Raw genomic sequence first — 287,132 nt, forward strand, 5'->3', positions numbered from 1 at the left:
TGAAATTTTATTAAAGCGGTCACAGAAAAGAAAAATCTTAAAGTTGTGAACAGTGGGCTCTGGGTGTGATTGGGAACCCTGCGTGCTGAGGGCTGGACATTCTTTGCCCTGTTTCCACAGCTGCGGTGGCTGTTTTCCCGGGTAGGAGCGCGGAGGGGAAAAACCTCCACTCCCCGGCCTCGTATGGCTCTGCCGGCTGCAGATGCTAAGGACCCGTCTCTAGGCATCTTCCCTCACAGCTAGGGTTTAGCAAGACTGGGGAGCTTGATGGAGTTCTTGCTTGTAAGCAGAGACTTTTTTTTTTTTCATCTCTGCTTCAGGCCCCCTCTGGTTTACTCTTGTTCACTAATACTTCTCCATATCCCTCCATCATGACCTCTGACCTCAGGGGGTGCCAGGCTCCAGGCAGGCGCCACAAAGGCTGTAAAGCTGGGTGCTGATTCCCTGACCTGGACCCCCACAAGTTGCTGGAAATGCAATGAAAGTGGCCAGGTTGGTGCTGAAGTTTCTACCCTTCCACCCCCCGCCCCGAGGGCAAAGAATGTAGGCCAGAAGCAGTGCATCCGGGAGGCCCAGAGTTGCACAGGGGTGAGGAGCTCCCCTCCAGGTTCATCGCGCTGCCTCCAGAAACCACATGCTTCTAGATTTAGTGCTGGGGTGAGACCTTCAAAGGCTTCACTGTCCCCAAAATGTCTTTTCAGCTTACCTGCCCCCACCCAATATCATACCATTATAGCTCTGCTCTCCAGGGGAGAATCATTTCCAGGCAATGGCATCTCCAAAAGTACAGACCTTACTGTTGTACGGGTCATGGTTCACAGACTTGGATGTGTGAATAACAGATCATCTTTATTTTCCATAAATGAGTTAGATGCAGCTCTGAGCCCCCATTAGTATATTCAACCCTGACATTCTCCTCTCAGTGATGGGAAAAGGTCTAGAGGTCTGGTGGCTCTTCCAGTTATCAAAGCCCTGCTGGTTTGCCCACCACCACAGCTCCCTTCAGTTTAGATACATGGCTCAGATCCAGGACTCAAATCTGTCTCTGCCTCCGGGAAATCTGCTTGCCTTCACGTTCTTCTACCTGTCAAACCTCTCACTGACACTTTACAGATGGGGACACTGAAGCCTAGAGAAAAAGTCAAACAAGAGATTGAAAAGGGGACAAAATCATCCTTTAGGAAAGTGTTATTGAGTGCCTATCCGGGGCCTTGAAGCCATCCAATGCCCACGCCTCCACTGTGAGCCAAGAAGTTCAAATAGAAGGATTTCAGGACACATGCATGACAGGCAAGCAAGGAGTCATTTGGGGTGAGGGTCTTCCAGACACAGAAGACCCTCCTGAGAGAGCCAGGAACACTAGACTAGGAGGTCTAAATCCTAGCTTTCCCTCAGCTCATTTCAGTGCTCTGTTCCCTCTTTGGCCTCCACTGTTCTGTGTATATAGTCAGGTAGGCTCAGATACTCTGGGATTCCCTAGGTGGCTTGTTGACCTCAGCCATAGCTTCCTGGTTGAAGGAGTTTTACTCCCACAGGTAGCAATAGCAAGGTCTCGCTCCCCAGTTCCCTAGGGGCCTTAGTAACTGGAGGAGGCAGGGTAGAGTGTCCTCAAGAGACGCTCATGCCCAGAGCAACCAAGGACTGGTTGCTCAGAGCAAGGGCTAAGAAAGAAGAGAAATAAGAGATCCCCAAGTTCTTCTTTGTGAAAACTTGAGGAACCCCTGGGAGTGGACCTCACATGACCCTGGGGCCCATTTTCCCTAGGTCTTTCTCACTATGCTCACCTCAAAAAGGGATTTTACTTGCTTGCCTTCCCATGGCTGTGAAGACAAAAACATTTGGTGCCAGGCATGGTGGTGCATGCCTTTAATCCCAGCACTTGGGAGGCAGAGGTAGGCAAATCATTGAGAGTTCAAGGCCACCCTGAGACTTCAAAGTGAATTCCAGGTCATCCTGGGCTAGAGTGAGATCTTACCTCAAAAAACAAACAAAAAAACTTGAAGTGAAGCTAGGGAGGTTTAGATTCTGGATACCCAAGCTGAAAACTGCTGGGCCCAGGCATAAGTCCATCCCAAAGAATTGAGAAGGGGCAGTGAGGGAGCCAGTGATGGTTCCCAGTCAGAATTTGTACTGATGTTCCATGAAATCCAGTGGATATGGGCCAAGTGATGCCCAGTGTATCCTGGGCCTCAGCAAGGGTGCTGTTCCTTCAACCCAGCAGCTGTGATCCCCATGGCCCCTAGTCAAAAGGTAAAACCTCTACTTGGCATTGGAAGTCCCCAAGGCATAGAAGCTCCTGGGTCCCCAGCCCCACATGCCTCTTTAAAAAAAAATTCTATATAAGCCGGATGTGGTGGTGCACACCTTTAATCCCAGCACTGGGGGGCAGAGGTAGGAGGATCACCATGAGTTTGAGGCCACCCTGAGATTCCACAGTGAATTCCAGGTCAGCCTGAGCTAAAGTGAAACCCTACCTCAAAAAACCAGAAAAAAAAAAAAAAAAAATATATATATATATATATATATATATATATATATATATATATATATACACACACACACACACACACACTTATGCAAGTGTGCATGCAGAAACATGGGTGTACCAGGCCCCCTTGCCACTACAAACTCTGGGTGCAGGTGTCACTTTTTGTGCTTGGCTTTACACAGGTACTGGGTCAACAGGCTTTACAAGCAAGTGCCTTTAATTTATGAGCCACTTCCCCAGCTCTCCACATTCCCTCTCAGGGAACATCCTGGGCAAGAGCCGGCCAGGCCCTCCTGCTCTGCTACATAGACTCCCTGTAGCTGAGGCTTCAGTTCCTCTCCTAGAATGCCAACTACTTTGCTTCACAACCCTCCTCCAGGAAGCCTTTCCAGACTAATGAAATTCCCTCAGATCAAGCAGGCCCTTTCTCAGGAACCCTGCCACCCCACTAATCCCTGATAGTTTTCCATGGTCAGTTCCTTGCCGATACTTGGCCTTTCTACACGGGAGCAAGCAAAGGTTCTGCCAAGGTGGCTAAGGCGGGGCCAGCTGGGATGGAGTAAAGTGGGGGATGGAGGCATTTCTTGGATAAAGAAGGTCTGACAAAGGATCCAACTTGGCATTAAATAACTGAGACTGCTCTTGTAGAAGGGACAGATTTGACTTCTTCCTGCCACACTTTACCTGGTCATAGACCCAACCAGAGGGGCATCTCAGACACTGTGATACTGTGTCAGCAGATGACCCTGCAAAGAGTGACATCCATGTAGGGCCATACCATTCAATATAGTCCCCACTGGCCAAACCTTCTTGGGCACTCAAAATATAGCTAGTGCAAATGGATACATACTGTTAAGAGTAAAACATAGCCGGGCGTGGTGGCGCACACCTTTAATCCCAGCACTTGGGAGGCAGAAGTGGGAGGATCACCATGATGTTTGAGGCCATCCTGAGACTATATAGTGAATTCCAGGTCAGCCTGTGCTAGAGTGAGGCCCTACCTTGAAAGACAACAACAACAACAAAAAGAGTAAAGCACATGCTGGATTTCAAAAACTAGTACAAAAAAGATTATAAAACATCTCAATAGTATATTATATTGATGACATTTCAATGAGTATTTTTTGGATATAATTGAGCTAAATATTATTATTATTTCAGTGGTAGGGATTAAACCCATGGCCTTGGACATGCTGGGCAAGTACTCTGCCACCAAAATGCATCCCCAGTTCGAAAATGCACTTATTGTTACTGTGGTTTATTTTATTTATTTATTTTAGAGAGGAAGAGAGACAGAGTATGGATGCACCAGGTCCTCTTGTCACTGCAAACAAACTCCAGATGCATCTGGATTTACATGGGTTCTGGGGAATCAAACCTGGGCCAGCAGGCTTTGCAAGGAAGCACCTGTAACTGCTGAGTCATCTCTCCAGTCCTGGTATGTTTTGTTTGGTTGGTTTGTTTGTTTTGATACAGGATATCATGTATTCCAGGCTGGCCTTGGACTTGCTATGTAGCTGAGGATGGTCTTGAACTTCTTGACCCTCCTGCCTCCACTTCCCCTGTGCTGGGATTACAGGTGTGCCACCATACCCAATTTATGTAGTGCCAGGGAGCAAACCCAGGGCTTTGTGCCTGCCAGGCAACCACTCTTATCAACTAGGCTATGTCTCCAGACTGAACTATATTGTTAAAGTCATTTATTTATTGTATGCTTAGCATGCATGAGGCTGTGTCCAGTCCCTTGTATCAAAACAAATCAAAGCAGAACAAAAGTCTTATTTCCTTTTACATTTTTATGTGTGGGAAAATTCTAAGCTACAGCTATGGGTCATATTATGTCATTTCCATTTACAGAGGAGCAAAGAAGCTTCAGAAAGCTTGACTGACATGTGCCGCAATGTCTGCCCTACAGTTTGTGACAGATAAGACTCCAAAAGGGATGGATGCCTTCCTCAGATCCTGCTTGTGGTCAGGGGACAAATGTCACAATGTTCCATGCTCCAAGAGACACACTGCTCTCCCTCTCCTGGAATCACAGCCAACCAACAGCACATTCTGCCTTTGAAGGTGGCCTCAGAGTTGAGGCTGAGACCCCTGGATGTGAGAGGTTCCTCCAGAGATACCCAGGCTGAGCAGATACTATTGTCTGACCATGCTAGTCAACCCTAGCCAGCGACAGATGCAGCCAACTCTGTCACATTGTCTTGAAACCTTTCCCCACATGCACACTCTACAGCGTCCACATTCAGCCCAACCCACAGAGAATTTGCCCATGCAGCAGCATCAATTGAGGCAGAAGCTCCATGGGTAACTAAGTCTTCATGGCTACTCCCCATTTGCAGTTCTCCCTCTCCCTGAGAAGGGACCTGCTCTGGGGTCCTAGTTCTAGTCTCTCTGGGAGGTGCTTGGGAGGGGAGCCTATGTCTCTAGCCTGGGCACAGACTCAGTATGCCTGGGCCCTACTTGGGTCTCTGTCTGAGAATCACCCCTTGGCTGCCCAGGAAAGGCATCTCTGGCTCTTGGGAGTGAGCAGAGCCCATCTTGTCTTGGATTTCTCAAATGTGCCCAGTCTCATCTCCCAAAAGATTTTGCCCTAGATGAAGACTCAGGACCCAGTCTTAGGCTCCTGGAGGCCAGATTTGCTAGAGGCCATTGGAATCCAGTGGAGACATTCCATCTGGATGTAATAGGGTCAAATTTTGGACTGTGTTTTTAAAATAAGGAGGCCACTTTGGGTTTTAAAAGAGTTTTAAATTTAAAAAACAAATTAAGAGAAAGGACTTAAGAAGTGAGAATTCTTGACAGCCTTAGGATAATTATAAAACAAGCTCTGATTTTCCAAGTCCTCCGCAGTACTAGGTGCAAAGTGTCACCATCCCCGGAGGGGCTGGACAAAGTTCTTGGCCCATCCGGCAACACTGGGGCAATATATTACACCACCTCCATCATGCCATCCTTTTTCCTTGGGCTCAGATGCTCTGGTATACAGCAGGAGAGTGACCAGACAGATCCAGTTCAACCTCTACCATGCCCCCTGCTTCCCAAACCTCTCTGGGCATCATTACCCTCGTCTATAAAATGTAGCTAATGGCAGCTCTTGGATTGCAGGAAAGGAGCTAGGTGTCTGCCCCAGGCCCTTTGACTGTTCTCACAGTTCCTATTACTAGATTAGTTCATCTTTGTCAAAGCCACCTGCTCCCAACCAAGCAAAAGCTGTCTCCAAACACCTCCCCAGTCCTTTGCCCTGACACCTAGTGGGTGAAGTCAACCCCCAGATCAGAGGCACAGCTGTGCCAGACCTTTGTCAGGGCAGCCACTGCTGTGAGGCCTCACCTCTTCTATCCCCTTGTACTTACCCACTCTGGGGACAAGTGTGTCATCCTCAGTGAGGAAGGGAGAGGGAGGCTCAACAGAGTAAACTTTACCCTTCTCCCCTTCTTCCTTTCTTTTTTTTTTCTCTCTCTCTCTTTCCTTTGGTTTGTTTATTATTTATTTTTGGTGCTGGAGATTTAACCTAGGGCTTCGTGCATACTAGGCAAGTACTATATCTAAGCTCTAACCCTAGCTCTCCTTTTATTCAAAAAAATTATTTATTGATTTGCAAGGAGAGAGATTGAGAGGCAGAGACCAACAGAGAGAATGGGCACACCAAGACCTCCAGCCACTGCAAACAAACTCCAGATGCATGTGTCACTGTGCATCTGGCTTTACATAGGTACTGGGGGATTGAACTCAGGTCATTAGGCTTTGCAATCAAGTGCCTTAACTGCTGAGCATCTCTCTAGCCCTTTTTATTTTTATTTTATTTTTTTTAAAAAATATATTTTTATTATTTATTTATTTATTTATTTATTTGACAGAGAGAGAGAGAGAGAATGGGTACACCAGGGCCTTCAGCCACTGTAAATGAATACCAGATGCATGTGCCACCTTGTACATCTGGCTTATGTGGGTACTGGGGAATTGAGCCTTGAACCAGGGTCCTTAGGCTTCACAGGCAAGCACTTAACCACTAAGCCATCTCTCCAGACCCCCCCACTTTATTTTTTGAAACAAGATCTCACTGAGTTGCTAAACTGGCCTTAAACGTATTCTGTAGCCCAGGCATGTCTTGAACTTGCCATAATCCCACCTCAACATCATGAGTACGTAGCTAGCATTACAGGCCTGTGCCATGAGCTCAGCAAACCTCTCCCCTCTCTCTCATGTTCAAAGCTAGCGGTCCAAGGGCCTGAGGATGCCCTTTCCCATAGCTAGGACCAAAGTAGTCTGGTGACATACCTAATCAGCCCCTGCCAGCCCTATAGCCCTGCCCCCTCCCAAGAGCATTCACCCACTCTCCTGCCTATCTCCTCAAGCCCCCAACCGCTCCCCCTGCCTAATAATATTGGCTGAGATTACATTTGTTTCACCCAGTGAGGTAGTGCACCCCTCCTCTAACCCCATAGCTTCTGTCCCACCCTTTGCTTCACCCTCCTCTGCCGGTCCCTCTCAAGTTGTGCTTGACCACTGTCAAGCTCCCCACAGCCTAGAACAGTATTTGATGGAGCACAAATAGGCACTCAGGTAGAAGGTATCACGTGGATAAATGAATTTATTCCTTAATACACTCAGGTAGAAGGTATCACATGGATCAATGAATTTCTTCATTAATACATAGATGGGTTGCCATGGAGGTGGCTTTGGTGGCTGGGTGGGGACAAAAGGAGATAGTGTATAAGCTGTAGCCAGGGCCTGCCTGTGGTAACTGCAGGGAGAAGGCCACATCACCTCCAACAGCTGGGTGCTAGTTAATGGCCTGGCAGTGAAGAGGTAATGTTGAGTGGGCAGCTCTGCCCACCTCTAATTATTGCTTGAGTCTTTCTGGCAGAGCCAGCTGCCTGTCCCGGGGAGCTCGTCCTTGTCCATCACAGTGTGAGCTCAGGGCGGGGCTGCTGCCGCTGCCGCAGGGAAGACAAGAGGAGGTTCCCAGGGGCCTTTGGGTCTTGGAGAGCAAAGGCAGCTCCAGGTGCGGGCCCTGCCTGACTCCTGTTCTAGCCCCTCAGGTGGCTGGCCCACACTCCCAATGTGGCCACGGGGCAAGTCAGCTAAAGAAAGACCCACAGGACCCCCAGGGAGAAAGCCTCAGATGGTTTGGTGTCCGCTGACATGGAAGCCCTTGGGAAGATGGTGTCCTGGTGGCTGGCTGGGCAGCTGGGCAGCTCAGGCCTGGAAGGAGGCTTTGACCACTCGGCCTTTTAGTGGTTGTGGTGGCCGGAAGTTGTTCACCATGTGAATCCTCTCATCGTCCTCTGAGGTGAAAAGCAGGCTTCGAAACTTCTCCATCTTGAGGAGGCAGAAGGGACAGAAAGTCAGGGCAGAAAAGGGTGTTGAAGTCCTCTCTGACACCAGATGCTGCCCAACGAGCTCTCCCTTTCTTTTCTCCTGTCCCTTGGACTTGACCTCATCCCTCCTACTCTCTCTTTTCCTCCTTGAGAGTTCAACCTCAGGTATTTACTCCCTAAAGTGCCTCTGAACCTGCTGCACTTTGCTCTGTTTCCAATCCCGTCTAGCTAAGGAGGACAGGCCACTGTAACACAGCAGGGCGATCCAAGAAAACCAAGTCTCGTTCCTTCCTGCTATGCCTGGTTCCCTAAGAGTAATAACCAAAGTGACACCAACCCAAAGATGGGAGCCTCCTGGGGGAATCCCAGGCTGCAGGTGGCTGGTGGAGGGTCTTTGCTGTCTCCTCCACCTGGGGATGCTGGGAGAGAACTCACCTGCCTCTCAGAGATTCGGATGGGTTCCCGGAGCACAATCCAGGTGACGCTCTCACTCAGTGGCGGTGTGGTCAGAGAGCCAGGGTAGGTCCAGTAGTGCCGGCTGGTGGGCAGGAGGCACTTGGGGTTGAAGCAGCTGAACTGGGCCTTGGTGCCCTGGGCAGTGTGGGGACCCAGCAGTCAGAGCAGAGCTCCCACCAGCATTGGCCCAAGTGCTTTCCCTTCCATTGCCATCAGCAGGATTGAGGGAGCTTCTTGGCCCACTGATGCAAATTATGGGCAAATATATCTATAACTAGATTTCACCTCCCAGCCTGAGCCAGGTCCTTTGTGTTCATTTGCTTGTATGTGAAAGCTGTGACTCCTGGGGCTCTCTGGTCACTGTGTTCGTGCCCTTGGCTTTGGCTGCCCTCAGTAGTGCTTCATGGCAGATCAACAGTCTCATGACTAGGATCTTGCGAATCTTATACCCCACCAGGTTGCATGCTGGACACCCATGGGACTTGATCAGGACCAGGTGCACAGCCCGAGAGGTAGACTCTCAAGCAGAGGTGCTGTTGGAACGCAGGAACGCAATGGCCCACTCTATGAGCCAGCCTTGCCCATCCTCCCTCCCCAGACAACACAGCAATGCCTGGTCTCACCTTGAACCGAACCATGTAAAGTGCATCTGTCAGACGGTTCATGCTGGGGTGTTCATCCCCTGTCTGTCAGGAGGGAAATAATGTGAGCCTTCAACCCCCGTGTTCTAGAACTAGGGGTTTGCCAGGCCTCCCAGGTCCTTCCAACCCTGGGGACCAACCACGCACCTCCAGGAAGACACCAACTACAGCCAGGCCATCCGGGGCTGCAGCTGCCTCCCCAAAGGTGCTGTACTTCTTGGCATTCCAATGAACCAGGTGCAGCTGGAGGAGCAAGAACAGTCCGGAGCATGAAGTCAGGTGCCCCTTACTTCTGCCAGCAGCCATCCATCTACAGGAGGGGGAAGCTGCAACCCTGCCAAGCTCAGAATGCGGGAGAGCCCAGGGGCGCCCCAGAGAGCCACAGGTAGCATCTACCACATTCTGGGACCCATCTTTTTCCAAGTCCTAAGGGGCCTAAAAAGGAATGTGGCTCAGGCCCTGCTGTCCCCATCCCCCTCTCCTTCCAGCTGTGAAATAGAAGAGCATTCAGAGTGAAACCTCCCTGAGGAGGTGGCAAGTGGTCCCTGCAGCTGCCTTCAAAAACTAAGTAGCTGGTTAGCAGATGGAGGAGGCCTTAGGGAAAGGCATTCCCGGTAAAGCAAACAGCATAGGCCAAAGCTTGTAGAAATGGATGGGGCTAATCACATACAGCTCAGTGGAGGAGAGGGTGAGGGTGAGAGCAGGCGAGGGAGTTCAGGCAGGGTCTTGAACACCATGCTCTACTCCTTAAGGTTGTCCACAGGTGAAAGCAGGTTGGTGGGCCCTTTCTAGATGCACAGGAAAGCACAGGTAGAGTGTGAATGAAGGGTGGTCTCTCCCAAAAGCCGCTGGGTATCTCAGCATGCTCTTCAGAACCCCTGTTCCAGGCATCCCCAAGCCCCTGACTGTCTCATCTCCCATCCTTCCTCAGGCAGCACAAGGATGGCAAGGAAAGGTTCTTACCTCGCTGGGGAATGACTTGCCATCCACCGTGTGCTCTGAGCCAGCATCATGCTTCTTACCCCAGTGGAAGTGGAACTGCTTGAGGCGATAGGGTCCTTCCAAGGGTCCCCCAGTAACCACTGTGGATAGAAGCGAGGTGTGAGGTGTGGCAGTCCATTTGGGAGGGCACAGCCTGGCAGAGGGAATGCCAGGATCGAGGCAGCAGCCCAGGAAGGAATTATGTTTTTCTTTTAATGTGGTGCTAGGGTTCAAACTTAGGGCCTTGTGTATGCTAGGAAAGCATTTTACCACTGAGCTACACCCTCAGCCCTTGATTTACTCACTTTGGCCATACTGGAGATTGAACCTAAGGACCTGTGCATGGTAGGGCAAGCGCTCTCCCATCACTGAGCCTACCCTTTTTGTTTTCTTCTGTTTTCACTTTTTATTTGGATACAGGGTCTTGATAAGTTGCTTAGGCTGGCCTTAAACTCATCATCCTTCTGCTTCAGCCTCCATTGCAGCTGAGCTGGCAGGTTTGTTTTGTCAGGCCATTTTCATATGGAAATCCTGCTTGATGAGGCATGGGTGGGTCCCACCAGTCCACAGCCTCCAATCTGGGTCAAGGCAGAAAGTCTTCTAGCCTGTGGGTATCATAGGAGCCTAGTTCTGACAGGAAAACTCCTCCTCATACCTGCCTGATTTCCTGTGGAAGCTGTGATCCTGCATCCCAGACCCTTTGTTACTGCTAACAATAGGCTTCCCATGTCTGTAGCTAGGTAGCAAGAGTTATTTTGTTTAGTCCTCTTAGGAGCCCAGAAGGGGCCGAATCTATTTTTGTTCCTATTGTATCAAGGAGGAAACTGAGGCACTGAGTAGACAAAGATTTGATCAAGATCACAGCAAGGGACTGAGCTACAGTATGATGCTCTATCTTGTAGGTCCCAATCCTAAACCCTGGATCACAAGCTTCACCTCCTTTCTACAACTACCGCCTCCTGGGATCATGGAGGTGTCCCAGGGAAGGACGTCAGCTCATGAGAGTCTTTACCCTTCCAGAAAGTCCAAGGGCCCCCAGGGCCATCTCCTGTACAAACAGCCTCTTTGGAGGGCCCCACTTGTGCTGATTTTGTGACTTTCTCACCTTGATATCTGGTGAACTGGGGCCACACACAAGGCCACTTGGGACTGATAGAATTTCCAGCTGAAAAGGATCTGGCAGTGGAGGGGGCCCAAGCCAGGTTTGAATATGAGCTTCTGGATCAGATGACAGCCCGAGCTCAGAGTTCTACCAGGGCCCCTTCATGATGACGGGTGGCCAGAGCAGGGCCTTATCCCCTGTTGGGCTCCTCAAGCAAGCCAGGACACTCTGGAGGCCCCTTCTGGCTGCCATGCCTTATGTGAGAAGTGAGCAGGTCCTGCCTAGGGGCCACGGTAGGAGGCTGACAAAGGGAGTCTAGGGTGAAGCGGGTGACTGTGCATAGGGCCTCAGTGAGACAGACCTACGTTGGGCAGGCCAGTTTCCGGGTCATCTGTGGGGGTCAGTTTCTCTGAGCTTGCCTGTCCTGGTGGTGTTCAGAGAGGGAGTGCCCCTCCCTGCTCCTTGAGTTTGGTACTCCTCCCTCTATCTTCCCACAGATGCCGCCGATTCACTGTGAATTCACTACATGTTAGGTGCTCTGTGCAGGCATCAACCCACTTAAACTCCAGAGTGACCCACAGTGGGTGAGTGGTAGAGACCCATCTTCCTCTTTCCACTGGCTCCCTGATTACCCAGGCCTGGCCATTCTGTCAGGGGAGGGCGTCTCGGCGAGGCCTCCATGGGAGACTCCAGAAATCCAAAAGCAAATCTGAGTTGAGTTCTCTGAAGGCTCTCGGAAGGGACAAAGATGTGAAAACTTCATAAAATCCTTCATGAACTGTCAACGAGGGTGTTATGAGCCTCCATGTCCTATCCTCAAAGATCTGGATAAAAGACTTCCTAGAATTCAGAATAAGGCAGTGCTTTGGCTCTCAATGTCTTTCCTAATGATCCTCTAGACTTCCTTTGCAGCCAGACTAACAGCAGATTCTCTTTGCTTTTCTGCTAGCCTAACAGTGAACTTAGAGCTAACTAGCTAAGATCGCTCTGCTTCTGAAAAAATAAATCAAGTTTTCCTCTTTATTTTCTGTCCCGTGGTTGTCTTGAGTGTTTTTATTCCTTATATAAGAAGGTCTAGAAGGTTGCTCACTCTTCTCCACACCCTTACCAACCCTGTGATAAGGTCAAAATTCTTTCACCAAAGACACCAAAGAGCACTCCTAAGGCTGCTGCCTAGAAATTTATACTGAAAGAACCTGAACTCTAATCCTAGGGCAAAGAGGCCTTAGAAGAAACTGCCACAGTTCCCATGGGCCTCACGCTAGCCCAAGGCTAGCCTCGAGGCTGTGGGTGAGTTGGAGAAAGAGACCTTTGAGCTGGACCAGGCATGTTCTGGTTTGAAACCTACTCGTTCATAACTGTGATCATCTAGGGTCACTGAGACCCTCCATAACCCCTTCCCATGGTGAAAGGTTTTTCTTAGGATTCAGTATAAGGGATGATTTATCCTGAGAATTTGCTAGACTTTCTCCCTTCTACAGCAAGAACAGAGACTCATTCAATCCTCCATTTGCCCATCTAAGTGGTAGGTTTCTTGTTTATTTATTTGTTTGGGGTTATGCTGGTGATCAAACTTAAGGCCTGTGCATGCTAGGCAAGCACTGTTCTACACTGATCTACAGCATAAATAGAGAGGGTTTTTGGGAAGATTCAGTGAGCTGCCTGAGTTCTAGCAAGGAGTCTGGCACACAGAACTCCTCAGTCCCCTCCTCTCCCTCCATGGCCAGATCTCACAGGATGGAGGTCTTGGCCTGAGGCCACAAACAAGTCAGTGAGAGACAGGGAGTGTAAACCAACCTGATTAGAAGCCCTGAGTAGAAGGGAAGGAAAGGAGTTAGCATTTCTTTCTTCCTTTTTTTTTTTAAATGAATGTATGAATTTTCTTTTTCTTTTTTTTTAAAAATATTTATTTATGGGCTGGAGAGATGGCTTAGCAGTTAAGCGCTTGCCTGTGAAGCCTAAGGACCCCGGTTCGAGGCTAGGTTCCCCAGGTCCCACGTTAGCCAGATGCACAAGGGGGCGCACACATCTGGAGTTTGTTTGCAGAGGCTGGAAGCCCTGGCGCGCCCATTCTCTCTCTCTCCCTCTATCTGTCTTTCTCCCTATGTCTGTCGCTCTCAAATAAATAAATAAAAAATGAACAAAAAATATTAAAAAAAATAAATATTTATTTATTTGAGAGAGAGAAAGAGGCAGTGAGAGTGAAAGAGAGAATGGGTGTGCCAGGGCCTCCAGCCACTACAAACAAACCCCAGGTGCATGCGCCCCCTTGTGCATCTGGCTTATGTGGGTCCTGGAGAATTGAACTGGGATCCTTTGACTTTGCAGGCAAATGCCTTAACTGCTAAGCCATTTCTCCAGCCCAGAAGTTAGCATTTCTTAATCATTTGTTTTATGCCCGAATGACAAAAGTCACTTCAATTTTTTTTGTTGTTGTTTGTTTGTTTCCTCTATGATCCTAGGCAGTAGGCCGGATTGCTCCTATTTTATATACAAGAAGACTGAGGCTCTGCTTAAGGCTTCACAGCTAATGAGAATTAGAAGTTTCCTTTCCCACCACAGCAAGCTCTTACTCCTGAGCCTACCTGACCCATGTATGGACACCAGGGGGTTCAGGTACCAAGTTTTGGCAAGGGCTACTTACCAGTTCGGTCATCACTGTCATTGAAGTCCACCTGGACAGAATGGCCATTGTTGGTGATGCTGAGGGATGTGCAGGCCTCATAGGAAAGCTGCAGTGGTTGCAGGCTGGGCGAGTACACAGCCTGACTCGATATGATATTGATGGGTGACTGGCGATCTCCCTGGGCAATGGGATACAGCTTGTGCCAATTCGAGGGACCTGCAGGCAGGGAGGTAGGCCATGACTCAAGCCAGCCAGGTTGCAGGCTGAGGGAAGTCCTGGGGGTAGGCTTCCTGCCTTCCTTTCATCAAGCCCTTGCTTTGGAGATACGAAGCCCTATTCTGCCACTTCCCTGCTTAGCCTCCATTTCCTTATCTGGAAAATGGCCTCACTAAAACTCCTCTGACAGGGCTAACAGGAGGCCCAGAGAAGCACTGCTGGGCAGGAACTATAACACAGCGACAGGCATGGAAGCTGTTCTAGGCAGTGAATCCTCCCAGCTCCCTCAGGGAGGCCCACAGACATCTGAAGCCACTCTCTACCTGACTCCAGCAGGAATTTAGCCTCTTCCTGCACCTTGAACAACTTGGTTCAAACTTGGCGCTTACAATAATAACAAAAACACACGCATCAACCTGGCTTTGGCTAGGTGACAAGTATTTGCTCCTTACAAGCACAGACTTATGAAGCAGAAATCAGCCTGATGTTCTTGACATGGATGAGGAAACTGAAGGCCACTCACACATGTTCATACATGCACACATGCCCTGGTGTAAGCACACAGCCTACGCCTATACTGCCTTTAACTGCCCGTCCCAGACCTGTGCTTACAGATCCATGGAAATCTTCACTTGTGCACATACAAGTGCCCAGTGACTTGGGTTCATCAAGCCTTGAACATGCATGCGTACCAAGACACGCACACATAGCCCTACTGACTATATTTGATGCTCACATAGGCACCTTCATACACAGACACTTCCCATGGGAAACCCAAGTTTGTTCTAAAGGACCACAGCAGAACACATGCCCATGGCACATACACCCGCGCACACACCCACGCACGCACACACCTGCACGCTCACCCACGGGCGCCCACCACCTGCCTCCCTCTGGGGCTCCATCTGCAGCCGGGAGGCTCAGCATCTCCCTGGGGAACATCCTGAGATACATCCTATTTTTAGAGCTACTGCCGGCTGGTGCTTCTCCCCCTTTATGGCTTCTTAAGTTTTCTCGAGAAAACAGCAGCAGGTGCCGACAGAGCCGTGTCCCCAATGTATGACTCAGAATCGTGGCCCAGCCTCACTGGGTTATTTTTGAAGCCCTGTGAGCACTGTCGCACGCCGGGCACCTCTGTCCTCTGTCCTTCCACCTCTAAACTAGGCTTGCTCAGGTCTGGTTGGGTGAGGGGCAGCTGCCTGAGAGCAGCAAGGCGTTCCCAATGTCCAGGCGATGGCTCACCACTGACAGGACCAGCAGAAGGGCTGAAGTCAGGGGACTGGGATTCTGGGGGGGCGTACCCACAAGCTGGCTCCAGCTCGTGCTGGTGGAGGGGGGGGGTGGTCTTCCAAGGGCTTTGTCAACATGGCTCTTCTCAGCTTTTCTCTCCATCTTTGCCGTTTCTGTTGCCTTTTACTGACTGTCCCTGTCCAGTCTTGCATATCCATATCTGGTACCCCCTTTCCAAAGTATTTTTGCTCTTGGGGTCCCAGAGGGGACAGAAACTACAGCAAGTCCCAGACTGCCTCTAGTCCACAGCAACTTCCTACCCCAGACTGTAGCCCAGGACTCACACTCATTCTCACAAAGTGAGACGGCGAAAGAGACGGGGCCGCAGGGCTGGTCCTCCTCCAGCCTTCACTCATCAGCCTGGCCCCTCGCTAGCTTCCCTTCCTGACAGCCTGAATCTTGGGTGAACATCCCTTCTCTGGGGAAAATGGGGAAATCCTTACTCCACGCTCAAAACCCTCGCTTGGTAAGAAACTGCCCAAAGGGAGATGACCGGCTCCAAACCCACACTCTCCCCCACAGGTGAGCTGTGGCTAGCCGGCCTCTTCTTTGCTCTGCATGCTAAAGAAGCTGAAGCAGGATGGAGGCGCTCAGACTAAGAGGCTGATGCCAGCCACGGGTTCCAACGCCTCACTTGCGCGGGGCTCACATGGGACATGCTTGAGCACCGCGCTGAATGTAGCTACCCAGACGTTCGCGTGCGTCCCCAAGTGCCCCTTCCCTCTCGTTACCAGCCGGCACCGCAGCTCCGAGCACTCAGGCTTGGAAACTCTCTGGCAGGGACACCGCGCCCTTGCCTCCCCGCACACCCGCCGTGCGCGCTCCCCGCACCGCCACCCGCGCACCGCGCGGCGCCGCGGCCGCCCCCCGCCGGCCCCCGGCCACCTCCACGCGCTGCGCACGCCCGGGGAGAGCGAGTGCCAGGCCGGGTCCGAGCGAGCGCTGCAGTCCCGGGCTGCGCGGAGGCGGCGGCTGCGCGATGCGCTCCGACTCCCGCCGGGCGGCTCTCCTCGGCAGCGGGGCCTCCCGGGCGCAGCGCGGACTTTGCGCGGGGCTCAGAGAAAGACCGGCTGGGGGCCCCGGACAGGAGGTCCCTGGATACGGCTCTGGAACTAGACTGGACGGGAGAGGGGTTCCGGAGCGTAGGGCCTGAGGGTTCCGAAAACCCGGCTGGACACACGGGTCACGGAGAGTCCAGCTGAGTGAGGATCCAGGGGATCTGCGCCTACCGTCGTCCTGGCCGTAGCCCCAGCCGTGGTGGCCGGTCATGCCGCTGCCGTCCCTGTTACCGTGCACCTGCCGGCTCCGGTCCGGTCCGCTTGCTCGGGCTGCAGCTCCGGCCCCGCTTGCAGCGGCAGAGCAGCCTCTTAAAGCGGCGGCAGGCGGGAGGAGCGGTTCCCCGGGGACCCGCCCCCCACCCCCCAGCGGGGCTCCTGAGGCCGGTCCTGCCCTGCCCCCGCCTGTCCTCAGGCCCGCAGAACTCTGAGTGGAGATAGGAGGTCAGGAGGAGGTAAGCCTCTCCCTCATCCACCTCCCTTCCTGAGCCAGACCATTTTCCCTCCCTTCTCCTGTGCGGACTCTGGGACAGCAAAGAACCCCTGTTGAGGGTTGCATCCCGTCTTCAGGCTTCCCTGAGTGGTAAATGCCGCTGCTTAGGACCTGGGCTCTGGGCCCTGAATCCCCAGACAGTGGAAACGCCCCTTTAAAATAAACCGTAAGCTGAACTGACCAGCAAGTATGCAGAGCTGGAACTTCGTCTGCATGCTAGGTGCTGTGGTGGGCGTTAGGCATAACTTGGGTCTTTCTGTAGATATAGCCATCTCTACAAGGTGGAGTGCTTACATTGCCTCTGTAAGACAGAGTAGGGGACCAGAAAGGTGAAGCGAATTGTATTCCATGTCTCTAATTTCAGATGCTATGGTCTTTACCACTTCTGCTTGGTTTTGGGCACAAGGGGGTCCTGTGGGTGTGAGGGTATTGGAAGTCCCTAGGGTCCATGGGGATATGGAACCTGTAATCCTGACCCTAGTGCCCAAGTGGAACCAGATCCCCAAATTGGGAATGGGGAGGAGTGACATCAACCAATGGGCACAGGACAGACAGAAGTACAGATGATTCCCAGTGGATGCAAGTGTGAGGCCCTGTCTCCCAACCTCCCTCTTCTTTCTACAGCCACAGTCTTTCAGGGACTCGTTGTCAGTCTCTCTCCAGCCTGCTGTTTGTGTCTCTTCTCCTAGCCTCCCCATGACCACCCGTGCACCTGCTGGGAGATCAGGCCCTCCACCCTGTACTCAACCTCAGTGCTTGCCTTGGCCCAACATTTCCCACCTAGCAGCCTTGGTCCTTGCTGTGCCCTCTTCCTGGTATGTCCTCTGTCTTCCACCCACTGGCTCCAGCCGGCCCAATCTGATTCATTTTAGCATGTGGCCTTGCGCCAAATATAGGGCGCTGTCTGGGACTAGGCCTCAGCAGGCAGTTTTAGGAAGATAAATAATGGGTGGATGGAAGGATAGACAAATGGTCCCACCCAGGGACCAGTGCCCAGGAAAAGCTGAAAAGCATTTGTAGAATGCCTCTGTTGGTCAGACCTAGAGACCTTGACCCAGGGACACTATTTTAGTCTGCTCTTGGTTGACCTTGGGAAGGAACCTGCTATTCTACCTATCTGGCTTCCCTACATTTCTGAGTCTGTCTCAGTCTCTTCTTCCAGTTCCCCGATAGAGATGTCTCTTTATGGATAGTCAGCTGGGCCAACATCAGTGATGACCTAGTGCTGCAAAGATGCCCACTCTCAACATAGATCTGACCTCAGGGTAGGGACAGAAGATTTATAATGGAGATGCAGGGGGTGGTTCCTAAGACCAGTGTGATGGTTTTTACTAATTCAACCAGTAAGTGATAGAAAATCTGACATTGTCAAGGACCTCAGGTCTCCAAGCCAGAAACACTATCTTCAGATTGGCAAGACAACAGCTTGCTTCAGAAGTGGTCTGTAATCTGTCTCCCAGAGGGAACCAGCCACTCTTCTCCAGTGGGGAGCTACAACACCCTTCAGGATCTAGAGTGAGCATAGACTCCATTGACCCACTTCATCGCAGCGACCCAGGCCTTTTCCATATGTATTTATAGTACTTAAAAAATAAAATGGGAAGTCCTCATATAATTTTGCATCCAGCATCATCCACAGTAGAGAGATGTTTTTCCCCATTTTACAGATGAAAACAGCAAGGCTGAGAGCCAAGGTGACAGAGCAAGGATAAAATCCAGTTGTGTCCCTCATTCAACACTATTTGAAAACCAGCAGGGGGAGGAAGTGGATTTCACATTGTTTCTCATTTGTGTGTATATGCAAGGACTTAAGAGAAGCTAGGTAGGAGACCAGAGAGGGGAAGGGTTGAGGAGGGAACAAAATGGGATGGGATGGACACTACTGATGAGTCTTCTGCATCTTCTACAAAGCTAAAGTATGCCAAATATATTACCTCTTCAATATCAAATAAAAGAGCCTTTCTTTCCTACAAGCTTTTCAGCAATTTGTCCTTCCCTTCTTTCTCCAGGTGAGAATTCAGGCAGGTAAGAGGAGCTATTGACATCTGCCCTTTTCAGGGGAAGTCCCTGTAGCCCTAACAGCCCACTCTGGTCAATTTAGGGGAGCCTAAATTCAGATGCCTCCAGTTTCAATCACATGCTTTCTTTTCTTTAATTTAATTTAATTTAATTTAATTTAATTTAATTTTTTTAGAGGTAGGGTCTCATTCTAGTCCAGGCTGACCTGGAATTCACTATGTAGTCTCAGGGTGGCCTTGAATTCACAGCAATCCTCCTACCTTTGCCTCCCAAGTGCTGGGATTAAAGGCGTGTGCCACCATGCCCGGCTTTAAAAAAATATTTTATTTATTCATTTACTTGCGAGGAGACAGAAAGAGATAGAGAGAAAATACGAATGTGCATGTCAGGATTAATCGCCACTCTAAACACACTCCAGATGCATATGGCTTTATGTGGCTACTGGGGATTTGAGCCTGGGCTGAATCCAGGCCAGCAGGCTTTTGAGAGCAAGCACCTTTAACCACGGAGCCCCATCTCTCCAGGGACTCCATTGCACGCTTTCTTTAAGGCTAAATTGATTTGTCTGCTTGGGAGTTTACCCTTTGCTCTCACTGCCATCAGTGGCTCCCGGTTTTCAGTATGCATGGGGGGGGAGGTGGGGGTCAAGGGATATGGGGACTATGATGAAAAGCTGAGGAAAGAGGACATGAGCCGCTTGCAAAGCCATGCCTCACTTATCAGACAACCTTAAGCCGGGTTTCACTTTCCTTCTCCAGAGTACAGCATTTTTGTGCTACAAGACAATGGGAGGTGGGGGTTGTTCCTGCCTGCCACCTCACAGGGACCTCTGTGCGCATCTACTGAAACCAGAGATGCCCAGTGCTGTACCAACGGGCAGAATCCTGCCTCCTTCTCACCACTTTCTGTGTATAGGGCTCGTGAGACAGATTTGAATCCCTGTTCTTAGTATTAAAAAAAAAAATTCTCAGGGAGCTGTGGAAATGGCTCAGTGGTTAAAGGAGCCTACTTTCAAAGTCGGCTGGCCCATATAAAGACTGATGCACAAAGTGGCCCATGCATTTGACATGCATTTGCAGTGTCAAGAGGCCCTGGCACTCCAACCCCCCTCCTTATAAATAAATAAAACATTTTTTTTCATGAGCATTGGAGACTGTTTTATGTATATATTTTTTAATATTGAGTTCTTAGCGGCTTCAAGAAATCTGCTTCAGTGAGTTTTGTATATCTACCCATCATACTGATGTGGGTTTTCATTTTTAAATTTTTTTTTGCTTATTTTTATTTATTTATTTGACAGCGGCTGACAGAGAGAGAGAAAGAGGCAGGTATATATAGAGAGAATGGGCGTGCCAGGGCCTCCGGCCACTGCAAATGAACTCCAGATGCATGTGCCCCCTTGTGCATCTGGTTAACATGGGTCCTGGAGAATCAAGCCTCGAACCAGGGTCCTTAGGCTTCACAGGCAAGCGCTTAGCCACTAAACCATTTCTCCAGCCCCATTTTTTTTTAATTTTTAAATTTTTATTAACATTTTCCATGATTATAAAAAAAAGTCCCATGGTAATTCCCTCCCTCCTCACCCCTACACTTTCCCCTTTGAAATTACATTCTCCATCATATTACCTCCCCATTACAATCATTGTAATTACATATATACAATATCAACCTAATAAGTATCCTCCTCCCTTCCTTTCTCTTCCCTTCAGCCCCATTTTTTTTAAAAAGAAATATTTTACTTATTTATTTATGAGAGAGAAAGACAGAGAGAAAGAGAGAATGGCATACCAGGGCCTCTAGCCACTGCGTACAAACTCCAGTCACATGTGGCCCCTTGTGCATCTGACTTACATGGGTCCTGGGGAATTGAACCCAGGTCCTTAGACTTTGCAGGCAAATGCTGTAACCGCTAAGCCATTTCCTTAGTCCCCTAAATAAAACATTTTAAGGGTCAAAAAGACTTTATTAGTCGGGTGTGGTAGTGCATGTCTTTAATCCCAGCACTCGGGAGGCAGAAGTAGGAGGATTACTGTGAGTTTGAGGCCACCCTGAGACTACATAGTGAATTCCAGATCAGCCAGGATTAGAGTGAAACCCTACCTTGAAACAACAACAAAAACAAAACAAAACAAAACAAAACAAACAAACAAAGGCTTTATTAAAGTACAGAGAGCTCCTGCCTATGAGAAGGCTAGAGGAGGTAAAAACCCACTAAATATATAATATATAATATATAATATATATATATATATATATATATATTTTTTTTTTTTTTTTTTGAGATAGGGTCTCTCTCTAGCCCAAGCTGACCTGGAATTACCATATAGTCCCAGGCTGGCCTCAAATTCACAATAATTCTCCTTCTTCTGCCTCCTGAGTGCTAGTTTCAAAGGCATGCACCACTACACCTAGCTAAATAAAATATTTTTAAAAAATAATTTCTTGGAGGCTAGAGAGATGGCTCAGATTGCAAAGCCTGATGTTCTGTGTTCATTTCCCCATTACCCACATAAAGCCAGATGCATAAAGTGTTGCATGCATCTGGAATTTGTTTGCAGTAGCAAAAAGCCCTGGTATGCCCATTCTCTCTCCTGCTCCCTTAAGCCCACATTCTCTCTCTACTTGTAAATAAATACTAAACAAATATATATTTTAAAAATTCTTGGGTTTGGTACCTACCAAGACACACACACACATTCCACTCTAAGTATGGGTGTATGTGTGTGCATGTAGTGGGATGCAATGAGCCTGGGCTATGGACTCAGACCTGGATGCCCTCCCCACCCCCACAGCATCACTGGCTATGTGACCTGGGGCAAATTGCCTTTGGGTCTTTTTGAGTCTGAATTTACCTTTTCTTTCCTTTTAATCTATAAGATATGGATAGACAGTCTAGCAGGCTCAAAGAATGGTCAGATGGTACCAAGGATGCACTCCTCAGATCTTAGGATTTCTACTCTTTTCCCTTTCTCTTAGTTTGTTGGGCACCTTTAAAACAGCAGGGGTTGGGGAGATGACTCAGAGGTTAAAGGTACTTGCTTCACAAGCCTGATGATTGGAGTTCAAATCCCTAGCACCCACATAAAGCTGGTTGCCCAGTGGCACACATGTCTGTAATCCAGCACCCTAACAGCAATGGGAGGTAGAGTGAGTGAGTCAGGAGAATCCTGAAGCTCAAGGGCCAGCTAATGTGGTCTCTACAGTGGCAACACAAGACAATCAGTATCAAACAAGAAGAAAGGAAAAGATCAACACTTTGAGGTTGTCTTGGATCACACTATATAGCCTACATGGACTCTCTCACACATTTATTCATCACAGAAAATTTGTAAGGATCAAATCACATATGGGAGCTAGAGAGATGGCTTAGCTGTTAAAGCATTTGCCTACAAAGCCTAAGGACCCAGGTTTAATTCCCCAGTACCCTTGTAAGCCAGATGCACAAGGTGTCGCATGTGACTGGAGTTTGTTTGCAGTGTCTGGAGGCCCTGACATACCCATTCTCCCCAGTCTCAAATAAATAAATGATTAAAATATATTCATTTTTTATTTTCATTTTTTTTTAATTTTTTGGTTTTTTTGAGGTAGGGTCTCACTCTAGCCCAGGCTGACCTGAAATTCACTTGGTATTCTCAGAGTGGCCTCACACTCATGGCGATTCTCCTAACCACTGCCTCCTGAGTGCTGGGATTAAAGGCATACACCATCATACCCAGCTAAAATAAAAATATTTTTAAAAACACATATGAGGCTGGAGAGGTGGCTTAGCAGGTAAGGCATTTACCTGAGAATCCTAAGGACCAAGGTTCAATTCTCCAGGACCCACGTAAGCCAGATGCACAAGGTGGTGCATGCATCTGGAGTTTGTTTACAGTGGCTAAATGCCCTGGCATGCTCATTCTCTCTTTTTGCCTTTTCCTCTCTCAAATAAACAAACTAAAATGAATAAAATACAAAATTAAAAAATAAAATAAGATAACACATATGGAAGGAAATTTGAGTCACTGCCATGTTATTTCCCAAGGGTCACTATTATTGACATTTTATTGACCATTCCGCCAGGCTTTTCTGCTATGCATTAGTAAATAATTGGGATTATATGGACAGCTTTGTGAGTAGCTTTTTCATTTACTGTCCTACATAGGCATTTCTCTGCTTCATTAGCCTCGGAGAACTTGACACTTAATATTTACATATTGCTCTTACATAGGTATTATAAATTTTCAACATTGTAAATCACATTGCAGTGAACATCCTTATTCATCTTTGTGTGTATGATGATTTCCTTAGGGTGAATTGCTAGAAGTATAATTAACAAATTAGATGCTAGACACATTGCCAACTAACTTTCTTTTGGGGGGGAGGGGGTTTCAAGGTAGAGTCTCATTCTGGTCCAGGCTGACCTGGAATTAACTATGTAGTCTCAGGCTGGCCTTGAACTCACAGCGATCCTCCTACTCTGCCTCCCGAGTGCTGGGATTAAAGGCATGCGCTACCATGCCCGGTGCCAACTAACATTTTAAAGTGTAGAAAATATGGTGGAAGTAGCTTCATAAATTTATCATTTCAATCAGCATTTGTGGAAGATTTATTAGATATTAAGTGTTGGGCCACTAATAGGTGACACAACTGTGAATGTTATAGGCCCACTGCTGCCTCAGGCTGCTGTGGGGTTAGGGAGAGAGGCAAGAATCAGCCATTGAGCACCAGGAAAGGGGGAGGGAGATGGGGAGAAGGGCTAGGAGAATCATAAGCAGGCAGGAATGGCTAATGACCAAGACAAAACGAGTATGCTAGATTTTGGCTCATTTTTTCTGGCTGGTGTCCCACAATCTATAGGCTGTCCTCAACATCTCAGAAGCCCATCAATCCAATCTATCCTGGCAGATAGATGGAAGATAGACCAGGATGGATAAAATAACAGACTTAAATTAGGTCTGGGCAGATCTGTTGGAGTGTTTGTTTCTAGTTCTTTAGTGTTGGGGTATTTCCTTCCTCTTTCCAAGCCTCTGCTCTCCATGTGTAAAGTAGAGTGAGCAGCAGTGAATATTGTTCTGGCTAGTTGTGCACACTAGAGGTGATGCATGTCAATGGCTGCTTAGCCATAAAGTAAGTGCTCAGTAAACTGGGCAGTATTTTTTTTTTAAATAATTGTGGGCTGGAGAGATGGCTTAGCAGTTAAGGCACTTGCCTGCAAAGCCTAAGGACCCATGTTCAACTCCCAAGATCCCACTTAAGCAGATGCACAAGGTGGTACAGGCATCTGGAGTTTGATTACAGTGGCTGGGGGCCTTGATGTGCTCTCTTTCTCTGTTTCTTACTCAAAAAAAGGCCAGTCTGTTAGGCTTGCCTCAAAAGATATTTGTACTTAGTTATTTTCAAGCAGAGAGAGAAAGAGAGAGAGAGGGTGGGGGGGGGGAGAGGGGCAGACAGACAGACAATATAGACATGCCAGAGCCTTTTGCCACTGCAAATAAACTACATATGCATGTGTGACTTTGTGCATCTGGCTTTATGTGGGTACTAGGGAATCAAACCCAGGCTGCAGACTTTGTAAGAAAGTGCCTTTAATCACAACAACACCTCCCCAGCCCATTTTTTTTTTTCTCTCTCTCTCTAGGTAGGGTCTCACTCTAGCCCAGGCTGACCTTAAAGTCATGCTGTAGTCTCAGGGTGGCCTCAAACTCATGACAATCCTCCTACCTCTGCCTTTCTGAGTGCTGGGATTAAAGGCTTGTGCTGGCTTTTTTTTTTTGAGACAGGGTCTCATGTAGTGCAGGTTGGCTTTGAACTCAATATGTGGCTGAGAATGACCCTGAAGTCCTGATTTTCCTGTCTCTACTTCCCAAGTGCTGGGATTACAAGGGTTTACCACCATACCTTGCCAGCAGTATTGTACATAGGGGCCCCAATTTCCCACCTGTTCGGTGGAGAAGGGAGAAAGTGGGCTAGATCAATGGTTCTCAAATCTGATTATTCATCAGAATCATCTGGAAGCCTTGTTAAATGGTTTCTTGGACCTTGTCCCAGAGTTTGTGATTAAGCACATCTGGTATAGAACCCATACTATCACCTAACATGTTTCCTAGCACAGATCAGCAATCACAGCACTTTGGAGGTAGAGGCAGAAAGATCAGAAGTTCAAGGTCATCCTTAGCTACATATTGAGTTTGAGGCCAGCCTGGGATGCATGAGAGACCCTTTTGTCAAGAAAGAAAGAAAGAAAGAGAGAGAGAGAGAGAGAGAGAGAGAGAGGGAGAGAGAGGGAGGGAGGGAGGGAGGGAGGGAGGGAGGAAGGAAGGAAGGAAGGAAGGAAGGAAGGAAGGAAGGAAGGAAGGAAAGAAGGAAGGAAGGAAAGAAGGAAGGAAGGAAAGAAAGGGAGAGAGAAAGAAAGAGAAGAAGGGAGGAAGGGAATGAGGGGAGAAAGGAGGGAGGGAGGGAAGGAGAGAAGGAAAGAAGGAAGAAAGTGCCAATGTCCTAAATTAGCTAGGCCATGGCTTCCTGAACTGAAACCTCTGATCTGCTGCACTGCACAATAGGAAAACCATGCACTAGTGGGCCCTGATTTCCAGGTGGCAGGAGCTGTATCTGATTAGCCTCCACAGCTCCAGCACTTGTGCCTTTCCATCTTTCTTTGGGTTGTATTTTTAGCCCACAAAAGTTGTTGAAGTTCTAACCCCTTTGGTGTTGTAATCAAGACAGGGGAGAGGGCACAGTTGGACAGTGATGTTGCTGTGATGATGAATGCACTGTCCCTGGGCACAGTCTAAGAAGAGAGACCACTCAAAACACGAGGGCAAGCTCCATGCCAAGAGAGAGAGGGTCAGAGACTGAAGTCCCAAAGCTGCAAGGCAGGGATTCCTGGCAGACCAGAAGAACTAGCAAGAGAAGGGATTCTCCACTGCAGGTTTCAAAAGGAGCACAGTCCTGCTCACACTTTGGTTTCAGACTTCAAGCCTCTGGAATTGTGAAACATTTCTGATTTAAGCCACTAAGCTCATTGTACGTTGTTATGGCAGTCTTAGGAAATAAAAACACTGAGGTATCTTTTCACAGACACCAACAGCATCTCAAAATCATGCAGCTCACAGGCAGGATGACCCTCCCCCATGCAACCCACTCCCAAGCAAATGGGTGGGTGTTTCCCTTTGAGCAATCCCTGACAACAATGAACATGAGAGGATAAGTAGTGAACTTTCAACTGTCACTTTGACCTTCCTACATTCCCTGGGTGTATTTTATTATCCCTTATGTTTCACCTGTCGAACTGGACAAGGAAATGCGATGGTATGAGTACATGATGAGCTGGGAAAACCTCCTGCTTCTCTCTCCCACCAGCTGGGTTCCGGGGCTGGTTAGGGAAGCCATGGAAGTGTGTGCCCTCACCAGGTTCTGCAGACTTTGTCCAGGGGAAGTACATTCATCATCACTGCAACATTACTGTCAAATTGTCCCCACCCTAGAAGAATGTGATGTGAGTGTGGGGATCTATACTCATTTTCACCTTATTCCAGGCAATTATTAACCTGGAGATGCCTGAAGGGACTGGGGCAGAGAGAGGAAGGAATCCTTCCTTATTTCCCTCCAGGCTGGTCACTGGGCCTCTAGCCACTGCCCTCTTTCCCATGGAGTAAGCTTCTTCCTGGGCATTGGTTGCCACATGACAGTCATCCTGCACCACATGGAGTTGGTGGTGCCACTTGAAGTTCTAAATTCCTTTTTGTTTCTATGTTCATGGTCCTCACAGCTCAATCCCTGCTGTCTCTCAAATCTCCCTGGACTGCACTCCATTTGTCACCAAAGGGAAAAATGGCCTCCTTTAACTCCTAGAGATGATATCTATTGTTCCTTCTGCATAAAACACCTTTTCATCCCTACTCCACCTGGAACATTCTTGTAAGGAAGCATGAGGTGGGGCCTCTCTGTCCACCTCATCATGACAGCTTCTCCCTGTAGAAGGGCCACCTTGGTGAGTGAGTGCTGGTTTATTGCCCCTCTCAGCTTACTTGAGACTGTGAGCTGTCCAAGAACAGTGTCCAAGCTCATTAGGAGCAACTGGCTTTGTCGTTCAAAACAGGCCCTTAAAAGATAGTCTTGTTGCACAACAGGAGGGAAGAAGAGTGTGGACAGAACGATCAGTATAATAAAAATTGTTGTTCATACAGGACTTTTGTGAGTCTGGCCCTCAAAAGTCTCATTTTAGCCAGGCATGGTGGCACAGGCCTTTACTCCCAGCACTTGGGAGGCAGCTGCAGGAGGATCGCCATCAGTTCGAGGCCACCCAGAGACTACATAGTGAATACCAGGTCAGCCTGAGCTAGAGTGAGACCATACCTCGAAAAACAACAACAAAAAATCTCATTTAAGGCTCAAAGATCACTGTGATGAGTGGAGATCCAGAGCATCCTCATTGTACAACTGGGCAAGTTGAAGGCTTAAACAGCAAAGAGCAATTCTCGTAGTTAGGAAGGGATAAAAATCTAAGTCTGCCTGATTCTAAAGCGTGAGTTTCCCATGACAACCGCACAGACAGAGACATGGACTGTTCGCTACTGGCAGAGGCACCTGGCCGACCCAACTCCAGTTCAGCTGGCTTCCCCCAGCGTCCAGATGACGCCTGCGCAGTGCGGCCGCGGCGCCCCCTGCGGGCGCTGCGCGGGAGGCGACAGGGCTCTTAGTGCGCCTGCGCGCGCGTGGAGGGAGTACGCGGCTGTGCGGTTGGCTCCGCGGGCGCGGCCATGGCGCAGCCGGGGAAGCTGCTCAAGGAGCAGAAGTACGACCGGCAGCTGAGGTGAGCCGGGACTCCCCGAGCGGAGCCGAGTGGAGCGGGCAGGCGGGCTGGCGGGCTTCCCTGAAGGCCCGGCCCGGCCTGAGCGCCGGGCGGCGAGGGCGGGCCTCGCTCAGGCCTCTGGCCAGGCAGGGCGGCGCGGCGCGGCGCGGCGCGTGGGGAGCCGTCCCCGCTGCACTGCCCCCGCCAAGGCCGGGACTGCGCGTCGCCAGCCCCGGTTCGCGCCACGCCGGGCCGTCTCGAGGGGCGCGCTGTCCGCCGTCGCTGCCGGCCTCCCTCGTTCTCCAGGATCCGGAGTCTCCCTCCCCCCCCATCCCGGCCGCACACCGGGTACCGAGGGTCAGGTATTGTTCCAAGTCCGCGCTGTCCAATGGAAAGACACAATGCTAGTCTCCTGCGAGCCGCACATTTCTGTAGTAGCCACGTGAAAAAAAAAAGTAAAAAGCCGGATGTGGAGGCTCATGCCTGTAATCCTAGCACTTGAGAGGCTGAGGCAGGTGGATTTTGAAGTTGAGAAACCAGCCTGGGCTACACAATAAGACCCTATCTAGGGGGTGTGAGTGGGTGGGAGGGAAATAAAGACAGGTGAAGTCAATTTTTATAACGTAGTTATATATTTAGCCCAATGTAGTATGTCCGAAGTATTACCACTTCAACACAGAAAGTTAAACACAAAGTTAAAACTGAGACATTTTACTTTTGTTCACCATCTTGCAAATAATTTATTTATACCTTTAACAGCACGTCTTAATTTATTGTAGCCTTATTTCTAGTGCTTAGTACCCCCTTGTGGCCAGTGGCTACCTTCATGGACGAGGCAGATTTAAACCATCAGGCGGACCTCCACCCTTTGCCCTTTTTGTTCCAATTCCTTGAGCATCTGTGTTTTGAGTCAATGGTCTCAATTTTTAAAAAAATGTTTGTGTTGGGCTGGGGAGATGGCTTAGAGGTTAAGGTGAAGGTGCTTGTTTGTGAAGCCTAAGGACCCAGGTTCAATCCCCCAGTACCCAAGTAAGCTAGATGCATAAGGTGGTGCATTCTTCTGGTGTTCCTTTGCAGTGGCTGGAGGCCCTGACATGCCAATTTTCTCTCTCTCTCTCTGTCTCTGCCTCTTTCTAACTAAGTAAATAAAAATTTAAGAAATAGGCCTAGAGAGAGATGGCTTAGTGGTTAAGGCACTTGCCTGTGAAGCCTAAGGACTCATGTTCTACTCTCCAGATCCCAGGTAAGCCAGATGCACAAATGTGAGGCAGGCTCAAGGTCACACGTGCCCCCTAGGTGGCACAAGTGTCTGGAGTTTGTTTGCTTGGCTGAGGCCCTGGTGCCCTAATTATCTCTCTTTGAATGTCTCTCTCTCTAGCATTCTCTCTAAAAAAATAAAAATAAAAATAGCTTTAAAAAATGTTTGTCTCCACCCTTCTGCACCGTAGAGAAGTTGCAGTATGGTCCTAATGACAGGAACATCCATTTGCACCTACAGCATAGTGCTGAATCAGGGAATGTAGGCACTTGGTTGTGAGAGCATCCTCCAAGACAGATGCTCTGTGCTTTACAGATGGGAGCATTAAGTCTTGGAGAAGTTAGGTAACTTTACCAGAGTTGTTTGGCATGTCTTAAAACTAGAACCCTGGCAACTCCCATGAATTATTGGCCATTCTTGAACTTGTGTTTTGAGTATAGATATAACCATATATAGCCAAACTGAGAACATATGTAAGGCTAGCTACAAAGTACCAGAAAGGGTTTTTTTATTCAGTCTATTCCATAAAGCATCAAATTTACCTTTAAATTTTTTTTTAAATTTATTTATTTGCAAGGAGAGAGAGAGAGAGAGAGAGAGAGAAAGAAAGAGAGAGAGAGAGAATGGACACGCCAGGGCCTCTGGCCATTTGGGGGAAAAAAGAAACTAGCGGCATGTGCCCCTTTTTGTGCATCTGGCTTTATATGGGTACTGGGGAATCAAACTTGGGTTGTTAGGTTTTGCAGGCTACCACTGAACCATCTCTCCATCCCCCCCCCTTTTTTAAGGTTTTGTTTTAGAGAATAACATTTGAGTTCTTCTAAGATTTTTTTTGTTTTGTTTTTGTTTTTCAAGGTAGGATCTCACTCTAGCTCAGGCTGACCTAGAATTCACTATGTAGTCTCAGGGTGACCTCAAACTCATGGTGATCCTCCTACCTCTACCTTCCGAGTGCTGGGATTAAAGGTGTGCTCCACCACGCCTGGCTCCTAAGATTTTTTATTTTTAAAATATTTTATTTTTCTTTATTTATTTGAGAGAGACAGAGGGAGAGAGAGTCACTACAAACAAACTCCAGACGCATGTGCCATATTGTGCATCTGGCTTACATAGGTCCTGAGGAATTGAACCTATGTCCTTTGGCTTTGCAGGCAAGTGCTTTAACTGCTAAGCCATCTCTCCAGCCCCTAGGATTTCTTTTTTTATTTGCATGTGTGTATGTGTAGGAGGAGCAGGGTCTCTTGCTGAAATTGAACACCAGACACTTGCATCACTTTTTACATTCAGTTTATGTGGATAGCTTAGGAATTGAGCCCAGGCTGGTAGGCCTTGTGAGCAAGCATCTTTAACTGCTGAACCATCTTCCCAGCTCTGAAACTTTACTTTTAATAATGAGAAGTGGTTATTGGTTTAGAAGTGTTGGAGGAGCTAGGTTTAAAGATTTGCTTGCAAAGCTTGATGGTCCAGGTTCAGTTCTCTAGCACTCATGCAAAATCAGATGCAAAATGTGGCATAATGAAATGGCATTGGTTTGCAGAGGCAGGAGACCTGGCACGCCTACACACAAGTGCAAAAAACTGAAAAAAAATATGTTAGATATTTTATTTGAGAGAGAAAGAGGCAAAATGGGCATGCCAGGGTCTTCAGCTGCTGCAGACAAACTCCAGACACATGTATCACTTTGTGCATCTGGCTTATGTGGGTCCTGGGGAGTTAAACCTGCATCCTTTGGCTTTGCAGGCAAGTGCCTTAACTGCTGAGCCATCTCTCCAGCCCTGAAAAAAATATTTTTGAAAAGTGTCAGAAGGAAGCAGAAATAGTTGAATGGGCAGGTAGCAACCTGTGATCAGGGCCCTGGCTCTCAGGCCAATAAGCGAGCAGAGAATATTCTTTCTTGTTTGGATCCTTTCTCGAAACATATTACTTACAGATGCACCAATATTCATAGACTCAGCTCTAGCTACCTTCTCTTAGCCAAATACAGAACTAGAACCATGTGCCCTACTTCCATGGGAAAAAACCAAACATGTTTCTGGTCTATCTGGTCTTTCCAGGCTAGGCCTCCTTCATTTTACAACTGTTTAGTGATGATCTACCATAGGCAAAGCCTTAGGCCAGCAGCATGATCTGGTCCCCTTTAGAATGTGAGTTGGAGGCTGGGTGTGGTAGTGCATGCCTTTCATCCTAGCACTTGGAAGGCAAAGGTAGGATTGCCATGAGCTTAAGGCCACCCTGAGACTACATAGTGAATTCCAGCTAGCCTGAGCTAAAGTAAGACCCTACCTCAAAACAATAACAACAACAAAAAACCAGGCTTGGTGGTGCACACCTTTAATCCCAGCACTCGAGAGGCAGAGGTAGGAGGATCACTGTGAGTTTGAGGCTACCCTGAGACTAGTGAATTCCAGGTCAGCCTGAGTTAGGGGAGTGAGACCCCACCTGGAAAAACCAAAAAAAAAAAAGCCAATGTGGTAATAGGCTCCCAAGTGTGTGAAGCCTTAAGTCTTTTAACATTGTGACATGGCATTGTCACTTACAGAATTAATTAATGCTTGAGACCTGTGCAGTCAGTTAATAAAAAATTTCACAAAAAGTCTTGTTATTTTGTATGATGTGCATGCATTTACGTATGAGTGTTTGTATGTATTGGGGAGTACACATGCATCTTTGTGCATGTGGTGGCCAGAGGTTGAGGTCAGGTGTCTTCCTCAGTCACTCTCCAACTTATTTTCTTTGAGACAGGGTCACCCTGAGCCCAGATGCTCATCGGTTTGGCTAGATTAATTTCATAAGCCCTGGTATCTGTCTGTCTTCAGCACTGGGATTATAATCGTGAGGCATTTGTACTTGGTATTTGGGATTCAAACTCAGGTTCTTATTTTTGTACCCATTTACCCACTGAGTCATCTTCCCAGCCCATCATAATGTTTTAAGTAAGTTTATAATGTTATGTTGGGCTGCATTCATACAAATTGAGTGTACCTACAAGGGGAATCTGCTTTCGATGGGTGATGCGAAGGCCCCCCCTTTTTAAACTTAATATATTTTTTAAACTTTATTTTTATTTATTTATAAGAAGGAGAGAGAATGGGTGTGTTAGGGCCTCCAGCCACTGCAAACAAACTCCAGACGCATGTACCCCCTTGTGCATCTGGGTTACATGGGTCCTGGGGAATCAAACTGTGGTCCTTTGGCTTTGCAGGCAAATGCCTTAACTGCTAAGCCATCTCTCCAGCCCCTGTCGATATATATTAATTAATGTGGGCTGGAGAGATGGCTTAGCAGTTAAGTGCTTGCCTGTGAAGCCTTAGGATCCTGGTTCGAGGCGTGATTCCCCAGGATCCACGCTAGCCAGATGCATAAGGGGGCACACGCGTCTGGAGTTCTTTGCAGTGGCTGGAAGCCCTGGCGCACCCATTCTCTCCCTCTCTCCCTCCTCTTCTCTGTCTGTCACTCTCAAATAAAATAAACAAAACCAAAAAAATATATATTGACAGAAAGAAAGTGGGGGAAGAGGCAGGTAGAGAGAATGGGCATGTCAGGGCCTCTAGCCACTGCAAACAAACTCCAGACGCGTGCCGTCTTGTGCATCTGGCTAACCTTGGTACTGGGAAATTGAACATAAGTTAAGTTCCTTAGCCTAAGTTATCTCTCTAGCCCCATCACTTTTGCTTTTTTAAAAAAAGTATTTATTTACTTATTTGTGAGCTGAGAGAAAAAGAGTATGGGCATGCCAGGGTCTCTTGTCACTATAAATGAACTCCAGATGCATGTACCATTTTGAGCATCATCAGGCTTTATGTGTGTACTGGGGAATTGAACCCAGATTGGCAGGCTTTGCAAACAGGCACCTTTAATGGTTGAGTAATCTCCCCAGTCCCCATTCTTGTTTTGAGCTGGAGTCCCAGACCTTTCTGTTTTTCACATGCTCTCCCCAATTCCTGGGTCTCTGTTTCCTTGTCCCCCCTCCCTGGACTTGAGTTACTAGTACATATGGCCATACCCAGCTGTTTATGGGAGTTCTGGAGATTTGAACACAGGCAACTTGGGCCCTCTTGCTTGTGGAGGAAGCATACTTAACTTCTGAGCTCCCTTGTTAAAGATTTTTATTTTATTTATTATTTGAAACAGAAAGAGGCAGATAGGGATAGGTTAGATGATAAGCATGCCAGAGTCTCTAGCCACTGCAAATAAACTCCAGACACATGCACCACCTTATGAATCTGGCTTATGTGGTTACTGGGGAGTCAAACCTGGGTCCTTAGGCTTCACAGGCAAGTGCTTAAACCACTAAGCCATCTCTCCACACCTCCCCCTTTTTAAAGACATAGAATCTCACTATGTTGCCCATGCTGACTCTGAACTTGGCTTAAGAGATCCTTTTGCCTTAATCTCCTGAATTGCTGGAACAATAGGTGCATGCTACCTCACCTGAGTAAGACTTTTTTTTTTTTTTTTTTTGTTTTTTTGAGGTAGGGTCTCACTCTGTGACCTGGAATTCACTATGTGGTCTTAAGGTGGCCTCGAACTTGTGGTGATCCTCCCACCTCTGCCTCCCAAGTGCTAGGATTAAAGGCATGTGCCACCACGCCTGGCCAGGACATTTCTTTTTTTCTTTATTTAATTATTTTGTTCTTGTTGTTTGTTTTTTTGAGGTAGGATCTCACTCTAGCCCAAGCTGACCTGGAATTCACCATGTAGTCTCAGGGTGGCCTCAAACTCATAGCAATCCTCCTACCTCTGCCTCCCAAGTGCTGGGATTAAAGGCATGTGCCACCATGCCTGGCCAAGACATTTCTTTAATATTGGTGAATATATCTATAGACTTTGTGTTCTGTAAATTATCTGTTGGAAAGGACAAGGAGCTGAAGGTTTCTCATTCTGCTACATCAAAGTATAATACAGTTACTTTGCCATATAACCCCACAATAACATCTGTTTCTGTCTCACATATTTCTATACAAGAACACTTTAAAGATCAAAGATCACCATTCAAGTGTAAGAAAGATACGTTTTTGTGAAACTTTTAACAGTGTCTAATTTGTGTCTTACTTTATAGGTTGTGGGGTGATCATGGGCAAGAAGCTTTGGAATCTGCTCATGTTTGTCTAATAAATGCAACAGCTACAGGAACTGAAATTCTTAAAAACTTAGTGTTACCAGGTAATGTAGTTAGGGTGGTTATGTTCTAAGTTGACTTCTTTGTAGTTCTGATCTGGGCATACTGCTTTAAGGTTCTGATCTAGAAATAATATTCTTGACTGACTATTTTGTTTCTCCAGGTATTGGATCATTTACAATTATTGATGGAAATCAGGTTAGCGGAGAGGATGCTGGAAACAAGTATGTTCTTTTCAAATATGTGTATGTTAGGGAAGGCATTACACTGAGGAGCTCTGACCATATGCTTAGAATTGCCTCTTGACCATATGTTAGGATTATGGTGAGGAGGAAGTGAGTTGATGAAGTGTTAGCATAGTGTCTTGGCCGATGGACCATTAACAAATGGTTCCCATCAGTACTATTATTAGTACAAGGGAGTGATCATTCTTCCCTTACTTGTGAAATCTCTGTACTTTTAAGCCCTTGGATTAATTCCTATATGTTAGTATATGATAATTCTCTTTAAGGATTTTTAAGAATAATATAAACAATGCCTTTGATATGTGATATCTTTTAAGATTAGTCCAGGTGTATCTCACTGTACTATATTGTATAAAAAATGCTGTTTTAAGCAACCTTCTTTAGGTCCCTTCAAGGCTTTCAGCTCAGCAAATCCCCTTTGCTTTGCTCAAACAAACAAACAAACAAAAAAAGCTATTAGAGATGATTTATATTTCATTCTTTACAGAGTATGACATTTACTTTCAGAGCATTCCCAAATTGGACCTCAAACTTGTGAAGGATTTGGAGTCTAGGATCTCTCATGTTTGTCCATAAACAATAAGTAAATGCAGTAAAACCAGAATTCAGTTCATATGTTGCATTGATACCTTTTCTTTGGGTGGTAGTATAAGTTTCTCTTGCCTCCAGCACATCCCTCTTATTAGTATATATAAAGATAAAGTCCTGTATTGTTCTTTCTTGATTGATTATACTGAATGCTCTAAGAATAGTTTCTTTTTTTGTATGGAGGCATGTGCTTCTGCCACAAAATTAGACCCTGGCTCTGATCAACCTATCTGGGCCTCTGGGATATGATTGGGGTTTGTGTGGGAGGAAGTTTGAATAAACCTTTTGTGGTTTCCTGCAAAAACAAACGGTTCACTACATTATTTCCCAGGTGCCTGCAGAACATTGGTGCATTTAAATGGGATCCATGGTCAAATGAGTTTGGGAAATAGGTCAAATGAAGTTAGGTTCTTTACTACCTTATTATTTTTATGTATGGAGGTTGTCAATAAAATGTTCATAAAACTTTATTATTTTGTATATTATGTATTATTATACTGTGACTTTCCAAGGAGATATAATCATATGTTTCCCCAGTATTTTACAATTTTTTGGTGTGTGTATGTAGTTTATGCTCATATATATAAGTGTGCATGCCATGTGTACATGCATGTGGAGGCCAGAGAAGGTTGTCAGGTGTCTTCTTCTATCACTGTTTTTCACTGAATCTGGAGCTTTGTTGGTGGTGGTGTTAGACTGACAGGCAGAGCCTCAGTGAGCCTTCTTGTTTCTGCATTGCTCTACTTTGGGATTTCAGGCATGCATGGCCATACCTAGCTTTTTACATGGGTGCTAGAGATGGATCTCAAGTTCCTGTGCTTGCACAGCAAACACTGTTACTCACAGAACTGTTTCCCTGGCCCTTCCCTAGCCCTCCCTACATTTTATTTATTAGAGAGAGAGAGAGAGAGAGAGAGAGAGAGGGAGGGGGAGGGATGGGGAAAGGCAGATAGAGAATGGGCATACCAGGGCCTTTAGCCATCTGCAAATAAACTCCATATGCATATGCCACCTTGTACATCTGGCTTAGGTGGGTCCTGGGGAATTGGACCTGGGTCCTTTGGCTTTGCAGGCAAGTGCCTTAATCACTAAGCCTTATCTCCAGCCCCTTTCTCTCTTTTTATGTTAGCCTAGGAACTCTTCTCTGAGAGCTCCTTGTGAAATTTGTATTCTGTGTTGCTTACTTGGGAAACATTGATTTACCAGCCCATCCAGTTTTCTTCCTTCAAGAAGGCTATTATGAATATAAGAGTTTGTGGTCTGGGGAGCTCAGTGATAGCATGTGTGGCCTAGAATGTGTGAGACTATGTTTTCTATCCTCTGTACAAATTATTTATTTATTTGAGAGTGACAGAGAGAGAAGGAGGCAGATAGAGAGAATGGGCATGCCAGGGCTTCCAGCCACTGCAAATGAACTCCAGATGCGTGCACCCCCTTGTGCATCTGGCTAACGTGGACCCTGGGGAATAGAGCCTCGAATCGGGGTCCTTAGGCTTCATAGGCAAGTGCTTAAATGCTAAGCCATCTTTCCAGTCCACAAATAATTTTTTTAAAAAGGTTTATTTTATATTAAGAATGCAGTGCCCATGCTATATAAGCAACTTTGATAGCCATGTGACCTGTTTTTTTATTCCGTCCACTTTAGTTTTTTTCTTCAAAGAAGCAGTATTGGCAAGGTAAGCAATCAGTTATTGAATACGGCTGTGCATGAACATCTAATAATGCCACTATATCTTGACTGCCTGAAACATTTTGACTTTAAAAGAGTTTGTTCTCAGGCCCAGTGGTTAAGGACGCTTGCTTGTAAAGTCTGTCACCAAGAGTTTGGCCCCAGGTTCAGTTTCCCAGTGCCCATGTGAAGCTAGATACACAAGGTGGCTCATGCATCTGGAGTGTGTTTGCAGTTGGAAGAGGTACATTTTCCCCCAACCCTTACCAATAAACCATATATATATGTAAATAACTTAATTCTCAGAGGGAAAAAAACTTACTTTTCTAATCTGATAAATTTGGTAATTTAATAATTAGAAATTAGATAATTAGAAATACTACTTACGATTTTTTTTTTTTTTAAAGGTAGGATTTCACTCTAGCCTAGGCTGACCTGGAATTCACTATGTAGTCTCAGGGTGGCCTCGAACTCACAGTGTTCCTCCTACCTCTGCCTCCCAAGTGCTGGGATTAAAGGTGTACGCCACCACACCTGGCTGCTTTTTTTTTTTTTTTTTTTTTTAACGTATATCTTTATTTATTTGAGAGAAAAGGAGAGAGTGTGTGAGTATGGTCGCACCAGGACTTCTTACCACTGCAAATGAGCTCCAGACACATGCACCGTTTTGTGCATCTGGCTTTAGATGTGTACTGAGAAATCAAACCGGGGTCATCAGGCTTTGCAAGCAAGCTCCTTTAACCCCTGAGCCATCTCTCAAGCTCCTGCCTGTTATTTTTGTACTGTCCTGTATTCAAGTCTTAATGTTAGTATTCAGAGGATGGAGTTCCTAGCAAAATTTGTAAGTTTATTTAGCCAGTAGGTTACTTTAATATTCAAATTAAAGAGTTTAGGAAACCATGTTAGTGCACTTGGTATAGTATTCTGGATGACTGGCCACTCTTGTTCAGAATAGTAGATGTTGATGTGGTTAGAGTGGGTCAGAACTTGTTCCCAGCATACCCCTGCCTGAACCCAGGATTTTCAGTCATTTGCCTAATTAGAAAAGTTGGAGAAGCCGGGTGTGGTAGCACACACCTTTAATCCCAGCACTTGGGAGGGAGAGAAGGAGGAGGATTGCTATGAGTTCAAGGCCAGCCTGAGAATACAGAGTGAATTCCAGGTCAGCCTGGGTTAGAGTGAGACCCTACCTAGAGAAACCAAAGAAAAAAAAAAAAGAGAAGTGTTGTGCAGTATTGTCTTCCAGACATAGTGGCCATGGCATTCATGAGCCCACAGTGACTGATGCTTCCCACCCAGGAACTCCATAATAGAAGGAGAGAAAATGATAACATCAAAATAGAAGAGAGACTAGTTGGAAAGGGTTCCAAGTGGAGAAGGGGTTGGGGGAAGAGTGTTGAGAGGAGATTATGATCATGGTATATTGTCTATATGTATGTAGGTTGTCAGTAAAAAGTTATAAAAAAGAACTGTTTGTAGTTAGTGATGATTTAGTTCTATCCTGAGTTACATTTTGTTTGAGCCACAGCTAGACATATCATATCTGTACATGAAATTTGGATGGCTTCATAGTGAGTTTTTCTTGATATGTAAACTGTAGGTTACATTGTAGCTAAGTAATTCTAATTCAAGTCAAATGTTTTGTTTTTAAAAAGAACCGAGCTCAAGCTGCCATGGAGTTGTTACAAGAATTAAATAGCGATGCCTCTGGAAGTTTTGTGGAAGAGGTATAATATGTATACTCATTATATCTTTGCTGAAGAATAATTTTTAACAATTTGAAGATCTAAAAACTTAAAATTTTGAATCTTATGTTTAGTTGGAATTTGTTGCCTTATTTATTCTAAAATAGCTAAACTGTTCCTACCATCTTTAATATGATTGTGAAATTGTTGGGTTTTTTTCCCCTCCTGTCCTATTTAGAGTCCAGAAAATCTTCTAGACAATGATCCTTCATTTTTCTGTAGGTTTACTGTTGTGATTGCAACTCAGCTTCCTGAAAGGTAAATTTAGATGCTAATACATTTTAAAATGTTAATCTTACTTGACTTATGTAGTTTTATTTTCTTTGTGCAGTGTAAATATGGTTTCTAAAATTCTTAAATTCCATAGAAATCTTTAATTTGATGCACTTGTATGTATTCTAACTTTGAAAAGATGGGAAAGAGAAAAATGAGATTTGAAGCTCACTTTTTTTTGATACAGGGTTTCATATAATTCAAACTGGCTTCAAATTCATTATGTAGTGCCAAGAATGACCTTGAATTTCTGATCCTCCTGCTTCTATCTCCCAAGTGCTGAGATTGTAGGCATTTGTCACCACTTCTGGTGTATGTGGTGCTGGGGATGGAACCTAGGGCTTCATAAATACTAAGCAAGCTAGGTGCCAACTGAGCTGCATGCCATGCCCCTTCATTTGGATATACTTAGAGCAGTTACAGTGAATATTGGTTATTGATTAGAGATTACAAATAAATCCCAGCTCTCAGAAGGCAGAGATGGGAGGATCTGAGTTTAAGGCCAGCATGGCCTCAGTCTCTCCAAAAAAACCATAAAAACAAATGAGTTAGCATTAGTAGTGATTACAGGAAGATTTGAAGGTGTGTGCATGGATGTTATAAATACTTTCCTTTGTTATGGAAATGTTTAGAAAGTATTTTCAGCACCATTCTTTCTAGTAAAACAGACGAAGATTTCATATCCATCTAATTAAAAAAGATACTACTTTTGAAATTGCAGTGGAGATTGCTTCCCCCCCCCCACTGTATTCTTACCTGTTTATGTAAATGTAATGGATGTATCTTTGTATTTATTATTTCGTAAGAAAGTTACTTTATAAGGTATTTTCATGCTTGGTGTTTGGCATATATTATTTGCTTATGTTCTTATTTTACTTTCCTTTATAGTACATTGCTACGTTTAGCAGATGTCCTCTGGAATTCCCAAATCCCTCTTTTGATCTGTAGGACCTATGGACTAGTTGGTTATATGAGAATCATTATAAAAGAACATCCAGGTAAAATTGTTAAGCATAATATGAGGGTTGCTACTGGTTCTTGAGCTATAATTTTAGACATGTGGCAATTTATAAAGTCAATTTTAAGTTTCAAAATAAATTTGTGTCAGTACATCTCTGGCTGTAGGTTCAAAGAAATAATTAGATTCAACAGTCTGCTATTTCCCTTCATAGCAAAATAAAGAGTGTACAACAGGTACAGCTTTCTTCATCTGTTAGGAGGCCCAGTGGCCATGCAAGTACCTTGGTTCCTTCTGCTCTAACCCAGTGACTACATGAGATAGAATAAAGGTTTGTGGGTCATCCTCACACATAGAAGTCATACTACCATTTTTCTCACTAATCTTTTGTTCTATCCCATGCTGGCCTTAGATTCTTCAGTTTATGCTCAATTCCACATGACAAACAAGCCATTTACCTAATTATTGTTCCCGAGGACACCATGTTAATGGAGACCAATGTCTCTCTTAGACAGGCTTGGGTCAGTCAAGACTGAAAATGGTGCGTTGTCTGTAAAATCTTTATCTTAGAATTTCATAAAAGTTTTCATTTAGTACTCAGATTTTATTTATTCAAGAAAGTATTTTCATCCTGTGCAAGCTGTGAGCCAGGCACTTTGTTAATTCAGCAATAGGCATTGGCATTGACATTGACAGCATCATTGAGGAGTGGTTTGTTAGACAAGTTTTTTTTGTGTTTCGTTGTTTTGTTTTGTTTTTTACAAGGTAGGGTTTCACTTTAGCTCAGGCTGACCTGGAATTCTCTATGTAGTCTCAAGGTGGCCTCAAACTCACTGTGATCCTCCTACCTCTGCCTCCCTAATGCTGGGATCAAAGGCATGTCTCACCATACCCAGCTAGACAAGTTTTTGCTAGAAAGTAATGGACTATTATAAATGGGAGAGTGACAGAGCAAAAGTTTGTTTTTTTAATCACTCTGAAGTTGAATGGAGAATGAATGGATTTTAAAGGGAAAACACAGGCTGTAGAGATGGCTTAGTGGTTAAAGTGCTTGCCTGTTCGACTCTCCAGGACCCACATAAGCCAGGTGCACAAGGTGGCACATGCTTCTGGAGTTGGTTTGCAGTAGCTGGATTGTGCCCATTCTCTTTCTCTTTCTCAAATAAATAAATAAATTAAATTAAATATATTTTAAAAGGGAAAAGACTGTTGACAGATCTGCTATAGGTTTCCAGTGGTCTAGATAGGTGTGGGGATAGGGGAGAGTGAGAGCCACTAAGGGAAGAGGTAATGGATAGGGAAGAGGAGGTAGATAATAACAAGGTCAGCATTGCTAGCTGTTAGCCTGTCTTGATGTGGATTATTTCATTAATTTTTTGTCTTGATTAGTTCTTTGGTTGATGCTCTTGTATCTGTTTTTACAGATGATGCTGAGGCACAGGAAAATTAAATTGTTTGCCTAAGGTCACATAGATAGCAACTAGTAGAATTGTGCCTCATTCTAAATACTCACTGCAGTTGCACATTTGTTTTTTATTTCTCCATGTGGGGAGGCAGTGTACAAATCAGATCAGGAAGTGATGGGTAAGGCCAAGGAAACAAAAGTCCAAGATGACCCTCAGGTTTCTAGGATAAAAGTCTAGGTAGCTAGTGATGCTGACTACTAAAGACCATAGAGGAGGAAGGGTAGGTTGCCAGTTGTCTGTATAAACATTTTGTCAGTTTTGAGCTTTTTCAGTTATAACAACAAATACTATTCTAAAAAATCTTTTATTAAAATTTACAGTCAGCACATGTGATGGCACATGCCTTCAGTTCCAGCACTCTGGAGACTGAGGCAAGAGAATATCTAGAGTTCAAGGTCATCTTGGGCTTTTCTCAAAAAATAAACACAAGGGAGAAGGGACATAATAGTATAACCTTAAAAAAAAGTAGTATTCATTCATCAGTATTAAAAAACAAACAATAAGCTGGATGTAATGGCTCATGCCTGTAATCTCAACACAAAAAAAAAAAAAAAAAAGAAAGCTGAGGGAGGAGGATTACTATGAGCTTGAGAACAGCAGCCTGAGCTATAGTGTGAGACCTTGTCTTAAACAAACAAAATCAAATTTTGGTTTCTTAAGTTCCTATAATGTATATTGTTTAAAAATTTGTCTTTTTGGGTTATTTGTTTCACAGTAGTAGAATCTCATCCTGATAATGCATTGGAGGATTTACGATTGGATAAGCCATTTCCTGAACTGAGAGAGCATTTTCAGTCTTATGATTTGGATCATATGGAAAAAAAGGTTGGTAATGTTTGCAGCCTTAAATTTATAGGTGGTCTTTAAAACTATTATATTTTTGGCTTTTTTTTTTTTGCCTTTTCAAATTTTTGTTTTTATACATTTTTTGTATTAAAAAGAAAAGCATAATTACCACAAATTACAAAGGATGAAAGCAGGGCTAGAATAATGAATGAATCACTTCAGCCTGGAAAGCAGATACTCTCAATAATATTAATGTTATAATAGAAACTCATTCAAGTATTTTACTTTTTTTTTTTTTTGTGTGTGTGTGTGTTTTGTTTTTTGGTTGTTTTTTTTTTTTTGGCCTTTTGAATGTGATATCCTAGAACATGGTAAGATAATGTACTACGAGCGTAAGGTGGAACCTTCTTCACAAAGCTGATCACAAGTTTTCCTCTCCAGTGAGAAGTGGGCTGCAGGTTCTCTTCTGCCTCTGCCATCACCTTGGCTGAGGAGAGGGTGGGACTAGGAGAGCGCAAGGACCTTCCATATGAGGTTTCCTTGGGGCTTCCATCCAGAGGGTATATTTTTGGCTTTTTTGAAATAAGCTCTTGATATGTAGTCCTGGCTGGTCTGGAACTTACTATATAAATAAGACTAGCTTTGAACTTATGGCTGTCCTCCTGCTCCTGGTTCCTGGGGGCCACCCTACCTGGCTTCAAACATGTTAACCTAAGGTTTGAATTATACCAACGTGAAACTATAAATTTTCATATTCCTATTGTCTAAGACATACAATAACCTTTTTTTTCTCCTTTTCAATAAGTTGATTTTCCTTCACATTTAAAAAAACTTTAAAAAATCATGTATGTGCATGTCCATGTTTGTTTATGAGAGTGCAGGTGTGCATGCGTGTGTGTGCGTGTGTGTAGATCTGGGGGCAACTTTCAGGTCCATACTCTGCCTCTGTACCTCATCTGAAACAGGGTTTCTTTTTTTTTTTTTTTGCGAGGTAGGGTCTCACTCTGGTCCAGGCTGACCTAGAATTAACTCTGTAGTCTCAGGGTGGCCTTGAACTCACGGCGATCCTCCTACCTCTGCCTCCCAAGTGCTGGGATTAAAGGCGTGCGCCACCACGCCCAGCTGAAGCAGGGTTTCTTGTATTCTTTCTCTGCTGTTATTTGCTGCACTCACTATAGAAAGTCAGTTTCTGGGATTACAGAAGCCTGCCACAGCTTCCAATTTGTTATATGAGGTGTGAGGATCAAAACTCTGGTACTGTGGCTTGAGTAACAAGTACTTTATCCACTGAACTATCTCCTGGCCCCCCCAAAATTTTGTTTGTTTATTTATTTATTTGAGAGCGACAAACAGAAAGAAAGAGAGAGATGGGCATGCCAGGGCTTCCAGCCACTGCAAACAAACTCCAGATGCATGCGCCCCCTTGTGTATTTGACTAACATGGGTCCTGGGGAATTGAGCCTTGAATCGGGGTCCTTAGGCTTCACAGGCAAGTGCTTAACTGCTAAGCCATCTTTCCAACCTCCCAAAAACTTTTTTTAATTGAAGAAAAGTAGATAAACTGAATTTTTCTGTATAGTCACCATCCAAGTTAAATTGAGCATTATGTATATAGAGTTCCCTTCATGGCTGTGTATCTACACAGGTAAATGTACTTTTAAAAATAGTTTGACTGCCAGGTGTGGTGACACACGCCTTTAAATCCCCACTCGTGAGGTAGGAGGATTGCTGAGAGTTCGAGGCCACCCTGAGACTACATAGTGATTACCTTGTGAATTCCAGGTCAGCCTGAACTAGAATGAGATCCTACCTTGTAAAACAAATAAACAAAAATCCCCCAAAATAGTTTGACTGGGCATAGTAGCACACATCATTAATCCCAGCACTCTGGAGGCAGAGATAGGATGATCACTGAGTTCAAAGCCAATCTGGAACTACAGAGTTGAGTTCCAGGTGAACCTGGGTTAGAGTGAGACCTAAACTCAAAAAAAAAAAAAAAAAAAAAGAAGTTAATTTGGGCCAGGTGTGGTGGCACATGCCTTTAATCCCAGCACTTGGAATGCAGAGGTATGAGGATTGCCATGAGTTCAAGGCCAGCCTGAGACTACATAATGAATTTCAGGTCATCCTGGGCTAGAGTGAGACCCTAGCTCAACAAATTAAAAAATCTGAATTTGAGGTACATATTACAGGTTGACCTGTAATCCTAGCCCTTAGGTGTTAAGGAAGGAAGATCACAAGTTGGAGGCCAGCCTGGGCTATATAGTGATCTTTTCTCTCATAACCGGTCAAAACAAAACATACATTCCAATAATTAGTTTGAGGTGGATATTTGTTGAAATTCATTACCTCAAAACTTAATTTTGGGGGCTGGAGAGATGGCTTAATGGTTAAGTGCTTGCCTGTGAAGCCTAAGGACCCCGGTTCGAGGCTCAGTTCCCCAGGTCCCACATTAGCCAGATGCACAAGGGGACGCATGCATCTGGAGTTCGTTTGCAGAGGCTGGAAGCCCTGGCACACCCATTCTCTCTCTCTCCCTCTATCTGTCTTTCTCTCTGTGTCTGTCACTCTTAAATAAATAAATTAAAAAAAAAAACAACTTAATTTTTGGGGCTTGGAAAGTACCAAGCAAATATATATATATTTGCAGGCATAGAAAGGCACACACACACACACACACACACATATTCAGACAGAGACACAGAGAGACAGAGAGCAAGACAGACAGAGAGAATGGGTGCACCAGGGCCTCCATCCATTGCAAATGAACTCCAGATGCATATGCTACTTTGTGCATGTGGCTTTATGTAGGTACTGGGGAATCAAACTCGGGTTGTTAGGTTTTGCAGGCAAGCACCTTAACCACTGAGCAATCTCTCCAGCCCTAAACAACTTACCTACATATGATGCAGGTGTTCATTTGGTTAATCAGAAAACATGGAGAAAGTTCTCATTTCTTAGTCTTGGACTGGCACCTGAAACGGATTTGAGCTGTGCCTTTAGGTGGTCTATGAGACTGTTTTTTGGCTTAGTAAGTGGGGACAGAGTACATATTGTACATACCAGGGTTAAATTGAATACTGCCTCTAAAGAATTCCTAAAATAGTTACTACTAACCCAGTCCTGTTTATTACTTCATAGATGTTAGGAAATGACTTAATTTTGTTGAAAAGATTTACAAGTGAAAATTAATGTTAACTAATACTGATATTTTCTTTGGTTTGTGTTTTATTTTTAGGACCATAGCCATACACCATGGATTGTGATTGTAGCTAAATACCTAGCACAGTGGTATAGTGAAGTATGTCCCTTTTTCATCCTTTAAAAAAAAAAAAAAACAATTATATGAGACTGTATTTTCAGTGTATGATAAAGGATTTTTTTGGAGGGAATTGGGAGGTGATTGTTTTTCCTTGTGGGGATATAGACCAAGTGGGAGCTGTTAAAATTAAATCTAGCTACTCTTCTTATACTGATATTTTTATTAACAAATTAGAATTTGAACAGATGTCATTGTGAAACTAGCAGTGGGGGAATGATTATAAGAAAATGACCTACAGTTTCCCTTTTCTATCGAGTGAGCCTATGAATTCAGTATATATAGAGAAACCTTTAGATTCTTGATTTCCATATTTTAAGTTGTTATGACTGATTTTTAAATTTTTTTTGACCAATTTAGACAAATGGACGAATTCCTAAAACCTATAAAGAAAAAGAGGACTTCAGGGATTTGATTAGACAAGGTAATTTTATGGATTGTGATTAAGTAATATATAAAGTTTCAAAAGCAAATTTTTTGAAGCATATGTTCAATGTTCATTGAGTTTATTGAGATGATGCCATCAAAGGGCTCTTTTAATTTGAGACCTTTAATATGTGAACATATTGAGCTTTTTAAAAATTAATTCATTTATTTGCATGTGTATACACATGTGCCAGGATCTCTCGCCATTGCAAATTAACACCAAATATTTGTGCCACTTTTTTGAGTCTGACTTAACATGGGTGAATAGGGAATTGAACCTGGGCTGACAGGCTTTGCAGATAAATAGGTGCCTTTGACCACAGAGCTGTCTCCCCAATTCCCAATCATAAGCTTTAATTTATTTTTTCCTCTGGAGGGATGAAAGAATTATTTCTATATAGATTTTTTTTTGTGTGGTTGTTGTTGGGCTTTTCTGTTTTTTTTGTTTTTTTTTTTTTTTTTGTCCTCACAAGGATTTATTTCACAATTTAAAAGATAAACTTCAATGAGTACAAATATATACCCCAAAACTCTTGACAAGGTTGGGTCAGAGGGGATCAACTTTATAATGCTTTGTGATTCAGTATACAGTGAACCCATTTGGCCTAGCATTGCTCACTTGGTTAATCTGGGGATGGACAAATTATGCTTTTAGAATTATATGTATGTGTCTAGGTAGTCTTTAAATACAAAATGAATAAATATTTAAATTCTAAGATAAAGAAAAAGCATGGAATAAAAAACTTCTATCTTTATAAGCAACTATATATTTACAATGAATGTCCTTTGTCTGACTCCTAATCTCTGTCTATTAGAGTTATTCAGTGTGTAATTTATAGAAAGCAACAGTTCATATTACCTTATAGGAGCCCTGTTTAGCTATCAGCCTGTCCCAGATGCCCTGCTCCCTGAAAAGCCTTCACACTTATGTGCATACATAGCTGAAAGTACATGTAGGTGCACATGTGCTAAATGTATGTGTCTAAATGGGATCTAATTAACTTTAGAAATAAAGTCTAAAACCCAGAAAATGAATGACTGTTCCTCAACCTTAAAACATATATAATGAAAAAACTGAGCTTACTGTGGAAAGGCAATAGGTGCAAACTCAACTCTGACATCATATTATAAGCATCTATTCTGTTAACCAGCCATTGGAACAGCAGAGTCTGTGTCCACATTATTAAAACACATTTCTGATGCAGCTTTCCTTTCTATTCAGAGGCTGGACTACACAAAGTAATCAAGAGTTCCCTTTAGCTATGCAGCATCTTAACTACACCTTAAGAGAAGGTGTCCATATGATAGTGTGCAGTAGAGAGCTATGAACTGAGATTTCTGAGTCTTTTACTAAAAGAAACTCCAGCATCGGACCATTGGGAATTTCAGCCAAAGGAGTATTGCATGTTGATTTTTTGCTAATACTGCATATTCAGAATGAGGGGGCAAGATAAAAAACTAGTGTGCCAAATGAGGTGCTGTTAAGCATGACAGAAAGGGACCAAAGGGCTGATTTGTTAGATGTCCTCTGCTTTTTTTTGTTTTTTGTTTTTTTTTCACTGCAACAAGTATAGAATTGCCTCTGATCAAAATCTGAGTATTGGTTAATGTGTGTTTTCTTCTCCCACATCTATGAAGCCCCTTCCTAAACTCGGTCACTGCCTTTTCAAACTTGACAGAAAAAATAAAATGGGTATAGACAGTTTATTATGAAAAGAGCATACTCTAATAGTCATAAGACAATGTGTTTAAGAGCTGCACCTGAACAGATATTCCCAAAGCTGAAAAGAGTTAAACTGTAGTCAACTTGTAAGGTGTACCCATGTGCTCAAGTCACTGGTTGCCACTCAAATGGACCACAATGGCATACTTCATCATGCCTTAAGTAGGCATTTTACTAGGTGTAGTATGCACATATATTTGAAAGAAATAACATTAATAAAACAGCCTTACAAACATAAATTCCTCATATAAGTGACAACAGTGCTGTATGGTACCTTTTTAATAACCTCCAAAATTAGTCAACAGAGGGCTAGTGTCAAAACTCCTTGGTGAACTGTATGTATCTTTTAGATGAGCCTTCAGTTCACTGGCATTAAACTCCTGTCTCCTGATTTACTGAGGAGTAAAGGTGAGAATCATCCAACTGATGACGAAGTAAAATAGGAAAACAGGATACACAGCAAGAATTTTGTGGTTTGGAGGCTGGCTATCAGCCAGAAAAGCTGTAGAAGCAATTACAGACCAGGCAAACATCACAGCCACTACAAAAAGCCAAATCATGAAGTTCACAGGTCCTGGGCCTGCCAAAAGTACCAGGCGGCAAATCATCATAGCGACTGTTAAAGGAAGTATGCAGTAACCCAGCACACAGAGGCTCTGAAAGAAAGATATGTTCCCTCCTAGAAGTTTTGAATTGAGGGTGATAGTAACTGCACCAAACCAGACAATCACAAATACTTCAGCAAACTGGGGACCTCCATCTTTTTCTCCATCCACAGTGCCCCTTTGCAGCATTAGTGCCAGTGTCACACAGAGGATCAAAGGACCCCACAGATCCCAATCTCTCAAAAGAGTATTACTTTTCCTTGAATATAAAACATGCATGAATTTTGTCCCAACAGCCTTTAGATCATGCATAATTGTATTCCGAACAGATTCATTTAATGTAGAGCTATCAAATTCTTGAGTATGAGATCTCATAGGAATAGTGATCTCTCCTCCTATTGAGATATCTTGAGATATGGATATATCTGAAAGACCTACAAACAGGGGCCTGGGCAATGCTGTTGCCGGGTCTCCTTGCAGGCTCCTCCGCTTCCGCCATCTTGGCCCTCCTTCTCTCGGGTCGCTCCCACAGGCCTTTGCGGAACCTGAGACGTGGAGGACAGAGCTGTCAGCCTTGTTTTGTTTTCTTGATAGAGTTTCACTCTAGCCCAGGCTAAACTGGAATTCATTATGTAGTCTCAGTCTGGCTTCAAACTCTTGCTGATCCTCCTACCTCTTCTCAAGTGCTGGGATTAAAGGTGTGTGCTACCATGTCCATCCCTTGTGTAGTTTAAGAAGAACAAATGATAAGCCTGTATTCTTTAGATTCAGCATTCTGACCTTCTCTTCAGAATCTGGTAAGATTTTTCTGTTATGTAAAACATGAGTGAAAAGGAAAGGACCATTGTTTACTATTTTCTTTTTTTTTTTTAATTTTTTTGTTCATTTTTATTTACTTATTTGAGAGTGACAGAGAGATTGAGGCAGATAGAGAGAGTGAGATTGAGAATGGGCGCGCCAGGGCTTCACTATTTTCTTTTTTAATAGGAATTTTAAAGAACGAGAATGGAGCACCAGAAGATGAAGAGAATTTTGAAGAAGCTATTAAAAATGTGAACACAGCATTAAATACAACTCAGGTATTGAAAGAATTGCTAAAGGAGTTATAAGAAAGATGTTTTCTGAAGTCCTCAGAAGTGAAAGTTGGTTATAACAATTGAACTTAATATTCTAGAAATAAATGCCTTTAACTCATTTTGAATTTCCTAACCCACCCTCTCACTCTTTCCCTTTCTTTGATTGGAGGAGAACTAAGACTTTGTTTTGTTGTGGTTTTGTTTTTGAAGTCTGGCTACAGTGGTTTTAGGGAAATTTTGGAATAATTATACACACACATTTGTGCCAGGGCCTCTAGCCACTGCAGATGAACTCCAGATGCATGTGCCACCTTGTGCATCCGGCTTACGTGAGACTTGGAGAATCGAACCTGGGTCCTTAGGCTTCACAGGCATGCACTTTAACTACTAAGCCATCTCTGCAGCCCGACTTGAATTTTTTTAAATAAATTTTGTACATATGTATGTGTGTGGGTACACATGTGTGGGTGTTTATGCATATGTGTGGAGGCCAGAGGTCGTTGTATGCATAAGAATGGGAATTTGGATACTCATCACCCATGTAAATGCAGGGGAGTTGTGGCAGCCTACCTGTAATCCTCTACTCTTGAGTCAAAGAGAGGGGATCCCCAGGGCAGGGTGGCTAGGAAGATCAGCTGAACCAGTGAGCTCAGGGTTCAAGTGAGAGACCCTGCTTCAGTAGATAAAGTGAACAGCAACATAGAGCTGGAGAGATGGCTTAGCAGTTAAGGCATTTGCCTGCAAAGCCAGAGGATCCCAGTTTGACTTTCCAGGACTCCACTTAAGCCAGATGTACATGGGGGCACATGCATCTGGAGTTCGTTTACAGTGGCTAGAGTCCCTGCCGTGCCCATACATTCTCTCTCTCCCTCTGCTTCTTTCTCCCTCTCAAATAAAGTAAATAAATAAAAATATATTTAAAAAGAATAAAGTGGACAGCAATAGTGGAAGACTCTGTATGTCAACCTCCTCCATGCTGGGATACACACACACACACACATGATAGATGGTTAATTTTATAATTTATTTAATTTTTAAACTTTTAAGTTCATTTTTTATTTATTTGAGAGTGGCAGTCAGAGAGAGAGAGAGAGAGAGAGAGAGAGAGAGAGAATGGGCGTGCCAGGGCCTCTAGCCACTGCAAATGAACTCCAGACACGTGCAGCCCCTTGTGCATCTGGCTAACGTGGATCCTGGGGAATAGAGCCTCGAACCAGTATCCTTAGGCTTCACAGGCAAGTGCTTAACCACTAAGCCATTTCTCCAGCCCAGTTTTCTTATAATTTAAAACAGCAAAAATATAGTGCCTTTCACTATATGGGAAGCACTTAAGCTGTCACTACAGACATTTTAAATAAAGTGAAATACTATTACTGAGTGATTAAAGTGTACACATTGTAAATCAACACTTCCAGGTTGAGGAACATTGACTGTTTTATTAAGAGAGATGATTGGAAATATATATGTGTACTTACCAAAATGCATCCAATTGCACATGTAAGAACTAGACATTTCAGTGACTATAAAATGTACCACAATTTTTTTTTTTTTTTTTTTTTGGTTGTTTGAGGTAGTGTCTCACTCTAGCCCAGGCTGACCTGGAATTCACTATGGAGTCTCAGGGTAGATTAAAGGCGTGCACCACCACACCCAGCTTCACAATTTTTAAAAATATGGTTCTGGGGGCTGGAAAGATGGCTTAGTGGTTAAGGCACTTGCCTACAAAGCCAAAATACCCAGGTTCGACTCCCCAGTACCCATGTAAGCCAGCTGCACAACGGGTGGATACATCTGGAGTTTGCTTGCAGTGGCTGGAGGCCCTGATGCGCCCATTCTCTCTCTCTCTACCTGCCTGTTTCTGTATCTCTGTCTTTCTCTTAAATAAAATAAAAAAGTGTCATTCTAAAGCAGATGTGGTGACACATTCCGGTCCTAGTACTTGGGAGGTGGAGGTAGGAGGATCAGGAGCTCAAGACCAACTTTGGGAAAAAAAAAAAAGGTCTAAGAAAAAAAAACTTTGTATAGTAAGTTTAAGTCTGGCCTGGACTGTATGAGACCCTGTCTCAAAAACAAAACAGAAAATAAAATGTTCTAAAGTTTGGGGGATAGTAAACTGAATAATTAGATACTAATGCACTAGTTGCCATGAACAAAATTAGAGCAGAGGTAAGGAGTTTGAATATGAATGAGGCATAAGGGTCTGGATTTGGAGTTTGAATATGAATGAGGCATAAGGGTCTGGATTTGGAAGGCAATATTAGGGGGCCAGAGAGAAGCCTGAGTAAAGTAACATGCAGAGGTCTAATAGAAGAGCTTTTGAAGCAGAGACTCGTTACAAAGGCCATGAAATGAAATGAAGCTTAGCATTTGTTAAGGGATAAATAGTAAAGTCAGTGTGATTGGAGTGAAGGAGGGAGAAAGGGTCAGCTCATAACAGGGCCTTGAAGGCTATTACAGGATTTTGAGTAAAGCAGTGCAAAGCTCTGCTTGATTCTGAAAGGCTAACTTTGACTTAGAGGAGAATAGAATAGAGAGGATTAAGCATTTGAAGCAGAGAATCTAATCAGGAAGTTATTGCTAGAAATCTTTTTTTCTATACAGTAGTAGAATCAGAGCTTACAATTTATGAAGTTTTTATTAATGTATGGTGATCTTGCTAGCAATAAAATTGAATACTTAAGTTTTTGTAACAGGTGTTTCTCAACAGCTCTGTTAAGGGTGCAATGATTTCAGATTTCTGACAAGCTGGTAAATCATCAAGAACTATAAATTGGTTTTGTAGTAGTGTCCATAATTTCCATTGTCTTCAGATGGAACTGTTTTATGTTCTTTTGTTAGATCCCAAGCACTGTTGAAGATATATTTAACGATGATCGCTGCATAAATATCACCAAACAGGTAACAGCAAGAGAATAATGCTGCTTTAACTAAATTCTGGCTCAAAATAAAATACCATTTACTGTTACTTTGTTCTTTTTCTTATAGACACCACCATTTTGGATTTTAGCTCGTGCTTTAAAGGAATTTGTGGCCAAAGAGGGCCAAGGCAACTTACCTGTTCGAGGAACAATTCCTGATATGATTGCAGATTCAGGCAAATATATAAAACTGCAAACTATGTAAGTGACTTTTCTGTTTTGTTTTGTTTTTTTTTTCTAATTTGCAAGCAGAAAGTAAGGAAGGGAGAGAGAGAGAGAGAGGGAAAATGGGTGCTTCAGGGCCTCTATTTGGTGCAAATGAACTCCAGATGCATGGGCTACTTTGTGTATTTGGCTTTATGTGGGTACTGGGCAGTTGAACATGGATAATTAGGCCTATAAGCAAGTGCCTTAACCACTGAGCCATCTCCAGCCCGTAAGTGACTTTGCAAACTAGGCAAGGAACAGACTATTTCATCTGTTTGGTCAAAAATCAAAATGAAATCTATTATAACCTTATTACTTAAAAAAAAATAAGGTAGCCAGGTGTGGTGGTGCATGTCTTTAATCCTAGCATTCAGGAGGCAGAGGTAGGAGGATTGCTGTGAGTTCAAGGCCACCTTGAGACTACAGAGTGAATTCCAAGTCAGCCTAGGCTACAGCGAGACCCTATCTTAAAAAAAAAAAAAAAAAATTAATGTAAAGAACGTACAGCATAAGTGGTTTGTTTTTGTTTTTGTTTTCTGGGTAGATTTTAAGAGCACTGAATTAGGTTGAACTGGTTATGATGACATACACTTGTAATCCCAACACTTGAAAAGTAGGTGGAGGAGAATCAGGAATTTAAGGTCATCTTCACTTTGGGGATATTCTGGACTACATGAGCTCCTCAAAGAAAATACAGGATGGATAGATGGCTCATTGGTTAAAGGTACTTGCTTGCAAAGCCTGCCACCCTGAGTTTGATTCCCCAGTACTCATGTAAAGTCAGATGCAGAAAGTGGTGCATGTGCCTGAAATTCATTTGCAACAGCAGAAGGCCTTGGCAACTTATATTCACCATACTCTCTCTCAGAGAGTTTATTTTATTTATTTAATTTTAATAAATAATATTTAAAAAATAAAACACAACAAAAAAAAAAAAGGAGAAGGAATGGAAAGTGCAGAGTTCCTTTATATCCCTGGGAACAGACTTTTTTCTTTCATTTTAAGATAAAATCTAAGATTTGATCATTCACTCTAGTCTGTGAACTATTGTCTGCATTAATTAATATATCCCTGTGGCTGTTCTTGGCCCCATTTTATAAATAAAAATTTAAGGTTTCATAGGAAAGGAAACTTAAAAGAGGTGCCAGGCAGCTGGTAAATGAGAGAATAAGATTTGAACCCTGGGCTGGAGAGAGAGTTTATTGGTTAAGGCGTTTGCCTGCAAAGCCAAAGGATCCTGGTTCTATTCTCTAGGACACACGTGAGCCAGATGCATAAGGGGCAATATGTATCTGGAGTTCATTTGCAGTGGCTGGAGGCCCTGGTGTGCCCATTCTCTCTCTTTGCCTCTTTCTGTCTCTCAAATAAATAAATTAACTTAAAAGAAAGAAGATTTAAACCCTATGAAACTCACCTTCAGAACCTTGATTTCTTTAATTTTAGTGGGGTTTTTTTTTCATTAAACTTTCTTAGTTTAAGGAATGTGTGACTGTAGAGAAATACCTGCTATCCAGGTATCCCTATCCTGATCCACATGGACTTGTTAGAGATGAGTCTGTATGGATGTTGATGTTTGTGTTGTTGGGACATGGTACCAATGAATCCAGAGCTACCAGCTTGGATTCCTTGAGGGCTAAATAATACCATCCAGAGAAAAAAGTCACTCTCCAACTGTAATACATCTTAGTTTGTTATATCAGTATGAGAATTTAAATACTGGAAATCTGGGAAAGGTTGACTGAAGATGGAAGTATATGATTTTGGCAAGGGATATAGCTCAGTGATAGAACATTTACCTAGCATATGCAAAAATGTAGGTTCAGTCCCCATACTTCTTCACCCACAAAAAGTATGATCTTAAATGGAGATAGTCATCTTGAATACATATCATTTTTAGAGAGTGAAATGTAAATAGACCTAAATAAAACTTTTCATGAGGACTGGAGAGATGGCTTAGCAGTTAAAGCACTTGCCTGCAAAGCCTAAAGACCCAGGTTCAACTCCCCAGTACCCACATAAACTAGATGCACAAGGTGGCACATACTTAAGGAGTTAATTTGCTATGACTAGAGGCTCTGGTTCGCCCATTCTCTCTGTATGCCTCTCTCTGTCAAATATTTTTTTAAAAAGATTTGCATTTGGCCAGGCGTGGTAGGGCATGCCTTTAATCCCAGCTCTTGGGAGGCAGAGGTTAGGAGGATTGCCATAAGTTGGAGTCCACCCTGAGACGACATAGTAGATTCCAGGTCAGCCTGAGCTAGAGCGAGATCCTACCTCAACCCCCCCCCCCCCCACACACAAGCTTTGCATTAATTTACAGATGAACAGATTTTAAATATTTTATTTTTCCTGGATTTACCTTCAAGGAAATAAGCCATGTTCTTTTTTTTAATTTATTTTTTTCTTTTCTTTTTTATTAACATTTTCCATGATTATAAAAAAAATCCCATGGTAATACCCTCCCTCCCACACTTTCCCCTTTGAAATTCCATTCTCTATCATATTACCTCCCCATCTCAATCATTGTACTTACATATATACAATATCAACCTATTAAGTACCCTCCTCCCTTCCTTTCTCTTCCCTTTATGTCTCCTTTTTAACTTACTGTAAGCCATGTTCTTTAGTAACATATTGCATGTACTTTGTCAGGATCCTGGGCCATGTTCCTAGGAAGGTATTGTTGCTGTTGGTTATATAGGAGTCTTGGTTTTAGTAGGTCCCTTATCACCAATTCTGGAAAGATCCTAGGTAATGATGGCATTTTTACATTTCTTATGTTCCTGGACAAGAACTTATTAATGGAAAAGAAAGATATTTTTGTGTGTTACATAGTAATTTGCTTATATATTTTTATTTTTGGGGTTTTCACTGTAGGTTCTCTTTAATCCAGGTTGACCTGGAATTCACAATGTAGTGTCAGGATAGCCTTGAACACACAGTGATCCTCCTACCTTGGCCTCCTGAGTGCTGGGATTAAAGGTGTATGCCACCATGCCTGGCTAAAACTTGTTTTGTTTTGATTTGTTGAGTTAGGGTCTCACTCTAGCGCATAGCTCAGGCTGATCTCACACTTACTCTGTAGTCCCAGGTTGGCCACCATCTCAAAATGATCCTAAGCTGTTAATTACAGCTTTTTGTTGTTCTTTTCTAGTTACCGTGAAAAAGCAAAGAAAGATGCTGCTGCTGTGGGTAACCATGTTGCCAAGCTGCTGCAGACCATTGGCCAGGTAAGTGGCAGGGCACACTGTGCCTTTGATAGTATATCTCCTGCAAGGCTGGACCAGAGAAGGGTTAAAGAGAGAGAAGGAGTAGGGGTTGGAGAGATGGCTCAGAAGTTAAGGTGCTTGCCTACAAAACCTAAGGACCTGGGTTTGATTCTCCAGTACCCACATAAAGCCAGATGTACAAGGTGGCACATGCATTCGGAGTTGTTTCCATTTGCTAGGGGCCCTGGAGCACCCATTCTCATTCTTTCCTATCTCTCTCTCTGACTTTCTCTTTTCCAAATAAATAAATAAATAAAATATTTTAAATATTTTAAAAAGAGATAGAAGGAGTGGTCTGGCTTTTTGCTTCTCCTAGAGACTGCTTACTTGTCTGTCCAGTGAGAACCCCTGTTATAAGAGAACAGTTGTGAGCGAGGCATGGTGGCACATGCCTTTAATCCCAGCACTTGGGAGGCAAAGATAGGAGGATTGCCGTGAGTTTGAGGCCACCCTGAAAATACAGAGTGAATTCCAGGTCAGCCTGGGCTAAAGTGAGCCCCTATCTCAAAAAAAAAAAAAAAAAAAAAAAAAAGAAGCAGCAGCAGCAGCAGTTGTGTTTAAAGTGTTCTAGCTCTCGGAGAGCACTTTCCCAACTCATAGTCATTGGCTTTGTGCTGTGTCCTCTGTTAATTGTTTATTTTGGGGGGGGAGGAGATGGTGCGGTCAATAAAGTGTTTGCTTTGTAAGCATGAGGACCTAAATTCAGTCCTCAGCACCCATGTGCTTTGCAGGCATTTGTAATCCCAGCCACCCCTGTGGGTGAGAAGGGAATTGGTGGCAGGAGAATTCCTGAAAGCATGGAGGCCAACTACTCTGAGGAAAGCAGAGGTGTATAATGTGAAACTCTGACTTCCATGTGCATGCTGTGTCCCACACCTCTGCATTCACACATATGAACACATATATAGTATCCCCCCTCCCCCCAAAATTCTCTCTTTTATATTGGAGTAAACCCTGCATTCATCTCTTTACAGGCACCAGAGTCCATTTCAGAGAAAGACTTAAAATTGCTCTGTAAGTCTCCTGAATTAATTGTATTATTTTGCTTGATAAAAAATATATTACAGGGGCTACTTCTCAGGAATTTAAATAGGTGATTTTTTAAATTATCAGTGGTCTCAGTGGTAGAGATATATATCATTGTTGGTTAAGTTTTATTTTATTTCATTTGATTTTCTTGTAGGGTATTTTAAGACTGAACCATAGGTAGAGTATTTGTCTGTGGCAGGGTTAAAAAGGCATTCAGGGAAGTTCATTGAAAATTGTTACTAATACAGAATTATTTTTGGCATAGTAATTTTAAGAGAATTTTTGTGTAAAGACTTTCAGGTGCAAAGTCCTCAGTTACATGTACATTGACAGTGTTTGAATACTTAACTTTGATCTGCCAAGTGACTCCAGTGGAATTAAGAATTTGCCATCTAGTTTCAAAGTGGCTTGGCTTCTGGGATTTTCTACATGCTCTCTTAGTAGGTCAAGAGTTTTTGTTTTTTTTTTTTTAAAGAAATTCATCTATATCTGTTTTTAAAAATTTTTTATTTTATTTTATTTATTTATTTGAGAGCGACAGACACAGAGAGAAAGACAGAGGGGGAGAGAGAGAATGGGCGCGCCAGGGCTTCCAGCCTCTGCAAATGAACTCCAGACGCGTGCGCCCCCTTGTGCATCTGGCTAACGTGGGACCTGGGGAACCGAGCCTCGAACCGGGGTCCTTAGGCTTCACAAGCAAGCGCTTAACCGCTAAGCCATCTCTCCAGCCCAAGAGTATTTTATTTAAGAGTCAGTTGCAGAATAATAAAAATCTCTTTTATATGCTACTTGATGATTTCTGCCCATCCCCATAGCTATTATTCCTACTTCTTGCAGACGTTTATATTTTACTTACTTCCCAAACTTAAGATAGGTTATTCAGCTTCTCCATTTCATGACTTTTCTATACAATGTCTATAGACTATGTCAATGTTTTGTTACACTACTACTATTATACCTTGTGTCTGCATTACTGTTTGTTTCTTGAGATTGTATACCAGATTAAAAGCTGGTTTGTGAGTTTATTCTGATCTGTGTACATTAAAGCACATTTAAAAATTTCTGTAATATAAAAACGTGACTTCAAAAAAACTGTTTATTTGAGAGAGAGGAGAGAAAGATTTGGACATGATAGGGCCTCTAGCCACTGCAAATGAATTCCAGACACATATGCCACCTTGTGCATCTGGCTTTACAAAAGTACTGGGGAATCAAAACTGGGTCCTTTGGCTTTGTAGACAAGTGCCTTAACTGCTAAGCCATTTTTCCAGCCTTGTTTTATAAAAATATTTTTATTTAGGTGTGATGGCATACACCTTTAATCCTAGTACTTGGGAGGCTGAAGTAGAAGGATTGCTGTGAGTTCAATGCCACCCTCAGACTGTATAGTGAATTACAGGTCAGCCTGGCCTAGAGTAAGACCCTACTTAGGGGAAAAAAAAAAAAAAAAAAAAAAAGCTGGTTGTGGTGGCGCACTCCTTTAATGCCAGCAGTCAGGAGGCGGAGGTAGGAGGATCATCATGAGTTTAAGGCCACCCTGAGACTACATAGTGAATTCCAGGTCAGCCTGAGCTAGAGTGAAACCTTACCTCAAAAAAAAAAAAAAAAATCATTTATTTAATTTATTTGAGAAAGAGGCAGAGAGAGAAAGAAAGAGAGAGAGCGCGTGCACAAGCAAGTGTGACAGACAATGGGTGTGCCAGAGCCTGTAGCCACTGCCGACTAACTCCAGACACATGCACCACCTTGTGCATCTGGCTTACATGGGTACTGGGGAATCAAACCTGGGTCCTTAGGCTACAGAGTCAAATGCTTTAAGCATTAAACTCTCTTTACAGCCCTTGTTTTACTTTTTTAAAATATTTTATTTATTTTCAAGCTGAGAGAGAGAAAGAGACAGAGACAGAGAGAGAGAGAGAATGCCAGAGCCTCCAGCTGTTTCAAACAAAATCCAGATGCATGCACCACTTTGTGCGTCTGGCTTTAGTACTGGGGAACTTAACTCAGGTCATTAGGTTTTTTGTTTTGTTTTTAAATTTTTTTAACTTGATTTTTATTTATTTATTTGGGAAACAGGAGAGAAAGAATGGGCATGCCAGGGCCTACAGCCACTAAATGAACTCTAAATGTGTGCATCCCCTTGTGCATCTGGCTTACATGGGTTTGGGAAATTGAACCAAGGTCCTTTGGCTTTTCAGGCAAATGCCTTTAACCATGAAGCCATCTCTCCAGCCCATGTCATTGGGCTTTGCAGGCAAGCACCTTTACTGCTGAGCCATTTCTCCAGCCCTGTTGTTTGTTTTAAAGCCTGTGTGTACCAAAACCAGAATGAATAATACTCTTCCCTTTAGGTCTGCTTATCTTTAGTAATGGTGGAAGGTATTATTTATTGAAATAGTTGCTGACAAGGATATGAACTTGAGATAATTTGTGTTTGATTTCCTTCTCTGCTAACCATTAGAGATAGAGAGCTTTTCTTTATATTTTCATGTCTGTGAAGGTACATTAAACTTTCTATTAATTTTTTAATGTTCTTATTTATTTATTTATTTATTTATTTTGGTTTTTCGAGGTAGGGTCTCACTCTAGCCCAGGCTGACCTGGAATTCACTATGTAGTCTCAGGGTGGCCTTGAACTCACGGCAATCCTCCTACCTCTGCCTCCCAAGTGCTGGGATTAAAGGCGTGCGCCACCACACCCGGCTTCTTATTTATTTTTTATTAACAACTTCCATGACTGAAAACAATATCCCATTCTAATGCCCTCCCTCCCCCCACTTTCCCCTTTGAAACTCCATTCTCCATCATATCCTCTCTACCCCTTTCAATCAGTCTCTCTTTTATTTTGATGTCATCATCTTTTCCTCCACCTATGATGTTCTTGTATAGTTGGTGTCAGGCACTGTGAGGTAATGAATATCCAGGCCATTTTGTGTCTGGGGGGCATGTTGTAAGGAGTCCTACCCTTCCTTTGGCTCTCACATTCTTTCTGACACCTCTTCCACAATGGACCCTGAACCTTGGAAGGTGTGATAGAGATATTGCAGTGCTAAGCACTCCTGTCACTTCTTCCCAGCACCATGATGCCTTCTGAGTCATCCCAAGGTCACTGCCACCTGAAAAGAGAAGGTTCTCTACCAAAAGTGAGAGTAGCATTAATATAAGGGTATGAACATTAAGAGAAGTGCTTACTGGGCAGTTTGATAAGCATAATATATACATTTAGCCAGACAGCAACAGATGTTATACCTCTAGGGCTCATGACTACCCCGTTTTAGGTTTTCAGTATCAGGGATGTATTCCCTCTCATGGAGCAGGCCTCCTGTCCAGTTAGAGGGCAGCTGGTTTCCATCATAACCGACGTGCCACTATTGCACCCATTGGTTCATTTGACCTGGCTAGCCAAACATAAGGCTTGCAGTGTCCACTGTTGAGTATCTTCACTGGTGATTTCTCTCTCTCCCATTGAACTGCATGCAGAAAGGCTTCTTCCAGCTTTCTGTCAGCTGGTCTACATGGAGGAGGTTATCAGCTCATTTCCAACAGGATTTCTCAGTGGCCTTGCAGCCCAAGTCTGTGGAGTCTTCAGCAATAGGGTCTTACCATCTATTCCTGGTGGGAAACCAAGGGCCTTGGCAATGGGCTGTAATGTTTTGGGGGCATCGGGGACCTCCCTGGCCAACAACTCACTGGATGGTATCCCATCGGATTTTCTAGCAACAATCTACAGCTCCTGAGTGTTCCATTGTACAAAAAAGTAGGTTTCCATATGATTTATTTGTATCCTCTTAGATTTTGATAAGTCTTCCCTCCACCTTTCCTTTACTCAGTCTCTTCCCCTGACCTCACTTAGGCCTTTTCACCCCCATTAATCTATTCTTCTACATATATATAAAGTACCATCCTATTAAGTAGCCCCCTCCCTTTTTATTCCCTTTATATCTCTTTTGTAGCTTACTGGCCGTTGCTACCAAGTAGCCAATCTGACAGGAGTGAGATGGAATCTCAACATAGTTTTAATCTGCATTTTTCCCTGATAACTAGGAATGCAGAACATTTTTTTAAAATTTTTAAATTTTTATTAACATTTTCCATGATTATAAAAAAAGTCCCATGGTAATTCCCTCCCTCCCCACCCCCACACTTTCCCCTTTGAAATTACATTCTCCATCATATTACCTCCCTATCTCAATCATTGTACTTACATATATATAATATCAACCTATTAAGTATCCTCCTCCCTTCCTTTCTCTTCCCTTTATGTCTCCTTTTTAACTTACTGGCCTCTGCTACCAAGTATTTTCCTTTTCATGCAGAAGCCCAATCATCTGTAGCTAGTATCCACATATGAGAGAGAACATGTGGCGCTTGGCTTTCTGTGCCTGGGTTACCTCACTTAGTATAATACTTTCCAGATCCATCCATTTTCCTGCAAATTTCATAACTTCATTATTCTTTACCGCTGAGTCGAACTCCATTGTATAAATGTGCCACATCTTCATTATCCACTCATCAGTTGAAGGAAATCTAGGCTGATTCCATTTCCCAGCTATTATAGATTGAGCAGCAATAAACATGGTAGAGCACGTACTTCTAAGGAAATGAGATGAGTCCTTTGGATATATGCGTAGGAGTGCTATAGCTGGGTCATATGGTAGATCAATCTTTAGCTGTTTTAGGAACCTCCACACTGTTTTCCACAATGGCTGGACCAGATTGCATTCCCACCAGCAGTGTAGAAGGGTTCCTCTTTTTCCACATCCCTGCCAACATTTATGATCATTTGTTTTCATGATGGTGGTGGCCTAGAACATTTTTTTAGAAGCTTATATGCCATCCAAATTTCTTCTTTTGAGAACTATTTAGTTCCATAGCCCTTATTTTATTTTATTTTATTTTGGTTTTTCGAGGTAGGGTCTCACTTTACCTTAGGGTGACCTGAAATTTTCTATGTAGTCTCAGGGTGGCCTCAAACTCATGGTGATACTCCTACCTCTGACTCCCGAGTACTGGGATTAAAGGCGTGTGCTACCACGCCCTGCTCATAGCCCATTTTTTAATTGGCTTGTTTGATTTCTAATTATTTAATTTTTTTAGTTCTTTGTATTCCTAGATATTAATCTTCTATCAGATGCATAGCTGACAAAGATTTTTTTCCCATTCTGTAGATTGCCTGTTTGCTCTATTCACAGTGTCCTTTGCAATACAAAATCTTTGTAATTTCATGAGTTCTCAGCAGTGAATCTGTGGCTTTATTGCCTGAGCAATTGGGGTTATATTAGAAAGTCTTTGCGAAGACCAATATGTTGAATGGTTTCCCCTACTTTTTCCTCTACCAGTTTCGGGGTTTCAGGTGTGATGTTAAGGTCTTTAGTCCATTTGGACTTAATTCTTGTGCATGGAGAGACAGAAGAATCTATTTTCATCCTTCTACAGAATGTATCCAGTTTTCCCAACACTATGTTGAAGAGACTGTCTTTTCTCCAATGAGTATTTTTGGCATTTTTATCGACTATCAGGTGGCTATAGCTTCCCGGACTTACATCTGGGTCCTCTATTTTGTTCCATTGATCTACATGTGTGCTTTTTTGTTAGTACCATGCTGTATTTGTTACTATGGCTCTGTAGTATAGGTTAAAATCAGGTATAGTAATACCAGCAGCATTATTTTTGTTGCTCAGTATTGTTTTAGATATTCAAGATTTTTTGATTCCCAATGAATTTTTGGATTGTTTTTTCTATTTCCATGAAGAATGCCATTGGAATTTTGATGGGCATTGCATTAAATGTGTAGATTGCTTTTGGTGAGACTGACATTTGAACAATACTGATTCTTCAAATCCAAAAAGAACAGATGTCTTTACATTTCCTAGTGTCTTCTGCAATTTCTCACTTGAGTGTTTTAAAGTTTGTATTGTAGAGATCCTTCATTTCCTTGGTTACATTTATTCTAAGGTGTTTTTTTTTTTTTTTAATGCTGTTGTGAATGGGAATGATTCTCTGATTTCATCCTCTGTGTTTATTGTTAGCATATAGGAAGGCTGCTGATTTCTGTGTTTATTTTGTATCCTGCTACACGGCTATAGGTGTTTATCAGTTCTAATAGCTTGCTGCTAGAGTCTTTAGGGTCCTTTATGTATAGAATCATATCATCTGAAAATAATGATAACTTGATGTCTTCCTTTCCAGTTTGTATCCTTCTTATGTGTGTCTCTTGCCTTATTGCTATGGCTAAGACTTCTAGTACTATATTAAATAAAAATGGGGACAGTGGACACCCTTGTCTTGTTCCTGATATTATTAGAAAAGCTTCCAGTTTTTCCCCATTTAGTAATATGTTGGCTGTAGGCTTGTCATAAATAGCCTTTATTATGTTGAGATATGTTCCTTCTATTCCCAGTCTCTGTAGGACTTTTATCATGAAAGGATGTTGGATTTTGTTAAATGCTTTCTCTGCATCTAATGAAATGATAATGTGATTTTTGTCTTCCAGTCCAGTGGCCCCTTTATTCATTTTTTTAAAATATTTTAATTTATTTGAGAGAGAGAGAGAGAGAATGGGTGCACTAGGGCCTCTAGCCACTGCAAACAAACTCCAGATGCATGTGCCCCTTATGCATCTGGCTTACGTGGATCCTGTGGAATCGAGTCTGTTTTTTGGCTTTGCAGACAAGTGTCTTAACTGCTAAGCCATCTCTCCAGCCCTATTATATTTTTTTAAAGTTATTTGTGTGCATATGTGTCTGGAATTGCCTAAATGTTTTCCGTAATACATTCATTTATCACAGTCATAATTTGTGAATGTTTTACTGTTTTCAGGCAGCAATTCTGCATTTCTTCGAGTGGTAAGATGTCGATCTTTAGCTGAAGAATATGGTTTAGATACAATTAACAAAGATGAAATTAGTAAGTATAATAATGTTTTGCTGCTAGGTTAAAAAGAACGTGTGTATAATAGTGTATAAATGGTGCTAATAAGATGAAAGAAATATTTATGTTTAAATATTTTTATAAATTTACCTTAGTGATTTTAAAATTTATATATACTATATAAAAATAAGTATATAAAATTATATTAGGTTATGGAGTGTTATCATATATAAGAACTAGAGTCATCATGTTTCTATTTTAGTACAGCATTGTAGACTTAATTGTGTGACTCTAGCTTATAGTCCATAAGACTGTTGGGCTACATCTAATATATTTTCCCTTATCTCATTATTAATCATTTTTTATTTTATTGTCATAAAACATTTAAATTTTGTGCTAATATTGTGTTGTGCCTAAATCTCTAATATGAATTTAGGCTTGCTTGTATACAAATTACCCAGAAATTGTACTAATTTTTTTTCTTTCAGTTTCTAGCATGGACAATCCAGATAGTGAGATAGTATTGTATTTAATGCTGCGAGCTGTTGATAGATTTCACAAACAACATGGTAGATATCCAGGTAAGGATAACAATAGATTTGCCAAATGTGATAAAATCTTTAGTTATATTGGAACAGAATCTTATGTAGCCCAGGCTGTCCTTGAACTCATGATCCTTTTGTATCAGCCTCTTGAGTGTTGGTAGTGAGACACCACATCAGGCTCAATAAAATCTTAAGGCTGGAGAGATGGTTTAGCAGCTAAGGTGTTTGCCTGCAAAGCCAAAGGATCCCTGTTCGACTCTCCAAGACCCACATAAACCAGATGCACAAGGGGAGTGCAAGCATCTGGAGTCCATTTGCAGTGGCTGGAGGCCCAGGCGTGCCCATTCTCCCTCCAAATAAAATAAATAAATAAAATATTTTTTTAAGTTAAAAAAATCTGAAGTAGAAACTTGAAATGAATTTTTAATGTTCTCTGGGTATTTAGCAGAATATTTACTTGGGTTTCTAAATATAACTACTTAAAATTTTTTTTTAAATTTTCTTAAAATTTTTATGAGAGTGAGAGAGAAAGAATTGGTGTGCCAGGGCCTCCAGCCACTACAGTCAAATCCAGATGTGTGTGCCATCTTGTGTTCATGTGCAAACTTGTGTGATTGTATCACCTTGTGTGTCTGGCTTATGTGGGATCTGAAGAGTTGAACACAGGTCTTTAGGCTTCATAAGCAAGTACCTTAGTCACTAAGCCATCTCTCCAGCCCACTTGCAAACTTTTTATTTTTATTTTTTAAAAGATATTTATTTATTTATTAGAGACAGAGAGAGAGGTGGGAGGGGGAGAGAGAGAGAGAATGGGCACACCAGGGCCTCTAGCCACTGTAAATGAACTCCAGATGCATTTGCCACCATGTGCATCTGGCTAATGTGGGACCCGGAGAATCGGACCTAGGTCCTTAGGCTTCACAGGCATGTGCCTTAACCACTAAGCCATCTCTCCAGCCCACTTGCAAACTTTTTAATTCTACACTATTACAGAGGAAAGTTGGCTAAGTGTATAGAAGAAAACTTTTTTTTTTTTTTTTTTGTTTTGTTTTTTGAGGTAGGTTCTCACTCTGGTCCAGGCTGACCTGTTGTTAACTCTGTCATATCAGGGTCATACTTCTTTTTTTCATGATTTGTTTTGTTTTGTTTTTGTTTTTGAGGTAGGGTCTTGCTGTAGCCCAGGTTGACCTGGAATTCAGTATGTAGTTTCAAGCTGGCCTTGAACTCATGGTAATCTTCCTACCTCTGCCTCCCAAGTGCTGGGATTTCAAGGCATGCACCACCATACCTGGCTCTTTTCACCATTTAAAAAAAAAAAAAATTATTTGCAAGCAGAGAGAGAAAGAGAAAGAGGGTACACCAAGGCCTACTGCCACTTCAAATAACACATGTACCACTTTGTGCATTTGGCTTTACATGGGTACTGGGGGATTGAACCCAGGCCATCAGGCTTTGCAAGCAAGTGCCTTTAAACATTGAGCCATCTCTCCAGCTCCATTTTATAAAACATTTTTCTTTTCTTTTTGAGGCAGCCCAATAGACTGGCCTTTTTTTTTTTTTTTTTTTTTAAATGTTTGTGTGATGCGGGGCCAGGGGTGGGGGAATGAATTGGCATGCCATGGCCAACAGCTACTGCAATTGAACTTCAGGTGCGTATGCTACCTCGTGTGCTTGTACAGTCTTGCACGTTTGTGTCACCTTGTGTGTCTGGCTTATGTAGGACCTGCAGAATCAAACATGTGTCCTTAGCCTTCACAGGCAAATGCCTTAACCACTAAACCATCTCTCCAGCCCTTGTCAAGGTAAGGTCTCACTCTAGCCCAGGCTAACTTGGAATTCACTGTGTGGTCTCAGGCTGGCCTTGAACTCAGAGCAGTTCTCCTACCTCTCTGCCTTCAGAGTGCTGGGATTACAGGCATGTGCCATCTGATATGCCTGCTTTGTCCCCTTTTCATATTTTTAAATATTGTTTTTATCCTTTTATAAGCTTTTTCTATTTGAGATTGGGTCTCATTCTGTAATCTAGGCTGTTCTGAAACTCACTGTGTTGCCTAGATTGGTCTTAATTTTGAGTTTATGGCAATCCTCCTGCTTTAGCTGTCAAGTAGTAGGATTACAGGTATAAGCTACCACTCCTTGTTTTATGGGTTTTTTTTTTTTTAGATTTGGGAGTCTGGCCTGGAAATCCCTGTACAGCCCAGGCTGGCCTCAAACTCTTGATCTTCTTGCTTCAACCTCCAGAGTGCTTAGATAAAAGATGTGTACTAAGTACCATGCCTGGCTCATAGTTTATTCCTAAAACTCCCACTGAGTTTAATGGAGAGAAATAGGAAGTCACAGGCAAAATACCACTGACCCCTGAAGTCAGATATAGAAATTTCTTTGTTCTGTACTTTTTGTTGTCTGCAAAGGTAGTAATTGGGAAATTGGCTTAATCTTAAAGATCCACAGTGGCTCAGAATTTTTTTAAAAGATTTTATTTTTATTGATTTGTTTATCAGAGATGGGGTAAGTGCAAATGGGCACACCAGGGTCTGTAGCCACTGCAAACAAACTCCAGATGCATGTGCCACCATGTGCATCTGGCTTATGTGGGACCTGGAGAATCGAACCTGGGTTCTTAGGCTTCACAGGCATGTGCCTTCACTGCTAAGTCATCTCTCCAGCCCAGAACTTTTTACTTGATAATTGTAATTATACATGGTTATTGCATAGCAATATATTCTAGCCATATATATCGTAAAATCTATTGCCTTAACTAATGTAATAATACCCCCAGTTTTAGTCACAATGAATAAACTTACTAGAAAGGAAAAAAAAATCAAATGCTTTATTTGTATTATTTAATTAGAATGTCTTTTTTTTCTTGCATAATACACCAAAACAGTTGTTGATTGAATGGATAAAGGTTCTCATGTAGTTGTATGATTGCTAGGCTGGAGATTCTGAAATCTAGACTGAGTTAAACATTTAATACTCACCTCATTTAGTTGCTTGGCACCTTAGCCAAGATGATAGGAATAACTAGGGGCTTTTTAGTATCATTTTCTACTTGGCAGGTTGAGCTTCCTTTTACCATAGCTGCCGTATGTTAGACTTCTTCCATGATAACTGGCTTCCCCAAAGTTAAAACTCCAGAAGACTGAAGTGGAAGGTATAAGACCTCAAAAAAATATTATTTATTTATTTAAGAGAGGCAGATAAAAAGAGAGAATGGTCACACCAGGGCCTCTAGCTACTGTAAACAAACTCCAGATGCATGCACCCCTTTTGCATCTGACTAATGTGGGCCCTGGGGAATTGAACTGGAGACCTTAGGCTTTGCAGGCAAACACCTTAACTACTAAGCCATTTCCACAGCCCATAAGACTTTATGATTTATGTCTGGAGGCTACACAGCAGCACTTATGTTGTATTCTGTTGGTCTTAAAGGGCTATCTTTAAAGTGTGGGAGAGATTACAGGAAAGTCTGAAGGGGATGTTTATTGTGGAGTGTAGCATACCATGGGAGAGTAATTCTAACATATAGGACACAGGTTTTAGAGTTAAACTATATTCTAGTCTAAGCTCTGTCACTATCTTTGACTTTGAATAAGCTACTATTTCTTTCCAAGTCTCAATTCTCTTCTTTATAGAGTGACGGTTAAAGTATTGGTTTATAGTGATTAAATATGTGATATATGAAAATCACTTTACACAGTTATTAGCACCTTGATAATCAGTAAAGGGTAATGATATGATGAAAGGTAGTAATAATTTTTAAATCTTGGAGTTAAATATTTTTTGTAATACATAAACATTCTATTTCTCCATTAATAATAATTTCTTTTCTTTGGAAACATTGCAGTTTAATCATCCAGAACTTCTTAAGGATTAGGTATGGTAGCTCACCATACCTAAAGTAGAAAAATTGCTTTGAGTTCGAGGTCAGCTTGGGCTATGAAGTAAGACTCTGCCCCCCCCCCCCCACAAATATATAGTAAGGAATAAAGCAAGAAGGAACAAATGAGGCCAGGTGTGGTGGCGCATGCCTTTTATCCCAGCACCTTGGAAGTCGAGGTAGGGGGACCACTGTGAGTTTGAGGCCAACCTGGGACTACAGAGTGAGTTCCAGGTCAGTCTGGGCTAGAGTGAAACTCCACCTTAAAACAAACAGAAAAAGAACAAATGAGCTAATTTGGGGAGGCTAAAGGTGTGGCTAAATGGTAGAATGCTTACCCTAGCATTTGTGAGCAAAACAGGGGAAAAAAAAAATGCTTGGGTTTATATTGTACTTTTGCTATCCATGAACCAAATAATGAGATCTGTTTTTGCCTGAGATTTCTCATCTGTAAGTGGAAAGAAATAGTTTTACATAATCCATAATGTGAGAATTAAATCAATGCAAACATATGAGATACTTAGACTGGTATCTAGCATCTACTATTTGTCAATAAATATTAGCTATTATTAGAGATTTTTCCTCAGTCTCATTCAGTTTCTTAGAAATGGATAATAAAGGGCTGGGGATGTAGCTGTAGCTCAGTTGGTAAAGTGCTTACCTAGCATGCATGAAGCCCTGGGTTCAATCCCTATTACTTTATATATCAGTTGTAGTGGCACATGACTGTAACCCCAGCACTCAGGAAGTGGATACAGGAGGATCAAAAGCTCAAAGTTGCCAGGCGTGGTAGTGCATGCCTTTAATCCCAGCACTGGGGAGGCAGAGGTAGGAGTATTGCTATGAGTTCAGGGTCAGCCTGAGAGTACATAGTGAATTCACAGTGAAACCCTACCTCGAAAAACCAAAAGAAAAAAAAAGTAGTTAAAGGTCATCAGCTTTGGCTACAAAGCAAGTTTGAGTCTAGCCTAGAATACATAAGATCTTGTCTCCAAAATAAATAAGACACTTTCTCGTTTATTTCTTTTACCAAATAATTACTAAATATTAACTATATGTCACATACTCTTCTAGGTAATTAGTAGGGAACAATGGGCTTTTTTTTTTTACCAAGAGGAGAACTGGTGTGCTCCAGACACGTAGCGCCACCTAGTGGGCATGTGTGACCTTGCACTTGCCTTTGTGCATCTGGCTAAGGTGGGATCTGGAGAGTAGAACATGGGTCCTTAGGCTTTGCAGTCAAGTGCTTTAAGTGCTGAGCCTTCTCTCCAGCCCCTGGATTTTTTTTTTTTTTTTTTTTTTTTTTTTGAGATAGGGTCTCATGTCCTAGGCTAGACACAAATTTGCTTATGCAGCCAAGGATAACCTGGAACTTTGATCCTCCTGTCTCTATCTTCCAAGTGCTAGGATTATAGTCTTGTATCACCATGTCCACTTTACATGGTTCTAGGGATGGAACCTAGGGTTTCATGGCATGCTAGGCAAGCACTCTATTAATTGAACCACATTCCCAGCTCTGACAAAGACTTGTTACACTTGAATTTAAAAAAAAATACACACACACACACACATATATGTATATGTATATATAATCTATCTTGTGTGCCTGTGTGCATGTCTCTACTCCATGGGTCTCTTGCCACTGCAAATGAATGCCAGATGGATGTGCTGCTTTGCATTTGGCTTTATGTGGGTGCTAGGGAATTGAACCCAGGCTGACAGGTTTTGCAAACAAGTGCCTTCAACCTCTGAGTCATATCTCCAGCCCTGCACTTAAAGTGTGTGTATGTATGTATTTATTTGAAGCAAAGCGAGAAAAACAGAGTGAATATGAGTGTGCCAGGCCTTCTGCCACTGGAAGTAAACTCCAAACGCATGTCACTTTGTGCATCTGGCTTTACATGGGTACTGGAGGATTGAATCCCAGCCATCAGGCTTTGCAAGCAATCATCTTTAGCAGATGAGCTATCTTTCTAGCTGATATTTAAAATAGCTTTTAGTTGATCTCTTTGGATATAGATTTCTGGTATTTACATGTGTTAGTTTTATGCTTTATTGGTTTTCTTTAGTTTCATACTTTATTGTTCTGAGTAGACCACTTGAAGTTGGATTAAATAAAGGAGGTAACCATTAATTTTGACTCACATATTTATTTTAATGAAAAAAAAATATATATATAAATCCTCTCCCCAGGAGTGTCTAACTATCAAGTTGAAGAAGATATAGGGAAGTTGAAGTCCTGTCTTACTGGCTTCCTTCAGGAATATGGGTTATCTGTAATGGTGAAAGATGATTATGTCCATGAATTGTGAGTATTTTTTTCTCAAAAAATTGTTTATTCATTTATTTTAGAGGAAAAAAGAGATACTTAAGAGGATGAGAATAAATATGGTTGTGTCAGGGCCTGTGCCACTGAGCTGCATGTGCCACATGGCTTTACATGGGTATTGGGGAAACGAACATCAGCCAACAGGCTTTGCAAGCAAGTGCCTTTAACCACTGAGCAATCTCCCCAGCCTATGAGTATTCTTTAGGGCATATAAAAGATAATACCTGCCTGTCCACTGCAGCTAACCAAAGATCTTTTCTCCATCCTTCCCTGTAGTTGTCGATATGGAGCTGCTGAGCCACACACCATTGCTGCATTCTTGGGAGGTAAGTTTTAATACTTGAAAACTTCTCTGTAGTAACAGAATACAGTTATTATTTTAATAGTTTTGTTTCCCTAGCTATTTTAATGAAGGAAGTCAGTGAAGCAGCAAGTTAAGTTTATTCATTAGTTCACCATACTGGTCTTCCTACCTTCTGTCTATCCCATGGCCATCCATCTCAAACATGGAAGTCTTTAGTCCTTCTGAAGAATGATTTTGATCCTGAGTCTTACTCAATCATCTGCACATTACCAGTACACAACACATGCCTTCCTGTTTTCCCTCCTTCTCTTCTCTTTCCCTTCATTCCTTCCTCCCTTTGCCTCTACAGTACTCAGAAACAAGGACCTTAGCTTGCCATTAAATTCCCTGTGTATTTGCAGCACCCCATGTTTTTGCCTGTGGCAGGATGGTATGATGGCCAGAACACTGCTCTTCAATTGGTCTTGTTTTGAGGTCCCAGAGCCTGTCCTAAATCTTTGCACCTCCAGACCCCATTAGCCTTAAAAATTCATCTCCTGTTATGTCCAAAACCTACCTTTTCTTCATAGCCCAATTAAAAACTGCCATTTTTTTCATAAAACAAAAAAAAAAATTGTTTTCTCCCATCATTTCCTCCTTTTCTTAAGCCAGTTTAGGCTATGGCATCAGTCAGATATGTTATTAACAATCGAAATTTGCTTCTCACAGTTCTGGCAGTCTGAAATAAAGGTGCCAACATAGGGTTTGGAGAGAGTTCACTGCTTGAGTCATAATATAATACCTCTTCTTGCTATAACTGCACATAGTGGAAGAAAATGGTAAAAGACCCCCTCCAGGATCTCCTTTATAAGATCATTGATTAGGGTTTCACCCTCATCACTTAGTCATCCCCCCAGAAGCCCCACCACTAATAACATTGCATCAGGTGTTTCAACATACTAATAGAGGTGAGAGACATCAAGTTAATAATACCTTCAAAATATTTATTATCCTACCTATGATTTCAAATAGCCTGAGCTATTTGCTTGCAATGTCTTTCTTTCTAGATGATTGTTTGAAGGCATATACAGTCTGATTAACATTAAAAGTGTTTGAAATGCTAATGAATGATTCAGACCTAAAAGAACTATAAGTACATCCAAATTAAAGCCTGATTCTGGATAATTTGGTTAAATAAAGCCACTCTCTTATGCCGAAATACTAAAGTAACTTGCCATTTAACAGAAAAGAGCAAATTATTTATTTCAGAGTCAGTTAAGTTTTTAGGAGACACAACCAGAGAAGTATTAAAAACATAAATTGGGGGCTAGAGAGATGGCTCAGCTGTTAAAGGTATTTGCTTGTGAAGCCTGATGGCTTAAGCCCGATTCACTAGTACCCATGTAAAGTCAGATGCACAGAGTGGCACATACATCTGGAATTCACTTGCAGGAAGCCCTGTCACGCCATACTTCTTCTCAATTAAGATTTAAAAAAATTTTTTTTCAATTAGAGAAAAGAGACAAAGAGATAGAACAGGTGTGCTAGGGCCTTCAGCTGCTGCAGCAAATGAACTCCAGACACATGTGTCACTGTGCATCTGGCTTCATATGGGTACTGGAACTGAACTCTTGTTGTTAGACTTTGCAGGCAAACACTTTAGCTACTGAACAGGTGCATCTCTCCAGCTCCTCAGATAAATTTAGAAAACATAAATAGGGCTGGAGAGATGGCTCAGCAGTTAAGTGTCCACCACAAGCACGAGGGCCTGAGACCACCTGCGTTCCAGTCTCTAGAACCCACATAACAGCTGGGCATGGCCCCGTAAACCTGTAACCCTCGTTCCCTGAGGAACTGGGGGAAGGAGGGATTAGGACAGGCTCTGGACCTCAAAACAAGACCAACTGAAGAGCAGTGTTCTGGCCATCATACCACCCTGCCATAGGCAAAAACATGGGTTGCTGCAAGGGCACATACATGTACATATAACACACACACACGCGTGTGTAAAAATAAAAGAGGCAAAGTTATAAAATTCAAATGCACCAGGTGTGGTGGCACAGACCTTTAATCCCAACACTTGGGAGGCAGAGGTAGGAGGATCACTGAGTTTGAGACCACCCTGAAACTACATAGTGAATTTCAGGTCAGCCTGGGCTAAAGCAAGACTCCACCTCAAAACACACAAAGCAGAGCCGGGTGTGGTGGCACATACCTTCAATCCCAGCAGTTCGGAGGCAGAGATAGGAGGATCGCCATGAGTTCAAGGCCACCCTGAGACTACAGAGTGAATGAGTGAATTCCAGGTCAGCCTGAGCTAGAGTGAGACCCTACCTCGGGGGGGGGGGGGGTAGTGCAATGGGGCAGGAGGAAGACAGGGAGATTGGGAATGGGAGGCAGTAGGGAGGCAAAGAACATGGTATAATGATATATGAAAATGTCAGAATGAAACCAATTTCTTTTGTATGCTATTCCAAGAATTAATTTAAAAAGAACCTCCTCCAAAAGAAACAAAACACCTCCAAATGCAACAGAAGGGATTCTTTGAGGATCTTTATGCCTCTCTGTATCCTTTTTAAAAGTTCCACCAATCAAATTACTGCTTAAACTGACTTGTTCACTTACTAGATATTGCCAACTTTCAAAGCCACTATAATTAAAAAATAACTGAGCTGAGCTGGAAAGATGGCTTAGTGGTTACAGCACTTGCCTGCAAAGTCAGAGGACCCAGTTTCAATTCCCCAGGGCCCACATAAGCCAGTTACACAAGGTGGCACATGTGTCTGGAGTTCATTTGCAACGGCTAGAGGCCCTGGTGTGTCCATTCTCTTTCTATCTGCCTCTTTCTCAAATAAACAAACAAAATACCTCAGTCTTCTAATTTGTGGCTTAGTATCTCACTGAATGAATTTCCAAACCAAAAGTTTTATTTCCTTTAATATTGGAAAATTTTTATTTTTTTGCTTTTTTGAGGTAGGATTTCAGTCTAGCTCAGGCTGACCTAGAATTTACTATGTAGTCTCAAGGTGGCTTCAAACTCATGGACATCCTCCTACTTCTGCCTCCCAAGTGCTGGGATTAAAGGCATGCACCACCATGCCAGGTTTAGACCCTTGGAAATTTTTTTTTTTTTTTGGTTTTGCGTCATGTAGCCCAGGCTACCCTTCAACTGCTTATATGGCTTAAGCTGGCCTTGAACTCCTTATCTTCCTGACCTTCTCCCAAGGGCTGGGATTATAGATGTGCTATACCATGCCTGGTTATTTGAACTCTTATAATTTATTATTTTAAAAGATTTGTTCTTTTTCTTGCAGGAGCTGCTGCTCAAGAAGTTATCAAAATAATCACCAAACAATTTGTAATTTTTAATAATACTTACATTTATAGTGGAATGTCACAAACTTCAGCAACTTTTCAGTTATAGAATAAGCACCTTGTATAGTGTATTAATGATTAAACTGTAATTGTCTTCATATCATACTTCAGTGTGTAATATTTTTTTAAAGGAGAGCTGTTAAATTGTTTCCTCAATAAACATTTTACTCATATGTAATGTAGTATCAATTTTTTGTGAGGGTGGGAGCAGGGAGAAAGCAGTCATTTTCCCAAAGAATAAAAACTACTTTGAGGGCTGGAGAGAAGGCTTAGTGGTTAAGCACTTGCCTGTGAAACCTAAGGACCGCAGTTCAAGGCTCGATTCCCCAGGATCCATGTTAGCCAGATGCACAAGGGGGCACATGTGTCTGGAGTTTGTTTGCAGTGGCTGGAGGCCTTGGCACGCCTATTCTTTCTCTCTTTCTGCCCCTTTGTCACTTTCAAGTAAATAAATAATAATAAATTTTTAAAAATTAAAAAACTATTTTGAGGAGGGTACTTAATAGGTTGATATTGTATATATGTAAGTACAATGATTGAGAAGGGGAGGTAATATGATGGAGAATGGAATTTCAAATGGGAAAGTGTGAGGGTGGGGAGGGAGGGAATTACCATGGGATATATTTTATAATCATGGAAAATGTTAATAAAAAATTTTAAAAAAATGGAAAAATAAATAAATAAGCAGAGATTAAAAACAAACTATTTTGAGGAGGGTACTTAATAGGTTGATATTGTATATATGTAAGTACAATGATTGAGATGGGGAGGTAATATGATGGAGAATGGAATTTCAAGGGGAAAATGTGGGGTGGGGGGAGGGAGAAAATTAACATGGGATTTTTTTTATAATCATGGAAAATGCTAATAAAAATTTTAAAAAATAAAATAATAAAAAATTTGAAAATTAAAAAACTATTTCAAGGAGGGTGCTTAATAGGTTGATATTGTATATATGTAAGTACAATGATTGAGATGGGGAGGTAATATGTTGGAGAATGGAATTTCAAAGGGGAAAGTGTGGGACGGGGGTAGGGAGGGAATTACCATGGGATTTTTTTTTATAATCATGGAAAATGCTAATAAAAATTTTAAAAAACTATTTTGATTCTAATTTAGTTCATTATACTGTCTTGATACTTCAGTTATTTATCATAGATATCTATTTCATTAGAAATAGTTGATGATTTTTTTGTGTGTGTGTGGTGCACATTCACAAATGCAAATTTATGTGTCTGTAGGTAGCAGTGTGTGTGCATGTGCAGGTGTGCAGGCCAGAGGTCAAAATTCCTCAGTCACCTTTACCTTACTTAGTTTTAAAAATATATTTATTTTTACTTATTTATTTGAGAGAGAAAGAGGCAGATAGAGGGAGGATGGGCACACGAGGGCATCCAGCTGCTACAAACAAATTTCAGATGCATGTGCCACCTTGTGCATCTGGCTTACATGTGTTCTGGGGACAGAATACACATAAGCAAGTGCCTTAACTGCTAAGCCATCTCTCCACCCTGCACCTTTTTTTGTTGTTTTTGTTTTTCGAGGTAGGGTCTCACTCTAGCTCAGGCTGACCTGGAATTCACTATGTAATCTCAGGGTGGCCTTGAACTCCCAGTGATCCTCCTACCTCTGCCTCCCAAATGCTGGGATTAAAGGTGTGTACCACCACACCCAGCTGCATCTTATTTTTTAAGACAGGGTCTTTACTGAACCTAGAGCTCACAAATTCTGCTAAACTAGCTAGTCAGTGAGCCCCAGAGATTCTTGTTTTCTGTTTCCTGAGCACTGGGATTACAGGCAGGCAACATTATGTTGGGCAAATTATGTGGCTACTGGGGAACTGAACTCAGGTCCTCATGTTTGTACCACAAATACTTTACCCCCCAGCCCTAAAAAATATTTTTTCTTACAATCTTAATGAGCTTAAGCTATGTGCAGGTTATTTGAGAAAAAGCACGAGCACATGAACAGGCCAGGGCCTCTTGCCACTACACAGGAACTCCAGGTGTGTATGGAGTTACTTACTTCCATGGAAAGATCCTTTAGGACCATCGTTACTTTTTTAAAATATTATTTGAGAGCAAGAGAGAAAAAGAAAGAGGCAGAGAGGGGGAGAGAGAGAATGGGTGTGCCAGGACCTTCAGCTGCTGCAAATAACCTCCAGATACGTGTGTTCCCTTGTGCACGTGTGTGACATTGCACACTTGGAACACTATCTGGCTTACATGGGACTTGGAGATTTGAACATGAGTTCTTAGGTTTCGCAGGCAGGCACCTTAAATGCTAAGCCATCTCTCTGACCCCATCATTACTTTTTTTTTTTTTTTGAGGTAAGGTCTCACTCTGGTCCAGGCTGACCTGGAATTAACTCTGTAGTCTCAGGGTGGCCTTGAACTCATGGCGATCCTCCTACCTCTGCCTCCCAAGTGCTGGGATTAAAGGTGTGCGCCACCACGCCCGGCTCCCATCATTTTTTTTTTTAATATTTTTTGTTCATTTTTTATTTATTTATTTGAGAGTGACAGACACAGGGAGAAAGACAGATAGAGTGAGAGAGAGAGGATGGGCGCGCCAGGGCCTCCAGCCACTGCAAACGAACTCCAGACGCGTGCGCCCCCTTGTGCATCTGGCTAACGTGGGACCTGGGGAACCGAGCCTCGAACCGGGGTCCTTAGGCTTCCTAGGCAAGCGCTTAACCGCTAGGCCATCTCTCCAGCCCATCATTACTTTTTAACATAGAATTTTAGACATTGCAAGATGTAAAGTTTTTATCAGAAAACAAAAACTAACCCCATGTAGTGTCACAGTAAGTAAAGTTTTGCCACTAGATCTACTTCTTGAAATGTTATGAAGTCTCATCTACATTACAAAAACCTCAAATTTCATTTTAAAGTGTAATCATATTGGACTAATAGCATTCACCAGCATATTGGCAGGAGGAGGGGGAGAGTGGAGAATTCCTTAAGATGGGCGAAGTTGGGCTGGAGATTGCTCAGTAGTTAAGGCACTTGCCTGCAAAGCCTAGGGACCTGGGTTCAATTCCCCAGTACCCATGTAAGCCAGCTGCACAAGGGGGCACATGCATCTAGAGTTAGTTTGCAGTGGCTAGAGGTCCTGTTCCCTGCCTTTCTCATAAATAAATAAATTATTTAAAAATATGGCAGCTGGAGAGATGGTATAGCAGTTAAGGTGCCTGCCTGCAAAGCCTAAGGACTCATGTTTAATTCTCCAGGTCCCATGTAAGCCAGATGCACAGTGACACATGCACACAAGGAGGCACACATGTGTGGAGTTTGACTGCAGTGGCTGGTGGCCCTGTTGTGCCAACTCTTTCTCTTAAAAAAAAAAGATGGGTGAAGTTATAAACTGGAAATCCAGAAGGCAGGGCCTAGATTCTGACATATATAGCTGAGGAATGTTTTAACATGACCTTAGGGCCGTACGTTGGCTACCACTGAAAAGCAGTTTTCTAAGAACTTGATTTGCCAAGGGGGTAGTTCACAGGAACTTAGTTTTCTTGGATTCCAATAGATTGTCCTAGTTTGGCCATTGTATTAGCTCTCCTTTCCCACAGTAGGCACTGACTGCCCCCTTACAGTGTTTGACTTCCATCTCCCAACATTTCTGTGGGGTGGTTGTTACAGAAGAAGCACGGTAGAACTGATTAGACAAAGGTCGTCCTTGACACCATTTGCGACTCAGGAGCTCTGGTCTTTTGGTCTCTAGAGAGTGGGAAAGTGGAGTCTGACCTGAACTAAAAGATATGTATGTATTTTTTTGAGGTAGAGTCTCACTCTAGCTGGGCTGACCTAGAATTCACTGTGTAGTCTCAGGGTGGCTACGAACTCACGGTGATCCTCCTACCTCTGCCTCCCCGAGTGCTGGGATTAAAGGTGTGCACCACCGCACCCGGCTTTTTTTTTTTTTAATATTTTTTAGGCAGGTTAGTTACCTCAATGGGTAAAGATGGTGGCACATGCACCTGGAGTTCGTTTGCAGTGGCTAGAGGCCCTGGTGCACCCATTCTCTCTCTTTCCCTCTCTCTGTCTCAAATAGACACATGAAACTAAAATAGAATGAATTGTAAAAAATCCTCTGTACCACACACTGGTCACCCTCTTGCTCTTGTGAACGTCGGACATCCGAAGGCCGCCATGAGGAAGAGTCTAGGTGCGAGGAAGGCGTGCGAGCGGAAGTCCCGCCCAGCGGATGTGAGCCTGGGGGTCCCCGGATGGGAAACCTCTTCAGGCCTCGGTCGGTGAGGTGGAGGCAGGCGAGCGGGCGTTCGAGGGTCACGAGCACCGCCTCCGGGCCTTGTCTGCGGACCCTCGTCGCGTGGCCCTCCTGAGGTTGCGGGCTGGGCGCAGGGGACAGGGCTCGCCTTTCTGGGTGAGGAGCGCTGCAGCGCTCGTCAGGCGCCGGTGTGCGGGGGTGGGATTCACGGAGAACTTCGCGGGTGCGACGGGCGGCCGCGGCAGGGCCCGGCGTGGGGCGCCGGCCGAGCCCGGGCCTCGTGAGGCGACGAGCGCCTGCTGCCCCGCGCGACTTGAGAACTCTGGTGGGGTAGGAGCCCGCCCTCGTCCCACGGTCTTCATCCTCTCGGGTGAGCCAGACGTCGGTGTCATTGAGCAGAAGCCGGGACGCGGGGGAGTTAGCCTTACCTCCGTGGAAATTCGGAGGAGCTGGTACCTGTGGGACCTCAAGGGCGGTTCCCGTGTGCTGCCCATCTCGTCCAGCGCTTGACTCCTGGGCTAGCCCTAAGAGAGTTTTCTATGATCTAGATGACCTCCTTTGCAATCCTGTTCTACTGTAACAGAAAGTTATAGAACAGGCTGCATAGTTGCCTGTTCTCTCTGCCACCATTAAAGGACGCTTTTTACGGTAAATAATTCCAAGGTTGAAGGGGCCACCTTAAACAATTTAGCAGTGGCAATTAGTATTTGGATTTTCAGCCCTGTCAGCTTCACACAGAAAGATGCCATTTTATCTTTCTTATATTTGGGGGTAAGATGTAGATTTTTATTTTTAAAAAAGCTTTTGACATTAACATTTTCTAGATTAGGCAAAGAATAAAATTCAGAGGCTAAGCTTGTAGCTTATGGTGGACTCCACCTTGGGTTCTATCTAAAGCATTAAAAACAGGTGGGGGGGGGGCAATGCTCAGCTTGTTTTCTCTTTCTCTTTCTCTTCCTCTCTACCCCTTACCCTAGCACCTGTCTTTTCTCTTACCTATCTTCTTTTCTCTTTCTCTCTTAAAAATATTTTATTTTAGAGCTGGGAGTGGTGGAGCAAGCCTTTAATCCCAGCACTCGGGAGGCAGAGGTAGGAGGATTGCCATGAGTTCAAGGCCACCCTGAGATAACAGAGTTAATTCCAGGTCAGCCTGGACCAGAGTGAGACCCTACCTCGAAAACAAAAAAAAAATAAATAAATAAAATTATTTATTTGAGAGAGAGAATGAGGCAGACAGAGAGAATGGATGCACCAGGGCCTCTAGCCACTGCAGACGAACTCCAGACACATGAGCTTTGTGCATCTGGCTTACATGGGTATTGGGGAATAGAACCTAGGCTTTACAGGCAAGTGCTTTAACCATTAAGCAATCTCTCCAGCCCTCTGTCTCTCTTTTCCTCTCTTTCCCCACTCCCTCAATGATGCTGTCCCTGAAAGGCCCAAGAATTCAGAAGCCCAGAAATACTGTCACGCTCCAAAGGGAGCTTAAGCGGGCCCCTGCATACCTCAAACTCCAGGCTTTACTCTCTGTTGGAAGCAAGTAAAGAATCCCTCTTCTCATTATATCAGAGCCCGTTCCTAATATAAAACTAGGTAAAAAGGGCATGAGATAGCCCTCAAGGATGGGAAATGAATAATAAAGTAAACCACTTATTTGGTTTCTGTAAATAGCCTGCACCATAAGCCTTAGTAGCCTGCCTCAGACCACCAAGGTCATAGGAGACTGATACCACACTCTGCTGCTCCCACCCAAGGACCTGCGCAAACCTGACCACCAAGGTCATAGGAGACTGATTGGTCCATGAGGGGCTTGAACAAATTAAAATAACTGGCTTAGAAACTATGGAGTGGCACAAACTGACTGGCTCGCACCCCACAGGCTCTTGATGTTAAAAAAATGATTGGTCTAATGCACAGGCTTTGTTAGAAACCCCATAAAAACTGTCCCGTTCCTGCATTCGGGGCTCTGCAGTCCTCTTCCCCTGCATGGTGTATGACTGTGGGCCCTAGCGCGGTTGGAATAAAAATCCTCTTGCTGTTTGCATTAAGACCGTTTCTCGTGAGTGATTTGGGGTATCGCCATTTCCGGGCAGAGTGTGGGGTCCTCATTCTGGGGGTCTTACATCCCCATTAGTTTTCTTAAGCATTTGGGCTACTAGTACTGTTTTGAAGAGTAGATTAAGTGGAACCTGTAAGTTTGTGCTTTCTCTTAATTTAGAAAAATATGTGTGTGTAGAGGTCAGAGGACAACTTCAGGTGTCAGTCCTTACCTTCCCCCTCGTTTGAGGTAGGATTGTTCACTGCTGTGCTGGAAAAGCTAGCTGGCTTCCCTTCTAGGCACACTGAGATTACAAATGTTTCAGCTGTGGTGTCTTTGTGACTTTAAATGGGTTGTAAGGATCTACACTCAGGTACCCACACTTGTGCCTCATGCCCTTTTTCTACTGAACCGTCTCCCCAGCCCTAAAAAATTCTTTTTTATTTCCTGTGAGAATACAGTAAAGAATTTTGAAATCTTGTTGGTGACAGTTTTTATCCTCACTAATATATGAAAATATATCATAATATGCATAATTTTACATTTTTATTTTGGGAAATAAACTATAACTTAATAATTATGAAACCTGTTGAAAGTTTTTAGTGATCATTCACTGTAAAATGTATTCATTTACTTAGAAATCTGGTCTCATGTATCCAGACTAGCCTTGAACTTGCTATATATCAGAGTATGCCTTTGAACTTCTGTTCCTCCTGTCTCCACCTTCCCAGTGCTAACCCTACCAGGCTTGGTTTTATTGCTGCTAATATTTTAAACACTTAGCTCGTAAATAAATGACTTGTAGTAATGCTAAGTAATTAGCAAAATGTCTTTTATTGTTATTTTTTGAGACAGAGTCTCATGTAGCCCAGGCTGACCTTGAAGTTGTAGTGTAGCAGAGTATGACCTTGACCTCTTGATCTTCCTACCTGTACCTCCCAAATGCTAGAATTACTGGCATGTTCCACCATGACCAATTTATGTGGTGCTGGGGACCAAACCTAGGCCTCATGCATCCTAGGTAGGCACTCTATCCACAGAGCTACATCTCCAGCCTAAACTACTTTATTTTACTCTGCAAACTAAAAATGTGTATTAGAAGTGTACACAAAAGTCAAAGAGGAAAAAAATGTGTTCCTGGTTTCAATTTCAAGGCATTTAGCTTTAAAAGGGGCTTGGGGTGTAGCTCAGTGGTAAAGTGCTTGTCCAGCATGCACAGGGTCTGGGTGTGGTCCTAACAGTGAAAAGAAGTTATTCTTTTTTTGTTTTTTTTGAGGTAGTATCTCACTGTAGCCCAGACTGACCTGGAATTCACTATTGTGATGGTTTGAATAGATGGCCCCCAATATATTCAGTGTTTTATTTGTTTGTAGTTTGCATCTGCAGCCACCTGGCTGGAGGCAATGTCACTGGGTGGATCTTAAGGTGTGGTGGTGGGTTTCAGATTCTAATCTAAAAATATGCAAAGTGTGCCTAGTAGGAGTTACTGAAGTGTGCTGTGGCTTTTGGCTTTAGGCTTGTACTTCTCTTTGCTTGGTCCTGTGAAAGTAGGCCAGCTCCTTCTGCCATTATGGAACTTCCCCTGGGATCTGTAAGCTTCAATAAATCCCTTCCTCCATAACTGCTTGGTGTGGAAGTTCATCTCAGTGAACCTGCAGCCGTCTGCTACAACTATGTAGTCTCAGGGTGGCCTTGAACTCAGGGCCATCCTCCTACCTCTGTCTCCTGAGTGCTGGGATTAAAGGCATGAGCCACCACTCCCAGCTATTCATCTTTCTATTTTTTTTATGTGAGAGTGAGAGAGAGAATTGATGTGCCAGGGCCTCTAGCCACTGCAGTCGAACTCCAGATATGTGTGCCCCCTTGTGCGCATGTATGACCTTGCATGCTTGCATAACTATGCTTCTGGCTTACATGGGATCTAGAGAGTCAAACATGAGTCCTTAGGCTTTGCAGGCAAGCATCTTAACTGCTAAACCATCTCTAGCCTTCATCTTGTTTTTAACATGGTCTGATAGCCAGACTGGCCTGATACTCTCTGTATGGCCCATGTTGCCCTCAAACTCATGATCCACCTGCCTCTGTCTGCCATGTATTGGCATTACAGGTATATACCACCATACGCAGAATCTTTTCTTTTTCTTCTCTTCTCTTGTCTCTTTTTCTTTCAACATGGAATGCTTCGTGCATTTCTATCTCATCCTTGGGCAGGAGGAATGTTAGTCTCTGTCTCATTCTGATTTTAGTATATGTGTTTCCAAAGTAAGAAAACTGCTGAGAATATTTTTTAGATGCTGATTAACGTCAATAAAATGTCTTTATCTTGTAGATGAAATATAAGGAAAAAGACAAACATGGAAAGTGAGAACACAAAGAAAATACAGGGTGAGAAATTCATAGATAATATATCTGTAATCTTATAATGTATTTGATTAGTTTTATAGTATATTGGCATATATATTTGCATCTAGAAAATGAAAGAACCATTTAGTAATTTACATATCTATTTAACATGTTCTCTCATTCTATAACATAACTCCTGGCTTTAGGAAACTGACATGGGAAAAGACATGCTGAATCTTAGAATACTATTTTTTAGTTGATTTACTGGTAGAATATAAAAGAACAGTAGGCCCTAGCCATAGTGGCTCATATCTGTAATCCAAGCTATTCTGATTAAGGCAAGAAGATTGCAAGTTTGAGACCAGCCTAGGCTATATAATGAGCCTTCTCTCAAATAAAGCAAAAAGGTGATATAGCTCAATGACAGGGCACCTGCCTCGGATAAATAAGCCCCTGGGTTCGATCTCCATTATGGGGAGAGGGAGGAACACTGAGAATAGTGAACAGAAAGGACCACTGTCAGAGTATCCCCGGGCTTACAGAATTGTCCTAAAAAGATGGACTGAATTCATGGGCATGGTGAGGTCAGACAGGATGGAAATACAAAGAAAGGGTGGGGACAACACTTGGGAGGCAGAGGTAGTAGGATCCCCATGAGTTTGAGGCAACCATGAGACTATATAGTGAATTTCAGGTCAGCCTGGCTAGAGTGAAACTCTACCTCAAAAAAAAAAAAAAAAAAAAAAAAGTGGGGAATTCTGTCCCCTAATGATAATGGTTTAGCTGAAGAAGAGGTCCCTCAGAAAATAAAAAAGACATAAGAAGAATATTTCAGAAAGGGGAAAAGTTAAGAATATGATGTCTTGGAAATAGAACCTTAGGAGAATGCTTCAAGGAAAAGATGGATTTAAGAGTAGCCATGTCAAATGTCACAGATGAATATAAGTTATTCGCTGAATTTTCCATGTAAGATGTCATTTGCTTTAGTAACAGTAAACTTAGAGTTTAGCTTGATTATATTTAGGTCTGAGTGGGAAATAAAAATCTAAGGACAGTGTGTTACTCTTTTAGAAAGCTTGGCTAAAGCCAAATATGGTGGTGCATGCCTATAATCCTAGCACTCAGGAAGTAGAGGCAGGAGGATCAGGAGTTCAGGGTCATCATTGGCTATAGTTGGTGGTCATCTGGGGCTACATGAGAGACCCTGTCTCAAATAAAACTTAAAATAAATAATTACTAAAGATACATGGCAGTGGCTAGAGGGAGGTTATAATGGCAAACAAGTCTTTTGAGTCAGAGTCTCACTATGTTGCTCAGGCTGCCCTGGAACTCTTGGGTTCAAGGTATCCTTCTGTCTCACCCTCCCAAGCAGCTATGTACCTCTAGTCAAGGAAGTCTTACAAAATTATAGACTTAAATGTTTAGAGTTTTTTTTTTGTTGTTGTTGTTGTTGTTGTTGTTTTTTTTTTTTCAAAGTAGGGCCTCACTCTAGCCTAGACTGACTTGGAAATCACTCTGTAGCACCAAGCAACCTCAAACTCATGATGATCCTCTTACCTCAGCCTCCCAAAATTCTGGGATTAAAGGCATGACCACCATGCCCAGCTGGCCTAAGTTTTTTTTGTTTTTTTTTTAAGAGAGAAGTAGATTCTAGAGAACAAGTTGAAGAAGTTAGAAAGTAGTGATGCCTCTGTCAGATCATTTATTATAGTCTATTATCAAATCTTTAACCCCAGTCCCACATCTCACTTTTTTTTTTTTTTTTTTTTAGGTAGGGTCTTGCAGAAGTCTAGGCTGACCTGGAATTCACTGTGTAGTTTCAGGCTGACTCAGTAATTCTCCTACCTCTGCCTCCTGAGTGCTGGGATTAAAGGTGTGTGCTACTGTGGCTAGCTATTTTACATAACACAGCAGGCCCCCCCCCCCCCAATAGACTTTGAGACAAGGATTGCAGTGTACCTACTTCTTTTAGAGAAATCCAGGGAACAGTGGCTGGGAAGTAGGGAAATTTAAGACAGGGAAGGCCAACAGAAAAATATGTTATCAAGCAAATTGTTAGGGGTATCTATAGCATATTCTCACTAGGAAACTCTAGGAGTCGTGGCTGGACACAGCAGAAGGGTGAAAGGTATCTATCCTTCAACACTCATCAGTTATTTAATAACGGTATGATAGAGTTGTGTTTTAGTTTGCATTTCCTGAATGACAGACGATATGTATCTGTTGATATAATTTTTGGCAATTTATCTTCTTTGTAGAAATGTGTATTCAAATCCTTCTTACATTTTAAAATTAGGTGGTCTTTTTTTTGCTTGTGTATGTGTTGGTGTACATGTTCATATGTGTGGGCACTTGTGCAAGTGGAAGCCAGAAGCTGGCTTAAGGGTGTCTTCCTCAGTTATTCTGCATCTAGTTTTTTTGAGACAGGATTTCTACTGAATATGGAACTCTCTGAACCAGCTACAGCTAACTAAGCCAGCAAGTCCCAGAGTTTCTTCTATCTCTACCTCATCAGCACTAGGATTACAGGCATGAAGCATCATGTCTGGCATTTATGTGGGTGCTGAGAATCTGAGCTCAGGTCCTGCTCATGTTCGCATGGCAAGCACACTGACTAACACATTCCCTAGCCCCTGTATAGTTTTTTATGTATTCCAAACACAAGCTCTTTATTGGATATCTGATTTGTAGGTATTGCCTTCCAAACTAAACTGCTTTTCACATTCTGGATGGTATCCTGAAACTTCAGTATTTAAAATTTTAGATTTATTTAATCTTATTTTCTTCTATTGCTGTATTTTTGGTATTATATACATTTCAGAATTTATTGTTTTCTTCAGGAATTAATGAAAGAACTAAGTTTCTCAGTTAGAGAAGGTCAAACCAAGATGAAATGTGATAGTTGTAAATGTCCATAATGTCAATAGGTGCTTTTCCTGGGAAGAGTAGTGTAGTAGGATATGTCAGACTATGAGAGGGAAGGGAAGTACAAGGAGGAATGCATAGAGGAGAAGGTTCTTGCATCTGCATAGAACTGAAAATAACCATGCACATCAGAAATTTTCTTTTACATGCTGTTAATGTGAGATTAATACCCATAAATACTTACCACCTTATTATAGCTGTTATTAATATATGTAATAACTAATGACCAGGAGACCATACCTTGAAAAGCAAAAAACAACAATAAAAATAACCAATGAATATTTGTTGTTGTCCAAAGCCAGTTAATTCAAAATAACCATTACACTGTATTTTTTCCTAACAAATCATAGCACAAATTATTTTAAATTGCCAGTTGAATTTCTTTCAAAAGGAAGACTAAATATTGACTAATATGTCTTGAGTCCTCTTGTGTGTGTGTGTGTGTGTTTTGTTTTTTGAGGTAGGATTTCACTTTAGCCCAGGCTGACCTGGAAAACTCACTCTGCAGTCCCAGAATCATCCTAACTCACTCTCTTGAGTGCTGGGATTATGGGATTATAGGTGTGCACCACCACACCTGGCTAATATCTTAGATTCTTTAAGTGTGCTCCTTTATATTTTTATGTCCTCTTCATTCTGTATCTTTCAGAACTCTAAATGTTAGTTTTAAAAATCAGCCAAAGTATGTAATTTAAATCCTTAAAAGGTTTTAAGTTTATTATATTATATGGATTTATTTTCTTTCAAAGATTAAACCTACCCCACTTTCCTTAGATAAATCCACGTGGTTATGATATATTATTATTTTGCTGTATTACTGAATTTAGTAAAATTGTTCAGACTTTTTGCATGCATATTCATGGTGAATATTGGTTCACAGTTTTGTTTCTTTTTTTGGGGTTTTTGAGGTAGAGTCTCACTCTGGTCCAGGCTGACTTGGAATTCACTATATAGTCTCAGAGTGACCTTGAACTCATGGCGATCCTCCTGCCTCTGCCTCCCAAGTGCTGGGATTAAAGGCATGCGCCACCACGCCCGGCTCACAGTTTTGTTTCTAATAGTAATAGTTCTAGTATAATGATAATGCAAGTCTCATAGAACACTAGTGTCCCCCTATAATGCCAGTTCCTCAAAAGGCTGAGACATGAGGATTTTGAAATTGAGATCAGCTTGGAATATTGTAAGACCTTATCTCAAAAAAAAATTATAAATTGGGTGCTGGAGAGATTGTTTAGTGGTTAAGGCTCTTGCCTACAAAGCCTAATGACCAGAGTTGCATTTCCCATTACCCACATAAAGCCAGATACACAAAGTGGCACATGCATCTGGAGTTTTTTGCAGTGGTAGGAGGCCCTGGTGCACCCATTCTGTCTGTCTGTTTCTTCTATCTCTCTCTGCTTGCAAATAAATAAATAAAATACAAAAAAAAATGGGGCTGGAGAGATGGCTTAGCAGTTAAGCGCTTGCCTGTGAAGCCTAAGGACCCTGGTTCGAGGCTTGATTCCCCAGGACCCACGTTAGCCAGATGCACAAGGGGGCACACGCATCTGGAGTTCGTTTGCAGCGACTGCAGGCCCTGGCACGCCCATTCATATTTCTCTCTCTCTCCCTCCCTCCCTTCCTCTCTTTCTCTCTATTTATCTCTCTCTGCCTCTTTCTCTCTCTGTCACTTTCAAATAAATAAATAAAAATAAACAAGAAATAATTTTAAAAAATGGTTGTGAATGCCTTTAATCCCAGCATTTGGGAGGCAGCGGTAGGAGGATCAACTGTGAGTCAGACTGGGCTAGAATGAGACTTGACTGAAAGAACAAAAGTAAACAAGTTGGGATTGGGGAGATAACTCAGTAGGTAAGAGCACTTGCTATGCAAGCATGAAAATCTGAGTTTGATCTCCAGAACCTATGTAAAATATTTGGGCATGGTCATGCAGACCTGTAACCCAGAACTAAGGGAGGCAGAGACCTGACTTCACAACACTCATTTTAAGAATAAAATATTTCAAAGGTAATTTGAGTGTGGTGGTGCATGCCTTTAATCCCAGGACTCGGGAGGCAGAGGTAGGAGGATCACCATGAGTTTGAGGTCACCCGGAGACTACATAGTGGATTCCAGGTCAGCCTGAGCTAGAGTGAGACCCTACCTCCAATATACATATATATTTCAAAGGTATGTAATTAGAAAATAGAATTTAAGTTTTGGTCTTAGAAAGAAAACTGGTTAAAAATAATGAAAAATTTTTTTCTCTCTAGAAATGAAGACTGACCTGAATTTACTATTGGAGTGTCTAAAATATCAAATGGACAACCCCTCGGCACAAAAGGAAGCTTTGATCACTATGTATTCAATTTGTGAACAAAATAGTAAGACATGATAGTGAGCCTTTATTCATGATCCTAGTTCCTTTTTCTTTTCGGTCTCAAACTCAATTCTCTTGATTCTCCTGGTTTTGCCTTCCAATTACTGGGATGGTGTGCATGCACCTCCACACACTACACATGGAATCTGGATCTTTTTGTTGTTGCTTGCTCATATAACCCAGGTTGGTATTGAACTAGTTATATAGCTGAAGAAGATCTACTGATCCTGCTGCCCACACTTACAAGTGCTGGGATTACAGGCAGGTGCGTCTATGCGTCTATGTTTATTCTGTGTTCTGTTTTTAGTTTTGTTTTTAATTCTAATTCTTTGGTCTTATGAAATAACAGCATACATGGTTGTTTCTCTTCAACTCACTCTATGTATTATATTACTTCATTTGGTCTTTTTTTATTCTTAACAGATTGTCAAAGATAATAACCATTTCCATTTTGCTTTGTCTGCAAACCCTACAGGTAATGCAGGTGTTTATTTTCGGGATATTGGTGGTTTGATGTTTGTAAAAAATCTTGCAAAGTCAAGTGAACATAGCATGGTAAAAGAAGGAGCCTTATACGTAATGGCAGCAATTGCAGCAGGAAATGGTAAAAATATAAAATTTTATTTATCCTTCAAGCATTGTGTTTACTTAAACATATTTTGAGAATTATACATCTTTTTAACTTGTTTTTTTTTTTTTTAATTTTTTTGGTTTTTTGAGGTAGGGTCTCACTCCAGCCCAGGCTGACCTGGAATTCGAATGGAGTCTCAGGGTGGCCTTGAACTCACAGCAATCCCCCTACCTCTGCCTCCCAAGTGCTGGGATTAAAGGTGTGCGCCACCACGCCCGGCACTTAACTTGTTTTTAATAGTTATATAGGCTACTTAAACTATAACGATAATCCACAGCCATCTTGTATGCTTTGGGCATAGAAATTCATGTTGGTAAGGACATTTTCTGAGTGGGCATGGTGGTGCACACCTTTAATCCCAGCACTGGGAAGGCAGAAGTAGGACGATCGCAGTGAGTTCGAGGCCAGCCTGGGACTACAGAGTGAGTTCCAGGTCACTCTGGACTAGAGTGAGACCCTACCTAGAAAAACCAAAAAAAAAGAAAAAGAAAAAAAATGCTTTCCTACAACATACTTAAAGTGAGGTTGAAGCTAAACCATCAGCTTGTCAAACCAATTATGTATTTCTTTGTTTTCATCAATTATTAAGAATCAAGTTCTTGGGCTGGAGAGATGGCTTAGCGGTTAAGCGTTTGCCTGTGAAGCCTAAGGACCCTGGTTCGAGGCTCGGTTCCCCAGGTCCCACGTTAGCCAGATGCACAAGGGGGCGCACGTGTCTGGAGTTCATTTGCAGAGGCTGGAAGCCCTGGCGCGCCCATTCTCTCTCTCTCCCTCTATCTGTCTTTCTCTCTGTGTCTGTCGCTCTCAAATAAATAAAAATTAAAAAAAAAAAAAAAGAATCAAGTTCTTGCTCTGGGGGAACAGGAGTTTATTCGGTGGTGTAACCACTGGTAAATTGCATATGCTTTGGTAAATTAATCCTTCACCCATGCTCATGCAGGCTGCACTAATTAGATTCAGAGGGTCATATACACACAAGAAAAAAAAAAAGCCACCAGGGTAGGAGAAGGATTAGATGGGAAGACAAGTAGATAATGGGAGAGGATTATGATCAACATAAATTATATTACTTGTATAATAGAGGTTGAGGAGATGGCTCAGTGGGTAAAGGTGCTTGTTTACAAAGCTTGCTAGCCCAGGTTCAGTTCCCAGCAACCCACATAAAGCCTGACAGGCATTCATTTGCAGTGGTAAGAGACCCTGGCACATTCATACACACACACACACACACACACACACAAATAAGATAAGGAACTATACTTTTAAAAATTATCAATAGAAATTTAAAAATAAATAGAAGAACCAAGGTCAATACTAGGCATTGAGGATATAGAGATAAATAATTTAGCCTTGTCTTTGAAATAGGGCTTAATATCTTGTTTCTAGACACTGGGAAAACATTGATTATGCTACTATGACCAAATTATTTAGTATCTTTTTAATTTTTTGGAAATAGGAATTGAGGCCAATAACTCACACATCATTAACATACACTGTACCACTGAACTGCAATCCCAAATACCAAATTCTTTTTGTAAAATTCTGAATATTGCACAGGTATAAAAAAAGATAGCACTGTTAGGCAGTTTTTTTTCTATTTTTATTATTATTTATTTTTACTTATTTTTTTTTTTTTTGAGGTAGAGTTTCACTTTAGTCCAGGCTAACCTAGAATTCAGCATGTAGTCTCAGAGTGGCCTCAAACTTAACAGCAATTCTCCTACCTCCACCTTCCAAATGCTGGATTAAAGGTGTGCGCCACCATGCCAGGCTTAAAAAAAATTTTTTTTTTTAAATTTATTCAAGAGAAAAAGGGGTAGGGACTGAGAGAGAGAGAGAAAGAGAGAGAGAGAGAATGGGCATGCCAGGGCCTCCAGCCACTACAAAAGAACTCTAGATGCGTGTGCCCCCTTGTGCATCTGGCTTACGTGGGTCCTGGAGAATTGAACTGGGTTCCTTTGGCTTTGCAGGCAAAGGCCTTTACTGCTAAGCCATCTTTCCAGCGCCCCTCCCTTTTTTTTAAATGAGAGAAAGAGAGAGAATTGGCATTCCCAGGTCTCCATCTAATGCAGTCTAACTCCAGGCACATGTTCCACCTTGTGCATCTGGCTTTATGTGGGTACTGGGGAATTGAATCTGGGTCCTTAGGCTTTGTAGGCAAGTACCTTAATCATTAAGCCACCTCTCCAGCAACCCCTCCCTTTTAAGGCAGTCACACTGTGTGCCTTAGACTGGCTTGGAAATCACAGTCCTGCCTCAGCCTCTTGAGTAGGTGGGGCCAAAGCTATAGCTATTTCACACAGCTCTCATTTTTAAGGGTTGTGTTTATTTCCTGGATGTTTGGACTTTAAACTCATGATTCTCCTGCTTTGACTTTCAAGTATTAAGATTACAACATGTCCAGCTTCAGTTTTGAGTTCTGAAAATACTTGTTCTGCCAAAAGTCTCAAAAAATAGCACAGGGCTAGAGAGATGGCATAGCAGGTAAGGCACTTGTCTGCAAAGCCAAAGGACCCAGGTTCAGTTCCCCAGGGCCCATATAAGCCAGATGCACAAGGGGAGCATGTGTCTGGAGTTTGTTTGCAGCAGCTAGAGGTCCTGACATGCCCATTCTCTCTCTTTATCTCTCTCTTAAAATGAATAAATATTTAAAAAGCACAAATATTGGTTGTTCTTCTGTTTTCCAAAGATTACAGAATTTCTAAAAGTTATCCTCTTGAATTTTTTTGTCTGAGTTTAATTTTTTTATCTGGGTTGGAGAAATGGCTCAGAAGTTAAGGCATTTGCCTGCAAAGCCCAACGACTTGGGATTGATTCCATAGTACCCATGTAAAGCCAGATGCACAAAGTGGCGCATGCATGTGGAATTTGTTTGCAGGAGCTGGAGGTCCTGGCACACTTATTCTGTCTTATCTTCTATCTCTGTCTGCTCACAAATAAGTAAAAATACTTAAAAATAATTTCTTTATTTGATTAGCTTTTTATTGGAAATTCTAAAGGATTTTAGTGCATGATTTGAGACTTAGATCTAGTACCTTTTTGTTTTGTTTTGTTTTGTTTTTTGGATTTTTGAGATGGGGTCTCACTGTATCCCAAGCTGGCCTGGGATTCACTATGTAGTTCTCAAGTTGGCCTCAAACTCACGGCAATCCTCATACCTCTGCCTCTCAAGTGCCGGGATTAATGAATGGCATGTACCACCACACCTGACAGATCTAGTACTTTTATTGCTGCTCTGTTTAATCTACCTAAAGTAAGTACATATCAAATTGTCAGAAATTTTGTTATAATTTTAATAAGTGTAAACTTAGTGAAATGTAGTTGGGAACCATTTTTAGTTTGACAATTTTATGTTTTTATTCAGCAAATTTTAAAACTGGCTTGTGCTAATTTATTAAAACAAAAATTGTATTTTATGTTTCAGTTTATTGTCAGCAAACTTTGTGTACCTCAGAGTTATTTGGAGACTTAATTTTGCTCTTATCTAATGATGATTCAAACACAAGTTTGAAAAGAATGTCTCTCTATATGGTTTTGGTTCTGGTTTCACATAATAGTAAGTATATTTTCTTATGAATGCTTAAAATAGTTACTTTTTTCAAAGTAGGGTCTCACTGTAGCCCAGGCTGACCTGGAATTCACTATGTTGTATCAGTGGATGACCTTGAACTCACAGTGATCCTTCTACCTCTGCCTCCTGAGCACTGGAATTAAAGGTGTATGCCACCACACCTGGCCTAAAAACATTTAAGTAATTAATTTGGATCAGTTATCATTAATCCTTCCAGTCTAGTTTTATCAGTATGTTTTTTTTTTAATCTCAAATTCTGATAGGAATTAATAGTATGCACTTAGTCATTTGATATTTTTTAATTTTAAGGAATAAGTCAGGTGATTTGTACCATTTAATGACACTGAAATATAGCACCTTCAAAAGAAAAAGTCAAGTATTGAATGAACTGATTTTTGTTGAATTGATCATTTTGGCATGAGGTTTATTGTTCTTATTTTAATTTTAATCTTATTTTAATTTTGAATTTACATAAAGTTGAAAATACAATACAAAGTGGTCAGAAATGCCTACCAGCCAAACTAAGACTTTTAAAAAATTTATTTATTTGGGAGAAAGAAAGAGGCAGAGAGAGAGGGAGAGAATGGGTGCGCCAGGGCCTCCAGCTACTGCAGATGAACTCCACATTCCAGATGGATGTGCCCCCTTGTGCATCTGGCTTACATGGGTCCTGGAGAATCGAACTGGAATCCTGTGGCTTTGCAGGCAAATGCCTTAACTGCTAAACCATCTCTCCAGCCTGGGGCTAAGACTTTTTAAAACATTACTTCAGTTAATTCTTCAAATTGTTAAGCACTTAAAAATGCTTCTAGATTTTATTTTGATGCTTTAGAAAACCTAGGAAAGATTGAATGTTTTTTTGTTTTTTACTTTGGAGCATATTTTTATATTGTAATAGACTAACAATGTAAAACAGCTATTTCATAATTTTTAGAAGTTTGGATGTTTAGTCTCTAAGAATAGTGTATCTTCCACAATTGTCTTTTTTTCTATGATGTCATTTAATACAGATGCTTCTCTGCTTATTTTTTGCTGAGATGACCTGACAGTTGGTGAGAGGGAGGTATTGAAGTCACCCACTACAATTGTGCTTTGTATCTTTGTATGTAATGGAGCTGGTTTTCTCTTGTAGCTTTTAGTATTCTGTTTTCTATGTTTAGTGGTTGATTATTATGTGGCATGAGGTTTCTCTTCTCTGGTCCTACCTATTTGGTGTTCAGTGCACCTCCTGTACCTGGATCTGTCTCTGTTTTGTAAGGTGGGGAAATTTTTCTTCAGTAATTTTGTTGAAGATATTCTCTATGCCCTTGGCCTTTATTTCTTCCCTTTCCTGTATACCTGTGATCCAAGTATTTGGTCTTTTTAAGGTGTCCCAAAGTTCCTCATGCTCTGTTTACACTTTTTGTTTTTGAACTTGACAGTGTTTTTGGAGTCTCAATTTAATTCTTCTGTCTTGTGCTTGAGTTCCAAAATTCTGTCCTCCAGGTGGTTTGTTCTGTTGGTGAAATTTTCTTATGAGTCTTTTAAGAGGATTATTGCATTTTTGTTTTCTGTTAGGTTTTCATTTAGCATTTTCATCTCTTGCTTGAATTCCATTTTCATTTCTTTTAAAATATTTTTACTTATTTGAGAGAGAGAGAGAGAGAGAGAGAGAGAGAGAGAGAGAGAGAGAGAGAGGCAGATAGAATGAGTATGGGTGCATCAGGGCCCTTTACCACAACTCTAGATGTATGTACCACTTTGTGCATCTGGCTTTTATTTTGTGGAATTAAACCCAGGCCATCAGACTCTACAATCAAGTGCCTTTAACCACTTTGCTTCCTAGCTTCCCCCCCTTAAAATATTTATTGATTTATTTAAGAGAGAGAGAAGGAGGCAGCTAAAAAGAATAGGTATTCCAGGGCCTCCAGCCACTATAAAAGATCTCCAGATGCATGTACCACCTTGTGCATCTGGCTTTATGTGGATATTGGGGAATTGAGCCCACACCCCTTTAAAAATATTTTTATTTATTATTTGAGAGAGAGAAAAAAATGGCAGATAGAAAATGAGTATGTTATTTCTTGATTTGACCTTCTTTGTGTCTTGAAGATCATTCCTGCATTTGATTATGTCCTCATTGAGCTTGTTTCTTTGGCCTTGAAGCTCATTTAAAAAAAATATTTTCTTTATTTGCAAGCAGAGACAGATACAGAGACAGACACAAAGAGCATTCCAGGGTCTCCAGCCATTGCAAAGGAAATCCAGATGCATGCACCACTTTGTGCATCTGGCTTTATATGAGTATGGAGAATCAAACCCTAGGTCGTTAGCCTTTGCATGCAAGCACCCTAAAAACACCTTAAGTGCTAAGCTATCTCTTCAGCCCTCATTTATGTTTTGATTCTCCTCAAATTTCTTTAGCCTACTGTTGATCTCTTTTTGATTGATTTCATTACACCATCTGTGGAGTACTGTTGGTTGATTCTCTTTGGTTTCCTTAAGCCATCGGTTAAGTTGTTCTTACTGATTATCTTTCATTTCCTTCATCCACCCTCTGAGTTCATTTTGTTGCATTTCTTCTAGTTCATTGAGCCATCCTTTGATTTGTAATTTGAATTCTTTGTACCAGTTTTCTTCCATTTTCTTTAGCCATTCTTGGAATTCCTGTTTGATTACTCTTTGTCCATTTTCTTCCCTTCCACCAACCATTTGATCATGGTCTTTTAAAGTTTGTTTAAAATACTTGTTGAGATTTCATTTTGAGCTTCTATGTCTTGGGTTTCCTCTAAGCTTTCATTGAAGGCTTCCATTGTGAGACTAGTTAGTCTTGGTGGGGACCCCTTTGCTAGGTGTTGTGTATTGTTTGCTTTGTGTTGGAGTCTATCTAGCTCCAGATCATTTGTCTCACTTAGCATGCAGCAATGGTATCTCATGTGTAGCTTGTGTTGAGTGGCCTGGTCTAAATAGCTAATGGTGAGTGTGAGATTGAAGACACTGGATTGGGGTGAGTGCATTTGAATTTGAAGAGGGTCTGTTTTTCTGTGTGCCACTTCCTGGCATTTCTGGATAAGACCTTGGGAGGCCTGGCTTGCCTAGTGACCTGGCAAGCTGGGTGCTGATCTTCCATATCTATTTGCTATCTGGCTTTCTGGAGTGAGATCAGCTCCTTCAAGCTTCTCCTGGGACCTGAAGCTGGTACACAGTTGTTCTTTGCGTCAGCTCTTCTTTAGATAATATTTTTTTTGGCTGGGGAGGGGCGGTCTTGCAAAATGGGTGTGAGAAGTAGAAACCAGGTTGGTAGGCTGCTCACTGCGGACCTTCCCCTGACTGGTTCCCTCCCAGGTAGGTGCCCTAGAATGGCCTCTAGTCCTGGTGCACAAACCTGGTGTTCAGTCCTGTCTCCCAGTGGCATGCAGCCCTGCTTCCCTCTGACCTTCCACTGGTTTGTTTCCTTCCATGGAGGCACCCTGAAATGTCTTCTGGTTTTTAATGTTTAATCTGCTGTTACCCTGCTGGGTTTGCCTTTTTAGGTGACTGGGTGCTTCTCTCTTACTGCTTTCAATATATTTTCATTATACTGTATCTAATAGAGTGACTACAATATGGCAAGCAGAAGTTATTTTCTGGTCTTGTTTGTTTGGTGATCTAAATGCCTCCTGTATTTGTATTGGCATCTGTTTCCCCATTTGGGGGAAATTTCCTTCTACAGCTTGGTTGAAAATAATTATTATGCCTTTAGATTGGCATACTTCTCCTTCCTCTATACCTTGAAGTCTTAAGCTTGATCTCTTCATAGTGTCCCAAATGACTTGAAATTCCCACTCATCCCTTCTTATTAATGTGTTTGTCTCTTTGTCAGGAACTTCTAGACCTGAAACCTTTTATGAAACTCCTTATTTCATTAAGTTGATGTCTTCTGTTCATCAGAAGTTAGTTTTCTTTGATTCCTTCTTTTATTTCTTTGAACATACTTATAATTCTTTTGAACTTTCTGGCATTTTATCTATTTCAGTGTCACTAGAAGTCAGTTCTGTTGGATTTATGATTTTTGGAGGAATTATATTGTCTTGATTTTTCTGTTTCTTGTATTATTTCATAGAAATTTTGCATCTCAAGCGATTTCAATTGCTTGTATTTTCGAGTTATCTGCTGTGTTCTTATGTATGTAAATAAGAAATTATATCTTCAGAATAGGAGTTCAAAGTACCAGATGTAGCTTCTATATTACTCCCAGAATAACAGCAAAAGTGATCTAAGCTGTTGGACATGCCTGCCTTTGGGGTGGCTTCTATCTCATTTATGTTGAATGTGAAGCTGTTTCCCTCTTTAGTACACTGTAGGCTTGCCTCAGCGGGTTAGAACAATGTGCAGTTCAGATCAGCTGTACTTATTGCTGAGTGGGGGAGGGATGCTGCAAGTAAGGGAAGAGGTGGCTCTGATCACATAGAGCCATGAGAGCTCCAGTGGTTCCTGGTGCTTCCTTATTGGGGAGGGAAGGGTGTGGAACATTCTCTGAAGTTGCCCAGCTAGACCCTGTTGGCTTCTCCTTAAGGTTTTTCAACTTTTCAAGGCTGGTGTGAGTAAAGAATTCCTTCTTGATCTCATAATCTTGATTATAGATTAAAAAAAATTGTATTTGTTTGCAAGCAGAGAGATATAGAAAAGAGACAGAAAGAATGGATGAGCCAGGACCTCCAGCTGCTGCAAAAGAACTCAAGATGCATGTACCACTTTGTATATCTGGATTTATGTGGGCACTGGGGAATCGAACTCCATTCATTAGCCTTTGCAGGCAAACACCTTAACCACTAAGCCATCTCTCCAGTTTTTTTTTCCAATTTTTTTATTGACAGCTTCCATAATTACAGATAATAACCCATGCTAATTCTCCCTCTCTCCCCACTTTCCTCTTTGAAACTCTACTCTCCATCATACCCCTTCTACCCTCACAATCAGTCTCTTTTATTTTGATGTCCTCTTCTTTTCCTCCTATTATGATGGTCTTGTGTAGGTAGTGTCAGGTACTACAAGGACATGGAGTACATGATCTTATAGTATGTCCCTATGAGTTTTTGAATTTCTCTGTTATCTGTTGTGATGGTACATTTTTCTCCTCTAACTTTATTAATTTGTGTCTCTTCTCTCTTTCTTTTGGTCGGATTTGCTAAGGGTTTTTCAATGTGGTTTATTCCTTCAAAGAACCAGTGTTTTGTTTCATTGGTTCTTTGGATTTTTTTGTTGTTTCTACTTCATTAATATCTGCCCTAATCTTTACTATTTCGTCTAATCTATTGATTTTTGGTTTGCCTTGTTCTTTTTACAAGGCCTTAAGGTGAAGCATGAAGTTGTTTACTTGCAGCCTTTGTAATTTCTTAACATAGGCACTTAAAGCAATAAATTTCCCTTTAGGACTGCCTTCATTGTGTCCCAAAAGTTTTGGTTTGTATTCTCATTATCATGTGATCCTATGATTTTTTGATTTCCTTCTTGATTTCTTCATTGACCCATTTATCATTTAGTAGTGCATTGTTTAGTTTCCATGATTTTGTGTATACTCTGTAGCTTTTCTTGCTATTGATTTATAGTGTATTCCCATTATGATCAGATAGCTTGCAAGAAATCATTTCAATTTTCATGTAATTGTTAAGATTTGCTTTGTGTTCCAATATATGGTCTATTTTAGAGAATGTTTCATGTGTGCTGAAAAGAATGTGTATTCTGCAGCATTTGGGTGAAACATTCTATAAGTATCAGTTAGGTCCATTTGTTCTAGTATCTCATTTAATCCCGATACATCTCTGTTTACTTTTTGCCAGGATGACCTGTCAGTTGATGAGAATGGGGTGTTGAAGACACCCACTACCACTGTGTTTGGTGTTATCTGTGACCTTCATTCTCATATGTTTGTTTGATGACATTGGGAGCCCCCATGTTAAGTACATATACATTTAGGATTGTAATGTCCTTGTATTGGAGTGTTCCTTTAATCTGTATAAAGTGACCTTCCTTATCTTTCCAAACTAAGGTTGGCCTGAAGTCTACCCTGTCAGGATATTAGGATAGCAACACTTATTTGTTTTCTAGGCCCATTTGCTTTAAATACTGTTTTCCAACCTTTCACCCTAAGAGAGTGTCCATCTTTTGTGGAAAGGTGAGTTTCTTGAAGGCAACAAATAGAAGGATTCTGCTTTTTAACCCATTCTGCACACCTGTGTCTTTTGGTTGGAGCACAGAGAGCATTGATAGTAAGAGTTATTATTGAAAGGTGTGTGTTTATTTTTGCCATTTTTCTTATTTTGTAGTTCTTCCAGTTTTACCTTTGCTCTCTCATATTAACTAGTAATCAAGGTTTTTTATGTGTGAGCTTCTCTTTCTCTTCAGCATGGAGGATTCTTTCAAGTATTTTCTATCGAGCTGGTTTGGTGTTGTTCATTATTCCTTTAGCCTATTTTTGTTATGGAATGTCCTTATTTCTCTGTCTATTTGAATGGATAACTTCAGGATAAAGTAACCTTGGTTGACAGTTGTTATCTTTTAGAACTTGGAATATATCATTCCAAGCCCTTCTGGCTTTTTAAGTTTGTGTTGAGTGATCTTTTATCCTGATGGGCTTGCCTGTGTATGGTGACTTGATTTTTCTCTCTAACTGCTTTCAATATATTTTCTTTGGTTTGTGGGTTGTATAGTTGAATTATAATATGATGGGGAGAGGTTCTTTCTTGATTTTGTCTGTTTGGTATTCTATAGGCTTCCTGTATCTATATTGGCATCACTTTCCCTACTTGGGGAAGTTTTCTTCTACAGTTTTGTTGAAGACAGCTGTTACGTCTTTGGAGTGCATTTCTTCTCCTCCTACTATGCCCTGAGTTCTTAGTTTTGATCTTTTCATACTGTCCTGAATATCTTGAAATTCCCATTCCTGCCTTCCTATTAGTTTGTCTTTTTCTTTGTTGGACTGTATTAGCTCTGCCACCTAACTAGTGTAGATATTCTGTCCTCTCCTTCATTCGTTCCACTGATGAGACTTTCTAGAGAGTTTTCTGTTTGATTTGCTCTGTTTTTTAATTTCTAATATTTCTGATTAGTTTTTTTATTATTTCTATTTTCTTACTCATGTTTTATATTTAACTACTTATTTCATTAAGTTGGTTTCCTGTGTTCTCTTGGGATTCCTTCAGGAGTTGGTTTTCTTCGTTATTTTCTCCAAACATAGATAAAATCATTGTTTTTGAAATCTTTGCCAGGCATTTCATCTATCTGTTTCATCTTGTAGTCTCACTGTAGGTAATTTCTGATGGATTTATAATTTTTGGTGGGATTGTATAGTATTGATTTTTTTGTGTTTCTTGTATTATAATGTAGGGATTTTTCCATCTTCAGTTAATTTAATGCTTGGGTTTTCTGATTATCTGCAGTGTTCTTAGCTGTGTAGATCCGACTTTATATACCTTCAGTATAGGAGTTTAAGGTGCCAGGTGTAACTCTTGGACTCCAAGAGAAACAGAAGTGACCCTAGGTGTTGAGTTTTCCTGCTATTCAAATCTTGTAGTAGGCCGGGTGAAGCAAATTACTGGCAAATTCCAAAATTCAACTGAGCAAGATAGACATTCAATCAAAACCAGCCCAGAGTATTTACCCTAGCGTGGGGATTAAAATGAACAGATAATCTAGTAAAGCCAAAGTCCCTAATGGTGTGTGTTGCCATACCCTTAATCCTGTCAACTAGGAGGTTGAGATTTGTAGTCTGAAATGGGTTCCAAGTCAGTCCCTGCCCCCAGTCGTGACTTAAGAAAAAGACATCCTAAAAATCAGGAAATGTTAAAGGCAGCAATAGGCAACACCAATATACAGCTTATTTGAGAAGGGTAAAGCCAACCAAATATATCATTCAAATGTAATACATAACCTTTCCTGACATGAAAAGAGAGATAAGCATTTCCAGTGCAGGCCTATGTATCTTGGTTTGTATATGCAGGACCTATTACCTTTGAGATAGCTTCCCATCTCACCAGTGCTGAGTGCCCATCTTGATCCCTCTCGGTGCTGAGTGGCCAGGGGTTAAAGTTCTTCAGACATTCATGGCCCTGACGATTGGGGAATGCGAGACTTAGCAAGGTGCCTTGAATTGTACTGGAGCTGCTTGGCTGGTCCTGTTTGTATTCTCATTCAATAGCTACTCATCTGGTCTCTGCTGACTTCTTCAGGTTTCTTGACTTGTGAGGAGGCTGATATGTGTGGAAAATCCCCACACAGTTTCTGCTCCTTCCGCTCTGTGTAGCCGGCTGGGTGGGCTCACAGATTGGGGCTGCTGGTGCCCCGGCAGGATTCTTGCCGGTTTCTTCCTTTCTGGAAGATCTTGGTCTCTCCTGCTTCTCTGCTGTGGTTAATAATAACTTAGACATCTTCACTTTTCAATCGAATAGTGCATTTTGCTGTATTCATTTCCCTCCTGGGCCACCATCTTATCCGGGAGTTCCTTCAGGTTTTTTTTTTTTTTTTTTTTTTAGGTAAGATTTCACCCTAGCCTAGGCTGACCTAGAATTCACTATGAAGTCTTAGGACAGCCTTGAACTCACAGTGATCCTCCTACCTCTGCCTCTCAAGTGCTAGTATTAAAGGCATGTGCCACCATGCCCAGCATTCCTCCAGTTCTTGATTATAGATTTTAATGTACTATAATTCTGTGCTTTATCTGCCATACTTCTTTTTATACTTTGCAATACTTCAGGGTAGCTTAAAAGCTAATTAAAATACCATTTATATGTTGTTTTATATTTATGTAAAATTATTTCTAATAAAAGTCATTAGTGTAATATGGTTTGTTTTTTTTTTAAGGGTCTGGACAAATCCTTGTGAGAGAAACAGGTTGTATGGAAGTTCTGTTACATTTGTTCAGGTGAGTAAGCACAATTTCTTATTATTAATTGCTTAAAACATTAATGCATTTATAATAATTTGCTGCCTTTTCTTTTTAATCTAATAGGACAGTTCTTTCAAAATGTGAGTTGAATTTGCCAGATAATGATTTCCAGAGTTATCAGTTGTGGTCTTCAGTGTGCAGTACTCTTTGTGCTTGTGTCAACAATCCTCAGAATGGTAATTATCTCATATATTTAAATATAACTAAAAACAAACAAGCAAAAAACCAGCACTCAGCAGGCTGAGGTAGGAGAATTACTTTGAGTTAAAGACTACATAGTGAATTCTAGGTCAGCCTTGCCTAGAGTTGAGACCCTACCTTGAACAACCAAAAAAAAAAAAAAGCATTTTATAGATGTCAAATTAAAAAGTGATTGATTTCCTCCTTTCAGATGAGAATCAAATGTTTTGCTGTTCACTCTTTCCACATGCTAATGAGTGGCTATTGAAGTGCATAAAACCTGAGATAATTCGCCCTCTGTGCCCATTTCTTGGATTTACACTTGCAAATAACAGTAAGTATTCATTATTTGCTGGATCATCCTTAACGAAACATATTTCAAAGCATAACAGAAGCCTATTCAATTCACTATTTTATGAATTGAATTAACAAATTCGTCTTCTTCATGTAATTTGAGTTATCTGGTATCTATTTACACTCAGAAGAAACAAGGACTAAGAAGATGGATCAGTGGTAAAATGTGTGCATGGAAGCATGAGAACTTAAGTTCAGACCTCAGCACTCACATAAAAACTCAATGTGCTCATACACCTGGAATCTCAGTGCTTAGGAGGGGGAGACAGGAAGACTTCTGGAGTTGATTGGTTAGTAAGTTTAGTGGAATCATTGAGCTCCAGCTTCAGTGAGAAATTCTGTCTCAAAAATAAGGTAGAAGCTGGTTGTGGTGGCACACGCCTTTAATCCCAGCCCTCAGGAGGCAGAGGTAGGAGGATCACCATGAGTTCAAGGCCACCCTGAGATTACATAGTGAATTCCAGGTCAGCCTGGACTAGAGTGAGACCCAACCTCGTAAAACCAAAAAAAAAAAAAAGGTGGAAGGCTAGAGATGGTTCAGTGGTCCTTAAAGGTGCTTCCTTGCAAAGTCTGCCAATTAGCCTTGGCCCACAGATACACATGTACACACAAATAAATAAAAATGTTTTTACTAATTTGCAAGCAGAGAGAAAAAGAGAATATGAGGTGGGGATGGGCACACCAGGGCTTCCAGCTGCTGCAGATGAACTCCAGACATATTGCCACTCTGTGCATCTGGCTTTATATGAGTACCGAGCCGGGCCATCAGGTTTTGCAAGCAAGTGCCTTTACCTACCGAGCCATCTTGCCAACCCCAATAAAAACATTTTTAAAAATAAGTTGGAGAGTGAATAAGGAAGATAACTAACATTGACCTCTGGCTCTGACACACATGCATACTGTTGCAGTCAGGTTTGCATTCCTGGCAGAAAGCACCCAACCAAGAGCAGCTTGTGGGAAATAAAGGTTTATTTTGGCCTATAGACTTGAGGGGAAGCTCCATCATGGCAGGGGAAAACGATGGCATGAGTAGAGGCTGTTCATCACCTCCTGGCCAATATTAAGAGCAGCAGGAGAGTTTGCCAAACACTGGCAAGGGGAAACTGGCTATAATATCCATAAGCCTGCTCCCAACAATACACTGCCTCCAGGAGGCATTAAGACCCGAACCTCCATCAGCTAGAAACCTAAGCATTCAGAACACCTAAGTATATGGGGGATACCTGAATCAATCCACCACGTTCCACCCCTGCCCCCATAAACTGATAACCATGCATGATGTAAACGGCAATGCATTCGGTCCAGCCTTAAAAGTCCCCATAGTTTTTATCAATCCTAATAATGCTCAAACATCCCCATAATCCCAAAATCTTTTTTTTTGTTTATTTTTATTTATTTATTTGAGAGCAACAGACAGAGAAAGAAAGAGGCAGAGAGAGGGGGAGAGAGAGAGAGGGAGAATGGGCGCGCCAGGGCCTCCAGCCACTGCAAACAAACTCCAGACGCATGTGCCCCTTGTGCATCTGGTTAACGTGGGACCTGGGGAATCAAGCCTCGAACCGGGATCCTTAGGCTTCACAGGCAAGCGCCTAACCGCTAAGCCATCTCTCCAGCCCCCAAAATCTTTTAACTGAGCCATAACACCAAAAAAATCCCCCCAAAACACATAATGGTAGAGAATAAACACTCATACTTCAAAAGATGGCATTAGGCATAGCAAAGAAATATTTGACCAATACAAGATTTAAACAAGGCAAACATCAAACTCTGTAGCTCAAAATCCAACAACTAGAGTCAGTGACAAATCTCCATGTTTGATAATTCTAATCAGCAACAAGCCTCTGAAGTTCTAATTTTGCCCCTTAAGCTAGGCTACTCACAGTGCTTCATCCAGGGCCGGCAGCTCTCCCTAGCAGCTGTCTCATGGTCTTGGCATCTTCAGTGGGTCTCCATTGCAACCCACAGCCCATTCTCATGGCTCAATCGAGTCTCCAATTCAGGCAATCCAGCAAACCTGCTTCACACTGCTGGTTCCAAAACACAAAAATGTTTTGCAAACTCAATGACCTTTATTTCCTACATCTTTTATACTCCATAATACCAGGTGGGTGCCAATTTGTTAATCTAGGGGGGAATAAAGCAGACTTTGAAGAACTCTTTCAGCATTCAGGCCTCTTCAAAAGACTGAATTCAGCCAGGTATGGTGGTGCACACCTTTAATCCCAGCACTCTGGAAGCAGAGGTAGGAGGATCACTGTGAGTTCAAGGCCACCCTAAGACTACATAGTGAATTTCAGGTCAGCCTGAGATAGAGTGAGACCCTACCTTGAAAAACAAAACAAACAGACAAAAGACTGAATTCTTTCTGTTGTCCCAATCTCAATGGTTGTAATCTTTCAATTGCAACTTAAAGGGCAGAAGTTTCAGCCCCAAAATTTCATTTTTTTCTGTGCCATATCCTTCTGCTTAGAACCAGTCCATTTATACACAATGCAACCCTGCACTAATTCTCAGAACACAGGCATAATAGCAAGCTTCTCACACCAACTGCTTCTAGATCAGTCTAGGCAAAGCGGTTTCTCAACCTCACAAGCCAAACCTCACAGTCCATAGTTCTTACTGCATTTAGGAGCTCTTTCAACTCTGACCAGAATGGTCCATCAAGGCATAATTATAGCACTGTAAGGCATCTCTTAGGCTAAAATTTGAAATCCTTTCACTTCCTCTGGAAAATCAGCTCTAGGCTGGAGAGATGGCTTAGCGGTTAAGTGCTTGCCTGTGAAGCCTAAGGACGCCAGTTCAAGGCTTGATTCCCCAGGACCCATGTAAGCCAGATGCACAAGGGGGCGTACGCAGTTTGCAGTAGCTGGGAAGCCCTGGTGCGCCCATTCTCTCTTTCGCTCTCTGCCTCTTTCTCTCTCTGTTGCTCTCAAATAAAAATAAACAAACAAAAAAAAATTAAAAAAAAAAAAAGAAAAAGAAAATCAGCTCCAGAAGACCAAAAGCCACCTAGTCAAGTATCTAGCAGCAATGATATCACTCTCAGTACCAACTTTGCTGTTGGAGTCATGTTAACATTGCTGGCAGAAATCACCCAACCAAGAGCACCTTGTGAGGAAAAAAAAAGGGTTCATTTTAGCTTACAGACTTGAGAGGAAGCTCCATGATGGCATGGGAAAACAATGGCATCAGCAAAGGGTGGATATCACTTCCTGGCCAACATCATGTACATATGTGTATCTACATGTACACATTCCACACACATGCAAATGAAAAAAAAAATCTTGCTGGTGGTAGCTGCATACATTTTGGGGGAGTATGGGTTGAAAGAAGGGTTTTTATGTAGCCTAGGCTTACCTAGATCTCATTGTATAGCTGAAGATAACCTTAAACTCCTGAGCTGGGCATGGTGGCATATACCTTTAATCCTAACATGGTAAGGCAGAGATAGGAAGACTGATGTGAGTTCAAGCCCACTCTGAGACAACATAGTGAATTCCAGGTCAGCCTGAGCTACAGTAAGAACTTACCTTGAATGAACAAAAAACAAACAAGAAAAAGCATTGTCACCTGAGTCTCTTCCTCTCACCTCCCAAATACTGAGATTAGCATTTGCTACCATTTCTGGTTTACAGCAGCATTTTTTTTGTTTTTTTAGGTAGAGTCTCACTCTAGCTCAGGCTGACCTGGAATTCACTATGTAATCTCAGGGTAGCCTCAAACTCACAGCAATCCTACCACCACCTTCCAAGTGCTGGGATTAAAGGTGTCCACCACCATGCCCGGCAGCATTTTTTTTTTTATTTTAAAGAGAGAGCAAGTGAGAGAGGGAGAAAATTGGTGCACCAAGGCCTCAGCCACTGCAGTCTAACTCCAGACACTTGTGCCACCTAGTGTGCATATGTGACCTTGAAGTTGTGTCACCTTTTTGCATATGGCTTATGTGAGATCTGGGTACTTAGGCTTTGCAGGCAAGAGTCTTAACTGCTAAACCATCTCTCCAGCCCTGCAGCTACTTTTTAATCTCCCTAGATATTTTCATGAAACAGAGGAATGAGATAGCAAAAGAGTATATAATCTGACCACAGTGAAATTAAATTAGAAATTAACAAAATTAGAGCTGAAGAGATGGCTCAGTGGTTAAGGTGTTTGCCTACAGTGCTTAATCATCCAGGTTTGATTCTCAGATGCACAAAGTGATACATGTGTCTGGAGTTTGTTTACAGTGGCTAGAGGTCCTGGCATGCCCATTCTCTCTATATATCTGCCTCTCTTTCTCTTAATGAATGAATAAATAAATATTTAAAAATGCTAAAAAAGAGGATAATAAAGGAATTGAGAAATAATTTTATGCCATGAAATTTGACAACTTTGAATTGGACAATTATTTATTATTTATTTTTTTATTGACAACTTCCATAACTGTAGACAATAACCCATGGTAATTCCCTCCCTTCCACTTTTCCCTTTGAAACTCCACTCTCTATCATACTCCTTCCCCCTCTAAATCACTCTCTCTTTTATTTTGATATCATCATCTTTTCCTCCTATTATGATGGTCTTGTGTAGGTAGTGTCAGGCAGTGTGAGGTCATGGATATCCAGGCCATTTTGTGTCTGGAGGAGCATGTTGTAAGGAGTCCTACCATTCCTTTGCTTCTTACATTCTTTCTGCCACCTCTTCCGCAATGGACCCTGAGCCATGGAAGTTGTGATACAGATATTTCAATGGTGAGCACTCCTCTGTTACTTCTTCTCAGCACCATGGTACCTTCTGAGTCATCTCAAGGTCATTGCCATCTGAAAAGAGAAAGTTCTCTAACCAAAAGTGAGAGTAGCATTACCATAAGGGTATGAACATTAAGTGTTAAGTTAAGAAGTTAATTAAGAAGTGCTTAGTATATAGTTAGCCAGACACCAGCACATGTTACTAGGTCTCATGACTACCCCCTGTTTTAGGTTTTCAGTATCAGGGATGTATTCTCTCCCATGGATTGGGCCTCCAGTCCAATTGGAGGGCACTTGGTTTCCCCCATAACAGATGTGCCACTATTGCATCCCTTGGCTCATTTGTACTGGCTGGCCAAACTTAAGACTTGCAGTGTCCACTGTTGAGTATCTTCACTGGTGATTTCTCTCTCCCATTGAACTGCATGCAGTATGGCTTTTCCCAGCTATCTGTCATCTGGTCTACATGGAGGTTTTCAGCTCAGTTCCAGCAGGGTTTCTCAGTGACCTTGCAGCCCAAGTATGTGGAGTCTTCAGCAATAAAGTCTTACCATTTATTCCTGTTGGGAAACCAAGGGCCTCAGCAATGGCCTGTAATGCTTTGGGGGCATCAGGGACCTCTCTGGCCAACAACTCACTGGAAGTCCTGGCCAACGACATCCCTGACACTGAAAATTTTCTAGTAATAATCTATGGCTCCTGTGTGTTCCATTGTCCAAAAAAGTAGGTTTCCATATGACTTATTTGTATCCTCTTAGATTTTGATTAGCCCTCCAAAACACGCTCAAAAATATTCTAGTGTCTTTTTTCTTATTTTTGGGGGGGGGAGTTAGGTAGGATCTCGGTCTAGCACAGGCTAACGTGGAATTCACTATATAATGACAGACTGGCCTTAAACTCACAGTGATCCTCTTAACTCTGCCTCCCAAGTGCTGAGATTGAAGGTGTTTACCACCATGCCAGGCATGTTTGGGTTTTTATTTGTTTTGCTTGTTTCTTTTTTTTTAAATTTAAATCATTTTTATTTATTTATTTGAGAGTGACAGACAGACAGAGAGAGGGAGGGAGGGAGGGAGAATGGATGGGTGCGCCAGGCCCTCCAGCCACTGCAAACGAACTCCAGGCATGTGCATCTGGCTAATGTGGGTCCTGGGAAATTAAGCCTCAAAAACTGGGTCCTTAGGCTTCACAGGCAAGCATTTAACCACTAAACCATCTCTCCAGCCCTTGTTTTTTTTTTTGGTTTTTTTTTCCAAGATGGAGAATATAGCCTTGGTTGGCTTTGAACTAACTCTGTAGTTGAAACTGGTCTTCAACTCTGATCCTCCTGATTCTACCTCCTGCGTGCTAAGATTACAAATGTGTGTCACTGTGGTGGTTTGATTCAGGTGTCGCCCATAAACTTAGATGGTCTGAATGCTAGGTTCCCCAGCTGATGGTAATTGGAAATTAAAGCCTCCTGTCAGCGGTGTATTGTTGAGGGTGGACTTATGGATGTTATAGCCAGTTTCCCCATGCCAGTGTTTGGCATACTATACTGTTGCTGTGGTCCATCTGTTGTTGGCCAGGAGGTTTGATGTCCACCTTCTGCTCATGCCATCATTTTCCTCTGCCATGATGGAGCTTTTGCTCAAGTCTGTAACCCCAAAGATGCTCTTGATCAGGTGGTTTCTGACATTAATGCAAAACTGGCTGCAGCAGTACAGTTGGTACTGAGGAGTGGTGTCATTTGTTGCTAGACACCTGACTGTGGCTTTAGCCTTTTGGAGCTCATTTTGAAGAGAAATGTGGAAGGATTTGAAACCTTGGCCTAAGAGATGACCTGCAGTGCTGTAAGTACAGCTTGATGGACTATTCTGGTCAGAGTAGAAAGACCTGAATGCAGTTAGGACTATGGACTATGAGGTTCAGCTTATGAAGGTAAGAAAGAGGTTTGCCTGGGCTGGGCTAGAAGAAGTTGGTGTGAGAGGCTTGCTATTATGCCTGTGTCTTGAGAACTTATGCAGGGTTGCATTGTGTATAAATTGACTGGTGTAAGCCAAGGATTATGGCACAGAAAAAATGAAATCTTTGGGTCAAAAGTGTTGTCTGTTAAGCTGCAATTGAGAGATTACAACCTTTGATATTGGGCCAGCTGACCTGCACTGGGGCAACAGGAAGAATGTAAACTCTTTTGAAGGGGCCTGAGTGCTCAAGGGGTGTCCTGTTCTTTCAAAGTCTGACTTATTCCCCTCTGAATTAACAAATTGGCACCCCACTTGCAAATGTGGAGTATAAGAAATGTAGGAAAGAGAGGTTCATTGAGTCGCAACATAGTCTTTTTTTTGGAACTGGCCATGGGCAGTGTGTAGCAGGTTTGCTGGATGCCTGCATGGAGACCCGATGAGCCATGAGGATGAACCGTGGGTTGTAGTAGAGACCTAGTGGAGATGCTGGGACCACGAGAGGGCTGCTAAGAAGAGCTGTTGACCCAGATGAAGTTTTCCAGGACTGTGAGTAGCCTAAGTGGAGGGGGTGGGATTGGAACTCCAGAGACTTGTCTCTGGTTAGAACTTGGAGAATTTTCACTGACTAGAGTTGTTGGACTTGTAGCTACATAGTTTTATGTTTTTTTCTGTTTAAATCTTGTTTTGGTTGAATATTTCTTTGTACATGCTAGATAAGTACTCTACTAACTGAGTTACACCCCAAGCTCTAAATACAAAAATACTTAACAAAATATTTAAAAAGCAAGCTGGGTATGGTAGCCCAAGTTCTGTAGTCTAGACACCTATAATCAGTAATGGGAAGCTGAAGCAAGATGATTGCCATGAGTTTGAAGCCATCTTGGTCTATATAATAAGTTCCAGGCTGGACTTGGCTACTAAAGTGAGACATTTTATCAAAAAATTATTTTAACTGGGCGTGGTGGCACACGCCTTTAATCCCAGCACTTGGGAGGCAGAGGTAGGAGGATAGCTGTGAGTTCGAGGCCACTCTGGGACTCCATAATGAATCCCAGGTCAGCCTGGGCTAGATTGAGACCCTACCTTGAAAAACCAAAAAAAAAAAAAAAAAATTATTTTCAGGACTGGAGAGACAACTGCAGTTAAGGTATTTGTTAGCAAAGCCAAAGGATTCAGGTTCAATTCCCCAGTACCCATGTAAAGCCAGATGTACAAGGTGGCACATGAGTCTGGAGTTCATTTGCAGTGACTGAAGAATCTGGCATGCCCATTCTCTCTCTCTGCCTCTTCCTTCTCTCTCTCTCTCTCTCAAATAAATAAAGTACTTTTTAGAATTATTTTTAAATCTAACTAAATGGAGAAATGATGGTACATTATGACAATGTGGCCTGTTCCAGGAGTACAAGATTGGTTTAACATAAAGTTCATCATATTCACTAGAACAAAAATGTCCATAGTAATGTCAGTAGTAACATGAAAAGTATTACACATAATGAAACATATAGGCATAACAAAACTTCTTGATGAAGTAGGATTGGAAGGAAACTTAAACTGATTTTAAAAAGCTATACATATTTTTGCATTGTAACAATGGTGAAAGATTTAATACTTCATCTCAAGACTAGAAAAAGACAAGTACTGATATTGTCACTTTTTTAAAAGGTTTTTTTTTTTTTCTTTTTTTTTTTTGAGGTAGGGTCTCACTGACCTGGAATTCACTATATAGTCTCAGGGTGGCCTCGAACTCATGGCAGTCCTCCTACCTCTGCCTTCCAAGTGTTGGGATTAGTCATGCGTCACCACACCTGGCCACTTTTTTAAAAAGTATTTTTTATTTCTTTTAATTAAAAATATTGATTTTTATTTATTTACTTGAGAATGACAGAGAGAAAGAGAGAGAATGGGTGCACCAGGGCCTCTAGCCACTGCAAATGAGCTACAGATGCATGTGTTACCTTGTGCATCTGGCTTATGTGGGTCTTGGAGAATCAAGCCTTGAACTGGGGTCCTTAGGCTTTATAGGCAAGCATTTAACCACTAAGCCATCTCTCCAGCCCTGGCCACTTTTTAATTTAACATTTTTACTGAATGTCCTAGCTAATGGAATTTCATTTTATTTATTTTTTCTTGCTTTAGAGATTGAAAAGAAAGAAGAAACGCTCTCTCTCTCTCTCTTTTTTTTATTTTTCAAGGTAGGGTCTCGCTCTAGCTCAGGCTGACCTAGAATTCACTGTGTAGTCTCAGAGTGGCCTTGAATGCATAGCAGGTTTTTCCCTTCATCTCCCATGTGTTGGGATTAAAGGCATGCACCACCTGCCTGGCAGAAGAAATGTTTTTCCATAAATGGCATGATGTTGTATGTACAAAATCCAAAGAAGAGACTATATAAATAATGGTGGATCTTAGGAAGATTGTAGAATATAAGGCTATATACAAAATCATTCATGTTTTTATATAATCTCAATAAATTAATTGAAAACTCAAACTTTTTTTTTTTTTTTTGGTTTTTCAAGGTAGGGTCTCACTCTAGCCCAAGCTGATCTGGGATTCACTATGGAGTCTCAGGGTGGCCTTGAACTCATGACGACCCTCCTACCTCTGCCTCTTAAGTGCTGGGATTAAAGGCATATGCCACCACACCTGGCTTCAAACTATTATTTTTAATCATATTAAAACTAACTACAATCTTCTCCTTGTCCACGTACCTGCGATGGACCAGGCTGAGGAGTCGTCCTTGGGCGACAAAGGCGAAAAGGCTGGGGAATCAGAAGAGATGACCACCGGCCAACACAGAGGGAATCGGGAGGAGACTGACGGGGATAGAGATGCGGACAAGGAAGCGGCGTCTGAGGAAGGCAAGCTCAAGAGTCAGGATGTCTGGGATTTAACAGCAGCTGAAAGGAAGACACATCATTACTTCTGCAGCAAAACAACTGAGAATCAGGTAGGAGGATCGTCATGAGTTCGAGGCCACCCTGAGACTCTATAGTGAATTCCAGGTCAGCCTGGGCTACAGTGAGACCCTACCTCGAAAAACAAAAATAAATACATAAATAAATAAAAATGTTGAAAGTTAAAAAAAAACCTGAAAATTGATACCAAAGAAAAGAAGGAGAAGAAACAGAAAGTGGATGAAGACGAGATTCAGAAGATGCAAATCCTGGTTTCTTCCTTTTCTGAGGAGCAGCTGAACCATTACGAAATGTATCGCCGGTCAGCTTTTCCCAAGGCAGTCATTAAAAGGCTGATCCAGTCCATCACTGGCACCACTGTGTCCCAGAATGTGGTGATTGCCATGTCTGGTATTCCCAAGGTTTTCATTGGGGAGGTGGTGGAAGAAGCCCTGGATGTGTGTGAGAAGTGGGGAGAGATGCCACCATTACAGCCCAAACACATGAGGGAGGCTGTCCAGAGGTTGAAGTTGAAAGGGCAAATCCCCAACTCAAAGCACAAAAAAATCATCATCTTCTAGTTCCACACCTTCAAAGGCCCAGTGCCAACAAGTCCTGGTTCCAGGCTTTCCTCAGTGAGGTCTGCATTGGTGGCTTTAGTGTCAGGACTTCAAGGAGCCATGAGAGCAATTTTAATGTCTTCACCACACCTGTTCCAGATTTGCCCTCATTACATCCTGGAACCTCACAGAGCATTCTGAGGTATTTCACTGTCTTGACCAGCTGGAAGGAGAAAGGTGTGTGAACCTGTAATGTCTTCTGGAAGGGAAGATATTCAAAGAGAAAAATAACCTGGGAGAACCTGAAGGGTTTCACATGGAGCCTAGAATTGTTGAGACTTAGCTTGTTTCGTCTTATCTCTGGTTTCAAGTGGAAGAAATAGCCAGAAACTATTACTAGTGATAGTCTACCAGGAAGGACACAGTGGTAACAGTAGTGGAATAAAACGGTCCTGTGGACCTTGGCAAGTGATCATTCAACTTCTCCATCTTGTGTGTGGACTCATTTTTGGGTAGCTGGTTGGAAAGGGGAGGCGGGGGGGGGAGTCATTCCATGTCCAAACAAAACTGATCTTGGCTTTTTAATGAAAATTTATGAGCCCTTCCAACATCCAATCCTGTAAGAACTATTAAATAACTCATGAAAAGAAAAAAAAAAAAACGGGCTGGAGAGATGACTTAGCTGTAAGGCTCATGCCTGCGAAGCCTAAGGACCCCGGTTTGATTCTCCAGGTCCCACGTTAGCCAGATGCACAAGAGGGCACATGTGTCTGGAGTTTGTTTGCAGTAGATAGTGGCCCTGGCATGCCCATTTCTCTCTCTCTCTCTGCCTCAAATAAATAAAAATCAATAAATCTTAAAAAAAAACTATGTGTGGTGGCTTATACTATAACCCCAGCCATGCTACTGTTTTTATAAAGGTTCGTGTATTAAAGGCTTAGCCCACATCCCTTGCTGCTACTTGGAGCTTATGAAATCTTTAGGAGGTTGGCTCTAATGCAATGAATTAGGATATTGAAGTGTGACCTTGAAGGGAATATTAGAACTCTGTCTCCTTCTTGTCTGTTCTTCCATTCCTACCAATAGGTGAGCATTTTCTTCTATAATGCAATCCCAGCATAGTGTTTCAGCCTTGTATAGGCCCAAAAGAAACAGAGCTAACTGGCCTTGACTGAAATCTCTGGAATCATAGCTCAAAAATAATACTTTCTTTTTCTTCTTCTTTTTTTTTTCTTCCAGGTAGCATTTCACTCTAGCCTCAGCTGACAGGTACTTAATATATAGTCCCAGGCTGGCCTTGAACTCACAGCAGTCCTCCTACCTCTGCCTCCCAAGTGCTGGAATTAAAGGTGTGAGCCACCGTGCTATGCTAAAACTGTCTTATTTATAAGTTTTTTTTTTAATCTCAAGTATTTGTCACTGTGGTGCAGTTGATGAATATAGTAAAATTTTGCTGAAATAATATAAATATGGGAAGAGGTATAATGTTCATTTTTTTTTTTTTTTTTTTTGGTTTTTCGAGGTAGAGTCTTACTCTATCTCAGGCTGTCCTAGAATTCACGATGTAGTCTCAACGTGGCCTCAAACTCTCAGAGATTCTCCTACCTCTTCCTCCCCAGTGCTAGGATTAAAGGCATGCGCCACCACACCTGGCTGAATTTTTCAGATTTGATATTATAAGAATATTGCTTCTTAAATTCATCTCTAGATTCTGGCATTCTAATTTGAAATCTCAGTAGGCATTGTTGAGCTGATTCTAAAAATTGTGTGGGAATTACAAAGAGTACTGCAAACTGTTTTGAAAAAGGATAAAATCATAGAAATTATATCATGATTTCAATACTTACTAACCAATATTATAAAATCATAGAAGTTATATTGTCTGATTTCAATACTTACTAACCAATATTCAAAAAAGTGTCGAATCGTGGGCTGGAGAGATAGCTTACTGGTTAAGGTGCTTGGTGGCAAAGCCAGTGGATCCAGTGTCAATTCCCCAGTATCCATGTAAAGCCAGATGCACAGAGTGGCACATATATCTGAAGTTAGTTTGCTTATAGCTAAGGCTCTGGCATGCCCATTCTTTTTCTCTCTCATAAGTAATTAATAAATAAAATATTTTTAAATTGTGGAATTGGAATATATGGACATACACGTATAGCAATATACAGAGCCTAGAAACAGACCCATAAGTATAGAGCTGTTTACCTTTGTGATTTGTATACATGTATGTGAGTTTGCGTGTGTTTGGAAGTTAGTATATGACCCCAAGGGTCAGTCCTCAACTTCCACCTTGCGACAGAATCTCTTGTTCCCCATTGCAAACACCAGCTGGATGTGGCTACACATGTCTGTAATCCCACTTCTGTGGGGAATGAAGACCAAAGAATCTCTGGGGTTCACAAACAAGTTCCGGAATCAATAAGAGACTCTGTCTCAAGAAAAAAAATGGTGGGTAAGTGATGGAGGGGGAGGACACCTGATATTTTCCTCCAATAGCCATAGATATGAGCACAAGGATGCCACACATTAGCACAAGAGGTGCTGAATCTGTGAATACATGGGCGCACAGCACACCACACTACATGCAAAATAAAAAAATGAAGGATAAACAAATATAAAAAGCATAAAGGGCTGGAGAGATGGTTTAGTGGTTAAGGCACTTGCCTGCAAAGCCAAAGGACCTAGGTTTGATTCCCCAGGACCCACTTAAGCCAGATGCACAAGGTGCACATGCATCTGGAGTTCATTTGCAGTGGCTGGAGGCCCTGGCATGCCCATTCTTTCTCTCCCTCCCTCTCAAATAAAAAAATATATTTTTTTAATGTGTGAAACTTTGAGCAAGGCGTGGTGGAACACGCCTTAAATCCCAGCACTTGGGAGGCAGATCGCTATGAGTTCATTGCCAGACTAGGACTACATAGTGACTCTACCTCGGAAAAAAAAAGGATGAAGACTGGAGAAATCAGTGTTAAAGGCACTTATTTGCAAAGCCTGATAGCCCAGGTTTGATGCCCCAGATACACAAAGTGGCATGTGTGTCTGAAATTTGTTTCCAGTGTTAAGAGGCCCTGATGTGCCTCAACTCACTCTCTTTCTGTCTCCCTCTTTCTTTGTGTCTCAAAATACTTAAGAAACATATCTGGTAAGGAACTTGTACTCAGAATATGTAAAGAACTGTTTGGTACATGGTACAATGGACTTGAGCACCCAGGATGCAGAGGTAAGAGGATCACCATGAGTTCAAGGTCACCCTGAGACTATTCCAGGAGGTCAGCCTTGGCTAGAGTGGGACCCTACCTTGAAAAACCAAAAAAAAAAAAAAGACAACGGCCTAGGTTTATAGCTTGTTAGTAGAGCCTGTGCCTCACAGCTATAAAGCCCTTAGATTCAATCCTGAGTACTTCAAAATGACAGTATTTAAATGGGCTAAACATTTAATCAGATATTTCACAAAGAAATGATGAATATTAAATAGGTGCTTACAGAATGTTCAAGATAATTAATCATCAAAGGAATCAAACAGAAAACCCATCCAAGTTACCACTATCCATCTAGTAGCATGGCTGAAAGTAAGAAAACTGGTACTGGCTGGGCATAGTGGTATACACGTTTAATCCCAGCACGTGGGAGGCAGAGTAGGAAGATCATCATGAGTTCACAGCTACCCTGAGACTAAATAGTGAGTTGCAGGTCAGTCTGGGCTAGAGTGAGACCCTCATAAAATAAAACAACAGCAACAACGAAAGACTGGTACTGTTAAATGTTAGGATGTGGAGCAGTTTGCACATTGCTTTAATAAATTGTTGATGCATAGCTATATTCAGGTGTTTATAAATATTGCTTCATATGCAAAGGAGTATATATCAGAATTCTGAAACTTGGGATTGCTTGCTGTGATTCCTTGACATTTCCTATTTTTTTTAGTTTTTTTAAAAATAAATTTTATTATTAATTTGAGAGAGTGGAAGAAGCAGAAAGAATGGACACACTAGGGCCTCTAGCCACTGCAAACAAACTCCAGACACATGAACCACCTTGTGTATCTGATCTTCATGGGCATTGGGGAATCGAGCCTGGGTCCTTAGGCTTCATAGGAAAGCACCTTAACCATTAAGCCATCTCTCCAGCCCCCCTTCTTTTAGTGACATTTGTGATCACAAATTTTATTAAAAGTGAGGACCATTAACATCTTTTAGCAAAAACCTAAGCAAAGCAGATCTTGGGCAGTAAGAGTCAAAGTATTATATAATGGTTCATTAAAAGTCTTTGCTTGGGGGACTAGAGGGATGGTTTAGCGGTTGAGGTGCTTGCCTGCAAAGCCAAGGGACCCAGGTTCTATTTCCCAGGACCCACATAAGCCACATGCACAAGGTGGCACATGTGTCTGGAGTTCATTTGCAGTGGCTGGATCCCCTGGTGCACCCATTCTCTGATGTTTCTCTCCCTCTCCAACTCGCTGTCTCGAATGAATGAATAAATAAATTTTAAAAAAAATCTTTGCTTGGGCTGGAGAGATGGCTTAATGGTAAGGTACTTGCCTGCAAAGCCAAACAACCCAGATTCAACTACCTAGTACCCATATGCACAAAACCAGATGCACAAGGTAGCATGTGTCTGGAGTTTGTTTGCAGTGGCTAGAGGCCTTGGTGTGCCCATTCTCTCTCTATCTTTCTCAAACAAATAATTTTTTTTTTAAAGTCTTTGCTTTTGAAGCTGGGATGTAGCACAGTTGGGAGAGTACTTGTTTAGCATTCAGGAAGCCTTGAGTAATCCCTAGCACCACATAAGCCAGGTATGGTGGTTCATGTGTGTGTGTAATCCTAGCACTGGGGATGTAGAGGCTGGAGGATAAAAAGTTCAAGTTCATCTTTAGTTATGTAGTAAATTTGAGGCAGCCTGGAATACATATGACCCTATCTCAAAAAAGTAAGCCTGAGGGCTGGATAGAAGGCCTAGGGGTTAAGCCTAAGGACCCACGTTCAATTCCCCAGTAGCCACATAAGCCAAAGGCAGAAAGTGGTGCATGCATCTGGAGTTCATTTGCAGTGGCTGGAATCTCTGGGAGGCCTGTTCTTTTGTTCTTTCCTTTTCCTTTTTTTTTTGATGTGGGATCTTGCTCTAGCCCAGGCTGACCTGGAATTCACTATGTAGTCTCAGGGTGACCTCTAACTCTCAGCAATCCTGCTGCTTCTGCCTCCTGACTGCTGGAATTAAAGGCATGTGCCACCATGCCTGGCTGAGCTCACACTTTTAAAAAAATTATTTATTTGAGAGAGAGAGAATGGGCAGCTGGATATCAGCTGAAAAACAGTTTAATAATAATCATTTATACTGTACATGGTGGCTCATGCTTTTAGTCACAGCACTTGGAAGGCAGAGGTAGGAGGATCACTGTGTGTTTGAAGCGCCAGCCAGAGACTATATAGTGAATTCCAGGTCAGCCTGGGCTACAGCGAGACTCTACCTCAAAAATATATATGTGTGTGTGTGTGTGTGTGTGTGTGTGTGTGTGTGTATGTATGTATACATACACACACATAATATCATTTACAAAATACACCAATTCTTATTAAATGAAATAAATATTTCCTGTACACAGTAAATCACTACATGTGGTTGTACTATGCCAGTGTTTATAAGTACTCTACCTGTGTATATGTAGATAGATATAGATATACATATATAAAAGTTTTGTCTTTTGAAGCAAGCCCAAAGACTGGCCTTTTTAAAAAAATACTAGACAGAGGGAGAGAATTGGTGTGCCTCCAACCTCTATAATCGAACTGGAGATGTGTGTGCTTCCTTGTGTGCATGTGCAACATCGCACACTTGCATCACTGTGTCTGGCTTACATGGGACCTAGAGAGTCAAACAAGGGTTCTTAGGCTTCATGGGCTAGCGCCTTAACTGCTAAGCCATCTCTTCAGCCCAAAAGTTGTAGTTTCAGTTCTTTAATTTTTGGATTTTTAGTAATTAAAATTTTTAAATGTTATATAGTGTTAAATAATTGAATGAAACCATATACCTGTCTTATTTGTGATATTAATAGTTCTACTGTTTTATTTCTTAAGCACATGTTCAGAAGTGCTTTGTATCTCTGGGTGGACTGGATATATTGTCTCACGTTCTTGTACAACTGGAATTGGATTCACACCAGAATGCTTCCAGTGTCAAGCTTGCAGTAATGGTGACTGCAGCACTCGATCAGTGTATCACTAATAACCGTGAGTGAAAATGCTTAGCAAATTTTCTACAATAGAATTTTGTTTGAGTTGAAAATGATGATTGTGGAAATGCTACATTAAACACTGTCATGGGGTAGATTTCCAGCTCCTCACAATAAAACAGAATCTTAGAAATTACCTAATCTAAAAGAAAAATTAGGGCTGGATGGCTGGCTGAGCGGTTAAGGCATTTGCTGCAAAGATAAAGGACCCAGGTTTGATTTCCCAGAACCCACATTAGCCAGATGTACAAGGTAGCACATGTGTCTGGAGTTCATTTGCAGTGGCTGGAGGCCCTAGCATACCCATTCTTTCTCTCTCTTGATGTCTGTCTCTCCTTCCCTCCCTCCCTCCTTCTCTCTGCCAAATAAATAACTAAATAAAAATTTTTTAAAAATGTAAAAAAGGGCTGGAGAGATGGCTTAGCGGTTAAGCGCTTGCCTGTGAAGCCTAAGGACCCCGATTCGAGGCTCGGTTCCCCAGGTCCCACATTAGCCAGATGCACAAGGGGGCGCACGCGTCTGGAGTTCGTTTGCAGAGGCTGGAAGCCCTGGCGCGCCCATTCTCTCTCTCTCCCTCTATCTGTTTTTCTCTCTGTGTCTGTCGCTCTCAAATAAATAAATAAAAAATTTTAAAAAAGATAAAAAGAAAAATGTAAAAAAGAAAAACTTAGCTGGGCATGATAGTGCTCACCTCTGATCCCAGCACTTGGGAGGTAGAGGCAGGACAATTGTCATGAGTTCGAGGCCACCCTGAGACTACATAGTGAATTCCAGGTCAGCCTGGGCCAGAGTGAGACCCTACCTCAAAAAACTAAAAAAGGGCTGAAGAGATGGCTTAGCAATTAAGGCATTTGCCTGCAAAGCCAGTTCAATTCTCCAGGACCCACTTAAACCACATGCACAAGGGGGCACATGCATCTGGAGTTCGTTTGCAGTGGCTAAAGGCCCTAGTGCGCCCATTCTCTCCCTCTCTTTGCCTCTTTTTCTGTATCAAATAAATACATAAATAAATAAAATTTAAAAACTAAAAAAACACGAAAAAGAACAAGAAATTACCTATTCTAGAGCTCAATGTGGTGGTGCATGCCTTTAATCCCAACACTTGGGAGGCAGAGGTAGGAGGATCGCCATGAGTTTGAGGCCATCCTGAGACTACATAGTAAATTCCAGGTCAGTCTGGGCTAGAGCAAGACCTTACCTTGAAAAAAAAAATTGCCTATTCTAATTCCTTATGAAAGTTACATCTTAAGGATTTGTAGGTCTTCTAACTTCAGGTCTCATGACAGAATCAAAATAAGATCCTGTTATTCTTAGGCCTTTCTTTCACTTAAAAAGCAATTTATTGGGCTGGAGAGATGGCTTAGTAGTTAAGGCTCTTGCTTGTGAAACCTAAGGATCCAGGTTTGACTCTCCATAACCCATGCAAGCTAGACGCATGAGGTGACACATGCATACAAGGTAGTGTACACATTTGGAATTTGTTTGCAGTGGTTAAGGCCCTAGCACACCCATTTTCTGTCTCTCTCCCTTTCCCCTTCCTCATCCCCTCATTAAAAAAAATAATAATTGGGCTGGTGAGATGGCTTGGCAGTTAAGCGCTTGCCTGTGAAGCCTAAGGACCCCGGTTCGAGGCTCGATTCCCCAGGACCCACGTTAGCCAGATGCACAAGGGGGTGCACACATCTGGAGTTCGTTTGCAGTGGCTAGAAGCCCTGGCGCACCCATTCTCTCTGTCTCTCTCTCAATCTCTCTCTCTCTGCCTCTCTCTTTCTCTTTCTTAGCTCTCAAATAAATAAATAAACAAAAAATTTTTTTAATTATTTATTTTGGGTTTTTTTGTTGGTTTGTTTTTTGAGGTAGGGTCTCAGCCTACCTCGAGATGACCTGGAATTCACAGTGTAGTCTCAGGGTGGTCTCGAACCCATATCCATCTTCTGCCTCCCAAGTGCTAGGATTAAAGGTGTTGCACCACCACACCTAGCTTTATTTTGGTTCTTTTGAGGTAGGGCCTCACTCTAGCCAGGCTGACCTGAATTTTACTCTATAGCCCCAGGCTGGCCTCAAACTCATAGGAATCCTTCTACCTCTGCATCCCAAGTGCTAGAATTAAAGGCATGCACCACCATGCCCAGCTTATAAAGCAAATTTAAATAAAAAATTTTAGATGAAAGGGAGGAGGATACTTAATAGGTTGATATTGTATATATGTAATTACAATGATTGTAATGGGGAGGTAATATGATGGAGAATGGAATTTCAAATGGGAAAGTGTGGGGGTGGGGAGGGAGGGAATTACCATGGGATATATATATATATATATATATATATATTTTTTTTTTTTTTTAATTTTTATTTATTTATTTGAGAGCGATAGACACAGAGAGAAAGACAGATAGAGGGAGAGAGAGAGAATAGGCACGCCAGGGCTTCCAGCCTCTGCAAACAAACTCCAGACACGTGTGCCCCATGGGATATATTTTATAATCATGGAAAATGTTAATAAAAATTTTTAAAAAAAGCAAAAAAAAATTTTAGATGAGAAAATGAGGTACATTCTTAAGACATTAAGAGGCTGGGCTACAGTGAGACCCTACCTTGAAAAACCAAAACATAAACAAAAATAATAATTGTTTTAGAATGATTACTGATTAATGAGGACTTATAATAAGCTATCATTTTAATATAATACATTTATAAATTAATACTATGTATATATTAGATGTTATATGATATTTGTATATAAATTGCTATATATAAAGAACAATATATATTACTTGTATATGATTTATATCTTCGTGAATAAGCTCTGAAAACATAATGCAAGTATATTTATAAATTTGTACTTACTTTTTAGCTTCTTTTGCAGTGGTATTATCCAAATACCAGATTGTTTCAAAACTTGTGGCATTACTGCTTCATGAAAGTCTAGAATTAGAAGAAAAGCTTAGCATAATGCTTGCTCTTAGTCACTGCACAGATTGTGGTGAGTATTGGATGTTTTTCATTGAGATGGAAACATGCTTTTGTTTATTGCCCTCTATTCATATGAAAGGCTCAAATAAAATTGCTTTTCTCCTTATCATTCAAGCTCCTTCCATTCAGTCACTAAGACCTGCAGTTGTACTTTTTCTTATTCTTTATCCCTTTATTTTATTTTATTTTTTTGAGGTAGGGTGTCACTCTAGCCCAGGCTGACCTGGAATTCACTATGTACTCTCAGGGTGGCCTTGAACTCACGGTGATCCTCTTACCTCTGCATCCCAAGTGCTAGGATTAAAGGCATATGCTACCATGCCAGTTATCCTTTTTTAAAATTCATTTGAAAGCAATAAAGAGGCAGTTAGAGAGATGGGCATGCATGGGCCACTTTGTACATCTGACTTTACATGGGTACTGGGGATCAAACTCAGTACATAAGGCATTGCAAGCCATCTCCCTAACCACACCCTTTTTTTTAGGGGAAAATTTTTTTAAAATTATTTATTTATTTATTCGAGAACGACAGACACAGAGAGAAAGACAGATAGAGGGAGAGAGAGAGAATGGGCGCGCCAGGGCTTCCAGCCTCTGCAAACAAACTCCAGACGCGTGCGCCCCCTTGTGCATCTGGCTAACATGGGACCTGGGGAACCGAGCCTCGAATCGGGGTCCTTAGGCTTCACAGGCAAGCGCTTAACCGCTAAGCCATCTCTCCAGCCCGGAAAAAATTTTTATGTACATATATTCACATAGCAGATTTTATCTTTTGTACAGAGAAGGCCATCTGTCTTTTCAGAAAGCTCTGGGTCCCATTATGAATGTTCAGTTTATAATTTTAGTTCTAGTTTTTCTCATACATTAAAAGCACTCCCAAGGCCTGCCCTCATGGGCACTAAAGAGAGCCATTCAATCCTCGGCCCCAATTAAGTCTTTGGTGTTTGAACCATGTGGAAGCTGTGGAGGCTTGCTTCCTGGTTCTGGTGGTCTTGGTGCAGCCCTTGTAGCAGCTGGTTTAGGAGTGTAAGGTTGCTGTTTCTGTGAGGAAGAGGCATGGGTGAAAGACGGTTCCCTTTATATTCAATCACTGTCATCTTGGCCGGACACTGTTTGCTCTGATTTGGAATCTGCAGAATTCTGGTGTAGCCACCATTCTGACCCTGGAACTGAGAGGCCAGTACTTTAAAACAGCTTTGGAATCAAGTCCTTCTCCATGAGCCAGAGTCAGCCATGTGCATGGCTTTGTTGCTGTCCCCCAGTTTTCCATAGTTGATGAGTTTCTCGGTGTAGCCCCTCATCTCATCCAAGCATGCCCATGATGCCTCCATGCATTCCTGTCGCACCATTCCCGTGAGCAAATTCCGCCCCAGGTGGATGTGGGGCCCAGACAGCAGAATAAATACACCCTGGGGCATGGTGGTGGCCCACAACAGCAGCACAGCAGCATGTTGCCACCTTCTGCTGCCCCAAACCCATTCTCTGTCCCTTTTATTGCACTCAGTCTCATCTTCACCAATTTTACCACAGAAACTGCCTCTTGTGTACCTTTCCTTATCTCTTCATTTTCTGTCTTTGTTGCCAAACTTGATTCCTTTATCCCTCCCTGGATACTTTCAAGGTTCCCCCCACCCTTTTTATAATGTGGGTTTTGGGGGTTGAACTCAGTTCCTAGTGCTTGCAAGGCAATAACTTTACCAACTAAGCTATCTTTCCAGTCTTCAAAGGTTCTTTTTATCCTTCACTAAAAACCATTAAAGCTTCTACCCACTAGTCTCTTCTCTCCATTCTCTTCTTTTTTCTTCTTCCATTTTCCTCCCACTCTCCCTCTGTTGAGTCTACTTTGTTCTGTCTCTCTTCATTTTGCTGTCTTCCCACCTCTTCTTTCTCTCACTTTTCCACTCCTCTCCCTTTGATCTCTCTTATTTCTGCTCTCTCTTCTCCTTCATTTTCTGCTTCCTTCATCAATTTATTTCCCTATTCTTCCTCTTAATCTTATATTTATTTACTTATTTATTTATTTACTTACTTACTTACTTATTTGAGAGCGAGAGAAACCTTGTGCATCTGTCTTTACATGGGTACTGTAGAATCGAACCTGGGTTGTTTGACTTTGCTGGAAAGCATGTTAACTGCTAAGTCTTCTCTTCAGGACAAAAATCACATGATCATCTCATTAGACGCAGAGAAAGCATTTGACAAAATCCAACATCCCTTCATGATAAAAGTCCTACAGAGACTGGGAATAGAAGGAACATATCTCAATATAATAAAGGCTATTTATGACAAGCCTACAGCCAACATATTACTAAATGGGGAAAAACTGGAAGCTTTTCTAATAATATCAGAACAAGACAAGGGTGTCCACTGTCCCCATTTTTATTTAATATAGTCTTGGAAGTCTTAGCCATAGCAATAAGGCAAGAGACACACATAAAAGGGATACAAATTGGAAAGGAAGAGATCAAGTTATCATTATTTGCAGATGACATGATTCTATACATAAAAGACCCTAAAGACTCTACTAGCAAACTGTTAGAGCTGATCAAAACCTACAGCAATGTAGCAGGATACAAAATAAATACACAGAAATCAATAGCCTTCATATATGCTAACAACAAACACACAGAGGATGAAATCAGAGAATCACTCCCATTCACAATTGCATCAAAAAAAATAAAGTACCTTGGAATAAATCTAACCAAGGAAGTAAAGAATCTCTACAATGAGAACTTTAAAACACTCATGCGAGAAATTACAGAAGACACTAGAAAGTGGAGAAACATCCCTTGTTCCTGGATTGGAAGAATCAATATTGTGAAAATGGCAATCTTACCTAAAGCAATCTACACATTTAATGCAATCCCTATCAAAATTCCAAAGGCTTTCTTCATGGAAATAGAAAAACAATCCAAAAATTCATTTAGAATCACAAAAAAACCTCGAATATCTAAAATAATACTGAGCAACAAAAATAAGGCTGGTGGTATCACCATACCTGATTTTACCCTATACTACAGAGCCATAGTAACAAAAACAGCATGGTACTGGCACAAAAACAGACATGTAGATCAGTGGAACAGAATAGAGGACCCAAATGTAAGCCCAAGTAGCTATAGCCACCTGATATTCAATAGAAATGCCAAAAATACTCATTGGAGAAGAGACAGCCTCTTCAGCAAATGGTGTTTTGAAAACTGGATATATATCTGCAGAAGGATGAAAATAGATTCTTCTCTCTCGCCATGCACAAGAATTAAGTCCAAATGGATTAAAGACCTTAACATCAGACCTGAAACTCTGAAACTGCTAGCGGAAAAAGTAGGGGAAACCCTTCAACATATTGGTCTTGGCAAAGACTTTCTGAATACAACCCCAATTGCTCAGGCAATAAAACCACAGATTAATCACTGGGACCTCATGAAATTACAAAGATTTTGCACTGCAAAGGACACAGTGAAAAAAGCAAAGAGGCAACCTACAGAATGGGAAAAAATCTTCGCCAGCTATATATCTGATAGAGGTTTAATATCTAGGGTATACAAAGAACTCAAAAAGTTAAATAATAAGGAATCAAACAAGCCAATCAAAAAATGGGCTATGGAGCTAAATAGAGCATTCTCAAAGGAAGAAATACGAATGGCATATAAGCATCTAAAAAAATGTTCTACGTCACTAGTCATCAGGGAAATGCAGATTCAAACTACATTGAGATTCCATCTCACTCCTGTCAGATTGGCCACCATCATGAAAACAAATGATCATAAATGTTGGTGGGGATGTGGAAAAAGAGGAACCTTTCTACACTGCTGGTGGGAATGCAATCTGGTCCAGCCATTGTGGAAAACAGTGTGGAGGTTCCTAAAACAGCTAAAGATTGATCTACCATATGACCCAGCTATAGCACTCCTAGGCATATATCCAAAGGACTCATCTCATTTCCTTAGAAGTACGTGCTCAACCATGTTTATTGCTGCTCAATTTATAATAGCTGGGAAATGGAACCAGCCTAGATGTCCCTCAACTGATGAATGGATAATGAAGATGTGGCACATTTATACAATGGAGTTCTACTCAGCGGTAAAGTAAAATGAAGTTATGAAATTTGCAGAAAAATGGATGGATCTGGAAAGGATTATACTAAGTGAGGTAACCCAGGCCCAGAAAGCCATGCGCCACATGTTCTCTCTCATATGTGGATCCTAGCTACAGATGATTGGGCTTCTGTGGGAGAAGGAAAATACTTGGTAGCAGAGGCCAGTAAGTTAAAAAGGAGACATAAAGGGTAGAGAAAGGAAGGGAGGAGGATACTTAATAGGTTGATATTGTATCTATGTAATTACAATGATTGTAATAGGGAGGTAATATGATGGAGAATGGAATTTCAAATGGGAAAGTGTGGGGGTGGGGAGGGAGGGAATTACCATGGGATATATTTTATAATCATGGAAAATGTTAATAAAAATTTTTAATTAAAAAAAAAAGTCTTCTCTTCAATCCTCAATCTTTTAAAACCAAGTAAGGGTAATTTATCTACTTGTAGGAACTGCAATACTCGATGGCTACATTTTGGAAATAATTATGACATAGTTTGCGTAAACAGTTTATTTCCCAAATTATATTTTCTCTATTTTTAAATTTGAACTACATTCATAATTATCACAATGAAGAACCATGATCTTGGGCTGTAGAGGTAGCTCAACTGTAAGGTGTTTGCCTTCAAAGCCTAATGACCTGGGTTTGATCCCCCAGTTATCACCTAAAGCCAGCTGCACAATGTGGAGCATACATCTAGAGTTTGTTTGCAGTGGCTAGAGGTCTTGGTGCTCCCATTCTCTTTCTGTGTCTCTCCTTCTCTCTGGCTCTCTAAGTCCCTGTCTTTCTGTTTGCAAATTAAAAAAAAAAAGAATTATGATCTCATGCATATAGTTTATGATAAAATAATTTTCTGTTTTAATTTTTGATATGTTTTTCAGAGGCAAATCAGTATGAACTTATTAAAAATAATGGACTTCCACTCATGATACAAGTCATAACTGACTCTAAGAATGAGGAATTAAACAAAATGGCCATGTATGTGCTTAACAACTGCAAAAAACTTAGTAAGTTTATGTTACTTTAAGAAAATACCAACCAAGAGCCGGGCGTGGTGGCGCATGCCTTTAATCCGAGCACTCGGGAGGCAGAGGTAGGAGGATTGCCGAGAGTTCAAGGCCACCCTGAGATTACATATTGAATTCCAGGTCAGCCTGAGCTAGAGTGAGACCCTACCTTAGAAACCACCACCCCCCCCCAAAAAAAAAACAACCAAAATTTATAAAGGGGAATTTACACCTGCTATAATGAGTCAAGTTGCTTCTTCTTACATTTGAAAAGTAGTATATAGAATGTGGACATGACATTTTGGGTTTTTCAGCATACAGAAGTGTATATGGGAGAGACCATTTAGAGAGTAGCAGTTTCATGCCTTCTGGGCAAAGTTGATATGTAAGACTTAAAGATAAATCATAATGTATATTCAGTCATTTATTTAAATACTTGAGTTTCTGTTATGTGCTAAAAGCACTGTGTTCAGCACTGATGATACAGTTACAAGAAAACAGTCTGTACTTAGAAAGTTTAGCATAAATAGAGAAATAGTAACTGAATAATCTCAAAAATGAGATTAGATATTATAAATTGACAAAAAGGCTATGAATGGATGGACTACAGATATTTTGGTGCCTGTAACAAAGGAATCTGACCTTTATTTAAAGCACTTAAAGAAGAAAAGGTTGGGGGAGAAAATAATTCTTCACCTGAGATCTGAATGTCCAGAGTTAATGAAGTGAAAGGAAGAAAATCTGGGCGGGTGGTTCAGTCCTGAGCAGTAGTAAGGCACAAAGCCCTAGATTAGTAGAGAACCTGGTCTATTTAAGGAATTGATGACCAGTGTGGCTGGAACACAGAGGGTAGTAACCATAGGATGGTCTTTCTAGAAGAAAAACTATGAACAGAATATTTAAAAAATGGATGCCACTTGATTAACACGTTTTAAAAAATAATTACTTTTGACTGGAGGGATGGCTTAGCACTTAAGGCACTTGCCTGTAAAACCAAAGGACCCAGGTTCGATTTTTCAGGACCCATGTAAGCCAGATGCACAAAGTGGCACATGTATTTGGAGTTCGTTTGCAATGACTAGAGGCCCTGGCGTACCCTTTCCCCCCACCTTTCAGATAAATGAATAAGAATCATTTGCTTTAAAAACATAAATACAAAAAAAAAATACTTTGGTATTAGAAATGTAACTCAGTGGAGAGTACCTGCTTATCATGTGCCTGAACCTGGGTTCAGTTCGTACTACTTTATCACCAGCATCCATTTTGTGTATCACTTTCCTGTAACTCTGAAAAGTAGAGTCTTAATTTATTGCTGGTTAAGTCCTAGCCCTCTACCAAGTACTCTTTCCTCTTACATTTAGAATACCAGTTAAGAAAATATGAATGGGCAAAGTTTAAAGAAGGGTTGGGGTGGAGCATGAGGTTGTTCTTAAAGGGTGGTTATAGCATTTCTATTAATGGTAAACTCACAGTTCTTTTTCCCCATATTACTAAGGTGAGAATGTATCTCTAAGTCGACAAGATTATTCTTGCTATGAAGATGAAGGCAAACAATTAAATGACACAAATGTGAAAAAGAAGAATCTTGAGCATGAGAAGAATTCAAAGGAAGTTTTTCATGCAATAGATCAACTTGAAAGAGAAGGAAATGAGGTTGGTTTTTTGTTTCAAAGGATATAGAAAATTTTATATATATATAAAATGTAAATTTTTTTTCAAGGTAGGGTCTTACTCTAGCCCAGGCTGACCTGGAACTCCCTCTATAGATGTAGGCTGGCCTTGAACTCACAGTAATCTTGCTACCTCTGCTTTGCAAGTGTTGGAATCAAATATGTGTGCCAACATGCTCAGTCTTAATTTTTTTTTTTTTGATGTAGGGTCTCACTCTAGCTCAGGCTGACCTGGGATTCACTCTGTAGTCTCAGGGTGGCCTTGAACTCACAGCAATCCTCCTATCTCTGCCTTCTGAGTGCTGGGATTAAAGGTATGCACCACCACGCCAGGCTTAAATATTTTTAAAAATATATTTATTTATTTATTTATTTACTTGGAAGCAGAGACTGAGATAGACAGAGAGAATGGGCACACCAATGTCTCCAGGTACATGTGCCACTTTGTACACCTGGCTTTATGTGGGTACTGTGGAATCAAACCTGGGTCTTTAGGCTTTGTAGGCAGATGCCTTAACCATTGAGCAATCTCTCCAGCCCTTCAAATATTTTTAAAAGTAAAGATTGGGAAAACAAAAAATTGAGAATGGAAGGTACCATGTGTTTTTTTTTTTTTTTAACATGCTTTTGTTTTGTTTTGTTTTGTTTTGAGGTAAGGGTTCACTCTAGCCCAAGCCGACTTGGAATTCACTATGTAGTCTCAGGGTGGCCTCAAGCTCACAATGATCTTCCCATCTCTGCCTCCCAAGTGCTAAGACTAAAGGCATGCGCCACCACATCTGGAAAAGTGTTTTTTTTTTTTTAATTTAATTTTTATTTCTTTATTAGAGAGAGAGCAAGTGAGCATGGGCACACCAGGGCTTCCAGTCACTACAAACAAACTCCAGATGTGTGCACCACCTTGTACATCTGGCTTACATGGGTCCTGGGGAATTGATCCAAGGTCCTTTGGCTTTGCAGGCAAGTGCCTTAACCACTAAGCAATCTCTCCAGCCCTTTAAGAAAAAAATAATTAGGCCCAGTGTGGTGGCACATGCCTTTAATCCCAGCACTTGGGAGGCAGAGGTAGGAGGATCGCCGAGAATTCAAGGCCACCCTGAGACTACATAGTGAATTCCAGGTCAGCCCGGGCTAGACTGAAACCCTACCTTTGAAAAAAAAATTCGTGTAAATTTTGGACTGGAGAGATAGCTTAGTGGTTAAGGCATTCACTTCCCGAGTACCCACATAAGCCAGCTGCACAAAGTGGTGCATGTGTCTGGAGTTCATTTGCATTGGTTAGAGGCCCTGACATACCCATTCTCTCCCTCTCCCCCCTTCCCCTCCCTCCCTTCAGTTTCCCTCTCTCCCTCCCTTCAGTTCTCCCCCCCATTTATATTTATATTAATATATATATGCCTCTTTTCTGTAAAAATTAATTAATTAATTTAAAAAATAGTGTAAATTTTAATACTGCCAGGGATGTGGTGCATACCATTAATCCCAGCATTCAGGAGGCTGAGGTAGGAGGATTGCCATGAGTTCAAGGCCCCCCCGAGACTACATAGTGAATTTCAGGTCAGCATAGACTGGAGTGAGATCGAAAACCTCGAAAAACCAAAAAGAAAAAAATTAATAGTAATACTTAAGGAATTATCTTTGGAAATATAGCAAATGTTTTGTTTAAAAAGTAGAAATGGTGCTGGATAGATGGCTTAGCAGGTAAGGTACTTGCCTGCAAAGCTTAAGACTCATGTTCAACTCCCAAGATCCCACATAAGCCAGACGCACAAGGTGACACGTGGACAAGGATGCACATGTGCACAAGGTGGTGCATGTGTCTGCATACATACGGAGTTTGACTACAGTAGCTGGAGGCCCTGGCATGCCATCTCTCTCACCCTCCCTCTTTCTCATTTAAAAAAAGACAGTCTGTTGGGCTTTTCTCAAAAAAGAAAGGAGAAATGATTATTGAAAAGATAAGAGACATAAAAGACAAAAGCAAGAAATCTGACATCTGTATAAAAAGTTCAAGAAAAATTTAAAAATAACCAATCTAATTCCCCCCACAATTGCATCCCTGAAACAGAAGAACATGGTGTGAGAAATGCATTGTTACACACTTTCATCATTGTGCAGGTATGAGAGTACAATTACACAAACCTAAGTTGTATAGGTCAGCTGCTACTGATAGTCTGTAGATGTGGTAAACTTGTTTCCTTTTTAGTAAGTATGTACTCTTAAAGTAATGTTGAAAAGCGTAGTATAGTAAGCACATAAGCTAGTAATATAGTATATTACATATTATAGATAATTGCATGTACTATACTTTTTTATATTTTTACTTATTTATATATTTGCGAGGAGAGAGAGAGAATGGGCACAACAAGATCTCTTGCCACTGCAAAAAAAAGAACTCCAGATACATGTACCACTTTGTGTCTCTGGCTCTGTGTTTGTTCTGGGGAATTGAAACCAGGCCCACAGGCTTTGTAAGCAAGCACCTTTAAACACTGAGCCATCTGCTTAAACCTCTTGCTATACATTTGTTTGAAATAAGGTTCCACTCTAGCCCAGGCTGACATGGAACTCACTTTGTAGCCCAGGTTGGCCTTGAACTCATGGAATTCTTCCTATCTCAGCCTCCCAAGTGCCAACATCATATGCTGGTGCACACCTTTAATTCAAGCACTGAGGAGGAAGAGGTTCAGTTCTCAGTATCCATATAAAGCCAGATGCACAAAGTAGAACATGTATTTGAAGTTTTTTGCAGCAGCTGGAAGCCCTGGCATGCCCATTCTCTGTCTTCTCTCTGCTTGCAAATGAATAAAATAAAAGAAATAAGTGGCATATGTGGGCTGGAGAGATGCTTATCAGTTAAAGGCACTTGCTTGCAAAGCCTGCTCAACCAAAGTTCAGTTCTCTAGTACCCATGTAAAGCCATATAAAGTGGCACAAGCATCTGGAGTTTGTTTATAGCAGCTAGAGGCCCTCTGGAACGCCCATATTCTCTCTCTCATCTATCTATGTCTCTATCTCAGATAAATAAAAATATGTTTTTTAAGGCAAGTTTGGTGGCACATGTCTTTAATCCCAGCACCAAGGAGGTGGAGGAAGGAAGATCATTGTGAGTTCGAGGCCACCCAGAGACTACATAGTGAATTCTAGGTCATCTTAGACTAGAGTGAGACCCTACCTCAATATACACATATATAGTCATATATATATATATGTGTATATATGTATTTACATACATATCTATATTTATATATAGGCTTACATGGGCTGGGAGATGGGTCAGCAGTAAAGGTGCTTGCTTGCAAAGTCTGCTTACCCAGGATCAATTCCCTAGCACCCATGTAAAGCCAGATGTACAAAGTGGCCCACGCATCTGGAGTTCATTTGCAGTGACAAAAGTGTGTCCATTTTCGCTTTTTCTCTCTCTCTTCCTCTTCACTAGCAAATAAATAATTTTTTATAAAGTGACTTATCTGCCTGGAGTTTGCTTGCAGTGGAAATAACTCTGGTGTGCAAATAAATAATGTATTTTACAAAAACTTTTTTAAAAGGGCTGGAGAGAGGGCTTAGTGGTTAAGGCACTTGCCTACAAAGCCTAATGACTCATGTTCAATTCCCCTGTACCCATGTAAACCAGATACACAAAGGGGACATATTCATCTGCAGTTCATTTGCCATGGTTGGAGGCCCCAGCATGTCCATTCTATCTGCCTCTTCATCTCTCCCTCTCTCTCTGTCTCTCAAATAAATAAATGTACATTTAAAAAATAAGTAGCTTGTTTTGAAATTCCTGTGTTTTTGTTTTTGTTTGATTTGGTTTGGTTTTTTGAGGTAGTCACTCTGCAGTCCCAGACTGGCCTCGGACTCACAGCAATTCTTCCACCTCTGACTCCAGAGTGCTGGGATTATAGGCGTGTGCCATCACACCCAGTTGTTTCTTTTTATCATATATGTTCTTTTGACAATCATAAACTTTTTCTGTATCATTTAAAGAAATTGTAAAACAGAGTATAAAGAAATGCATTCCATTGAAATTATTTACTTGTCATTTTTACATTATAGGAAAAAATACAAAGAGGAAAATATAAGAATGACATTTCATTTATGAAAATAAATATTCAGAATACACTGAAACAGCCTTGTGAAAAAAGTATCGAAAGCACCAAAACAGAAGACAAGGATAAAAACCATTCTAGACTGCTTCGCAGTTCTAGGTTCTGTGGAGTCATGCCTAAAGCTTATGCAAATGGCAACCAAATGGAGACCCCAGTAAAAAATTCAAATCTTGTTAAATTTTGCTATAGAGAGGTTGGGGAAAATAAGGCTTTAAATAAAGCCAGTTCAAACTATAATCAAAACTTACATGGAAAAGTAACTTTCAACCAGAAAAATTTTTCTTCTCAAACAAGGTATGCTTTAATAATTATAAGATTTATTTACTAGCAAGCATTTCATGTATGCGACTATGTGCCACTGTTTAGGTACTGGGAATACAGAATTGATAAAACATGGTCTCAGGAGGAGTCTAAACTAGGAAATGTTGATAAGTAAGTTTTGATGAGGTATGGATGCTAGTTCATTGAAGGCCTTGCAAGTCATCCTTAGGAGTTTTGGTTTTGCATGGGTATGGGGTTATTTACCTGAGAATAGACTACACCACTGAAGAACATGATTCCTTCTCCACAAGCAACCATTAATCACCATGAAGACCATTTTTTTATTAGCCTAATTTTTGTTTTAAATTATTTTTATTTATATTTATTCCAGATGTACAAGGTGGCACATGCATCTGGAGTTCATTTTTAGTGGCTAGAGGCCATGGCACACCCATATTCTCTCTTACTCTGTCTGTGTACCTGCCTCTTCTTTCTCTCAAATGAATAAGTTAAATAAATAAAAATTTATTTTTAAAAAATGCTTATGTGCCAGGAATGGTGGTGCATGTCTTTAATCCTAGCACTTGGGAGGCAGAGGTAGGAGGATTACTGTGAATTCAAGGCCACACTGAGACTACATAGTAAATTGCAGGTCAGCCTGGCAAGAGTGAAACCCTACCTTGAAAAAAAAAACAAAACAGGGCTGGAGAGATGGCTTAGCAGTTAAGCACTTGCCTGTGAAGCCTAAGGATCCTGGTTCAAGGCTCAATTCCCCAGGACCCACATTAGCCAGATGCACACACGTCTGTAGTTCCTTTGCAGTGGATGGAGGCCCTGGTGTGCCCATTGTCTTTCTTTCTCTCTCTCTCTCTCTCTCTCTCTCTCTCTCTCTCTCTCTCTCTCCCCCTTCTTCCCTCCCTCCCTCCTTCTCTCTGTCTGTCGCTCTCAAATAAATAAATAAAAATAAACAAAAAAATTAAAAACAAAACAAAAATACTTACTTGGCTGGAGAGATGGCTTATCCATTAAGGCACTTGCTTGTGAAGCCTAAGGACCCAGGTTCGACTCTCCAGTATCCACATAAGCCAAAGGTGGTGCATGCATCTGGAGTTTGTCAGCAGTTGCTAGAGGCCCTGCTACACCCATTCACTAATTCTCTTTCTCTCAAATAGATGAATAAAATATTTTTTAGAATACCTAATGTCTTGGATGTTGTGGCATACACCTTTAATCCCAGAACTGCCATATAACCTGGATATACAACTACTGGACATATACCCAAAGGACCCTATAATCCTGCTACAGAGACACTTGCACATCCATGTTTATTGATGGGATGTTTCGTGTTTTTTGGTATTTAACTCGAATGCACAATGAATCATTGAAGAAGTCAATGAGGAAATTAAAAAATTCCTAGAAACAAATTTAAAAGTTCCCAGATAGTACAATCTACTAGATCCTCAGACACAGCTAAGACAGTCCTAAGAGACACAAGACCATCATAATGGGAGGAAAAGATCATGACATCAAAATAAAAGAGAGACTGATTGAGAGGGGGAGGAGAAAGTGGGGGGAGGGAGGGAATTACAATGGGATATCCTTTACAATTATGGAAGTTGTCAATTTAAAAAAATCAGAGAAATTTCATTTTGATTCTAGAAAAACAGGAAACAAATCCCAAGTCTAGTAGATGGTAAGAAATCATAAAGATAAGGGCAAAAAAGGCCTAAGGGCTAGAGAGATAGCTTAGTAGTTAAGGCTTGGCCTGCAAAGCCAAAGGAACCAGGTTCGATTCCCTAGGATCCACATAAGCCAGATGCACAAAGGTGGCACATGTGTCTGGAGTTTGTTCGCAGCAGCTGAAGACCCTGGGGTGCCCATTCTCTCCCTCTCCTTTCCCCGCTTCTCATTTGCCTGTTTCTCCCTCTCTCGCAAATAAAAATAAAATTTTAAAAAGCCTAAAAGAACAACATACAGAATCAGTCAAATGTAGAGTTGCTTCTTTGAAAGTCAAAAGGATTAATAAAGGCTGGAGAGATGGCTTAGCAGTTAAAGTGCTTGCCTGTAAAGCCTAAGGACCCATGTCCCAGTACCAGTGTTAACCAGATGCACAAGGTGGAACATGCATCTGGAGTTGGTTTGCAGTGACTAGAAACCCTGGTGTGCCCGTTCTCTCTCTCTCTCTTTTTGGATTTTTTTTTTTTTTCCGAGGTAGGGTCTCACTCTAGCCCAGGCTGACCTGGAATTCACTATGTAGTCTCAGGGTGGCCTCGAACTCACGGTGATCCTCCTACCTCTGCCTCCCAAGTGCTGGGATTAAAGGCGTGCACCACCACGCCCGGCCATTCTCTCTCTCTCTTTCTTCCCCTTTCTCTCAAATTAAGTAAAATTATTTTTAAAAAATTAATAAACCTTCATGAGCATGCTGTGTCAGAAACAGATAAACATGTTTGAATTGAAAACATGTCAGATTTATTGAATAATAATAAATTCACAAGGTGTGATAGTGCAGTGATTGCCAGATACTCCCTTTCTTCTTCTTTTTTTTAAAAAAATTTTTTTTAAATTTTTATTAACATTTTCCATGTTTAAAAAAAAAAATATCCCATGGTAATTCCCTCCCTACCCCCTGACACTTTCCCCTTTGAAATTCCATTCTACATTATTCTTTTTTTTTTTTTTTTAAGGTCTTTTTTTTAGGGCTGGAGAGATAGCTTAAGGTGCTTGCCTGCAAAACCAAAGGACCCAGGTTTAATTCCCCAGTACCCATGTAAGCCAGATGCACAAGGAGGCGTGTGCATCTGGAGTTGGTTTGCAGTGGCTAGAGGCCCTGGCACTCCCATTCTCTTTTTCTTTCTCTCTCTGCCTGTCTCTCAAATAAAATAAAATATTTTTAAAAGATTTTAAAATATATATATATTTTTTTAGCCAGGCATGGTAGTGCATGCCTTTAATCCAAGCACTCAGGAGGCCCAGGTAGGAGGATAGCCATGAGTTCAAAGCCACCCTGAGACTACATAGTGAATTCCAGGTCAGCCTGAGCTACAGTGAGACTCTACCCTGAAAAACAACAATAAAAAATTATTTTTTGAGGCAAGCCCAACAAACTGGACTTTTTTTTTTATGGGAGGCAGGGAGAAGAGAATTGACATGCCAGGGCTTCCAGCCACTGTAATAGAACTCCAGACATGTGCTCATCTTGTGCACATGTGAGACCTTGCACTGCATCACCTTGTGCCTCTGGCATATGTTGGACCCTGGAGAGTCAAACATGGGTCCTTAGGCTTTGCAAGAAATTGCCTTAACTGCTAAACCATCTCTCTAGCCTTTATTTATTTGAAAGAGACAGAGAAGCAGATAGAGAGAGAATGGTATACCAAGGCCTCTAGGCACTGCAAACAAAACTCCAGACACATGTACTTCTGGCTTTACTTGGGCTCTGGGGTCTTTTGACTTTGTTGGCAAGCATCTTAACAGCTAAGCCATCTCTCCAGCCCTCCCTCTTTTGTTGACAGCCTTAGCTGAGGCCGACAGTCTTTTATTTTTTCTTTTTTGGTTTTTCGAGATAGAGGCTCATGCTAACCCAGGATAACCTGGAATTCACTCTACAGCCCAGGTTGACCTTGAACTCATAGCAATCCTCCTATCTCAGATGGGATTAAAGGTGTATGCCACCATATCTGGCTTCTTTTATTCCAATCTTATTACTAACATTACCTCTCAAATCACATATCAATGTAAATATATCTCTCTATGTATATATATATACATATTTTGAGGTTACAGAATGACTTCAAAAGATTTAAAAAGCCAAGAGTTTCAAAGAGGCACAGGAGCCAGAGCTGGGAAACTGATAGAAATGCAAAAGGTTCTGTATTGATAGGATAATCTGTGGCCCCAGATGCTGAAATGTTTCTGCTGCTGGTGGTAGAGTCAGATTGCTAGGCAGAGCTGAACTACAAGAGAAGCAAAGTAAAGTACAGGCTCACAATCAGGTGAACAGACAGCAAGTCCAGTTGGACAGATGACAGTTGAATAGGCAGTATCAATAGCAAGGATGGAACTGAGCTGAAGCCTCTGGAATAGCCAGATGTTCCTTGACTTACATACTGGGTGGTCAGAGAGCAGGTCACTAGGAGCCATCACAGTGCTAGGTGTCTACTTCTTTATGGGGTCAAAGTGAGGGGGTTACACCCATTTCTTCAACTAGTATGTCAGTTCTGCCAATTGATCTGTCAGCCCTCTATTACCTTTTTTGTTATCTTTTAGCTTTCTTCATATATCAATACTATTGCCCTCTGGAGTTTTGTTTGATTCTAGAAACAAGGCTATGACTGTTACAGACTCTATTTTGGCAAAATTTGGTAGCTGTCACTGTAACAAGATACCTGAGGCTATTAACTTAGAGAAAATGTTTATTTTGGCTCATGGTTCTGGAAGATTGTACTCTGAAATGGTCAGGGAGCAGGGTACCCATTGCTTTGGAGTCTTGTCAAGGGCAGCATATGTGAGGCACACCTGTAGGAGCAAACCCACTTGTCATATGAGCCAGGAAACAAAAAGGAAAAAGGACAGGCTAGGGTCCCACAATCCTCCTCCTGGATACACACACCCTTTGGCATAAAGACCTTCTGCAAGGCCCTGTCTCCTCAAGGTCTACAGAATAACTCAGTAGTGTGAACCTTGGACCAAGCCTTTAACATGTAGACTTTTGGGGGGACATTCAACATTTAGGCTATAACAATAGTTATTGGCATGTCCTGAATCCAGCTGCTTTCCCCCTAATAAATACCCAGAATCATACCGCTGGTTAAAATAAATGTATACACACAGTGTCTTTACTTTTAGTAACTTGGTGTCTGTTTTCTTTTAGTGACCATGTTTTTAAACATCCAAGTCAGGTTGTAAAAAATAGAAAGCAGCAGTTACCAGGAGCAGGTATGCTTGTAATGTTTCTCCTTGGGTTTTTCAAGAAACAGACATTTATGGGACTACAGCTAAAATTTAAATTGGTATATCTGCCCTCCAACGTATAAGTCATGCCTTCAACTCTGGTTTAAATGTCTTATACCTTTATGCATGTTCAGAAATCTCTCTTTATCCATTAGGATGACTGGATATGTGGTCCTGAGCTAAAATGTATGAAAACTAGGAGATTTAATCTTATAAATGCTGGGACCTTTTTGTTAACAACAACAAGAAAAAAAAAAAAAGCTTACATCTTGCAATCTTTTTCTAGATCCATTTACATTGTGTTTAGACATAATAGATAAAGAAGTTGGTAGTCTTCAAGCAAATGATGACTGTTCTAAAATGTTGCTGAATAGGTGTTCAGGTAAATATATTTTTTAAAATAATGTATTTATTTGTGAGTAGAGAGAGAGTGTGTGTATGTGTATGTGTGTATAGGTGTACCAGGGGCACTTGTTGCTGCAAGTGAATTTCAGGTGCATTTACTACTTTCTGCATGTGGCTTTATGTGGATACTGGGAAACTGAATCCAGGCCAGCAGGCTTTGCAAGCAAGCAAGCACCTTTAACTGCTGAGCAATTTCCCCAGCCCCTGGTTAAAAAAACCCGTATGTATGTATGTATGTATGTATGTATGTATGTATGTATGTATGTATGTATGTGTGGTTTTTTTGAGGTGGGGGGTTCTCACTATAGCCCAGGCTCAGGGTAACCTTGAACTCATGGTGATCCTCCTACCTCTGCCTCCCAAGTGCTGGGATTAAAGGCATGTGCCACCATACCTGTTCCCCTAGTAACTATTTTTAATCACAACAATTTGATGGGTTTTTTTCAAAATATTATTTATTTGTTTGAGAGAGAGAAACAGAGAGAGAATAGGCATGCCAGGGCCTTCAGCTACTATAAATTAACTCCAGACCCATGCGCCACATTGTGCATCTGGCTTTATGGGTGTCCTGTGGAATCAAACCTGGGTCCTTAGTCTTCGTAGGCAAACACCTTAACTGCTAATCCAGCTCTTCAGCCCTGATAATAAGTTTTATATGCTATTAGTTAAGTAGAATTTATAGTAGTTCTACCTTTATGACTCAGCCTTTATTTTCTTTCTTCTTTCTTTCTCTGTCTCACCCTCCCTTCCTCTCTCCCTTCCTCCTCTCTCTCTCTGTCTTTCTTTTTCTTTTCTTTCTTTGAGGTGGGGTCTCACTTTATCCCAGTCTGACCTGAAATTCACTATGAAGTCTCAGGATGGCCTCAAACTCAGAGCAATCCCGAGTGCTGGGAATAAAGGCATGTGCCACCCATGTATGCCTGGGTCAAGGAGTGATTTTTGTTCCTTTGCTCTGAAAACTTGGGAAAAAACTAAACCGAGAAAAGTGACTCAAGATTTGTGAATCCTTGGGTTTTAAGATGACTTACCAACAAAACCAGGTATCTACTGGTTTGCTTATAAACAGCAGACTTAGTGGTCCTTTATCAAGGTTAAAAGTAGGAATGGAAGACACCCATTACCCTTTCCCAGCATTTAGAGAGGGCAGCCCAGGCTTTACAACCAAAAGCTATGGCACTATGGCAGTGCTTTAAATGAAACCAATATAAATGTAGAATGGAGATTCATAACAGCTAGGACTTAGTAAGTCTACACACTAAAATCATGATTACATTTTGAAAGAAATTGTACAAGAACCAATTAGAAATTTTGAGAGCTTTTTCATTTGAAGGTAATCTTAATGCTATTAAGTTTACAAATATATTAATTTATTAAATACCTAATCCTAAATATTCTAAAACACATTATAAACATACAGATGCCTACTCTCTCCCCATGCTATTGCTAATTCATAATGGTTTGGAAGTAGGGAGAATAGATTCCTCTTAAATTGCAAGTCAGTAGGTGTTTCTTTATAGTTAACGTTAGCAAAAATCTTACAAAATAATAATTAACAATAATCTTCTTTACTCATTAACTCATAAGGAAGCACCTACAATACTACATTTTGTTAAAGGTTCTATACTAGAATATAGAAAAACTGAACTACACAAATACTGAAAAGTTAAAATTTCCTTAATTTTTTAGTCCTAGTACCACTACCACAATTTACAGGGCAATATACCTGATGTAATGAAAGAAAAAGAAAAAGAAAAAGCTACAACAGATGAAAGACCTCAGGAATGTACATGTATTTGATACTACATTGCATCCATTAATAGCTACACTTTTTGCAAACTGAGGCTGTGACAGAACAAGAAGGGTTTACTGTGTAAGCTGCAGTCACTTGTCTGACTATAGATCATCACTCCTTCTGTGGCAGATTTTTACAGTTCCTCTAATGCTTTTGGGATAACTGTCTCAAAGTAACCTTCAGCTATCCTGACAACACTTTGCTGTCTCTCCTGATAAGAACAGTAGCTCTTTTCTGCTGTTTTAAAAACCTTATGCAGCTATATCCACCACTTCTACCACCAGATCCATAACCACCATCATAGGGACTGCCAGAGTTGCTTCTACCAAAACTAACCCCTTCATGTGTCCATAATTTGACTGCTGTGGTCCATCATTGTTGTTCCTACCTCCACCATAGTTATCAGTACTAAAATGTCTTCCTTCATTGTAACCATCTTATTCTCCTCCTCTACCACCAAATCTGCCACCTTGGTTTCCATACCCTGGTTCATCACCACCATAGCCTCTTCTACTACTATAACCAGGACCACCACCATAGTTGCCACCATCACCTCCACCGTAACTCCCTCTACTTCCACCACCTCCAAAGTTTCTACCATGGCCCATAAAGTACCCAGATCCACCTCCACGACCTCTCTGTGACCCAGCTGACTGCATCTCTTGCTTAGAAACGGCCTTTTTTGCTTCACAATTATTTCCATCAATAGTGTGATATTTTTGAACAACTATTTTATCAACTGTATCATGATCCCTAAAAATTATCTAAGCAAATCCTTCCTTTTTCCACTCTGCCTGTCTTCCATCACTTCTATGGTTTCAATTTTGCCATGGTTTTCAAAATTGTCTCTCAGATTATACTCTCCTGTTTTTCTTTAATACCACCAACAAAAAGTTCCTTCACTGTTAAATGGGCACCAGGCTTTACAGAATCTTCTCTAGAAACAGCCCTCTTTGGTTCCACTACATACCCAGCAACCTTGTGCGGCCAAACACACAGTGTTGCATCTACCTCTTCAAGACATGAGTAAGTCACAAAGCCAAAGCCTCTGGAATGCTTTGTTGCAGTCTCTCATGACCACACAATTTGTGTGTGCCCTATTTCTCCAAATATCCTCTCAACCTGTCATCTGTAGTTTCAAAACTGTGACCACCAATAAACAGCATCTTCAACTGTTCGGGTTCTTTTGGATCATGCCCCTTGTCCCCCACCCCCATGACAGTGGTTTTATCTCCATTTTGAGACCAGACTCACCTCTTCTAACTTGAGTTCAGTATCCCAGTTTTTATATTTGTAATTTTTTTCATGTTCCTGGTGATCTATATCCCACTATTTATCTTTTTCTGAAATGATCTCATCTACTTCTTCCATCCTGTCTTTTCCTTCACACCCTCATATCTCTTCTTCATGCTTGCTTTTAAACTTTGCTTTATAAAACATTGAGATTACTCCATGTTTTCCTCTAAACAACCCTATACTTCTATTTTTTTTAGCTTTTTATGGAGGGAAGAGAGGACAAGAAAGAGAGAGAGAGAGAAATGGCACACCAGGGCCTCCAGACACTGCAACCAAACTCCCAATGCATGTACACCTTGTGCTCGTGCGCAACCTCGCACATTTGTCACCTGTGCATCTGGCTTACATGAGACCTGGGAAGTTGGACATGGGTCCTTAGGCCTCATAGGCAAGCTCCTTTACCACTAAGCAATATCTCCAGCCCTATACTTCTGTTTTGATGAAACCATATGTCTCTGTTCCTCTAAAGCTGATACATAGCAATAATCTGAATCCCATCTCTTCTTTCCTCATTATTTTATAATTGCAAAATCTTTCTCTTTGATCTCTTCCTATATATCAATATATGTAGAATCCCAACTACTTGGGATCATTTGAGCCCACCCAGTAGTTCTAGATCCACTAAGGCAATATATTGAAACTTCAGCACTTAAAAAATAAAGACATGACATTAATATGAGAATTGTGATAGGATCAAAGGTTTCTTTTGAGTTTTCTTTATTTTTTATTTATCTTTTAAAAATTTATTTGAGAGAGAGAATATGGGTGTGCCAGGTTCTTCAGTCACTGCAAACGAACTCCAGGCACAGGCACCACCTTGTGCACTGGCTTACGTGGGTATTGGAGAATTGAACCTGGAACCTTTGATTTTGCAGGCAAGCATCTTAACTGTTAAGCCATCTCTCCAGTCCAGTTTTCTTTGTATTTTGAGACAGGGTCTCACACTAGAGTCCAAGCTATCCTGAAGCTCACTATATAGCTTAGGCTGACTTTGAACTCATGGCAGTTCTCCCACATTAGTTTTCCGAGAGCTGGAATTATAGGTATGAACCACCACTTCCAGATATTTCAGTGTGGAAATTATGAACTACCTGGTATCCAACAGATGATAATTATTGTTGTACTTTCCTTATAACTTTTATAATATATATAGTACCTATTCAAGTTTATTGTAGAACATCTAGGTATACAATTTGGGATAGTAAGTTTCTTTGTCTCACTTGAATTGTGCTTATTTTTCCTTACCTTAAAAATTTAGACTGGATGGGGGGGGTGACAACAGGGAGAAAGCTAATGAGGGTACCATTATGGCTGTATATACACTATATACATAACTAATACAAAAAAGTTAGATTACAAAGCTGGGCATGGAGGTGCATGTCTTTCACCCCAGCACTCGGGAAGCAGAGGTAGGAGGATCACCATGAGTTTGAGGCCACCCTGAGACTACATAGTAAATTCCAGGTCAGCCTGCGTTAGAGTGATACCCTACCTTGAAAAACAAAAAACAAAACCAAAAAAAAAATTAGACTGGGGAGATTTCTCAGTTGTTAAAGGTGCTTGCTTCTAAAGCCTAGTGGCTCAGGTTCAATTTCCTATATAAAGCCAGATGTAAAAAGTGGCACATGCATCTGGAGTTCATTTGCAGTGGCAGGAAGCCCTGGCAATGCGCATACTCTCTCTATGCTTGAAAAAAAATTAAAAAATAAAATATTAATATTCTTCCCTTCACATGTTTATCTACTCTTCTTTCACTTTTTCAAAAGGATCTCCCCCTCCCTTTGGTTTTTTGAGATAAGGTCTTGCTCTAGCCCAGGAGGACCTGGAATTCACTATGTAGTCTCAGACTGGCCTCAAACTCATGATGATTCTCCTACCTCTGCCTCCCAAGTGCTTGGATCAAAAGCATTTGCCACCATGCCCAGCATTTAATTTTCTTATTTAGAGAGAAAGACAGAGAGAGAATTGGCATGTCAGGGCCTCAGCCACTGCAACCACACTCCAGACCTTGCACTTGTCTCACCTTTGGTGCATCTGGCTTATTAAATGGGATCTGGAGAGTCAAACATGGGTCCTTAGGTCCAGCCCAGTTTATTTTTTTTGCATGTGGTATGTGTGCATGTTTGAATGTTTGGGAACATGTATATATGGGTGTTCTGGGTGTGCTCCACCTGTGTGCATGTGGATGCTAGAGATCAATGTCAAGTGTCTTCCTCAGTCTATCTCCATCTTAGTTTTGAAAAATAGGGGCACAGAATCGGTGAGAAGTTAATAAAATTTCATTATCCAGAGCTAAGCATGGCCTTGCACACCTTTAATCCCAGCACTCGGGAGGCAGAGGTAGGAGAATCACTGCAAGTTTGAGGCCACCCTGAGACTACATAGTGGATTCCAGGACAGCCTGAGCTAGAGTGAGAGCCTGCCTCAAAAAAACAAAAAAAGAAATTGATGATCCATGATTTGATAATTATTGAAATTGGATAATAGAGCCAGGTATGGTGGCGCACGCCTTTAATCCTAGCACTTGGGAGGCAGAGGTAGGAGGATCGCTGTGAGTTTGAGGCCACCCTGAGAATAGAGAGTTAATTCCAGGTCAGCCTGATCTAGAGTGAGACCCTACCTTGAAAAAAAAAAAAGGATAATAGATACATGGGGGTTTATCATATAATTCCCATTACTCTTGTCTAAATATTTCCACTAAGGGCTGGAGGGATGTCTTAGTGGTTAAGGCATTTGCCTGCAAAGCCAAAGGACCCAGGTTCGATTCCCCAGGACCCATGTTAGTCAGATGCACAAGGGGGCACATGTGTCTGTAGTTCATTTGCAGTGGCTGGAGGCCCTGGCACACCCATTCATATTCTCTCTCTCCCCCTCCCTCTTTCTCTGTCAAATAAATAATAAAAATATTTCCATTAAAGTGTAAAAAAAAAAAACAAACAAACAAGCAGTGAAAGATGAGTGGGCATAAGGATTACTTCTTTTAGGTATCTTCCTTTAATAGCCTAGAACCAGACCAAGCTACTAAATATTTAGTATTATTTAGTTATTTATTTGAGGGAGAGAGAGAGAGAGAGAGACAGAAAGAAGCAGACACAGTGAGTTGAGTATGGAGAACCAGGGCCTCCTGTCATTGCCCACGAACCTCAGACACATGTGCCATTTTATGCATCTGCCTCCACCTCCTGAGTCCTGGGATTATAGATGTGTCCCCAGTTTATGCACTGCTGGGGATTGAACTCGGCTTCATATTGCTAGGCAAGCGCTCTTCCAATCGAGTTACATCAACTTTTCACTTTTCTTCTCCTCTTTCTCCTTTGCAGTACTGGAAATTGAACCTCATACTAGACAAGCCCACTAACTTTATACCCTCAGTCCTTTAACATATTTTTTTTCAAGGTAAGGTCTCACTGTAGTTTAGGCTGACCTGGAATTCACTGTGTAGTCTCATGCTGGCCTTGAACTCACAGCGATCCTTCTACCTCTGCCTCCTGAATGCTGGGATTAAAAGTGTATGCCACCATGCCTGGCTAAAATATTTTTATCTATTTGCAAGAAGAGAGAGAGAATGGACCAGGGTCTGTAGCTGCTACAAATGAGCTCCAGATACCTCCTTTTGTTTTTTGTGAGCACACAGAGAAAGATAGAGATATAGTATGGGTGTACCAGAACCTCCAGCCACTGCAAACAAACTCCAGACACATGTGCATCTGGCTTTATGTAGATACTGGGGATTTGAATCTGAGTCATTAGGCTTTGCAGGCAAGTACCTTAACTGCTGAGCCATTTTTCCAGCCCTGGATGATCCTTTTCTATGTTGTCATATCTGCTCACACCTCTACACAAACACTTATTTCCTTGTAATGTATTTGTCTTCTTTGGTGACTTGTGGTTTCTTATAATGCTTATAATTAAGTTTCTAATTTTAGTTCAGTTACCATCTTATGGATATTTACTTTCATAGGGTCATTGATATGTAATTTTACAACATCTATACACTTGGTTTATTTGTTTTCTTTTAGGTTGCATAGCAGTAAGAAAATCCCTCAATAGCCGAAATATTAGCAAGCTGTTGCACTCTTGTCCTCACCGATGTGACCATCATAAAATCATTGTGGAAGCTGAAGACAAATATAAAAGTGAAGTAAGGAAATCATTTTTCTGTAACAAAAGTAAGTAAATTCAGCAGCTTTTAAACTGTAACTATGACTATACCTTTTGAACTAGCTAAAATATTATATTAAAAACTTAAGGGTTCCAGGTCAACCTCTGCTAGAGTGAGACCCTACCTCAAACACACACACACACATACACACTCTTTCTCTCTCCCTCTACCTCTCTCCCTCCCTCTCTTTCTCTCTCTCTCTCTTTCTGTCTCACTCACTTGGCTGGGCATGGTGCCCCTAATCCTAGCACTTGGAAGGCAGAGAGAGGTAGGACATCAAAGTGAGTTTAAGGCCACCCTGAGACTACATAGTGAATTCCAGGTCAGCCTGTGCTAGAATGAGATACTACCTTGAAAAAATATAAACAAAAAATATTTAAGGGCTGAGGAGATGACTCAGTGTTTAAAGGTGCTTGCTTACAAAGCCTGAAGGCCTGGGTCTGATACCCCAGTATCCATACAAAGCCAGGCACACAAAAAGTGGCACTTCTGTCTGGTGTGTGTGTGCAGCAGTATTAAGTCCTAGTACACAGACACAGACACACACACACACACACACAGAGAGAGAGAGAGAGAGAGAGAATAAATAAATAAATAAATGAATTAAATAAATAAGAGAATTACATATATATATGTATGTATGTATGTATGTATGTTTTTTTTTTTTTTGAGGTAGAGTCTCACTCTGGTCCAGGCTGACCTGGAGACCTGGAATTAACTCTGTAGTCTCAGGGTGGCCTTGAACTCATGGTGATCTTCCTACCTCTGCCTCCCGAGTGCTGGCATTAAAGGCATGTGCCACCACCCCTGTTTGAGAATAAAATATTTTCTTTTTTTTTTTTTTTTTGGGTTTTTCGAGGTAGGGTCTCACTCTAGCCCAGGCTGACCTGGAATTTATTATGGAGTCTCAGGGTGGCCTCGAACTCAAGGCAATCCTCCCACCTCTGCCTCCCGAGTGCTGGGATTAAAGGCATGCGCCACCATGCCTGGCCTAAAATATTTTCTTAACTTGAGGTTAATGTTGAAAGGAAAATTTTTCTCTAAGCAGCTAATAATTTAAGATATACTCAGAGAGTAGACTTAATCTCTGATGGCTTAAAAATTCTTCCTAAGCCAAGCATTGGTGGTACATGCTTGTTATCCTAGTACTAGCGAGGGGGAGCCAAGAGGATTAGGAGTTCAGGGCCATCCTTGGCTACATACCAAGTTCAAGGCCATCCTGAGCTACATGAAACCCTGTCTCAAAGTGGCACACAAAATTTATTTCTAGAAGGGAGTAGAAAATGTTATACTAATGGAACTTAAAGATTGTTTTAAAATATTTTATCTTTATTCATTTATTTGAGAGACAAAAAGAGGCAGAGAGAGAATAAAAGAGAGAGAGAATGGGAACATCAGGGCCTCCAGCAGCTGCAAACAAACTCCAGATGCACATGCCACCTTGTGCATCTGGCTTATATGGGTCCTGGGGCATCTGACCTGGGTCCTGTGGCTTTGTAGGCAAGCAACTTAACCACTAAGCCATTCCTCCAGCCCAGTAATGGAATTTATATGCAGTCACTCAGATGAAAAATCATGCTAAATGTTTTCCATATTTTTCAGAAATTTTGCTGACCCCACGTAGAAGACAACTCAGGATTGAATCTACTACCCCTGGAGAAATAAGTGAATATATTTAATTTTAAAATAAGTTTAAATTTCATTGTTCTCATCCTCATCATTAGTTATTTGATATGAAAGACTTGGACTGTGATGAAGATTACACTTCCTGTCAACCTGAGCTAGAGTGAAACCCGAAAACAAAACAAAACAAAACAAAATTACACTTCCTGATAAAAGAGGCATCCCCTTCCCTTCTTCATGGTGTTTGCTCACTTGCTGCCATCTGTCTGGGGAAGAAACCGTAGGAAACTAACAGTTATTAAGCACCTATTAGTTAGGTATTGTGTGCATGTTATTTCTTTTAATTATTTTAATAGTAACTTGGTAAATAAGAGTCAAATGCAAAATATCTAGAAATCCTTGTTGTATCCACATTTATAGTCTAAGAGCAAAGTTATTCTTTGTACAAGTGCTTCACAGAAACTTTACAGAAGGCTTTTGTTCATGGTTCAAACACTTAAAATTGAAGAAACAGGGCTGAAGAGATGGCTTAGTAGTTAAGGCAGTTACCTGCAAAGGCAAAGGACCTCGGTTTGATTCCCCAGGACCCACATAAGCCAGATGCGCAAGGTGGTGCATGCATCTGGAGTTCATTTGCAGTGGCTGGAAGCCCTGGGTTGCCCATGCTTGCTTGCTTTCTTTCTCTCTCTCTCAAATAAATTTTAAGAAATTGAAGAAGCAAATAGTACCAATATTATTTTCCTGTTTAAAACCAAAATATTTCTTAAGTTAGCTTATAGAAATTGTAATTTAACCATTGGGTTAACATTTCAAATTTGTCACCATTCCAATAAAACAGATTTTAAGAGCTCTATAATTTCTTCTAATCATATGAAGATAATACCTGCAGGGTAAGAATAGGCAGCTGAGTAAATTACTAGTCTAAGTAATTAGTAACATCAATAAAGCTACTGTTGTTTATTACAGATATTTGGTTTAGTATAACCCAGAAGCATTTTCCTCACATAACTTTCATTTGGCAATTTTTTATTCTATCATGTAATGGTTAACACCTTGGACTTTGAATTGTTTGGTAATTTTTATAAAACTGAAAGAAACTTAAAAATTACTTTATATATCTGAGTCTTTTCTAGGTTAAAAGTGTTCATAAAGAACTGGGGGTAGTGGTTAATGTCTTCAAGTAATCCCAGAATTTGGGAGGTAGAGAGACATGAGTATTGCTGTAAGATTAAGGCCAATTTGGTCTACATAATGAGTTTCATGCCAGCCAGACCTACACAATAAGACTTTGTCTCAAAAAATAATAACAATATAAGGCTGGAGAGATGGCTCAGTGGTTAACAGTACTTCCTTAATAAGCAAGAGGACCTGAGGAGGCAGACCTGTTAAACTGCTCAAGTTTGATGCCCAGGACCCACATAAACAGCTGAACACAGCCATGTGCGTTTTGTTTTTTTGGTTTTTCGAGGTAGGGTCTCGCTCTGGTCCAAGCTGACCTGGAATTAACTATGTAGTCTCAGGGTGGCCTTGAACTCTCAATGATCCTCCCACCTCTGCCTCCCAAGTGCTGGGATTAAAGGCGTGCGCCACCGTGCCCAGCGCCATGTACATTTTTAACCCCGGTCCAATAAGGGAGTAGAGACCCAAGAATTACTTGAGTTTGTGAAAAAACTGCAAGCTCTAGAATCAATAAGAGCCTCTGGTTCAAATAAATAGTGTAAGACTGGAATACCTGATATTCTGTTCCGGCCCCCACAGACAAGCTCATGGGCACATATATACACATGCATATACTACATATACTGCACACACTAGATGTGTTGGGAAGGTGGGAAGACTCACATTTAACTATGGGTGGCACCATTTCTTCTATTCCTTGGGATACTGGACTATAGAAACAGAAGAAGGCTAGCTGAGAAGCAGCATTCATTGCTTTCTGCTTCCTCACTTGGACTCTGTGATCAGCTGCCTCAAGCTCCTATCATTGACTGTCCCACTATGATGGACTGAAGCCTGGAAGTGTGCTGGGCTCACCAGCAGGTAGGGCTGTAGGAGAGCCAGTCCCGCTGGTCTCTCCTTGGGGCTGAGCCGGATGGTGAGTGTCAATGACTCAGAACCTCTCCTAGTCACTGGAGAAAAACCACACTGAGTCGGCGAAGCAGGATCTCACTTTATTGTAGCAGGCAGGTGTTTATATAGCATTGAGAACGAAGGTGGGGATCTCAGGAAAGGATGAGGTGTAAGGGCCAATAGCATATCGCGACTTTTGAAATGATTGGTTCTAAGTGCGCAGGGGAACTTCTAACTTTTTTGCAGAAATAGCAGGCCAGAGGCAATTTGGCGCCCTGTTGAGTCATAGCTGGTCAGAGACAGGTCACCAAACTTTAGCTAGGCTCAGGAAGTTCCACTAGGCCTCGGGTCTGGGCCTCTCAAGGCCCAACAGAAGTGTAAGTTGAAATAAACACACTTTTACCCCTTAAGTGATTTTTGTCTGATATTTTGTCCCAGGGACAAGAGGTTAACTAATACAACAAATTTAAAAGTTCTTCATTTAAATTAAAATTAAGTCTAGTGCCACTATGGAAGAGCCCTCCACCTTTTTTAAGTCATTGTTAGCTCAGGCTGGCCTTGGCTTGTAATCCTCTTATCTCAGTTTCTCAAGTGCAGCACAAGGGATGTCCCATCTGAAGAGCCTACACTTTGTTTTGTTTTGTTTGAAGCAGGATCTCATGTAACACCCCCTCCTGCCCCAGCTAACCTCAAATTTGCCTTTTAGATGCGGATGGTCGAATTCCTGATCCTTTTGTCTTCATCTCCCAAGTGCTGGGACTACAGATATGTGTCATCATGCCTGGTTGAGCCTACTTTTTTGTTTGTTTGTTTTTGTTTGTTTATTTTTTATTTATTTATTTGAGAGTGACAGAGAGAGAGAGAGAAAGAAAGAGAGAGAGAGAAGGAGGGAGGCAGGCAGAGAGCGAGAGAGAGAATGGGCGCGCCAGGGCTTCCAGCCACTGCAAACGAACTCCAGACGTGTGCACCCCCTTGTGCATCTGGCTAACATGGGTTCTGGGGAATCAAGCCTCACACTGGGGTCCTTAGGCTTCACAGGCAAGTGCTTAACTGCTAAGCCACTTCTCCAGCCCTGTTTTGTTTTGTTTTGTTTTGTTTTGTTTTGTTTTGTTTTTGAGGTAGGGTCTCTCACTCTAGCCCAGGCTGATCTTGAACTCACTCTTGTCCTAGCCTCAGACTCACAGTGATCCTTTTACCTCAGCCTCCCAAGTGCTAGGATTAAAGGCGTATACTACCCTGCCCAGCTGAACCTACTTTTTGAAAAAAATTTTTTTCGAGGTAGGGTCTCACTCTAGCTCATGCTGACCTGGAATTCACTATGTAGTCTCAGGGTTGCCTCTAACTCACAGCAGTCCTCCTTCCTTTGCCTCCCAAGTGCTGGGATTAAAGACATGTGCCACCATGCCCAGCTTTCAAAATATTTCCTGTAGACTCTATTAATAATGGAAATTTTGTTCCATATAGACATGTTATACTTGGACATCTTGTTCTTTACAAAGACACAGTATCTCATTAACAACAGATTTTTTAAATCAAGCTTTAATCAGGAATTATTATTTGGGACAGCGATTTAAAGCATAGGGGATACACCAATATGTAATTGACTCAACATGTAATTGACTCAACACTTTCTTATAAGAGCATGTATAGGATTGCAGGATACAGCTCAGTTGGTAGAATGCTTGCCTACCATGCAAAAAGCCCTGGGTTCAATCCCCATCACTATATAAACCTGGCATGGTGGCACATGTCTGTAACCTAGGCCTTCAGTAGTTAAAGGCAGGAGGATCAGAAGTTTAAAGTCATCCTTAGCTACATACTTAAAGAGTTTGAAGCCAGTCTCAAACAAATAAAATAAAGCTTGGCTGAAGATATGGCTTAGTGGTTAAGACACTTGCCTGTGAAGCCTGTAAACCCAGGTTCAATTCCCCAGTACCCACATAAGACAGGTGCACAAGGTGGCACACTGTTTAGGCAATCCTAATTTTTAATGAATTAATTGAAATTTCTGTTTTCTACTTGTGTCCAGGAATTTGTTTCTGTACTTTGTCAAACAATAAACCCATTAAAATACGTAAAGGAGACAATCTTGAGCTACATATCTGAGATTTTGCAAGGTAGTATCAAAATCATAAAACACCCTAATGTATATTTCTGTTTAAATTTTATTCCACTGTGATTGTTATTCTAACACCAGCATACATTACAATTTTTCTTGTCTTCACTTTTTTTTTTTTTTTTTTTTTTTGAGTTAGGGTTTCACTCTAGCTCAGGTGGACCTGAAATTTACAATGTACTCTCAGGGTGGCCTTGAACTCATGGTGATCCTCTTACCTCTGCCTTCCAAGTGCTGGGATTAAAGGCATGCGCCACCATGCCTGGCTTCATTCTTTGTTATACATGTTTTTGATAATAGGAATTTTAGGAAAAACAAATATTTTTCCCAGAATGAAAAATAGGTAAGGGTTAGTCTGTTTGCAAAAGGCAAAAATTCACATAGACTATAAAATTAGAGTGGTAGTTATATAAACCATTATTAACTGCCTCTTTTCATGGCATTATGCTAAGGGAATGGTACTTACTCTTCAAATGATGAGATGAAGGTAAAATAAATATTCCTGGTATGTAGGAGAGAGAACTGAGATAATCACATTCATGGCAGTTGGGAACCTTCAGAAACCTCTCCTTATTGCACTAGTGTTATAGTTAAAGATCCCAGTCTTCACTGCAGTTGGTGGAGAGTAAAAAGTTCCAGTGCTTTTGCAGTTGGATATCTCTCTTCAAAACTAACTAGACCCAGAACAAGAGACCAGCAGACCACAGCCAGTCTAGAAGGATTTTGATTCGCTTATTTTATTATATAACCACTAAAAAGAAAGGCATTATATAAATGCTATTAAAAGCTAACTTTCAAATGTTTTAGTGAGGTGCTATCTATCTTCACTTCTACACCAAAATAAATAAATCACTTGCTTACACAGCACTATAATCCTAACAAAGATCCAATTTTTTTTTTCTTTTAAATTTGGATTAGCCCAATTTCATTCTATACCAGTTAAGGCAGCCTAGTAGAGAGAATGTCTTTACAACCCAATCATTACAGGAGTTTGACTGCAATTGTCTGCATTTTACAAGTTGATAAATTAATTTAGATATGGATTATTGTGTGTCATTTAGGATGAAAGGAATCTGGATTTGAGTCTCAAGGTGGCCTCAAACTCACAGCGATCCTCCTACCTCTGCCTCCTGAGTGCTGGAATTAAAGGCATGTGGCACCACATGTGGCTTTGATATTCTGTTTTTTAATTTATTTTTTATTTATTTTGAGAGTGAGAAAGAGGTTGGCGGGGGGGGGGGGAGAATGGGTGTACCAAGGCCTTCAGCCACTGCAAACAAACTCCAGATGCATCACCACCCCTGTACATCTGGCTTATATGGGTCCTAGGGAATCGAACCTGGGTCCTTTAGCTTTGCAGGAAAATGCCTTAACTGCTGTGATGGTTTTATTCAGCTGTCCCCCATAAATTTAAGTGTTCTAAATGCTAGGTCCCCAGCTGATGGCAATTTGGGAATTAAAGCCTCCTGGAGGCAGTGTAGTATTGGGGGAGGGCTTATGGATATTATAGTCAGCTTTCTCTTGCCAGTATTTGGCACACTCTCCTGTTGCTGTAGTTCATCTGATGTTGGCCAAAAGGTGACATCCACCCTCTGCTCATGTCATCGTTTTCCCCTGCCATCATGAGCTTCCCTTCAAGTATATAAGCCAATATAAACCCTTTTTCCCACAAGCTGCTCTTGGTCGGATATTTTCTGCCAGCAATGTGAACCTGACTGCAACAACCAGCCCAAATTTGATATTCTTATATATTTTAAATCGAGCCCAAAATATTTAGTATTCTGCCATTTTTCTCCTTGTGATCAGTTTACCTTTCATATTATGACGTTTTATTACCATTCATTTAATTATAATTGCATTCAATTTGGGGCCTATTAGTTTGAGGAAAAATTGCTATACTAAGCATTTAATGACTTCCCTAAGTCATTTTGCAGGATGGATTAATATCTTTTTATGAGAAAGAAAAAGGATCTTGTATGTCTAGTTTATGTGGGTTCTGGGGACTTGAACCTAGGTCCTTAGGCTTCACAGGTAAGCACCTGCTGGGCCATTTCTCCAGCCTAAGATTGATATCTTGAGAGGCTTCAACAAGTAAGAATTTCTAAAATTAAGTCCTGTTCTTTTCTTCTGCTATTCCTGAACACACAGTTAATATTAACAATAGCATTAGGGCTTGGTATGGTGGCAAAGGTCTGTAATCCCAGCACTTAGGAAGGTGTGACAAAAGGGTCACAACTTTGAGGGTAGATAGGCCTATGTCCCTATCTCCAAAAACCAAACAATAATAAAATTTAAAAATTTGAAATTACTTGCCAGGTGTGGTGGCACATGCCTTTAATCCCAGCACCCAGGAGGCAGAGGCAGGAGGATTGCTGTGAGTTTGAGGCCATCCTGAGACTACATAGTGAATTCCAGGTCAGCCTGAGCTACAGTGAGACCCTACCTCAAAAAAAAAAAAATTAAATTACAGTAAAGTGTTGGGGAGATGGCTCAGTAGTTAAAGACTCTTGCTTGCAAAGCCTTCTAGTCTGGTTCACTTCCCCAGTACCCATGTAAAGCCAGATGTATAAAGTGGTGCATGCATCTAGTTTGTTTATAGTACCTGAGAAGCCCTGTCATTCTCTTTCCTCACACTCTTCCTCCCTTTCTCCCTCCTCTATCTCCCCTTTCTTTTTCCCTCTCCCCCTTCTTCCCCCTCTCCCTCAAATAAGTGAATGACCCACATAAGCCAGATTCACAAGGTGGCACATGCATGTGGAGTTCATTTGTAGCAGCTGGAGGCCCTGCATGCCCACTCTATATCTGCCCTCCCCCTTTTTCAAATATATACATATATAAATATTAAATATTGAAAAATATTTTTAAATGCACTAAATAAACCATAGAGTGAAGCCTTGAAGTTCAAAGCTGTCTCCTCCTCTCAAGCTACCCAGTACCCTGCTGTAGCCTCAGTGAAAAAAGGGAGCTTAATGTGAACAACTTCAAGGCCTCAGTATACTGAAAGTTATGACATACATATCTAGTCATGATTATAAGGAATTCCAATCACTTAGCAAGTGAAGCTTAAAACTATTTCTTGGGTAACCACAGTTTTCCAGCATCCCCCAAAGTAAGGACTAACTTCATCTATATGTTTTGAGATGGTTTTATCTTTTATCTTTAATTTTTAAATTTTTTTTATTTTTACAAGTTAGGGTCTCACTCTAACCCAGGCTGATCTCAGGCTGGCTTTGAACTAACAGCAATAGCTCCTATAACTGTCTCCTGAATGCTGGAACCAAAGTTGTGCACCACCATACCTGGCTTTCTTTTTTAAAAAAAATATTTTTTTTAGTTATTTATTAGAGGGGTTGGGGCAGATAGAGAATGGGCATGGCAAGGCCTCTAGCCTCTGCAAACAAACTCCATATGCATGCACCACCTTGTGTATCTGGCTTATGTAGGTCCTGGGAAATCAAACCTGGGTCCTTAGGCTTTGCAGGCAAGTTCCTTAACCACTAAGCCCTCTCTAGCCTGAGACGGTTTTATCTTGAATAACGTTTTTAAAAAATAACTTATGTTTATTTTTATTCCAACTTCCATAATTGTAAACAATATCCCATGGGAATTCCCTCCCTCCCCACTTTCCGCATTGAAGCTCCACTCTCTATCATATTCCCCCCTGCCCAATCAGTCTCTATTTTGATGTCATGATCTTTTCTTCCTATTATGATGGTCTTGTGTAGGTAGTATCAGGCACTGTGAGGTCATGGATATCCAGGCCATTTTGTATCTGGAGGAGCATGTTGTAAGGAGTCCTACCCTTCCTTTGGCTCTTACATTCTTTACACCACCTCTTCCACAATGGACCCTGAGCCTTGGAAGGTGATAGAGATATTTCAGTGCTGAGCACTCCTCTATGGTGCTTTCTGAGTCATCTCAACGTCACCACCATCTGAAAAGAGAAGCTTCTCTAACCAAAATTGAGAGTAGCATTAATATATGGGTATGAATATTAAGAGACGCGCTTACTGGGCAGTTTGGTAAGCATAGCATATACATTTAGCCAGATACCAGCAGACATTACACCCCTAGGGCTCATGACTACCCCTGTTGTAGGTTTCAGTATCAGAGATGTATTCCCTCCCATGGAGTGGGAACTTTTTTTTCTATTAAGAAATATTTGGCCACTCTCTCTGTCTGTCTGTCTGTCTGTCTTTCTCTCATCTGCCTTATTCTCTGTCACTCTCAAATAAATAAATAAAAATAAACCAAAAAAAAAAAACAAAGAAATATCCGGGGCTGGAGAGATGGCTTAGTGGTTAAGGCATTTGCTTACAAAGTCAAAGGACCCAGTTTCAATTCTTCAGTACCCACGTAAGCCAGATGCACAAGGGGCTCATACATCCGGAGTTCGTGTGCAGTGGCTAGAGGCCCTGGCCTGCCCATTCTCTGTTGCCTCCCTTTTCTCTCTGTGCTTAGAAAAAATAAATAAAATTTTAAAGAAATATTTGGGGTTGGAGGGAGGGCTTAGTGGTTAAGGCGCTTGCCTGTAAAGCCAAAAGACCCAGGTTCGATTCCCCAGGACCCACATAAGCCAAATGCACTAGATGGTGCACCCATCTGGAGTTCATTTGCAGCAGCTGGAGGCCCTGGCACACCCATTCTCTATCTCTGTGTTCTTCTGTCTCTGTCTCTCTGCCTCATTCTCACTCTCTCTCAAATAAATAAATAAAAATAAAAATAAATAAATATTTGGTAATAGCCTACTGATCTGTAATACTATTCCCTCTCTGTCTTTATTCGTATATCTCTCTGTGTATATATGGAGACCAGAGGGTAACCTTGGATGTCATTCCTCAGGTGTATTATCTACTGTGAGACAGGGTCTGTCTTTGGCCTGAAGCTCACCAATTAGGCTAAACTTGCTGGACAGTGAATCCTAGGCATTCTTTTGCCTCCACCTCCCCTGTGTTAGGATTACAAGTAGATCACCATACTGGTCTTTCATTTTTTCTCTCTGGTTATTCAATGTAGTGTTTCACTCTAGTTCAGGGGCTGACCTGGAATTCACTGTGTAGTCTCAGGCTGGCCCCCAACTCATAGCAATCCTCCTCCTACCTCTGCCTCCTAAGTGCTGGCATTAAAGGCGTGCACCACCATGCCCGGTGGTTTTTTGTTGTGGTGGTTGTTAGGGTCTCACTGTAGCCCGGGCTGACTTGGAACTCACCTTGTAGTCCCAGGGTGGCCTTAACTTATATAGTGATCATCTATCTCAGCCTCTTAAGTGCTAGGATTAAAGGCATATGCCACCATACCCAGCTCACACCTGCCTGTTTTTACGTTGCCTCTGGAAACCAAACTCAGATTATGTTTACACAGAAAGCACTTTGTTGAATAAGCTATCCCTCCAGTCCTGAGATACTATTCTAAGCCTTGGAAAATAATAGTAAACAAACTACACAAAAATACTCTCTTCTCTCTCTCTCTCTCTCCCCCTCACTCTTTCTCTGTCAAGTAAATAAATAAAAATAAACAAAACGTTTAAACCAAATTAAAAAGGGGTAGAAGAATGGCTTAGCGGTTAAGGTGTTTGCCTGCAAAGCCAAAGACACAGGTTTAATTCCCCAGGAAGGACCCATGTTAGCTAGATGCGCAAGGGGGCACACGTGTCTGGAATTTGTTTGCAGTGGCTGGAGGCCCTGGCATACTCATCCTCCCTCTCCCTCTCTCTTTTCCCCTCTTTCTCTGTCAATTAAATAAATAAAAATAAATAAAATGTTTTAAAAAATGCCCCCTTCATAGAACTTACATTCTAAATAATATTAAGTAATAATTAAACTATTTCTTAGCCTTCTGCTGTGTTGCAGTCAGCTCCATGTTGCTGGGATGACCATCAAACCAAACATTGTTTATCAGAGGAAGGGTTCATTTCAGGCTTACGGATCCAGGGGAAGTTCTGTCAGTGGTGGAAAAAGCTGGATCCCTTTCATGGATCTAAGTAGAGAGACTTCACCAACAGCTAGCACCACAAAACATGAACAACCAGAGCTCAAACTACTCTCTATACACCTTTGGGTGTGGTTGAAGATCTGCTCCCCAGACACACCTTAGGACTGGACTCTAGAATTCACCCCATTGACATGCCCCCTTGTAGCAGGGATCTGAGGCTAGCAGCATTGAGTAGAAAGTAGTGAAAAATGACTGAGTCGGGTGGCACTAGCAGTGTGGAAGTAGCTGTAGTGTTCATTTTCCTGAGCCCCTATTGGGCGGGATGGCGGAGGAGGTGGCCAAGGTGTCTGTGTGCAATTGCAAATGCTCAGCAGCAGGGAACTCTGTGATCAAATCATATCTGATCTCCAAGCTGGAGCATGGAATTACACCATGGAGTGTAGCAGAAGGCTCAATCCACATGCATCCAGAATCAGTCAACAGACAATCCACTGGACATAGACTTAGGAATTTAAACAATGTCTAAATTCTGTTTATCACAAGTTATATCTCATCATCAGGGAACACACACAGGTGGGAAGCCATATGAATATAAAATGAATATCAAAGTTTTATGCCAGATGTCACAATTCAGTCTCCACCAGAGAAGATTCTGAAGAGATGACATATGCATGTAATGAATGAGGGAAAGCTGTCCTTGCCAGGTCCAATCTATTTTGTGTAATTTATTTTTTTTTAACTTTTTTTTTTTTTTTTGATTTTTTGAGATAGGGTCTCACTCTAGCCCAGGCTGATCTGGAATTCACTATGGAGTCTCAGGGTGGCCTCGAACTCACAGCAATCCTCCTACCTCTGCCTCCCGAGTGCTGGGATTAAAGGCGTGCACCACCACAGCTGGCTATTTTTATTTTTTTATTAACAACTTCCGTAATTGTAGACAAAATCCCACGGTAATTCCCTCACTTCCCCCTACTTTCCCCTTTGAAACTCTACTCTCTATCATATCTCCTCCCCCTCTCAATCACTCTGTCTTGTATTTTGAACTGCATGCAGCATAGCTTTTTCCAGCTTTCTGTCAGCTGGTCTACATGGAGGAGGTTTTCAGCTCAGCTCCAGCAAGATTTCTTAGTGACCATGCAGCTCAAGTATGTGGAGTCTTTGGCAATAGGGTTGTAGCAGACAGCTTAGGGTTCACTGAGATAAACTTCCAGACCAGGCACAGTTATGGAGGAAGGGATTTATTGAAGCTTACAGATATAGGGGAAGTTCCATAATGTCAGAAGAAGCTGGCCTGCCTTCACAGGTACTAGTGGAGAGAAAGAAGTATAAGCCTAAAGGTCAAAAGCCACCGCACACGTCAGGAACTCCTGCTAGGCACGCTTTGCATATCTTTATATTGAAATCTGAAACCCATCACCACAACTTAAGATCCATGAGTGACATTGCCTCCAGCCAGGTAGCCAGCAGATGCAAACTACAAACAACTGAATATATTGGGGGCCATCTGTTCTATTCAAATCACCACAAGGGTTTTACCATCTATTCTATGTGGAAAACCAAGGGCCTAGGCAATGGCCTGTAATGTTTTGGGGGTATCAGAGACCTCCCTGGTCAAAAACTCACTGGAAGGTATCTCATCCATGGCACTGAAAATTTTCTAGTAATGATCTATGGCTTCTGAGTGTTCCGTTGTCCAAAAAAGTAGGTTTCCATATGACCTACTTATATCCTTTTAGATTTTGATTAGCCTTCTGTCCACCTTTCCTTTACTCAATCTCTTCCCATGACCTCACTTAGGCATTTTCACCCCCATTAATCCGTTCTTCTACTTATATATATGTAATACCATCCTATTAGTCCCCTTTCCCATTCCTTTTATTCCCTTTATATCCCCTTTCTAGCTTACTTGTCTCTGCTACTGAGTTCCCCCCCCCCCCCCCCCCCCCGAGGTAGGGTCTCACTCTGGTCCAGACTGACCTGGAATTAACTCTGCAGTCTCAGGGTGGCCTTGAACTCACGGCGATCCTCCTACCTCTGCCTCCTGAGTGCTGGGATTAAAGGCGTGCGCCACCACGCCCGGCTGCTACTGAGTTTTATTCCTACTTACATAGAAGTCCAATCATTTGTAGCTAGGATCCACATATGAGAGAGAACATGTGACATTTGGCTTTCTGGGCCTGGGTTACGTCACTAAGTATAATCCTTTCCAGATCCATCCATTTTCCTGCAAGTATCATAACTTCATTTTTCTTTACCACTGAGTAGAACTCCATTGTATAAATGTGCCACATCTTCACTATCCACTCATCAGTTGTGGGACATATAGGCTGGTTTTGTTTCCTAGCTTTTGTAAATAGAGCGGCAGTAAACATGGTTGAGCAAATATCTTGAAGGTAGTGAGACAAATTCTTAGTATATATGCCTATGCCTAGGAGTGCTATAGCTGGGTCATAATGGTAGATCTATTTTAGCTGTCTCAGGAACCTCCACACTGGCTGGATCAGATTGCATTCCCACCAACAGTGTAAAAGCATTCCTCTTTTTCCACATCCTCGCCAACATTTATGGTCATTTGTTTTCATGATGGTAGACTTTCTGACAGGAGTGAGATGGAATCTCAATGTAGATTTAATCTGCATTTCCCTGATGGCTAGGGATGTAGAACTTTTTTAGATATTTATATGCAATCTGTATTTCTTCTTTTGAGCACTCTCTATTTACTTCCATAGCCCATTTTTAATTGGGTTATTTGATTTATTCTTATTTAATTTTTTGAGTTCTTTGTATATCCTAGATATTAATCCTATGTCAGATGTGTATCTGGCAAAGATTTTCTCCCATTCTGTAGGTTGCCTCTTTGCTCTGTTGATAGTGTCTTTTGCTGTACAAAAGCTTTGTAATGTCATGAAGTCCCAGCAGTTCATCCATGGTTTTAGTTCCTGAGCAAGTTGGGGCTATATTCAGAAAGTCCTTGCCAATACCAATATATTGAAGTGTTTCAATACTAATATATTTAAGTAGGGTTCCCCTACTTTTTCCTCTAGGAGTTTCAAGGTTTCAGGTCTGATATTAAGGTCTTTGATCTATTTGGAGTTAATTCTTGTGCATGCAGAGAGGTAAGGTTCTATTTCATCCTGCTACATAAAGATATCCAGTTTTCCCAGCAACATTTGTTGAGGAGACTGTCTTTTCTCCAATGAGTATTTTTGTAAAAGATCAGGTGGCTGTAGCTACCTGGAGTTACATGTGGGTGCCCTCTCTGATGTTCCATTTATCTACATGTCTGTTTCTGTGCTAGTACCATGCTGTTTTTTTTTCCCCAATTATGGCTCTGTTAATTATGATAATATAGGTTAAAGTACCACCAAACTTATTTCTGTTGTTCAAAATTGTTTTATGTATTTGAGGCTTTTTTTTTTTTTTTTTTTTTTTTGGTTTTTCAAGGTAGGGTCTCACTCTAGCCCAGGCTGACCTTGAATTCACTATGTAGTCTCAGGGTGGCCTCAAACTCAGGGCAATACGCCTTACCTCTGCTTCCCAAGTGCTGGGATTAAAGGTGTACACCACCACACCCAACTAAGGCTTGTTTTTTGTGCTTCCAAATGAATTTCAGGATTGTATTGTCTATTTTCCTGAAGAATACCATTGGAATTTTGATGGGGATTGCATTGAATGTGTAGATTGCTTTTGGTGAGATTGACATTTTCACAGTATTTTTCCAGTTCAAGAACAAGGGATGTCTTTCCATTTCCTAGTATCTTCTGCAATTTCTCACTTGAGTGTTTTAAAATTTTCATTGTAGAGAATCTTCACTTCCATGGATAGGTTTATCCCAAGGTACTTTTTTTTTAATGCAATTATGAATGGGAGTGATTCTCTGGTTTCATCCTCTGTGTGTTTGTTGTTAGCATATAGGAAGGCTGGTTTGCTGGTAGAGTCTTTAGGGTCCTTCATGTATAGAATCATATCATCTGAAAATAATAACTTTATCTCTTCCTTTCCAGTTTGTATCACTTTTATTTGTGCCTCTTGCCTTATTGCTATGGCTAAGACTTCCAGTACTATATTAAATAAAAATGGGGATAGTGGATACCCTTGTCTTGTTCCTGATTTTAGTGGAAAAGCCCCAAGTTTTTCTCCATTTAGTATTATGTTGGGTTTAGGTTTGTCATAAATAGCCTTTATTATGTTGAGAAATGTTCCTTCTATTCCCAGTTTCTGTAGGAATTTTATCATGAAGGTATGTTGGATTTTGTCAAATGCTTTTTCTGTATCTAGTGAGATGATCATGTGATTTTTGTCCTTCAGTCCATTTATATAATGTATTACATTTATTGATTTGCATATGCTGAACCATCCCTGCATCTCTGGGATAAAGCCTACTTGGTTGGGGTGAATGACCTTCTTTTTTTTTTTTAATTTTCATTAGCATTTTCCATGATTATAAAAAAAATCCCATGTTAATTCCCTCCCCCCCCCACTTTCTCCTTTGAAATTCCATTCTCCATCATATTCCTGATATATTTTTGTATTCTGTTTGCCAATATCTTGTTGAGAAATTTTGCATCTATGTTCATGAGGAAGATTATTGTGTAATTGTCTTCTTTTTTGTTGTTGTTCTATCTCTGTCTGGTTTTGGTATCAGGGCGATGCTAGCTTCATAGAAAGAGTTTGGTAGAATTCCTTCCTTTTCCATTTTATGGAAATTAAAAAAAATTATTTATTTGAGAGTGACAACAGAGAGAGAGAGAGAATGGGCACACCAGGGCTTCCAGCCACTGCAAATGAACTCCAGATACATGTGCCACTTTGTGCATCAGGTTTACATGGGTACTGGGGAATTGAGCCTTGAACTGGTGTCCTTAGGCTTCACAGGCAAGTGCTTAACCACTAAGACATCTCTCCACCCCTTTTATGGAAAATTTTAAGAAGAATTGGTGTTAGTTCTTCCATGAAGGTCTGGTAAAATTCACCAGTGAATCCATCTGGGCCTGGACTTTTTCTGGTTGGAAGATTTTTTTTTTTTTTTAATAACTGCTTGGATCTCCATACTTGTTATAGGTCTATTTAAGTGGTTAATCTCATTTTGATTTAATTTAGGTAAGTCATATAAATCAAGGAAATCATCCATGTTGTTCAGATTTTCAAGCTTAGTGGAGTATATGTTCTTATAGTATGTCCCTTTTTTGTGAAATTTTTTATTTTCTCTGGTATCTGTTGTGATGCCTTTTTCATCTCTAATTTTATTAATTTGTGTCTCTTTTCTCATTCTTTTGGTCAGATTTGCTAAGGGCTTATCAATCTTGCTTATTCTTTCAAAGAACCAACTCTTGGCTGGAGAGATGGCTTAGCGGTTAAGTGCTTGCCTGTGAAGCCTAAGGACCCCGGTTTGAGGCTTGACTCCCCAGGACCCACGTTAGCCAGATGCCCAAGGGGGCGCACATGTCTGGAGTTCATTTGCAGTCTCTGGAGGCCCTGGTGCGCCCATTCTCTCTCCCTCTCTGCTTGCCTCTTTCTCTCTCTGTTGCTCTCAAGTAAATAAATAAAAACAATTAAAAAAATAAAGTAAGGAAAAAAAAAGAACCAACTCTTTGTTTCATTGATTCTTTGGATTTTTTTTGTTTGTTTCTATTTCATTAATTTCTGCCCTCATCTTTAGTATTTCTTCTCATCTACTCATTTTTGGTTTGCATTGTTCTTCTTTTTCCAAGGCCTTAAGGTGAAGTATTAAGTTGTTTACTTGCAACTTTTCTAAATTCCTGTCAATTGATGAGAGTGGAGTGTTGAAGTCACCCAATACAACTGTGTTTGATATTATTTGTGACCTTAGTTCTAATAGTGTTTGATGAAAGTGGGACCCCCCATGTCAGATGCATATTTGTTTAGGGTTGTAATGTCCTCTTGTTGGAGTGTTCCTTTAACCACTGTAAAGTGACCTTCCTTATCTTTCCTAATTAATGTTGGTCTGAAGTCTACCTTGTCAAATATTAGGATAGTGACTGCTGCTACTTTTCTAGGTCCATTTTCTTGAAACACCACTTTCCAACCTTTCACCTTAAGATAGTGTCCATCCTTTGTAGAAAGGTGAGTTTCTTAGAGGCAACAAATTGAAGGATGTTGTTATTTTACCCAGTCTGCAAACCTATGTCTTTTGGTTGGGGTATTGAGGCCATTGATATTAAGAGAGATTATTGAAAGGTGTGTATTTATGTTTGCCATTTTTCTTGTTTTGTAGTTTTTTTGGTTTTACCTTTGCTCTCTTGTATTAACTAGTATGTGAGTAGGGTTTGTTTCTTCCAGGTTCCTTGTATGTGTGCTTTTCTTTCTCTTCAGCATGGAGGACCTTGCAAGTACATTCTGTAGAGCTGGTTTTGTCTTCAAATATTCCTTTAGTCTGCTTTTGTTGTGGAATGTCCTTATTTTCTCCATCTGTTTGAACGGATAGCTTTGCAGGATAAAGGAACCTTGACTGGCAGTTATTATCTTTCAGAACTTGGAATACATCATTCCAAGCTCTCCTGGCTTTTAAAATTGGTGTTGAGGAATTTGCTGTGATCCTGATGGGATTGCTTTTGTAGGTGACTTGATTTCTCTTTCTAACTGCTTTCAATATATTTTCTTTGGTTTGTATGTTTGGTAGTTTAATTATAATATGGCAAGGAGAGGTTCTTTCCAGGTTTTGTCTATTTAATGTTCAAAGGCATCCTGTATCTACATTGGCATCTCCTTCCCAATTTGGGGGAAGTTGTCTTCTGTGATTTTGTTGAAAATGCCTACTATGCCTGTGAAGTGAAATTCTTCTCCTTCTACTATACCTTCTTTTCATAGTGTCCTGAATATCTTGAAATTCCCATTGATACCTTCCTATTAATTTGTCTTTCTCTTTGTTGGAGTATACTAGATCTGCCACCTGGTCTTCTAGTTTAGATATTCTATCCTCTCCTTCATCCATTCTACTGGTGCGATTTTCTGCAGAGTTTTTTATTTCGCTGACTGTATTTTCTTTATTATTTCAGTTACCTTATTTATGTCTTATATTGACCTCATTTCATTAGATTGGTTTCCTGTGTCTTCTTTGATTAATTTAATACTTGGAATTTCTAGGTAGCTGCAGTATTATTAGATGTACCAATCAATCTGATGTTATATATCTTCAGGGTAGGGGCTTCACCACAAAAGTGACCCTAGGTGCTGGGTTTGCCTGCTATGATAGTATTCAAGTAGGCTGAGTGGAACAAAATACAGGCATATTCTAAAATTTAACTAAACAAATATATATATATATATTTTTTTTTTTTCTATGAAAAACAGCACAGAGTATTTATACAAGAGTAGGTATTATGACAACCAGTTCCTCTAACAAAGCCACACTCCCTAAGGATGTGTGTTGCCCCTCACCATTAATCTTGTCAACTGGGAGGCCTAGATTTCTGGTCTGTAGAGGGTTCCAAGGTTAGCTTCCCCAACGAACATCAGAAGAGGAAACAAAGGCACTATAAATCAGGAAGTAACAAATGACATGCCCAAAATATATTGCAAATCTGACCATCCATCAGATTTAACATATATTTACCCTGACATGGAAGGTGCAATTAGCACTTCCAATGCAAGCCTATATGCTAGCTTTATTTGGTGGGTACTGACCTGGTGTAATCCCAGTTATCTTTTGGGCTGGATTTGGTCTCAGTTGTGCTGCATGCATGCTTGGGTCCCTCTTTGTTGTTATATGAGCTCAGGTAGGCTGGCTGGGTCAGTGGGTCACTGCTGTGATTGCCTGTGCTGGGCTCTGTAGGTGACTTCCCTTCCCCAGGTCTCTATTGCTAGCTGGTGTTTGCACTGGTGCTGGTGCTGCCAGTAGGGAATGGGTGGTTGTGGGTGGTGGATGAAATTCTCTTTCTGGTCCTCAGGATCATCTTCCTCATGAGCCGCTCTGCTGGTCCCTGCTGTCCTCCCTTCATGTTTCTTGAGTTTGTGAGGAGTCTGGTGTGAGTGGAAAATCCCTTCACCTGGCTTTTCCTGCAGCCACGTGGACCTGGTGCCACTGTTGCTGGAGCTACTACTGCCTGCTTCTGTGGTCCCTAGACCCTCTGGGTCTCTCCTGCTTCTGTGCTGTGGTTGATAATTTCTTGTATATGTTCCCTTTTTAGTAGAAGAGTGTATTTTGCTGGGTTTTTTTCTTTTTCTTTTTTTTTCTTTTTTTGGCTTTTTCTCCCCTAGGCTGCTTTGGCATGGTTGCTGTGCCACCATCTTAACTGGAAGTCATCATCTATCCATTTTGTGTAATTTTTTTTTTAATGAGAGTGAGAGAGAGAGAGAAAGAATTGGTGTGCCAGGGCCTCCAGGCACTGCAATTAAACTCCAGATACATGTACCCTCTTGTGTGCAAGTGCAACCTTGCATACTTGCATCACCTTGTGTGTCAGTCTTACATGTGGTCTGGAGAGTAGAACATGGGTCCCAAGGTTCTGCACGTAAGTACCTTAACTACTAAGCCATCTCACCAGTCCCTTTTTTGTTGTTGTTGTTGGTTTTCGAGGTAGGGTCTCACTGTAGCCCAGGCTGACCTGGAATTCACTATAGAGTCTCAGGATGGCCTTGAACTCACGGCAATCCTCCTACCTCTGCCTTCCAAGTGCTGGGATTAAAAGCTTGCACCACCATGCCTGGCTTTCCAGTCCCTTTTTTATGAGCCAAGTCCAATCTTAATAAGCATCAGAGAACTCATACAAGTAAGAAGACATGAATGCGGGAAAGGTGTCATCCAGAAGCCACACCTCACTAATCATCTGAGATTACATACAGGTGAGAAACTATATGAATGTAATGAATTTGAGAAAGGTTTCTACAGGAAGTCACATCTCACTTGTCATCCAGGAGCTCATATAGGTGAAAGCCATAGGAATGTAAGGAAAGAGGGAGAGGTTTCTGTTGGAAGTCACAACTTAGCCTCCATCAGAAATGTCATACATGGGTAAAGCCATATACATATAATGAATGTGGGAAAACTTTCCCTGCCAAGTCCTATCTTTATTTTTTCCCTAGGTAGGGTTTCACTCTAGTTAGTCCAGGCTAACCTGGGACTCACTATGTAGTCTCAGGGTGGCCTTGAACTCACAGTGGTCCTCCTACTTCTTTCTCCTTGGTGCTGGGATTAAAGGCGTGCGCCACCACATCTGGCTTTTTTATTCAAGGTAGGGTCTCACTTTAGCTCAGGCTTACCTGGAATTCACCTGTGTAGTCTCAGGGTGGTCTTGAACTCACAGTGATCCTCCTGCCTCTGTCTACCGTGTGCTGAGATTAAAGGTTTGTGCACCACACCTGCCAAGTCCTATCTTTATAAGTATCAGAAAATTCATACAGACAAGAAGCCATAAAAATGTAATATATGTAAGAAAGGTTTATTCCAGAAGTCACAACTCACTATTCATCAGAAATCTCATACAGGTGGGAAGCCATATGAATGTAATCAGTATGGGAAAGCTTTCTGTGTCAAGTTGGATTTTTATTTATTTATTTATTTTGGTTTTTTGAGGTGGGGTCTCACTCTGGCTCAGGCTGACATGGAATTCACTGTGTAGTCTCAGGGTGGCCTCAAACTCTTGGCAATCCTCCTACCTCTGCCTCCGGAGTGCTGGGATTAAAGGCGTGCACTACCACACCCGGCTTCAAGTTGTATCTTAATAAGCATCAGAGAATTAGTTCAGTAGCCATATTAATGTGGAAAAGGCTTCTTCCAGAAGTCATACCTATTCATCAGAGATCTCATACAGGTGAGAAGACATATGAATGCAATGAATGTGTAAAAGCTTTCTTCTGAAAGTCACAACTCACTATGCCTAAGAGAATTCTTATGGTAAGAAGTCAGTGTGAATTCTCTTTATTTTTCTTTATTTATTCTGGTAAAGAGAAAACTCTTTACATGAAGTCAAATCTCATTACACATTAGAGAACTCATATGGTTGAGAAGCCATATGAACATAATATATTTGAGGATTCTTTATAACAGAAGTCACAACTCACCCTGCATCAGAATTCATACAAGTTAGCAGCTATATTAATGTAATGAATCTGGGTATCATTTGAAGGAGATACCTATCAGAGAATATATCCAAGATAGAAGCCATTGGAATGTAATGAATGTGAGGAACATTTTCCAATTCACATCTCAATATGCATCAGAAAATTCAGAAAGGTGGGAAGTCCTATGTGAGAAAGCTACCAAAAACCATACCTCCCCTGACGTTATGATATGCAATGAATTTAATGGTTTTATGTTTTTAAAGAATGTAAGGCATTTTTTCACTGAAAGTCATACTCCATATAAAAGTCATACTCTATATGAAACAAGTGAGAAATCTTACAGCACAAAGAATTCATAGCCAGGCATGGTGGCACATACCTTTTAAATCCATCATTTGGGAGGCAGAGGTAGGAGGATTGCTGTGAGTTCAAGGCCACCCTAAGACTACAGAGTGAATTCCAGGTTATCCTGGGCTAGAGTGAGACACTATTTCAAAAAATCAAAACTAAATAAATAAAAGATATTCCAAATTAAAAAGAAGAAGAAGAAGAAGCCGGGTGTTGTGGCACACACCTTTAATCCCAGCACTCGGGAGGCAGAGGTGAGAGGATTGCCATGAGTTCGAGGCCACCCTGAGACTCCATAGTGAATTTCAGGTCAGCCTAGGCTAGAGTAAGACCCTACTTCAAAAAACCAAAAAAAAAGTTATTAAATTTTGTTTTTTTTTTTTCCTGAAACTTACAGTTGACTTTATATTTTGGCAGTAAAAGCAAGAAACCCCATTAGCAAACTAGTTTTCACATTAGAGAATGTCTGCAGGTAAGACTGATGATTTTGAAAAGTGCACAATTTATCCCATAAGTCAGAGCTTAATAGAATTCAGAAAATAGATTAAATGTAAAGATTAAAACTGCCATCTCATGTGTGTTAAAAATCTCATGAACTTGGGCCTGTAGAGATGACTCAGTGGTTAAGCCATTTGCTTGCAAAGTCTAATGATCCAAGTTCAATTTTGTGGTCCCCATATAAAGCCAGTGGCAGATGTGTCTGGAATTCATTTGCAGTGGCAAGAGTCCCTAGTGCACCCATTCTCCTTCCTTCCTGCTCTCTCTGTGCCAGGCATGTCCCACACTTGGGATGTTGAGGTAGGAGGATTGTTGTGAGTTCGAGGCCTACCTGACACTCCATAGAGAATTCCTGGTCAACCTGGGTTAGAGCAAAACCAAAAAAAAAAAAAAAAAGTCTTAAGAAGTTAAGGAATGCCTGTAACTCATTTCAGTTTACAGCAGAATATGCATGCAGATGAGAATCCTTGCAAATATAAAGAATAAAGGAATGTCTGCTATTATAAAACACTGTCACATGACATCTAAAAACTCCCACAGGGAAGGTCCCCTATTAGATAAATCTTGACAACAAGATTTAGGATCACCATGAAACAATTACTCTGTTTGTGCATGATAGGAATTTGTTAGGATATTTCCAGATTAAATTAAAATATCTACATATCTCAACTTATCTAATGTAGCCACTGCATTCCTTGTGTTGTTACCTGCACAAGATGTACAGAATATCAACATTTCATCGTGGATGATGGTGATAGAAAAAGGCATTAAAATTGAAGAGTGATGAGTTGGAAAGAAGGGGTCCAATGGAAGGCACAGGGAAATGGGGATAATAAGAAATTAATGTGAAAGGATTATGATCAAAAAAAGATTTTGTGGATTACCATGAGTTCAAGGCCACCCTGAGACTACTTAGTGAATTCCAGGTCATCCTGAGCTAGAGTGAGACCCTACCTCAAAAAAAAAAAAAAAAAAGATTTTGTGGGCCTAAGTGACAGCTTAGTTGTTAAGGCACTTCCTGGCAAAGCTAAAGGACCTAGGTTCAGTTCCCAGGTGCCCACATAAAGTTGGATGCACAAGATGGCACATGCATCTGGAGTTCATTTGCAGTGGCTACAGTCCTTGGCATACCAATTCTCTATCTGACCCCCTTTCCCTCTCTCCCTCTTTCTCCCAAATAAAAAAAATATTTATTTTTTATTATTTATTTATTTATTTGAGAGTGACAGACACAGAGAGAAAGACAGATAGAGGGAGAGAGAGAGAATGGGCGCGCCAGAGCTTCCAGCCTCTGCAAACGAACTCTAGACGCGTGCTCCCCCTTGTGCATCTGGCTAACGTGGGACCTGGGGAACCGAGCCTCGAACCGGGGTCCTTAGGCTTCACAGGCAAGCACTTAACTGCTAAGCCATCTCTCCAGCCCCCCCAAAAAAATATTTTTTAAATACAAAAAAATCAGTAAGTCTGGTTGGAGAGAGATGGCTCAGCAGTTAAAGGTGTTTGCTTGTAAAGCTGGATGTCTCAGGTTCATTTCCTCAGTACCCACATAAACCCAGATGCACAAAGTGGCACATGCATCTAGAGTTCATTGGCAGTGTCAGGAGGCCCTGTCATGTCCATATTCACTTTCTGTCAAATAAATAATAAATGTTTAAAAGCCAATGATTAAGTCTGAGGGGGTGGCAAACACTCAAACTACCATATGTTGGGAAGATTTTTTTTTCTCTTTTGTTTAGAAAGGTCCCGATTGTGACACTTACCTTAAAAAGGTAGACAAATGATCAGCAGTTTTCACCTATACGGACAAGATTTTATGAGGGTGATTCATTCCTTCTAAAGTAAATAGCAGCCTGAATACAAAAATCTCTTTTCAACTGTCTACATAAAATGACTACACATACAAGTTCACAATGAACTAAAAAGCTTACAAAAAACTGTTTCCTCATATTCCTCATCAGAAAATACTGTTTACCAACTGTGTGTTCTTTCTGTTATAGAAACTATTCATCAAAAACCAGATTGTCAAAAATTTCCAGGCTTGGAGGCATGCTCCTATAATCCCAGCAATCAGGAGTCTGTGCCAGGAAGATACCAAGTTCAAGGCCATCCTGAACTACATAGTGAGTTTGAGGCAATCCTGGGCTACATAATGAAATCCTGTCTTAAAAAAATGCTGGGCTTGGTGGTGTACACCTTTAATACCAAATCTCAGGAAGCTGAGGTAGGATCACTGTGAATTCAAAGCTGCAAGAAACCTGCAGGAAAATGAGACTTAGCCTCATAAAAAAAAAAAAAACCCACACATTTCCTTCACCATTGTACAATCTGTTGTTTTCAAGTTTTTATAAGCTGACCCATCCATATATAGTGATTTTTTTGTAAATGTGAACTTCAAAAGATCTACATAATATTAAAATATTAATCAAATTTGATATTTAAAAGTATCGATATTCTTTTCTATTCCATGAAGTTATGGAGCCCTTTGGGAAGACAGTATCTGTAAGATAGGCAAGCTGTTTGGTAACTATTCTCGTGGCATTGTTGCATTAACAATCCAATATTTGAGCCAGGCATGGTGGTGCACGCCTTTAATCCCAGCACTCGGGAGACAGAGGTAAGAGGATTGCCATGAGTTCTGAGACTCCATAGTGAATTCCAGGTCAGCCTGGGCTAGAGTGAGACCCTACCTCAAACAACTTAAAAAAAATCCAATATTTATAAACACATTTCTTGACCAAATGATGTAAGTATTATTACAATAGATTCAATTATAATTATTGAAGAAGTCACAATGGTAGTGCCTAACTTAACAGGTTTGTTTGTTTGTTTGAGAGAAGTTCTCACTGGTGCCTAGGCTGACCTAGAATTCACTTGGTAGCCCAGGCTGGCCTTAAAGTATCAGCCATCCACCTACCTCAGCTTCCTGAGTACTGAGATTATAGGTTTAAGCTATTCCACCTTAATTAAGTTAAAGTGGATTTCCATAGAATGAGCTTCCAGACATGAAATTGTCTCATTGTTTGTATCTAGAGTGTAAGCTATGCATTTACTTGTGTCTTAGGATTCTTTAGCAAGTACTAATACACAGTTGTCATTAATTACAGAAAAAAGAAGAATTCGTAAAAATTTTACCAAAGAAGAAGTAAATTACCTTTTTCATGGAGTTAAAAAAATGGGAAATCATTGGAATTCAATTTTGTGGTCTTTCCCCTTTCAGCAAGGACGGAAGGCTGTGGACCTTGCTCACAAATACCACCAGCTGATTAAAGGCCCCAAGTGTGCAGCTCCTTGATTGGAAGAGATTGTCAGGTTTTTGTTTGGACTCTTCAAATACAGTTCCATAGAACATAAAAGGTTAAATACTCTTCTGAACTGTCTGGAGACAAGGAATGTTGGAACAAGCATAGTTTTAGAAGACAGGTGCTTACTAAGTGATAGAGTCAAGCAAAATAAGCATAGTTTTAACTAAATAGTGAATGAAATTATTACTGTAATTTACAAGCAAATGTATCTTCAATGTGTAGATTAGTAAGATAAAATCCCTGTTACAGAGGCCAAACATGTTTAGGAATATGCCTTTATTCTTTTGTAAGCTCAGAATATAGCTCATAAGAAAAAAATTATTAGCCTTTAAGCATGATTTAAAATATTTAATGACTACTATGTGAGATACTTGAATTTAAAATTTTTGCCCAGTGCTGAGTCTATTTGTAGAACTTAGAAAGATAAAATGCTTTTTCAGATTATTAGGCTGAGATCTCCACCCCGTAAATAAATGACAGTGTGTTAATTAAAAGCATTTGCTGTTCTCAAGCCTACTTGTGAAATTGTATTTGCATTCCCCTGTTACAGGGTTAGGTTCACTTCTTTTGGGTGGATATTTATTTACTTGTTTCTGTTTTTCTTAAAAATATTTAATTAATTTATTTGAGAGAGAGAGAGTGAGTGAGAATGTGCACACCAGGGCCTCTAGACACTGCAAGTGAATTCCAGATGCATGTGCCACCTTGTGCATTTTGGCTTTATGTGGGTACTGGGGAATTGAAGAAACCTGGGTCCTTTGGCTTTGCTGGCAAGTGCCTTAACCACTAAGCCATCTCTCCAGCCCTCATTTCTGTTTTTCCATGAGCGCATGTTCATATGTGTATGAATGTTCATGTGTATGGAGGTCAGACAAATATATTGCATTCTTTCCTCAGTCATTCTCCACCTTATTTTTTATACTTTTGTTTTTTTGAAGTAGGGACTCACTCTACTCCAGGCTGACCTGAAATTCACTGTGTAGTTACTCAGGGGGCCCTCTAACTCAAGGTTTTCATCCTACCTGTGCCTCCCAAGTACTGGGAATAAAGGCTTGTACTACCTCGCCTTGCTTTCCTCTTTCAGTTTTTGGTTTTGTTTTTGTTTTTGTTTTTCAAGGTAGTTTCACTCTACCCAGGCTGACCTGGAATTCACTATGTAGTCTCAGGGTGACCTTGAACTCACAGATCCTCCTACCTCTGCCTTCCAAGTGCTGGGATTAAAGGTGTGCGCCACCATGCCTATTAAATCCAACTATAGGACTCTAGTAATCCCTGTTAAATTCTCAAATTGGGGTTGGAGAAATAGCTTAGTGGTTAAGCACTTGCCTGTGAAGCCTAATGACCCCGGTTCGAGGCTCGGTTCCCCAGGTCCCACATTAGCCAGATGCACAAGGGGGTGCACGTGTCTGGAGTTCGTTTGCAGAGGCTGGAAGCTCTGGCACGCCCATTCTCTCTCTCTTCCTCTATCTGTCTTTCTGTGTCTGTCGCTCTCAAATAAATAAATAAATAAATAAATAAATAAATAAAAATTCTCAAATTGTTAGATTTAGTTTGCTTTATTTGTCATTCAGAATTTTGTTTTTGCTTTTGTGTGTGTGAGAGAGAGAGGAAGAGGGAGAGAGAGAGAAAGAGAGAGAGAAAAAAAGAAAGGGAGGGAGGGAGGGAAGGAGAGGGGAGAATCATATGGATGTGCCCTTGTGGTGGGTTGTGTCTACTTGTGGCTGGGGTACAGAAAGTTGGCTGTCCCACTCCATTAGCTCTTCAACTGTTTTTGGAGCTGAAGTCTCTTACTGATTCTAGAACTTGCTGGTTTTTCTCAAGCCCCAGAAATTATTGGGTTTCTGCTTTCCTTTGGAGCTAGGGTTACAGCCCTGTGTGGCTACACCCAGCTGTTTATGCCTGTCCTAGGGATCCACAAGCCCTTATTACTTGCATGGAAGTACTCTTAACTATTGAAACCTTGCTCCAGCCCCATCATCTAGTCTTTTTGGCAACCAATTCTACTTTAGATCATCACCTTAGGTGAGTGTGCTGGGGCATTCTGAGCCAAACCACTGATGGTACCCTGAATTGGCTTGGGTAGACCCCAGCAGTCTCTTCTGGTAGTCTCTTCTATAAATCTAGGTCATCCACCTCTGACATTGTTAGTTTATTTGCTTGTTTTGACACAGGGTTTTATTATTATCCCAGGTTGGCCTGGAATTCAGGATCTTCCCCATCTCTCAGACTCCCAAGTACTGGGATTAAAAGTATGTACTACCATACTGAGATTTTCCTGGTCTTCAATAAGTCTCAGTGCTGTTATTAGCCTATGTTTTATACCTTGTCTGTGTTGTCAAGTGCCCTGTTGAAATTTGCATGTCCTGTGTTTGTAGCATCTTCCTTCTTGTGATATTCCTGAAAAAAAATTAAGATATTGTATGAACTTGTGTTTTATTTTTCTTTTGAAACTGATCACATTAGAGAATTTCACTTAGTGAGGATTACTCTTTCTGTCCTATAGTTAATAATTTCTTCTCTCCTGTGAAAACTCTGATTGCTCCCCTCCCCACCCCTGCCCCAGGTAAGGTCTCACTACCTCCAACTCCGGAGTGCTGGGATTAAAGGCATGCTCCACCATGTCTGGCTTAGTTTGATTTTTTATGACTTCCAACACTGGCTGCTCTTCCCTCCCATTGTCCTGTTTAAAACTTAAATTCAGTTGGCAGATGATATGTCCATTGTTGGATCCTGTAATTCATGCTGCTGAATTTTTGACAGAGATAATCAGTCACCATCCTATTCATTTGAAATCCACTTAGGTGATTACTTTTATGCTTTATCCCATATCCTTGGGATGTTCAGCAACACATTGTAAAGTTACCCTGCTTCCACAGAGAATAGCAGAACCCTGAGGTAGGCACTAAATATTTTTTTTCTCAGTTAATACTGTGTTTTATTTTTTTAAAAATTTTTATTAGCATTTTCCATGATTATAAAAAATATCCCATGGTAATCCGCCCCCCCACTTTCCCCTTTGAAATTCCATTCTCCATCATATTACCTCCCCATCTCAATCATTGTACTTACATATATACAATATCAACCTATTAAGTACCCTCCTCCCTTCCTTTCTCTTCCCTTTATATCTCCTTTTTAACTTACTGGCCTCTGCTACTAAGTATTTTCCTTCTCACAAAGAACCCCAATCATCTGTAGCTAGGATCCACATATGAGAGAGAACACGTGGTGCTTGGCTTTCTGGGCCTGGGTTACCTCACTTAGTATAATCCTTTCCAGGTCCATCCATTTTTCTGCACTAAATATTTTTTTCTTTCTCTTCTTCCATTACCTCTACCCTGCACCTTAGTCTTTCACATCCCCCTTTTCTCACTGAAAAAAAGCAGCCTCCTATTTTGCTCTGTTAAAGTTGGTTCTCTGAAGAATATATATATATATTTTTTTACAACTTGGTAAAGCAAAGCTAAGCCAAGAATATTGTCAACATTATTGTCACAGTTAACAGACTCAAAAAAACAAACAAACAAACAAAAAAAAAAAAAACCAGACTCTATGAAGACTTGGTGGGGAGGTGTGGTGGGTTTCTATAAGGCTGATCTTTTTTTTTATTATTTTTTATTTTAAATTTTTGAGAGAGGCAGAGAAAGAGACACAGAGAGAATTGACCCTCCAGGGCCTTAGCCACTGAAATGAAACTGTATATGCTTGTACTACCTAGTGGGTATGTGTGACCTTGCACTTGCCTCACCCTTGTGTGTCTGGCTTACCTGAGACCTGGAGAGTCTAACATGGGTCCTTAGGATTTACAGGCTAGTGCCTTAACTGCTAAGCCATGTCTCTAGCCCCAAACTGATCTTTCAATCAAGGGCTTAGGCAAAATTCATTATATAATACTTTAAGATTAATGAACATGAATTAAAAGTGACAGGGTGCTATCTTATAGCATTGAGCTGGGTTTCTTTTTTCTTTTTTTATTTTTTTTATTTAATTTTTATTAACATTTACCATGATTATAAAATATATCCCATGGTAATTCCCTCCTGGGTTTCTTTTTTATGCTGATTTTTTCCATTATTTTATTTTTTTAAATTTTATTTATTCATTTATTTATTAGAGAGAAAGAGAGAATGAGAAAGACACACACACACACACACACACACACACAGAGACAGACAGACAGGCGTGCACCACCTTACGCATCTGGCCCACATGGTTACTGGGAATTGAACCTGGGTCTTTACGCTTCACAGGTAAGTGTCTTAGCTGCTAAGCTGTCTTTACAGCCTTCATTTTTGTTTTGAGATCTGGTCCCACTCTGTTCAGGGCTGGTCAGGTGGTGATGGTGATGTCTTGGGTCTCAAGTCTTTCTAGTGCTGGAAACTCTTTCCCAGAATCACTTGGGTTTTGGAGAGGTGGAATGGCTATGGATCCCAGTCAGTCCTAGACCTTGAAGTGATTCTCTTCTTTCATTTTTTATGGTGGGGTCTCCCTCTAGCCAAGGCTGACCTGGAATTTACTTTGTGGTCTCAGGCTGGCCTCAAACTAACTCAAGAGAGATCGTCCTATCTCTACCTCCAGAGTGCTGGGATTAAAGGCCTGTGCTACCACACCCTGCTCTCTATTTTTTTAAAGATTTATTTTTATTTGTTTATTAGAAAGAGAGGGAGAGGGAAGGAGGGAGGGAGGATGGGCGCACCTGGGCCTCTAGCCACTGCAAACGAACTGTGGGACATGGAAAATGGAATGTGGTTGCTTAGGCTTCACAGGCAAACTCCTTAACTGCTAAGCCATCTTTCTAGCCCCCACATCCTGCTCTTAAAGAAAAAAAAATTTATTTTATCAATTTGAGAGAGTGCTTGTGACTGAGCACATCAGAGCCTCTTGCCTCTGCAAAGGAACTCCAGATGCAATGTGCCACTTTGTGCGTCTCGCTTTACATGGGTACTGGGGAGTTGTTTGTGTTTTTCTGAGGTAGGGTCTCCTTCTAGCACAGGCTGACCTGGAATTCACTGTGTAGTCTCAGGGTGGCCTCTAACTTACTCATGGTGATCCTCCCACCTCTGCCTCCCGAGTGCTTAGATTAAAGGCGTGGGCCACTACGCCTTTGTTGGTACTAGGGAACTGAACCAAGGCTATCAGGCTCTGCAAATGCCTTAAGTGCTGAGCCATGTCTTCAGTCATGGGCTGGGTTTCTTGAACTTTCTGAGCTTCACGTTTGCTAACAGGCAAGATTCAGTGAGACAGACAGTGAATCTAGAACACGGTGAGCATTAGATAAATGGCGTTGGGATGCGTGACTTTCATTCTAAAGCGCAAAGATTGGCCTCTTTAATGGGCCCACTTGCCTGGCTAGGGACCCAGCGTCACCAGCAACTAGCCAGGTGAGGTCTAGCTGCGTTCCTTGGCCCGCAGGGGTCGCCATCGGGCTCTTGGTCCGTTTGGCGTCTGCGGAAGGCTGCCCGAGGAGCTGCCTGACGGAGCGACCTTCCTGCGCGGCGGCGGCCCCGCGGTCTTCCGAAGCCCGCGGACACAGCCGGCCCGGTGGGACGCGTTGCCGGTGCGGTCACTGCCGCCCGGACGACGGGAGCGCGGTGCGGCGCGCGCGGGGGGCGGCCCGGCCGGGGTCCTCGCGGGTCCTCGGCGCGCCCGGGGGAGGGCCCTCTTTGTGGCTGCAGTTGGCAAGATGGCGCCGGTGGGGGTGGAGAAGAAGCTGCTGCTGGGCCCTAATGGGCCCGCGGTGGCGGCCGCCGGCGACCTAACCAGTGAAGAGGAGGAGGGCCAGAGCCTATGGTGAGGCCGCGGACCGACCGCGGAGGGCGCGGCCGGGCAGGGAGCCGGACCATGGGCAAACATTGACGGGCAGTCGCGGGCCGAGCCGTCCAGGGCGGTCCCCGGGCTGACCGCTCTTGCCATTGTCGTCGCAGGTCTTCGATCCTGAGCGAAGTGTCCACCCGCGCCAGGTCTAAGCTGCCGTCGGGCAAGAACATCCTGGTGTTCGGTGAGCGGCGAGGCACTTCTCTGGGGCGCTGGGGTGTGCCCTTCCCTTAGGTCCCATCCTGGTCCACCTTTGCAGCCTCCGGGAGGGGCGTCACGGGAGGCCCCGGCAGGACAGCCCGAAAGTCCTCAGCCTACCGGTCCTGACGGCGGGATGCAGCTTCTTTTGGAGAGCCCAGTGGTGCGGCATGGGAGTTGGTGGGGGGGCACATTCCTTCAGTCAGATTTGGCCGCTCCATGGCCTTGACTTGCATGCACCACGTTAAGCCCTTCGACTGAAGTTGAGGATGTGAAGAAGGGGAAGAACAGGTGAAAAGGCTGGTTAGAGAAGGAAGGAGAATGAAGTGATTTGGTCTTGTAGCTGTGGGAAGATGCCACAGGAGCCTTCCTGGGTGTTCACGAACAGTGCACAGAAGTACAAGGGACTCGGCAAAGACCGTCAGGCCTGGTGGTCAGTCTTGGGAATTTTCCGCATCACTCTTGCCCTCACTACCAAATACCTGAGTCGGTTCATTTAAACTTTCTGGCCTTAAGTGCATTTGCACCAGGAACCCATTTGTGCTTGTCACTGGAACAGCACAGATATCCTAGACACTGCAAGAGAATCTCAGTCTATCCGGGTGTGGTGGCGCACACCTTTAATCCCAGCACTTGGGAGGCAAAGGTAGGATAACTGCGTTCGAGGCCACCCTGAAATTACATAGTGAATTCCGGGCCAGCCTGGATTAGAGTGAGACCCTAACTCAAAAAACCAAGAAAGAAAGAAAAAGAAAAAACCCTCAGTCTAGCTGTTATGTTATGGTTTCACCACATTTTGCCTGGCATGTGCATACTGTTGTGGGCGCATCACACTGCGTGGTGGCGTTGAAAGAGAACTTTTGAGATCTGGCGTTCTGAAGTGTATAAACAGTGGCATAGAGGTAACAGGAGAATATGGGGTTTGGACATTGTCAGAAGCCTCGCAGCCGGTGCTATAGTATGTTGGGGCAGATAATGAAATGCTAACTTAATACTATTACCTGAAAGCTCCTGATTTTCACCGGCTTTTTATTTTGTACCCATCCTAACCCTCATGTCTTATTAATCAACTGTCTTGGTAGTTTCCTTATATTTCTGTTCTGGTGATGACCACTGTGGTAGATCTGTGCCTTAGAAAGATAATTCAGGTTATATAGAGAGTGGTCAGTAGCTCAGAATGAACAGAAACTGAAGTCAGCCTGACTTGTTTTCACTGTGGTCTAGATGAAATATGGATGGCCTGATGGCTAAAGAGGATCTTTGATTTGTGGACTGCCTTTCACTTCTCATGTTTTTAGTAAAACCAGCAATACCTCCTGAGGCTTGGTGGTAGTGATTCTACTTGATGTTTAGAAGTGTTTTTGTTTTTGTTTTTTTTGCTTGGGGAGGGTACTCATTGGTCCAAGATGAGGAAACACTTGGTAATTACTGAGACGGTACTTAGGAGTTTTGCTCAGGTCTGTAATTATTTTTTTTTTCCAGTTTCCCAGCCTTTAGAATGCTTGTGAAGAAGTACTAGAATCAAAGGTGAATAAATAATACTTAGTCTCATTCTGACTCACAATTATGAAGACTTTCTTAGTTCAGTAATCCTATACTTCAAGGTTGATTGTGCTTTGAAGATTTTCTTTCTTCCTTTTTCTTTTTTTTTTTTTTGACTTTTCTTGTGGTAAATGTTTATTTTATAAGGAATTAGCTCCACTTTTTGCTTTCATTTCATCAGATGCATGTCTTAGGAATTATAGGTGGGGCTGGTGGATTTGCCATAGTTTTTACTTTGTGAAGTAAGGAAGACTATAGTAGAATATCATTTTAGATCTTGGAGTTTGCTACCTTTGTCCCTTATCCAGTCGTTCATGGAGCAAAATCTGCTTTATTTATGAGAGCAGATGAGACCTCAGCAGGCTTTGTGTGAGAGTCTTAGTTGTTCTTTGAATCAGTGTCATGACTTGTTATCCTTATCTAGAAAAATGTACAGTACATCTTTGTTTTCTTGCAAATGTCATTTGTAGGTGAAGATGGTTCTGGTAAAACAACTCTCATGACTAAACTACAAGGAGCAGAGCATGGCAAAAAAGGAAGAGGCCTAGAATATCTCTACCTCAGCGTCCACGACGAGGACAGAGATGGTAAGTAAAGTGTTGATCCATGGTTTGGGGTACACAGGGTGTGGTGTGTGTGTTTGTGTGTGTGTATGTTTGTGTGTGTGTGTGTGTATGTGTGAGAGAGAGAGAGAGAGAGAAGGGGGGGGAGAGAAGGCCCTATGGGTTGGTGTCGGTGGTCTTCCTCAGTTGCTCTCCACTGTATTTATTGAAGCAGAGTCTCTCAGTTGAACCCAGAGTTTGCCAATTCAACTAGGATAGATAGCTAGCTTGCCTTGGGGAGGGGTCCCCCATGTGAGGACCACTGTACCACCCAGAATTTATATGGGTACTGGGGACCCAAACATGGGTCCTCATGCTTACGGGAAATGCTTTACCAACTGAGCTATCCCACAACCCTAAATTACACTTTATATTTGCCTTTCCCTATTAAAATACTAATTATTATGATATAAGGGTGTTTATATAAAGGTCCCTTATTTTCCTATTGCTGAGCTAAAGAAGTTAAATTTAAGAGCCTTCCCAACATCTCCAAGAGCTGCTTAGTAGAGGACACGAATAAGGGTTCCTTCTTATTTGTTTGCTGTGTGTGATGTGATATATAGGCATGTGTATATGCTTTTGTGGTACTGCATTTGCTCGTCTGCAGCAGGTGCTCATCTGGTGTGGCTGAAGCAGAACATCAGGTGACCTGCTTCCCCTGTTCTCATGTTGAGCCAGAGTCTCTTACTGATACTGGAGTTGACTGTTAATGTGAGCTTGGACAATTCCTTGGTCTCTGCTCCCCTTTGTGGGACTGAGGTTACAGGCATGCCACACACAGCTGTTTCAGGTCCCTGCAGGCTCTCATGCTTGTGCAGGAAGTGCAGCTAAGCACCAAGCCATCTTTCTAGCTAAAAAGTCTCTTAGAAGCTTAGAAACCTTCATTTTATTAGTACTAATTTAAAGCCCTAGGAATATTAAACCTGCTTCCTTCCCCTGACTTTGATTGCTGAACACTCCTTAAAGGACCTAAAAGGAAGGTAAGTGGTAGTCTTGGTGTCAAGGCCTCTCTGTCTTGTGTCAGAAAGACAAGCTGATATCTGTCTAGGCCAGTTGGAGTCTATGCTTTCAGGACAGACTGGACCTGAGCCAAACCTAGAGGACCGTACATGTTTACATGGCATGTCTATGTCTTTTGCTTCCTGTCTTTGTAGGCACCATGGTTATTATGGAAAGAACTTGGGCTTTGGAGTCAGGCAGAACTGGTTCAGAATGTCACTTCTGTCTTCAGCAGTTATGTGGTTTCTGGTAACTAATACAACCACCCTGCACTTCAGTTTCTTCATGTGAATAATGGGATGGTGGTGCATATTTTGCAGGTGGACAGAATGCATGAGTTTGTTTCGGGTATAATGGAGCACTGGAAACATGGTGATAGCTTTCATACCTTTTTACCAGCTCCTTATGAAATAACAAAACATGGTGTAGATACTCCGACTCTCTATATCCTCTTTTGTTTCCAAGATGGCATAAGCAGATTTAAGACTAAAGCATCATAGTTAATATATTTAGCCATCTTTGAGGAAAGTACATGTTGGCATCAATTTCAGATCCCTTTTGGATTACCTTAAAACCTTTTAGGTTTCTGCATTTGTAGGACTCCTTTTTAGACTGTCCACTTGCAAGTCCCTGTTCAACAAGAATTGCACTTAGCTATGGTTTCTTATGTATCTTTCAGCCTTAGTCTTTGAAAGTAGGTGGTGTGACTGGGTTGTAAGTCCACATTTCACAGGCCATCACACAGATAGAGAAAATAGTCTTTGGCTTGTACCTAGGTTTTGGTGACGTGACATGTCAGTGGACCTCTGCATCCATGCTTGGAGGACCTATCACACGCTGTATAGGATATGTATAATCTCCAGGTATATTGTGGGTAGTACAGTGATAAGAACAACTGAGTAAAGGAACTAGGCCTACTGATGGATAGGCATACCTCACACTTTTGAGTACAAAGCAGTATCTACCCCTCCTCCCCCAGGTAAGGTCTCACTCCATCTCAGGCTGACCTGGAATTCACTATGTAGTCTCTGGGTGGCCTCGAACTCATGGCAATCCACCTACCTCTGCCTCCTGAGGGCTGGGCTTAAAGGCATGTGCCACCACGCCCAGCTTCTGGCTTTTTATTTTATTTTATTTTATTATTTTATTTTATTTTATTTTATTTTTTTGGTTTTTCAAGGTGAGGTCTTACTGTGGCCCAGGCTGACCTGGAATTCATTATGTAGTCCCAGGGTGGCCTCAAACTCATGGTGATCCTCCTACCTCTGCCTCCCGAGTGCTGGGATTAAAGGCGTGTGCCACCACACCCAGCTCCGGTTTAATTTTTTTAATGACTAAAAATATCCTATTAATATGGAGAATTGTCTTCCATAGCTCAGTTATCTAGGTATGATTTTGGAACCATGTACTTCATTAAAGGTTAGCTCTTGGACATTATGAGTGTATGTTTGAACGTTTTATTATGGAAACTGAGGCATTTGTAAAGTAGATTAGTGTCATACACAACAATGTATATATCACCTGGCTTCAACTATTACCAGTTCTTGGTCAGTTGGTCAGTTTTATTTCAGTTATAATGAAGTTCTGCCTTCATTCCACCTTGGGTTTTTTTTTTTAATTTTAAGAAATAGTATTTTTTTTTTTTTTAATTTTCAGAAAGAGAGAGAGGGGGGCAGATGGAGAATGGGCATACCAGGTCCTCTAGCCACTGCAAGCGAACTCCAGACACATGCACCACCTTGTGTATCTGGCTTACATGGGTCCTAGGGAATTGAACCTGGGACCTGGGTTCTTTGGCTTTGAAGGCAAACACCTTAACTCCTAAGCCCCATACATTAGGTTGTTTTGAAACACATTTCAGGCATTAATTTCATTTCATTTATGAATAGTTCCATAAGTATGTCTAAAAGATAAGGATATTTAGAAAACATAGCTTGTAACAGAATAACTAAGCTTAATATCATCATCATCTAGCAATTCATACCTCATTTTAGATCAGTAATGACTTTTATCTTGGCATTTGACTATAACAATCCTGGCTTTTTAGCACCTTTCATGGTATGTGAATGCACTATTTAGTGTGATTAGACACAAGGAGGCTTGTTTAATCATGGGCTTTTTGGCATTGTTTAATATCTTACAGAATGCTAATATTTTAGGACAATGAATTATTTATTTAGACTGAAACACAGTTGACCAGTTAACACTAGTATATTTGCTACTGGGAGCTAATTACTTTCACTCTGCTCCTTAGAGCTTGTCGAAATATTGTAGCTATATCACATATTTAAAATTTTTGAAGCCTAGGCAGTTCATTAGGCACCAGGGCATAAGATTACTATTCACTGAGCATTTGAGCCCTTTTAGGTTATAATTTCTGCTTCTATTCTTGTGAATTCAGTACTTTCCTAATGCTGTGTAGTACACAGCTTCAGTTTCGCTGAGATGAACTTCCAAACCAGGCACAGTTATGTAGGAAGGGATCTTTTTGAAGCTTACACATCCAGGAGAAGTTCCATATTAGCAGAAAAAGCTGGCCTGCTCTCACAGGTCCAAGCAGAGAGAGAGAAAAGCCACAAGTCCAAAAGCCACACAGCACACTTCCGGAACTCCAGATGAAACTAGGCACTTTGCATATCTTTAGATTGGAATTTTAAACCCACCACCACACCTTAAGATCCACCCAGTGACACCTTTTCCAGCCAGGTGCCTGTAGATCCAACCTACAAACTGATTAAACACTGAAAATATTGGGGGCCATCTACTTAAAATATCACGCTGTTGTTCTTATAGCTATGCTCATGTTCATTGTTGGATGATAAGTCAGCTTTATTTCTTAGATCACACACGCTGCAATGTGTGGATTCTGGATGGAGACCTCTACCACAAAGGCCTGCTGAAGTTTGCAGTTTCTGCAGAATCGTTGCCGGAGACCCTGGTCATTTTTGTGGCAGACATGTCTAGACCTTGGACTGTGATGGAATCTCTACAGAAATGGGCTAGTGTTTTACGTGAGCACATTGACAAAATGAAAATTCCACCAGAGGAAATGAGGGAGTTGGAACGGAAGTGTAAGTAAAATAGAACTTGCTTAATTGAAAAGTTCACTAGTCTCTTTGGATGGCTTGGACCACTTTTTTTCAGTTAAGAGGGTTTACTGGTGTAGTTTATGTTTTGCTTTGCAACCTTGATTACTATTATTCTTGTAATTTCAGTTATTCAAATACTTTGGAAAAGTATTTGTTGAATGTCACAAAACATATTTTCATTGGTTCTTTTAAAATATGAGTCCTACCCAGCCGTGGTGGTGCACGCCTTTAATCCCAATACTCGGGAGGCAGAAGTAGGAGGACCACTATAAGTTCCTAAGTTCCAGGCCTCCCTGAGAATACACAGTAAATTCCAATTCAGCCTGAGCTAGAGTGAGACCCTATCTTGAACCCCCCCCTCCAAAAATAAAAGGTTTTACTTCCCCAAAATGTGACTGATCCTGTGGTTCCTTCTGTCATTCTGTCTGCTACTTCGTATCAGGGTGTAGAAGTTTGTATTGACCTAAGTCCAAGTACTATGTTAGTCATCTTTTTGTAGTTGTAACAAAGATACTCTGAGGAAAACTTTATAAGTAGGAAACCTCATTTTGGGTCGTGCTTTCAGAGGTTTTCTAGTCCATTTTCTCTTGGCTCTTGTGACTGGACCTATGGTGAGCAGTACATCACGACAGCAAAGCTGCTGTGACAGATGCGAATAGAGAAGGATATTCTTCAGAGGCATATCTGCAGTGCCTCCTTCCTCCTTTCAGGCCCACCTCCTAAGAGCCACTCAGCTAAATCACATTAGTGGGTTTATCCATTGATGAGCTTAGTGCTGTCATGATTAAATCACTTGTCAGTAGCTGGGGACTGATCCTTTCTGGGCATTTTATATTCAGATTCCCAAGTCCATGACTCTGGAATTCCATAAAGGTCCCATGTCCCTTCTTGTTGACAGGTTTACTGATCGCCTTAAATTTAAGACAAACTGGCCTGGAGGGACTGCTTAATGGTTAAGGCATTTGCCTGCAAAGCCCAAGGACCCTGGTTTGATGCCCCCAGGACCCATGTTAGCCAGATGCACAAGGGGTGCATGTATCTGGAGTTCTTTTGCAGTACCTGGAGGTCCTAGTGCGCCCATTCATTCTCCTCCCCTCTCTTTCTCTGTCAAATAATAATTTTTTTAAAAATTAAAACAAACTTTCAGTTTCTTTTTTTTTTTTTTTTTTTTTTTTTTTTGTATTTCAAGGTAGGGTCTTGCTCTAGCTCAGGCTGACATGGAATTCACTTTGTACTGAGATCTCAGGGTGGCCTCGAACTTACGGCGATTCTCCAACCTTTGCCTCCCAAGTGCTAGGATTTAAAGGTGTGCCCCACCACACCTGGCTCCAGTTTCTTATCTTAGTTCATCCAGCAAATATGATTATAGTCAGGAATTGGAAGGTCATTAAAAGGGGTATTATTAAAGTACAACACTATTTTAAAACTTAAGGACATGTGAATCCTTTTGACAACAACTTTCAAATTAAAGGAAGTTTTTGTTATATGTGACTCAGAAGCTTATTTTTCCTTTCTCTTGCTTCTGTGCAGTTACATCAGCTTCTGTCCCCTTGCCAGGAAAATGGGAGGGGCAGGGAGTGGAGCTGGCAGTGGCAGGCTTCTTGGCCAGGATAGGCTTGGCTGAGCCTGGCTTAGTTCCAAAGGATGACATCACTGTCTTTGGTGAATTGATGAGGGCTCTGGGACATGGCACATGAGATCTGCACTTATTTGGCAGACTAGTTCTGAAATTTTGTTGATGCTTTTCAAGTTAAATTTCCTGCTCTGTCTTCCTGTCCCATACTTCATCTTGTCCTTGTCTCACATTAGCTAAAACAGGCAACTTACATCTTACTTTTGTTTTGTTGCATGTTTGTTTCCTGGCTCACCCACATGTGGGTTTAATGCTTATTATGTAGCTCAGCCCATCTGTCTTAAACCACTGACCTTTCTAGATAATGCCTCTTTTTTCTTTTTCTTTTTGTTTCAAAATAGGGACCCTAGCTGGGCATGGTGGCGCACACCTTTAATCCCAGCACTCAGGAGGCAGAGGTAGGAGGATCACCATGAGTTCGAGGCCACCCTGAGACTACATAGTGAATTACAGGTCAGCCTGAGCTATAGTGAGACCCTATCTGGAAAAAAACAAAAAACAACAAAAACAAAACAATCAAAATAGAGACCATAAAGACAGCTTGTGAGAGTAAGTCTGAGGCTGAAGAGCTGCTTTCAGTCCACTACACATACAGCTTTGTTCACAGACCAATGAGTTAATGCACTGGAGGTTTCAGTTCTCTGAACTAATTTCCTTAGACAGATAACTTTATAAAGATTTGTCAAGGCCTGGAGAGATGGCTTAGCGGTTAAGCGCTTGCCTGTGAAGCCTGAGGACCCCGGTTTGAGGCTCGATTCCCCAGGACCCATGTTAGCCAGATGCATAAGGGGGCGCACGCCTCTGGAGTTCGTTTGCAGTGGCTGGAGGCCCTGGCGCGCCCATTCTCTCTCTCTCTGTGTATTTGCCTCTCTCTCTCTCTCTCTCTCTCTCTGTCACTCTCAAATAAATAAATAAAAATGAACAAAGATTTGTCGAAACAGAAAAGGAGTAACAGCCAAGGTTACTGTTCTTTCCTAGATAAGGAACATGTTTAACTAATACCAGGTGCTGTTGTAGGTGCCACGGATACAGCTAACAGGATGCCTCTTCTTGGGTAATTTATGGCACAAGACATGGTCTTAATTATTCATGTCTTGTGTCACTTCAGCATGTGACACAGAACCCAGGCAAACAATAGCCTAAACAAGCCTGAGGTGTTTTTTTTTAAGATATTTTTATTTATTTGAGAGAGGGAGGGAAGGAGGAAGGTGGAGAGAGAGCAAGAGAGAGAATGGGAACACCAGGGCTTCCAACTACTGGCAAACACAATCCAGATACATGAGCCATCATGTGCATCCAGCTGACATGGGTCCTGGGGAATCAAACCGACATACTTGGGCTTCTTAGGCAAGCGCCCTAACTGTTAAGCCATCTTTCCAGCCCCCCCTTTTTTTTCATTTATTTATTTGACAGCAACAGAGAAAGAGACAGGTGTGTGTGTGTGTGTATGTGTGTGTGTGTGTGTGTGTGTGTGTGTGTGTGTGTGTGTGTATATATATATATATATACACATATATATATATATGGAGAGAGACAGAGAGAGAGAGCGCGTGTGTGTGCACGCATGCACTCATGAGCCAGAGGATGGGTGTGCCATAGCCTCTAGCCACTACAGAACTCCAGATGCATGCGCCCCTTGTGATTCTGGCTTACGTGGGTCCTGGGGAATCGAGCCTCAAACTGGGGTCCTTAGGCTTCACAGGCAAGTGCTTAACCGCTAAGCCATCTCTCTAGCCTGCCCCCCTTTTTTTTATTATTTTTATTTTATTTGAGAGAGAGGGAGAGAGAAAGGGCATGCCAGGGCTTCCAGGAACTGCAAATGAACTCTAGATACATGTGGCACCTTGTGCACCTGGCTTATGTGGGTCCTGGGGAATCGAACCTCAGTCTTTTTGTTTTGCAGGCAAGCACCTTAACTGCTAAGCCATCTCTTCAGGTGTCCCCCCCCCCCAAAGCCTGAGTTAGGAAAAGGAGAGAGAACATTACAGGTGGGCGCGCACACCTTTAATCCTAACCCTGGGGAGACTATTAGGAGGATTGCCTAGTATTTGAAACCAGCCTGGGGTTACAGAGCAAGTAAGCTAGAGTGAGACCCTACCTTGAAAAAAACAAGCAAGCAAAAATGTTTGAGACCTGTTCTGTGTGGATGACAGAAAAATATTGTGCACTTTTCTGTAGGTCCTCAGAAATGTTATTTACATTTAGTGAACATGTTTGGTGAAAGTAAATAGCCTTAGACTCTTTTAGTCCTGTTGGACTTCCTAAGAAGGAAGAGCTTCCTGTTGGCTCCTCTGGCTGAAAGGAACTTTAGCAGTAAGCAGTTTGTTGAGGCCAGCCTGGTCTACATAGTTTATTCTGGTCCAGCCATGACTACATAGTGAGGTCTTATCTCTAAACAAACAAAAATTTAACCATCATGTGAGCTTTGAAATACTCTTAACAAAAGTACAGGTCGGGCTGGAGAGATGGCTTAGCGGTTAAGCACTTGCCTGTGAAGCCTAAGGACCCCGGTTCGAGGCTCGATTCCCCAGGACCTACGTTAGCCAGATGCACAAGGGGGTGCAAGCATCTGGAGTTCGTTTGCAGTGGCTGGAAGCCCTGGCATGCCCATTCTCTCCCTCCCAACCCCCCTGCCTCTTTGTCTGTAGCTCTCAAATAAATAAATAAAATAAACAAAAAATTTTTTTAAAAAATACAGGTCAGTTGGGCCTGGTGACATATGCCTTTAATCCCATCACTTGGGAGGCAGAGGTAGGATCTCTATGAGTTTGAGGCAACCCTAAGACTACGTAGTGAATTCCAGGTCAGCCTGGACTAAAAAGTGAGACCCTACCTCAAACAAACAAAGGAACAACAACAACAAAAAAAAAAGTACAGGTCTATGGGTCTTGTGGTCACTTGCCTTAACTGTGACCATTGACCACTCAGCCTTCAGGTCCACTTTAGCCAAGGTATGTGCCAAGAAGTAGATGCTGGGCTGGGGAGATGGCTCAGTTAATAAAGTGCATGAAAACCTGAGTTTAGATCCCCAGAAGTATGGCAGTCCCCACCCTACCCCATACACACAATCCTAGAGCTCCGGAGGCTGAGGCAAGATATCTTCAAGGGCAAGCTGGCTAGTTACACTAGCCTACTTGGTATGCTCTGGTCTCAAGTGAGAGACCCTATTTCAATAAAGAAGGTGGAGAGAGTTGGAGAAGTGCCTTCTATGCTAAGCCACTTGCCTGCAAAGCCTAAGGACCCAGGTTTCATACCCCATAACCTACATAAGCCAGATGCACATGGTGGCACATGCGTCTAGAGTTACTTTGCAGTGGCTAGAGTCTCAGGTGTGCCCATTCTTCATTTCTGTCTCTGATAAAAATAAAAATAAGGGAAGATAAAAAAAAATTGAGGAAGATGCTTGTTATCAATCCCTGGCTTCCACATGCACACACATTTGTACTCACATTCAAACATGCATACACATGCCTGTTCACTATACACATACATGCACAAAAAAGCAGATATTATGCCACTGATCCTTTGCTGTGCTAGGCAAGGACAGGCCATGCACATTACATATGAAACTAAAGATCCCCTAAAGATTGTATCTGCAAGAGTGAGGACCAGGAGGACATGTGGTTAGTGCTCGGCAGGCACAGCCTTGTTGTTTACTGCTGGCATACCTTAACTGTATGGAAATGGTATATTCTTCTGGGATTAAGTGTTTTTAGCAAGGTTTTCCAATAAAGACTGACAAGTTGTATTATAGCTTTTTTTTTTTTTTTTTTTTTTTGAAGTAGGGTCTCGCTCTAGCCCAGGCTGACCTGGAATTTACTATGTAGTCTCAGGGTGGCTTTGAACTCACAGCAATCCTCCTGAGTGCTGGGATTAAAGGTGTATGCCACCACACTCGGCTTATTACAGCAATTTTTAATGATGATTACCCATGTTGAAGTAAAAGTTCAACTATTGTGGTATTTTGAAAATGTAGGATATATGAGAAAAGTTGTTGTTTGTGCATAGTATGAAAGTATTTAGGAGTTGGATGAAATTGCAGAAATTAATGTCAGAACTGCCGTTTTGCATCATTGTCCCCAAATCTCTAATGCTGCAGTCACATCTATTCTCTGTCGTGCATAGCTGCTTCTGTTTTGTGCTTGTCACTTTCTCCTTTTTCTAAAACTTAACATATATTTTTATTTGTGTATATAACGCTCTTTTTCCTTCTATAGTTATGAAAGATTTTCAAGATTATATCGAGCCTGAAGAAGGTTGTCAGGGTTCTCCGCAGAGAAGAGGGCCTCTGACCTCAGGCTCAGATGAAGACAGTGTTGCTTTGCCTCTGGGTGAAAATGTGCTGACTCATAACCTGGGAATTCCAGTGTTGGTGGTATGCACAAAGGTAGGTCCAGGGACTTGTAAGCTTGGCTGAGTTTGACCAGCAAACAATCACTATCCAAAAGAAAGATTGAGAAGCTTTAAATGAAGATATATATATATGGGTTTTTTAAAAAAATTATTTATTTATTTATTTGAGAGCGACAGACACAGAGAGAAAGACAGATAGAGGGAGAGAGAGGGAGAATGGGCGTGCCAGGGCTTCCAGCCTCTGCAAACGAACTCCAGGCGCGTGCGCCCCCTTGTGCATCTGGGTAACGTGGGACCTGAGGAACCGAGCCTTGAACCGGGGTCCTTACGCTTCACAGGCAAGCGCTTAACTGCTAAGCCATCTCTCCAGCCCTATATATGTTTTTTTTTGAGGTAGGGTCTCACTCTAGCCCAGACTGACCTGGAATTCACTATGGAGTCTCAGGATGGCCTTAATCCTCCTATCTCTGCCTCCCAAGTGCTAGGATTAAAGGCATGTAGCACCATGCCCAGATAAATGAAGTTTCTTCCTGAGGGAGAACTGGGTTTATTCAGGATTCCTCAAGGTACATTGAATGTGTCAGGGTTCGATCATGCTGTCATATCTCTTGAATAAAGGGGAAGTTTAAAAGTATTTCTGGGTTTCAGTTGTGTCCTGTTCCCAGTCAGAGCCACCCTGTTGCTCAGCTGTAGGATGTGCTCATCATATTATGTTCTTGAGAATGGAATCCTGTGCTAGTGCAGTGGATAGCCATGTAGAGAGTGGGCCTGTCTTCTGCTGGGACCATGTTTGATACTGAAAATAAATGTGAAATGGATGGGCCTATAATACTTATACTTTATGGGTAAACTTTGGCCAAGGATGAAAGAAAAATTCCCCATTCCTTTTACTCTTCTCTTAATATCTGGTGGCAAGGCTTCCTTCTTTGGAGATTTATTTCTAAAGAAGTCACTGTCCCCTCCCCAGCAGAAGAGCAGAAAGATGACTCTCCTTTCCTGTTCCTTTTGTCTCTTGTATAGTGTGATGCAATGAGCATCCTGGAGAAGGAGCATGACTACAGGGACGAGCACTTGGACTTCATCCAGTCGCACCTGCGGAGATTCTGCCTCCAGTGTATCCTAAGGGTGCTGTGTCAGACTCAGGAACACAGGCTTGCCTATCAATGGGTGTCTTCAAAGTCCCTTATCTACCAGAGAAGTCTTTAACTATGGAAAAATTCTATCTTTCTACTAGCTTTCTATTTTACTATTTTGGAATTTCAGGCTTATTTGCTTGTGCCTGTCTTCGGTTACTTTATTTTGTTAATTATTACTGTATATAGTTTGTTTTATAGACAGAGTCTAGCTACATAGCCCAGGCTGGCCTGAAACATCACCATTCCTAACTTGGTCACTTTTTTTTTGTTTGTTTAAATTTTATTTATTTATTTGAGAGGGAGAGAATGGGAGCACCAGGGCCTCTAGCCACTGCAAGCAAACTCCAGATGCATGTGCCACCTTGTGTATCTGGCTTATGTGAGTGCTGGGGAATCAAGCCTCAAACCAGGGTCCTTAGGCTTCACAGGCAAGTACTTTACCACTAAGCCATCTCCCCATCCCTATTTTTTTTTTTTCAAGGTAGGGTTTCGCTTTAGGCCAGGCTGACCAGGAATTCACTATTTGGTCTCAAACTCATGGTGATCCTCCTACCTCTGCCTCCCCAGTGCTGGGATTAAAGGCGTGCACCACCATGCCTGGTGTCACTTTGTTTTTAAGGCTATATATTTGATAGGGTTTTTTGTTTGTTTGTTTGTTTAGTTGGTTGGTTGGTTGGTTTTTAAAGGAAGGGTTTCACTGTAACTCAGGCTGACCTGGAATTCACTATGTAGTCTCAGGGTGACCTCAAACTCACAGCGATCCTCCTACCTCTGCCTCCTGAGTGCTGGGATTAAAGGTGTGCGCCACCTCGCCCGGCTCAATACATCATTATATTAAGAAGTAGCTGACGTGATCATTTAATCACCAAATTACATTTATCATGTGTATAAATCTTGTTAACTTTTTCTTTTATTCAGAGCTTTGTAATTACCAGTCTGGTTATTGTTTTAGGTATTACAGTTGTTTCCCATAGGGTTGTAGGGTTGTGCTGCCCTTTGGGTTCTGGCAGCAGGGTTTTTTTTTTTTGTTTTTTTTTTTTTTTTTTTTTTGTGGTAGGTCTCTCCCAGGTTGACCTAGAATTCATTATGTAGACTCAGGGTGGCCTTGAACTCATAGTGATCCTCCTACCTCTGCCTCCCAAGTGCTGCACCACATGCCTAGCAACAGCTTTTTTACAAAATGTTTTTTATTTGTTTTTCGAGGTAGGGTCTCACTGTAGCCCAGGCTAACCTGGAATTCACTCTGTATTCTCAGGGTGGCCTCAAACTCTTGGTGATCCTCCTGCCTCCCAAGTGCTGGGATTAAAGCCATGTGCCACCATGCCCGGCTCCCTAAAAATTTTTCTATTTTTATTTATTTATTTGAGAGAGAGAAAAAAAAGCAGAGAGGGGTCATATAGCTAGAGAATGGGCATGCCAGGGCCTCTAGCTGCTGCAAACAAACTTTGAGGTATATGTGCTACTTTATTCATCTGGCTCATGTGGGTGCTGGGTAATTAAGCCTAGGTCCTTTGGCTTTGCAGGCAAGTGCCTTAAGCATTAAGCCATCTCTCCAGCCCTGGCAACAGCTTTTTGAGTCTTCCTTTTTTTATTTCAGTACAAAGCAAAGGTGGTTCATGTGTCATATTCTCATACCCTGGAGTAGGGGTGACAGATGGGTCCCTGACACTTCCTTTGAGTCCATTAACTTGTTGACCTTTGTCTCTATGCCAGCATTAAGGTATGGTTGGTGATAAACTTGCTCATTTGTAAGCATCAGCTTGGGAAAGAATCTTTATCAATATGCTGATAGTGGTGTCCCAGGGTAGCCCCAGAGCTACTGACTGCTTCTTGGGAAACAAACTGAGAGATCAAGACACTAGTTAAGTGTTAAAATAAGTTAGCTGCCTAGTCCACAAGCATCAACACACTTTATGTATTTATCTTGGATTCTTTATTCCTATTTTTTTGTTTTTACATTTTTGCTAACTTTTTGTTACTCATATGTTGATTGAAAAAACAGATGGAGCCAGGTGTGGTGGCGCACGCCTTTAATCCTAGCACTTGGGAAGCAGAGGTTGGAGGATCACCGTGAGTTCAAAGCCACCCTGAGACTACACAGTGAATTCCAGGTTAGCCAGAGCTAGAGTGAGACACTACCTCAAAAAAAAAAACAAAAAAAAAAAACCAGATGGGGCAGGAGAGATGGCTCAGCAAGTGAGAGCACTTCCCATGCAAGTCTGAGTGCCTGAGACCACCTGAATTTGATTCCCCAGTATTCATGTAAGCAGCTGGGTGTAGTCACACATGTCTATAACCCCAGTCCGGTAGGGAGCAGAGACCTGAGAATTGCTGGGACTCTCAAAAATGGCACCCTCCAAAATCAGTGAAAGATTTTGTCTTAAGGCAGCAAGCAGATGAGTGATGGACTAGGGATATCCAGCATTTTTCCCTGGCCTCTGCATGTATCTACATGGGGCACATGAATCTATACACATGTGCCCATGTAAAAAAAAAAAAAAAAGCCATCAGGTAGCACTTGAAGGATCATACTTGTATGTGATTGGTTATTTCTCTAGCAGTGACTTGGTTTTCCTTAAGCATATTGACTAGATGGAGCTGCCTTGATTTACACCTCCGTGAAGGAAGAGAAAAACCTCGACTTACTGTATAAGTACATCGTTCATAAAACATATGGTTTCCACTTTACCACACCTGCCTTAGTTGTGGAAAAGGATGCGGTTTTTATGTGAGTTCTTCAGAGGTGATGCTTTTAAGCCTTTCTCTTTAGAGTACATTTGCTATTTGTGTTTTACATCTTTAAGTGCTGCTTTTCTCTTTGTGGGTGCTCAGGTTGGACCTGAGAGGTGGTTGATAGATGCAGTTTTCCCTCTCCTCTTCCTTCTGGTTGACTCATTCTTCCTGAGGGTAGTGGATGCTGTAATCAATGCCTATCTTTATTGAGAGCAAATCGCCAAAATGTAAGCAAGCCATTTTGGATACATCTGTTAACTGTGGTGAATTTCAGTTTGGGGATCCTGAGTGTCTGTTAAAGCATCTGGTGACTGTAGGCACCCTATCAGTGTCAGCTGTACTGTGCACTTTTATTTCCAGTATTCACACTGTGGCAGCCTCTGGGATTCATTATCCTGCCAGACACTTCAATACCTGTTTTGTGATCTCATGCCTTTTGTCACGGTTGCATGTGTTCATTTTGCACCTCCTAGGTATACTTAGATTCTCTGTTTGGTATACAGAATGGAATGAGCTATGGTTCCTCTTTTACAGTACAGACTTATCTGGAGAGAAGGGCAGTGTTGGGCTAGTGGAGGAATGTGGCAAGAAGGGCAGGGGAGTGATGCTGGAAGGTGAATGGTTTATCTCAGGCATATTTAAGGGAGGTGGTAGGGCCTCCATGAGGCTGGAGGTGTGAGGCAGGTGCTCCTAGGGAACTGAACAGGTTTGCTTTCTGTAAATTCAAGGAGAGCCTTGGGCTGCTCGAGCCAAATGTCTGCTCTGGAGAACCAACCATTGCAGTCAGACAGGCACCAACTAAACAAACCCAGTGACACAATGTGCCTTTGGAATATTTGGTTTCTAACTCACTGTGATCCTGAAGAATAGCCTGGTTGGATTTGGGGCTGGTCTGGGATAGAGAAGTATTTGTGGCTTCTGGAGGTTATGTGGACTATTGCAGTATCTCAGTTATGGCCTGTCCCTTTGCACTGTCAGAGGCTGTCTGTAGTAAAGTCAGTGAAGCCTTTTGGGAGAAACATCCTGAAGGCACACTTTTTTTTTTGTTGTTTGTTTTTTGAGGTAGGATCTCACTGTAGCCCAGGCTGACCTGGATTTCACTGTGTAGCCTCAGGGTGTCCTTGAACTCTCTCGGCAATCCTCCTACCTCTGTCTCCCAAGTGCTGGGATTAAAGGTGTGTGCTACTTAAGCTTTGGACCAGGAGTTGGGTGGGGAATGGGAGGCTTGTGAGAACAATCCCATGTCAGTTTTAAAAAATATTTATTTATTTGACAGAGAAAGAGGGGTACAGAGAGAGAATGGGCACACTAGGGCCTCCAGCCACTGCAAACAAACTCCAGATGCCACCTTGTACATCTGGCTAATGTGGGTCCTGGGAAATAGAACCTGCATCCTTTGGCTTTGCAGGCAAATGCCTTAACTGCTAAGCCATCCCTCAAGCCCTCCCATGTCATTTTTTTAGAGCTTCTTAAGTGCGGAGATGTGTCATGTAGAACATTCTACCTTTTCAAGAGGGTTAGGTGGGAACACTAGGCTACAGATCAATCTAAAAGAACCTGGGTATCTTCCGCCCTGTTTGTTGAGTACCTAGGTAGGAGCCTCAAGGCCTCCTTGTATCAACTCTGGTGTGGGTTCCAGGATGGATGTAGGCCTTGCTTGCCCCTTATTTTAGGAAACATCTTCCCACATCAGCAGTATTAGTAAATCACTGTAAGATAACTGTTATAAAGAAAAGTTCTCATGGAGGGACAACCTGCAGGATGGGAGCCAAAGCCCAAGAGTATCAGTCCCCTCCTGAACTCTAGGCCCCATTGGGTCTTGCTCTTGTGGGTGGATTTGTAAGAGATTGAGGCTGCCATTGGAGCAGTGTGTTGTCAGGTCTCTCACTGACCTCTTAGGCCTGAGGCCCATGAGTGTCACATGGAGCCAGACTGCCATGCTTATCTGATAGGATAGTCCTGTGCATTTTGGCTTATGTATTCAGTACTGCAGACTTCATCAGCAGCTATAGACTAGATCTATAAGAAAGGACCTCACCCAGGTGTCCCTGCTAATCCAAAGTGTGCTTCAAGCATGTGGGAAGGCAGTCCCAGGAAAAGTAAACTAATCCATGCCACTTCACCTTTAGACCTGCAGGTTGGGACAATGAAAAGAAAATAGCTATTTTACATGAAAATTTGACAACTGTGAAGCCAGAAGATATGTATGAAGACTTTATTGTAAAACCTCCTGTGAGAAAGGTACCCATATTAATCACATGGTGATTTGTTTTAATTTTTAAAATATTTTAATTCACTTATTTACAAGACAGTGAATGAGTGTGGGGTCATAAGTGCCTCTTGCCTCTGTAAGCGAACCTCAGATGCATGTGCCACTTTGTGCATCTGGCTGTATGTGGGAGAATTGAGCCCAGGTCAGCAAGCTTTGCAAGCAAACATCTTTTAACCACTGAGCCATTTCTTCAGCCCAGTTTTGGTTTTTGTTTGCTTGCTTGTTTGTCTGTGACAATCTCATGTAGCCCAGGGTAGCCTCAAACTCACTGTATAGCCAAGGAGGTCCTTCAACTGATCCTCCTTTCACCATCCTCAGTGCTACATATGTGTACCACTACACCTGGCTTTTTAGGTATTTTTTAATGAATGGAGGGAGGGTCGATAAAGAACTAGGTCCTTCTTCCACTGTAGGAAAAAGGGAGGGTGGGGAACCTTTTTATTAGCCTTTAAAATGAGATCTGTTGTTACATGGGTGGCTCAGGTTGGAGGGATGTGAATGATAGTGTGCCCAATGGAGCTGGGTGGCATTTTCCATTAAATCTAACAGTGCTGCCACCACCTCTGAGTTGGTTGCTCCTAGAATCTCCTGAAGATGGTGAGCTGGAGGTGGGGATGTTGTTTAGGACTTGCCAGATTAAAAAAAAAGTCAGTTGGCTACATGCCATGGCTACTTTTGGTAGAGGAGTCTATGCCAGGCTAGAAAAAGTGTTAACTGCATGTTCAGGAAGGATCTCTTAGGCCCATGTGAAGGCTGAGCCCAAGATTTTCCTTGCAGCATGAGTTTTGACAGTCTTTTGGGAATGTTCTTGGCCTTGGACCACAATGTGTGAATCTCTTCACAGCTGGTCCATGACAAAGAGTTGGCAGCAGAGGATGAGCAGGTGTTCCTAATGAAGCAACAGGTAAGCCCAGTGAGATGAAAGAGGGGCATATGCATGGAATGCCAATTCCTGAGGTGGAGGTGGGGCTGTCTGCATGTGAGGAATCCCAGAGAGTTTGCAGAGTTGCTGAGGTTGAGACTAGTCACCTTGAAGCACCTGCCTTAGGATGCCTGTCTGTCTGCCTTATTTAAGTATCTTTTTTAAAAAATTCATTTATTTAGCTGGGCGAGGTGGTGCATCCCTTTAATTCCAGTACTTGGGAGGCAGAAGTAGGAGGATTGCTGTTAGTTCAAGGCCACCCTGAGACTACATAGTGAATTCCAGGTCAGCCTGGATTAGAGTGAAACCCTGCCTCAAAAAAATTATTTGAGAGAGTAAGTGCACCAGGGCCTTCAGCCACTGAAAATGAACTCCAGACACATGTGCCACCAATTTACGTGGGTCCTGGGGAATTAACCTGGGTCCTTGGCTTTGCAGGCAAGTGCCTTAACTGCTAAACCACCTCTCCAGCCCTTAAGTATCTTTTTTAGTGTTATCTTTTTCATTTGGAAACAGGTTTTTTGGCATCCTGGCCTCACTTCCATCATTTCATATATCCCCACACAGCCTTGTGTATTTTTATACAGTTTGTAGGTGAAAGAACAGGTTGCCCGAGCTGGTGGGGTTTTGTTTCGTTTTGAGACAGCGTGGGCCCAGGCTAGCCTCAAATTTGATATGTAGCAAAAGATGACATTAAAGTGCTTATTTATTTATTTTTGAGGTAGAGTTTCACTCTAGCTCAGGCTGAACTGGAATTCACTGTGTACTTTCAGGGTGGCTTTGAACTCACAGCCATCCACCTACCTCTGCCTCCCGAGTGCTGGGATTAAGGGAGTGAACCACCATGCCCTGCTGACACTGAACTTTTTTCAATGGAAATACTTTCATTTTACTATTCTTTTGTTTGAAAAAATTAAAATAATACAAAATAATCCATCATACTTCAAAATTAAGCTACAGTTAATGAACAACACCCAAAAGGACTGCAAGTGAAAATACAATTCTGTTTTATTACTAATTTTCCTAGGGGAAAAGCATGCCTTTCTTTTCCTTTCCTTTCTTATCCTTTTTTTTTTTTTTTTCCAAGGTAGGGCCTCCTTCTAGCCCAGGCTAACCTGGAATTCACTGTGTGTTCTCAGGTTGGCCTTGAAGTCACAGTGATACTCCTACTTCTGTCTCTGTGCTTAAGGGTGTGTGCCATCACGTCCAGCTCTTCTTTCCTTTTTTTTTTTTTTTTTTAAGAGAACTTTTGGTCCTTCTGCCTCCACCTCCCAAGTGCTGAGACTACAGGCTTGTGCCAGCACACCTGATTTTACACAGTGCTAAGGAGGTAACCCAAGACTGCATCCATGCTAGGCGAGCACTCTGCCAGCTGAGCTACATCCCCAGCCCCAAGCTGACAGTTTTGAACACAAACCCAGTCTTCATTTCTCTCTTACTCAGATTATTGCTAGATATGTTATTACCTTAATAAGGTTACAAAAAGGTCTTGGTATGTTTTGATAGTTTTTTTTCCCAACTCTTTCTCCTTTCTGTGGCCTCCTTGCTTTCTTAGCTTCAAAATTAATGACTTGGGTGTCTATCAAATATCAAACACAGGATTTAGATTTTTTTTTACATAGTGTAAAACATGACATTATTGGCTCCCCCTAGTGGAATAGTAGGAGTAAGTTTTTCTTTTTAAATATTTTATTTATTTGTAAGCAGAGAGATAGACAGAGAAATGAGTGTGCCAGGGTGTCTAGCCTCTACAACAACTACAGATGCATGTGCCGTTTTGTGCATCTGGCTTTATGTGGGTACTGGGGAATTGTTCTCGGATTGTTAGGCTTTGGAGGCAAGTGCCTCATCTGCTAAGCCATCTCTCCAGCCCCAGGTATAAGTTTTTCTTCAGACCTCAGTGCATGTTACAGGCCTTGGTTAATGGCCAGTTTGTCCCTCTCTTCGCAGTCACTCCTTGCAAAGCAGCCTGCCACGCCCACAAGAGCCTCCGTGAGTACCTTATATCAGAGGGCCATGCCCAGTGTTACAAGTGTCTTCATACTTTATTTTTATTTTATTTATTTTTATTTTTTTAAATTTTTATCAGCATTTTCCATGATTATAAAAAATCCCATGTTAATTCCCTCCCCCCCACTTTCTCCTTTGAAATTCCATTCTCCATCATATTACCTCCCCATCGCAATCATTGTACTTACATATATACAATATCAACCTATTAAGTACCCTCCTCCCTTCCTTTCTCTTCCCTTTATGTCTCCTTTTTAACTTACGGGCCTCTGCTGCTCACACAGAAGCCCAGTCATCTGTAGCTAGGATCCACATATGAGAGAGAACATGTGGCGCTTGGCTTTCTGGGCCTGGGTTAGTCTTCATAATTTATATCAATATTTGTTAGAATGTATGTGGGATTTTGTATTTTAAAAAGAATCTCCCTAAAGGCCCACAGCCAGGAACATAATAGAATCTCAGGAAATGTTTGAAGGACTACAACTGAGAACAGAGTAAGCTGGGTTTGTTACCCTATTTGATCTTCTCAAGAGAAACTGAGGCATAGAAAGAGACTGAGCTGGGAGCAAACTACTATTCCTATACCCTGTGCTGAAATCTGTGTAGAAGCATGTGCTGATTTTGGAATTTGTATTTCATTTTTATGCCTATGTGTGTGACCTGGGTTGGTTTTGGACTTAGGAATCCCCTGCAAGAGGACCCTCTGGTTCTCCAAGGACTCAGGGCCGTGCCGGGCCAGCCAATGTGCCGAGCGCCTCCCCAGGCACATCAGTAAAGAAGCCAGACCCAAACATCAAAAGTATGTATACTGTCACTAGGCTACGGTTGGCCCTAGGGTAGCCGGAACTCTTAGGTAGAAAATCAAGAAAACTGGGCTGATGTTTTCAGCAATAGAGAGGTGGTTTTCTACTTCTCTGTCATAGGGAGGAGTTATGGGTGTTAGACCAGGGCCTATTCCTGTGTTAGAATTGATAACCTGTGCACCTGGTTTTGTGCAAGATCCTGTGTACCTTCAGAGAAGCATGTGAAGTGGGAAATCACTTTGAAATGTGTATTGAATCTTTGGCTTAACTTATGTTTGTATTACCACTGTTTATGAGTTATGAGACCTTCTCTCCTTTTGTTCTTATCAAACTAAATTACTAGTTTAAGCAGCTGTTATCCTCGCTTCTTATTGATACCCAAAGATGCCAGCTGCAACAAAACTATCAAAACAGAATTTTGTAATTCCCTGCATGTTTGGTGAACATCTACTTAGGATATGAACTTTTTTTGTTTGTTTTTGAAGTAGGGTCTTACTCTAGCCCAGGCTGACCTGGAATTCACTATGGTATCTCAGGGTGGCCTTGAACTCATGGTGATCCTCCTGCCACTGCCTCCCAAGTACTGGGATTAAAGGCGTGTGCCACCACGCTCGGCTGGAAATGAACTTTTCATAGTAGCTTTTCATAAAGCTTTGAAAAACGCTACCCCGAGGGCAAAAAAAATCATGTGGAACACAGGTTGTCTTTATGCCCCTAAACAGGTGATAATCCTGCCACCACTTATTTAAATGAGCAGTATTGCTGTGCAAGGAAACATAGTGAATGTAGTCAGTGTACTAGGAAGGTGATAGCCACAAATTGAGAAATCCTTGTTTGAAGTTATCCCCTTTGAGTGATACCTGTTTTCTTGTTTTGTGTGTGATTGTTTCTTAGATAATGCAGCAAGTGAAGGAGTGTTGGCCAGCTTCTTCAATAGCCTGTTGAGTAAAAAAACAGGCTCTCCTGGAAGTCCTGGTGCTGGTGGGGTGCAGAGCACAGCTAAGAAGTCAGGTACCAGGGAACCTTGGTGGCTGCCCATTGATGAGAGGATGGGGAGGCAGGCAGCAATGAGTACCTTCACATAGTCTAAAGACCTTTGGTGTTCTAAACAGTCACACGAGGAAGTAGATCTGCACTACTAAGCAATGTGCCATGATTTCCATAGTTTCCTTTGTACATGTACAGTATGATTTTATGTATATTCAAGCAGTTGAAGAGTCCACTCTCCACTGGAGTTCATGGTCTATTTAATTATATGTGGGGCCTTAAAAGAGTTTGTGTTTGCTCCATTCTCACTAGCCTTGCACTGAGCTGGAGTCTGTGAACCTAACTTTTACTGGAGGGTCATCATCTAGCACACATATAGCTCTTTTCACATGTTACTCTCTCTGGTAGTTCATTCACCTGTCCTTCCAGATAGACTCATAGGACAAGTCTTTCTTGAAAGGCTCTGATACCAAAAAAAAAAATTCTTTTGGAATTGAATATTTTTTCAAGAAGCTTCACAACTGTTTATTTTACTTTTTGCTTTTTTTTTTTTGTGAGGCAGGGTCTCACTCTAACCTATGCTGGCCTTGACGTCACATTTAATCCTCCTCCATCAGCCTCCTGCTTACTGGGACTAAACACATTCATTCCATGCCTGGCTTCCTAAAGGAGTCCAGGTTGACCTGTAATTTACTATGTAGTCTCAGGGTGGCCTTGAACTCACGGTGATCCTCCTACCTCTGCCTCCTGAATGCTGTGATCAAAGGCATGTGCCACCACACCCGGCTCCTAAAGGATATTTTAAAGGGATCTTTGCTTCTGATTTTTCATTGGTCATAAGATATAATAAAGTATTTTTCCTAATTGATGTTTCCAGAATAAAGGAGACAATTAGATGATCATTCCATTCTAAGGGTAGCATGGGCCTCCAGCAGCTTCTAGTTTTTAGGGACCCAAGAATCTGGACTTGTCCTCAGCTGTGGCCTAGTAGTTGTCCCTTACCAGACATAGGAGTCATTTTTCAGGCCCCAGATAATGTTTGACAACAGAAAAATATGAACACCAACTTTATGGAGGATTGAACTGGCTGGCCTTTGTCTCGTATTACTGAACATGATATTTCTCTGTGAGTTGTTCTAAACTGGAAATGCCTTTATGATTGTTTTTATGTGGTGTTGGGGATTGAACCCAGGGCCTTGAACATGTTAGGCAAGTTTTCTACTAGAGCTGTACCCCTAGCTTGTGAGTCAGTCTACTGTAATTAGGAACAAAACCTGAATACTGATAGGGCCAAAGAAGTAGTTTATTGCATGCCTGAATCTCAAATGATGACCTCCAGGGAGATGGCTGTGCAAGAGCACACGGGTTGGGGGTAGGAGAAGGGAGGGTTTTCAGAACAGCTCTTGTGTTTGGCACAAAGACACCCCATCCCTTGCCAGTAGTATTTGGGGGCTGGCTGGATGGGGGGCAACACAGACCAGTGACATTTGCAGTTGACAAGGAATGAGTTAAACTCTGTCTGTGATCCTTGAAACAAAGTTTTCTTACTTTTGAAGTTACTATCAACAATTACAGATGCCTGTATAATGTTTTAAAAACTCTTTCTTACATTGCTGCTTTCTCTCCCTCCTACCCTCACCCCCCACCCCTTTACCCTCTTTTAAGGACAAAAGACTGTTTTGTCAAATGTTCAGGAAGAACTGGATAGGATGACTCGAAAACCAGATTCCATGGTAACAAACTCGTCAACAGAAAATGAAGCCTGATCCTCCTTTAAAAGTGCATATGTCAAACAACCAAATAACTATGTATATTGATCTGCTAAGACCAGGACTTTTCTGATATGGCACACATGCTATCAGTTTTTTGGGGTAGGGGAGATGAACTTTTAAAAAAAATACATATTTCATTGGCTTGTCTGAGTGTGAAATGCACATTTAGGAAGGTTGTATGTCAGGCCACTTGTTAAGGATGACCCTTGGACTCTCAAGCCTGTGATTCTCTTGTGAGAAGTGAGTGCAGTTGGGTTTCTTGGTAGAGCAGAGAAAGTGGATCTGTTTTCTACTAGGGTGAAGCAAACAAGACTGGGATTGATCTGATGGCTGTCTGACCAGTTTGGTTTTAGCAGATTCATGTGTTCTTGGGAAGCAGATTAAGTAGCAGAAAGTCCAGGAGAAAGAGTTCAGGAGAATTGAGAGAAGTGATGGTGGGGAAGCTGAATGTTGAGGGAGGTGGAGGAAGGAGGAGATGAGCAGTGTTATTAAATACTGTGTGTTCAGTAGGCGTCGAATAATATTATTTGACTTAAAATTAGAAGTATTTCCAAACTAAACACTAAGCAAAATGGGAATTAGGCTTGTCCTGAATATATCTTTAACTATGGAAGATACATTTTGTGTGGGGTGCCTGAGTCAGGTGGAACTGGCACAGGTGGCAGAGGGCAGCTGCCCAGTACCCACATGCTTGGCCCAAGCCATATCCTTGGGAAGATGCTGGGCTCCATGCATGCACATCCTGGAGCAGGCAGTCACTGAGCAATGTTCAAAAGACAGCAGATAGTAAATTAGTTTACTTTGAATTGTACTTTTTAAGTAGCTCCTGCTTTGTTTTTAAAATTTTTTTGAACTACCACAGGCTGGCCTACTAATAGAAAAAGGGGTATGTGACCTCTCATTTTATTATAATGGCAATGTGCTATGGAAAGTTGGAGGTATAATGTCATTGCACTCTGGTTAATTGGTTATACCAATCCCTGCCTTATAGACTGTGGTAACCTTCATAGAGTTCCACTGTTACAAAAGGGTATTGGTTCTAGTTCCCTGTGATCAGTGCTATCATATGATCAAATGTGTGGGGTTTTTTTATATTGAAAATGATATATTTCTTTTATGTTTTTCATAAAATGTAGCATTTCTTTTCTTACTGAAATGAAATGTTCATGTGTCTGCCATTTAGGGCACATTCATGCACATTGTCATGTCACACCACCATTCTGGGAATGACTTCTGTGGATTTTAAATGGCACTTTTGATTTTATATATGACACAGAGCATGTAAATGCAAACACTACCATTAATTTACTGTGTAAAAACATTTGTTGTCTAAACCAAGGGAAAAACCACAGTTCACTGAATGTGGAGTTTACTTTTTTTTTTATATGAATGTTTGTTGTACTCTGTCTCTGCATAATTTCCCTAATGTCATTACTTTCACATACCAGATTTGACTAACCACTAATGTAGGACTGGGCATAATTTAACATCCTTTGTTACATAACAAGACTCTTATTAAAGCTGTCTTGGATCATTTTTGTAAAAGTCTGAACACTGTTAGGAGAAAGCTGAGTATTTACTTGTCTTTTAGCAAAAAGATGTTTCTTGTGCCAGTTTTATTGTTAAAATATACTATTTTTTTCTTTTTAAAAACCACATAATATTGTGGCTTCCAGTTATCAGGTTGTCTAGGTGGCAACAGAAAGCTGACTGAGGAATGATAGTTGTGATGGAGTGACCTTTAGATGCTAAAAAGCTTATGGTCACATTGATAGTAGGGTAATTTAGTCTAACAGTCAGTGGCACAATGAGTGACCTCAGAAACAAGGGATTCTTGGAAAGGCATATGCCTAGGAGGGGTATATTATGGTTTTAAATTTTAATGCAAAAAAAATTGTTTTAAAGTTATCATTTGAACTGTTAAGCACTTTTTGTGTCAATGGAAAATGTTTTAAAACCGATGAAATGCTAAGATACTGGTCTTGTGGAGGAAGGTTTCTTGGAGACCACTTTTATTCTCTTGACAAATGGATGCTCCTGGTATCAAAAGAAACTGATGCATCGTTGTCATGTGCTCAGTGGTTGCCAAAGTCTACCAGCTTTGGGGAGCTTCAGGGTTCTTTTGGGGGTGGGTTTGAAGAAGGGAGATAATTTTCGTTATTTTAGGATTTTTCAGGCATTGGAACCAAAGGCCAAATAATAAGCAGCCTTTATTTTTTAAATTCTTTTTTTTTTTTCAGAATACACTTGTTTGGTAGACTGTTAAAGACAATTTTATGACTATTTATACACATTGTAGTGGTTACATCAGCTGTTTGTCTTTAAGTGGGAAAATTAAAAATAAGCCCAACCTAGAAGGTATGGCTCAGATAAGGGCTATGGATTGGTCTTTACTAAAAATGTAACAAGTATGCTGCTAGATTATTATGTTTTGTTTGCACTTTTTTTTTGTGATTGGCATTTTAAAACCAGTATTTAAACTGAAGACATTGTTGTATTTTATTAATTTGATGAAGTTGAAAGTGACTGCTCCGTACATCATGACCTTAACAATGTTGATGCTGTAAATGAAAGTTCACTGTCATCTAGATGCTAAATTCATTGGTGTTTTTGACTTAAAATTAGGACTACAGATGATCCCCCACCAGCCTTAGTCCAGGGGTGTGGCTCTATCTGGGTGCAGTATGCAGTCATGTGGAACCTTGCTTTCTAGTGCTGGAATAAAAGATGTCTCTAATTGCTGGCTTCAATAAACATGAATCCAGACTGATTACAAGTTTTGGTGATTTTCTTTTGGTAAATCTTCCCACTAGAGGGCTGTGGTCTGCTGATTTCTGGGGTATGTGGTAGTGTAAGTATAGACCTCTGTCACTTAAATAATCAGAAAATTTGTTTAACTTTTACTGATAATTTTCCTTCATGTACAGGTATTTTGATCCTGATCTTCTCCTACTACCTCCTCTTCTTGTTCCCTCTCCTCCTTTCATTTTACCCTGCTTTTAAACTAGTTCCTCTTCTATTTTTCAGTGAGGAAAGAGAGTGTGTATACACACACATACATGTGCTGGGGTGTCTTGCTGCTAGATGTTAGTGCCACATTTTGCACCTGACTTTTATATGAATACTTGGGAATTGAATCTGGTCCAGCAATCTTTGTAAGCAAACACTTTTAACTGCTAAGCTGTCTCTTGAAGGGCCCACAGTCCCTCTTCTCTTTTGATGTACTTTCTCCATCATACATGACACAATGTTGTTGGACCTAATATTATTCAGATAATGACAGTCACAGTGAGGTTATAAATGCTACAGTCACTTCATGTGTGGAAGACAGTGTTCCAAGGCACTCTTCCCCGTCCCCTAGCTCTTAACATTCTTCTGAATTCACCCCTTCTTCCGAAATATTCTGAGTCTTGGAGGAAATAATCTGGCTGTCTAATTTAGCTCTGAGCACTCAACAGTCATATATATTCAGCACTTTGAGCTTTTAGTCTCCCCACTAGTCACCACGATCTGCAAAAAAGAAACTTTTGACCAAAGAGAGCAGCAGCCCTGATCTATGGGCATAAACATAAATTTAGAAGGCAATTTGATGGGCATAACATACCCATTTATGCAAGTAATAATAGCTTTCTCTTTAGAGCCAATAACCTTCCAAACCACATCTTTTTTCTTGTTGTGTTCTTTTGCTTGTTTGTTTTTGTTATTTATTGAGATATATATGTGTTTGTTTTTTTTTTTTTGAGGTGGGCTTTTGTTCTAGTCTTGGCTGACCTGGAATTCACCATGTAGTCTCAGGCTGACCTTGAACTCACAGTGATCATGCTACATTGGCCTCAGGGCTGGGATTCAAGGTGTATGACACCACGGCCAGCAGAGGAATTGGGGAGAAGAGTGGAGAGGAGGAGATTACTGAGGAATCGAACTTGTATCCTTAGGCTTTATGGGCAAGCACCTTAACTGCTGTGCCATCTCTCCAGTTTTCTGAGGTAAATATTGCTTTATCTGTTTCAAGATGGATACACTAAGGCGGGACAGACTAAGTGATTATGGAAGTCAGAGGCAGGCCTTGAACTCTGGCAGTCTGGCCTGAGCTTGGGCTCATTGGTCATACTCTGCTGGCATTTCCTTCATTCAAAGTAGCATTTTAGAGTTCTCATCTGTGGTCCTCCATAGGTATGTGCTGCTGATCTACCTCTTTTCCTTTGCTGTTGTAGCTAGAATCACTATTGTTAGGCTGACCCTTTTAATGCTAGTACTTGGGAAGTGGAGGGTGAGGTAGGAGGATCACAACTCAAAGCCTGGGAGTTCAAGGCTAGCCTGACCAACTTGTTGAGACACTCAGTTTTAAAAGGTGTGTGGTCATAACTTGGTGATACAGTGCTTACATAGCATGTTCAAGGCCCTAGATTCAACCCTTGGTACCCCCAAAAAACTCCCCCCCCCCAAAAAAAAAATCCTATGTGAATGGGCTGGGAATACTGCTCAGAGGTAAAGCACGCACTCAGAATGCAGGAGACTCTGGATACAATGGTGGGTAAGGAGGAATGAGATTCCTATGTGGGGAGAATTAGATTTTTTTCCCCCAGTGTTGTCTTACCAAGTAACTCAAGATAGTAACAGAGAGGTATTTTCTAGTGCAATGTTTTTCTCAGACTTTTATTTATTTATTTTTACTTATTTGAGAGCGACAGAAAGAGGCAGACAGAATGGACACATCAGCACCTCCAGCCATTGCAAACGAACTCCAGATGCATATGCCACCTTGTGCATCTGGCTTACATGGGTCCTGGGGAATTGAGCCTCAAACCGGTGTCCTTAGGATTCAAGTGCTTAACTGCTAAGCCATCTCTCCAGTCCTTTCTCAGGCATTTTAACAGATCCTTGTTTTTGCATAAAACAAAGTTTACATTCCTAGGTGTTCATCGGGCTCCTCCATCTTCCCTGTGGTTTTACCCCAAACCCACTCATCCCAGCAGTGTCTGTAAAGGACTAAAGTTCTAGAAAAGCAAACACAATGTGAAACATTTAAGTTTTTGAGAAGAATTATTCAACAGTTTAAAATACTGTTCTTTTTTTAAAAATTTTTGTTCATTTTTATTTATTTATGAGCGACAATAAAGAGGCAGATGGAGAGAGAATGGGTGTGCCAGGGCCTCCAGCCTCTGCAAACGAACTCCAGACACATGCACCCGCTGTGCATCTGGCTAATATGGGTCCTGGGGAATTGATCCTTGAACCAGGATCCTTAGGCTTCACAGGCAAGTGCTTAACTGCTAAGCTATCTCTCCAGCTCCAACACTGTTCCTTCTTAAGGCAATAATTTAAAGAGTGAGGATGCCTTGGCACATCGGTCAGCAGCCTGTGTCATGACACATCTGTCCTTGATATTTGAAATATTTGGCACCATTTTACAGCAGGGAATACTTTTTAAAATTATTATTATTTTATTTATTTTTGTTTTTTGAGGTAGGGTCTTGCTCTAGCCCAGGCTGACCTGGAATTCACTGTGTAGTCTCAGGGTTACCTCAGACTCATGGTGATCGTCCTACCTCTGCTTCCGAGTGCTGGGATTAAAGATGTGCACTGTGTACCACCATGCTTAGCTGGTGAATCCATTTCTGACCTGTTCAGCCTCATCTCACAAATGCTAGCCTAGAATAAACTTAAACAGGTGCCTGTGAGAAACAAAAAGTAATATTAAGTTTTGTACACAGGAGATGTGCGCATATTGTAAAGGTTGTGTGTATGTTTCAAAGCGGGGTTTTGCTCTAGCCCAAGGTGGCCTCAAACTCACAGTCCTCTTATGTCTGGCTCTCAAATACTGGGGTTAAAAGTATGCACCACCATATCCAGCTGTGAAGGTATTTTGAATGTCCTAGGTCATGTTAGGTTGTGTGTGTTTAATTTTTTTTTTAATGTTTCTAAATTTTTATGTACTTGAGAGAGAGGCAGGTAGAGCAAGAGATTGGGCTTGCTAGGGCCTTCAGCCACTGCAAACGAACTCCAGATGCATGCACCACCTTGTACATCTGGCTTACCTGGGTCCTTTGGTTTTGCAGGCAAGCATCTTAATCACTAAGTCATCTCTCCAGCCCCATGTCAGGTGGTTTTGTACCCTGAGGATGTTCTCTTCCCTGAGGGACACACAAACCTGAGGCTTGGTTTGCTGTACAGCAAGTGGTGCAGCGTGGCCCAGGAATCAAGCCCATACCAAGGATTCTGTTGTAGTCCCTGTCCCTTACTGGTTCCCTTGCTCTGGATGTTACTCTGTGCAAGTCTAAGTCTGTCTCTAAGTATGTTCTGAAGACTATGAACAGGTTTAGAAGACTTGTGGTTAAAGGACCTTAGACAGATTTTTATTTTATTTTTTTTTATTTTTTTGGTTTTTCGAGGTAGGGTCTCACTCTGGCTCAGGCTGACCTGGAATTCACTATGTAGTCTCAGGGTGGCCTCGAACTCACGGCGATCCTCCTACCTCTGCCTCCTGAGTGCTGGGATTAAAGGCGTGCGCCACCACACCCGGCTGACAGATTTTTATTTTTATTTTTTAGTTGTTTCATGGATGTTGCAGTCAGGTTTGCATTGCTGGTAGAAATCACCCAACCAAGAGCAGCTTGTAGGGAAAAAAGAGGTTTATTTTGGCTTATAGGCTTGAGGGGGAAGCTCCATGATTGCAGGGGGAAATGATGGCATGAGCGGAGGGTGAACATCACCCCCTGGCCAACATAAGGTGGACAACAGCAACAGGAGAGTGTGCCAAACACTGGCACAGGGACACTGGCTATCACACCCATAAGCACGCCCCTAATAATACACTGTCTCCAAGAGGCATTAATTCCCAACCAAATCTCCATCAGCTGGGAACGTAACTAAGTTTATAGGGCACACCTGAATCAAACCACCATAATGGGTGACTAGTTGATGTTACTCTTCAGAAGGGTGCAAGTGTGGAGTTTCCCACTTACCAGAACATGCACTGAGGACATGAGCATGCAGGGTTCTGAAGTTTTCCAGGTCTGTGTTTCTGTGATCCTTGGAATTTATGTGGTGATAGTACCTTTCTGTTTTTCTCTCTTGCCCTACCTCCTAATGTGCTATGTCTACAGTTCTTGCCACCCTAGAATTTTTGCTACCTTAGAACAGCTTTTCCCTGTGACACACGTGGATAGTACACAGAAGGAAAGCAAACCTTCCTGCAGCTGGCACTGGACCTTGTGGAAAACATCACCACACACAGCCTTGATTCATCTCTGCCAGATGGTTCTCCTTGCACTTGAACTCTAATTTTGGCATTCAATAGAACTAGAACTGCTATGGCAGAGAAAACTAACCCATAGCTGCAGTCCTGATACCTGGTCTACCTGAGGTGGAAACCTAGAGTCAGCTAGACTTAGGTCTATGGCATTAGAATGTGAGAAAAGCCAGGCGTGGTAGTGCACACTTTGGATCCCAGTACTTAGGAGGCAGAGGTAGGAAGATTGCCTTGAGTTCAAGGCCACCCTGAGACTACAAAGTGAATTCCAGGTCAGCTCGGGCTTAGAATGAAACCCTACCTTGAAAAACCAAAAGAAAAAAGGTGGGGGGGCTGGAGAGATGGCTTAGCGGTTAAGGTGTTTGCCTGAAAAGCCAAAGGTCTTCAGTTCAATTCTCCAGGACCCATGTAAGCCAGATGTACAAGGTGGCGCATGCATCTGGAGTTCATTTGCAATGGCTGGAGGCCCTGGCGTGCCCATTCTTTCTCTCTCTCTCGCTGCCTGTCTGTCTCTTTTGCTCTCTCAAATAAATAAAATAAAAGAACATGGCAGTTGTGTGAGTTGTGTGGTCATGGTTCCTCCTGCTTTAACAGCATCCTGTGAAGTGCAGGGAATCTCACTTGCTTCCCAGGAGACCTGGTGCACTGGCTGAGTCTTAAGCCTAGCACAATACCTCCAGTACAGGTAGTGTTCCAAAACTGAGGTAAATGGTTGAGGATAGATCTTGGACTTAGGAAGAGCCTCAGAAATCATCCTCTTAGAAATGGGGAAGGAGGACTGGGGAGGGCACACAGAAAGGAAGTAGCAGAGTTGGGAATGAGAATCCCAGCATCACTGTTGGTACCTCCTTCTCTGGGCTGTACACTTTCCTTCAGGCTGGGCAGTACTAAACACCAGGTCTTAAATCTGAAAAAATAAATAGCTAGTTTAGACTAAGCAAGATAGCTATTTTAGGGCAGGCAGATTTAGCACGCCATAAATTCTGTCACCTGGGCAACTGTCTGCTTTCTTGGGCAAGGCATTTCTCTGCCATCTGCATGTGTGGGCATCCAGATATGTAGTTGATGTTTGTGGCCCCTTTGGAGCCTCCTCCGTGTCCCTCTGGGCAGTCATAGACACCTTCCAGGAAGATGTGGGCATGGATCAATGGTGCAGGTGATGGGGAGGTGAACAAGGTAACCCAGTCCAGAGGGCTAATATTCTCCAGAGCTTCAGACAAGCCAACTGACATCTCTAGTGCCTCACTCTGCTCCTGTCCACTCAAAAGCCACAATTTTTACAGGACTCTTTCCCCCCAACAATTTAGCTCTAATGCCTTCAAGTGGGCAGAACATAGGAGGTATTTGCCTGTGTGTAATAGACAGCTGTGGACAACCACAACCACAGCACATTACTGGAACCTTAGGAGAGTAAATAAGAGCCTTCCTGAGGGCGAGGATGGAATGGCATGGGATATCAAGCCCAGCAATATAGAAAAAGACACCCTCCTATGGGATGTCAAAACACAAATGGGATGAGGAGAACAAAGCCCATAGGGGTTTGCTGGTTATCAGGAGGGCATATGCACTGAGTGGAGCAGCCAGGCATGAGTGGGAATCGGGTGGGCCAGCCATTTGGCCAGGAGGGACATTATGCAAGAGTGAGAGTGACAGAGGGCTGGGGAAGCACTTTAGGAATCATGATTGAAGGATAAGGGAGTTGTCTCTCTGCTAAAGGAGGGAGCTGCAGATAATGAAGAGGACACTCAAGAATGAACACTGAAGTGTTGGCCAGGAATCAGAAGTATCCACGTGAATATCGTTTGCTGTATACACATAAAGGCAATTAGATAGAAGTGTGTGGTGTTTGTGCACATGCCCTTTTCTCTGCATTGAGAAGGCCTGGTGCGGTGTGCGCATGCTCATTTCTTGTTTGGGGCTTGCTGGCCTTCATTGCTGTAGGTATGTTGGGATTATAGACACATGTACTACTTAACATGTGGCTCTATGGGGGTTCTGGAGATTCGAACTCCAGTAGTAAGATTTGTACAGAAAGTTCTTTTAACTACTGGACCATTTCCCAGTTCTCTCTTTTTAAAAAAAAAAAAAATTATTTGCAAGGAGAGAGAAAGAGGATGGGAGCCCCACGGACTCTAGCCACTGCAAACAAACTCCAGATGCAGTGTACCCCTTTTGTATCTGGCTTTGTGTGGGGATTGGGGAATTGAACCCAGGTCATTAGGCATTGTAGGCAAGCACCTTAACTGCTGAGCCATGTCTCCAGCCCCCAGCTCTTTATTTTTTTTTTAGATGGTCTCACTGTAGACTGGAACTCACTATGCAACCAGCCTGGCCTTGAACTTGCTTGAGCTTCTCAAGCACTAGGATTGTAGGTATGAGCCATCCATGCCTAGTTTAAGATCTTTGTTTTTAAATATTATTCTCTAATAAATTGGGCTTGGGGTACATCTCAGTGATTCAGCACATGCTTAGCATGTGCAAGACCTAAGTTCAACCTCCAGCACCTTGCCAACTTTGGGGCAATTTGAGCATCAAAGCAAAATAGCCAGGCATTACCATGCCTGTAACCCCAGTACTTGGGAGGCTAAGGGCAGGAAAATTGCAAGTTCAAGTCCAGCCTGTACTTCATAGTAGATCCTAGGCCACCCTGAAATACAGTGACACAAAACACTGTCTCAAAAACCAGGGATGTTGGGTGTGGTGGTGCACGCCTTTAATCCCAGCACTTGGGAGGCAGAAGTAGGAGGATTGTTGTGAGTTCAAGGTCACCCTGAGACTACCCAGTAAATTCCAGGTTAGCTTTAGCTACAGCAAGACCCCACCTTCAAAAACCAAGAAAAGGAAGAAAAGAACCAAGGAAAGGAGAGAGGAAGGAAGGAAGGACTTCTGTGTTTTCCTTACCCTACATGGGGAAGTTGCAGCAGTTTGGGAGTTCTGCTGACACTTGTAACAGCATATTACGGTCCCCCACCATACACCTAAGCATCAGACACTGGGGAGATGCTAAGGATCTGTCCCTGAAGTGATTCCTATGTACTTGACAAGGTAAGAGTCTCATCAGTTCAGCTCAAGTCTGGTACACCATGCTAATAATTGGCGTGGGAGGAAACTGATAGGTTTGTGCCAGTTGCTCATTGCTCCTAGTGGGCATCCATGTTCAGAGTGTGGCCGAGGGTGTTGGGGAAGGAGGGCTAACAACGTCATTGGAAGCAGTGGGTTAGGTATTGGGTAGACAACACTATGGTTCCACAAGTATTCCCTCAACCCTGATCTCTTGCAAGAGTCTGGCACTTGGGGGTTGCATATTTATAAATGCCCAGTTTGCATGTTGCCTGTTGGTTACTGATTCACATGGCAAGAATAGCCACCACTTGGGCTGGAGAGATGGCTTAGCAGTTAAGTGCTTGCCTGAGTAGCTTAAGGACCCCAGTTCGAGGCTCAATTCCCCAGGACCCACATTAGCCAGATGCACACACAAGAGGGCACACACATCTGGAATTCATTTGCAGTGGCTGGAGGGCCTGGCACGCCATTCTTTCTCTGTGTCTTTCTGTCTCTCTGCCTCTTTCTCTCTCTGTTGCTCTCAAATAAATAAATAAAAATAAACAAAGCAAAAGAAGAATAGCCACCACTTGGCCCAGCAGGACAGCAGTATGAGAGGTAAGTGAAAGCATTTGCACATTTTTCTCTGGTCTCACTTCTGGCCTTTACCCAGAAGGAAGGGAAAGAGGAAGGTTAACCGGATGAGGTTCAGCAGCTCCTGAGCAGGAAAGTCCTGTCATGGATTAGCAAATGCCAGCAGGGTATAGAGGTTTCAGGAACCACAATGGAGGGCCCCAAAGGTGGGATTCTACTGGAGGCTACAATGAGAGATGCAGAATGGGTTGGTTAGAATTGTCCTTCGTCATAGAAATAGGAGGACTGTTAAATTGGAAATTCCCAGCAAGCACTATTTTTAGAGGAGACACAGAGCATTTTTCTGGCCAAAAGGCCATGTTCTTAACAGAAGCAGCAGCTCACTCTAACCCTTAAACCTTGCCTGCCTGGAATTCTCCAGGCTCTGGCCCTTACCCCAGGCATGTGGAGACTTTGCTGGAGGAGTGGTGTTCTGACAGAGGTCAAGGACAGGGACATAGCTTCTTTCAAACAAAAATGGTGTGAAGGGTTGTTGATTTTTATATCTTAGAATTTATATCTTAGTTTAATCCTTCAGACATAACATTCAATGAGAACCTTTAAAAGCAGAATCATTTCATAATAATTTATTAGTCTTGGAACATAAAATATGAAAATTTCTTGTGTGCTTGGTTTAGTTTTGATTTTGGTTTTGTTTTGTTTTTTCAAAGCAGGGTCTCGTTGTAGCCTAGGCTGATCTGGAACTCACTTGGTAGCCCTTTCAAACCAGGCTATCTTCCTATCTCAGCCTCCCGAGCACTGGGATGAAAGGTACACATGACCATGCCTGACTGGTTTGTTCATTTTTTTTTTTTTTTCTTTTCTTTTGGCTTTCTATGGTAGGGTCTCACTGTAGCCCAGACTGACCTGGAATTCATTGTGTAGTCTCAGGGTGGCCTCGAACTCACAGCAGTCCTCCTACCTCTGCCTGCCAAGTGCTGGAATTAAAGGTATGCATCACCATGCCTAGCTTCATTCTTTTTTAAAATTTTATGTATTGCAAGGAGTGAGCCAGAGAGATGGAGGAAAGAGAGAATGAGAATGTGGGTACTAGGGAATCAAGCCAGTAGGTTTTGCAAGCAAGTGCTTTTTTAACCGCTGGGCCATCTCCAGCCCTGGCTGGTTTATTTTTTAAAAACATTTTTTAAAAATATAGTTTATTTATTTGAGACAGTGAGGGAGAGATAGGGTAAGAATGGACGTGCCAGGGCCTCCAGCCACTGCAAACGAACTCCAGATGCATGCTCCACTTTGTACCTATGGCTAACGTGGGACCTGGAGAATCAAACCTGGGTTTTTAGGCTTTGCAGGCAAGCGCCTTAACTGCTAAGCCATCTCTCTAGCCCTGTTGGCAATTGTGGGATTTCATATTTACTGTGTGTGTGCCTGTGTTCATGAGTACAGGGGGTATGTATGCCACGACTTCTGGTTCCTATATGGGATGAAGATTTGAACTCAGGTACTTAGAATACCACAGCAGGTACTTTATCTATTGAGCCATCTGCCCAGCCCTTTTAATTAATTAACTAATAATTTTATTATTATTATTTTGGTTTTCCGAGGTAAGGTCTCGCTCTAGCTCAAGCTGGCCTGAAATTCCCTGGTCTCAGGGTGGCCTTGACTCACCGCAGTCCTACCTCTGCCTCCCAAGTGCTGGGATTAAAGGTATGCGCCACCATGCCCTGCTATTTATGTTTTTTAATACTGGGAATTGAACCTAGGCTCTCTTAACTACTATGAAGTACTCTACTGCTGAGCTATATCCCCAGTTTCCTTATTACTTAATTTTGAGACAAGGTCTCACTAAGTTGCCCAAGCTGGTCTTGAACTCAGTCTGTAGCTCAGGAAGGCCTAAAACTTGGCAGTCCTCTTGCTTCAGCCTCCTGAGTAGATGGGATGACAGACTCATGCACCCATGTAGGACTGACAGTTATTAATGATAAACATTTGTGTGTGAGAGCATATGTGCTCCTACAGTTCATGCCACAGTTTGTGTGGAAGTCAGGAAACACCCTCAGATCCTTGCTTTCCACCTTTAGGCAGGTCTTTCATTGTTCACCATTGCATATGCCAAGGCTAGCTGGCCCATAAGCCTCCAGGAGTTCTGTTTCCACTTCTTCCTTTCTGGGATTACACATACCTGCTACAGTATGTGAATTCTGGGGATCTGAACTCAGGTACTTATTCTTGCAAGGCAAATGCTTTATTCACTAAAAATCATCTGTCCAGTTTTTTATTTTTTCAAACTTGCAGCAATACTCCTGCCTCAGCCTCAAAGTATTAGGATTACAGGTGTGCTCCACCATGTCCAGCTTTGGTCAGTCTTATATATTTTATGGTAGAAACTTACTTACCATACTATATTCTGCTGGAAACAAAAGTCTCTTTGAGCTTCAGCTAATTACTGAGCTTAGCAAGCATAGATTCTATCAACTGCTTCACTGAAGTTGCAGACAAAGCTATCTCCACCCCAACTCTCAAAGGAATTAATGGGGACGGCCTAGATAAGAAACAAAATGAGGTCTGGAGAGATGGCTTAGCAGTTAAGGCCCTTGTCTGCAAAGCCTAAGGACACATGTTTGACTCTCCAGATCCAGTGTAAGCCAGGCAAACGTGACACAAGTGTGCAAGGTTACACATGTGCACAAGATGACATGTGTCTGGAGTTTGATTGCAGTGGCTGGAGATCCTGGCACACCAATTCTATCATAAAAATTTTAAAAAGAAAGGAAAAATGAAGTAGGAACCTTTCCTCCTTATGATTAGGCACTTCCCCAGGGATAGGACACAAAGGGAATAGAGTCAGGGGACATGTTTTGCTCCCAACCAGTGATGGTTTATATTGTCAGCTTGGATTTAGAATCACCTAGCAGACAAACTTGTGGGCATGTCTGTAAGGGAGTTTCTAGATTGGGTTGATTAAGGTAGGAAGACTCACTCATGATCTGGGATCCCTGGTTGGATTAAAAAGGTGAAAGTCACCTGACTCAGTGCAATGTGACCAGACCAACTACCATGACTTCCCTGCAATGATGGACTGTACTCACCATGAGCCAAAATAAACCCTTTAAGTTGCTTTTGTCAGATATTTTGTCACAGCAATGAGAATAGTGTTATACACACAGCACTACATGGAATTTAGAATATAAGCACGGAGGCCCAAAGTTCCAAGGTGGGGAGGCATTTTTCAGGAGTTCTGATGCTCAGAAGAGTTGAGGAGAGGGGTACAAAGAGGGAATCTTCAGATGAGGTGATGGTTGCTCTTGGAGGGAGCCAAGTGCAGGTCCAAATGAGGGATTTGCAAGAGGCCAAAGTTGATCTGGATGAACTGAAGCACCGCTAGGTAAGTTTGCTACATGCTGAGCAGGGTCTGAAACCAGCAGTGAGTGCAGAGAACAAGATAAGACCTTGACAGCACTGCTGAGGTAGGCCCTATCCCAGGAGCTGCCTGAAGCCCAAGCCTCTTTGCAGCCATGAACTCTCCATCCATTCCATCTGGCCTCTCTTAGCAACTTGACCAGGATGTGTTCAGGGTTTCCAAGAAGAGTCTGCATTCTGGCAGGATCTCCTGACAGCAGTGAATAAAGTACCATCTGGCTTCTTCATCAGTCTCTGAGTTGGGTTGCCCTGAGTCAGCCCTGGATATGTGGAACAGGCCGTGGAATGGGGACCTGTCCAAGTGCTGCCTGCCTCTCTATCGACTTCATTTTGTCTTGAGCACTCGCAGACACCTGGAGACACAGCTATTGCCAGGTACTCATGATATATTACAATTTAACACCAAAGATAGGATTATAATACCAGGTTTTATCTACTATTTAAGGATCCATGTGGGATTCCTAACAACACCCTCTGGAAGTCTGTGAACTTCTGTTAAAAGCCAGAAAAGAAAAATTTGAATCTCTCTAGAACTAAAAATAAACTTAGGCAAGTGTCCAGGAGCAGAGAAGAGTTAATAAGTACTGGAGAGGAGCCTCCAGTCTTGCTTCTGCGCCATCCATCTCCTGCACAGAAGCCAGAGAGTTTCCCAAGAGGCCTCCTGGGCTGTTCTTGTGCCAGACACTCTTCCGCTTGGACCCCATCCTCTGATATGCCCCATGAGGCCCTGCAAGGACTGGCCACACTGACTCTCAGCATTGCTCTCATCTATCTGTCCTTTCCATAAATGCTGCACTGAAACCTCAGCTCCTGTCCTTTCTCTGTTTGTGTATTAGCCATATGTATTTAAGAGAGAGAGAGAGAATGAATAGGCCTCTTGCTGCTGCAAATAAATTCCAAACATATCTGTCATTTTGTGCATTGGCTTTATGTGGGTACTGAGGAATCAAACAGACTGGCAGGCTTTGCAAGCAAGCACCTTTAACCACTGAGCCATCTACCAAGCCCTGTGTTTTTTGTTTTTTTTTTTTTTTGAGGTAGGGTCTCACTCTAGCCCAGGCTGACATGGAATTCACTATGGAGTCTCAGGGTGGCCTCCAACTCATGGCAATCCTACATCTATCTCCCAAGTGCTGGGATTAAAGGCATGCACCACCACACCTAGCTATTTTTAAATATTTTATTTATTTGAGAGAGAAAGAGGCAGATAGAAAGAGAGAATGGGCATGCCAGAGTGTCCAGACACTGCAAACGAACTCCAGACACATGCCACCTTGTGCATCTGGCTTATGTGAGCACTGGGGAATTGAACCTGGGTCCTTAGGTTTTGCTGGACAACACCACCCCCACTCAGTGCTGTTGAGCTATTTTCTCCCTACTGATGGGAAGATACACCACCAGCTGTCTGTTCCTGCCATTCTTTCCTTACCATGATGGATATGCCTCTTCAAAATTGTAAGCCATAGTGGTTAAGATGCTTGCCTCTTTTTTTTTTTAAATTTTTTTTAAATTTATTTATTTGAGAGCGACAGACAGAGAGAGAAAGACAGATAGAGGGAGAGAGAGAATGGGCGCGCCAGGGCTTCCAGCCTCTGCAAACGAACTCCAGACGCGTGCGCCCCCTTGTGCATCTGGCTAACGTGGAACCTGGGGAACCGAGCCTCGAACCGGTGTCCTTAGGCTTCACAGGCAAGCGCTTAACCGCTAAGCCATCTCTCCAGCCCATTGCCCCTTTTTTTAATAAATATTTTTAAAATTTACCCATTTTATTGATGCATTGCCATTTCCCTACGTTTTATCATATTATGTAGAAAATATGGAAAATACAAGCTACTTATTCTCTCTCTCAAATAAATAAATCAATCCCTGGGGCTGGAGAGATAACTCAGTGGTTAAGGCACTTGCTTGCAATGCCTAATGACCAGGGTTTGATTCCCCAGTAACCCCATAAAGCCAGATGCACAAAATGGGGCATGCATCTGGAGTTGGTTTGCAGCAGAAGGAGGCCCTGGTGTGCCCGTTCTCTATTTTTCTTCTATCTCTGCTTGAAAAAAAAAAAAAATCCCAGCCTGGCGTGGTGGCATACACCTTTAATCCCAGTACTCGGGAGACAGGCAGGCAGATCATAAGTTCAAGGCCACCCTGAAACTACAGTGAATGCCAAGTTAGCCTGGGCTATAGTGAGACCCTATCTCAAAAAAAAAAGAAAAGAAAAGAAATCCCTGTAGCTGTTATTGCACTGGAATTTTAGGGGAGCAGAGTCTGTCCAGACATCCAGCAAATGCCCAATAAATATTTGGTGGAGTAAATAAAGTATTGAAGACTTTACCCTTTCACCTTTGAAAAAAGTTGCAACCCATGCTCTGCATACCTGTTATTCGTATGTCCCTGGACAAGCCACTTCCACTCTGCTGCTTCTGTCCCTCTTGTGTAAAATAGCAATAATAGTAACTCCTTCAAGTGCCTTGCCCAGTGCCTAGAGCAGGCGAAGGTCTGTATTTATGATGTGGATAGCTCAGACGGAGCTGTGTATTTATGCTGTAGAAAGGTTCAATGTCAAAGTGACAATTCTTGGAAGTCGGTGTTTTACTTAAGCTTAAAATTAGCCTTCACACTTGAATTGCAAATTGTTCTCTAATTAATGTCTCCGGGGCAAAAATCTGTTTCACCTGGCTTGCTACTTAGAGGCAACAACCTTTTTCAGTAAACCCAGGAAACTAATATTAGCTGCCTAAAGCCAGCTGTGCGCTAGCACCTCTCCGAGGTTAGGCCAGAGGCTCCAAAACCTACACGGAGACCGACCGTGTGGGTTTTGCAGACTCCAGCAACCCGACCTCTCACCTCCGCTGCAGGCAGCTTTTCGGGCTGGTTGTAGGGAGCCCCGCTGGGAAGCCCGCACCCTAAAACCCTGTGGTCCGTCACACACTTGGAGCGAGGCCCGGCCTGGGCCGAGCAGTTCCCCATTCGGGGAAGGCGCGGTCGAACTTGACGCTCACCGGGAAGTTCCCCAGACTTTCTCCAAAGGGGAAACTGAGGCAGCACCCGAGGGCAACAGCTACAAAGTGCACCTCGTCCCTTCTCCTCAGCCTCCATCTGCGGGGTCCCCCGCGACCGCCTTCTTCCCTTCGCCCTTCCTTACCTAATCAACCGGGACCTCCGGCGCCCACCAGCGGCCCGGCCAGCGCACGGCGCAGGTGAGGGCGGGGCGGGGCCGCGGGCACGGCGCCCCGCCCCTCCGGCCCCGCCCCGCCCCGGGCCGCCGAGCGCCACCGAGCGGCCTGCGGGCAGGCGCTCGCTCCGCCCCCTCCGGGCCGGCTCGCGGCCCCCGCCTCCTTCCCTGGGCGCCCGCTCCCGCCTCCCTCCCTTTCCGCTGCCGAGGCGGCGGGAGCAGCTCCCCAGCGGACCGAGCCGCGGCCGCAGCGGGTACCGAGGAGGAGCCGGCGGCGGCGGCGGCGGCCCCGCTGAGCCCGCCCGCTCCTGGCGCCGGGGGGCCGGCCGCGAAAGGCGGCCCGGGCGGGCGGCAGCATGCGGAGCGGCGAGGAGCTGGACGGCTTCGAGGGCGAGGCCTCGAGCACCTCCATGATCTCGGGCGCCAGCAGCCCGTACCAGCCCACCACCGAGCCGGTGAGCCAGCGCCGCGGGCTGGCCGGCCTGCGCTGCGACCCCGACTACCTGCGCGGCGCGCTCGGCCGCCTCAAGGTCGCGCAAGTGGTAGGTGCCGGGCGGGGCCCAGGTGCGGGGCGGGCGGCCTAACCCGCGCCTTCCCTCCCGGCGCCCGGCCCTGCTCCCGCCTTGGGGGGCGCAGGCCCGGCCGGCCTCCGCCGCGTCCCGGTCTCGATCCCTAGGCCCTCGCATTCCCCTTAGGCGGGGGTTCCGGAGCCGCCCTCCCTCTTCCTCTGAGCACCCTGCCTTCTGCAGCTCGGAAGCCTCAGGTGTGCCTTCTACCTGCACACCTGTCCCTCCGGGCCTACCTGTCCACTCCCGCTTTCATCATCAGGTTGGGTGGTGCGCGGGCCCCAGCGCACAAGGGTCATGCCGCTCCCTGGTTACTACTCGGCTTAGCAACTTGTGGCAGGTTTTCCTGTTCGCATAACCTCCAGACGGTTCTTGTCTGCTTCTGTTTCCAGAGGCTCGGGGCTGTGGCGTGGTTTCTTTCCCTGGCGCCTAACAGGGTGCCGGGCAGATGGTGGACGCACAGTAAATATTTGTTGAATGGAGGCATGTAGCCCAGATGCAGCGGGGGAGTCCAGCTCTATCCACAAAGTCTTCGCTTTATACTGCAGAGGGTTGATCCATCCTAGCATCTCGTAGTCCTCCGCATCAGCACGGGTGGCTGGCTGGCACTGCCCAGTTGGTAATCAGAGTTAAATCACTCTGGGACAGTGGCCAGTTTGGGAAGTGACAGAAACAGGGAACTTTCTGTTGGACTTACCCATAGTAGAGCTTATTTCTCAGGGTCCTTATTTTTAGCCCCCAGAGTGTTCAGTGCAAGGACCTGAAGCTCTCTGTGCTTTGTGGCTTCATAGCAGGCAGTGCAGTGGTTCTCCCCATGCTCCAATTCAGAAAAACCCATGTGCCTTCAACACTCCCTGTCTCAGGTTGGCCTTCCTCTGAGGCCCTGCCTCAAAACTTTATAGACTCAGCCAGGCAGAGAAGCCATTTGCACAGAACTGCAACATATGTGCATTTTCTTTCTTGAAGCATTGGGCCTCTTGCGCTTAGCTGAGTGCATACATAAACATTTCTTGGGAATAGTATCACGTGTGGACGCCCTTTAAGTAAAGAACCCAGTGTGTGTAAATTGTAGAATCACAGTTTTATCTCTCTTCTGGGTGGAAGCTTTGGTCCTTCCTTCTGATTGCAGGAAGACTTGTTTTTTGAAAGGCTTTAATGAAAGCAGGTAATCTGCCTTTAAATTTTTAAGCCAACCTTAATCCGGTAAACTGGAATGTTCTCAAAGATGTATTGGTTATGTGGTTAGGTGTTGCTGTTAGCAAAGATAAGGTACAAGGCATATAACCACTTTTTCAAAGCGGCAGCTACCTAGCCAGTGTCTGCCAACAGTACAGCTAATCAGAGTTGAGGAAGAAAAGGGCAGGGCCAATCTTGGACCCAGGTGGAAAACAAAGCCTTGCCAAGTACCTTGCTTAGTTTACGCTATGGGATTTTGAAATTAAATAGAACTTGCTCCTGTGAATTCTTTTTTTTTTTTTTTAATTTTTCTATATTTTTATTTATTTATTTGAGAGCGACAGACAAAGAGGCAGAGAGAGAGAGAGAGAGAGAGAGAGAGAGAGAGAGAAAGAATAGGCACATCAGGGCCTCCAGCCACTACAAACAAACTCCAGATACATGTACCACCTTGTACAGCTGGGTTACATGGGTCCTGGGGAATCGAGCCTCGAACCAGAGGTGCTTAGGCTTCACAGGCAAGCGCTTAACAGTTCAGCCATTTCTCCAGCCCCTCTTGTGGATTTTTTTTTTTTTTTTTTTTTTTTTTTTTTTTGGTGTTTTGAGGTAGGGTCTCACTCTGGCTCAGGCAGACCTGGAATTCACTATGTAGTCTCAGGGTGGCCTCCAACTCACAGCGATCGTCCTGCCTCTGCCTCCCAAGTGCTGGGATTAAAGACATGCGCCACCATACCCGGCTTTTCCACCTGTCAATTCTTGTTCATTTTTTATTTATTTATTTGAGAGCGACAGACATAGAAAGACAGATAGAGGGAGAGAGAGAGAATGGGCGCGCCAGGGCTTCCAGCCTCTGCAAACGAACTCCAGATGCGTGCGCCCCCTTGTGCATCTGGCTAACGTGGGACCTGGGAAACCAAGCCTCGAACCGGGGTCCTTAGGCTTCACAGGCAAGCGTTTAACTGCTAAGCCATCTCTCCAGCCCCGCCTGTCAATTCTTAACTTGGTCCTTAAAAAATGAGGCGAAAGAATTGAGAGATAGTAGTTTTCTTGTTTTGGTTTTTGAGAATGAGGAGAGAGAGAGTATGGGTGCACCAGGGCCCTGAGCCACTGCAAACGAACTCCAGACCTATACACCCCTTGGTGCACCTGGCTTACATGGGTCCTGGGGAATCAAATCTGGGTCCTTTGGCTTTGCAGACAAACACCTTAACTGCTAAGCCATCTCTCCAGCCTTAGATCAGTAGTTTTCTACTGTGTTAATTATCAGTTTATGGGCTTAGTTACCTATAGCCAAGGATGGGAGCTAGTCACACTTAATGCCGTTTTGAAAGACATTGTTGTGCTATAGAGCTGTACTCTTCATCTGCAAGAACTTGTGGACCAGCTGCCCCTCAAATCCCTCCTAGAAAGTGCCATTTGTGTGATCTGTTGAATTTAAACATGGAGAGGCCATACATGGTCAAATGGAGGAAAGGCCATTTGAATGGTGTGGCAACTTAATGGCTTTGGTGACATTGGCCTGTCATCCTTGGTAAAAGTCAGAGCTTATTTAGAGACTTTGCCGGGGGGAAAAAAAAAGAAAAAGCCCTTCAAGAAATTGGACTCTGAATATAAACTGGAAAAATGAACAAGAAGTCCCTAGGAAGCCCATGCAGAAAGAAGAGTAAGTACTAATTTTATGTCTTTTCAGTAAAGCTCCTATATATATATGTATGTAATATATATGAATGAGAGAAAGAGGGCAGATAGAGAAAGAATGGGCGCACCAGGGCCTCCTGCCACTGCAGACAAACTCGAGATGCGTGTACCAGTTTGTGCATCTGGCTTTATGTGGGTTTTGGGGAATTGAACCTGGGTCATTAGGCTTTGCAGGCAAGTGCCTTATCCAGTGACCCATCTCTCTAGCCCCTAAAACTTTTAGTTTTTATAGATGTTATAGTGTGTAGCCTATGGCAACCTGTACCTAGGTCCTTGATTGTTTTTCCTAGGGCTGGCCTAGAAGTCCTGCCACCCCAGGACTCTGGAGAATGAGCAGCCTCAGTCCAGATCTTGTGAAGCGTAATCTGAATTTTAACAAGATTCCTCAGAAAATGTACATGTGCGGTAAAGTTTGAGACCTATGTTAATATGCTTTGAGTGTTAAAAAACTTAGACATGCCTTTAGACCCAGTACTTGGGAGGCTAAGGTAGGAGGATCACTGAGTTCAAGGCTAGCCTAGCTTAGAGTAAGACTCTACTTGGATTCCCTCCCCCCCCAAAAAAAAAACTTATATATGGGACTGGGGAGATGACTTAATGGTTAAAGGTGCTTGTTTGCACAGCCTGCTGGCTGGGGTTCACTTTACCAGACTCAGGTAAAGCTGGATGGGCATTCATTTGCAGTGGCAAGAGACCCTGGTGCACCTATACACTGTCAAATAATTTCTTAACAGGTCTTTTAAAATATATATGTGTGTGTGTGCACACACACACACACACACACACATATAGTATTTATTTGAGAGAGAGAAAGAGGCAGAGAGAGAAAGAGAGAATGGTGTTCTATGGCCTCTAGCCACTGCAAATGAACTCCAGATGCATGCGCCCCCTTGTGTAGCTGGCTTATGTAGGTCCTGAAGAATCAAACTGGGATCCTTTGGCTTTGAAGGCAAATGTCTTAACTGCTAAGCCATCTCTCCAGCCCATTTTTTTTGTTTTTATATATATATATATTTTTTTTAAGTATTTTTATTTATTTATTTATTTGAGAGTGACAGACACAGAGAGAAAGACAGATAGAGGGAGAGAGAGGGAGAATGGGCGTGCCAGGGCTTCCAGCCTCTGCAAACGAACTCCAGACGTGTGCGCCCCCTTGTGCATCTGGCTAACGTGGGACCTGGGGAACCGAGCCTCGAACTGGGGTCCTTAGGCTTCACAGGCAAGCGCTTAACCGCTAAGCCATCTCTCCAGCCCATATATATATATATATATATATATATATATATATATATATATATATATATATATATATATATAAATATATATATATAAATATATATATATATATATATATTTATTTGAGTGTGATGGGGAGAGAGAGAGAATGGGTGCACCAGGGCCTCCAGCCACTCCATACAAACTCCAGACACGTGCGCCCCCTTGTGCATCTGGCTAATGTGGGACCTGGGGAATGGAGCCTCGAACCAGGGTTCTTAGGCTTCACAGGCAAACACTTAGCTGCTAAGCCATCTCTCCAGCCCTCTCCAGCCTATTTTTTAAAATACTTAATTTTTATTTGTTTATTTGAAAGAGAAAGAAAGAATGGACATGCCAGGGCCTCCAGTCAGTGGAAATAAACTCGAGACATGTATGCCACCTTGTGCATCTGGCTTACTTGGGTTCTGGGGAATCAAACCTGGGTCCTTGGTCTTTGCAGGCAAAGCACCTTAACTGCCAAGCCATCCCTCCAGTCCCCATCAAATACATTTTAAAAAAAAATCATTCAGGTACTAATAATTGGTTCTCTATCTGAACCACACATGAGTCAATTTTTTGGCTGATATTTTTCTGTAAAATGAGGTAGTGCCTCCCTTAAAAGAGTAAAAGAATGAGGTAATACATAAAAGTTTGCACATACCTCATTAGATACTTGATTGTTGTACAATAAATGTTAGCTGTTATTGTTGCCGATTAATATTCTCTGTCTAAAAAATGGTGGTAGAAATGTTATTCTAAGTCATTATATACTTGAATTACAAATAGTTTATTTTATTTATTTATTTATTTATTTATTTATTTATTTATTTATTTATTTATTTTTTGAGGTAGAGTCTCACTCTTGTCCAGGCTGACCTAGAATTCACTATGTAGTCTCAGGGTGGCCTCAAACTCACCGCAATCCTCCTACCTCGGCTTAAAGGCATGTGCCACCACACCCGGCTATAAATAGTTTATTTGTAATGTTGTAAGTTTTGTTATTTGTTTTGTTTTCTTGAATCAGGTTCTTGGGTAGCCCCTGTTGGCCAGAAACTAGCTATATAGCTGAGCCTGCCTTAATCCTTCTGATCCTTCTACCTCAGCCTTCCAAGTACCAGGATGACAGGCATGTGTTTACCACACCCTGCTGATGTCTTAAGGTGTTATTTTTTTTTAATGTGTGTGTGTTCATGTGTGTACATATGTATATGTGGAGGCCAGAGGACAACCTTGGGTGTCATCCTCAGGGACACTGTTTCTTTTGAAACAGGTACTCTCTCATTGGTCTGCAGATCACTAATTAGGTTAGACTTGATACAGAATTTTGGGTTTAAATTCTATAAAGATACAGGAGATCCCAGGCTCATGAACCCCAACTTTTGTATTCTTACACAAAATTAGCAAAATATTGAGACTATGGACTCCGAGAAGGATAAATTACGAGTTAAGAGCTTTGTTTTAGGGAGTGTTAGGACCCAAGGGGAAGGCGAGCTGAAAGCTCAAGCCAGAAATTCTCCCCCTTCCCAGATCAACTGGAAGGAAGAGGAGAGATGGAGAAAATCTTCACTCATAGAGAAGTCTCCAGGGAAGAAGTCTCTGGAGAAAGCATGCACACACAACACGCTCACACGGAAGGCAAAACATGAAGGCCCAATCCAAAAGAGCCCTTTCTTCACCTTCACACTTCATATAGTGAGGTAGAAAAGACAAAGATAGTAAAAACCTCAGAGCTTAAGGAGAGATCACACATGTAGCCAAACAGGAAAGCAAGAAACAAAATCCATGTAGAAAGCAAGCAGGAAACTGCCCCAGCAGAAACTACCAAGGCAAGGACCAGGAGAGCCAGGGACCAGGAGAGGTTTTATATATGTGGTTAGGCTCCTTTATATGGATCATACATCTAATTAGAATGAGCCTTAGTTGTATAAGGAAGAGACCTGGCTGGTTGGTGGACTCGAGGCTAACTTTAGGAGGGGCCAACCCACAGGTGTGCTAAGCTGAGGAAGAAACAGAAAGCTCTGGTGCCGAGGAATTGCTTACAGCTTTCTTGAATTATAGTCTGTCCAAAGCAGGCAAGGTGGTGTCTGTATGGGCTTCTGTTCCTGTCTGACTACCTATAAAAAAGCTATCTTAGGTTAGAGAGATGGCTTAGTGGTTAAGGCGCTTACCTGTGAAAGGACCCATGTTCATTCAACTCCAGATTCCATGTAAGCTAGACACACAAAGGTGAGGCAAGCACAAGGTCGTACATGCCCACTAGGTGGGACAAGCGTCTGGAGTTAGAGTTCAGTGGCTAATGCCCTGGCATGCCAATTCTCTCTCTCAAAAAAAGAAAGAAAGAAAGAAAGAAAGAAAGAAAGAAAGAAAGAAAGAAAGAAAGAAAAAGCTATTTTGCTCTTGTTCCTCCTTCAGACTGAGTGGCCCGTGAGCCCAGGGATCCTCCCCTCGTAGTCTCTGTAGCATTGGAATTACAGGCTTGTGGTACTGTATAACCTGGCATTGTATGTGGATACTGGGGATTGAATTCAGGGCCTCAGGCTTATGAGGCAAGCACCTTACTGACTGAGCTATCTTCCAGCTCTGTTTTGAGTTATTTATTTTTTATATATATTTTATTTGTATTTATTTGTTTGACAGAAAGAAAGGGAGAAGGGGGGAGAATGAGAGAGTGGGTGCACCAGGCCTCCAGTCACTGCAAACGAACTCCAGATGTGTGCACCCCCCATGTGCATCTGGCTAATGTGGGTCCTGGGGAATCGAACCTGTTGTCCATTGGCTTTACAGACAGACGCCTTAACTGCTAAGCCATTCCTCCAGCCCTGTATTGAGTTTTTAATTTTTTTTTTTGCTTATTTTTATTTATTTATTTGAGAGGGACAGACAGAGAGAGAGAGAATGGGCACTCCAGGGCCATCACCCACTGCAAATGAATTCCAGATGCGTGTGCCCCCTTGTGCATCTGGCTAACGTGGGTCCTGGGGAAATAAACCTTGAACCGGGGTCCTTAGGCTTCACAGGCAAGCGCTTAACTGCTAAGTCATCTCTCTAGCCCTGTATTGAGTTTTTAAATGGTGGTTCTTTTTGTGTATGAGTGTGATGTGCGCTCGCACTCACTTGCGCGTGCACTCTGTGTGTGTGTGTGTAAGCCAGATGTCAACATTGAGTGCCTTTCTCAATAGCTATCATTATTATTTGTGTGTGTGCACACTTGTGTGTGTTGTATGTGTGTAAATGTGATGCACCCTTTGAGCACAAGGGCAGACACCAAACAATAACCATCTGATGTCCTCCAGTATTGCTCATCTGTGTGTTTCCTGCCACTGAGCCCTGAGCTACTGTTTTGTTTTTAAACTGGCTGACCAGCAAGCGTCAGTGGTTGTCCTGTCTCTGCTCCCCCCAGCACTGGGGTCACAGGTGTGTGAGGTCATGTCCTTTACATAGATGCTGAGAAATCAAACTCAGGTGAATCAGGCCCTCATGTTTGTGTAGCAAAGCACTCTTACCTGCTGAGCCTTCTCCTCAGTGTTTTTTTTGTTTTTGTTTCACTCTAGTCCAGGCTGATCTAGAACTCACTATGTAGTCTCTGGATGGCCTTGAATTCACAGCAATCCTCTTACTTCTGCCTCCTGAGTGTTGAAATTAAAGGTGTGTGCCACTATGCCTGGGTAAATGTAATTTTTGAAAGCAGTGTTTTTTTGTTTTTATCTTTTTCAAGGTCAACCTAAGACTACATAGTGAATTCCATATCAGTCTGGGCTAGAGCAAGACCCTACCTCAAAAAACAAACATTTTTTTTTCAGCATCTACTAATGCTGAAATCTTTTTTTTTTTTTAATTTAATTTATTAGTTTTCTTTTCAGTAAATACAGGCAGTTTGGTACCATTATTTAGGCTCATCTGTGATCTACCCCCTCCCATTAGACCCTTCTTGTTAATGAAAATGTGTCGAGCATTGTGGAGTTAGCCCCCATTTATTGGTATGATAAATGTCTCTGCAAATCTTGACCCAACATGTGACTCTGACATTCTTTCCGCCCCCTCTTCTGCAAGATTTCCCTGAGCCATGTTGGGTTCATTTTTGGTCTGCTTCAGTGCTGAGGTGTTGGGGGCCTCTGAGGCTCTGGCTCTCTGATTTGGTAGGAGTTGATTTTTCTCTGCGTTGATCTCCTTCCCCTTTGTGCTGGTATCCGGTTCACAGAAAAACAACACCCTTGCTTATTTCGCCGGTTGTCCTTAATTTCAGTTGGGCCCCTTTTGAGGTATGTTGGGACAGCTCTCTTCTTAGGATCTGCATCTATCTGGAAAAGAGAAGCAGATTCTCCAACGGAGAGTAAGTTAGCATCCGGAAAATTGAGATAACACTTACTTTTTTGATAGACAGTATGATAGGTTTAGGCCCTCTTATGCCCCGTGATTGATGGTAGCTTGATATTGTAGAGTGGGCTTGTGTTTGGGTATGGTTCTGACTTGTTTCCCAGCTCCAGCTATGGATCTAGTACCACTGAGTGGATCAGTTAGCCAAATCAAGAGCAATTGATTCCTCACCATGGCTGTGTACCACTATTGCACTTGTGTGGGCATCACATCCGGTTTTTTGTTGCTAATTAGGTTAAACAATGTGTTGCTTGGACACATCTTGGTCATTTCCCCCAGTCGCCTATGTAGCGCCTTCTGGCACTAGACACGCTGACTGTCTGGGGTCTGACTCTCTCCTGGCTTCCAGCCATGTCATTCCATTTTATGCGTGAGCTGCGTATGGAGTCTTCAGCAATAGGGTCTTACCACTGGCCTTTGGTGGGTCATCAAGTACTCTGACAGAAGTCTGTCATTGTTTTGGGAAACCTTGTAGGTTTCTCTGATCAAAAGCTCATTGTGGATGGTAGGCCCAAGCTGGAAGTGGGGGTTATAGGTCAGTGTCCACTAAGAAATTGAGGAAACAGATAACTAATATACAAGAGTTAGAGAGGAGAGAGATAGAGGGGAGAAGGGGAGAGGGAGGGAGGGAAGATGTAGGAGATTTAGGTCAGTCTTGATCTTACCTTCTCCAGTGTCTTGTGGTTCAGATGTTTCCTGTAAGGGTCTAGTGAAGGTTCAGCCATTTGGTCTGTCTTTTAGGAAGTAGAATTTTATGGTACCATTGCTGTTTGGGTCCGTATTACTGTTTTCCACCCTTTGATTCCCTCCCCGCCCTCCCATCCATCTTATTGTCTAGTCCATGAGGTACTTGCTGGGTATGTAAGGCATCTTGGGCAGATTCAGGTTAGGTGTTGCAGATGAGTGAGACTATGTGTCAATTTTTTTTCTGTGATTGGGTAAGTTCGCTGAGAATGATCTGTTCCAGGTTCAACCATTTTTCCTATTTCCTAATTTCTTTATGTCATTTTTTCTTACTGCTGTATAGAATTCCATTGTGTAGATATACCACATCTTTGTTATCCATTCTTCTAATGATGGACATCTGGGTTGATTCCAGCTTTTAGCTATTACGAATTGAGCTGCTACAAACATGGTTGAGCAAATCTCTCTGGCTTTTGGTTTGAAGGTTTTAGGGTAGATGCCCAGTAATGGTATAACTGGGTCTGTTGGTATTTCTATAGTCAGCTTTTTCAGGAGTCTCCATATTGCTTTCCAAAGTGGTTGTACCATCCTGCATTCCCACCAACAGTGAATGAGTGTCCCTGCTTCTCCACTGAAATCTTTTTTTATTCTTTTTCCCTGTTGTGGGGATTTAATGTAGGGGCCTTGTACCTTTAAGGTAAGCACTCCACCACTGAGCTATTATATCTCCAGCCCTTTAATGTTTAAAACTTTCAATGTGACCACATCTCCCTCTGCAGTGCTTGAATTTAGGAAGTAATGACTAATTGAGCATTTTAGGAATCATAAGAATCAAGGAGTTAAAGTAACCTAAGTGCTTTTGTAGGTCTTCAAAAGCACATTTGAATATTTGTGTTTCGGGGTTGGGGTTTGTTTGATGGAAACCTTGTAGTTTTTCCTCAAGCCTGTCAACACAATCACCAAATTTTACTACACTCGTGAGGTGTATTGGGATATGACAGAAAGACAAACACAAAATACTGACTTTTTCTAAAATTCAATGGGAACACAAACAATACATAAGATAAAAAGTCAGTGGTGTAACACGCTTTTAATCTCAGCACTTGGGAGGAAGAGGTAGGAGGATTGCTGTGAGTTGGAGGCCAGCCTGAGACTAACTACATAGTGAATCCTAGGTCAGCTTGGCCTTGAAAAACCAAAGGAAAAAAAAAGTCACATTTCCACAGCTTCCACCCTGATAAATGACTGGCCATAGATACTATGTGGAGTTTATCAGCCCCAAATCCTCATTGTATCAGAAGGTCTGGGTCAGCTGAGGTTCATTTGGGTTGGACTTGGTTTCCTGCTTAAAGATCAGACCCAGTGCTGGGATTAAAGGCATGTGCCACCACGTCCAGCCCCCTCAAGATATTTTTGTGTGCGTATGTGTGGGTGCACGTGTGTGTGGAGGCCAGAAGTAAGACATCAGGTGTCTTCCTTGATAATTTTTTTTTGCATGTGTACTGTACACTTTTGTGCATATTTGTGTGTGTGTGTGTGTGTATGTATATGTGTGTGTGTGTGTGTGTGTGTGTGTGTGTGTGTGTATGGGGGGGAGGGAGAGAGAGAGGGGCACACATGTGTGTGTGTGCACATGCACATAGAGGCCAGAGATTGATATCAGGTATCTTCCTTAATCACTCTCCACTTTGTATATGTGTATGGGCATACCAGGGTCTCTTGCTGCTGCAAATGAATACCTGTCCCACTTTACATGGATGTCTGGGGAATTGAACCCAAGCCATCAGGCATTGTAAGCAAGTGCCTTTAACTGCTGAGCCATCTCCCCAGCTCTACCTTAGTGTGGATTAGTATTATCTTTTTTTTTTGTCATGTATGTGGTATGCATGTATATGTCTGTGGATGGATGTGTGTAGTGGTGAACATCTATATATGTATGTGCATGTGTACCTGGGTGTACATGTGTATTGAAGTTAGAGGTCAACATCAGTGCTTTCCTTAATTGCTCTCCACTTTATTATTTTGAGACAGGGTCTCTCACTGAACCCAAAGCTCACTGATTCAGCTAAATTAGCCAGCAAGCCCCAGATCCTTCTGTCTCCACCTCCCCATTGTTGGGATTATAAGCATATGCCCCAATGCCTAGCTTTTACATGGTACTGGGGATCTGAACTCAGGTCCTCATGTTTGCACAGCAAGCACTTTACCCATTGAGTTTTCTCACCAGCCCCTGCTGGTGGAGTTTATTGATACTGATGAAAAACTTGGGTTTGAAAGAAATCCCTTCACCAATTTATTAGTTGAGTATTGTAACATTAAAGGAAATTGGAAAAAGATCATCTTTATATGACAAACTCAAATGAAGAGAATCTTGAAATTGCTTTTTTTTTTTTTTAAAGCTTACATAAGAACTTGTATAGCAGTCTTATGATCTTGGTTTCCAATGTTTTGCTGTTGGTAAGACTATATTGGTAAATGAGTAGTCTCTGTATTTCTTTTGAATCTTTACTATTATATTGTTAAATTTTCAGGAGTGCTTTTACAGCATCAAAGGGCAGTCCTAATACATATATATCTATATGTATATGTATATATATGCATATATATCTTTCTATCTATATATGCATATACATATATGTATATTTATGTTTGTTCTTGAGGCCGAGTCTCACTTTAGCCAAGGTGGCTTTGAACTCATGGCAATCTTCCTAACTCATCCTCCCAAGTCCTGGAATTAAAAAGCATGAGCCACTATGATTGACAATTTCATCATCCATCTTACTTCTTATTTCTTTCTTTTTATTGTTTTTGAGGTAGGGTCTCACTGTAGCCCATGCTGACCTGGAACTCACTCTGAAGCTCTAGGCTGGCTTTGAACTCACACTGATCCTCCTACTTCTAGACCTTTGAGCAAGAAAACCAACAAACAAACAAACTTCTTCTTCTTTTTTGGTAAAATACCCAGCCTCAGTAATTCTGCTACAAGAAACAGAAAATGAGCTGAGACAGGGCTGGAGAGAAGCATCTGAGACCCAGCAGGGTAAACCCAGGCCACATCCTTGACATCTCTGTAAGCCTAAGGACCCAAGTTTGATTCCCCAGAGCTTATGTAAGCCAAATGCACACGGTGGCATGTGCATCTGGAGTTTGTTTGCAGTGGCTAGAGTCCCTTGTGTGCCCATTCTCTCTTTCTCAAATAAATAAATATTTAAAAAAAGAAAATGATCTGAGACATATGGTACACTTGAGTCCTGGAGAGAGACTCATTTCTAGTGCAGTAGTGCAGGGTTAACTGAGCTGCACTGCACACTTTGGTCTACCCCATGAGGACCGAGGCGTCTCCCCCCTAGGACCGTGGTCTCTTCCTGCCCCCTAGAACTGAAGTGTCCCCTCCCCTGGGACTGAACTGTCTCTCCTGTGAGGACTGTGGTGTATTAATGACAGCCTAGGCTGATTGTTTCTCCCATTGACCCTTGATGCACTGTGGAAACACTATTGAAATCACTTGGAGATGCCAGCATTTTGGTCTTTTAAAAAATATTTTTATCAGTGGGGCATAGTGACGCATGCCTTTAATCCCAGCACTGGGGTGGCAGAGGTAGGAGAATGGCTGTGAGTTCAAGGCCACCCTGATACAACATAGTGAATTCCAGGTCAGCCTGGGCTAGAGTAAGACTATACCTCAAAAAAAAAAAAAAAAGTATATATTTTTATCTTTATTTGTGAAAGAGGCAGAAAGAGGAAGAGAGAGAGAGATAATGGGTGCCCAGTGCATCCCGCCACTGCACACAAACTCCAGACTCATGCCACCTTGTGCATCAGGCTTACATGAGACTTGGGGAATCAAACCTGAGTCCTTTGGCTTTGCAGGCAAGCGTCTTAACTGCTAAGCCATCTCTACAGCCCCATTTTGGCCTTTTAAGCACACAGTTGCTGTTAGTGCCTCCTTGTATCTTTATTCTTGGAAGCAGCCCCACATCTTGTAGGATGTCAGATTTCTTTGGAGAATTTGTTAGAGCATAGGACAGTAGTCAAAGACGGAAAGAAGCCTGTGATAGGGATCCTAGATAATGTTTTCACAGGCAGTCCTTGTTTTTCAGACCAAGTTTAAGTATATGCTAAATTTAAAACAATCCCTTTAAACTATGAAGTATTCCAAGCAATGAATTACACAGCAAGTCATGTTACACATACCTGTGAACTCACAATGCAGTGTGATATTTTTGTTTGGAAAGTCAGGATCTTTTCGGGGGACAGAGTGCATATGTAAGAAACAAGTTAGATAAAAATAAATCTTAAAATAAAAAAGAATACTCAGGGCTGGAAATATGGCTTAGCAGTTAAGATGCATGTCTGTGAAGCCTAAAGACTCAGGTTCGATTCTCCAGGTCCTACTTAAGCCAGATGCACATGGTGGTGCATGTGTCTGGAGTTCATTTGCAGTGGCTAGAGGCCCTAGCATGCCCATTCATTCTCATTCTCATTCTCATTCTCATTCTCATTCTCATTCTCATTCTCATTCTCATTCTCATTCTCATTCTCATTCTCATTCTCATTCTCATTCTCTCTCTCTCTCTCTCTCTCTGTCTCTTAAAAAAAAAAGGCAACATAAGATGGGATTCGGATTCCTTGGCAAGGAGGACTTCAGAGGGTTCAAAAGGAGGAGGGGGGATGGACTCTGAGAGGTAGAGCAGAGAGCAAGATAGTATTGCTCAGGGAGCTGGCCTTAGCATTCCAGGTGGTAGCCAAGAGCCAATTCCATATTAAACCCAGTGTAGCAGGGCTCACATAGGGCTGCAGCCAGCTTAAGAAGGGACAGATGTGGTAGTATATAGAATGCAGAAAGCAGCTCCTCGGGGAAAGATTTTGACCTTTTCCGTGTTTGAAAACTTACTTTGCCTTCTTTGTGAGGGGGATTATTGTGTAACACATTCTTCAAAGGAGGCTCAGCCTTTATCCCAGTGCACCTCACATGTGGCCTTGTCACCTTACATATGGTGTTGGGGTTTGTCACTGGCTTTCGAGAGCATATTAAGGAAGTAATGGAGGGTTTAAGTCAGAATGAAGTACTGAGCACTAATTATATTTCAGAGTCTAATGTACTATAAGCTAAGGAGAAATAAGGCCGCCGTTTCTTTTGGTATTTTTCTAGCACTGATTCTTTCAGGTCACTCAGAAGCTTGGATTAACAGTTGGTTTGATTTTCAGTGGTGCTGGGGTGGAGCCCAGGGCTCTCTCACATACTGGGCAACTACTGTACCACTGAGCTACATCTCAGCCCTTGGTTGACTTTTCTTTTACAATTTTTTATGCTTTATTTATGTATTGGGAGAGGTTGGGAGAAAGAGAGAGAATGGGAATGCTAGGCCATTTTGTGTGTCTGGCTTATGTCAGTATTGGGGAATCAAACCTGGGTCCTTAGGCTTTGCAGGCAAATGCTTTAACCACTAAGCCATCACTCCAACTCGGCATTTTTATTATACTCCTGCCTCCCTTTTGGCAGTTGGGGTTTTATTCTTCTACCCTTCATCTCCTTCCTAAAGATGCTTTCTTGGCTCTGTTCTCGTGTCACTGCTTAAGAGAGGCTTTGTCTAACCAACCGCCCTGTCTACAGGCAGCCCAACTCTATATCCCCTCATCCTGCTTCAGCCATTCTTTGTGGGCCAGCCCCAAGGGAGCAGAGGCTGTGTTTCAAGTTTTCTGATACGTGCCCACTATGTAAAACAGTGTCAAGGTGCTGGTAAACAGTTAAGTAATATGCATATTTGTGTGATAAAAGAAAAGACTGGATTATTAACATAGCTTATAAAGGTAAAAATAATATATATTCATAATTAAAGTGCTAGATTTTGTTTTAAGTGGAAAATATTGGCAAGAAAGTATAGAAATGGCTTTCTTTTTAAAATTTATATATAATTTTTTAATTTATTTACAAGCAGAAAGAGATAGAAGAAAGACACAGAGAGAGAGAATGGGCACCCCAGGGCCTCCAGCCACTGCAAATAAGCTCCAGATTCACGTGCCACTTTGTGCATCTGGATGTATGTGGGCACTGGGGAATCAAATCCAGGCCATCAGACTTTGTAAGCAAGCACCTTTAACTTCTGAGCCCTCTCCCGAGCCCCCACTTTTTTTTTATAATGCCTAATTTATTTAGCGATTCCTAATAGCCATTTTCTTATTTTTTCTGCTATACGCAATAACTATTTGTGTACATATGTTGTCTTTACTTGCCATTTTACTTATTTTTTATTGAGAACTTTATTATATGAATATATTACAAACTGGTCATATTTCCACTGTGTTGTACTCTTATGTTCCCTCCCGTCCCCACTTAAATTATTTTTTTTATAAAGAGAGTCTACTGCTACTGGGAAACAAGCTTCTGCTTAGAAGACAGATTTTTGTAAAAGTGGGGGAAACCATAAGAAGCTTTGCCAAGCTGTTTGCTTAGAATAGTGTAAAATGAAAACCAGGGATTCAGTAGTTATTGAAGTTGTCTGCTTTCTGATGAGTGTTCTGAGAGGGAGCTTCTCCTCTCTGCCAAACCAGCATCTTTTGCGACCCCTCCGAAGGTAAAGATGGACTCTATCTAGCTGGCATTGGGCCAGTGTCATAGTGGCTGTCTTGAGAAAGCAGCAGCTCCCAGTTCCGTAGGCCTGGAGAGGAAGGCTGGCCACTTCCACTTGGGGATGCCAAGGACCAGAAGGAATACCGTAGTGTAAAGCTTTGTCTTTGGGGACTGGAGGTGTCACTCAATGGTAGAGCATTTGCCTAACATGAGCCCATCTCCAACCCTTCACAGGTTTCAAAGGATTGACTGAATGTGGAAGTAACTGACTTAAAAAACACTTGAGACTTTCAGAGTTTAATCAAAATGTGGATGGTTCTGGGTGATTTCTTTATTGCCACTGTGACTTGATGACGAGGGCAGTAGAAGCCTTCATTTTTGTGGTTTCCCATTTATTCCAGCGCAGCTATGAAAAACAGTTTGAGGCTTAAAGATTTCTGTGCCAGTGGAAAAGGGAGAGAGAGAGAATGAAAGAGAATAAATTAGGCTTTTTATGGTGTCTTTCAAACAGATTTTGTTTTTTGCTTCCCTCCTCCCTCTTCCTACCATGGCCTCCTTTTCTCCTCTCATACTAAATGGTTCATTTTGCCCCTCCCCTCTGTCCCTTTTTGTCATCTCTTGGTCTCCTCTCGTGGTCTCCCATTTCATATTAAAGGATGATTTTTTAAAAGATAAAATCATGACATGCAAATGCAAATGATATTTATTAACAAATGAGGGAACTAAGATGTTACAATCAGTTCAAGGGAAAATTCAAAGAATTTTCTCTTTCACTCTTCTTCCCTTCCTCATTCTTCCTTCCCTCCCTCTCACTCCTTCTACTAAGTGATTTCAAATGGATGCAGTTCTGGTTTAGTTTTGTTTTGTTTTGTTTTGTTTTTCGAGGTAGGGTCTCACTCTGGCTCAGGCTGACCTGGAATTCACTATGTAGTCTCAGGGTGGCCTCGAACTCTCAGTGATCCTCCTCAGTTCTGGTTTATAGAAGGGTTAGTTGACTCCCCTAGACAGAATTCATTTGCCTGGGCCTGGACAAGAATCATTTGAAGATAAAGTTAACCATAACCAGTTATGTAGCTTATAACAGAATTGTAAAATAGTCCAGTGAAGCATGTAAACTCCATAGAATCAGGTTTTTTTTTTTAATTTTTTTTGTTCATTATTTATTTATTTATTTGAGAGTGACAGGCACAGGGAGAAAGACAGAGGGAGAGAGAGAGGATGGGCGCGCCAGGGCTTCCAGCCACTGCAAACGAACTCCAGACACGTGCGCCCCCTTGTGCATCTGGCTAACGTGGGACCTGGGGAACTGAGCCTCGAACCGGGGTCCTTAGGCTTCACAGGCAAGCGCTTAACTGCTAAGCCATCTCTCCAGCCCAGAATCAGATATTTTTGAAGTTAATTTATATAAGGACTGGTATTCCACTGAAGCTCTTGATAACCTTTTTTTGCTTGTTTGTTTTTTAAGGTAGGGTATTGCTCTAGCCCAGGCTGAGCTGGAATTCACTATGTAGTCTCAGGATGGCCTAGAACTCATGGTGGTCCTCCTACCTCTGCCTCTCAAGTGCTGGGATTAAAGGTGTGTGCCACCATGCCCAGTTTGATAACCTTTCAAAAAATATATTTGAAAGAGAATAAATGGGAACACCAGGGCCTCCTGCCTCTACAAATGAATTGCAGGTACATGTGTCACCTTGTGCATTTGGCGTTACTTGGGTACTGGGAAATTGAACCCAGGCCAGTAGGCTTTGCAAACAAGTACCTTTAACCACTGAGCCATCTCCCCAGCCCTTGGTAACCTTTTTGATTCATTCCAAATTATTCAGTATATCCTGAGATAGAAGTACTCGGAAAGGGGGCTGGATGGGCTGGCGTTCTAGAATTTTACCCAAGTTATGCCTGTTAGGACCTCCTAATTCCATCTGTCCCTCTCTGCTCTTCCTCTCCCCTGTAGCCTGAAAGTCTCTCCTACATAGCCGGGTTGCTGGACAAGCATTTGTTATGGCCCTGGGCTCCCCACCATAGATTGCCCTGCTGCTTTTCTTATTTATCCCTGGTTACTTTTCTTCACAAAAGCCAATCTTGACTGCCTTAGGACCATGCCTTAGGGTGTCATCCTGACCTTTAAGAGCTTGAGTGAGGCTGAACACTGAGTGGTACAGGTGAGAGGGTTACCAGCTACCAGAAGTTGAAAGCAAGGATCTGAGCCTGGGGTCTGACACAAACAGCACTTGGAGAATGTCATCTCTTATTGTGACCACCAGCTTCATCTGGCCAGGTTCTGGTCCAGTTGCTCTTCCTTTCAGGCTCCTTCTATATAAATCTACCTCACCCTAGGTGGAAGGTCCTTGTTCCCCGTCAGCAGTACACTGCTGTTACATGACCACTCCCCAGCTGCCAACTTGGAGGGCCCCAGAAGTGAGTGAGCTAGGGTGAGGCAGCAGTCTGTATCCCTCTGCCTGTCAGCCTGGTCCAGCCCTCCCTCACTGGTTCTCTTTGCTTTGACTGTGTCTTGTGATATCCTAAGATGAAGCACATTTTATGTTTCTCTTGGATGTCGGCCTTCTGGATACATTAGGATAATGAGGAATTCCTCTGGTTTGTTGTAATAATCTTATGAACATCTACAAGGTGCAGACCTCATTTCCTTCTCTTCACTGTACATACTGGGGAATACCTAACTGCCAGGCAAGTATTTGCCAGTTCGCCCAAATTCATTGTGATGGGTTGGTAAGGTTTAGAACAAATTCCAAGTTTAGGAAGAAGAGACCATCTAGTTCATGTTAGTCATGAGAGCAATCCACAGGACTGGAGATTCAGGGTAGCTCAGAACAGTTAGAGTCTGAGTCTTGAGGTCACCTCTGTGTGCCCCTCCCTTGTTATATGGGTGAAGACTGCCCTTGGAGAGGTTGCAACTTGCTGGTAGTTGGCTGGTGGCCCTCAATCCTGCGCCTCAGGGTTCATTCTTTCCCCTTGTCTATAGTAAAACTGTGATCCTTTCTGTGAAGGTAGATGATGGACAGTTCTGAATTCCCCCTTACTCCATCTTTATTTATTTATTTACTTATTTATTTGGTGCTGGACACCAAATCCAGGGGCCTCACATACGCAAGGCATGTACTCTACCACCAAGCTGCACTCCTAGCCTCTTTCTCCTCTTTCCCATCCATTACGTGGTGGTGGGGAGACTGGTAACTTACGAAGAGCTGTGTGCATTTTTAAGATAGTGATGTAGGAAACACCATATATGAAAAGTCAAGGCTTTGTTTTTCTCAAGGTAATGTCTCACTCTAGCCCAGGCTGTCCTGGAACTCTCTCTGTAGTCTGAGGCTGGTGTACAACTCAAAATGGTCCTCCTACTTCTGCCTCCCAAGTGCATGCACCATCATGCCTGGCCCTAAAAAAATACTTTTACTAGGGCTGGATAGATGGCTTAGTGGTTAGGGTGCTTGCCTGTGAAGCCTAAAAACTCATGTTTGAATCTCCAGGTCCCACGTAGCTAGATGGACAGTGACGTGAGCACACAGCATTCCATGTGCACACAAGGGGCGCACGCGTCTGGAGTTTGTTCACAGCCGCTAAAGGCCCTGGTGTGCCCATCCTCTCTCTCTCTCAAAACAAATAATAATTTTAAAAAATTCTCAAAAAATACTTTTATTATATTTATTTGAGAGGGATAGGAGAGAGTGAGTATGGGTGTACCAGGGCCTCTTGCCACTGAAAACAAACTCCAGATGCATGCTGCATATTGCATATCTGGCTTTATGTGGATACTGGGGAACTGAACGTAGGCTGGCAGATTTTACAAGCACTTTTAACCCCTGAACCATCTCTGCAGCCCAAATTCCTTAATTTCTCTGCCAGTAAAGTGAGAGCAGGATAGTTTGGGAACAACTTATCTAATATCCAATATAGAATATAGTTTTGGAGTTGGAACATGTCACAGGCAAGATGTTCCACATGGCTGTGTGTGGGTCTGGAAGTGTGGGCATAGGGAGCATGGCACTGAGGTTACTGTGTGTGCCCTGTGTGTCACCCTTGGCACCTTCATTGGAAGCCTAGCAAAGCCTCCGCTGCTAGCCTGGGATTTCTGGAGGCCCAGGAGCTGGCAGGCTAGTTAGAGTAGATCTCACAAAGAATGACCAGTTCAAGGAAGCTCCAGGGTGACCCTGAAGGGCCAGGGCTTTGTGGAACATCTGTGTCCAGAGCTGGAGTTCTGCAGATGGCTTGTTTTGTGTGTGTGTGTGTGTGTGTGTGTGTGTGTGTGTGTGTGTGTGTGTTAACTGAACTATAAAATCTATTATTGCGTCTCAGACCAGATCAGTACAAATGAGGTGATTTGTTTTTAATGTGCTGTTTATAATAAATGTCTCAATACTTGACATATAGGCCATCAAGATCTGCCAAATACAGAATTTAGCCAGATTGGGTCAGCAATCTTACTGTTAAATAAAGTCCCCAATATCCTGATATAAGCAGCTGTTGTTCAAGTTGTGCAGGTTGAGCACCCACACAGTGGTTCACGTGAGGACGAGGTGGGCTGAGAGCCAGCTTGTATGCTTTGCTGCCAAGCCACATGCCCTGGCACTAGGCAGCATCCACTGGGAGAAAAGGCTGTCCGTTGCCAGCTCATCAGCCCAGAGGGGATGTATTTTGTTTGCTTGTTTCTTTTGAGATAGGGTCTGACTGTGTAGCCCAGACTGGCTTCCAGTTCTCTATCTTCCTGCCTCAGACTCTTGAGCATTGGGATTATAAGTGTGTCGCCATGCTGGCTTCACTATTTTTCTAATTGGCACAGAAGTGTTGTCTATATGTCTAGTTTAGTAGTTTATGTCTTGAATTTTTTGTTGTTGTTGGTTTTCAAGGTAGGGTCTCACTATAGCCTAAGCTGACCTGGAATTCACTGGGTAGTTTCAGGGTGGCCTGGAAGTCACGGCGATCCTCCTACCTCTGCCTCCTGAGTGCTGGGATTAAAGACGTGTACCACCACGCCTGGTTTATGTCTTGATTATTTAATTGAGAAACTTATTTTACAGACAGATGCAGCTTAGGATGATGCTGTGATAGGAAAGGAAGTTCTCAGTTAAGCAAAAGTGTAAATTTTAGATATCTTCCAGATACAGTATTTAAATCACTTTTTGAATTACTAAGCATATGTAGTACTACCCAGCATTTTCTTCAGTGAATGCAGATGATAATTCACTACCAAATGATGGATGCATTGCATGAAGGCAAACAGGTAATTTGCTCACTCATTTTTTTTTCTTGGTTTTGTTTTTTTTGTTCATTTTTTAAATTTATTTATTTGAGAGCGACAGACACAGAGAGAAAGACAGATAGAGGGAGAGAGAGAGAATGGGCGCGCCAGGGCTTCCAGCCACTGCAAACAAACTCCAGACACGTGCGCCCCCTTGTGCATCTGGCTAACGTGGGACCTGGGGAACCGAGCCTCGAACCGGGGTCCTTAGGCTTCACAGGCAAGTGCTTAACAGCTAAGCCATCTCTCCAGCCCTTTTCTTGGTTTTTTGAAGTAGGGTCTCATTCTCTCTCAGGGTGGCCTTGAACTTATGGCAATCCTCCTACCTCTGCCTCCCGAGTACCCAAGTACTGGGATTAAAGGCATGTGCTACCACTCCTGGCTCTTGCTCACTCATTTCAATAAGACCTCTCATTTTCTAAAATTAAAAATTTCTTCTGAAAACCTAAGTTGTGGGTCAGAGTTTAGTTAATTGATAGAGTACTTGGCTATCATGCAGAAGGCCCTAGGTTCAGTACTCATTATCCTCTCAAATAAAACCTCTTAAGTTACCTAAACATCTGGTGAACAATCCATGGTGAGCGACATGGGAATAGACAGCCTGACAGAATTTCCACCTGGATATGTGCATAAGGGATTCCCCTCCCCCACTTCCTTTTTGCTATGTTGCCCACCTGGCCTCAAATTCCTGGGTTCAAGCAGTTCTTCGACCTCAGCCTCCCAAGAAGCCAGGACTAGCGGTACATAGCACTGCACCTCTTCCTTGTGAAAGGACAGGTTGCCTTGAGGTTCTGCCCAGTGTTGGTCAGCTTGAGTTGTCTGGCACAGATTTATGGGTTCTTAGAGTTTGCCTGCAGGACCTAATGGTAAACCAGGTTCTTGAGAGAACCCTAGAAGGGCCCCAGGAGTCTTGAGGGTCCTATTCCATGAAGTCAGTGCTTCACTCAGCACTTTTCTCTGGCTGCCTGGACAAGGCAGCAGCATGTGGCACCTACACCCTCAAAGGCCCAGGCCCTCTCTTCAGCAAACCAAATGGTGATCTGACTGTATCTGAAAGAAGTCTCTGCTCTGCCCAGCTCCACTCTGGTCTTACTGTAGCCTGGAACAACCAGTTGCTTCGTCCTCTGCTAACCTGATTCAAAAAGGAGGACATTATCCATCTGGCTAGCCTAGTGGAGGCTCCTGCGCTCAGACTGCTTGGGTCTGAACTTGGAATTAAAGACTTGTGGGTGGCTAGCTATAGAGCCTACACCTCACTGTGGAGGGCAGTATATGGCTTCTGTTTGTCTTAAGTAGCTGAAAGCTGTCTACCATAGGCCTGGAAGAATCCCATGAGTCTGTAAAGGAGTGAGGGAAGCTAAGGACCCACAGAGGGAGAGAGAACTGTGCTTCAAAGTGAGCAAAGTGGACCAAAGAGCGGAGTATGTGAGAAATCTTGTTGCCTGGTTTGCAGAAGGAGCAGTCTTCAAGGAATGCTGTATTAAGAGGTCCTATGGAAGGAACCACATTGCCCTGTGAGGTAACTGCACACAGTGTGGGAACGCATTTAGAATGTGAAGTAACATAGCTCAAACAACTCTGAAGGACCAGAGGAATCATAAACAAATGCTTCAGCAGGGTTGCAAGCATTCCATTTTCTTTCCTTTTTAAAAAAATATTTTATTTATTTATTTTGTGTATGTATGAGAGGGAGAGAGAGAAAGAATGGGCATGCCAGGAACTCTACCACTGCAAATGAACGCATGTACCATCTTGTGCATCTGGCTTACATGGGTACTGGGGAATTGAACCTGGTTCCTTAGGCTTTGCAGGCAAATGCATTAACCATTAAGCCATCTCTCCAGCCCACATTCCATTTTTCTGAACTGTACCTATAGTCTATTCTAATAGATGACACATTTAAGATATTTATCCTGTGCTTACTACCTGCTCTAATGCTAACCTGCCCCTAATGTTTAAATCCTAACATGACTGTTTTTATGTGGGTCTTTGTTTGGATAGGTCAGATTATAGGTACTTGGACAGCCTGGTGGTTAGACCCCTTGGGTCAGGTGCCCACTCTACTGTGCATGGCTCCTCAGGGTCCTCCTGGGCATGATATCATGTGTATGGAGCAGCTTGAAGTCACTTCCCTTGGGGTGGGAGGGCAATGGAATGAATGAGCAGCTCCAGAAGGGTAACTTCAGGACTTCTCTAGGAAGCCACTCTCCTCCCCTCATCACCAGCCTTGCTTCAGCTCCCTTCCTTATAGTACTTCTTCCAGGTTTCCTGCTCTCCTCAGTCACTCTGCTTCCCTCCTGCCTCCTTTGCTACTCATCTGATTCCTTTCCTGTCTACATTTGGAGACTCCCTTGTTACCCCTTCTCTTGAGAAGCCATCTCTAGTCTCACTCTGCTTGCCCTATGCCCACATCTGGTAAAGTGTCTGAAGACAAGGCTCACGTACAAAGCTTTCTGTTGGGGAGCTCACAGTTAAACTCACACACACATTTGTTTCCATTAGGAATGGCGTGTTAGTAACTTGAATGTGATTTTACAGAATGGGGAGGAAAACCCTTATTTTCTGGTTGTAAATGTATTTGTGTCTTTTTGAATCAGGCTTTTACATAAAAATGAGAAAGCAAAAGTTGCCAATATTCTTATTAGCTCTGGGGGTGACCTTTTCTGTATTGTGGTGGCTTTGTTCCTCCATGTGCAGACTTACTGAGATGCTGTTCTACAATGTGCCATTGGGTGTTACCTGGCCTGGTCTTGGAGTTATAAGAATAGACTAGGGAGCTGGGCATAATGGTACATACGTTTAATCCCAGCACTTGGGAGGCAGAGGTAGGAGGATCACTGTGAGTGCGAGGCCAGCCTAAGACTACATAGTGAATACCAGGTCAGCCTGGACTGGAGTGAGATACTACCTTGAAAAACCAAAATAAAGAAATAAAGAAAGAATAGACATAGGGCTGGGGATGGAGCTCAGTTGACAGGTGCTTGTCTAACACACATAAAACCCTGGGTCCGATCTCCAGTATTGCGTTAATCAGGTGTGGTCATACACACCTGTAATCCCAGCAGCTAGAAGGTGGAAGTAGAAGGAGCAAACATTCAGGGTCATTCTTGGTTACATAGTAAGTTGAAGGCCATCCTGGGGGGCTACATGAGATTTTGTCTCTAACAAAACCAGACAACAGATTTACCTTTTTGCACTAAGAACTTTCTGTTTCAAATATACACAGAAGAATGTAAATCACGTATTTGAAGGAAATATCTGGGTGGTATGCTGGGACTACAGATACCCAGCTTTACCACTCATTTTACAGTAACCTGTCAGCCATTTTGATTTGTACTATTTTTGACAGTTATAATTGGAACTTTTACAATTCTGATCAGTGTTTTTGTATGATTCCAATTTTTCTTTCACTGGGATTAATACTTAGGAATATGATTGGGCTGGGAATGTAGTTCTGTTGCATAGCACTTACTTGGCATGTGAAAAGCCCTGGATTCCATGTCCAGCAGCACGCACACACACAATCTAAAAGTACTAGAGGTGTAGCTGATATGTAGAGTGTCAGGGCCTTGGATTTGATTCCCAGCATCACAAAAGAAAAGGAAGGGGAAAGAGAAAAAAAGTTTCCTTGGGTGGAATTATTGGGTCATAGGGTAAACATACATATTTTTAATTATTTAAAAGAAATAGTTTGGGCTGGAGAGATGGCTTATCAGTTAAAGTGCTTGCCTGTAAAGCTAAAGGGTCCAGGTTCGATTCCCCAGGTCCCATATAAGCCAGATGCACAAGGTGACATATGTGTCTGGAGTTCGTTTTCAGTGGCTGGAGGCCCTGGCATGCCCTTTCTCTCTCACAAATAAATAAGTAAATAAAATATTTTTAAAAAGAGAGAAAAAAATTTGCTAAAGTAATTATACCATTTACATTCTTACCAGCAGTATTTGACATGCTCTGTCTCCTGGCCAACACTTGGTAACTAAATCAATCAAGCAATCTGTCTCTGTCTCTCCTCTCTGTCTCTCTCTCTCTCCACATATATATGTGTGTGTGTGTTTGTATACATACATACACACATACATACACATTCTTCGCTCTTTGCTTGAGATAGAATCATAACCAGGCTGGCCTCAAACTTGTGTGATCCTTCTGAATGCCCTCCTGAGTGCTGGGATTACAGGTGTGTATCACCATGCCAGGTTGGAGTTCTTTATTCTGGACATTAACTCTCAATCATGTATGTGGTTTGCAGGTATTTTCTTTAAAAAAAAAAAATTATTTGAGACAGAAGGAGAGAAAGAGACAGATAGAGAGAATTAACACACCAGGGCCTCTAGTCACTACAGACGTACTCCAGAAGTATGTGTCATCATGTGAATCTGGCTAACATGGGACCTGAAGAATCGAATATAGGTCCTTAGGCATCACAGGCAAGTGCTTTAACTGCTAAGCCATATTTGCAGCCCTTACAGGTATTTTCTACCATTCCATAATTTGCCTTTCATACTTTTGCTTGTGTCCTTTCTATGGAAATTTAAATGTTTTATATCGCCCTGTGGTGGTTTGATTCAGGTCCCACATAAACTTAGGCGTTCTGAATGCTAGCTCCCCAGCTGATGGCTTGGGGATTAATGCCTTCTGGAGGCAGTGTATTGTTGGGGGTGGGCTTATGGGTGTTAAAGCCAGCTTCCTCTTGGAAGTGTTTGGCACACTGTCCTGTCACTGTTGTCCACCTGATGTTGGTGAGGAGGTGATGTTCACCCTCTCTTTCCCCCTGCCATCATGGAGCTTCTCCTCAAGTCTGTAAGCCAAAATAAACCTTTTTGTTCCCCACAAGCTGCTCTTGGTCCTGTGTTTTCTGCCAGCAATGCAAACCTGACTACAAGTCCTTTCTCTGTTTTACTTTTGTTGCCTGCACTTTCAGTGTTATATTCCAGAATTCAATAGCTGGTTTAGTGTCATGAATTTCTGCCCTGCTGTCTTCTAAGAGTTTTATAATTTAGGTTATATTTAGGCTTTTGATCCATATACTTTTGTATTTTTGCTGATTTTTCTGTGTACCATTTCTACCACGTATAGAGGGGGACAATATTGAAATCTTTCCACTCTATTTGTTAACTTCTTTCTAGTTGATAGACTTTTGCCTCAGTTTTTAGAAACTCTGTTATTAGTTGTATGTGCATTAAGATTGTTATATCTTCTTAGATTTTGTCTGGGGCAGGCTGCTTTTGGCTTGTGGTAAGGTAGCACGTGATGGGGGAAAACCATTACTTCATGACCAGAAAGCAAAAGAGGAGGAAGCACTGAGCATCCATAGTCACCTTTGAAGGCCTGGCCTAAGTGACCTGAAAACCTCCCATTAGGTCTCACTTTTCAGAGGTTCTGCCACCTCCTAATAGTGCCGCCCTGAGTATGAAGTCTTTGGCACATGGGCATTTGCAGGAAACTCAAGATCTAAACTATTTCCATGGGATTAAATTTAGGGCCTGCCATATCATTGTTTGCTTCCTATTTGTTCCCTCTCTGTCTTATTTCTCTGTTTTCCTGCTTTTCTTTTGGATTCTTTGAATATTTTCTATTCCACTGTTAATCAATTGAGTTGTGATTAATATCTTTATATAGTTTCTTAAAGTTTTCTAGGAATTATACTATAGCATTAACATCTTCAGATCTGTTACAATTCATACATTACTTCTGATGAAATGTAAACACCTTGCCACTACGTAGTTCCCTTTAGCTTCTTCCTTTGTTTTACTTGTCAAATACATTGAACCCTCATCAGAGAGTGTTACAAATTTGGGCCTTAACCATCAGGAATATCTTAAAGAACTTAAGAGGAGAAGAATTACATATTTATCCAAGTTTTAAGCCATTTCCTTTGTCTTTTCTCCCTTTTTTATTTTTTGGATACAGGGTCTCATATAGGCCCATGCTGGCCTCCAACTTGCTATTCACACTCCTTTTTTACTCATTTTGGAACTCTAGTCATACAAATAGTAGACCTTTTAAGTTAGCTTCCAAGAAATTGTCCTTTCTGTGCTTTCCATCTCACTGTTGACATCAGTGTGCTAGAGTTACAGAAGCCTGCGAAGGCTTCCAGGTTTTTTTTTTAAGTTAATTTTTTTTTTATTAGTTATGGACATACTTAGTATGGAAACAACACATGTAGGTACCATCCTTTCCCTCATCCCTGCCTCTTTTTCAAAGGGACCCTCATTGGGGTCGCAGGTTACCCCCTTGGGGATTGTAGGTTGTGTATTGTGGGAACAGCAGTCAATTGTTATTGGGGAGAGGCAATGCCTCTGGGCATAAGGTCCCATCTCGTGTCTCTAACAATCTTCCTGCCCTCTCTTGTGCAAATGTCCCTGAGCCATTTTGGGTGTGCTGTAAGTCTCTTCAGTGATGGGCTCTTTTTTTTTTCCTCTCAATTTTTATTAACATTTTCCATGATTATAAAAAATATCCCATGGTAATACCCTCCCCCCCACTTTCCCCTTTGAAATTCCATTCTCCATCATATCCCCTCCCCATCTCAAGCAGTCTCTCTTTTATTTTGATGTCATGATCTTTTCCTCCTCTTATGATGGTCTTGTGTAGGTAGTGTCAGGCACTGTGAGGTCATGGATATCCAGGCCATTTTATGACTGGAGGGAGCATGTTGTAAAGAGTCCTACCCTTCCTTTGGCTCTTACATTCTTTCCACCACCTCTTCCACATTAGACCCTGAGCCTTGGAAGGTGTGATCGAGATGTTACTCAGTACTCCAGTCACTTCTTCCCAGCACTATGATACCTTCTGAGTCATACCAAGGTCACTGCCACAGTGATGGGCTCTTAGGAGCCTCTGGCTTCCAGGTTTTTATGTAGGGTTTGAGTATTTAGCTTGAGTGGTTAATGCTTTATCCACTGAGCCATTCTCCAGCCTTTTCCATTCATTTTCTTGGTTCTTAGTATACAGAGTATCTTTTTGTTTTCAAGGTAAAGTCTTGCTGTAGCCCAGGCGGACCTGGAACTCACTCTGTAGCCCCAGGCTGGCCTTGAACTCATGGCAGTCCTCCTACCTCTGCCTCCTGAATGCTGAGATTAAAGGTGTGTGCCACCACGCCCAGCTTAGAGTGATTTTGGTTTATATCATGGACATATGGTTATTGTGTTGTGCTTCTTGTTTTGCTTAAATCCTATGAAATATGTTGATTTTTGCTTCTGCTTCAGAAGGCAGGTACTTGGCCTTCTAGATGTTATGAATTCACTGTTAGTTCTATTCCAGGTGTGGTTTGGTTCCTTTGCTAAGTGTGTTACCTACCTGGTGATATGACCCATAATTAAATTCTCAGTCTTTACTTTGCTCATGTTTAAGGCCAAATCCACACATATGAACAATTATGGATTTGCTTTGCCCATCTGTTGTCTCTTGTGTACTTTCCATGTCATTTGAATTCCCTTCCAGGTCTGTCTCTACAAAGGTGGCCCTTTAGTCACCCTGCTCTGTGTACATACCCCACAACTGTGTCCCCATTCTAGGTCACACAGTAGGAGAACTGGGGGGGGGGGGAGCAATAGAGGTTCTGTCCACCCCCAGGAACTAGTTCTTTGGTAAGGCTGGCTTTATGTAGATACTGGGAAATCGAACGTGGGCTGACAGGCTTTGCAAGCAAGTGCCTTTAACTTCTGATCCTTCTTCCCACCCTGAACTGGTGGTATAGGAGGAGTCTCCTCCTCAGGGTTGTGAGCATCTGCACCTGCCTCTTTTGGGTCAGAATGGCCTGGGATCTGGAACATAAGACAATGAGGGGAAAAGTTGAGAAAGGACAGTGAACTATGTTCATGTGTGTTAGGAACTCCCTTGCCCACTTCTCCAGCCAGAACCAGGGTCATTGGTCTGGACTCTGTCTATACCTGCTTCCCTGTTCTGGATTTGAGTCTACCATGGGGTCATGGGATACTGGAGATACTGGAGCCAAAAAAGGAACATGACTGCTGGCTCAGGGTACTTTGAATTCTGGTTGTCTTCCCATCAACTTTCTCCTATCTCAGAGTCCTGCTCTAAAACCTGTTCTAGGCACTGTTCCTAAGGCTGGGAGAAGGCAATAGGAGAGACAGGCCAGACTTGGACCTGCTTTATTAACTAAACTAGAATCCTAACGTTGTCATATTTGGACATATACTAGTTTGTTTTTTTCATTGTGTATAGTAAATAGTCTTGGGTTACAGGCTAATTTGCTTAGAATAGAGAAAAATCACAATGCTGTGATGTTTGGTTTTGTAGTAAGCAAATATTTTATATATCATCCTGGGATATTCTTGGCATATTGTAGGAATCAGAAAAATCCATTTTAATAAGGTTTGGGTTTAATGTTAATATCTCTCTCTCTTTTTTGGGGGGGTGGGTTTCGAGGTAGGGTCTCATTCTAGCCCAGACTGACCTGGAATTCACTATGTTGTCTCAAGGTGGCCTTGAACACAAGGTAATCCTTCTTCCTACTTCTGCCTCCTGAATGCTAGGATTAAAGGTATGTGCCACCACACCCAGCTTTTTGTTGTTGTTTTTTTGAGATAGGGTCTTACTCTGGCCCAGGCTGACCTGGAATTAACTATGTAGTCTCAGGGTGGCCTCAAACTCACAGCAATCCTCTTACCTCTGCCTCCCGAGTACTGGGGTTAAGGGCGTATGCCACCATGCCTGGCTTTAATCTTAATATCTTTTTATATTAATGAATGGATTTCTGCAGTGGATGTAAAAATCAAAAAACTTTTCCAGGAGAGAAAAGATTGTGACACCTTCATCCATCCCCCAACAAAAGCAAAGAGCCTTTGGCCTCATCCTTAATTTTTTTTGAACTTAAAAATATAATTATTTTTACTCATTTATTTACTTAGAGAGCGAGCGAGAGAAAGACAGGGAGAGAATGGGCATGTTTGGGCCTCCGGACACTGCAAATGACTCTAGATGTGTGTGCCACCTTGTGCATCTGGTTTACGTGGGTCCTGGGGAATTGACCCTGGATCCTTTGGCTTTGCAGGCAAGTGCCTTAACTGCTAAGCCATCGCTCTAGCACCTCATCCTTAAATTTAACATGATACCTCACCTAGATCACCAGGCCTGTGCCCACTTGATTGCTTTACCCTCTCTTGCTGTTTCTTCTTCTTCTTCTTCTTTTTTTTTTTTGTTGTTGTTTTTTGATTTTTCAAGGTAGGGTTTCATTCTAGTCCAGGTTGACCTGGAATTCAACTATGTAATCTCAGGGTGGCCTCAAACTTATGGTGATTCTCCTACCTTTGCCTCCTGAGTGCTGGGATTAAAAGCATACGACCACCACATCTATTATTTTTAAATCTTACGTGTTGATATATGATGATGATATGTATGTTCCCCCTCCCTCATGTGTGAGTGTGAGGGCATGCATGTAAACGATAGATGATAACTTTCAATGTTGGTTCTCAACCTTCACCTTATTTAAATCTCTTGTTTGCCACTGTGTGTGTCAGGCTAGCTGGCCTACAAGCTTCCAAGCATTCCTGTTTTTTTTTTTTTTCCAAGCCCAGGCTGACCTGGAATTCACTATGGATTATCAGGGTGGCCTTGAATTTATGGCGATACTCCTACCTCTGCCTCCCAAGAGCTGGGATTAAAGGCATGTGCCACTGTGCTGGCTCTTCCAGGCATTCTTGTCTCCACCTCCTATCTTGCTATAGAAGCATTGATCACAGCTGTTACCATGTCTGTTTTTTTTTTAATTTTTTTTGTACTTAAAAAAAATTTTTTTTGTTCATTTTTATTTATTTATTTGAGTGTGACAGAGAGAAAGAGACAGAGAGAGAGAGAATGGGCATGCCAGAGCTTCCAGCCACTGCTAATGAACTCCAGATGCGTGCGCCCCCTTGTGCATCTGGCTAACGTGGGACCTGGGGAATCGAGCCTTGAACCAGGGTCCTTAGGCTTCACAGGCAAGCACTTAACCACTAAGCCATCTCTCTAGCCCCCATGTCTGGTTTTATGTGAGTACTGAGGATTCCAAATTCAGTTCCTCATGCTTGTGTCCATTGAGCCAGTTGTCCACCCCCTCCCCCCGCCCCTACTGTATATTCTTATCACTGACTTCTTGAACCTAAGTGTGCTGCACAGGTCCACTTGTGGCAGGGATGCGGCTGCTGTTGGGGTTGTCCCGAGACTTCTCTGCTTATGTGCTAACAGTCTCAGCTTTCATCCATAGGTAGGGCAGCTGATAAGCAAGCTTGGCAGGGTATTTTCTAGTGATTTCTGGAAACCTATGTACCCCTTCAACTAAGCCTGCACTCTGGGCTGATGATAGGGAACATTAATTATCACTCTTGGGACATGTCCAGTTACCTGTTACCATGGTTCAGTGGTCATCTAGTGGAGGTCAGTCATTGTCCAGCTGTGTTACTATGTATTCATGAGGGTGGCGCAGGGAACCAGTTGGACATGATTCCAGGACAAGGACAAGGACAGGGCAGGCTTGAAGGCCATGCCTTTCAGCACAGTTAGCAGGGGAGGGACCAAGACCCAGGGCAGTGTGTACTGAATGCTTCAGGGAGGAATAGAAAAGCCTGGGCAGCAGAGAAGAATTAGGTAGGGGTACCCTAGAGGACCCTTCAGCTTCCTTTGTTTTATAATTATCTGCTTGCTTTTAAATTATTATTATTATTATTATTTTATTTTGAGGCAGGGCTTTCCTCTAGCCCAGGCTGATCTGGAACTAGCTAGTGGTCTTTGAACTTATGGCAATACCTCTTACCTCAGCCTCCTGAGTACTGGTGTTAAAGATGTATGTCACTATGTCTGGTTCTTAAAATTATTATTACTAGCTGGGTATGGTGGCACACACCTTTAATCCCAGCACATGGGAGGCAGAGGTAGGAGGATTGCCATGAGTTTGAGGCCAGCATGAGACTACATAGTGAATTCCAGGTCAGCCTAGGCTAAAGCGAGACCTTACCAAACCAAAAATACTATTTTTTAAAATATTATATTTAGTTATTTGACAAACAGAAGCAAACACAGAGAGTGAATATGGATGCACCAGGACCTCCTACCACTGCACAAACTCCAGGCACATGAGCTCTTTCGTGCATCTGGCTTTATGTGGGTACTGAGGAATTGAACCCAGGTTATCAAGCTTGGCAAGCAAGCTCAAATTATTACTTTAAAAAAATTATTTTGTTTTTATTTATGTATTTGACAGTGACAAAGAGATAGGCAGAGAAAGAGAGAGAATGGGTGCACCAGGGCCTCTAGCCACTGCAAATGAGCTCCAGATGCATATGGCCCCTTGTGCATCTGGCTAACATGGGTCCTGGGGAGTCGAGCCTCAAACTGGGGTCCTTAGGCTCCAAAGGCAAGCACTTGACGGTTAAGCCATCTCCAGCCCTCAAATTATTTTCTTAAGGAGATCACACGAGTAATGCCAATTTAGGGGGGAAAACATTAGAAAATGCTGGTAAGCTAAGAAAAAATAGGTTTCCTAGACTCTTCCCAGTCAGAACTGTTCACACTATATGTAACCTTCTGCCTGTGTATGTGCTAGGCCTCATGCATGCCAAACCTACATTCTATCCCTGAGTTACCTTCCCAGCCAGCCCTCTTCCTCTACTTCAACTGACCCCTGGAAACCAGCGATTCTGGTTATATCCATATAGTTTTGTTCTCCCTCACCTTCTTCTCTCCCTCATGATCTCTTTCTGGCTTATAACCTCTACTACTGACCAGCTCACATACAGATGTAAAACTTTGAAGCTAAGATCCACATATGAGAGAGAACACATGATGCTTGACATTTTTTTAAAGAGAATGAGAATGGGCACAGCAGGACCCCGGCCACTGCAAATGAACTCCAGACACATGCACCATATTGTACATCTGGCTTTACATTGGTACTGGGGAATTGAACTCAGGTCCTCAGGCTTGGTGGACAAGTGCCTTAACTGCTGAGCCATCTCTCCAGTCCCAGTGTTTGATTTTCTGAGCCTAGGTTATCTCAGTATAATCTTTTCCAGATCTATCCATTTTTCTGTAAATTTTATTATTTAATTTTTCTTTATGGCTAAACAAAACTCCAGTGTGTATATGTACCACATCTTCATTATTCATCAGTTGATGAGCATCTTGGCTAGTGCTATTTCCTAGCTATTGTGAAGAGAGCAGCAGTAACCATGGATGAGTAAGTATCTCTATAGTAATGCATAGCAACATCCTTAGGATATATGCCTAGGAGTGGCAGAGCTGTGTCTTGGTAGATCTGTTTTTAGCTGTCTCGGGAAGCTCCGTACTGATCTCCACAGTGGCTGTACCAGTTCACATCATTCCCACCCACACTGGAGAAGGGTTCCTCTTTCCCCATACTCTCATCATCATCTATTGTCACTTGATTTCTTTTTTAAATTTTTTTTTGGTGGGGGGAGTTGAGGGAGGGTTTCATTCTATTCTAGGCTGACCCATAACTCACTCTGTAGCTCTAGGCTGGCCTTGAACTCATGGTGCTCCTCCTCTGCCTCCTGAGTGCTTGGATTAAAGGCATGCACCATCACACCTGGGTTTTTTTTTTTTTTTTAGTTATTTGCACGCTGTGTGTATGCTTATGCGTATGCGTGCGCACATGCCTGTGTACCTGGGTGTCTTTCCACTGTAAATGGAAGCCAGATGTGTGTGCTGTTTATGTCCTGCTTTGCATAGGCAATGGGAAATTGAACCTGAGCCAGTAGGCTTTGCAAGCAAGTGCCTTTAACTGCTGAGCCATCACTCTAGCTCATGTTGTCACTTGTTTTCTTTTTTTAAAATTTTTTGTTTATTTTTATTTGAGAGTGACAGAGAAAGAGTCAGATAGAGAGAATGGGCATACCAGGGTCTCCAGCCACTGCAAACAAACTCCAGATGCATGCGTCCCCTTGTGCATCTGGCTTACATGGGTCCTGGGGAATTGAGCCTCAAACCGGGGTCCTTAGGCTTCACAGGCAAGTGCTTAATCGCTAAGCCATCTCTCCAGCCCTTGTCACTTGATTTCTTTCTTTGGTTTTTCAAGGTAGGATTTCATTGTAGCTCAGGCTCTCCTGGAATTCACTATGTAGTCTCAGTATGGCCTCGAACTCACAGTGATCCTCCTTCCTCTGCTTGAGTGTTGAGATTAAAGGCATGTGCCACCATGCCCGGCATCTCTTGATTTCTTGATGATAGCTGTTTGGAGAAATGGAATCCCAAAATAGTTTTTATTCATTTATTTTTAAAAAATTATTTACTAGAGACAGAGAGAGAGTAAGAATGGGCACATCAGGGCCTCTAGCCACTGCAAACGAACTCCAGACACATGTGCCCCCATGTTCATCTGGCTTATATTGGACCTGGAGAATCGAACCTGAGTCCTTAGGCATTGCAGGCATGTACCTTAAGCTATCTCTCCAGCTCCCAAAATATATATATATATATATTTTAATATTTATTGGCTGAGTGTGGTGGCACATGTCTTTAATCCCAGCACTCAGGAGGCAGAGGTAGGAGGATCACTGTGAGTTCGAGGCCATACTGAGACTACATAGTGAATTCCAGGTCAGCCTGGGCCAAAGTGAGTCCCTACCTTGAAACAAACAAACAAAATAATAATAATAAGTGAAAATAAAAAATTATTTATTTGAAAGAGAATAAGAGAGAAAGAAGCATATAGATAGAGGGGGGAGAGAGAGAATGGGCATGCACCAGGACCTCTAGCCACTGCAAACAAACTCCTGACATGTGTCCCCCCTTGTGCATCTGGCTAACATGGGTCCTGAGGAATCGAACCTGGGTCCTTTGGCTTTGCAGGCAAACACCATAACCACTAAGCCATCCCTCCAGCTCTCTAAAAACTTTTAATACTCTAAAGACAAGACCTTTTTCTGTAATCATGATATAATTGTCCAAATAAAGAAATTAACATTGACTTATTGGTATCAGCTATTCTATACACTTCATACATAGTTCCCTCATTTTCTCAAGTACAAGGGAGTCTTGACTTATGTATTGCATTTAGTGCCATGCCTCTTTAATCTTGAATCTGTAATAATTCCTCTGCCTTTTTATTTCATGCCAATGACATTTTGAAAGGATACAGGCCCATTATTTTGCACACTGTCCCTCAGTGTGGGTTTGTCTGACGTTTTCTGCAGTTTGGACTGTGGTCATTTTGTGGTTCTGTCATGAATACCGCGGGAGTGATGATGCTTGCAGTGCTTTGGATGAGAGGCAGGCAAAGTGAGTTTATTCTGTTCCTGATGACCTGACATTAGTTAAAGTGATGTCTACCAGGATTCTCCATTGTCAGCACATACTTTTCCTATGTACTTAGTAGTTTTTAAAAAAAAATTTTGGTTTATTTTTATTTATTTATTTGAGAGCAACAGACAGAGAGAGAAAGAGAATGGGCGTGCCAGGGCCTCCAGACACTGCAGACGAACTCCAGATGTGTGTGCCACCTTGTGCATCTGGCTTACATGGGTCCTGGGGAATCCAGCCTCAAACCAGGGTCCTTAGGCTTCACAGACAAGCACTTAGCCAATAAGCCATCTTTCCAGCCCCCTTAGTAGGTATTTTTTGTTATTGTTGGAAGGTAGTGTGAGATGATGTGAATCTTTCTTAAACTTCCATGCATTAGCTTTAGTGTACATTGATGATTACAATGGTAGTTTCCAAAAGCTGATTTTATAAATCCACCCTTCCGGGCTGGAGAGATGGCTTAGTGGTTAAGCACTTGCCTGTAAAGCCTAAGGATCCTGGTTCGAAGCTCAATTCCCCAAGACCCATGTTAGCCAGATGCACAAGGGGGCCCACGCATCTGGAGTTTGTTTGCAGTGGCTGGAGGCCCTGGCATGCCCATGTTCTCTCTCTATCTCTCTGCCTCCTTCTCTTCTGTTACTCTCAAATAAATAAATAAAAATAAACAAAAAATTTTAAAAAATAAAATAAAAAAATAAATCCACCCTTCTATAATAATAGATTTTGTTTTGTTTTCTGGTTTTGTCCCCCCTCCCCTCCCTCTGAGGCAGGGTGTCAGTTTAGTCCAGGCTGACCTAGAACTCACTCTGTAGCCCTAGGCTGGCCTTAAACTCAGGATGATCCTCTCAGCCTACTGAGTGCTGAAACTAAAGGTGTTCACTATTGCCATGCTTGGCTAGAATTTTTAGTATAAGAGTGTTCCATTTGAATTAAGGACAATTTTTCCATCTGTTTTGCCTCTCTCTCTTTCTTAATTTTTATGTTTTCTTTTCTGAGGTAGGTTCCTGCTGCAGCTCAGGATGACCTGGAATTTATTATGTAGTCTCAGGGTGGCATTGAACTCACTGTGATGCTCCTGCCTTGCCTCCCGGGTGCTGGGATTAAAGGTGTGAGCCACGATGCCAGGCTTTCCTTTTCTTTTTTTCAGAAGCGCTGCCACACTGGCTTCAAACTTGTGTAGCTTAGGTTGACCTGGAGCTCTTAAATTCCCTTCCTCAGCCTTCTGAGTGCTGGGATTACAGGCATATATCAACACCCCCGGTTTTCCCTTTTCTTTTTTGTTTTGTTTTTTTGAGGTAGGGTCTCACTCTAGCCCAGGCTGACCTGGAATTCACTATGTAGTCTCAGGGTGGCCTTGAACTCATGGTGATCCTCCTACATCTGCCTCCCAAGTGTTGGGATTAAAGGCCACCATGCCTGGCCAGTTTTCCCTTTCTTTAGTTAAAATCACATGAACTCATCCAAGAGATTGGATTTATGAATCTTAATACTTTATTTATTTGGTGCTGGAGACTGAATTAAGAGTCTCGCATATACCACAGGACTATGGCTTTAGCTGTCTTTATTTTTATATTATTAGTTGTTTTTTATTTCTGTTGTTTTTTGGAGGTAGGGTCTCACTCTAGCCTTGGCTGACATGAAACTTATGGTGATCCTCCTACCTCAGCCTCCTGACTGATGGATTTATAGACGTGAGCCACCATACCTGGCCCATTTATAACTTTGAAGCCGAAATTTTCCCAGGTTTGGCCAGTATGAGCACCCTGAAGCCAGTGCCCATGGCCTTTATACTTGTTCCCTTTATTCTCTGAGCGCAGGATGTTCAATTACATTTTAAACTCCCCTACTATAGTCTTGGGATTCAAGGAGCCCTGGTTCTTTTAAGTGAAAAATAGTTTTTAGAAACCAAGATTTGAAGCTAAGTATGGTAGCACATCTTTAGTTCTAGAAGGTTGAGGTAAGAGGATTGCCATGAGTTTGAGGCCAGCCTGGGCTGCAGAGTGAGTTCCATGTAGGTCAGCCTGGGTAAGAGTGAGACCTTGCCTTGAAAAGACTGAGAGAAAAAGAAAAAAAAAAAAAAAAACCCTTCAATTGAACACACACACCATACCACACCACACCACACCACACCACACCACATATGTACTTCAGAAAATCTTTGTTCCTTTTGGTAGGAAAAAATACTTTGAGGTGTCATTCTGGGCTCTAAGGGTGCTTATTATTGTGGAGTATATGTTGTAAAGGGCAACTGGGTTTGTCTCTAGTGCTGCTGAAAATGAGACTGTCTGATCTTGGGCAGTTGGTTGACATCTTTTCCTTGTCAATAAGGTGGGGTTTACAAACTATGCTCCTGGGCTGGAGAGATGGCTTAGCTGTTGAAGGTACTTGCCTGCAAAACCTATGGACCCAGGTTCAATTGCCTACTATATAAGCCAGATAATACATGGTGGTACATGCATCTGGAGTTTGTTTGCAGTGGCTAGAGGCCCTGCTGCACCCATTCTCTCTCGTAAATAAATAAAAATAAAATATTATTAAAAAAAAAACATGTTCCTGGGCTGGAGGTGTAAATAACCCAGGGCAGAGTGTTACCCTACTATGTGAGGCCTTGTGTTCAGTTCTAAGTACTGCCAAAAAAAGAAATATAAACAAAAGAACTACTTCTTTTTAGGTGATAAAATAATGCAATTAACTACTTTGCAATTAAAAACCAGTCCAGTGCTGGAGATCTGGCTTTAGAGGTTGATGAGCTTGCCTGTGAGGCCAAAGGACCCAGTTTCGATTCCCTAGGACCCACGTAAGCTAGATGCACAAGGTGTTGCATGCGTCTGGAGTTCATTTGTAGCCGCCAGAGACCCTGGCACACCCATTTTCTCTAACTACCTCTTTCTCTCTTAAATAAATAGTTTTTTTTAAATAAATCAGTCCACTAATTCTGTTCCAAATGCTTATAGATGCCCTCTTTAGCACAGTATTTGACTCACAGTGGAAGGCCGTACTGTCACTTCCTCTAAGGGTCAGTGCTCTCGTTCTCTCTGGAGTGAGCAGCGCCACTTACAAACACTGTGCTGAATGGTAGACCCCTGGGATCATGCCTTTGGGTACAGAGGCTCCCTGCGGTGCTTGCTGCTAGCCCTTAGCTCGAAGCCTCCTCCCCATAGGCTAGCACAGTTCCTCTGGGAAGAGCAGAGGTACTGGCAGCAGGTCTCAGTGAGCTGGGTTTTCCTGGAGTTTTGCCTGGCCTCTCAGAATGTGCAGCTCACTCTCTTGGCCCAAATGGATCTTTAGCAGAAAGAGGCCATAGCCTACTTCTCTAGTCAATGAGAAAAGCAGTGCCTTGTCCTCTTGTTGAAGGGAGTTTGTCAGAGATGTTGGGATGAGAGTGGGATATTTGGGATTAAAGCACAAAGAAGGAAAGGGGAAGGCTTTGTTTCGAGTCGTGTGGGATATGATGCTGCCTTCTGGGCTCTCGGCGTCATCAACAAGTAAAGAGGACCACAGAAGGGAGGAGGTGGGAAAGAATCCAGTGCCAGCAGCATCGTTAAACATCTTCAGATGTGTCTGGTTTGAAGGAAGTTTGCTTCCTGTGTCCTGCAAGTGCGTTGGTTTTGCTCCGTTACTAATCTAAACGATCTGAAAGAGGAGCTGTATGGGCAGGGTGGCATTTGCAGTAAACTCTGGACATTCTCTTGGCAAGATGCTGACCATCCAGTGGTTTTCTTAAATCATGTGCAAGTATATCATCAAACCACAGGAGATTTTTCTGAATTTTTCCTTTAAAAACAAGAGAATGTTTTGCACTTCATTGGCTAACACTGTCTGTGTTCTACGTGGTTGATATCCAAAAATAAGCTATGTAATTTGCCGAGACTGATCCCCGTGGCCAGCCCTTTACGTGGTTGATATCCAAAAATAAGCCATGCAGGCTGGAGAAATGGCTTAGCGTGGCTAAGGTGCTTGCCTGCAAAGCCTAAGGACTCATGTTTGACTCTCCAGGTCCCAAGTAAGGCAGATGCATCAGGTGATGAAAGCGCGCAAGGTCACACATGTGCACAAAGGGACACATATGTCTGGAGTTCAATTACAGTGGCTGGAGACCCTGGCATGCCAATTTTCTCTTGCTCATTCTCTTGCATTAAAAAAAAAAAGAAAAAAGAAAAAAAAAAAAGGAGAAGCAGCAGCAGCTGTGAAATCTGTACGAGACTGATCTCCCGTGGCCAGCCCTTGTTGGTAAGCAGCCTGCAGCTTTCACATGTACCACATGCTCACTCACACTGCAGGTGTCAAATCTTTATGTTCACTCCAGACACAGAATGGCCTGGATACCCATGACCTCACAGTGCCTGACACTACCTACACAAGACCAGCATAATAGGAGGAAAAGATGACGACATCAAAATAAAAGAGAGACTGATTGAGAGGGGGAGGGGATATGATGGAGAATGGAGTTTCAAAGGGGAAAGTGGGGGGAGGGAATTAACATGGTTTATTGTGTTTAGATATGGAAGTTGTCCAAAAAATTGGAAAAATTAAATTTAAAAAACTTTACATTTAAATAGTAATACAGACCCCAGAGTTCCCTTTTTAACTATTGATGTCTTTAGTATTCCAAAGGAGCAAAATTGTTTATGTAGACCCACTTTGAAAAAGTCTGTTGAAATGCTGGTTGAGTAGGCTTTGGTGACACTGGCCAAGCTCCGACTAAGGCAAGCAGTAGCTTCCTGGGCCATTAATAGCCTGTACTGTTGTTTCTGCCCATTGGAAACAAGGTGGAAATAGAGACAGCCCAGCTTGGAGTGTGGCTGCCTGCTGGGACATGTACCTTTTGGCTCTCTGATGGCCCTGGCTGTCTGACCTCCCTGAGCGGCTGTCACATATCCCTTTTTAACAATAAGGAACTTATTTGTCTCAGCCTTTTGGCTCCTTTGCTCAACTAATTGCTACTGAGTGATTACTACCTTGGCAGAGTGTGTGTGGGTTAGGTCCTCAGGGCAAATCTCTGCCCTTAGTCTTTTGTAATTTTCTTTTTTCTCTTCCTTTGGTTCCTTTTCCCTCTTTCCTTCCTTCCCTTTCCTTCTTCCTTCCCTTTCCCCCCCTTAATTTTTCCAGACAGGATCTTACTGTACCTCAGCCTGGCCTAGAACTCACTATGTAGTCTTGCAAATCTCCTGCTTCAGCCTTCCAAGGGCTGGGATTACAGGAGTATGCCACCATGCCCAGCATCCTTTGCAACTCTCAAGTCCAGTCAGTCTTGGTCCTATTTATTTAGTTGGAGAAAAACGATGAAACCAAAGATCACATGCTAAGATAGTGGTTGCAGATTAAATAATTTATACCTGCTGCTATCTCCTTGGTTTCAGAACCAAAAAAAATATCAGTGGTTGCTCTCTTGTCTCAGAGGGGAAGAGGGCATTTTAAATATACTTTTTTCAAGGGATGTACCCTTCTCCACTGGATCCCTTCTAACTAAAAGATGTCATCCTTTTTTTCTCTAACACTATGTAGTGCAAGATCTGTTTTATTTATTTGAGAGAGGAAGAGAGAGAAAATGGGTGTGCCAAGGTCTCTAGCCTCTTCACACACACTGAAGATAGATGCACCACCTTGTACATCTGGCTTACATGGGTACTAGGGAATTGAACCTGGGTCCTCAGACTTCATAGCAAGTGCCTTAACTACTAAACCATCACACAGCCCAAGACCTGGCTTTTTGTTGTTGTTTATTTGTTTATTTTGTTGTTTCTTTTAATGAGCACGAGAATTGGCACACCAGAGCCTCTAGCCACTGCAATCGAATTCCAGATGCATACGCCACCGTGTACGTATGTGTGACCTTGTGTACATGCATTACCTTGTGCATCTGGCTTACATGGGTTCTGGGGAGTCGAGCCTGGGTCCTTTGGCTTTGCAGGCAAGCACTTTAGTCACTGACCTATCTCTCCAGCCCCTAAGATCTGATTTTATTTTGTTTATTTATAAAGAGGCAGAGAGAGAGAATGGGTACACCAGGGCCTGTAGCACTGCAAACAAACTCTAGATGCATGTGCCCTTGTGTGCATCTTGCTTATGTGGGCTTTGGGGAATCGAACCTGTGTCCTTAGGCTTAGCAGGCAAGTGCCTTAACTGCTGAGCTATCTTTCCAGCCCGCAATATCTGTTTTTGAATGGCAGTTATGCTCTGTGCCTTGTTAGGGACACTCTTGGCACTGGCCACCTGGTTTCATGCTGTATTCTTAAAGAAAAAGTCTGTGCTCATGGATTTTCCCATGGGCAAAGTATGGGAAGACTCCAAGTCATTTTTTTTTTAATTTTTTAAAAATTTTTTAATTATTTTTATATATTTATTTGAGAGTGACAGACAGAGAGAGAAAGAGACAGATAGAGAGAGAATGAGCTTCCTGAGTGCCAGGATCAAAGGTGTGCACCATCATGGCTAGCTGCAAGGATTTCTTTTAAAAAGGCTTTTTAAGCCGGGCCTGGTGGCACACACCTTTAATCCTAGCACTAAGGAGGCAGAGGTAAGAGGATCATCAAGAACTCAAGACCAGCCTGAGAGTATATTCCAGGTCAGCCTGGGCTTGAGTCAGACTCCACCTTGAAAAACAAAAATTAAAAAAATAGTAAAGGCTTTAAGTGATGTAATTTTTGTAGATATGTATCTATCATAGTCTAATTTATTAGATCTTTTGAAAAGACTGGAGATCCAGAAAGATTAGGATTTTTTTTTTTCCCAGGTATGCTCTAGCTCTAGCCCAGGCTGGCTTTGAACTCAGGGTGATCCTTCTACCCATGCTTCCCAAGTGCTGGGATTAAAGGTGTGTGCCACCACACCTGACATAGGTTAGGATTTTGACTGATGTTTGCAGATGCCTTTAAAAGTGTTAGAGTCAATGTTCCTTCCTTGGAGTCTGTGAGCTTGTGTTCGAGAGTGAGTGGGACTTGTGTCTTGCTGTGCAGCCACTTCATCTGCTGAGTGGCCAGGAGAGAGGTTTGTGTGTGACCAAGCAGGCACGGAAGGGAGAACTCTTCTCATTAAGAAATGGAATCGGGCTGGAGAGATGGCTTAGTGGTTAGGTTAAGTGCTTGCCTGTGAAGCCTAAGGACTCCACTTTGAGGCTCGATTCCCCACGTTAGCCAGATGCACAAGGGGGTGGATGCATCTGGAGTTCGTTTACAGTGGCTGGAGGCCCTGGTGCACCCATTCTCTCCCTCTGTCTCTCTCTTTCTTCCTCTCTCTCTCTCTCTCTCTGTCTTTTTCTCTCTATCTGTTGCTCTCAAATAAATAATGAAAATAAAAATAAAAGAAATGGAATCAACACAGACGTGCAGAGTGGCTTTCACTTTCAATTGAAGTTTTTTATTTCATTTTAAAATATTCATGAATGGTTTCAAAGAAAATAAGGATTGGTTCTCAGAAGTCACTATCATTTAACTCATAAATGAACCTCGGTATTTAGAAAAGTATTTGTACACACATTTGATTTTTTTTTTTCTGATTTTAAAAAATATATGCAAAGCTGGGTGTGGTGGCACATGCACTTGGGAGGCAGAGGTAAGAGGATTGCTGAGAGTTCCAGGCCACCCTGAGACTACATGGTGAATTCCAGGTCAGCCTAGACCAGAGTGAGACCCTATCTCGAAAAACCAAAAAAAAAAAAAAAAAAAACAATGGATATTTATCTAGAATAAGAAACTCTAAATTATGAATTTAAAAATAATTTTCTTTCTGATTTTGTTTTGGTCTCCACTAAGGTTTTTCCTAGTTAGGTGTGGTGGTGCACTAATAATCCCAACATTCCAGAGATGGAGAAAGGAGAATCAGGAGTTCAAGGCCAGCCTTGGATACATAGTAGCCAAAACTTAGAGACCAGCTGTGCTATAAGAGATCCTGTCTCAAAATACACACACACACACACACACACACACACACACACACACACACTGAGCCAGTGTGGTAGTGCACGCCTTTAATCCCAGTATTCAGCAGGCAGAGGTAGGAGGATGGCTATGGGTTTGAGGCAAGCCTGGAACTACAGTGTGCGTTCAAGGTTCGTTTGGACTAAAGTGAGACCTATCTTGAAAAAAAAAAAAAGAGGTTCATATGTATAAATTTATTTTTTGGTTTTTTGAAGTAGGGTGTTGCTGTGGTGCAGGCTTACTTGAAACTCATTCTTTAGTCTCTGGCTGTCTTTGAACTCAGAGTGATCCTCCTACTTCTGCCTCCTAAGTGCTTGGATTAAAGGCATGCACCATCACACCTGGCTAAAACAGGTTCATATATATATATATGTGTGTGTTTATTCATTTGAGAGAGAGAAAGAATATATAGGCACACCAGGGCTTCCAGCCACTGCAAATGAACTTCAGATGCATGCACCATCTTGTATATCTGGCTTACATAGGTGCTGAGGAATTGAACCTGGGTCCTTAGGCTTCACAGGCAAATGCCTTAACCACTAAGCAATCTCTCCATCTCTTTCTACTATATTTGAACTCCATTGTTATTGGTACAGAATCACTGAAATTTAGGTTTATTACATAGATTGTTACTGTATTGTATTGAGCATAATTAGTATTCTCTCAATATACTCTTCTAAGGTTTTGGAATGTAGCTTAGTGATAGAGCATTTGCCTAGCATGCTCAAGTCCTGGATTTGACCCCCAGCAGTGTGTGTATGTGCACATGTTGGGGGATCTGTCCTAATATGTAAGAGCTACTAAGTACTTGTTTTTTTGAGCTGCTTGGGTGAGTTAGAGGCAGCCATGTATGCCATTTGGGACTACCAGACTTTGTGAATTCAAAATGTGTCTGAAATACCAAGGAGCAATCTGACACATTATGATGCACAGACCTGTGCCTCCCACACATGTGAGCTTGCTGTCTGCACTGCTGCTAGAGGGTTGTGCTCCAGAAACCCTAGAGTGAGTTCTATTCCATGTGATTTCTACCCAAAAGGAGAGAAAATGTAGAGTGAACGCATACTCATGCACACTGCACTACGGAATCTATCTCCAAGAGGCAGTCTCCTTCAAGTGCTGGTGACAGCAGGATTCTCCTCTTGCCATTTGATGCTTTGGATGAGCTGAGGAATTTCCCAGAGAAACTGCTCACTCCATATGTCTCAAACCTATTTCTCCTTCACCACCCACATATTTCTAGTTGGCACTGTGGGGCACATTTATCTCATGAGTTTGGGGGCCTGTCCTTTTGTCACTGTGCCAGGTCAATCAGTGTAGTTGATGTTGAAGTGTATCTGAAAGCTATTCCTACATTAGCAAGGCTATGGGAACTTGGTCATTTATGGAAGTGATGCCTAACTCCATATTTAATATATCCTTCACTCCACGTCTAATTAGCTGAATTCCCAAATGCCTGTTGTTATTCCACTATCACCTGGCACTAGGAGCAACAGTTAGAGTGGAAGGAGATGATCTGAGTTGATTCTGGTAAAATAGCTGGCTTTGGTGGGTTTTTACAAAAGCACAACCGCATGAACACATTGCTAGACTCCCTCCCAGGATTTTGCAAGGAGCCAATGTGGGTGGAAACCCAGAAGCACTAGCTTTATCTTCTAGAATAAATCTGCCTTTGGGAAGCTGCACAGCACAGATCTCCATCCCAGCATTTGCCTGGGTGGAGAAGCTTACTGGGTGTCCCAGTGGAAAATACTAGTTCATCCCAATGTTCTAGAAAGGCCTGAAGAGTTTACAGTCAGATTGGGGATAACATGGGGCTTTCTGATTCTTTAAAAAGTATTATAATAACTAAACCAAACAGTACTCCCCTTCCTTTCCTTCTCTTCCTCTTTTTTTTTTTTTTTTCCTTTCCTTTTTCAAGGTAGGGTCTCACTCTAGCCCAAGCTGGCATGGAATTCATTCTGTAGTCCCAGGCTAACCTTGAACTCAACAGTGATTCTTCTACTTCTGCCTTCCAAGTGCTGGGACTAAAGGTATGCACCATCACCCCCGCTCCTTCCTCTGTTGTTGTTAAACTTTTTATTGGCAACCTGTATACATATAGACAGTATACCATAATAACAGTCCCCTCCCACCACCTTCCCTTTTCTTCCTCCTGAAACCCCCCTCCACTGAATCCCTTCTTTCCAACTCGTCTCCTATTTTGATGTCATCATTTCCCCCTCCTGTTATACAGGTCTTGTGTAGGTAACATCAGCCACTATGAGTTCATGAATTCCACAGCTCTGTGTGTCTGGAGGACAGTATTGCAAAGCACTCCTTCCCTTCCCTTGGCTCTTATATTCTTTCTGCCACTTCTTTCACAATGGTCCCAGAGCCTTGGAGGGTGTGATAGAAATGTCTCACTTAGTGCTGTACTGTCTTTTCTCAGCAGAGGCTGACTCTAACAACACCATGGTGAACCCCAACAACCCCACTGAGGAGGATGCTCAGTGGAACGGGGGCAGGGAAGAGAGCATATAAGAGGATAATACAAGGGGACTGGGACCAACACACTATTTGTTCATACAGTAAAGTTCATCATTAATTAAAAAAAAAAGTAAAGTAAAGTAAAAGGGGCTGGAGAGATGGCTTGGGGGTTAAAAGCACTTGCTTGCAAAATCTGATGACATGGGTTCGATTTCCCAGCACCCACATAAAGGCAGATGCACAAAGTGGCACATGCATCTGGAGTTCATTTGCAGTGGCAAGAGGCACTGGCATACCCATTCTCATTCTCTCCTTGCAAATAAATATTAAAAACTAAATTGTGGGCTGGTGCAATGGCTTAGCAGTTAAGGTGCTAAGAAACAAGCATACATGCTATTTTTATCTTTCCCCCATTACCCTCCATACATACTATTTTTAATGATTGCGTAGTTTTGTGTGTAAAGATACATAAGCACATCATAACGTATTTATTTTTTAATTTTTAGAGATAAAGAGAGAGACAAGGAGCTAAAGAGAGAATTGGCATGCCAAGGCCTCAATGGCTGCAATTGAACTCCAGATGCTTGCGCCACCTAGTGGGGGCATGTGTGACCTTGTGCTTGTCTCACCTCTCTATGTCCAGCCAACATGGGATCTGGAGAGTAGTAGAACATGGGTCCTTAGGCTTTTCAGGCAAGTGCCTTAACTGCTAAACCATCTCTCCAGCTTTGTTTTTTTTTTTTTTTAAACTTACATTGACAGCCTTCATACATATAGACAATATGCCATGATCACAGTCCCCTCCCACTACTGTTCCTTTTCCCTCCTGGCACAATCCCACAGGCTTCCCATTCAGTGTGCCAGTGCCATTCTTCCTCAGCTGCTCAGGCAAAAACCAGAGAATACCACTTGTCTGCATTCTCATATCCTTTCTTCTGCCATCAACATGCCCAGAATTCCCTTGTACTTACCACCACCATGGCTGTTATTCCCTGGGTCTGTGACACCCATTCCTCAAGAGAACTACAGAAACTCTCCATCTGTTCTCCAGCCACTGCCCTGGTCCACTTTGTGGTGTGTTCTCCCTTCAGTAGACAGACATCATACTGGATCTCTCTGATACTTCCTTCTTACTCAAAAAAGCTATAGGCTTATTGTACCCCCCAAACCTTGGGCTCTGCATCTCACCCCTCCTCCTGGATGTCTCCCTGTGCTTACCCTGCCTCACATAACCCTTCCTCCTAACAGTTGTCTTGCTTTCCACAGGCCTTTCAAGACCACAAAGTCTAGTTTCCTCTGCACCCTGCCCAGGCTGCACTTGTCTCTCCTGCTTTAAGCTCTGTTCTTTGTTCTTATTGCTAGCTTACTCTAGTCTTGATTTAATTTCTAAAAACTTGTTAGACTATGAGATAACAAGCAAGAATTCTTGAATGTTTCATTTACCACTTAAGGGGTGACCTATCATATTTGCATATTCTTGAACCATTTTTATTTTAACATTCAAGAATGTAGGGCTGGAGAGATGACTTAGTACTTAAGGAGCTTGCCTACACAGCCAAAGGACCCAGGTTTGGTTCCCCAGGACCCACATAAGCCAGATGCACAAGATGGTGTGTGTGTTTGGAGTTCGTTTGCAGGGGCTGGAGGCCCTGGTATACCCATTCTTTGTCTGTCTCTCTCAAATAAATAAAATAAATTTATTTTTTTTAAAAAGGGCTTAGAGCCAGGCATGGTGGTGCACACCTTTAATCCTAGCACTTGGAAGGCAGAATTCCAGGTCAGCCTGGGTTAGAGTGAAACCCTACCTGGAAAAAATAAAAAATAAAAACAAGGGCTGGAGTGATGGCTTAGCAGTTAAGGTTCTTGCTTGTGAAGCCTAAGGACCCATGTTTGACTCTCCAGATCCCACATAAGCCAGATGCACAAAGATGAGGCTAGCACAAGGTTGCATATGCTCACTAGGTGGTGCAAGAGTCTAGAGTTTGATTGCAGTGGCGAAGGCCCTGGCGTGCCAATTCTCTCTCTGTCTAAAATAAAATTGAAAAAAGAATGTAAGTGTGGGCTGGAGAGATGGGTCGGTGGTTAAGGTGCTTGCCTGCAAAGCCTAAGGACCCAGGTTTGAGTCCCCAGGACCCAAGTAAAGTTATATGCACAAGGTTGCACATACGTTTGGAGTTCATTTGCAGTGGCTAGAGGCCATGGCACACCCATTCTTTCTATCTGCCTCTTTATCTCTCTCTCTCAAATAAATAAGATTTTTTAAAAGAATGTAGATGTTACTTTTCCAAGCAACTGGGCTTGAAGTTAACATACCATCAACATTTTGTAACTCATCAGCACAATGTGTTATTTCTTGCTCAAGATTAGTTGATTCACTAGGGCTGAAAAAAGAAAAGGTACTTTTCCCTTGTATGAGTTGTTCCTTCTGTGAACTGATTGCAAGTTAAACATGTTATTGTAATGGAGTTTATGGTCTTGTGGAAAATCATAAGGAGATGTATTAAGAAAAGCACAAAGTATATATTTACAACTCTATATGTTTGTTTCATTTTCTATTGGACAAATAAAACCTGTATCTATTTATTGTATGTGAGTGGTAGCTCAGAAGGCTGAGGTAGAAGGATTGCTAGGAGTTCAAGGCCAGCCTGGCTCAAAAGTGAAACTCAGAACTTGCCTTCAAGAAAACAAACAAAAACACAAAGTCCAGGCATTGTGGCACATGCCTTTAATTCCATTTGAGGTAGGAGGATCACTGTGAGTTCAAAGCCAGCCTGGAAATACAGAGTGAGCTCTAGGTCAGCCTGGGCTAGAGTGAGATCCTACCTCAAACACAAACACGCACAGGCTGGAGAGATGGCTTAGCAATAAGGTGCTTGCCTACAAAGCCAAAGGACCTCTGTTCAATTCCCCAGGACCCATGTAAGCCAGATGTACAAGGTGGCACATGCATCTGGAATTCTTTTGCAGTGGCTGGAAGCCCTGGTGCACCCATTCTCTCTCTCTGTCTCTTTCTCTGCCTCTTTCCCTCTTTCAAGTAAGAAAATTTAAAAAAAAAAATTAAAAATAGAATAAAAATTAAAAAAGAAACACACACACACAAAAACATATGTATAATATATATATATTTTTTTCATGGAATGGTTCAACCAAGCTAGTGAACATACATATTACATCACTTACTATTTTTTCTGCTGAAAAGAAAAAAAATACTGTCTGCCATGTTCAAAATATAATGCATTACTGTGAACGCTGTAACCATCATCTTGGGCCAGTATTTCCTGTCTCACTGAAATCTTGTGTCCTTTGACCGATAAGGCCCATATCTTATGTGTTGGGTTGGGATAGGGAAAGACATTGTAGGGTTAGGAAAGGTGTATTGTGTGGACAGTGAGAAAGGCAGAAGCACAATTCCTTTCACACTCCAATGTGTTTGTCAGTAATCATAGGCATGGTTCTCTGTGTGCACATTAATGACAGATCTTGGTTTCATAAGAGAAAGAGGTGGCCTGGCCCTGCTGCCACATGTCTGGGAGCTGGACTGTGTGCATGTGGACTTGAGGAAGAGGGAAGGGTCCACAACAGCTCACACACTGGCCCTTGTCAGAAAGCGGATTGTGGGCTGGAGAGATGGCTTAGTGGTTAAGGTACATGCCTTTGTGAAGCCTAAGGACCCAAGTTCGATTCTCCAGGTCCCACGTAAGCCAGATGCACATGGTGGCACATGCAGCTGGAGTTCGTTTGCAGTGGCTAGAGCCCTGGCGTGCCCATTCCCCCTCCCCCTTTGTCTCTGTCTTTCTCCCCCTCCTGCTTTCTGTCTCTAATAAGTAAATAAAAACGAAAATAAAATCTTTAAAAAAGAAAGAAAGCAGATTGTAGTTCTTCGGGACAAGCAGCTGAGGCATTTCGTTCAAGCCCTGTGGGGAGCTGTGCTGCGACTCTGAAGGGTCAAAGCTGCCACCTCTCCTTCCTTGAGGGCGTGTCTGGGTGGGGAGGTGGCTGGATGTGGCATGGATTATGTCTCTCAGGAAACAGCTTAGTAGAGGCCTCTACTGAGGCTGATCTGGGTTTAGGTGCTTAAGACCACTCTTAATGGTTAATGCTAATGGTTAATTAATGTTAGTTGTTGTCAAGCCATTAACACAGCCTTAGGCTGCCTCATACTGAACTCTACCTTTAAATGTCCATTGATAACTGTGGCTTGACCTCTAAACTCTTGGGACACACTGTTTAAAGTGTTACCTTAGTTCTTCAGAAAGAAATTAATTCTATTGTTGGAAGATTTAACACGTTGCCTATAAACTACCAGCCTATCTCTTGTGATGAAATCCAGTGAAATGCTTTTCCAAAAGCATGAATTAATTAAGGTGGGCCACCTTTTCTTAGGACCTTCAGAGGACCAGGCTTCCCACCCAGGGCCACCCCTTACTCAACTAATCGCACCATAGTGGTGGGACTTTGGCATTTACGTTGGGAATTGATCCTATCATTCAGACCTCTCTACCTATTGTCACCTATAACTAAAGCAGGTCATATTTCTATGAAGTATGTGGGGACTCTGCAGCTGTGTGTTCAATTTTATTTCAATATGGCAGGCTTGTGTGCTTGCAGATGTCTACTAAATATACACATACATGTATGTTTCCAATTTCTTCCTAGATTTTGGCCCTGATTGCATTCATCTGCATTGAGACCATCATGGAGTGCTCCCCATGTGAAGGCCTCTACTTTTTTGAGTTCGTAAGCTGCAGTGCATTTGTGGTGACTGGAGTCTTGCTGATTCTGTTCAGCCTCAACCTTCACATGAGGATCCCCCAGATCAACTGGAACCTGACAGTGAGTACAAGTCACCATTCTGTGAGCGCGACTCCCAGGGAATAACTCAACTGTGACTTGTTGGGTTTCTTTACATGGTTAAATAAAGCTACAGAAGCATATTGAATCTTGGGGCTGGGGAGATGGCTCAGTGGGTAAGCGTTTGCTGCAGAAGCATGAGGACCTGAGTTCAGACCCCAGCTCCCATGTAAAATGCTGGGTGTGGTGTGAGTGCCTGAAATATCAGGGTAGTACCGATGGTGACAGGGATGCCCTGAGGCTCCTTTGTTAGTTAGTCGAACCAAATCAGTGATCCTTAGGTTCTGCAAGAGACGCTGTTTCAAGGAATAAGGTGGTGAGAAATAGAGGAAGACATCTGACACCAACCTCCGGCCTCAACACGCCCACTTGCCTGTGATTACACATGTGCACCCACACACATACACACATGAATACACATACACATGCAGAAACAAAACGTATATTGAAAAGTAACTAATGGTAGAAATATAACAAAACTGTGTTGGCCCTTTCAAAGATGTCATTTCTATTTTGCAGTCATCTGAGAGGACTGGCTCTGTTGATGCTTACAGAACATGAGAAAGAAAATGTAATTAATACATTGGCATAATTTTCAGACTAGACATAAGACACTTATAAAGATTTGATGTGATTCTTACTAAGCATAGTAGCTTATTCCTATAATCCCAGAATTTGGGAAGCAGAGACAAGGATCTCAGTTCAATTCCCCAGGACCCATGTAATCCAGATGCACAAGGTGGCACATGCATCTGGAGTTCGTTTGCAGTGGCTGGAGGCCCTGGCATGTCCATTCTCTCTATCTCTCTGTCTGTTTCTCTCTTGCTCTCTCAAATAAATAAATAAATAAATAACTTAAGTCGGGCATGGTGGTACATGCCTTTAGTCCCAGCACTCAGGAGGCAGAGGTAGGAGGATTGCCGTGAGTTCAAGGTCACCCTGAGGCTACACAGTGAATTCCAGGTCAGCGGACTAGAGTGAGACCCTGCCTTGAACCCCCCCCAAAAAAAATTAAATAAGTAAATAATGTTTTTTTTTAACAAAAAGTGAGACTTTATAGGAGTACTGAGCTCCTCTCCAGAGTTTCTACTAGCCCCACCATTCTCCTTTGGATCCTGTCAGCTTTGACTTTGCATCCTCATTGAATTTTGTCAACTTTTGACATCTGTTAATTTACCCCCAGAGTACTCATTTCAGTCAGGTTTGTGAATTTTTCTTTCTTTCTTTCTTTCTTTTTTTTTTTTGAGGTAGGAGTTTTCTCTAGCCCAGGCTGACCTACGGCAGTCCTCCTACCTCTGCCTCCCAAGTGCTGTGATTAAAGGCATTCGCCACCATGCCTGGCATTTATTTTCTTTTTTTAAAAAAATGTATTTAGGGCTAGAGGGATGGCTTAGAGGTTAAGGCATTTGCCTGCAAAGCCAGAGGACCCAGATTCAATTCCCCAGGGCCCACGTTGGCCAGATACACAAGGGGGCGCACATGTCTGGAGTTCTGAAAGCCCTGGCATGCCCATTCTCTCTCTCCCTCTCTCTCCCTCTGACCTTAATAAAAATAAATAAGTAAGTAGGCATGATTTATTGGCCAGTGGATGATTAAACTCAATGTCCAGGAAATGCAAAAAGTTCTGAGTCTTAATTATCTGATTGGCTTTTCTGGCAGCCACCTCATTAACATAAACTCAGGCCTAAAGAGGATGACTATGCCAGCAGAGTGGCATATACTTGAACTTCCAGCTACGTGAGAGCTGAAGGTGGAAGGACCATTGAGCTCAGTAGTTTGAAAACAGCTGAGGCAAACAGGAAGACCATGTCTCATAAAACAAATCAATAAAACTTGAAGCCTATTTGAAAAACTCTTGTTATGAAGAAGCAAAAATGTTCCTATAGCTTAGTTAATCCCAAAAATTTATCAAATGTATATTTGTGTACCCTTTCTGGGGCTGTTTCCTCATCCTTAAAAGTAGAATTTTAGTGCCAAGCGTGGTATCTCATGCCTTTAATCCCAGCACTTGGGAGGCAGAGGTAGGAGGAGTTTGAGTTTGAAGCCACCCTGAAACTACATAGTGAATTCCAGGTCAGCCTGAGCTAGAGCAAGATCCTACCTCAGAACCCCCCCACCAAAAAAAAAGGTAGAATTTTAAGACTCCACCAGTGTGGAAGCCAAGCAGTATAGCAGTGAGTGATAGCCCAGGGTAGACCTCCTGACAGAGGTCTCATCTCTGGTAAGTCCAACAAGCATTTTTGAACACCTGCTTGGTGTCAGATTTTGGGAACAGGATAGGCCAACACAAGCTGCTCTTCTGTGGGATGGGTGTTTGATAGGATCCAGTTTTGTGTGAGGCTGAAGAACACAGGTGAAGAGTTGGGATACCTCAGGATAGGAGGCCCAAAACATTCAGAGTAAAAGCCACATTCCAAGTAGACCTTAAAGGATGAGAAACTGCTTGCTGGACGCAAAGTAGAAGGTGAGGGGGTTGTAGGATGGCCCATGCTGAGTCAGGAGCAGGTTCCAGTATGACAAATGTGAGAAGATGAGGGCTGGCAGTTGGGCGCTGATTGGTGGAGGCTGTCCTATTTAGCTGCAGCCAAGTATGGTCTTCTTGCTTCATGGGATTAAAAAAATACATTATTTATTTATTAGCGAGAAAGAGAGAATGGGTATGCCAGGCCCTCTTGACATTGCAAATGAATTCCAGACACATATGCCACCATGTGCATCTGGCTTATGTGGGTAATGGAGAAGTGGACCTGACTGTCAGGCTTTGCAAGCAAGTGCCTTTAGCCACTGAGCAATCTGTCTAGCCCTAGTGTTATATATATATATATATTTTTTTTTTTTTTAATGTGTAATCTCCTATTGTTTAAATGTTGGCTCCATTCTTTCTGAACATTGCATGTCCAACCTGTGGGCCAGATGTGGTAAGTAGGTGATAATTTGCATCTTCTAGGCCAGGTGGTGGTGATTTCTTACTGGTTGCCAGGATGCACCCCTGGCTGTCAGGAGAGAGGGAAAGCATGGGTTTACTTCTGGGGTTGGTTGCTTAGCTCCTAATCCAGGGTCTTCCTCTTTGTTTCTATCATAAGGAGGGGCTGCAGCCTTGGGGATTTTAGGAACAGGTGACATAAAGTGACTATGGTAAGCTTTAGAACATTAGGCTGATTGAGTACATATCAAAGCATTAAAATGTTTAAACTCCAATTTAGATATTTTAAAAGAGAGAGAAAGGGAATACAGGGCTGGGAAAATAGCTCAGTTGGCTAAGTGCTTGTCTTACAATCATGAGGATCTGAGTTTGATCCCCAGAACCCATGTGTACTTTACTGTTGCTGTGACCAAATACCTAATAAGAAGCACCTTATAGAAGGCAAGATTTATTTCAGTTGACAGGTCCAGGGTGTGCAGTCCTTCGTGGTGGGCAGGGTTTGGTGGCAGGAGTGGGAAGCTGCCTGGTTATGTTGCGTCTACACAGAGAGAAGATGCACAGAAAATGGGGCCAGGCTATAACATCGTAAAGCTTGCCCCTAGTGATTCACTTTCTTCAGGAAGACTCCACCTCCTAATGGTCCCACAACCTTTAAATAGTGCTGCCAGCTGGGGACCAAGAGTTCACACACTTGAATTTATGGGAGACATTTTACATCCAAACGACAATACTGCATTTGAAAAATAACACCTGAAAACTACATTGAGATTCCATCTCACTCCTGCCAGATTGGCCACCATCATGAAAACAAACAATCATAAATGTTGGCAGGGATGTGAAAAAGAGGAGCCCTTCTGCACTGCTGGTGGGAATGCAATCTGGTCCAGCCATTGTGGAAATCAGTGTGGGGGTTCCTAAAACAGCTAAAGATTGATCTACCATATGACCCAGCTATAGCATTCCTAGGCATATATCCAAAGGACTCATCTCATTTCCTTAGAAGTACATGCTCAACCATGTTTATTGCTGCTCAATTTATAATAGATGGGAAATGGAACCAGCCTAGATGTCCCTCAACTGATGAGTGGATAATGAAGATGTGGCACATTTATACAATGGAGTTCTACTCAGCGGTAAAGAAAAATGAAGTTATGAAATTTGCAGAAAAATGGATGGACCTGGAAAGTATTATACTAAGTGAGGTAACCCAGGCCCCAGAAAGCCAAGCGCCACATGTTCTCCCTCATATGTGGATCCTAGCTACAGATGACTGGGCTTCTGTGTGAGAAGGAAAATACTTAGTAGCAGAGGCCAGTAATTTGAAAAGGAGACATAAAGGGAAGAGAAAGGAAGGGAGGAGGATACTTAATAGGTTGATATTGTATATATGTAATTACAATGATTGTAATGGGGAGATAATATGATGGAGAATGGAATTTCAAAGGGGAAAGTATGGGAGGGTATTACCATGGGATATTTTTTTATAATCATGGAAAATGTTAAAAATTTAAAAAATAAATAAATAAAAATAAAATAAAATAAAAGTTAAGTGAGGGCTAGAGAGATGGTGTAGTGGTTAAGTGCTTGCCTGTGAAGCGAAAGGACCCTGGTTCATGACTTGATTCCCCAGTACCCATGTAAGCCAGATCACAAGGCGGCGCATGCATCTGGAGTTCATTTGCAGTGGCTGGAAGCCCTGATGCGCCCATTCTCTCTCTCTCTCTCTCTTTCTCTGCCTCTTTCTTTCTCTGTCTGTTGCTCTCAAATAAATAAATAAAAATAAACAAAACAAAACAAAAAAATGACACCTGACAAATGACACTGTCCTGGCGTGCACGTGCACACACACACACACACACACACACACACATTTATTACTCCCCTAAAAAAATGCAGTTGGATGTGGTGGCACACACCTTTGATTCTAGCACATGGGATGCAGAGGTTGGAGGATTGTGGGCTAGAGTAAGGCCATACCTCAAAAAATAAAATAAACAACTAAACAGACAAACAAAAAAATAAATCCGGGCTGGAGAGATGGCTTAGCGGTTAAGCGCTTGCCTGTGAAGCCTAAGGACCCCGGTTCGAGGCTCGGTTCCCCAGGTCCCACGTTAGCCAGATGCACAAGGGGGCGCACGCGTCTGGAGTTCGTTTGCAGAGGCTGGAAGCCCTGGCGCGCCCATTCTCTCTCTCCCTCTATCTGTCTTTCTCTCTGTGTCTGTCGCTCTCAAATAAATAAATAAATAAATAAATTTAAAAAAAAATAAATAAATCCACACCTGGTAATACACTCAGCAATGAATGCCCCCTGATGATAAGCCTTGATTTTTGTTTCACAGTCCAAAAACTCAGTGGTGGTTGATGGCTAGCTTTTGCACCATCCTAGGTTTTTTGTTTGTTTGTTTGTTTGTTTTTGTTTTTCGAGGTAGTATCTCTAGCTCTCTCCCTTTCTCTCTGTTTCTGTCGCTCTCAAATAGATAAATTAAAAAAATGAACAAAAAAGAAATCATTAAAAAAGCAAACAAAAGGAATGAAATGTTGATACATGCTAAAGCATGACTGAACCTTAGAACCATTATGCTAAATGAATGAAGTCAGGTACAGAAGACCGCATATTATATAATTCTGTTTCTATGAAATATCCAGAATAGGAAAATCTAGCGGCAGCAGGAAATAAGTTACTAGTTATTGAGAGTTGGAGTATGAATGAAGAATGATTGCTCGTGAGGGTGAGAGTTTTTGTATTTGTGTTTGTATGTTTGTGTGTTTGTTGTATATGTTCTAAAATTTCATTGTGATGGGTTGTACACTTTTAATACATAGGTATATATATCCTTGTATTATCTCTCACCTATTTTTATTATTTAAAATGCATGTATGCGTATATGTTCTAATGTGTGATGGGAGAAAGCTAGAGCTATTCAAGTCATGACTTTTCATTTAAGTTATCATGAGCATGTTTTTTGGTTTTTCGAGGTAGGGTCTCATTCTGGCCCAGGCTGACCTGGAACTCACTATGTAGTCTCAGGCTGGCTTCAAACTCACAGTGATCCTCCTACCTCTGCCTCCCAAGTGCTGGGATTAAAGGCGTGTGCCACCATGCCCAGCTATCATGAGCATTTTAAAAAATATTTGAGCGGGAGCAGGGGTGAAAGAGAAAAAGTGGGCACACTAGGGCCTCTAGCCACTGCAAACGAACTCCAGATACATGTGCTACCTTGTGCCTACATGGATACTGGGGGATCAAATCTGGGTCTTTAGGCTTTGCAGGCAAGCACTTTAACCACTAAGCCATCTCTCCAGCTATCATGAGTATTTTTTAGTTACTGTTGAAGTGCACCATTACAGAAATTCTGTTTATTTGCCCAAATTCTCTATTTTTAAAAAATATTTATTTGAGGGCTGGAGAGATGGTTTAGCGGTTAAGCGCTTGCCTGTGAAGCCTAAGGACCCCGGTTCGAGGCTCGGTTCCCCAGGTCCCACGTTAGCCAGATGCACAAGGGGGCGCACGCGTCTGGAGTTCGTTTGCAGTGGCTGGAAGCCCTGGCGCGCCCATTCTCTCTCTCTCTCTCTATCTTTCTCTCTGTGTCTCTCACTCTCAAATAAAATAAATAAAAAATTAAAAAAAAATTTATTTGAGAGAGAGTAGCAGATAGAGAGAATGGGTGCTCCAGGGCCTCTAGCCATTGCAAACGAATGCCAGACATGTGTGCCAACTTGTGCTTCTAGTTTTACGTGGGTACTGGGTAATTGAACCTGGGTCCTTTGGCTTTGTAGGCTTAACCACTAAACCATCTCTCCAACCCCCAAATTATCTATTCTTTTTTTGGGGGGGGTTCTAGGTAGGGTTTCACTCTAGCTCAGGCTATCTATTCTTAAGCATTGTGTGCTTCCAGTTTTTGCTATTTTAAATAAATATGGCTGGAGAGATGGCTTAGTGGTGAAGGCATATGCCTGCAAAGACAAAGGATCCTGGTTCAGCTCTCCAGAACCCACGTAAGCCAGATGCACAAGATGGTGCATGCATCTAAAATTGTTGTGCACTCAAATTAATACATATAAACATTTTAAATAATAAAAATTAAATAATGTTGTGAAGGACAACTTTATGCCTTTTGGAACCAACTACTGAAGCATGTGATTCCCTCTCCCCCAACAACTAGTGATTATTAATAACTCCTGAGAGGAATAGGACCTCATGAGCCTCTTTCCCATCCATGATGGAATGTTGATAGGCTCAACCTTGTGCAGGTCTTTTGCAGGACACTATAGCTGTTGTGACTCCATAAGTAGTAACAGCCATATTATATTCAGAAGACAGCATCCACAACTACTCCCCATCCCCTGGCTCTGAAGTTCTTTCTGCCTCCTCCCATGTTGTTTCCCAAGCCTGAGAGGGGGTAGGAGACTTGTCCCATTTAGGGCTGCATACACAATAGTCACTTATTCTCAGCACTTTGGCCAGATATGCATCTTTGTACTAATTTCTACCCACTGCAAAAAGAAGCTTCTCTGACCGAGGCTGAGAGTGGCGCTGATTGGCCTGATGGTTGGCTCTCATCTGAGCTCTTCTGTTGCCCTTTCCTGCCTCCTGGAATTGCATGTTGTGATCGTTCAGAGTAACACAGTCCATCATGGTAAGGAAAGCGTCGTCAAGGGAGCAGCTTGGTCCTTAGCATAGACCAGAATACAGAGAAAGGGGAATTCCAGTGTATCATAAATAATATTTTGTTTGACATTTGACTTCAGCATTTTATCATAAGATATGTTTCCTCCTTAATAGCCTTTGCTTTGGGAAATATGTTTTAAGTTCTCTTTGATTAAACCCCGATAGCACCTTATCCACAGTTGAATTTATCTAGATGCTTTCTGGTTTGAATTTATCAACAGTTTGCCTTGGTAGGTCACAGCTGAAACCTTGCCCTGGTAGCAGGCAGAAGCTTGGCAGGAGTCCATCTGCTGGGTTTCTGCTTACAGGCTTGGTACTGTTAGGATAGACATTGTCTCCTGGTATCTTTAAGAATTTCAACCTTGAAGCCAGACCAGACTGGAGGACTTGCAGGTGTTGATGGTGTAGACAGCCAGCTACTTAAGCATTGGGGCTTCTTCCTGAAATTTCTTCCCCTATCTATGGAGCCTGCAGAAGTCATGAGGTATGAGCTAGGCTGTTGGAGAGCTGGTGAATGTGGACTATGGGCCAAGCACCATGTATGTCTCATCACATACATAGTTACATTTACTCTCCAGAACAGCTCTGGGAGGAAAGGGTCACCATTCCCACATAGCACCCAAAGGTACAGTGCAACTTGTCCAAAGTCACAGGGTAGGTAGAACCCTTATCTGGGTATAACTTTTTTTGTTGTTTTTGTTTTTCAAGGTAGGGTCTCACTCTAGTCCAGGTTGACCTAGGGTGGCCTTGAACTCACAGCAATCCTCCTACCTCTACCTCCCAAGGGCTGGGATTAAAGGCGTGCGCCACTATGCCCAGCTTTAGCTGTGACTTTTAAAAAATATTATTATCTCTTTGCAAGCAGAGGGAGAGAGTGAGTGAGTGAGTGAGAGAGATTGAGAAAGAGAGAGTGGGTGTGTGTATGGGCATATCCTGGCCTTTTGCCACTGCAAACAAACTTCAGACACATATGTCACTTTGTGCATCTGGCTTTACATGGGTACTGGGGACTTGAACCTAGGCCATCAGACTTTGCAAGCAAGTGCTTTTAACCACTGAGCAATTTCTCCAGCCCTGTAACTCTTATCACTTTGTTGTGTTTCTTTCTGTAAGTGAGCAGCCCTGAAGTCTGTGAAACTCTGGCTATGTAACTTCATTTGCTTTGCAGAAGCTTAAGGGAAATTCCTCCAGTACTTGGCAATTTAGAGGTTTGAAATGCTCTAAGAAAAAGTATATTCTCCATGTATCCAAAGAGGGCTTTAACTGTCACATAGGCAGTGGGCAGTTTGGGCCATTGCACCAGTTTCGGTATGTTTGGATTCTTGGGGAGGTTGGTCCATACCAAGGTGGTGTGAGTGTCTAGTGATTTGCTCAGGAGCATACTAAAACACTGCTTTCCTTTTGTACCCTTGACCCCTGTGACTTCGAGGCTGAGATCAGGAGCCAGCAGAGGTTGGTTATCATGGGCCTTATTTTGAAAATCCTCCAGCTGCTTTTTCAGTGATTCTCATTTTCTCTGTTTTCTGTAGGATTTGGTCAACACTGGACTGAGCACTTTCTTTTTCTTTATTGCTTCCGTGGTATTGGCTGCTTTAAACCACAAAACAGGAGCAGAAATTGCTGCTGTGGTAAGCAAACCAGAATGATCCAAATGCAGGCTGATTTTGTACTTCTGCCCATGACATGTGTCCTAATCATCCTCCTTTAGTGCCTCTCTCCTAACCATGGGACTCGGGTAGAAGGTCAGGGCCAGGTGATAGAAGCCGTTCATTCCCCTGGCCCCAAGTTCCTTCTTGTTGTTGATTTATAAAGAACATGCATTACTTTTGTAATGGACAAGGGCTGGATAAAAGGTCTTTTTTGGGGGCAGGGGGCTTGAGGTAGGGTTTCACTCTAACTCAGACTGACCTGGAATTTACTCTCAGCTCATGGTGATCCTCCTACCTCTGCCTCCTGGGATTAAAGGTGTGTGCCACCATGTGTGGTGGATGAAAGGTTTTAAAACTACTGCATTGATTGCTCTCCCAGTGCCACTGTGAGTCTCACCCAGAACTGCCCAGGTGCAAACGGGGGGGGCACAGAGGCTGTGATGTGGAACAATGGCCCTGTGGTTCTCTGTGGGGCTAACATGTGAGACTAATATTCTTTCTTTAAAAAGAAATATTTATTTATTTATTTGAGTGAAGGAGGGTGGGGGGAGAGAGAGAGAGAGAGAGAGAGAGTGAGAGAGAGAAAGGAAGAGACAAATACAGAGAGAGAATGGGTGTGCTTGGGCCTCCAGCCATTGCAAATGAACCCCAGACACATGTGTTATCTTGTGCATCTGTCTTACATGGATACTGGGGAATTGAACCTGGGTCCTTAGGTTTTGCTGGCAAGTGCCTTAACCACTAAGCTATCTCTCTAGCTCTAATATTACTTCTTTTTAAAAATATTTATTTATTTGAGATGGGGGGAGAATGGATATGCCAGGGCCTCTAGTCACTGCAAATAAACTCCAGATGCATGTGCTACCTTGTGTATCTGGCTTATGAAGGTACTGGGGAATTGAAACCTGGGTCCTTAGGCTTCATAGGCAAGTGCCTTAACCACTAAGCCATCTCTTCAGCCCTAATATTCTTCCTGTATCACATTTTGTCTGCATTATATTTCACATGTGGGACAAGCAGTCACGAATTGAATATAGTAAAAGAGGCATTTTTTGATTTTAAAAAAGATAGGGCCAAGGTTGGGTGTGGTGACCTATAATCCCAGTACTAATGAGGTGGAGGCAAGAGGATTGCCACAAATTTAAGGACAGCCAGGACTCTACAGTGAGACCTTATGAAAATGATATTAATAATATTAATGCTACTACTAAAAATAAACATTATGCAGGAGTGGTGTTATACACCTGTAATCCCAGGTACACAGGAGGCTAAGATAGAAGGATCACCATGATTTCAAGGCCAGCCTGGAGCTAGAGTGAGATCCTACCTCAAGAAAACAAAACAGTAATAATTGTAACAATGAACAAGTAGAAGTAGGTCCAAAAAACTTTAGAAGACCACTTCTACTGTCTTTAGGTCAGGCTCAGTGTTTTGTGGGTTACGTAACTACAACTTCAGCCAGATGACAGCTACACTCTGGACTTGGCTACAGATGGGGTGTCACTGGAAGGGGCTGCATATAGCTTGGCTCCTCATGATGATGCTTAGCTGCAGGGTACATTCCCAAAACTAAGTGTGCCTCTGTGTTGTAGATATTTGGCTTCTTGGCCACAGCAGCCTATGCAGTGAGTACATTCCTGGCTGTGCAGAAATGGAGAGTGAGCCTCCGACAGCAGAGCACCAACGATTACATCCGAGCTCGCACGGAGTCCAGAGACGTGGACAGTCGTCCTGAGATCCAGCGCCTAGACACATGAGGACACGCCAGAGACGGCCTCCCTTCTGCCCTCGCTCACGCCATCCTTCCAGCAAGTTTTGTTTTTGTTTTTTTGTTTTGTTTTTTTTCCTTTGAGCACATCAGATTTTCTTGTGATCCAGTTGAATTTTGTCCTTATTGGTAAAAGTTCATTTTGGGAAAGAGTGCCCGGAATGGCCTGGTTGATGGGTCTCTCGTGGGCTGGAGAGGCCTGGATCCTCTAAGAGCAGCCAGCCTCACTGACAGCCCACATCCACTGTAGGTCTTAACTGTCCCAAAACACAGGCTCACACCTGACTCTGAGCCATCCTGTCATGAGCATTTGTGATGAATGAAAACTTTGGGTGAAATGGGGCTGCTAAGAAGGGAACTTCATGTCACAAAAAGAAGTAACAGGGCTGGAGCAGCAGCGTGGTTCTGGGGCAGCTCCCCCTGCGTGCTGTGGGTGGGCGTTGAGTCTGGCTGCCTGGATCCATCCTCCTCATCCCCCATGCCCAGGGCATCCAGGTAGCAGCACAGTCCCAAGGTTACTTCTGGATCCGAGGGACTTGGCAAAGGGATGCGCTCTTGGAACCTCCTTGCTGGGCCTGACCGAGAAAGCTGTGGGGCAGCTTCCTGGGACCAGTGACTCACAGGACAGACACTGTGTGTCTCCTACCCTGCTGAGAAATCACTGATTCTTCCTCAAATGAATCTCCTTCCTGGGTCCCATATTCCTATGTAGGAATGTTTGCCAGTCACCTGCCTACCCTACTTGGTACCCTACATGAGGCTGAATCGCAAGTTCTGCACTTTTACCTTCTCAGGTAAAAGCTGCAAAAGAAACTGTCCCTTTCGCCAGCTGGAGCACTTGCCCACTTGCTGGCCTCATGGGGGTGTGTTGATGCGTGTTACAAGGCAGCACATGCAAACACGTACCTTTGTTTTACAGACCCATGCTAATTCTCTAAATGCCTGAGAATAGTTCTGAAGTGATTCTGAGTTGATTTGTCTAGGCTTTGAAAATACTTGAATTTGTGCCAGGACATACCTTCCATGGGTGTTTCGGATGACACTAATGTTGGTTTGGGTGTCATCACTATGGGCAACAATCGGTCTTGGAACCTGCGGAAAATCCTAGTTACTTAAGGTTTTTGATCGGTTCTTGTGAAGTAAAGATTATTTTTTGCAGTAAATGAATTAAACAAGCCCCTATGATGTTGTACTTTATTGTTAGACTAATTAATTTTGTTTGGAAAAAAATTGTTTGAACTTGTCGGGTTCTTACTCTGAACTGTCTTAACGTTTACAGACCTCTCCATAGCGCTAATGCTTTGTGTGTAGCTCTCGAGAAGGACGTGACCCTGCTGGTGGGAGGAGTTCACAGGGTGGACAATTCCCAGTATCCTGCACCCAGGGTCCTTTACAGTCTGAGCAGTGCTCTTTGTGGTAAATAACCCAGAAGTGGGTGGCAGAGCGCTGGAGGAGTCTGAGGAAGCGCCCCTGTGCACCTGTGCTCTTGCATTCTTCAGGAAAGCACGTGGCTTAACAGCAAGGCGGGGCCCTGGGCCAGGTAGCACTGTGAGCCAGGGGAGTCCACAGAAAATGCATCAGTCCACATCTGGCAGGGGAATAGGGGCTGGCTCCCTGATCCCAGTACCCAGTGCAATCCAGTTGTGCTGCAGTTCCTCCAGGCTGGCAGTGGCCCAGGTCACATGATTGGGGACTGACCTAGCTAACTGGTGGTAACTCCCTACCCCTTTCTTTTTCTCTCTCAGAGGGCAGCCTGAGCCTGGCCCCATGCCCAACCTGTCACAGACCCTCTATCCATGGATGTCATGAGTCAGTACACTTTATGTTCCTCCCACTTTGAACCTGTTATGTGTAGTGATACAGGAGAGGTGATAGCATCTGGATTTGATTTGTTCATTTTACATGGCTATTTTGCATTTGTTGAGTGTGTCTGCATAATCAAAATTGGGCTTTGCTCCTGAGAATTCCACTTAAAATAAGGCCCCAATGACTTAGCCATGGGTTAGATGGGGCCCACCTGGAAGGACCACCCCAGATTTATCAGAAGTCTGCTGGGAGTCATGTTACGTGGCCTCAGTAAAAGGCCACTTTTGAAGTGAGACTAAAGAAAGAACCATTCAGGCAGGATTGACGCCCAAGTTTTCCCAAGTCACTTCAATAAAAGCATTTTCTCATTTGGTGAAAGGAGACCGTTGATTGGCCTTCTGAAGAAGTGTTGTCAGCTAAAGAAATAATGCTGAGGCTCGTCAAGACTGTAAATGCTGAGAGATGATAAAAAGCAATGCTGTCTTCTGTCCAGAAAGACTTAGGAGTCATTTGCATCTTAGTTACAGAATCTTTGGCCAGTAACTATTTAAAATCCTCTGTGCAATGAGGTTTCCCTATGGGTTTTGTAAATGCATTTCCGGAGGCGGCCTGTGCGCTTTGTAACTGGTGTAGTGCACGGCCCTGTGTGTCCTCGTGGAAGCCAGCGTGGTGAAGGAAGGTAGTGACGGGAGTACAGCTGTGTGGTGAATGCAAAGACACTGGTGCTTTTATTATGCTGCCTCTGGGGACAAACAGAAGACAATCAAGATTTGAGGTCTTAAAATGACTTCTTTACAAGCTGGTAATTCTTCTATGGAACAATATCCTTAGGTTTTGAGTATTTTTAAGGTTGAAGCCACCTTAGTTTTCTCCATTTCCTGGGAACTGCAGTTGCTGTGAACATCTGGTATGTTGGTGGAGACAGAGTTGAGGCCTCCCAGCAGTTGGTGGTTTTGATAGGTGCACACTAATGTCATCAGAGAAATTGTATTTTGGCACTGACTTGATTGAGTGTCGTGCTACACCCTGGCCCCCCACGTGCAGTCTGCTGAAGGGACACACAGCAGTCCTGTGCCCGGCTTATGGAGGAACTGGTCTAGAGAACCTACAGATAGTGTTGGTCCCTAGAAAGTCTCTTCAGAGAAGTTCCATTTCAAGTAAACAGCCGGCCTGGGAGATGGCTCCATAGTTAAAGGTGCTTGCTTGCAAAGCCTTCCAGTCCAGGTTCAGTTTCCCCAGTACTCACATAAAGCCATATGCATAAAATGGTACATGCATCTGGAGTTTGTTTGCAGTGGCCAGAGGCCCTAGCATGCCCATATTCCCTCCTTCCCATCGGCTCTCTCCCTCTCTCTTTCTGTGTTGCAAATAAATAAAAACATTTGTTAAAAAAGTAAGCTGGGCATGGTGGCGCATGTCTTTAATCCCAGTACTCGGGAGGCAGAGGTAGGAGGATCACCATGAGTTCAAGGCCACTTTGAGACTACACAGTCAATTCCAGGTCAGCCTGGACTAAAGTGAAGAAAAAAAAAAGTAAGCAGTTACCCAAGGGAAATGACTTGTCTACAAAAACAAAACAAAACAAGAATACAGTAGCCTGTCCACACCCAGTGCCCATCTTTCTTAAAACATGTAGAAACACCAGAGTGGGCAATCCTGGCCCCAGGGAACCCAGCAAGGACCAACCAGGCTCTGAGCACTTGGCTTTGGGCCACGTTAACATCCCTTGGCAGGAAGACTTGTGTCTGTTGGTAGGCTGGGTGTGGCTGGTCTCTATGTGTGCTAGATGCTTCTGGAGAGAACTTCATGGCTCAGTAGAAAACATTCCTGCTTTCTTTAAATTTGTAGTTTCATCTGCCTTCTTTGAAACTTTCCTAGTGATTCAGATTTGGCTTGAGCCACAGGCCGTCCCTGAGGAAATGAAGGCCTCTTGTATCCTTACATGTATGTGACCTCTTGCCTGCCAGGAATGAATCTTGGCTACCCCCACAGAAGTAAGCTCTAGCTCATCACTTCTTGTGTTTTTGCAGGCACAGTTTGCATGAAACCCCTCATCTGCTGGGGAGGTGACCCAAGGACTAAGCCCCATCCATGCCCAGTTTCCTGTGGGTAGTCTTGGGAGCATGGAGATTTGTGACCAAATTAATGAGGTAGGAGGTTCTTGCTCTGCCATACGTGTTCAAAACAAGTAGTCATCGAGGTCATTGTACCTCTGCCTTGATTGTCCCTTCTGTACATCGTATTCTCATAGCAGTAGTGACATTTAAACAGGTAGCAGGAAGGGGAGCACATTTTCTAGGGTAAGAATTGCTGAGTCTTGTGAACAGAAGAAAATGTTTTCTGTATCAAGGGCTGCCATTAGCCCTTTTAGTTCCTCATGTAATTGCAGGGTCCAGGGCCCTGGGCCTGATTTTATTGGCACACACTCTCAAGGCAAGGGGCTTGGTAGGCATGTATGGTCTGCATAATGGAGACCTGTGGGTGAAGAAAAAAGAAGGGGAGGCAGTTGCAGCCATAGGTGGACCTGGATGTGTTTACAACAGCAGGCTGCCTTGGAAACAAGTTAACCACCTTTCTAGCGCTGTCTTTAGAAGAGCAAGGTCTTATGTTCAGGAGTTGGTTGGTGGGTAAGAGCAAAGTATTGGAGACCATTCCTTTGTGCTGGCATCACCTGGGTCTGGGCAGGTGATGGCTGTGCCTCAGGTGCATCCCAGGCAGCATGCAGACTTAACAGCCACTCTCCTGCTTTGTAAACCGTCCTGATGGTACAAAACTCTTGTTCTTCTCCCAGCAGATATCTTTAAAATCATAAGATCTTTGTGGTTGATAAAGTAACTTGAAATGTTAGGCGTTTTATGTTTCCTTTATTTTAGAAACTGTCTCTGAAAGAAAATACCTTCAGCATGTAAAATCTGGAGGAATTTTATTCTAAAAAAGAATATTCCATTAGACCTTTCTTTATGATAGTCAGCAGTTTTTTCCTTTATCTTGAAACACTGGAGAGAGTCCTAGATTTTCCCTTCTCTTCTCTGGAATATTTCTATTTGGATATAATTTCTCAGCCTTTGGATTTTTATTTATTAAATTTTTTTTTTTTACTTTCTGGTTTTTCTTATTCTATACATCCTAGAAAAAAGAACAAATGACCCTATAAGCCCACAGAGCTCAAAGCACTAGCACCTTGCTTCGGATCAAGTTTAGGGTACAGGTCCTTTGAACAGAGCATATCATTAAGTTAGTTTATTCTGAGAGTTTAATTCAGGCAACCCTTTGGTAAGTTACTATCACTTGGACTCTGGTGATTTGGTGGAACTTGTATGTTATAATTTTTGGGGGGGGATAACATGTCTGGGCCCACCTTAATCAACTTTGTTCATGGGATTGCAGGGCAGGGTCCAGAGCTTTTTCATTAAAAAGAGAGAGAGAGATGATGATGAGTTTATTTAAGAGAATTCCAGTAGTCATTTGTGTGGGATTCAGTAAGGATCTGAAACTGTCAAGTCCAAGTTATCTTTGGATGCTGCTGCTGACAATAGGAAGTACAACTGCCCCCTCTCCCCTTATTTATATCAAGAAAGCCTCCTGGCAATGGCTAGGAAGTGAGAGAGGTGGAGGGAGACCTGAGCCCAAGGCCATGCCTGGCTAATAGCTGCTTCGCTCCCCTGCTTTTTTCAGAGTACATTTGCCAAGTTTCCAGATTCTGTTCCCCTCTCTGTGGACGTGGAGAAGTCAAAAGTCAGGGCATGAAGGAGAGCTGGCTGGGGGGGTGGAGGCAAGGGCAGGCTGCCGGGGACAGTCCCCTATGCAGGTGCAGACCTGATGGGGGGGGCACCAGTCTCCACCTCTTTTATTCATGATGAAATTGACCTACTTGCCTAAAATCATTGCTTTTCACAACTTGATTTTGCTTTGGCCTGGTTCCTTCTGGGAGAATGCTAGGAAGTGAAGCTGTCTGTATATGTTGAAGTTTGTAAGGGTTCAGGAACCCATGGCAGAAACACAAAGCTATTTATTACAGGTCTGTCTGTATTTTTTTTTTAAGTAGGCAGTTCTGTCTTTGTATATTTTAAGACAAATAATCACTTCACCTTTGGTGCCTTCCATGTGTCACATAAGCACTCTTGTCAATCATGGAATTAGAAAAAGAGATGTACATTTAGTTAAAACAAATAACACTATTTTTGTAACATGATTTTAGATTGTGTCCTTTTAATATTGCTTTCAAAAGTGCTGGTCTTGATGTCTGGGGCCATTTTCCTTTTAAATTTCATGTCTTAAAAAAAAAATCCTGGCTACTATCTCTTCTGTGTTGCCTCCTCCCCATATTTCACTTCTGCTGATTTAAAGTCTTGAGGCAGAGCCAGGCGTGGTGGCGCACGCCTTTAATCCCAGCACTTGGGAGGCAGAGGTAGGAGGATCCCTGTGAGTTCAAGCTCAGCCTGGGACTACACTGAGTTCCAGATCAGCCTGAGCTAAAGTGAGACCCTACCTTGGGATAAAAAAGAAAGTAATATGAGTCAGAAGATATTTCTGTGAAAAAAAAAGTCAATATAATTGCATTTGGCGCATTTAACCATTCGTTGCACTTGAAGAGCCTCTGCTCACCTCAGACAGAAGAAAGTGGTCCCATATTTTATAAGAGGATCAGCTGTGTTCTGACTTCCTACTTATATGGTGGAGTGCACTTAACCCTGTGGCCTGCTGCTGGTGAGGGTGTGGGCCCGGTGCTCCTCAGCCCAGCTGGACCTCAAGTTCCACTAGGATTTCAGGTAGGGTACGAAGGCCCTTGATGGGCTTGTGGGTGGCCAGAATGTCGTAGGTGCCCTGCTGTGAGGCACAAGATGACAGCAAGACCCAGGGTGACCTAGTAGACCCTTTTGTTTTTGCCGTCCTTCAGCACTGAATTGTGTTTGGTCAAACTAGCTGAGCCACTGTTGAGTGAAGGTACGAAATTGTAG

General features: G+C 42.4%; 6 protein-coding genes, 1 non-coding gene and 3 pseudogenes across 10 annotated transcripts; 5 read left to right on the forward strand and 5 right to left on the reverse strand.

The window, feature by feature from the left end:
* Positions 1-7,177: 7,177 nt before the first annotated feature.
* On the reverse strand, positions 7,178-16,441 carry Ca7 (carbonic anhydrase 7). Its single transcript, XM_012949886.2, has 7 exons — positions 16,357-16,441; positions 13,640-13,837; positions 9,876-9,994; positions 9,060-9,155; positions 8,895-8,957; positions 8,251-8,406; positions 7,178-7,816 (listed from the first exon to the last, which is right to left on the reverse strand). Exons 1-7 carry the CDS (start codon positions 16,394-16,396, stop codon positions 7,694-7,696), a joined length of 795 nt encoding a protein of 264 aa, XP_012805340.1. The 5' UTR covers positions 16,397-16,441; the 3' UTR covers positions 7,178-7,693.
* A 10,947-nt stretch (positions 16,442-27,388) lies between these two features.
* Nae1 (NEDD8 activating enzyme E1 subunit 1) lies at positions 27,389-73,598 on the forward strand. Of its 3 annotated transcripts, XM_004663475.2 has the most exons (20): positions 27,389-27,485; positions 33,782-33,885; positions 34,005-34,065; positions 36,320-36,350; positions 37,999-38,070; positions 38,267-38,346; positions 39,250-39,359; positions 41,501-41,610; positions 44,810-44,872; positions 45,251-45,314; positions 48,632-48,723; positions 51,559-51,618; positions 51,706-51,839; positions 55,000-55,075; positions 56,089-56,128; positions 62,963-63,049; positions 63,502-63,594; positions 69,632-69,746; positions 70,044-70,093; positions 73,365-73,598. In XM_004663475.2, the coding sequence occupies exons 1-20, from the start codon at positions 27,433-27,435 to the stop codon at positions 73,472-73,474; spliced, it is 1,605 nt and encodes a 534-aa protein (XP_004663532.1). In that variant the 5' UTR covers positions 27,389-27,432; the 3' UTR covers positions 73,475-73,598. The 3 variants fall into 3 exon arrangements, with proteins under 3 accessions (XP_004663532.1, XP_044997599.1, XP_044997600.1); XM_045141664.1 differs by lacking the exon at positions 63,502-63,594 and having other exon boundaries at positions 27,431-27,485; XM_045141665.1 differs by lacking the exons at positions 27,389-27,485; positions 36,320-36,350 and having other exon boundaries at positions 33,836-33,885.
* Positions 47,414-48,143, reverse strand: LOC101611026 (annotated as a pseudogene).
* Positions 73,599-81,862: 8,264 nt separating the features above from the next.
* LOC123458369 lies at positions 81,863-81,968 on the reverse strand. Its single transcript, XR_006635630.1, has one exon. It is a non-coding gene; the product is annotated as a U6 spliceosomal RNA (small nuclear RNA).
* Positions 81,969-82,050: 82 nt separating this feature from the next.
* On the forward strand, positions 82,051-169,938 carry Terb1 (telomere repeat binding bouquet formation protein 1). Its single transcript, XM_045142864.1, has 17 exons — positions 82,051-82,081; positions 87,217-87,327; positions 87,799-87,927; positions 91,379-91,510; positions 100,343-100,403; positions 100,491-100,603; positions 100,819-100,941; positions 117,160-117,312; positions 120,169-120,297; positions 125,264-125,389; positions 126,885-127,042; positions 131,119-131,465; positions 136,306-136,370; positions 136,672-136,767; positions 143,898-144,047; positions 145,643-145,705; positions 169,751-169,938. Exons 1-17 carry the CDS (start codon positions 82,051-82,053, stop codon positions 169,936-169,938), a joined length of 2,175 nt encoding a protein of 724 aa, XP_044998799.1.
* LOC105944407 (transcription initiation factor TFIID subunit 11-like) lies at positions 110,345-111,110 on the forward strand. 2 transcript variants are annotated; one of them, XM_045138472.1, is made up of 3 exons: positions 110,345-110,578; positions 110,708-110,886; positions 110,963-111,110. In XM_045138472.1, the coding sequence occupies exons 1-3, from the start codon at positions 110,345-110,347 to the stop codon at positions 111,030-111,032; spliced, it is 483 nt and encodes a 160-aa protein (XP_044994407.1). In that variant the 3' UTR covers positions 111,033-111,110. The 2 variants fall into 2 exon arrangements, with proteins under 2 accessions (XP_044994407.1, XP_044994398.1); XM_045138463.1 differs by having other exon boundaries at positions 110,708-111,110.
* LOC123454201 lies at positions 121,217-121,705 on the reverse strand (annotated as a pseudogene).
* LOC105944408 lies at positions 139,020-139,799 on the reverse strand (annotated as a pseudogene).
* A 5,670-nt stretch (positions 169,939-175,608) lies between the features above and the next one.
* Dync1li2 (dynein cytoplasmic 1 light intermediate chain 2) lies at positions 175,609-203,584 on the forward strand. Its single transcript, XM_004663478.3, has 13 exons — positions 175,609-175,738; positions 175,873-175,946; positions 177,973-178,089; positions 181,944-182,174; positions 188,043-188,212; positions 189,199-189,292; positions 191,907-192,042; positions 194,177-194,288; positions 195,164-195,223; positions 197,192-197,233; positions 197,933-198,050; positions 198,949-199,065; positions 200,707-203,584. The coding sequence occupies exons 1-13, from the start codon at positions 175,632-175,634 to the stop codon at positions 200,805-200,807; spliced, it is 1,479 nt and encodes a 492-aa protein (XP_004663535.1). The 5' UTR covers positions 175,609-175,631; the 3' UTR covers positions 200,808-203,584.
* A 15,059-nt stretch (positions 203,585-218,643) lies between these two features.
* Cmtm4 (CKLF like MARVEL transmembrane domain containing 4) lies at positions 218,644-283,463 on the forward strand. The gene is made up of 4 exons (XM_045140028.1): positions 218,644-218,829; positions 269,165-269,341; positions 278,481-278,579; positions 280,193-283,463. The coding sequence occupies exons 1-4, from the start codon at positions 218,644-218,646 to the stop codon at positions 280,355-280,357; spliced, it is 627 nt and encodes a 208-aa protein (XP_044995963.1). The 3' UTR covers positions 280,358-283,463.
* Positions 283,464-287,132: the final 3,669 nt, after the last annotated feature.

The sequence above is a fragment of the Jaculus jaculus genome, chromosome 1 (assembly GCF_020740685.1).
Source record: "Jaculus jaculus isolate mJacJac1 chromosome 1, mJacJac1.mat.Y.cur, whole genome shotgun sequence".
In the NCBI taxonomy this organism is placed as follows: domain Eukaryota; kingdom Metazoa; phylum Chordata; class Mammalia; order Rodentia; family Dipodidae; genus Jaculus; species Jaculus jaculus.

Bases quoted from the DNA above. Each gene is read 5' to 3' on its own strand.
- Ca7 (XM_012949886.2), bottom strand. From the start codon at position 16,396: ATGACCGGCCACCACGGCTGGGGCTACGGCCAGGACGACG. The intron at 9,156-9,875 runs GTAAGAACCTTT...TTGCTCCTCCAG, and splicing joins GCAAGTCATTCCCCAGCGAG to CTGCACCTGGTTCATTGGAA. The intron at 7,817-8,250 runs GTGAGTTCTCTC...TGCCTCCTCAAG, and splicing joins TCCGAATCTCTGAGAGGCAG to ATGGAGAAGTTTCGAAGCCT.
- Nae1 (XM_004663475.2), top strand. From the start codon at position 27,433: ATGGCGCAGCCGGGGAAGCTGCTCAAGGAGCAGAAGTACGACCGGCAG. The intron at 38,347-39,249 runs GTAAATTTAGAT...TTTCCTTTATAG, and splicing joins GCAACTCAGCTTCCTGAAAG to TACATTGCTACGTTTAGCAG. The intron at 44,873-45,250 runs GTATGTCCCTTT...TGACCAATTTAG, and splicing joins TAGCACAGTGGTATAGTGAA to ACAAATGGACGAATTCCTAA.
- Terb1 (XM_045142864.1), top strand. From the start codon at position 82,051: ATGGAAAGTGAGAACACAAAGAAAATACAGG. The intron at 131,466-136,305 runs GTATGCTTTAAT...GTTTTCTTTTAG, and splicing joins AATTTTTCTTCTCAAACAAG to TGACCATGTTTTTAAACATC. The intron at 136,768-143,897 runs GTAAATATATTT...GTTTTCTTTTAG, and splicing joins GTTGCTGAATAGGTGTTCAG to GTTGCATAGCAGTAAGAAAA.
- LOC105944407 (XM_045138463.1), top strand. From the start codon at position 110,345: ATGGACCAGGCTGAGGAGTCGTCCTTGGGCGACAAAGGCGAAAAGGCT. The intron at 110,579-110,707 runs GTAGGAGGATCG...AAATGTTGAAAG, and splicing joins GCAAAACAACTGAGAATCAG to TTAAAAAAAAACCTGAAAAT.
- Dync1li2 (XM_004663478.3), top strand. From the start codon at position 175,632: ATGGCGCCGGTGGGGGTGGAGAAGAAGCTGCTGCTGGGCCCTAATGGG. The intron at 175,739-175,872 runs GTGAGGCCGCGG...TTGTCGTCGCAG, and splicing joins GAGGAGGGCCAGAGCCTATG to GTCTTCGATCCTGAGCGAAG. The intron at 192,043-194,176 runs GTGAGTTCTTCA...CTTCACCTTTAG, and splicing joins GAAAAGGATGCGGTTTTTAT to ACCTGCAGGTTGGGACAATG.
- Cmtm4 (XM_045140028.1), top strand. From the start codon at position 218,644: ATGCGGAGCGGCGAGGAGCTGGACGGCTTCGAGGGCGAGGCCTCGAGC. The intron at 269,342-278,480 runs GTGAGTACAAGT...TGTTTTCTGTAG, and splicing joins AGATCAACTGGAACCTGACA to GATTTGGTCAACACTGGACT. The intron at 278,580-280,192 runs GTAAGCAAACCA...TCTGTGTTGTAG, and splicing joins GAGCAGAAATTGCTGCTGTG to ATATTTGGCTTCTTGGCCAC.